This window comes from Neofelis nebulosa, chromosome 4 (assembly GCF_028018385.1).
Source record: "Neofelis nebulosa isolate mNeoNeb1 chromosome 4, mNeoNeb1.pri, whole genome shotgun sequence".
NCBI lineage: Eukaryota > Metazoa > Chordata > Mammalia > Carnivora > Felidae > Neofelis > Neofelis nebulosa.
The window spans coordinates 78,727,767-78,971,754 of record NC_080785.1 but is presented as its reverse complement, the minus strand read 5'-3'; the positions used below and the strand labels follow the sequence as shown (position 1 = coordinate 78,971,754).

Sequence of the window (243,988 nt, the reverse complement as noted above, 5' to 3'; positions counted from 1 at the left end):
AAGTCTGAGAAAGGAGGTAATTCAGTGAGAGTACCTTTACAGTCTTCACCTCCACACTCCCCCTGGGCTAGCCTCAGCTTTCCTCACTTACCTAACATGATAGTTTTGGGCTCCAGAGCTCTTCAGCAAAGGACTATAAGCATGGAGAAGTCAAGCAAGGTGAGGTGCCAGGAAAATGGAATACCAGTGTGGATTATAACCACCACAGCTCTAGTAACAAAGACCCAAACTCCTGAAAAAGGCAATAATCACCTCTGTCCTGTAATAGAAAGATTAGGTTTACAATGCCCACAGATTTAACTCTTTTATTTAACCCAACCAACGGTAATCTGAAGCAGCCATGTGCGATAAAGGAAATACTTTAGAGCCCTGCTCTAAACCAAATCTACCAATATCCACAGGCTATTTTAGATACAGCTTTTCTTCCAAGACTCATTAATAAAATGAGGCAAATTCCAGCAAATTAAAAGCTTTCGTAGGATATTTTGTTCAAGGAAACTGGAGGTCTGTTTCTTGAATCATCAATCATTAAAGGGATCCTAAGTGTCTTTTGCAGCCCAGTAAATCTTAAAGTAGGATTTGGTAAATGTGTGTGGATAGAGGTGTGTGCTGCGAGGACACATACAAATGGACCAGGGGACCCTGTCCACGCTAGGGCTCAAGAATCTACGCTGAAGCTACTTTTGTACATCAAAAGCCCCTACTTGGAGATACTGTGGTTACTTTAAATGGGTCCGTATATAAGACTGAATATTATCTCCAAAACCAGTTACCTTAGCAAAAGCGTTACATCGACGCTGAGAAAAGGCTTTTAAATCAATCTTGCTGGTTGAATCTGAACCAACTCATGTGCTTTAGTTTTATCATTTGCTTATCGATATCCACAACTGAGTTCCAAAACTACAAGAGTAACTGAGAAGAGTAACTGGCTTTGCCTTTGCGCAGGCAATTAAATCATCAAGGGAGGTCATTGGGTTATTTTCTTTCTGAGTCTCTAAAGACTTGACAAACTCTTGAGGTGGTAAGCTCCTAAAGAGCAAAAACTCTGCATGCAGATTCTTCTGAATAATGTTGCTTATGGGTTGCTGCAATTAAAACCAGTGGTTAGGGACGCCTGGGTGGCTCGGTCGGTTAAGCGTCCGACTTCGGCTCAGGTCATGATCTCACGGTCCGTGGGTTCGAGCCCCGCGTTGGCCTCTGTGCTGACAGCTCAGAGCCTGGAGCCTGTTTCAGATTCTGTGTCTCCCTCTCTCTGTGACCCTCCCCCGTTCATGCTCTGTCTCTCTCTGTCTCAAAAATAAATAAACGTTAAAAAAAAATTAAAAAAAAAAAAACAAAACAAACAAACAAAAAAAAAAAAAACAGTGGTTAGCCAACCATAGCTCAGAGACCAAATCCTAGTCCGGCACCTGTTTTTGTAAGATCTGTGAGCCAAGAACGTTTCTAGGTTTTTACATAATTGAGACAAGAATCAAGAATGTGTCATGACAAGTGAAATATAAATGACACTCAAATTTCTACGTACATAAAGTTTTATTGGAATGCAGCCACACCCATTTGTTGGCATATGGTCTGTGGCTGCTTTCACGCCATAGCAGCAGAGCTGAGGAGCTGCAACAGAGACCACATGTCCTGCAAGGCTGAAAATATTTACTATCTGATTCTTTACAGCAAAATTTGCTGGTCTCTGATCCAGACAATTGCATTAGTAATATCAATTGTAATGGTAGTATCAGTATCAACTGCAATAGTGTTATCAATTTTCAATTATTTGTCCCCGTATCCAAGTTTTTACTTCCTTCATTTATGATCCTAAAATGAACTCATCTTAAAATGTTAAACTAAAAGAAATAAAATCCAGCAAGAATGTCATCTCTGGCCAGTTACTGGGAGGATGAAGTCCATTTTAGCACTCAACAAATGCATCAAGTATTGAGATTTTTTTTTTTCTAGTTTACTCCCCTTGGGATCTTTCCTTTAGGACAACCTTAATTTAGGATTTGGTCTTAGAAATCTGAGATAGTATTCATGGTTATGACAAACTAGATGTGAGGGTATTTTAACTTCTCTAAAGAAGATCTATTCTACCTAACTTCTGTATAAAAAAAGATAAATGTGAGCAATACACTGACTTTAAACTTACCAGCTGCAGTCATCTTCCCACCCCAACTTCCAGGAAATTCAATTTCATGGGATGAGAGAAATGATCTGCACATTAGCTTCCCATTAGGAATGACCAGGAAGCACAGGAGGTAGTTCTATTTAGAGATGTCCAATGACAGATGCCCCAGAGGGTCTTGAAGAATCACAGTCAATCATGACCCTCCACCTACAAACCTGGAGACTCCACTTAATAAATGACTGGACCCAAGCAATTCTTCCAGATAAGCATTTAAACCATATTTTCTCCTTGGGAAGAAAATAACCACAAAAGTCTACACAAAAATACTATGAAACATTTTTAATCCTGCAAAGGACTTGATTACTACCAACCAAAAAGGAGAAAAGTCAACAAGCATAAAATTCAGTCTTTTAAATCAAGTGGACATGTATCAAATTGCTCAACAGTGTTAAATGGCATGATGTAATTTATCCATAGAAGACATGGTCTCATCCAGCAGAAAACTGATTTAAATATGTTTTGACAGAGTGCTAAGAGATATTACAGGCAACCGTAGACTTAACGAAGTATTTAAGGCTTCAAAACCTGGGCCTCTTAGAAAAATAACCTACAACTTCTTCTTCTACCATTTATGAGGGGAAAGAAACAACAAATGTCTATTAAAAGTCACAGAAACATGATTAATTTGTTTATGCCTTTCAACATTCCACTGTGTTCTGCAAAGGCAAGACATAAAACTCCAGTAAATTTTATAGCTAAGATTGGTCTGAATATTTTCCTCGTGATACTCTTTCTGTCACACTTCTTCAGTGCTTGGAATAAAATGACAAATCACTGGGATCCAAAGGGAAAAGGCAGCTCCTTTCCAAAGATGGGGCGAGCTGACAAAATCTATTTTATACCTAAAATTAGAAATAAAATAAATAAATTCTTCAATACCAACTACATTTTCAGAGAGTTCATTAAAATTTAAGGCATTTTTTGACATGTCAGAGATTTTAGTCCAGTGACAGGAGAAGAAAGAAGCTACCTGGGAGCAAATCCCAATTATCTCTATGGCTTGGTACATACACACGTGGAGCACAGCCTAAGATGGAGAGAGGTGACAGGTGACTCTGTGGACCCTCCTGACTCTGTGCAGCCTGTATACATTTGCCGGGGTTCCTCTAAAAGGGGCATCTCAAATGGATTGTCACTCTTCTGTTTAAATTTGGATCAAGTTGGGGAACGTGTTTCATCAGCACGGTTTACCAGGGAAATGTGAGCAAGGCCAAAATAATTTCTTCTAATAATCTCTTATTTAAAAAAATAAGATATAAGAAATTAAACATGGAAAAGGTTTATGCTAAGGGACGCCCTCCCTGAATTTCACAACAATAAAATAATGGCAACCTCATCTCGACTCATGAATCCCGCAGCAAAGATGTACACAAAACAAACATTCATTCAACAATAACAGGATGGTCCAGTGTTTTACCCACCGAATAAGCACCATTATTTATTTTTCTCCCAATTTCCACTAAAATAAAGACATTACCTGCTGAATCAAAAATTACAAATCATACCTCATTCAAAGACTTGGGGCACACAAACACTGCCCCTGTGGCCTGCCTCTAAGGCAATCACCAGTCTTTTTAGAAATCTAGATTAAGATCTACAAAGATTACTGTTTATTGAAAACAAACCGGAGCACCTTAGATCATCAATGATCAATAAACTCCCCTCTTTCCCAGTTTTGAAACAATTAAAGTTTACACAAAATTAGTCAAATCCAATTTCTTCCAAACTTCTCTCAACAGATAACATTCAAGTTGTGCTAATACTAGAAACCCATCCATCAGAGGAAATATCACGATTACCTGGATCACTTCTGAATAAGAACAACACTTATTTCATAACTATTTATGGTATAACCACATTTTTAGTGTGAATACAATTATATGCAATGGTCCAAAATGGAATTCCTGCCTTATTTGCTCAAAATGAAAAATTTCTATGAAAGTCATAATTCTCAATGTGTTAACAGAAAAATAACCATATACCTTTGATGATTGATAGACGACAAATATCCCACTGCCATTTTCTGTGAACCGTGAAATTATCCCAATACCTCTTCACAGTTATCTGTACTTATACAAAAGCCATCCCGCTTTCTTCTTCATGACTTTGCAAGTGATTTTATAAACAAGCTTTCTCACTCATTTAAAATTATACTTCAAACATTACATAAATGGTTTTAAGCCATTTGATTTCTATGATCGTGTCAGCTTGCTTGTTTTCATGGGAAGTCTGGCTTCTCTTGGCCTTTTTTTTTATTTTTTCATATTCCTTCAACACCTTCATTCAAGCCCTTCTTACCAGTTCCAACAAGGATGAAATTTCAAAGGCAAATAGAAGTGTAGAAAACCCGAACACGTGTTTACATGTTTACTCTTCCTAAAAAGTTACTTACTCAGGCTTCTGAAATCAAGAAAGACCCTACGAAAAAATGAAAAACTTACTGTCTTTCTTTGTTCATGAGTTTTTAATAGAAAAGATGTTTTAAGGTATGTCAGGAAAATAAATAATGGGAAAAAAAAACTCTACCTTAAAATTTTTTCAAATCTTCCCCAAAGAAAAGACATAAATGGGATCACAATGCATACGCTCAAATCTGCCCTCCAAAGCATACTTTTTATGTAGAAGTTATAAAGAATAAAAGTTACCCATTAATTATATGGCATGCATCAGCAGTGCACTGGTGGGCTTAACCTTGGTTTCCAGTTATGTCTATTTACAGATAAATCTCTTCCTGAGTGGAGCTTCATCTTCAGTTGAGACCCAAACCATTTGCTTTCCTATTTTTGGCAAGATACTTGACCATGTGATAAGGCAATCAAACATTTCAACCTCCTTCCCTTTTCAGCGGCATGGCCCTCCTCTGTGAGATCACCAATGTGCCGGATATGAGGACAGGATCTAAACTATGGTCCTCTGAAACTAGAGATCAGCTTTCTTTGTTCCTTAGTCTGAAGGCTATGGCACTGTCTTTTCATATATTTGGGGATCTTGAGGATTTCAGTTGAACAGATTCAAAATGGTCTTCTTTTTCCTATGAAGAAAAAAACCAAAATCAACTCAAATTCCAGTAAGATTTTAGGATCTTATGGGTCCAGAAGGAAAGTTCTGGATATCATTTCAATCTATATACCTGCCAGTTGTAATTAGGATTTTACAGGAAACAAATAGCATGCCTACCCTAAAGGATGCTTTTGATGTCCAGGAGATAAGACAGACAGGCCAAAATAGAAGCAAACACATTACTGCAATAGATACAAAAAGATGTAGCTGTGTTTTTTGTGAAGAAACCACTGAGACCCTTCCCAAAGGGATATCTGACCTCTGTGCCAAAATAGATGACCCTGACATGTGAATTTTTTACAAAAGAGAACTAACATAAACTATGTATTCTCAAGATAATATAGGATAAATAGAAGAAGAAGGACAGCAGAAATAAATGAGGACAGCACCAGTAAGACATAAGATCGTTTGGGTTCATTGATATGTTTTAGGAAAATCTTTTGGGCATATACTTACTAAAGATATTAAAAACAAGTCATCAGGTAATGTCAATAGTTTACTCAAATCCATCATTGCTGGCTTGTGTTATGTATTACATTCAAACTGTAGCCTATTAAAATAAGTAATCCTTGGGGCACCTGCGTGGCTCAGCTGGTTGAGTGCTTGACTCTTGATTTCTGCTCAGGTCATGATCTCACACTTCATGAGTTTGAGCCCTGAGTTGGGCTCTGCACTGATAGTACAGAGCCTGCTTTGGATTCTCTCTCTCAAAATAAATAAACTTAAACAAATTTTTAAGTGAATCTTTAATGGGGAAAAAGAGAATTAAGAGAAGAGATTTCTCCCAATGTCTCATTGTTCACGTTAGAAAAAAACTTTCTGAATTCTACTGGAATGCAATGGGGTGACTATGCTTTCAAAGAGAATAGAGATGAAGGAAACTAGCATTATTTTTAAAGTAAAGGAAATAGGAGGCATACCAGTCCTAGGTGCAAACAGATGTGTGTCTGAAGTAGAGAAGTCAAATGAGACAATAAAAGTGAGTAGACACTGGGTGCCTTCCAGAAAGAATAAGGCTGCTTTTGTGCTTTCTCTCATTTGAGTGAAGTCCAAGACTTCAGACAAGCTTTAGGGCTAGAGGGAAAGGATTATAGGAAAAATGTCACCACATGAACACCAACCTATCACTTATCCCTGCCCATGCTGAGATGACATGGCCCTGGGAGGGCAGGATGCACATCTCCTCAGTGCTCTCTGTGGCCCTGAAGAAGCTTGCCTGAAGCCTCCTGTTGACAGGACTTCATTTTATTGAAATAACCACTGATGATTCAAATGTTTATTAAGCACCAATGCACTCCAAGAGCACGACTAGACTTCAGGGATACAAAATGTCTGTCCTCAAGGAGCCTACAGTGCATCATGGGAAAGACCTTTAGGGTGTCAGCAATAAACTTAAAAGGAAATCCAAGATATTTATGGCCTTTCCTGGAGACAATTTGATTCAATATGTTCCTGAGGGGGAAAGAGGCAGAGGCCTGCTGGTGATCCTCAAGGCATCACTTGAAATAAAACACTGAAAACACCTTATAGAATCATGTTAGCTTCATACGGCTTTAGATGCCATGTCCTCTGTGTTCCCATGGGATTTTGCTCCTATTGGTGAGATGGCGGGGTATATGCATCCAAACACATCCGCGTGTGTGTGGAGTCAGCACCACTACCTGAGACTTACGGATGGCAGAATTGCAGATTATTCATTTTTTTTAATTCCCAAAACATGACTCCAGGCCTACCCCATGGTAGGCTGTCAATCAGTGGTTATAAATATGTACTGAAATACTACATTTCAGAAGGAAAAACACTGGACTGGAACTCAGGAGATGGGGTTTTTAATTCCTACCTAACCCTCCCTTGGACAAATAAGGGAAAGTCTCTAGATATCAGTTTATTCATGCATTAAATAAAGATGCCATACACATGATTTTTTTTAAGTTCTGAATTCAAGAATTTACTCAAAAGTCAACTTCCAGAAGCTTCTTCTTACCTCATCACTACCCATTTTACTGCATTCCCTTCTCCTGTGTTCTCCACGAGACTCTAACTCAATGCTCTTATCATACTGGATGATCATTCTGTGGGTGTGTCTGTGTGTATGTGTAAAATGTGCATGTGTCCTGCACTAATAAACTAGATAGTCTCTGACATATCACCAAAACCGGGCAGAGTGTCTAACAGACAATGCTCCATGAATGATGGTGGAATGAAAAAATAAAAGAAAAAAGTTGAAAAAAATTCCTGAAGATACATTTTTAAAGTTGCTGAGGAAAGTCAAGAAAAGTCAATCTATAGATAAAACCTGACAAGTCCAGTGTATTGGTAGGAAAATACCAAATAAGGTCTGGCCTTTAGGACATGAATAAGAATATATAAGATAAAGCAAATCTTAAATGACATTAAGAGAGTTAAGAAACTTACAACCATTTTTACTCTACAAAGCCAAGCATAAAATAAAAAATGTAAAGTAGGACACACTATTAAGATTTGTCCAATGATATACATAGCAGTTTTATTCAGAGCTAGATACTGGAAATGGCACAAGTATTGATCAATAGGAGAATGGGTAAACAAATTTTGGCATATCCATCTAATAGAATACTACTCCTGGATAAAAATGAATCTATTACTGATAAACAGAGGGTAGATAAATCTCAAAAACATTTTTCTGAGTGAAAGAAAACTTATACAAAATACTACACACCGTGTAATTACAATTATATGAAGTTCTAAAACAGATAAAATGAATTTACAGTTTAAAAAGATTACTACAGTGGTTTCCTCTGGGGGGATAAGGATAGGGATCAATTGCATGCAAAAGGACGTGAGTCAGCTTTCAGTGGTGAAGCTAACATCTTATTTCTTGATAGGATTTGGGGTGACACAGCATATACACTTCTCAAAATTCATCGGATTGCATCCTTGTTATGTGGGCATTTCACTCTATGTAAACACTGTCCCTTAGAAAAAACTGAAAATATTTAATTCTCTCATCAGTTATATGTATCCTGAAGTGTTTAGGCATGAAACGTATTGAATTCTATAGCTTACTTTGAAATTCATCAAAAAAAAAAAAAGATGCATTGATAAATGAAAGAGGGATAGAGATTTAGAAAGATAGGTAATAAATCAGATGTAAAATTTAGGTGGTGGGTATATGACTGTACCACTGTATAATTCTTTCAGTTTTCCCATAACATTTTAAATTTTCATTTAAACAATTTTTAAATTATTCTGTCAATTAGAATTGCTATGCAAAACTGAATTAGGTATACTGAGCCTTCTCAGGGAGAAAGACTTTATCTTCCACTACGTTTCCTGTGATTGTTTTCAGGTACCTTTCAAGATTTCAATTCTCTGGCCATATAACAGCAACAAAGGAGGTCCTGCAATATGGGGAGACACTTAAAAGTTTACTAATACTTGTAATTCCCTCTTTTTCTTTTGCATTCAGCTTAGAGGTCACTCTGTCCTAAAAATCTTGCCTGGCACTAAATGCTTCCTCCATTATAAGACAATGCCCTTACAAATAAGGAATCACAAGATCAAATCAGGCAAGAGAAGTTTAAGTAAACTAATGATGGTGGTAATTCTCCATGGGTCTCCTGTGTTTCTGAATGCTTGGGAGGAATACGTTCAATGTCCGTTACGGTACACAATCTTCGCAAATATGCTTATATTACAAAAAGCCTTGGATGACATAGGTAAAGTCTTCTTCTAGAACAAAAGAATAGTTTGCTTACAGCTCTCATACTGTCCCTCTCTATGGAGCAAATGGCAGACATGCTTCCTGACTGTTATAAAACATTCAGATTCCCCAAGCTAAGGGCTCCTTTTCTATAACATAACCCACTGTGTGTCATCCAGTCTGCTTCACTCTGTAGTAAGTGGGGCTTCAGGAAACAAAGTAAACACTGTTGTTTTGACTACTGCTATTGCTGCAAGTAATAAACTTGTTTTGTCTCTGACCCAGCAGACTCCTGTCTTCAAAATGTCCAAGAAAGAATGGCAGGCTAATTTGTTGGCTAGCAAGTATAGTGCAGTTTCAGAACCTTGATAGTTCTTCACTGTTTTGCTGATGAGGATGGAAAATTGACAGAAAGGTATCTTTCTGGTTGACCAAATTATATGCTCAACAAGGTAATAAAATCGTCGTCCACTTCACTGCCTACAAATGAAAAGGAACTGAGGAAGTAGTTGTAGACGGAGTTCTGGGAAGTGGTTCCAAGACTTCAAGGGTCAGCTGTCTGAATGGTGGCCTAGATGTTAACACTCTTCCCAGAAGGAGGATTTCCTCATCAATCAGGCCATCAGCTGCAGCTGTGTTCCTTGCTAACAAATAATACTAAAATTCATCGTTATAGGAAAAGGTTTCACCCTCTTTCACACAGAGGTTACAGAGATATGTACCTACGATGACCATTAAAGAAAAAAATGGAACCTACTTAAGGGCAGAAACTAGGTGACTTGTTAGAATTTTTGCTGATTCTCTTTGGAGATGATGTGGCAGGAATAAATGATCATTAAGAATGCACCAGCTGGGGCACCTGGGTGGCTCAATCAGTTGAGTGTCTGACTTAGGCTCCGGTCATGATCTCCCAGCTCATGGGTTTGAGCCCCGCGTCGGGCTCTGTGGTGACAGTTTGGAGCCTGGAGCCTACTTCAGATTCTGTGTCTCCTTCTCTGCCCTACCCCCATTCGTGCTCACTCTCTCTCTCTCTCTCTTTCTCAAAACTAAACAAATTTTTTTAAATGATTAAAAAAAAAAAAAAAGAATGCACCAGCTGGGCCATCCTAGGAATAAACATCTCTTGTACTCTACCATGTCAACTTTATCAAAGATGACTATAAAAAGTCTCAGACATTTTGTAATGGGTCTTGACTGCAGTAACAAAGCTTTGGCCTTCTCTGGGAGATTTCCCTGAGACTAATTCCCTCAGGAAAACCCAGTGAGGCTATGACTAGTATTGAGACTCTTCATGCCCCATATTGGGTTTACAATGCAGAAGGTCACTGGAGAATGAGAAACTGACCCAAAGGAATCTTCATAAGTTAGTATGATCAGCCCCACCTGAAAACTTCCCCTATCCTTTATTTTAAAACCAGGCTATAATTTAGATTGATGAAAATGAAGGGGTGCCCTGGATAGCTCAGTTGGTTAAGCGTCCAACTTTAGCTCAGGTCATGATCTCATGGTTCATGGGTTCGAGCTCCACATCAAGCTCTCTGCTGTCAGCTCAGATCCTGGAGCCTGCTTCAGATTCTGTGTCCCCCTCTCTCTGCCCTTCCCTGCTTGTGCTCTCTCTCAAAAATAAATAGATAAACATTAAAAAATGTTTTTAAAAGGCTCCAATATGTGAGTCAAGCCTAAATCAACAAAAGGACATAATACCCTCAGCCTCAGACAGAAATCAATTTTGCTAAGGAGTCGCAAAGCTGAAACAGATGACGTTAGGAATGATAACCTTGCCATTCAACATAGGATTTCACATGGACCAAAATACTGGAAGTTTGGTTGAGCAACTGCTGTGCTGCTTAAAAACAAAAGCAAACGCATGCCTTGTTTGCTGTCACAGAAACTGCCTTTGTCTCTGCACCCTTAATTCCATCCTCCTCATCTACCTTGACTTTAGCTGCTTTAAAGAGAAAGAGGATTAGTTTTCCTGTCACGGAGAGGGAAAGAAGGCTACACACAACCATCTGAGTATGCTAGGGAGTTCTGAGGAGGGAAGGGATTCAAACATTTATCACTCTTTGTTGCAGCCACCAAAGTCACCATTCTACCAGAACCTGTGATAGGAGAGGGACATGCAAATTCAATGAGTGGGGTTTAAGCAAGGCTCTCAGCAGGGAAGGTAAGATAATGTGACCTTGTGTGAAGGGCTCTACAGGCCTACTCAAGATGTTGCTGCTTCTACCTCTGAAAAAGTGGGAGGTGAATATGCTTATACATCCTCATCTCCTAAGTACCAGAGGAGATTCCCCTGGTCAAGAGCAGTCCCATGCAGAGAAGAGCTAGCAGAATATACCAAGGGTTCCTAATTCCTCTGCCATTTGCAACAAGTGCCTGTGTCATGACTACACAGAAGTTTCACCACCTTCTGATGCCCAAAGTTGTCACAACCCAAATGATGCACTGTTGGCGTCAAGTTAAAAGTCCCAGTCTCAATAGCCCTGCCTGTGCTATCAGACTTCCGCCAACAAAGATGGTTGATAAACCCCAACAAAATTCAGGAACCTGCTGATTGACTAAAGGTTCTGGAGACTATGTGACTAGATTTGCAATCTGGCCAGCCATGGAAAAGCAGTCCAGCACCTTACCAGACTCTTTGCTATTGGAGACAATATGGCTTCACTTGAATATGCTCCCTGCTGTCTTCTATCAGCTAACCTACAAAGTAGTATCTTTTGAGGCAGGCCCAAACTAACAGGCTATGTTAAGAACTGTCCAGTAAGTTGAATCATGCTCTCCACCTTCGTGGCCTCACAACCCTAATGACCGGTTTGTGTTACAATTCTCAGTCATTAATGTTGCTGCCAATTAGAGACTCCAGCAATGGTAAAGAGCCTTCTCCCAGAAGCATCTTTTGGGATTTTAGATTCATCACCTTGATATGGCTACCAGGTGTAGTCCTTTCGAAAAGCAACTATTTGCTTATTACTGAGTTCTTGACAAAACTTAAAGCCACTGCCATGCGCAGCTTGTGATGCCATAGCCTGACAGTCCCGTTCATGGTGGGTCAGCAAGGTGGAAAGGGCATAATAAGCCTCACTTGTCAAATATAAATGATGTATTTATATTCTAGACAGAAAGAATACCAATCACTTCACTGACTATACAGCTTATCAAGACCTCCTACCACAATCCACATGGACAAGGGTAGAGGACATACTGGGTCTCCATCATAAGTTTTTTTTTAATGCCTTTGTCCCTCTTGCACTTGAATGTTCTGGAGCATAGGTCTGGGTGCCAATAATGGGATAAGTAGAAATAAGGTGAAGTTTTAGCTGAAATGGGAAAAACTGATTTTGTGGCAGTGGAAGAAGATTAACAATGTAGTCTGATAATGAGGTGCCTGAGAAGGAGATACTTTAGACCCTGAGAGGTATGAACGATGGAAGGATGTTAATGATCATTTGTTTTTCAGAGCCACTCTGTCACCTTTTATAAAGGACAATGCCTTAGTGTTCCTCTCTCAAACCTAGGAGTCTCAAAGACTCCTAGGTCTACCATGCCCATCAGATGCTCTAACCGTAATTCCTCTTCAACTTACTGAGAAGTCGATCCGAAGTAGCACAGGGAATGGCCCCGGCTTCTGCCGCCAAAACATCAACACTACCGTCCTATTGCCATTGCTCAGTCATTCCTTGGAGTGAAGAAGTACCACCTAGTTTGCAGCACGGGCAAACAGGAAAAGTTGGAATGACTGCCCTCAAGCAGTCTCCTCAAAGAATGAAGAGACAGAATTACTTGAAGTGAATGGGGAACCTTAAGGTTTACTAGCCAGCAAAGAGCTTGCAGGCACCATCAGTCTGAGTTGCTTAACTAATATAAGGTCCTATTTGGTATCTCCAACAACTGTAAACACTATTTTCTTTCCAAAGGCACTATATGTACCTTCAGGACTGTACTTCTCGTGCAGAATCCAGGTATTAATTTCTCTCCTAAAAACATGGTGGCTTGAGTTGTACCCTAGGAATGCTTCTAAGTGGTCATAATTCAATTATTTGTGGAAATAGCCCCAATATATCATTAACCCTTAAACAATTCCAAGGATTTTCAAAATGAGACTACTGTTGGTTATTTAGAGGTATCTGAAGGGATAACTGATGTTACTCACCTTCACCCTTAAAGGCAGGTATTCAATTAGAAAAGGTGGTATGAAATTTGTCTCTGACTTCAGTTGAAATAATGAATGACACTACCTCAACCTCTGATGACATTCATGTCAACATCAACTCACTATTCAAACACTATTATGGATGACATAATTGACCTAAATGTCACCCTTCAGGGCCAAGACAAAGTCTGTGAGGTCCCTCATACATTCTGTGGTGTCTGGATTGTCATCATCCTAGATCAAAAAGATAGTAACCACTTGGTTGAATATACTACTCACCAAGTTCCTCTGCCATGGTCATGTAGACAAAAGTGGGAGCTTTATTGGATCCTGCAAATTTTTGAAAACGTCTGTGACTCTCTTCCACATGAATCTTATGGAAGAAAGATCCCGGTGCCAATGGAAAGAACGCAGGCTGAGCAGAAAGGTCAATAGAGGGACTTAAAGAGAAAGCTGCCTGGCTTTCTAAGGTAGACCCTCATGGTTTATGCGATTTAATCAGCTAGTTGGATCTGGGACCCTGGGTGTATGTTTGAAGCTAACAATGAAGGTTCATCTCATCTTGCTGTCTGGTGTCCTAACAGTAGTAGCTTTATTTAAATGCTATATGCAGTAAAGTGACCAGATTGAAACCCAGCCTTGGTCAATCAGATTAAAAAGAGTGGTGGATACAGTGCTATACTAATGGGAAAACTGATCAGGAGCCAAGATGGTATAGAAATGAGGTTTGAAGGAGCACCTGGGGGGCTGTCGATGAAGCATCTGACTTTGGCTAAGGACATGATTTCACAGTTAGTGAGTTTGAGCCCAGTGTCGGGCTCTGCTGACAGCTCAGAGCTTGGAGCCTGCTTCAGATTCTGTGTCTCCATCTCTCTCTGCCCCTCCCCCACTCATGCTTGCTCTCTGTCTGTGTGTCTCTCTTTCAAAAATAAATAAACATTATAAAAATTTTAAAGGAAAAGAAATGAGGTTTGGATATTTTGGGGAGACAATTCTCCATGGTTCTTCTGGATTTCTTTACATCTTATGAGCAAGGCAGTGGTTTCTCTTTATTCAAGATTATCTCTTTAAGGATCTTGGTATAGAAAGCAACCTTGGAAGTTAAAGATACTATATTTTTCCGGAGCAGATGTCAGGAAATCTTGTCTCCCTCTGGATCAATGAACACACATACTACCTGTCTAGAATAATAACAATAATAACTCTCTTTGGAGCAAAGAATAGGCATGCTAACTGCACATTCTAAAATAGCCAAGTAGCCAAAGCTTAGACTTGCTTTGCTGTAATGCAAGCCATTGAGTGTGCAAGGGACATTTGTTCCTGTTCACATAGCCCTGAGAAAAGTAGGATTTGGGGAACTGGTATAAATTCTGACACCCTGGCTAATGCTTCTGCTGTGAGTGCTGAGCAGTCCTTTGTCTCTGACCAGGAGCTTCATGTCTTCCAAACTGGCCAAGAAACAGTGGCAGGCTTATTTGATTTTTTTTGCAAGCAGGGCAACATCTCATCTCTTAATACTAACTGTTCATTTGTTATTCCATAGCAATAGCATCCTTCTTAAGGTACCACATTAAAAAAAAAAAAAAGTTAATCATTAGCAGAAAGTAAATATGGCTCATTCATTTTATTTTTAAATGATACCTTGTAATATATTTACATACTTAAATGAGAGTAAAAGGAAATAGTTATTAAAACATTCTCAATAAATGTAATCTTTTGTCACTTGTCCTTCCTGCTGAAAATTATTTGAAACACATTTTCTTTCCTCTATTTCATTCTATCTTTAATGCTGAGGGGGTAAACTGCTAACTTCTCATATTTTAGGTCAATGGTAAAGAATGTCAATAAAATGTGTTTACAAGCAACATTTAAGGCTTAATAATGTTAATCTGTTTGGACACAGTAATCATTTCAAACCTGACAAATGTGATGGCATCTGATAAGGTACCTTTAATACCTCAACAGTTTATATAACTTTGGCCTTTTCAATGTGAAAACACCTTGTGACCAAATTAAAAAAAAAAAAAAGTAAGATCTTTAATTAACCTAAGACTTTTAAAATTAGAAAAGAATACATTATCTTTGTGAAAATCCAAAAAGTACAAAAATACACCATTTCAAAACTTAAAGATTCCAATTAGTTTAAGACTCCCAAAAGCAGCCACTGTTAATGGTTTGATAGGTGAAGACTAACTTAAATGAATATTTAATTACTGTGATCGTCTATGTGTTGTTTTACTTTACTTATCTTGGACCTATTAGCAGATATGTCAATCTTCACAGCTGCACAGTTGTATAGTATTCCATTACTTTGTATATGGAAATTCCTTATCTACTCCTTATTCATGGTGTGTAAGTTTGTTTCTGCTTTGTTAACCAGAAAAAAAACAATGCTGCAGTGAATATTCTTATGTTTGTATCCTGTTGTACTTCTAGTGGTATTTCTGTTGGATAACCAACCATGGAGAAAGAGCCAGACCAAATGACAGGGTTGTATGAATGCTACTACTAGGTTAATAAGCCCCTCATCAATAAATGCACAGTCATACCAGCTTACAATTCTGCTCTCACCTTTGTTGCCAAGGATTTGAGTTTTCCCAGTAGTGACTGTTTATTGGAATATACAACTTCTTCCTCATTATCTTCTCCTTCCATGATAGCACAACTGTCTGCAGCTGGGAGTTCACACTCCTTTGAGTTAGTTGTCATCACTAACTTGGAATATTTGTACTCCAGTCTAAGTAGTGATAAATAAAGTGGCTGATTAATATAAATTAATACTCATTTTAGGTGGTCATAAACCAGCTCATTAAATGCTCTTGTAGTATAGTTGCTCTATTGCTAACAAATTTCCCTTGCCTATAGCTAAAGCACTATGTGTTCTCATTTACCTACCATCCATGCACAAATCTTTTCCAGGATTTCAGAGAATAATGAGAATAATGGCAGTACAGTTAAAGTTATCAATTAACTCACATTGATTAAACTGTCCAATTATGAAGAACTTTTGAAAAACAGAGAGAAACCTTGACATCTGAATGCATTTTCTTAATGTATAAATATTTGGAAGCTAACTCACTATATAATTTTCCAAAGTTTAGTTCTTACGAATGAAAATACCATAGGTAAGTGATTTGGTCTTTATTGTTTCTCTATACAACTCATTCCTTTCTATTTACTACCTTATAACAGATCAATATACATTCAGAAAATAGACTCAATATTCAACTCTAGATTCTTGGAGTACTGGAGTAAACAGAGGTCATATCTGCCTATAAACTCGGTCTATTTCTTTGCAAGTATCTTTCCACAAGAAACTGAAAAAGAAAACAGTGGAGCAAGAAGACACAATGTTGTCATGAAAAGAAAAATAGAGGCAGAGAGAGACAACTTGACTTCTGATCTCAGCTCTGCTCCCATCTACCTGAGCAAACAAGAGCCTCCATTGCTCTCTGTTTTATACAGATAGGTCTAATTCAATAACCTCTAACATTCTATAATCTATTACCAGAATAATAATCATTTCCATTTCTTTTCTTAAAGGCCTTTCCTGTAACTCCTTCACTAGGAGAAAGTTCTTATCTCTCTGAAAGAAACTACTGGATGTAACCATAATTAGGTCTACATTTTTCACAAGAAATCCTTCAGTTCTTACATGGTCACTCCAATGAGGTTACTTACTTCCGATTCTTTTTCCAGAAGTAGCAAGTTAGGGCCACCAGCAAAACCGCAGTGAAAGCTCCCACACCTGCTCCCACTTTCAGCCAAAAGTCAACGGTTTCACAGGTTGAAACCTTTTTCTCAGGCAAAGAAATCCCTTTAATGCACCATTTAGGTTCATTCCATACATACAAGGTTTCCTTTAAAAACACACATAGACAGATGACATGTGAAATGAGATTCAGAAGGAGAAGGGTTCTGCTCTTTATTCATAGTAAGCATAGAGGATCATTCAGCACTCAGCTAGTAGAAGCTTCAGAAAGAGAAAAAAGACAGGGAATGAATAAGAAAATAATGAACAAAAATACAACAAAACCAAATAAAAACATGGGTCACCAGATCAGAAGGCTGGGTACATGTTGAGGAGGTTGAATAAAAATGACTCTATTTGGACACAGTATTTGTGCTTTTTTCCTCAAACTTCTTATGATCCCTGACTTCTGAGTCATCTTTTTAAATGACAACTTAGGTTGTCTAATACAGGTAACTGGAACGGGTTTCATCCACCTATGATGTTAGTCCAGTTCCTCCAATAAGCATCTCCCCTGAGAAAAAGAGCAAATTCAGGACCCAGGACATGTAGGCGCACCAGGACTGGCAGGCTTTGGTGACTGGTGTTGGGGGAGTCACACAGACTACACCTTTCTTTCCCATGCATTATTCTGGTTCACCTCCCACAGTAGGTCCTTATTCTTATCCTCCCAAAGTAGAGGACTCAGTGTTGTTAGGGCAATGTTTTTCAAACTGCAACTTGCAACTGACTAGTGAATAACAAAATCAATATACTGAATAGCAATCAGGAATTTCTTTATGAATAGATCAAATAACACTAACCAGAGCCAAAATTAGAATACAGTGCATGCTTCCTTTTATACTTCAACGAATACAATGACCAGCAGCAACTTGCATGATGATTATATTCATTGACATTAAATGACATAGAACACTCAATTTTTTGACCATTGTGTCTGACTAAATATTCTGGTATTTGATGGTCACTTGAACAACACCCTAACAGAAGGATAACACCATGATGTGTAATTTTATTGTACATGCACGCAGGTTTCTGCAATGACACAAAGAACAGGAGAACCATATTTACTTTAAGGAAAAGTTTCAACCAAGTTCTGGATAAAAATTCTCAGCATGTTTTTTAGAAAGGACATTAGTAATTGAAATTTTTTTTTACTGCATGACAACTGTAACATTTTCATTAAATTTAATGTAAATAAACTACATTTCAAAGGGGTCACATTATTTTTATAAGAATGATGAGGTGAGAAATGAGGGGCATGTTCAATCAAATTCAAATGCTGCATCTCTAAGTGTAAATAATGACAATAAAAAGAAAGCTGTTAACTCTGGTCAGCCAATGATGACTTCATTGGAAATACATTCTAACAAAAATTTTTGCCAGTGAAAATGCTAAAGCTCTAATGTCTAATGATAGTCTTATAGCCGAAATGTTAAAATTTCAAATTAAAAAGATCTTTGTAAGCCCAGAATACTTAACTTTTCAATAAACTCCTCAAATTGTTAAAGAAAAAAAAAAAAAAAGATCAAGCTACTGGCACAACTCCTCAGTCATCTGTAACTATTAATTAGAATGCCTTATCCCTTTATTCGGTCACATCATTGGCAGAGGAGAAAATGGCTGACACTGCAGCTGAAAAATTTATTCTTCCAGCATGCTGGGATATTTTGTGAACAGAGTGAGATAAATTTGATGATAAACTTAAAAATATCCCTCTTAGTGATAACACAGTATCTCTTCAAATCTTTACTACTGGATGACATTTGGAAGTAATGCTTACTACATACTGAGAAGCTGGTACAGATTTCTCAGATCCAATCTGATAAGAGCATTTCTTCCCCGAGTTGTGCCACTCTCAGAGTTTACAACAGCTCTAAGTGGGTACTTGCTGCAGTGTGTAAATGTAACTTCATACACATCTGGATTCAATATATTTACAGAATTGGGAACATATGCTCTCCATCAATACAGAGTGAAAAACTGCAAAGGATGGAGCGGGAAATGGGACAGAAACACAGTCCAATTATTAAAAACTGAAATGATACCCACAGCACTATTTTGCAATCACTGTTTTTTTCTATCATAAGGCTGTTGCCACCCAAAGAAATCCACCCTTGCTCATGAACATGCCGTAGTACCTGCCCCCTTACCTGCAGCTTCACTTTCTGGGGGTTCACTTGGGAAGCAGATGACCCTCCTGATAGATCATCAGAAGGTCAATACTAGCCGAACAGTACATCATGATGCCTACGTCATCCACCTCACTTCATCTCATCACCCAGGCATTTTATCATCTCACCTCATCACAAGGAGGGGGAGCTTAGTGCGGTTAAGATATTTTGAAAGAGAGACCACATTCACTTAACCTTTATTACCGCAGATTGTTACCTCTAACTGTGCCTAATTTATAAATTAAACTTAATCATAGGTATGTATGTACGTATGTATAAGGAAAAGCAAGGTATATATATAGTGTTCGGTACCATCCATGGTTTCAGGCATTCACAGGGCGGTTGGGTACATATCCTTCATGGGGGAAGGCGGGACTACCATAACGGAAAACAGGGAAAGCTGTCATTAGTATTATATAAAGCTCACTGAATGGCAGACTTTTTAAAATATTTTATTCAGAGACTGGCAGTAAATACCCACTTCCTGTGTCATACCCATTTGTTTTACTGTCTCAATGGAATACACTAAGGTGCATGAGCTTAAGTGTGGCATTTATATTTTTCTAACTGAAGCCCAATCTCCTATGGCAAATATTTTCAAACTTGACATCTAAGTCTAACAGAAAGGTGTATTTAACCAATTTTGCAGTTTCTCAAGTTACATTTGAAATTTGGAGAGGGAAATTATATATTTCAATATGATTAACACATGAAAGTGTTCCAAAAGTTTATTTTTAGGACAAAAACAAATATCTAAAAACAATCACCTTGCAACTATGTGTTCATAACATTCTTATAGCATGCTGAACAGAAGTGTTTTTTTTTTTTTTAAATAAGGAAAGTTTGAATGAAATTAGAGAAACTGTTGTAATCTCATGGTCTTAAACTTCTAATCATTACTTTCTGGAAGAGAAATGTTGAATATTAAAGAATATTTAGAAAAGAGGTCATCCGACTTTTCAAAGCCCTGGAGTTGAACTTGGTGGCCAAAGAAGGGAATGCATTTGTTTTTTATTTATTCTTTAAAAAATAAGTGTATCGGGGCCCCTGGTGGCTCAGTCAGTTGAGTGTCCGACTTCGGCTCAGGTCATGATCTCACAGTCTGTGAGTTCGAGCCCTGCGTCGGGCTCTGTGCTGACAGCTCAGAGCCTGGAGCCTGCTTCAGATTCTGTGTCTCCCTCTCTCTCTGCCCCTTCCCTGCTCATGCTCTGTGTCTCTCTGACACAAAAATAAATAAAAACGTTAAAAAAATTTTTTTAAATAAGTGTATCAATTTTTGACAAATGGTAAAAAAGAATTTCCACTGTGAGACATAAAAAGTCTATTATCATTATTATGAGGACTACAAAGAAACCATTTTTTTTTTGTAAGCTAAGAATTTTCATCCTTGACCCACTTAAAATGTTAAAAAGAAACTGGCTGAACAGTGTACTAGATGCATGAGCAGCATGGTTTCTGTGTGCTCCAAACTGGAATGAGCTATCCAGAGGCAAGCACACTTGATGAATTAAATAAAACATTCCTAATTTTTGTTTTAGTGTTGCCCATTTGGGAACTTTTCCTGTTCTGTATTAAATTATTTGATGAAAACACATTTTATATTAACTTTACGCTTAGACTTTATCATAAAATATGAAAATAGGTACTGTCCCATGAAATTTAATTTCATTTTTAGGCATATTGCTAAGTGTCTGAGTTGGTGTTTGTGTACTACATTTGCTGTACAATGTATTTCTTACTACAGGTTCACTTCCTAAATTAAAGTTAGAAAAATCCCTAGAGGGGAACACTAGTGCTACTGATACTCTGAATGCAGGAGATTAGGTAGAGCATTCTGATTTCTTCCTGCACTCATGCCTCCCGACCAGCCAGTGACACGCTCCTCTACATGTTCCTGGACCACGCAGCGCTCGCTCCTTGATCCCCTTATGCAGTGAGCGCTCCAGCATGCTCCCCACTCCAGGTGACCTGAGCAACAGTCCTAGCCCATCTGCGTTCCAGATTTTCAGAAATCCTATCAGAATCTGATTCTCTGATGCCAATTCCCCAATAAGGTTACCACCCCTAGTAGTGATTTAATATCATTTGTGCATTTTTATTGTTAGTTCAATAGACTTCAGACAGGTTGAAGGGGTAAGTCATCTTGAAGGAAGAAAAGCTTGTGTTTTTCCTATGGCACTACTCAAAGCTAGTGCAGTGAAATAAGCATGCTCAAACACTACTAGCAGAAGCGCAAAATGATACGACCAGATCACGTTAGTAATATGTATCAAGAACCTTAAAAATGTCCATTGCCTTAGATCCAATTAATCTCTTCTTTATGATAAATTCTAAGGAAAGATCAAATTTCCAACTAGGGTGTTCCTTACAGAGTTATTTACAAAAATACGGTTTTCAATTTTTCTCAAATGTCCATCGGGGGTTTTATTAAATCCCAAATTGTCTCTATAATAGAATATTTGTCAATCACTAAAAATCATGTTTTCAAAAAATTTAATGACAAGAGAAATATATTAAATGGAAAAAGGAAATAAAAAATATAGAGTGGAGAATCCCAACTTTATTTTAAAAAAACACATTAGCAAAGATATGATTGCGCAGAAAATACAGAATAGGATCTTGATTTTATTATGTGTGTACATGCTTTATTTACTCTTTAGATATGCTTCTTGTAGTGAATCACTTATATCACCCATGTCTTAATTATACCTATAACTGCATTATATAAATCACATCTTCGTTTGATATTTTTATAAACCAGATAAACACCATAGCCTACAACTCCTTTGCAAGATTTATTTTTCCCAATGCCAGTGCATACCTTCAGGTACCCCCGCATATGGGAGTTTACATACTAAATTTGATTTTAAATGCATATTAATGCAACATTAAGTTAACTATAAGCTTTAGCCATGGTTTTGAACCTGAGTTTCTAGGATCTGAGTGATGCCAGACTTGTCTATTTTTCTTCAATCACATAGCTCTGTGTAGGTAGATATGACACTTACCTGAAATCCTCTCTTACAGGCTCCCTCAATCTCATGGAAGTCATGTTCTGTGCACAGAGGGCAAGCTTCAGCACTCTCCCACAGAAAATAGAATGTACACCCATCACAGGTGCCTGCTGGGCACTTGCTGAAATAAAAAATGAAATGACAGCTCTTATATTCAGCCAAGTCCAATAAACATTGGAGTGCCTACTGCATACCGGAAAGCAATGTGTGGGCGCAAAACCACAACTCCACACCTATTAGGATAGCTACAATCAAAAAGACAGGTAATAACGAGTTGCAAAAATGTTAAGAAATTAGAACCTATATACACTGCTAATGGGACTGTAAAGAGAGACAAGTGCTTTGTAATAAGGTGGCAGTTCTTCAGACCATTACAAACAGTTACCACATGATCCAGTAATTACGCTTCTAGATAAAAATCCAAGAGAAATAAAAACGTTTATCCACACAAAAACCTGTACATGAATGTTCGTAACTGCATTATTCTTAACAGCCCAAAGGTGGAAACAACTCAAATGTCCTTCAGCAGATGAAGAGATAAACAAATGTGATATTACCATTCTATGGGAAATTACTAGGCCATAAAAAGGAATGCAGAAGTAATACATGCCCCAACTTGGATGAACCTCAAAAATATACTAAGTAAAAGAAGCCTATCAAAAGTTATATGTATTTGGGGCACTTGAGTGGCTCAGTAGGTTAAGCGTCCAACTCTTAATTGCGGCTCAGGTCATGATCTCACTGTTCATTAGTTCAAGCCCTTCCTTGAGCCCCACATCAGGTTCTGTGCTGACCATGCGGAGCCTGCTTGAGAGTCTATCTTTTCCTCTCTCTGTCCCTCTCCTGCTTGCTCTGTCTCAAAATAAATAAGCTTTAAAAAAATTCTATATATTAAATGATGCTATTTTTATAGAAGTCCAAAATAAGAAAATCCACAGCAATAGTAAGTTAGTGGTAAGCTTGGAGTATGGAAGGGAGCTAAGGTAAAGAGAAGCAATAGCCAAAGGGTATAGGTCTTTTTAAGGTGATGAAAAAGCTCTAAAAGTGACTATAGTGATGGCTACATATATCTATGAATACACTAATAACCACTGGCTTGCCTGTTTTAAATGGGCAAACTGTATGGCATGGGAATTTTGTCTCTCTAAAGCTACTTTTTTTTAATTTAAAGGAGACAGATATAATGACACAAAAGTTCTGGGAGAACTTCTTGGTGGAAGGCATGCCTAAGACAAGTCTAGAATATCCAATAGGAGTTAGCCAGAAGAGAAAGGAAGAAAGTAAAGGAATGCCTGCCAGAGGGATGAAATGGTAGACGGATTGGAAGGGAATTCCAAGCTGGTCATGATCACAATGGCTTCAAGAGCAGGACAGTGCGTGGGCACAAGGCATACAGGCAAGAACTAGGTGGTGGATGGAGGTGCCATTTCTGTTTGAAGTAATGTGTTTAGGCAAAGGTTTCAGGGAAAAGAATGATGAACTAGACCATGGTCTCGACAGTGTGGTGGGGTGGGTGGGGGCGGGAGGGGGAGGGGGTGGGACATGAAAACAAAACAACCTGAAGTGAAAAGACAAACAAAACAACTACCAGATCGACACACAGCTGAAGGATGGAAATGACTGGGCACTCCTGGTTTGCCTCAGCCAGACGATGACTTCTTTCAAGAGGCAGTTACTGTCACCACCCGGTGATGACGCAGGGGCCTTAGACACAGGTGCAGGATCGCACTGAACCAACCACCAGGCAGGGCTGGAATGGAGACTTTTTGAAACTGCTTGCTGGTGGGTGGGCCTATTATATCAGTTTGCCTCCTTCCTTTTAGGGACAGATAAACACAGCATGGATAAAATTAAACTGCTTTTACTGTGTAGAGAATCCTTATTGACTGAAGCAGGAAGTTATGTGGAAAGGTTCTGGTGGGAATGGCTGTTTTGTTCATGAATTAATTAAAATGGGGAGAACACTATTCCCTTCATTTGTCTACTATACTTCCCTTAAATTAAGTGTGCAAATTCAGGGCAGTGCCCTGAAAACCTCCTTTAGACCTTTGTTGCTGCTGAGTACAGGTGTCCTGAAACACCTAGGGCAAAAGATAGACACACAATCATAGGGAGAACCCCAAAACACCCCTTCTTAAGTTTTAACTTCAGATGCCTTTCTGATGATAGGCAGTCCAAAACTGTAATTTTCGGTCTACCAGCGAAGTAAAATTCCATACGCTCAGTATATATTCTCAGGATACTCTACAATATGAACCCTGACACAGAAGTCTACAATACCTAAAAACGGACTACGTTTTTAGAGGCCTATCCTTCCAAATGCTTGCATGCTGTAGACCAAGTCAACGTGGTGAGATGTAAATAAAAGCATGATTCTGTGTAACGTGCTTCAGAAAGAGAGGCCTGGTACTATGAGAGCTAAGAACAGTGATGAAGGGGGATGCTTTGGAACAATGGCTTAACTCTTACCTGCCTTGATTTGTTTGTAAAAGGGAGTAAAGTATATTCAGACCAAGAAACAAAAAGAGATTTAAAAAAAAAAACGGTAAGTACAAGAGATGAAAATCATGCCACCTAAAAAAATGATCCCTACTTCCCATCAGTAAAACCAACTCAACATTGCACTTCTGAAAAAAATTGGGTAACCTATTAGAAATGTTTTTCAAGAACACAATTATTATTTGCATAACAATGAGCTGAAACTTTAAAGGTAATTAACTTTTTTGATCATTTAGCAAAAAGTACCAAAATACTTTCCTGCTCAATTCTCTCCTTCCCAAATTATTTTGTTTTATCTTTCCCACACAGAGACATTTTCAAGGGTGGTGAGGGCTGTTTATCTTGGGAAAATAAAAGAATAAGTTTGGTAAAATTCGAGAAAAAAACTGAATAAAAAAGAAAAGGGGAAAATTAATCAAAGTTGCAAAGAGCTCTGCAGAGAAAACCTGGGTTACAGGTGTGGCTGGACTTGCAAGTGATTTTGTGTTTTTCCACAAGTGATTCGGCCCCTCCCCCATGCTGTTTCAGATCTGTAATTTATCAGAAATGAGATGTCTGTTCCACTGCCTTCACTGGGTTGTTATAAAGGACAAAATGAGAGAACAATTTGGGAAAGTTTAAAGTACTGCAAAATATAAAAGACTATTAACAATTCACATCACTTTCTATAGAACTGGGAGAAGTACAGAATTGGGGGAAAAAATCAAGACATTGATATAACTTATAAAGCTGCCATTAGGTGTCAAAATACTGCAATGATTCAGTGCCTTTCCCCGGTAGACTCCACTTTTTAAAATATACTCTTAGGTTAAAAGCAGTTTAGTTTAGAATCAATTCTTCAATTCTTTGAACCCAACGAATCATTTACAATGTGGAACATCCAAATTTGATTCTTTGTTATAAACATTAAGTTCCACAGTTGAATCAGCCCTTCCCTGTGAAATGACAAGGATGTAGGAAGCAGTACTAATTTCAATAGTGCTTATATATAAAAGGAAAATAGGAAAAAAAAAGATGCAAGAGTATATATATATATTTTTTTTTTCTTCTACTAAGAACAAAAAAGCAAGTAGTAAGATAGACAAACACTTTAATGCCAAATATGTGAAACCTTTTTCCCTTTGATGACCTGTGCCACCACTATCTCTACCCCCTACCCCCTGGCCTTGTAAAGGTGTCACTAATTGTGCTTCTTTTATAATTTTTGATCCACAAGATCACCATAGAAACCAGAGAGTAGATGTCTAAAGAGCCAGTACATAATCCTGGAGAGCTGGGGTATGCAAGGCTAGAATTCCACAAGATGACTCCAGGGCTGTGAACTCTAGGTAGAGAAACCACCATCAACACAAAGGATAACGAGGTGCATCCTAATTTGGTTTTACTGTTAAACGAGGAAGACTTTCCAGTTTCCTTATTTTGCTCTGGAACTGCCTTACCACTGCGGATAGCACTGGCCATGTGTAAGAATCCAGGTGAATCTTTTTTTTTAAGTAAGTGATGTCTTGGATTCTAAATTGGATACATTTTCTGGGGGTAAAGTGGACTGAGCTATGAGTTATTAGCATCCTCTAAATGAATCATCTTACCTAAAGCAGGGTCTACTTGGTTCATCTACTAATTCATGGACAGTAATTCTTAATTTCTTATGAACTATTACAACCCAATACTCAAACTATTGCTAATTGTTTAGACAGTTGATAAAGCAGTATAAACTTGTTTTTGCCTGAACTTTATGCAAACTCCAAAGTTAAAATAAATTCATGTACGGTGTAAGTATGTTTCTATCCCTCGTACAGTGGGTCTCAGGAGACCGGGGGGAAAGGCCATAGTCTTATATGCCTAGAACTTTTCTCATTTGGTGTCAGAGCACTAATGTTACTCAGACGCTTTCATGTGAGGCTTTTCTGGGTTTCTTGGGGTTCCCCTATCTCGGAGTTCACAGACGGGCATCGTCTGGCATAGGAGATGCTGACTAGCTGCCAGTAACTCCCTTCGACTTTGGCTTCTGAGAAAGCTCAACCTTTCTCTGCTAAGAATGCCAATGGGCAGAAAGCCTTCTTGTGTGGGGTCCATAAAATGGCTTTGGTTCTTGCTCCAATTTTGTTTGCCCTGAGGCTGAAGAGTATAAATCACTTATGACTGAGTTTGAACATAAGATTTTTTGACCTATACCTCTTAGATCCAGGGATATAAAATTCTACCAGTCTCCTGCAAAAACCGCCCTTTTTACAGATTCCCCCTGAGGTTAATTACCAAAAGCCAGAATCTGATCAAGATCTGTAAAAACTACATTAGCTGACACTCCCCAGTCCCTTTTACCTCCAGGCTCTGCAAAATCTGTCAAACTTTTGTCATCCTTATTTCAAAATGGATCCTTAAACTTTATGACTGTTTCGTGACATTTTTATGTCATGTCTTAAGATTACTCATTAGTGCTGAAGCATATAATTTTAACGATTCTGTATTAGAATTTTTCCATTTCTTAATCATAATGGGTTTTTACTTGTTGCTCATAGTGTTTTATATGCCTCCTCATTTTCATCGTTCTAAGAACATATTTGGCTTTAAAATTTTAAATTCTATTGCCTTTTAAATTTAACTTGTGCAGATTTAGATATCTATTATCTGTCCATAAATAGTTCAGAGGAAAAAGAAAACAAGGAACTCCGTTAACCAATCATTATCCTCTGGCTCCTACCAACTCAAAATGTATAGACATCTTGGCTTCAACAGAACTCCCCCAAAACCAAAGAAGATACTACATTAGTGTCCTATAGGTCCAAAGACTTTGACAGAGGAACTCTCAATCAGAGCCTGTGGAATAAAGCCTTGGTACATTCAACCTCTGAACGCCTTCAGGACAGATTTCTGAAGCATCCCTTTTGTGAGATATAATATTCTCAGAGGCTATGCTTTCTTTCTTTCTTTCTTTTTTTTTTTAAATGAGCAACAGCCCCTCTCCACTTGGCCCTGAGACGCCCACTAGCTTGACTCCATCTCTGAGACTGAGGCTACACTTAAAACTGAAGATGAACTTGGATTTTGAAGGAGGTTTTGGCAAAATAGTTTTAGACTGATTTATGAACCACCCAAGCAGTTAAATATAGTTATAAGTTGAGGGAAAGAGAAAGAGAGAGCACGATGTTTTCCTCTAACTCATACCATTACTAAAGATGACCTTGTTGGAGGGAGGATGACTCATTTTAAACAAGGCACCAATAACTTGCAGATCAAATGAGTTATCCCCCAGATAAATGTGATATTTGTCTCTCTGCCTAGTGTGCTTCTTTGCAAATCTCTACCTGTGAAGAACTGGAGGGAAAAAACAGCAAGATGAAAACATGATGGTAAGAACAGAACGAGACACAGTCAGGACAACATTCCATCCTGAATGTGCCAACACAGTTATACAGACTGGGTCCTCAGTGTTTCCTACTGTGTGAAATGAATGGGTCTGAGGGATCTCTAAGGTGCTATGACATCTCCATTATCAGAGTAAAAATGATTCCTTTTGCCCATTTTCTAATGATGCGTTTTCAAAACCTTTCCATTAATAGAAATTTCTCACATATTTGAAAGAACTCTTCAAACACAATGCTGGGTCCAAAGTTTTCCTAATGAAAGAAGAACTTCCAAGTTTTCCAACCACCTCCGATCATGACTGGAGGCTGGCAAAGTTTCTTAGGCAGAGGCTGGAGGGGGATCTATTCAGGGGTATCAGCAGTCTACTTTGTTACAAATTCGTTTGCTGGCCAAGATACAAACTGCACCAGATAATCCCAAAGTCCAGCCTGGCTCTCAGATTGCATCTGCCACAGACATCATGCTGCTAAATTTTTATCTAAAATGTCTCACACCTTCCAGACACTTTGTAGAATTAGAAACCAACTGCATTTGCCAGACCAAACAGACAGGTTGTAGTTTTCCAATTGCAGATTAGTAGGCAGCCCTGATAATTTGCTGTTCCCTCTAAACTTCAGATGAGATACGTAGAGAATACACATTGCCCCTTTTCTCCTGCCCCACGACTCTGTTAAGACATTCCCATTTTCCCAGGTCACCAAGATACAGAGCCCCAACCAACATCACTACTACTAAAGTCTCCTTTCCTGGTTTGCCAAGATTCTTGGCCAAGAGAGGAGAATTCCCGGGGGTGGCATCCCTTCCAAATTGCCAAAGTCTGCTTTCTGAGATTTTTTTGGTTACAGCATATGAGATTTTTCGAGGCAAGTGCCTGGTTAGCACCTTCCTCTCTTATGGAGATCTTAAAGCTCCCCAAAGAAAACTGCAAAGTAAATCCGCTTCAAAAGTAGCGTAAGAAACTGGGCTCTGTTAACAATTCCTTACTGTTAGTAGGAAATCTTTATTCAGCCCCACAGCTAAAAAAAATTCTAATTATTTCAGGACAAGCTGCTGTTTCTCATGTTCTGATCCCAGAGCTCCCCCTTGTGCCCTAATGGGAAACTGATTCAAGAAAGAACTAAAACACACTTAGATTGTTAGGTTCAAGCAGTTCCCTAGAGCAATGGTCCTCAAACCTGGATGTGCATGACAATTATATACAAAGTCTTATCAAATATGGGTGAATGATTACCCTTTAGACTAAGGTATTTTAAATTAGCTTTTCAGAAAATTAACATGCAGAACAAAGTTTGAGAATTTGTCTCAGTGGGTTAAGATTAGTAGCTCCTAAATTTTAATATGCTTAGGAATTGTCTTGCAGGTTTTTTTAGGATTTTGTTTTTAAGTAGTCTGTACACCCAGTGGGGAGCTCTAACTCAAAACTCCTAGATCAAGAGTCGCACGCTCCTCCATTTGAGCCAGCCAGACTCCCAGAACTGTTTTGTGTTTAAAAAATATATATTCCTATGCTCAACACTCAAGATATTCTTTATATTTTTGGAAAGATCCAGAAATTGATTTTTAAAAGAAACCCCAAGGTTTCTTCTCAAGTGATCTTGAGAAACCCTGGCAAAGACAGTTATATTCCTGAAGTAGAATAAACTACTACAGGTTAAAGGAAAAACTACTTTTCCCCTCCCCACAAGGAAAAACTCAGTTTCTAAGTGCCATAATTTAACATCAGGAAACTTTTTTTTTTTTACCTTAAAACATCAGAACCCACCTTGGGAGAGTTAGAGTGGATATATTTTCTCATGGACAGATCTAATCTTTGGTAATATTATCTGCTTGGATGAGAGACCTGGAGAGGCTTTGGAAGCCATCCAGGTAGACTCCTAGAGGCTAGACTCTGAGAGGTTCATTGCTAAGTCCAAGGAAGGATGTTATAAGTGCTACCATTAACAGAACAAGCATCTTAACTCAAAGCTATTTGGGGGGATATCAGGGAATAATTAAAGAAACTCTAAACACACTTTCTCATAAACAAAGGGTGGTTTGCTGCCTTGACTCTAGCTTGGATGCTGGCATAGGGATCCTCCACCAAATGATGCCCTTGAGCATCAGGCTCCCTCTGTCTCTTTCACTGATGTCTAGTAACTTTTATTATGTTCTCCTCTGATCATACACTTCTCTCACCTTGAAAAGGTGAAAAGAAAAATTAATTCCTAGATCTATGAGAACCAGAGAAACACAGTTGGTTAAGAGGTGAATACGAGTGTCCTTTTGTGCCTCAAAGTAAACCCACAATATTGATACCCCTGGAAATACTTTTAAGATGCCGAAGCAATGCTCAGACCACTGATTTCCAATACTGATGTCCTGATATGCATAAGCACAATAGCTTAAAATCTCTCAATGGTTACTGCGAAACTATCAAAAACAAAACTAAGTCAGTCATTTTCTTTTAAATAAAATTTAATATAAAATTTTATTTAAAAGAAAATTATATATGTGTGTGTGTGTGTGTATATATATATATACACACACACACACACATATATATTTATATTAACTTGAGAAATACGTTCAAGTCAAACTATGATAAAGGTACCTTAATCCAACAAATATTAGAAATAAACAATCTACATACAGAACAATGAATAACTGCAAAAAACAAAAATCAGCAGACATTTAAGTGTCACTCCCACCATGAAAGCATTATTTAAGTTGACAGTTCTGAGTCCATGAAATTGCCCATTTTCTCCTAGTGTTTCTACCCAATATGGACTGTAGAAGTCAAATCTAGACTGTGGAGAGCTACTGCCTCAACTCCAGCAAGTCAAATGAACTGTATTATATATTCTATAGATCAGATTCTACCTTGGTGATTCTGCCACTATTAATCAGAAAACGGAGGAGCTGGAAATGGATCATACAAATTATCCACCCTGGCCCCTATTCTCTCACAGAGAAAGAAACCATGATTCAGAGGTTCAATTACTTCAATCTCGATCACCCAGGTGGTTGACTGTTGATCAAGAACTATAAGCCAGGTTATATATAATCCAGCTCTTAAGGAAATTGGGACTAAACAGTAAGAATAAATACAAGGATACAAACACTGTAATTATATGTTGAAATAATTTTCAAGACAATTAGGCAAACAGGAGGCGAATATGTCTTTGAGGAGATTGGGATGTACTGAGATTTGTGAGGACTTGTTCCTCTTAAGAGACACACAGCATATCCCTATAATAAAAACCTACATATTCTTCTGTTCTCTTTCTGCTTTGCATTCATAGGGACCATGTTTTAAAATAGTAAGATTCTGGGGGAGTTTTGATTCCTCACAATAAATACAAATGTGAAATAATCACATAGAAATAAGAATACCTGGGGACTGAAATCACTCCTGCTCCTGGTTTAGTAGGATTGCACCTCATTTTCACAGCAGTTGATCGGCCATTAACACAAGATGTTGTAGTTGTAGAAGACCTATTGAAAGGCAAATGTCATTCCACAGAACAGACATGACATAGATCACCAAGACATAAATATCCTGTGTAGAACTACTTCTATACTCTATGAAACAATGAAAAAGAAAAATGTGTCCAAGTTCACTAATTGAGAATTTTAATACAAACTGGGCTCATTTGCTTTCACTGCCAATGAAGAGTTGACTATTTTCTCAGCTAAAGTGATAAAGCTATCATCAAGGTGTTTAGCAAGGTTACTATAATTATAATCAAAGTCACAATCAAAAAAAATTTTTAAAGGGAAGAGAAGCCATATCTACTTTTGCTGTTATTAAGATGTATGAATTACAAATACTGTCTAGACAATGAAGTAGAGTCTCTTTATTGCCTAATTTAAAAGAATATATATAACAGAAAAAAGACATCTATCTGAACTATAACACTTGCAAAATATTTCATGTTTCCTACTTTATACTCAGTCTTCCATTTACACATTAATCACTGATTATCTGTTAAGTATAAGCTATGACTCTAGGCACCCTGAAGAGACATTCTTTTGATTAAAATTGTCAAGGTAAGCGGCATCTTCACTTACTTATAAAAGAAATGCACATCTGGTATTTGGCTAGGTGGAAGTGGAAACATATCTTCTTTTATATTAATATTTTGCAATGTAGTTTCAACTGTCACTCCTAGTTAACAATAAAAAAAAAAGCTATTAAGCAATACAGGAAAATTAGGTTTATTTAGTTTCTGTGTATATGAATAGAAAACAGCTTCACTTTGATACTGTCATTTGACCAGAAATATCGTATTAAATTAATGCGTTCATGGTAAGACTAAGAACCTTATGAAGCTCTATAGAATAAAAAAATAAAACAATCTACTCTCTAGCTCTGTTATTTTGTTTAAGTCACTTCACTTCCCTGGGTGTTATGTCCTAATTTGTAAAATTCAAGAAGTAATTGAGATAATCTCTAAAGCCCCTTCCAGCTCTGACATTCCAATAACCTAACAATATAAAAAGTTAGGTTTTGTAGAACAAGCTGGGTTATTTTGCTAATACAGCTTTCAACTCAGTATAGATATACTTGAGAAAACAAAAAATTTTGTGCCCTAATAATTTCCAGAAAATAACTCCAAAACTTGTTTAATCTAAAAGTCAGGCATTTTTCTCATTCCTGGTAGGCAAAATGAGAGCAGAGCCAAAATGCAAGCAATAACAGCAACCTCTCCTTCAGACGAGGAGTTCTGATGCTGAGCACAAGCTTGGTGACTGACCTTGGTGCTGAAAATTAAAGCTCAATTCCTCTGGAGTCTACAGCAATGGTCCTCAAATCTGCTGTATGTTAGAATGACCTATGAAGCTTGTTAGATTGATATGTAGTTAAATGTTTTATCACCATACCAGAGGTTCTAATGAACTGGATCCCTAAAAATAACTGAGAGGTCATTCTTCAAACTTTCCTATACCTTCCAGTCCACAAAGACAGAAGAAACAGGTAGGGAATAAAACTTGGCACATTCACCATTGCTAAGTGTCATCGGCTTACTTTTCATACAAGAAAATATTATGAAAACTGGTGGTAAATATTATGATTTAGATTTATACATTACTTTTTTTACTATTATTTTGTTTATAGTTTTGGTTTCCAAACTTATTTTGCTTCTTAAATTCCTAGAGAACTTGATGAAAGGCACAGACTCTCAAAAAACATCTTATCACATATGAGTTAATATGTAAACTCAGAAGATACTTGTACTCACTTAGATGGATCAATAGATCTCAATTGTAGGAGCTTTTTAACCATGTTACAAAGGGATTAGAATTACCTATAGCCTTCATCATCTATGGCAAATACCAACACAATGACAAGTTATCAGTACTATAATTTTAGAATAACTGCATGCATGCATATAGGAACGAAATGAAGCTTACCTAAAAATGTATCTGCCAGAATGATGGACTGTGATGATAAGGCTGCTCGGAAACCCTTACTCTCAGAGGGAATAATAGTTGACTGGCATACATATGCTCCTACCAAATTCGTGTAATCATCTGACCCTGCCACCATTTCCTTTACTGTAAAGTCTGTTATATTGTTGGTACAAAGAGCCATCTTCTTCCCCTAGGAAAACAAAGTCATCAAGAGGTTTTACTGAAGAGTCATTCTCTAAAGTGGATCTCAAGAGAGCTAATGACTCTAGTAGAGCAGTGGCTCTCTCCTCACTGCAGAGATTCTGCTTTCAATAAAAGGAAGTGGGGCCCAGGCACCAGCATTTAAAAAAAAAAAAAAAAAAAGCTCTTGAGGAATTCCAACGTCTAACCAGGGTTGAGAGTCATTTAAGTTATAATGAATATATACACTCAATACTACACTGCTCATCCAACAAGCATCATTTATGCTGATGAAAGCCATCTAATTTAAGGAACTAAAATCATCTATGAAAACGTTGATTCATAGGATAGCAATGCATTCAAAGAGACCAGATAACTCTGAGTGAAGGTTTTAATTCCAAAGGAGAAGACTTGCTCTTCCTTCTCCTTTACCGGCCTACTGTGGCAGAAAGGAAATGTGAAGGCTGAAGAAGAAAGCATAAAAGCCATATTGCAGCAAAATCATAGGACCCCCATCTAAGTTCTTAATAGTTGGTCACTACATGTGTCTTTACTCAATGACATGTACCTACTCAACTACACAGTAAGTTGAAGAGAATACAGAGATTTACTTTTTTAATCATTTAATCGGTTGGAATATATAAAGTTAAAAGGCTGTTTAAATATACTATAGTCCCTCTGCAAATGACCATAGCTTTCTCTACAATTTCTATGAAGGAATATATAAGGGGGAAAAGGACATGATTTTACTGATCTTAGATGTAAAGTAAGCACACATGAGCATAAAGAAAAGAATACAGATTTATCTTTCTTAATGCAGCTAACAATCCAAACTTAAAAAATTTTCTCCCTCTACCAAGCCTTCTCACACTACAGGTACAATATACTTTTACTAAGCTTAAATTAAATGGCTGAAGCCAAGAAGATGAAAACAATGGAAAAGATGAGAGAGAAACTACTGAGGAAAGAAAGAGGTAAACTACAATAAAAGGAATGAGGACAAAAAGGAAAGAAAGAGGACAGAAAAGAAGAGGGGAAAGATGGAAGGAAAGACAGTGGTAACACGGGCACAAGAACAAAAAGAAGCATAATATAATGTGTAACTAATCTCATTCACTGCTCCACTCAGTATTCAACATAACAGGTATTTAATATTTATTTATTTGTCAAATGAACTGAGTAACTAAGCAATAAAGTGTGTTTGATCTCTCCCTGTAAAATCAGGACAGGACAAACCAAACTATACCAAATAAATTTACAGATCTTTTTGTCTGAAAACATCTGTGGTCATCAGATCTCTTTTTGTTTCCTTTGCACAAAGTGTGGCACAGCATCTCATAATGAAGACCACTGGAGATGCCAAAGTTAATATGGAAAGAAACATGGAGGAAACGCCTTATTACATTTTCATCACTGCTAATGGTGTATACATATACATACTCTCCTACCCCGACCTCATAGATCTATAAAAATACTGGGCATATAGTCCTGTAATTCTTCCCATTACCAGCATTGAGGTTCTGCTTCTTCCCATAGAAAAATAAGATCCCATTATTTATTAGCAGATACTACCTGATCAAGCGACATTTGTCTCCTGCTTACCTCCTTTTTTATTGTTGAATAAGCTTCCTCTTGGAAGTCTTTTTCTTTTAAAACGGACGACATAAAGAACAGTAAAACGTTCCCAAACCAAAACTGCCAGACTGAAAAATAGGTGGGATTGACAAGCCTGACCCATTTTTACAAAAAATGAAAGATGCTTCAAGTACCTACACCATAACTCCAAGCTTTGGGCTTCAGTTGGCTAGATAAGTGCCTTGATGAATGCAGAACCAGACAAGGTTGGCCCTGCTGGAGAAAGCTGCCAGCCGGCCTGCTAGGAGGCAACACAGAATTTAAGCAATCACAGCTCAGTTTCTGACATTTGATTGTTAGTTCCCATAGAGATTTTATTGGGCCATCAACACAGAAAATATCAACTCAGGCAAAGCCGAAATACAGCTCCATCTCACTTTGACAGCCAGAACTCACCTCATGCCCACATAAACTAATATTGAAGAAATGGAAGTATTTTGTTCCTTTGGAAGTAAAGCTGGGTCCATTCATTAACGAGCCCACGCTGCTGAGGTTGCTGAAGTCATAGTGCAAACTCTGATTTTCTTTTTCATGGTGGAAAAAGCAGTCACTATAGCAAACTGAGTGGTCCTTTGATTAGAGATTAAGAAATTAAAAAATATACAGCACAAAAGAAAATATTAGCTGCTATGAACAATGTGTTTCAAAAAAGTTCTATGTTTGAAACTCTTTCAGTAATTTTGTCCTAGTTATATTTTACCATAGGAATATAGAGAATTTCCAAACACTAATTAGATCTTCCTAGGTAGAGTTCAGGAAGATCAGCATTTCTCAAAAGTAAGAGTGAAGTTACTCCAAAACTAGTTTCTTGTATTAAGGTATTTTAATAAACAGCCACAAGTCCCTGTTACACCAGTGTCAACATACAGTAAAACTACTTTCTCTTTCACTCAAAAATGTCATCAACCTTTGCCCTTAAAATGTTCTAAGATATACTTGTTCTCCATATATTTCTATGTCCCGCCTACAGAGGTAGTTTACTTGCTCTATCTTAACAGAAGACACAAAATATCAATTTTAATATTTTTGGAAGGCATTCTTATTTGAGTGCTTTCCTTACTATTTTATGCCCCCAGGAATTAGGACCTTCATGGCACATATTAAGTGCTTAAGAAATGTTAAGGGCAGAAAACACACACGCACAAATGAAAAAGCCATTTCTAAATATAGCTAGCAACTTTGTAGTTGCCGGAGAAATATTAAAGGGAACTTCTGAGTTTCTTTATGAAGGTGTGTCTTCCCGGGAACAACTGAAACGCACACTCACTTACCTGAGTGCTTCTACTCCCAGGCCCACATGGAATACAAGCCTCCTTGCCATAGACTTGATGTATGGACAGGTAGGTGTCAGGTGGACACTCCTTGCACTGGTTGGTTTCTTTCTCAATGTAGTGGCCTGGGGGGCAGGGGACACACGATGAGCCCGACTGTTCAGAACCGAGGGCACAGGCACGGCATGAGGACGCCACCCCATCAACTGCATTAGTGGCAGTGATAGAATAAATCTTCACCATGTCATTGATGAACCGTCTATTCTAAAAAGAGAGCAGAAAGTAATGACTTCTGCCTTGGAGCTGAGTTGTAAAACCAGAGTGTTTTGTGTTGATATCACCAAAGAACCAAGCAGAGTGTTCCAGCCGAACAGTTTATAAGTGACAATGGATTAATATGATTTCTTCTCAGTTCTTTTAAAAAACAACCTTCGATCTTAACACTAGAAGCTAATTTCCACAGTAATGGAGTTCCAGGAGTTTAGCCACAATCACTACAAGATCTGTCATAACTGGTACAAACTCAGGCACGTTTATAGGCTTTACATCTGGATGAACTGGTATGGTTTAACAGTGGAACAACTTTATCTCCCATACTTGTTTATTCGGATATAAGCCTAAAAGTAATGATACCATAGGATGTTTGCAGTGTGGCAAGTGGAAAAGCTTTGGACAAGGGAGTAGTCTTGGAAGACCAGGACTCTGGTCCTCACCCAAACACTGTGTAATACTGATGCTATCACACCACCCCTTTGGGACTCTCCCTCTCTAGTCCTTTCCCTAGCCTATGACTGATTTCCACCAAAAAGATGCATAGTAGAGAGCAAAACCTGGCCCTGACTATACTTTTCCTTCTTCTGACATTGCATCAAAGAAGATCTAGTTCCCACCAGGCAATGGGCACCACTTTATCAGTAGAGAGCAATGCTAACCGAGACAACTTAATGTTTGTTTCTTGTCTGGGGTAAAGAAAAAAGTCAAGGAAGCATTCCATAGCACATTCATGCCCCATATTATGGTAATCCAAACACTGGCCAAGAACAATTAGAGTCAAGTAACATCTGGGAATGGGTTCCCTGATGAAAGTCTGAAGAGAAAAGAGAAAATGTTCTGCATTTGCTACCACAGCTTTAAGTGGTTTACCTTGTTTTCACCTTGGATAGTCACGTCTATGGAGATCCACAAAAATAACAGTCCTGCTACTATTGAAACATACAATGGAATTTACGTATGGGAGAATTAAGGTCTACTCTAGCAGGGAAAGTAAAAGAGAATAAATAATTCTGTGTGTTAACCCACTCATGTGTAATACACACTCTCCAGGCTGTAAAAGGAGACACAACTACAATGAAATAAACTAACACCAGTTGATGGCTCCCGGACAAATGTCAGATCATTCAGAAAAAGAGGAAGACGGTCACCAGCCTTCTCAAAGTCTCAGAAGGCTTTAACAATATGTTTTTAAATAACTACAACATTAGATTTTGTTTCTCTTAAGCTTTCAGCAAATCTATCTGTTCAGTGGAGAACAATCCAAAGATACACTGTGTTACTCAATTCCATACATTTTTGCTCTCAAAATATATATATATATATACACCATTTTTGTACAAATCTCCATAAGCAAATGATTGATTCTACATCAATAAAAAAACTAAGTATTTTCCTCCAAGAGATTTGAATGATCATTTTGTATGAATTTCCATTGGGAGCATCATCTTTGTGTTAAAAAAAAAAAAGTGCCTGGAACTTACATCTTGGCCCTGATTAGTTCTCTGGAATGCCCATGTAAATGTAAATGTTGCATTCTTGAAGATGATGTGGGTATAAGCTTGTTTTTCTTTGGTTCCACCCCATGATTCCACCACGTTGGTACTTTTTCTATTAATATCCTAAAATATAGTAGAAAAATATAAACAAAAAAGGCATAAACTCAGTATGGATATACATATGTATACACTACAAATATGTGTGTATTTACAGTAATCCCTGTAAGGTTAGTGAATATTTATCTGGAGGGCACATAACTCTAGAGCTCTCAAAACATGCTTCAAGTCTACATAAGCACTCACTAGCTTATTAATTACAATTTTTAAACCACGTTGTCAATGTAACCTGAAAGAGGTCTCAAATTATAGTATATTTAAGGGTGTGTGTGTGTGTGTGTGTGTGTGTGTCTGTGTGTGCGCCTACAAGCATATGACTCTAGCTTAGGAAATACACTTAGAAGGGAAATGTAATTCCTCAAATTTCTCACAGTAAACTTCTAGAACCCTCACAGAATAGCAAGGTTTTCCATGTTTATCTTTTTTTGTTGAGAGATTCTGCCAGGCAGGTCTTGCACAGGAATTATAAGTTCCCCCTGAACTATACTTGCAACTTCCAGGCTTCCCCAAGTGCAGACTAACCAGAACATTATTTTAAGTTCATGAAATCTTCTCCTGCTTAAACTTGAATTCCAAAGGATAATTTTGTATCATATTTTATTTCTGATTTCCTTAGCTAAATTCAATATTCAGAATAATATACAAAGGTATAACATTTCAACCAATATGCTGTCATTAATGTGGTGAGAAAGCAAATATAGTAAGTCAACCGATGTAATATGCATCTAATTAATTTGAAGTGAAAACTTCAGCTAACCTTGAATTTTCTAATTAGTGTTGACTGCAGAAACCTTAACAGAGGGCTTAGAAATTTGGATGGGCTTCTGTTATCTGGGATGTTGACAATACACGGCATGAGCTCAAAATATGTCTGTTTCTTTCTATGATGTAAACATAGGAGTCGAACATTATAACATAATCAAATATGGTACAAAGATATGTGTCTTGAGTTCACACCACAGAAAGGAATAACAGGATGTGTTTGTCATACATTGCAGAACTTCCCCAGCTTACTAAACAACCAAACCAGGATACATGCCACTTCCTAAAAGAAGCTCATACAACACAAATAGTGCTTTGTTAAACACTATCTTTCTAGATGCTTATTCCAGTAATAAAAGGAACTTACTGCATTATTGCAAATAATACCGTCTTACCTCTGTAAAACAATGCATGATTCTGACAGCATTCCTATATGCTATTTAATGATATCACAAAAAAATCCTGTGAGAAAACCAAATCTAACAGAGAGGAAAGGAAATGATCAGATTCTGCTATGAGCTAAAAACTATAAGGTTGATTCATGAAAATAAATACCTGTGATCCCTACCCTCAAGAGTGCTTGGCCAAGTGAGAGAGACAAAAACATCAATACAGTCACATGACTAAAATAGAGTTTTCTTGAAGGGTTTCAGGAGCACACTGGAGAGAGTGGCTAATTTTACTTAAAGGATTGAAAGAAAGCTTCCCAGAAGAGGTGACGTTTGAGCAAGGCTTGAATTATGAGTGAGAGTTCACCAGACAAAAGGGGAAAAGGAAGAATGTTATTCTGGCTTAGAGTGTCAAGGCATGAGAACTGAAGTACAGGGTGTTCTTGTAACAAATTCAGGGTGTCTACAGAGATGTGAGTAGTAATAACAGTAGGCTTGTTAACAGAGGCTGGGCTAAGAGTACAAAAAGCCGTATAGATACCATGCTAAGGAATTTTAAGTGTATTCAAAGGCTGCTAGTTCTTAAAACTGAGTTGATGTTAGGACTACTCCCATGGCTGGTTAAAATACAGATTTAGTCTCATTACAACTAGGATGAAGCTCAGAAAGCTATATTTCTAACAAATTCTCAGGTGATGCTGGTCCAGGGACCATACTTTAATAACCATTGCCACAGGCAATAAAAAAACCACCAAGGGAAAGTAGGTAGATTTGATGTTGAGGCCTCTAATAGTGTTTGTATGTTTATAAAGATAATTTTGATAGCAGCATATATGAGAGAATTGAGAAGAAAGAATAGAGACTGCTGTTGAGAAATAATGGGAGTCTGGATTTCAGCAATGGCACCAAGGATGAAGAGGAATTAAAGGGTTAAAGAAATCGGCAGAGCTGGGAATTGAATATTTATTGGTTATTTGTGGTGTAATAAATGGATGTGTTAAAGATAATTCATGATCTTCTTTTACCACTACAAAGTCAATTTTTCTTTTTCAGAACAAAATAGTCTGCCTTCCTTTAATCTGGTAGTAATCACAAATATTTAAATCTTCATCTTGTATATCATGTAGGAAATTGTTAATAGCCTGTTAATGAGCTGCTAAAAGAATATTGGGGAAAAAAGCAAAAACAAATCATGTCTATGAAGTCACTACTTACAGTGCTAAAATCCTAGCCAACAACCTAACAGCCACATGAGGTCTTAATAAATTTTGTGTCGCTACTTTTCTCAACCTAAGACTTGAAATATATGGGCATCAGGAAAAAGTAGGTGAAATTAGAACATGCACAAAGTAAAGTCCTTTGTCTACATTTATTAAACTTAACAATGAAGAGTTTTTTTTCTTCCTGATGGCTTACACTCCCATTATATTCTACCTTCACTTTATTAATACAGGTTTTTCCCTCCTGATGGTTTGAAGTACTGAATGGTTATTAGAGACGAATTTTTCATTGGGCTGGTGGCATATTTTTAGGAAGGAATTTTTACCAGATTAATATTCCCTGACTTCCGTCAATTGCCCAAGCCCCCTCACTCAGTCTTTCCCATGAAGAACACAAGCTTTCTTTGTGGGTTACATTGCACATTTCTTAGTGACTTCTTTAGACATTTTTTTTTTTAATTTTTTTAATGTTAATGTACTTTTGAGAGAGACAGAGTGTGAGTAGGGGAGGGGCAGAGAGAGAGGGAGACACAGAATCCGAAGCAGGCTCCAGGGTCTGGGCTGTCAGCACAGAGCTCGACGCAGGGCTGGAACTCAGGAACCGTGAGATCATGACCTGAGTGGAAGTCAGAAGTCAGAAGCTCAACCGACTGAGCCACTCAGGTGCCCCTAGATATTTTTGAATTTTTTGGAAGGGCCTAAGAATGGGAAGGAAAATGGAATTCTTATCCCAACTTGCATAAATGAATTGACACTTGAAAGAAAACACTAAGCTTAGAAACCCGCCTTTGAAAGCCTCTCTTTCACTTACCACCATGAAATACAGAACACAGTCAGCCGAACAGAGGGTCTCAAAGACAAATGTTATTCTTCCAAGTTCAGAACCCATGGCTCCAGTCATAGATGTTGGTGGTCTAGTTGACAGATTAAAATTACAAGATTTATAGTATTTTGTAAATACAATATGGAACAAAACTAAGTCACTTTTTCTATTAAGCTGAAAGCCATGCTCATCTCTTCTCCTAATCAATGGCTGCCTCCAGCCACAACCTCTTCCTCACTCAATCTCTGCACACCCATACCATTCCAGTAGTCTACACAACCATGTTAATGTGCTTGAATCTCCCACTATAAATACTACCATCCATTCTAAAGCAGGAAAAAGATGCCTTACTAGGAAGCTTCAACATGGGGAACTAAACCCAAATGGGATTTAAAGAGTTATAACGTACTACTTTACAGAGAAAACGGAGGGAAAAATAAATATATAAACCAAAGGATACTCCCATAAACTACTTGGACTAAGACCTCTTCATTAAGCATCCAAGAATCATGGTCATTGTAACATTTGGACAGAATTAGTGTTAAAAGCTTTGAGCTTTATCTAAGTAATATACAACTAACAGTTATAATTTCTCAATCACCAATTTTACAGATATTCTTAAATGTAATACATTATCCTATAACAACCTGTTGCTTGCTAAGTCCGTCACGATGTAAGTATATGTTATGAAGGCAGTCATACTTCAACTATTTCTATAGGGAAGCAGGCATGAGGATTCTTACAGAAGGGAATCAGAATTGGTTTTCCTTACTTAAATCCTGGGATATGCAAGTTTAAGATCAGGTAATCATTATCCGAACCTCCAGCCCCACTCTGGATATGATCTCCAGCCACCTCCCAACCTGGAAATGAGATAAGGCATCTTTATCGGTAAAAATTCCGTTAATGATTTCCAACAACCTTTTTAAATAAGGTTTAAAAAACGGACTACTGGTGCTTACGTTCAAAGTTAGAAATACTCCCCAAAATTCCCTATTTTTACATTGTAGTAGCAAATTACATGCAGAGGTAGACTCCTAAATATCAATAGACATTCTATCTGATTCCCCAGGAAGAATCAAGTAATACATACTTTTGCATCGAAGCTATTCAATGAGAAAACTAACAAGTTTTCTCAATTAGGCTTTTTTTTTTTAACTAAAACAGATGGTCTTTATCCATTCTAATAAACTGAGATGGAAAATCTTAGTCTTCAGGTAACCAACGGAAACTAAAAATGTCAAATTACTTAATGAAGATTTGGGGTCCAGCGTTCTTTCTTATAGTTTGCTATATTATTGTTCCCTAATTTAAAACTCCTGTTCTGCCTTCATTCACTTATTTATTTACTCAAGTGGCATGCACTGAGTGCCAGGAACCATGCAGTAGGGGTAGAAAGACAAGACTGGGTCTACACTCACTGAGGAGTCAGGAGAATAAAAGTGAGAAAGGCGCATGCTAGCTACTGTCAACAGTATAGTTGCAGCTGCACATAGAAGGTGATGGAAGGTCTGTCCTCTGCACAGAAACAATCAATATACTATAGGCTGAAAGGGGCCCCTTGCATAAGGAAAGGAGAAGCATCCCCACACACACCATTATTTACTTGTTTTCAGAAATTCTATTTATATTTATTATAAAATTTTGAAAGCCACAGAAAAATTGAGAAATGAAAATTAAACGTACTTTTAATAAAATAAATAAAAACAGTGTTAACATTTTGAGGAGTTTCTTTTCACTATCTTTTGATGCACACATTTTTACATCACTGAGCTCTTACTGTTAACATTTTGTGCCATGGTTTTATATGGTAACATTACTGCATATGCATTTTATCCATATACTTTACTAACATATTTATGACTGAATTAATAGTTTATCATGAGACAGATATAATTAATATCTATAATTTACCAAATCACACTACTTGATTTATCTCCTTGTTTTTTTTTAAGTTTATTTATTTATTTTGAAAGAGAGAGAGAGAGAGAGAGGGGCAGAGACAAAGTCTCAGCAGGCTCTGCACTGTCAGTACAGAGCCCAACATGAGGCTCAAAACCACAAACTGTGAGATCATGACCTGAGCTGAAGTCAAGAGTCAGATGCTTAACCAAGTGAGCTACCCAGGTTCCCCTGGACTTACCTCCTTTTGACCACACATCCAATTTAACCATTTGGGTTGTTTTTACCTTTTAGCTAGTATAAATGACACTATAATACTAAACCTATTTTTGGTAAAGTTTTCTGTATTTGTCTAGAAAAGAATCTCAGTAAAAGAATTACTAGGTCAAATAAATATATTTTTAAACCAGTATTCTGTGTTGTTACCGTGACTTGGAAAGCAATGTGTGCCAAGGAGGAATGTTTATTAAATATGGTAAAACTATGGGACACTGGGTAGCTCAGTCAGTTAAGCATCTGACTCTTGATTGAAGCTCAGGTCACCATCTCACGGTTTAGAAAATTGAGTCCCACCTCAGGCTCCATGCTGACAGCACAGAACCTGCTTGGGATTCTCTCTCTCGTCTCTCTGCCTCCTGCTCCCACTCGCATTTGCATGCTTTCTATCAAAATAAACAAACAGGGGCGCCTGGGTGGCTCAGTAGGTTAAGCGTCCCACTTTGGCTCAGGTCACCATCTCGCGGTCCGTGAGTTCGAGCCCCACGTTGGGCTCTGTGCTGACTGCTCAGAGCCTGTAGCCTATTTCAGATTCTGTCTCCCTCTCTCTCTGGCCCTCCCCCGTTCATGCTCTGTCTCTGTCTCAAAAATAAACAAGCGTTAAAAAAAATTTTTTTTAATAAAATAAAACAAACATTTTAAATAAATAAATAAAGTAAAACTAAACGAAAAAAATGAAACAACTCATACTTCCTTGAAACTTCCCACTTCCAAGTGATGGCCTCTTAACATTTCAATGTATTTCTTTTCAATCATTTTTCTAGTACACACTTTAAATAGACCTTAGATTTTACTATTTACTCAATTTTCTGATTTTTTCATTAGCAATGTCTTCTGATTTTTCTATTATTATATTAAAAACATTTCCCCATCTAATTTTAATGACTCAATAATATATGGTATGCTTACAACATAATTTTATTTAATTATATCCCATTGTTGAAAATTTAGTTTTTCTCCTAAGTAACACTAAAGTTAACGTATTTTTCCGTAATTTCTCTCTTCACATCTTCACATTGTTTCTCTCATATAAATTCCCAGAAATAGAATTAATGGGTTGGAGAATAGGAACATTCAAAATTCTTGAAACATTGTCAAAGTGTTTTCCGTATGACTGCCATTTTTAATGCTTGTATAACATCTGCTTAGTAATGCTTTTAATGCTTGTATAACATCTGTAATAACATCTGATTAGTACAGCATAACTTTCATAAACATCATCTATCGCCGGATTGACCATTTCAAATTCTGTTACCACAGAAAATGCTCTATGAACACCTTCATGGATAAACAGTAACTTGTCTCTAATTATAGGTAACTCTTAGACAAACTTCCAATACATGAAGATTTACTTCTGCATTATCTCTTCTACGACTGTGTAAAACTCAGACTGACAAGACATGAATCTCAAAGTACTCCAAATCACACAATCAAGCTGGTCAAAGCACATCTATGTGAACCCCATGACGGGGTGACTACCTCATGAAACAGGCTGTTCCTGGGCCTCTCACTTAGGTCCCCATTCTTTTCAATGCTACTCCTCTCAAAGATTGATATTGAACTGTCCAGACACAAAAATACACATCACCTTTTCATCTTTATTTTTGTATTGTATTTTTCACATTACTATTTGCTATTCTAATATCACATACTAATACGGCAGAGATATCTATTTCTCAAATTAATAACTGAATATTCCTGAAAATTAGCAAAAATATAAATTTAGCCTCTAAGTAAAGGAGGGAATAAGTGGCTACCAAGTAGTGTCATGAGAGTTAGACTAAATTCTCTAAAAGATCAAATAAAAGTTCCAGATAGGGTTGCCTGGGTGGCTCAGTCAGTTAAGCGTCCAACTTCAGCTCAAGTCATGATCTCGCGGTTCACTGGTTCGAGGCCCATGTCGGGCTCTGAGCTAACAGCTCAGAGACTGGAGGCTGCTTCGGATTCTGTGTCTCCCTCACTGTCTGCCCTTCCCCCACTTGTATTCGGTCTCCCTCAAAAATAAATAAAAAACATTAAAAAAATTTTTTTTAAATGTTCCAGAAGATCTTTACAAATGAATACACACACACACACACACACACACACACACACACACACACACACACACCTATCAATGCTTTCATGAAATCATTCAATTCCCTGGCCTTCCCATCTTATTTTTCCTCCATAGGTCTTAACTTCCTCAACTTAGAATTCAATCCAGGATCAACATACACCTTCATGGTCAGGTAATAACTACTCTATTGTTTCTTCTTCTTAGGATAATTTCCTAGAAATGGGATTAGTAGTCAATAAAGAAAGTATTTCATAATGTTTAATATATATTAAGGCTTTTTCTTTCCCACTCTCACTCATGCTTAACCAACATTATTCAAAGACCTACGGCTTTTCAATCTTTGTGTTCATGTATTCACCTCACTTCCCACATCCCAAGTTTATTTATTGCAGATAGGTACTGATTTAAAACAGATGCAACTATAAAGAACTTTTTTAAAACAAAATATAAAATGGAGAAAAAGTGAGCTCATAAAAATTTCTAATGAGATGATAAAAGTAAAAGGATGTATTTTGGTGAAAAACTCTATTACTTGTGACACCTACTCCGAGCATCAAGTTCAAAAATACACACAGGTGGGGCACCTGGGTGGCTTAGTCAGTTGAGCATCTGACTTTGGCTCAGGTCATGATCTCACGGTTTTTGAGTTCAAGCTCCAGACAGGGCTCACTGCTGTCAGCACAGAGCCCACTTCGGATCTTGTGTCCCATTATCTCTCTCTCTCTCTCTGCCCTCCCCTGCCTGTGTTCTCTTTCAAAAATAATCAAACATTTAAAAAAATACACACATAGATACTGTCACTCATTCAAGCAGCAAATATTGCAGAACAAATAGGTGCTAGCCTCTCTCAGGTCTTAAAATTATAGAACAAATAAAATTTAGCCACCATCTCACACAGTATTCTGTCACACTTGCAAGTTTTCAATAAGTAGGGTTCATACATATTTTGTACACACAGTCACAGATTTCACAGGGAAGGGGAATTAGAGATGATTTCACCTCTCAATACAGCTCAGTGCTGAGCCAAACTCAACAAATCCTGGCAGAAATGCTGTCATACTACTCTTCAAAATGGCAAATGACATAAGTTTTATTACATCCCTCAGTGATCTTATTCTGGTATTTATAACCATAAATGATGATCATCAGTATCTACTTCAAAACTGACTCCAAAGAAATGCAAAATAGTTCATATTCTTACAGAAAAGTCAACTGGCTCTGACACCACATTTACTATTTTGATGTGAGGGCTGGAAGACAGACACATAGCCAACTGGTAAGATTGAGGTTCCTCATACCCATATATGGTATGTTTCTTAGAGACCTGGGTCCAAGAGTCTCTATTACCCAAATACATTCATTAGGTAGGTGAATTCTGAACTCACCATTCATTCCGTCACACTTTGAATTCCCAACATTAAAGCAGGAAGTTTTCATGTTGCCAGGAAGGACATTCCACCATTTGTATTCAAACCCAAGCGCAGGCTCCATTCCAGCGGGACACGGCCTACATTCTACAAGAGACAGGTGAAATAAACAATTACAATTAAACCACATCTGGACATCTTCCTCTTCCTCTAAGGACTACTAAACTTTAATTAGCAAAAAGGGAAGTGGGAAGGAGAGATACTAGAGCGCCAATTTGCTTAAGAATTAATAACTTTTTCTAGGGGCGCGTGGGTGGCTGAGTGAGTTAACATCCAACTTCAGCTCAGGTCATGATCTCGCGGTTCATGAGTTCGAGCTCCACGTCGGGCTCTGTGCTGACAGCATGGAGCCTGGAGCCTGCTTCAGATTCTGTGTCTCCCTCTCTTTCTGTTCCTCCCCTGTGTGTGCTCTCTCTCTCTCTCCCCAAAATAAATAAACATTAAAAAGAAAAAGAGTAACTTTGCCAAAGAAATCTGCAACAAAAAATATTTCTGCATATAGTTTAGCCTATACACTTGACTCGCATGAAAAAAGGAAAAGGATAAATATGAAATATTTTAAAATTACTTTTTCCTTAAATCTGAGAGTAACTGATAATATCAAATCACCCTCCACAAGAAGGGTAATCTGAAACTAGTTATCTTATATGTGACCTTAGAATCAGTTCCATCTACCTTGCAAGCAAGGAAATATTTCAACTTTCCTATTGTTTATGTAATTATGGACTGATTACTTGAAATTCAAAATACTCACTATGTTGAAAACTGATCATAGTTGTTGAGAGATATGGAAAGAGGCAGGTTTATAAATAAACCTGATTTAAATTAACATCTGCAACAATGAAATGGAAGGATCCTTCCCAACCATTTCCGAATTTGCCCAACACACTTTGCATTAATCACATCAGTAGAGAGAAGTATTTACTGAGCAAACACGTCTTGATACCAAAGTACTACTATAGGACACATTTTTGCATAACCTGGTCAGTGATAATGAGCTACATATCATTATCCACAATTTTACAGATGGGAAAATTGAGGTTCAAAAGGTTTAAGTAACTGGGGTGCCTGGATGGCTCAGTCCATTAAGTGTCCAACTCTAGATTTCAGCTCAGGTCATGATCTCACGGTCCCTGAGTTTGAGCCCTGTGATGGGCTCTGTGCTGCTGGTACAGAGCCTGCTTGGGGTTCTCCCTCTCTCTCGCTCTCTACTCCTTCCCCACTTGTGCTTTCTCTATCTCTCAAAATAAATAAACTTAAAAAAAAAAGGTTTAAGTAACTTAGATCATACTAAATGTCACCTATAGGATGTGGATTCAAAATGAAGTCAATTAGACTCCTGAGTCCTTCTTATGCTATCTATCACAGGCTCTAGATAGTAAATATACGGCATGGTTATATTCAAGTGAGATGGCTATAACTGAAATGCATTTTAATTTTTGTCTATGAAAATTAAAACAAACTCTGTATACTACTTTCTAAATTATTTGATATACGCTAAAACTTTCCCAACTGTACACTCTGAAACAACTTAGAGACTATTTTCACTGCCGTGTGAGCAAACAATTTTTGCTATTATTATAGCACAAAATGTAAATTAGAGGAGGTTATATTTTATGCTTGCATTCACATATGTGTACACTCTCACCAAAAAAATGAGTGCTTATCCTTAATCAGTTAATATGGTGGAATTTTTTATCAATATGAAAGGAAGAGTCATCCCATTAAGAGAATATTACACATATTACACAAGATGCCCCTAGAAAGCTATCCTTGGTATGCTAAAGAAGACCTCATCTCCTGAGAGGTTAGAGTGGGAGAGAGCCAAAGCATAAGAGACTGTTAAAAACTGAGAACAAACTGAGGGTTGATGGGGGGTGGGAGGGAGGGGAAGGTGGGTGATGGGTATTGAGGAGGGCACCTTTTGGGATGACCACTGGGTGTTGTATGGAAACCAATTTGACAATAAACTTCATATATTGAAAAAAAAAAAAAAAGAAAAGAAAGAAAGAAATCGGGTCAGTAGCAGAAATAAAAAAAAAAAACAAAAAAAAAACAAAAAAAAAGAAGACCTCATCTCCTAATTCATTATAATATTTCTCAACTCTCCTGAGATAAGTATGTTTTATAAGTCTTCCATAAAAACAGTTAACAAGGTCACAATAGTCCAGCAAGATTATTTGGCTAAAGGTCCAATTCTTTGACCAATTGGCATCCTACCCTTTGTTCCATCCGAAAATGTTCCAGGAGGGCAGGGATGGCAAGAAGATGATCCATTGTTATAAAAGCCAGGGTTGCAAGGTGGACAATCCTTCTTCTCTCCAGAAGGGGGCAACCTAATAGCATCCGTGACATCCTCCCGGCAGATTTTGGGCTCTATCCACTTGTACATAATTTGTGTCTGGGAGGGGGGGAAAAGGGGAGGTAGGGAACAAAACAAAACAAAACTTGCAGGTGATATAAAATTGTATCTTTCCTTTAAATTTCCAATAACAAAAAGTGTTAAACATAAAGCCTAGGAAGAGTCACATAGTGATAGAAGGGCCAGCTGAAAAGACTCTAAAACATTAGTAACAAAATGAGACAAGAAGAAAAACCTTTGGTGGGAGAATGACTGTTACTTCCAAATGTTTTCACTATGAGCTACAGGTGGCCTTACCTCATTCATACAGCAAGTTCCTCATTGTGGAATTCCTCTTTAAAATATAGACACATGAGTATAACCCTTACTCTTCTAGCTACTCATTCACTCTATTCCATAACCAACATATGTTTCTATTCAGACACTACTTTTCTCATTTGGGGATCTCCACCACCCTCTTCCTTTTCCTCACCCCCCAGCACATAACACCAGGCTTAGCACAACGTGATCACAAAAGAACAGATTCATCTTTTTAAGAAGACTATGGCATTTCACAAATACATGTGGTTGCTCTCTGAATCTTTGTCTACCTGATGTTAATCTTCAAGAGCCATACCTAAAATATTTCTAATTCTGGGCCCTGTTACAGGTACTTCTAACCTGTAGTTAGAATTAACCATAATTAACCTGTAGTTAATTATGGCTAACACAGCCTCTACTGTAACAGACAGTAATCTTTTAGACCTCATCCTCTCATATTCTCTCTCACACATACATACACCCTTACACAACACAAAATACAACAAAACAGCTGTAACTCAGCCAAACCCAGAAAGTTGTGATTATAAAATTACTCTCATTTTGAAACCAGAAATATTAAATGGGTTAGCCATTTCACAAACAAAATCAATATGCTCGGTAAAGGGGAAAAAAAGGTATTCTAAATGCAAAGAGAAAAATCATTTCTTTCATAACTATAGTTTTTAAAAAGAGACTCAGTTTCCTTCAATAGGTATATAATCCAGTGAATCTTTCTCCTTTAAAACAATTTTTGCAATAATAAGTCTAATACTGAAGCTGGAGAAACAAAATTAAAGGTACTTGTCTATGGTTATTTCCAGTTAATAAAAAATTATATAGCATATCCTTTAGACTACTCAGTTTTATTCTCAAGTATTCTCTTACAGAAGAGCAAATTACCTGATCTGAAGAAGGACGCTTAAGAAAAAGGTTTAAAAGGTAGCTGTCTCAACAGAACTATAAATAACATGTTTTTCCTTTTACAACTCTCTCTTCCTGCATTCATTTTATGGCCCACATCATGATACAGTTTAACCAGCCACTGCACCCATATGCCTCCCTCTTCCCATCTGTAAAATGATGGCCGCTCCTGCTGAAGCTTCCTCAACAGCTAAAATAATAAACTAGATCCTGTATCCCGCAGGGGTTCTCCACTCCCCCGGAAAAAGGGGGAGTCTAAAATTCTGAGAATATAAGCAAATGAAACATCATTATATTGGGGGATGGTCTTTTTCGAATTCTGGCTCAGCATGTATAGAAAACAAATTTTCAACCCAATCAATTCACAAATTCGCTGACCTATTTGGACATTCATTGAAATTCCATCACGTTAGGTATGACCTACCGCACTGTTGAAAATAGGCGGGTCCCACGTGAGAGGAGGGGTGGGGTGGTGCTAACCTGAGCATTCGCACTGATTTTGGGGGCTCACCTCGTAATCCTCCCCACCACTTTGGGAGGTCAGTATTATTATCCTCAAGTTCATAAATGAGGAAGCTGTGGAAAAGAAGCGTGAAACAACTTGCCCAAGAATTAGACACAGCTAGTTAACAGTAAAGTAACACTAGTCAAGAAAAGCCAGTTGGGTTAGGGTAAAAATAGTAAAATATGCAAATATATTTTTGACCAAGTCAGCTGACCACCTGCATTTCAACCCAAGCACAGTAAATGTTTAAAAATTAGAAAATGTGCACTATCTTTAAATGTAAACATTTAGAAGCCAAATTTCGAATGCTCTATAGGAAAAGTTTTGTTCACAAAGCCTCTTGCTTCACATGGCAGATTGATTCTGTGCCTCCCTTTCTAATGGGGACAGATGCTCTCAAGTGGAGCTGACTGGGGAAAGATAATAATTAATAGAAATGATACCGAGTGCCAGATGGCTCACAGCACAGGTAAAAAACCAACAATCAACTCATTCTTTGGCAAGTTGAGACAAAATCATGAAACATTTTATGAAAAAAAACCCTCATAAAACAAAACTTATCAAACGGGCAGTAAGATTAGAGAAGATCTATAGTGTCTGGCTATATTTATATTACGCAGGAATAAAATACTTTTTAGAGAAACACATGGAGGTATCAATTCTCATGTCAAAATAAAATTCAAGACTGGGAAGACTAAATTTAGACAGATTTGAGACTGGATTTGTCCACAGTTGTCAACTTTCTTCCTGCAAATGTCCCTATACAGAAGCACCAGGGCTTGGTAGACTGACTGAATTCATTAGAGCTAAATTCCATAGTCTTTAAAAGTCTATCAACCGCTACTCCAGCCTCACTGCCTTCTGCTTCTATGATGTTCTAACTTGTATGTTCCCAACTAGGCAGACTATTACTCTCCTTCCTGCCTTTTCCAACCTTCCATCTTTTCCAGGGGTGAGACACTGAGCCCTCATCACTTTGTCTCTCCAACATGCCCACACCATTCTGCCAAGTTGTGTCCATCCCCTCCTTCAAAGCCATGCTCTAAACTTGTATCAGGTAAAATTTCATGATAGTCTCCTTTAAAATATTTTTTTCAACATCCACACACGCTCTAACCATGTGCCCAGCTCCCCAACTACATACCAGCATTCACCTGGATTCCTTATCTGTGAAAGTTCTAATGTTTTCTGTTTCCCCTTGTGGTTACGTCCTTGTCCCCTTTCTAAATGCATCCAAGCTTGGGTCCTCTTCTTCCTTTATGTGGAAGACACTCTGGAGATTGAACACTGTACCGGACGTTCTAGCTCCGGCTTTAGAAAATGTTCTAAAATTAGATTGGGGTGAAAATATTAAAAACACTGAACTAAGGCTTTAAATGGATACATTGTGTGATATGAGAATTCCATCTCAATAAAGCTGTTAAAAATATTTTAAAGAAGACTACCATGAAATTTTATTTTATACAGATTTAGAACTCTTTAATCACTGGGAAATGCCATGGTCTTTTCCCGTCATCCTAATTCAGAAACAGAGTTTCCAATTATATTTGACTTGCTTAAGCCATATAGGAAGGAAGGCAGTTATAAAACCCATATCCCTTTATACCCTATTTTTTAATGTCCCCTACATCTTACCCTTGCCATACAATTCACAAGTACTGCGTAAAAGACAGTGAGCATTTGGAATAACTTAGAACACTGAAGTTCATTAAAGGGCAAAGAAAATACTAGACAAATTCCACCAATTTCCTAGCCTCAGAGATGACTCAGCTGCACAGTCTAATGTCCCCTCTCAAGAAGGCTTCCTTCTAAAACATCCTGTCCTGCCAGGCACCCTTCTAACCCTGGCAGCAAGTTTCCTCTATGACAAAACATCAGAACAGTAGGTGTCAATGGAATTTACCTTCTATAAAGTCGCCCAAATTCTGCCTTATGGAATAACACAGAAAAGTCTATTTCTTCATTTCTAATATTTCCCTCCTAATGCTTTAGCTTACTATTAAGGAAGTTTTCATCAAGTACCTACTGGAAGGAAGTACTGTGGGGAATTTAAATATTAATAAGACAAATTTTTTGCTCTGAAGGTGGCTACAGTCTAATAATGATAAGACAGGTTCACAAACTGCTGTAACATTAAAAAAAAAAAAAAAAGAAAGAAAGAAAGAAAATACTTGAAGAGAATACAAAAGCATTGGATTTGGAAACAAACATGATTAGAATTCCAGCCTTCAAACTTACTAGCTCTGGCTACCTATAACCTTACGGAAATTACTTTAACTTCACCAAGCCTCAGTTTTCTCATCTACAAACTGAGTATAATATGTCTAAATTGCATAGCTGTTGAGAAAAATAATTAGAGGCAATGTTTGAATACACATGCATGCACAGAGCGTGCACACAATTGTGTAAATGACAGATGCTTCTGCTATTAATACCATCATTTCTATTACTATCATTATTGTCACCACTATCATCTGAAACATGAGATGTAATGGATATTCAAAGAGATGAAATCTCTTTGGGACAAGCAGAAAATGTCAGAAAGATGACCAAGATTCCTCCATCCCATGGTGTCTTTTCTTCAACTTGAAAAAATATTACCAGCAACTTCAACCATTATTTCCTATCAAAGAGTTTAATATCCTGACCCCTCTACTTTAGATTCTGCCCATTTTGTCAAAATTATTTTGAGCCCTTTGCCAAGGACAGAACACAACTCTGTAACTGTGTTAATCATTCATTCACTTACTAATTCTCTTATTTATGAATTAATTCAAAACATGCTTCATTATCTTCTATATTCCAGGTACTCTACTAGGCTTAGAGATTTTTTTTCTTTTTAAGTGATTAACAACACATTTCTGTCTACAGGAAGCTGAGAGTCCGGCAAAGGAAACAGTCATCTTTACAAGAACTGCGTTTGCAATAAAGTGAACTGATACCAAAACACTAGCAAACCTTCTATGACCACTGATGAAACTATCAGGAGAGGTATGCAAAAAATTCTGTGGCAATTCCCAGTATATGAAGACAAACTTGCCATGTCTATTCATGTTATTTAAGAGCAGAAGAGTTCTGTGAAACTGCACAGAATCACTCTCTTTTCAGTGTGGTAAGAGATATCATCTTTTCCTCTTTAGGAACTGACTTGTGTGACACTGAGAGGAAAAGGGAGTTATACAGTCCAGCTGCCCAGCCACAGGGATCAGTCAGTGAACAAAGCTGTCCAAACAGAGTATCCCATGCTAGTGGACAGAATGGCTGGTCTGAGGTTGGCTCACGATTCAAGCAGGACTAGTAAGAGTGTTTTCTGAAACTTGTTCAGTGCCTCCCTCTGATCAAAAGCTGTGAGGACGATAGTGGAGAAGCCAACAGGCATCTGGTACCACAGGAATGAGCTTGCCTCGGAAGGAAAGCAAACTGTGCCAAGAATACCAATGAGAAGATCAAGAGAAAAACGTCCTAATAAAGCTGTTGGCTCTGGGTTGAATTCCCAGTCACATGAGTCAAGAGGCTCCTGCCCTCTTCCACTCACCCCAAATGCTGAAAAGTATCTTTTAATTTCATCGACAGAATTGTCAATCATCTCCAAGTGTGGAAGCAAAACTGACACTTTGCTTTGCAACCCATTCAGAAGAAATGTGTATCGCATCCCATGGTCAGAGCATGGGAGGGAACTACCATTTACCCTGAGATAAAAGACCAAAAAAATAATAATAATAAAGTTACTCTATCTAGCTCTGTTACCCAAAATAAACAAAAGCTTAAGCCTTGTCTGTAAGTGGTTGACTCCCTAACAAAATCATCTCATCCCTCTAACTTCTGCAAGCAGACCTGGGACACCCTTTGTGGATAGGATAAACAAGTGGGGGACTTGTTTTTCAACTATGTACCTACTTACCTGAAAACTAAGTACCCTTCATATTTTGGGGAGTTTTTTCCCCCATTAAATTTCTGTTGCATTTTTTCTTTGGTAAGCCAGGTTCTAAAGTTTGGATTCTCTTTGAAATATTTTTGGCAAGTTCATGTTTTCTCTTTTCTAAATACTTTTTTATCTGAGACTTTAACACAAATAAGCACCAACACTTGGTCATTTGAGCTCACTGTTCAAGCACACTGAGGTCTCTCTAAATTTTACTTTTGTCATTCTCCCCAGCTTTACTGATTTACAGTTCAACACACTTATCCCTAATATCCTCATGTAAGTTGAGGATTTTTAAATCAAATGTTGAAAATAAGTCACATGTACTCATATTCTTCTTGGTATGACATAGGATATATATAATTAGTTTGCTAAATTTATATTCCTACAGCCAATACATGATACCAACTACACTGCCAGTTAATATCAACTATATTCCTAGTCGATATCCATTTATTAAGTCAGACGTTTACATACAGTTCCTCAGTTAGCCATATATCGTCTTAACCAGATCATTTAGTCCACAATTCCCTATCTTAGCCATTGGAAGATCAGAGAAGCTGGTTCAAATATGTTGCCAAACATTAAAAGATGCCTTCTCTCGATGACTACCTGGCCATTAGCAAGGTGAAGATTTTTTAAGTTCAAATCTCCAGCAATGAATCTGTGCATGGGCTTGCATGCAGCCATATGAGTATATCTCAATATATTTAAAAAATGGGCTCTGAACATTTTGAAAACAAAACATACACAAAAATTTCAAGTTAATTCACCACTATGAAACCTCCCTCTTCTGGCATGAAACTATGCCATTAGCTGCAGCTAATGCAACCCCCTACCACATCCCCACACTCCAGTCTCACTCATATCTCTTTAGCTCTTCAGACACACCATGCTCCCTCCTACATCAGATCTTCACCAATCTGCTCCTCTTCCCAAAATGCTCTTCTTCCATACCTGGGCCTGAGGTTTCATACAGTTCTGAAGCCTTCTCAGGCTAGGTCAGATCCCCATAAAACTCAGACTTCTCTTCCTGTAGCACTAATCACAATTGGAAATAAATTTTTTTTTTTGACAGACTATCTCTATTCCACTGAAATCCAGACCAGTGGTTCTCAAACTGCTGAGATCCTAGACCAGAAGAATCAGAATTACCTGGGAACTTCTTAGAAATATAAATTCTCTTGTGGCACCTGGGTGGCTCAGTCAGTTGAGCATCCAACTCTTGGTTTCTGCTCACGTAATGGTCTCACGGTTTCAGGAGTTTGAGCCTAGTGTCAGGCTCTGTGCTGGCAGCGTGGAGCCTGCTTGGGATTCTCTCTCTCCCTCTCTCTCTCTGCCCCTCTCAAAAATAAACAAATAAACTTAAAAAAAAAAAAAAGTAAATAAAATTAAAAAAATACATACAAATTCTCAGGTCCCACCCCAGATCGGCTGAAACAGAAAATCTGGGATGGGAACCTCGAGGTGAGTCTGATGCACACAAAAAAGTTGACAACCACTGCCCTACAATCCAGGAAGACATTTACCTTCTTCTTCTGCCTGTCCCTGGCTCTGCCCTCATCACCCAGCACTCTGAATATAACCAGTGCTCAGTGAAGATTCAGTGAATAAATGAATGAATGAATAGACATTCCACCTTTTTCATGATGTTAATCAGAGTCTCTCAATCAGGATTAGAACGGTTTCAGTTACTAATTAAAATATTTCTGAAAAATGTTCCATATTGGAAGGAAGCAATCAAATAACTAAACTTCCGAATGAATAGAGAAACCTGGGCATTTCTGCGTCATATAAATTATCATGTCCAAAAGCTTGTATACATCAGTAGCTGCTTTCCTTGAGGATCCTCTCCACGCAAGGGGAAAATAAGATCAAAGAGAATACGACAGGACAAAAAGAGCCACAGTCATTGAACGACCTGAAAACATCACTAAACCACCAGCAAATCACCAGGATGAGCCAAGCAAGAATAAAATACCTTTTCTACTTTTAAAAAAACTTTTTATATTTATTTTGAGAGAGAGAGCACAAGTGTGCAAGTGGGGTAGAGGGAGAGAGAAAATCCCAAGCAGGCTCCACACTATCAGTGGGAGCCCAATGCAGGGGCTTTAACTCATGAACCGTGAGATCATGACGTGAGTTGAAATCAAGAGTTGGATGCATAACCGACTGAGCCACCCAGGTGCCCCTAAAATACCTTTTTAAAAGATGAAACCAGAACAAATGAAAATGTTGAAACAAAAAACAAAAAAAAAGAAAAAATTCAAATTCACATGTGCAATCTTTATTTCCCCACTAATTAATTAATTAATTAATTGTATCTGTTAATTAAGTTCCTTTTGGTTTTTGTTTACTTCTGAAGCGAGACATTTTTATCTTGAAATAAGTCTCAAATCGCTTTTTAAACATTCACTGGGTTTATGGAGTGCTAGTACAATGTGTTGTTCTACACTGAGAACATGTTCAGGGGTTACCCAGACTCAACAAAGAAAGCAATTTGTGTGAATGTGTGAACACAACATGCCTATTGGTGCATGCATATGTGTGCACAGATGTGTGTGTGTGTGTGTGTTCCGTGCATTCTACATTTAATGTATAGCTTTACTTCCTTTTGGCCCAACTAAATCTTGTCACAGTATTCACTGACACAAAAAACTACTTGTTGACATAATAAAAACAGCACTTTTAAATATTTTCATTATAGCCAAGACTAGAACCATTTGTAGATCTCATTCACATAAGCTTCAGTAATGCTGAATTAGTGATTACTATACATACAATAAAGTAAATTCAATTCACCTTACTTAAATAAGTCAAGTTTAGTTTTAAAAAATTTAGTTAAGTACCATTATTTCAAATTACTTTCAATATACATGTAGTTCTCTACATGTATTTTCTAATTGGAAATACCCTTTGTTTGGCCACTATTATAGGGCCATCAAGATATTACTTTATAACTCCTTCTAATTTAAGGGTTGTTTGAGTTACTGTCCTTATTAAAAATAATACATATACTTATTAAAAATAATACATATAATTATTAATATTTTCCACTAATTTAGGGGTGCCTGGGTGGCTCAGTTGGGTGAGCGTCTGACTCTTGATTTTGGCTCAGGTCATGATTTTGCAGTTCAAGGAATCAAGCCCCACGATGGGCTCTGTGCTGACAGTGTGAAACTGCTAGGGATTCTCTCTCTGCCCCCTGCCCCCGCTCATTTTCTCTCCCCATCTCTCTCTCTCTCTCTCTCTCTCTCTCTCTCAAAACAAATAAATAAACTTTAAAAAAAATTTTCAACTAATGTAAACTGGCCTTCTCTTGAATTATTCTAAGTAATGACTCTCCTGTAAATACCAGAATGTGCTTGGTCTTAAGTATTCAAAAGTCAATTCTTAAATAATTTTAGAACTAAGAGCAAGAGTAATAATATAAATATAAAAAGTACACACTAGAAACTACGGATACAAAATTAAAAACAAAAGCAATACTGACATCTATGTGTATTCTCCAAGCTAGGTCAAGAAATGAAATTCCATGGGGGAGCCTGGGTGGCTCAGTCTGTTAAGCATCAGACTCTAAATATTGTCTCAGGTCATGATCCCAGGGTCATGGGATTGAGCCCCACGTTGGGCTCTGCACTGAGCATGGAGCCTGCTTAAGATATTCTCTCTCTCTCTCTCTCTCTCTCTCTCTCTCTCTCTCTCTCTCTCTCCCTCTGCCCCTCTCCCCTGCTTGCACTCTCTCTCTAAAATAAATGTGTAAAAAAATTAATTAAATGCCATTATTTCAAAGATGTAAACACAAAGAAAATGCTGCATTGCAGCCACTTGAATCCGTTTCTCCGAGACATAAGCTAATACAGTCTAACTGTAATAAAGAGAACAGCACATCAACTGCAGGGTTCATGTATGCATTCTTCCTCTGGCTAAGTGCCATCTGTATGGTAATTACTTTGCGTTTTCTAAATGCAATTACATAATAATCTGCCATAACTGAATGTGCCTATGGCTGCATGGCTTTTATTGATCAAACCTACTGAGGAACCAAATAAGATGCTTCCATCCTGGGAGTCATAGTACACGTTTTAAAGGTTGTGCTCCCCCTGATCCTATTATTTCTTTAAAAAAAATTCCTGTTAAGAATAGCAGTAATTTATTGAGCACTCACTAGGTGCCAGACACTATGCTAAGAACTTTAAAGTGAATATCTCATGCATTCTCTGAGTGGCCTTATGAGGTAGGAATCAGCCCCATTGTACAGATGGAAAAAAAAAAAAAAAAGACTTAGAGCAAGTAACCAGCCCACAGCACTAATAAGTAATAGTGTGAAATCAAAGCCAGGACACCAGGATTCAAAATCTACATTTTTAAACTTCTGCCATACCACTTACAGACATGTGTTATAAATCAACTCATTTAAGTCTCTCACCAACAAAGTAGAGTCTGCTCAAATTGGGAAGAGGGTTGGATTAAAACGGAATGCAGGTGACTGAATACAGCCTGTATACCTTTCCTTCTTCATCGCATGGAGTATGGATCTGGAAATAGTCTTTTGTGGTACAGGGAGGTCGCTCCATACATTCGCTGGACCCTTCCTCTGCAACATAAAAATACATTTCAGAAATGAGTCATGTATGTTGTGACTCTCAGTAAAAGCAAAAATCAAAGCAAAACAAAAAAAAGCAGACAAATAAAAATTAAAAATAACCTTCCTCACTAAAGGAATTTAGGAGGAACTAGCTAGACCTAAGGAAAATAAAGGCCTGTATTTTTATTTACCCTGGAGCAATTCATGTTTCCATGATACACAAGAAACATATAATTTTTCCAAGAAGACATTAGATTTCTTCCATTATTATCTGAACACTGTAAATCTGCAACAAATTAAAATTTTCTAAGTACATCTCTATGCCAACAAATCATGTAAAATTACAATCTGATTTTTTTAGATTAGTATAAATATATCCAAAGTAATTCCCTGTAGGGTGTAGAACAGAAAAAATTACAAATGGAAAAGTCATGCACAAAGGGCAATAAGTCGTATTTTATCCATTCAATACTGATTCACTTTAGCACTTGGTTCCTGGCACACCGTTCCCACATTTTACGTGTGACTTCTGACTCATGAGTCTACACTGTAAACAAACATAATTTTAGAGAGAAAGAACAAAGACTGTTAACTGGCAAAGACCAGTCCTACCTGAAAACTGGGACTCCTCTTCACACTTGATGCATTCTTTGGCTCCTTTCTCAGAGTAGGTGTTTCTGGGACAGACTTGGCAGATGAACGAGCCTGGTTTGTTGCTGAAGGTTCCTGGCTTGCACGGAAAGCATTCTGATGTGTATGCCACCCCTGTGTGGTAATGAAAACCAGAGCATGGGAGGGAGGGCCCATGAGCAACAAGCAGATCAGCACCTTCTTGCTGCTTCTACCAGAAGTGAGAGAAGTAGTAATAGTGAGCCGGGATCCTTTATCCCATTCATGCAACAGCAACGAAGTATTTACCGTGTGCAAAAAACTGGGATAGAAACTATCCTATGCATCCTAAGTAGAGCAGACACTTAAACAAGAGATTGAGATTTCAACAGAGGTATACTAAATTATCAACTGAGTCGTCAAAAAGACAATTCCACTAACTCTAAGCTCTCTATGAGCCTACTTTTCTCTGACCTTTATGGCCACCTGTTCCCTTTTCCTCCACTGATCATTAAGTCACAGGCAAGACGTAACAGACCCTAGGGGAAATGGCCTTTTCTTCTGGCTTGTAATTCCAGCCTTTGCCAGCAGATGTCCCCATGACTAATGAGTTAGTGTCACAGGAACCAGTACAGAAAGTAATAAAATAGAATCCATTAATAAAGGAGAATCACTGCTTTAATTAAAAGTAGCCCTAATTGAGAATGAACTATTCCAGAGTTTATTGGCTTCTCTCCTGGGCCAGAAAACGCCTGACTGGTTCAGAGAGGCATAAGAGGTTTAGGAAACAGTCAGGCAGAGAAGTTTATGTTATTGTTATTTCTACAGATGTAACTGTGAGCTGTTACATCCCAGTGAGCTCCATGCCTGGCACAATAGACATCTGTTGAATGAAGAATAGGTTCTTATGAACAAGGATCATTTTATTTTACTTAAAGACACCAAAATTGTTATCATACTTATTTTTTCACAGAGATTAAATTTAGTTTACAGGTATAAAAACACCAGTCAACTTGTCCAAAATAAAATCATGGTCTTTAGACATGTATCCTACCCCATAAGCCCTTCAGACATCCAAACCAAACATTTAGCCAATGTTTTAACTAACTCTAAAATGTGATGTGTGATCACTAAAACAGATTGCTATGAAATACCTTCAATTGTGATATTTTTTACCAAAACAGGCTTGACTGCCTTAGAACCCATAAGGATGCCGGTAGTTCTCCAGTACAGTATGTTGGTGCCTGACTTCAGCATTACCTGTAAAGAGGAAGACAGGGCACTCACATCAGATAAACCAGGCTCCTTCAACCATACCTGAAAGCTGATCCCGTATACACTTTTCAAGACATTTTTATGAAATACCATTAATTGGGAACCTACAACCTTAAGTCTACTGCAAATTCAGACCTAAGATCTGTTGTGGTCACATTCTCTTAAAAAAAACAAACAAACAGTTTGCCAATCCAAAAAAATATGCCAGTAAAGAAGGAAAAGAAAATTCTTTAAGTCTGAACAAAAAGAGAAAATGATTTTTAAACCATGTGCATGAAGTCTTGGCTCATAATTAAAAGGTGCTCATTCTAGACAGTAAAAAGACACGCAGCCCAGTGTGTATTGACTGCCACTATTCACAAGCAGATATTTGGGCTCTGAAAACAAAAGGCAACAGAATGAGTTTGCTTCCTTCTAAAATTATTTAATAGGGGTGCCTGGGCGACTCAGTGGGTTAAGCGTCCAACTCTTGGTTTCAGCTCAGGTCAAGATCTCACGGTTCTGGGTTTGAGCCCCACATTAGTCTCCACGCTGACAGTGCAGAGCTTGCTTGGGATTCTCTCTCTCCCCACCCCCCCTTCTGACTCTCCCCTGCTTGCACCTTCTCACTCTCTCTCAAAATAAATAAACTTAAAAGCAATATTTCAAAATAAATAAATAGAAATAAAATTATTTAAGAAACAATACTCCAACAGCAACCAGAGAAAAATCATGTAAAATAACATGATTTAAATGTGTATCTCCAGCACTTAAATGATCAGTACATCTAATATTTGCTTCCTTTGCCACCAGCACATTGTTCTTTTTACATATCAAATGACTTTTCTGATAAATCTCATGCCGTTTCTGTCAAAGGAACTGATATAAGAGTTCCTTGATTTCTCATTTGCCACTTTTATTCTTCTGTGTAGTCTCTGGCTGGCCAGATTCAAGCTCCATAAAATTAAAACATGTATTTCACAATGCCAGAGATTCAGCAAAGTTATACATTACATACTTTCCCCTGGGTTAAGTGAAGAAAGCATATTTGTTGCCAAGAGTTACTTGTACCTTCAAAATGCAGCTTAATGAATGCTTAGACAAATGGATCTTAAGTGGTTCTATTACCACTTCCAGGCATACAGATCAAAAATAGTCAGAGAGGGTACACTGTATGAATCACTCAAGGATGGGGCACCTGCTATAACGGAAAGGTGAGGGAAGATGGTCACTTATTGACATAGTGCTTAGTCTACACCGTAGGTACCACATGAGGACTTTCCTGTATAACATCTCATTTAACCCTGCAAGACTGCCCGCATGTCTTCCGTGAAAACTCAGATTCAAAGAGATTAAGCCAATTACCTAAAGAGACACAACTACAGTAAGCCAGAGTTAGATTTTAAATCCATGCCTTACTCCAACGGGAGAGGGCCTCCAATAATAACAGATTCACAGACTGTGTTACCTGATCATTGCTTTCAAGCTTTTGGAGTTGTACTGTAGAGAGTAGGTAGTAACTTTATCAAATGTGACCAGAGAGGGTACAAGTTTGAGCAACAGGTGACAAATAGACAGGAAGCAGGTTTGGCTTCAAACACGGATGGATTTTGTGAGATGCAGTGCTGTCCAACAATGGAGTCAGTACAGCCCCCAACAAAACAAGTTTGAAAGTCACTTGTTGGAGACACTGCAGAGAAAGATGGAACAAAGGATCCGTCCAGTGCCAAGAGCCACTGATCCTCTCCCACATGACAGGCACATATGCAAACTTACACACCCAGAGGTTCTGTGTATTAGTTTTCAATAGCCTTATTTCTTGTCAATGCCCCTTTGAAAAGGAGGAGAGTTGGAGTCTGACAGTGAAGAGAAGGGAAAGAAACCCAAAGAGAAAGGTAGGAAAAAAACATCTAGAAAGACCCTGTGTCCATGAAACTTTGAGGCAATTTCTTCCCTACCCAGAAATTGTCTAAATTAATGAACAATTTTTTTTTCATAAAATAAACTTCTTTATAAGATTGGGAAAAGGAAGGAGCAGAATGAGGATTGATGGGAGAGAAGAAGAACAAAGAGAGACTTACAGAATGAGAGCCCCATTCTCCATTGTCTGTGAGTTTTACCCACTTGTCTGCGGTGGTGTCCATCTCCTGGCACTGATCATTTTGAATCTATGGATAAAACACAATGGCCCCAGTAAAGCTTCTTGAATAATGGCTTTAATTAAAGGCACTACTCAGCACAAGACAGGCCGTAAGAGCTTCTTTCAATACATACTAAATAATGGCCGTGAGTAATTCTCAGCAAGTAAGCATAACCAAGGCCTCTGGAGCCCAAGTGACAACTGTTTACTATGGTTCTAAGTAAAGCATCCTCATTATTGTAACAAAAGGGTTAAGAACAGAGAGGAGGGAAGGAGAGAGGATCAGAGCAGTCAACCCTGAAAATTCACAGAAAGGAGAAAAGTCATCACCAAAAACTTATCAAATGTGTCCAAACTTGCATTCACCATGCAGGCCCCAAAGTATAAAGTTTATTTTTGTAAGATTTAGGGCAGTAATGTTTTAAATTAATAAATAAATGAAATCTGCTTTGTGTTCAGTTCCACAGGACTTATTCCAAAGTCCATACATAGGTAAGTGGCTACAGCCAAAGCCAAAGCCCTAAATTTTTTCAGGGTGGGGGTGGGGGGGGTGGGGGGAGGAGGATAAATGTTAATCATATGCCAAGCCAATTCAAATGACTACAGCTACTATCTTTAGCACCAAACACTTTGTGTTTTCCAGACAACTCTTACAAAATGCCTCAGAGTTTGCGCACTATTTTTCCAGGCCTGTGAAGAATACACAGACATCAAAAGGTTAGGCTATTTTGCAGTATTGCACAAGAGTCAGCAACAGAGTAGGGTTAAAGGAAGAACTCATCCCCTCTACTTCTGCCAGAATTACTATTTCTTTCGTCTCTACATCTTTGCCACTGTATTCACCTTCCAGACTAGTTTAAAAACAACATGACAATGCACTCTGGGGGAGCCTGGGTGGCTCAGTGGGGTAAGTGTCTGACTTCAGATCAGATCATGATCTCACGGTTCATGTGTTTGAGCCCCACATCAGGCTCTGTGCTGAGAGCTCAGAGCTTGGAGCCTGCTTCGGATTCCGTGTCTCCCTCTCTCTCACCTCCCCCAGCTTATGCTCTCTCTTTCTCTCAATAAAAAATAAACTTAAGAAAATGATTAAAAAATGTACTCTGTAATAGATATTTCATAAAGGTTATTAACAGGAAAATAGATCGTTTTAACATCTCAAAAGATCAGGGAATATCACCTACTGAGGCTATTTTTTTTTTTAACTAAATCTAATCGTCATATTTATACTATAAGCATAATGGCCATTCTAATGCAAGTGGTAAGCCATTTTTAAGCAGCTATGGACCCTAAATATACCTTTGATGATCAATGTTTGGAAAAGCTGAAAGCATTTTTTTTTTCAGCTGAAATCAAACATCATGTGTTTTGAGGACATTCTACTGGCATTTTGAAATCTGATTTCTGTTCTTCATTCTAAAGGTAAGTAGTAAAGGTATGACCTTAGTCCAATCACTTATTCTCTCTAGGCTTCAGTTTTGTCATTTAAAAAGAAGAGTGGAGGAGCTGAATGAAGGTCCCACATAGTTCTAAAATTACTTTATTGCTTTAAATTGTGTAATGTCTCTGGGCGCCTGAGTGGCTCTGTCAGTTAAGCAACTGACTTCAGCTCAGGTCATGTTCTCACAGTTCGTGGGTTTGAGCCCTTCGTCAGGCTCTGTGCTGACAGCTCGGAGCCTGGAGCCTGCTTCAGATTCTGTGCCTCCCTCTCTCTCTGCCCCTCCCCCTCCTCGTGCTTTGTCTCTCTTGTCTCTCAAAAATAAATAAACGTTTAAAAAAATTTTTAATTGTGTAATGTCTCTAGGTACAAGTGCATCTTTCAGTCTTGAGACATTTCCTTTCCATTAACCATGAGCATGACGACTTAAGTGTTGACTTTCTGAGTCAATAAACTTCTCCCTATCAGGCTGAAACATCAATAAAAGAAGGAACATGAACTCACCACCCCTTCTCAGTCTATAACCAGAAGAACAAAGGGACCACTGAAAGGAAGTAATCAAACTTCATGCCTCAAGAGTACCTTTACCAACAACTCTCAAAGGACTTACTTGACAATACAAAAACTAAATGCTTATTCTAACAGTTACATAATTACCTTGCTTCTTAACTTCATTCCAGTTTTAGTAAGATTGCAAAAATGTCCCATGGAGTTGGGAATCATTTACTCTAAGAAGTGTTTTGCAAACAAAATGTAGCTTCAAAAGGAAATCTGTTTGAATGTTACTTAACATCTTAAAGTCATCAAAAGATTAGAACCAGGAGGCTCCTTAAAAGGTCTTGTCATACAATCCACTTGGCAAAAGGGAATGCTGAGGGCTGGAAAGTTAACTTTAATTGCCCGAAACACACAACTAGCCACTGTAGTTGGGGCCTGAGCCAGAATCTCTTGACTTCAAATCCAAGGCTCATACTTCAACAGCAAATATCTCTTCCTACCAAAAAACTTCTGACTAACAATTTCCATAATCAGGAGCAATATAAATTTGTTTTAGCATTACTAGCACATAGGCTCCTGAGATTTGGACCACAGGAACATTTGTAAGATATTTTTCCCACTTATATGTAGAACACACATTTTTTTTTTTTTTGGTTTTATAAGTCAATCCGAAAACATTTTCTCAAGCATCAGAGTGGCTGACACAACAAATATTTCCTAGATTAGATACACTTTATATTAAATGTTTAAATAATTTTAGTGATAACAGCCTATTCTGTCAGACTATTATTTTATCCTATATTCCATAAGGCTATTTCATCTGTTACCAGAGACATCAACTATCTCATCCACTGATGCCTTTAGATTGTACAAAATTGACAGAATCAGAAACATACAGCCACTTCTATTTTTATAATATTGCCCAAGTTTACACATAAATCAGTCAAATGCTTGAAACTGCAAAGAGGAAAAAAAACACAAAAATTGGTGAAAACATGTTTTGAATAAAATCGCATCTGTAGTTATAAAAAAAAAATTAAAATGACTCTCGGTGAAGGTATTTTTCACACAAAAAGTCTAAATCAAATGCTCATCCAATGATCATAACCAAAAATGAAACAAGCCCTATGTTACTCGACAAGGTGAGAGTTCAGAGGTAACAACACTAACCAGAAAATAAAGTATTATAGAGAAATATAAGGTTTTCTTTTCAGATCAAAAGGTTCAATTAACAGGAAAAAATGAGGAGGCATACAATGCAATGGCAACAACTGATTAATGGAAATTTTACATGAATTTCCTCAAAAAGTGAATTCGAGAACATAAAAGGCCTTACAAAGAACTCAAAGAAGATGTTGTTGTCGACATACTGGTACTCAAAGAAGACATAACCCGACTTCTTAAGGTGCACAGCATAGATCAAAGATACTGTGCAGTCATCACGATTTGACTCTATGTAATTTCCACGAGGGACCCAAGAAGAGCTGTGGAAACAAAACCAACAGGCATTTTTACATTAGCATTCAGAAACCTCTTCTGTTCACAAGTTACCTAACTCAGTTTCAGAAGTAGTTCCATCGGCAAAGCACAGCAGAGAAGTCTCAAGCTTCTCTGGAACTCAAAGGCCAACACGTTACTGGGAAAAGGTTCATTTCTTATGGCAGGGACTTCCTAAATTTAAGGTTATGTGATTCATTTGCTAGGAAACTGCTATTTTTCCACCAAAAATTTGATCACCAAATAGATGACCACAAACTACAATCGTCTGAGGTAGAATTGTTTTCTCAAACAACATCTCAAGTTTTATTTATAAACACATATACCTGGCAGGGGGATGAGGGAGTTCCTTGAGATGAAAGAAGGAATAGTACTAGTAAAAATCCATTTAAAGTGAATCTAGGTAAAATATAGATCACAGTTTCAGAGTATATAATAGGGGTAAGAGTCTGGTTGGAATTCTTGTTTTAAAAAAGTGAAAAATTAAGAAAACACACTGGTGAATAAAATGTAAGTTGTTGGGGCACCTGGGTAGCTCAGCCAGTTGGACATTTGGCTCTTGATTTTGGTTCAGGTCATGATCTTACAGTTCATGAGATTGACCCCCGAGTTAGGCTCTGAACTGACAACACGGAGCCTGCTTGGGATTCTCTCTCTCCCTCTCTCTACTCCTTACATGCTCACACACACACAGTCACTCTCTAAATTAAATAAATATATTAATTAATTAATTAATTAAATTTAGTTGTAAATCTAACCCTAATTCTTAGATAAACCAATAATGAGTCACTTGTTGACTCTTTGGCCAAAAATATTTCTAACCAAAATGTATGAAAGCACAACTTAACACTCTTCTCTTCAGATGTAACTGTTTATATGGATAAGAATGAGATTTGGGCAAATTCTTTTCTTTCTTCTAACAGGAAAAAAATCTGAAGCCTGAGATTTCCAGATCCCAACATGACTCACTATTTGGTATTTGGATTTGCCCTTTCTCTTTACCTGTTAAACTAAAGAAAATACATGAGCCATGTTCAGGTACTGACAATACACAATGCAGGACTGAGATTCTTGAGAACAAGAAAATGCCCAAACTGACCCTGACCTCACTTTTCAGGACACTTCCCAGACTGTGGCACCAGGAGACAGCACTCAAGCAGAGCACAGAGTCTCACCGAGCTGAGGAGCAGAAATGAGTCATTAGGGCAGCTGAAGCACTTGGAATTTATAGGCCTGAGAATCAGAGAACAGGGTGTCCAGAAGTCCATATGGAGTTTCTCTGGGCTTGGGGCTGGAGTGTCCAGACATAGCAGAAAACAGCCACTGCAAAGCTGAGACATAATCACAGAGCTCACTTTAATGGGAGTCACTGGAGCTCCAGGTCAGCCAGAGAGGAGAAAACTTGATAACCATACTGGGCATTTATGGGAGACCCCAGAAGTGCCACATCTTGGAAAATAAGGGCCATGCCCTAAAGCATGTACTAGCAAACCTTTTCATAATGGGCCAGAGACTAAATATTGTTGGCTCTGTGGACCATCTGGTCCTTCCTGCAATACTTAATTCTGCTGTTGTAACTGAAAAGCGGCCACAGACAATGCATAAATAAATGAGTACAGCTGTCTTCCAATATAACTTTATTTACAAAAACAAAGAGAGAGCCCAAAGGCCACAGTTTGCCAACTCCCTCACTAAAATAAAGGCCATGACCTAGAACTAAGTGCGAAACTAATACAGAGCCACCCTAAAAAATAATAAAACCAGGCCTGATGAGGTCAAAGTGCTCTTTCAGTACCTAAAATGCCTGCCAGAACATAATTCAGCACTCTTAAAATGAAGAAAAAAAAAATAATCCACATTCCCTACACCTTAACATTCACAATGCCCAAGATATAATAAAAATTTACTAGACATGCAAATAAGTGGGAAAATATGACCCTTAATGGAGAAAAAAGACAGGAAAAAAAATCCCAGGCAAGTATTTAAGACAGTTCTTCCAAATAGAGTCGACTGTAAATAAAAGATGAATACAATAAGTGAAGGAATAAAGAATCTCGAGTATTTAAGGGAAATAAGAGCCATAAAATAAACTAGATGGAAATTCTAGGACTGAAAAATCATAACATGTAAAATTTTAAATTCACCAGATGGGCTCAGAGCAAGTTTGAGACTGAAAAAAGAAAAGAAAAAAGATAGTTAGTGATAGAGCAATAGAAATCATGCATTCTGAAATATGAGAGAAAAAAATTTGAAAAAAAATAAGGAGCCTCAGTGACCTTCAGACAGTATCAAGTGGTCTAACCTATGTGTAATTGGAGTTAAAGAAACAGAAGAGGGAGAGAAAAAGGCAGAAAAACATTATTGATGAAGTAACTGCTAAAATAATTGCTAAATTTGGTGACACTATCAACCTACAAATCCAAGAAGCTCACTAAACTTGAAGTAAATACAAGAAAACCAATGCCAGATATGTCATAGTCAAACTGCTAAGTAGCAAAAATATGGAGAACATTTTATAAATAGAGAAATTAAGGCACTTTACATACAAGGGAATTAATCATAAACAATACAGCTAGCTTTTCATCACAAATAAGGGAGAGTTCAGAAGGTAGTAGAACATCTTTAAAGCAGAGAAAGAGAAAAGTAAAGTCAACAGTCCAATGTCCAAGAAAATATTCTTCAAAATGGAGGCCAAAAAAAAAAAAAAAAGAGAGAGGCTTTCTTTCTTTTAGGTAAAGAAAAGCTGAGAGAATTTGGGAGCAGCAGACCTATACTATGAGAAATGATAAAGAAAATTTCACTGGTTGAAAAAAATAATCCTAAACATTCAGATCTATATAAAGAAAGAAGGAGCAGCCATAATGGTGACTATGTAGACAAACATATAAAGCTATATTTTTTCATCTCTTTTTCTTTAACTTTTTTCCAATGTTTATTTATTTTTGAGAGAGGGAATCAGAGCATGAGCCGGGGAGGGGCAGAGAGAGAGGGAGACTCAGAATCCGAAGCAGGCTCCAGGCTCTGAGCCGTCAGGACAGAGCCCGATGTGGGGCTCAAACTCACGAACCATGAGATCATGACCTGAGCCGAAGTTGGATGCTAAAGGGACTGAGCCACCCAGGTGCCCCTATATTGTTTTTATCTCGTTAGTTCTTTTAAAAACTGATTATTTAACATATGTTTCATTGTATTATAGGATTTATAAGATGTTTCTACATATAATACAGGACAATAGCACACAGATGAGGGTATAATTGTAACCACACTGTCGTAAAGTTTTACATATTATGCAAAAGGTACAGTAATAAATAATTATGCTGTCAGAATGCATATTGTAAGGTATAGCCTTTGTAATCAAGGTTAGCAAAGATATCTGAAGATATAAAAAACATTGACTGTAACAGAAAAAAACCTGATAAATTGTACTTTCTCAAATTTTAAACTTTGGTTTATCAAAAGACACCATTAAGAAAATGAAAAGGCAGGGCGCCTGGGTGGCTCAGTCAGTTAAACATCCGACTTTAGCTCAGGTCATGATCTCACAGTTTGTGAGTTTGAGCCTCACATGGGGCTCTGTGCTGACAGTGCAGAGCCTGCTTGGGATTCTCCCTCTCTCCCTCTCTATCTATCCCTGCCCCACTTGCTCTCTCTCTCTCTCTCTCTCTCTCTCAAAATAAATAAACTTTAAAAAAAATCAAAAAAGAAAATAAAAAGGCAAATGCCACCAACTGGGAGAAAACATCACACATACATATATATATATATATATATATATATATATATATGTTTGTGATATATATATATATATATATATATGTTTGTGTATGCACGTATATATTAAGTTTTATATAAATATATACATGACAAGAACTCATGTCTAGAATACACAAAGATCACATATAGCTCAATAAAATGACCCCAAAAAATAGAAAATGGGTAAAACATGTTGACATCTCACATACACACAAAAAAATAAAACACGTGGACAATGAACATATGAAAAGTGTTCAAGGGAAATGCAAATTAAAACCACAAGGAGGTATCATTTCACATGCGTGCACACACATGCACACACACACACACACACACACACATAAATGGCTAAAATAAAACAAAACATGACAAAACAAAATATTGGTAAATGTGTAGTGTAACTAGAATTCAAACACACACTGGAGTCTACAGTGATACAACCATTTTGGAAAACTCTGACAATTCCTTATGAAGTTCAGCATACATCTATATGACCCAACCAATTAAAAAGAATTAAAGCAAGATTGGATGAATGGATAAAAGAAGGGAGGGAGGGAGATGATCATAACAATATCAGACTGAAATTCACATTGAGAAAATTACACAATACAGTACATTGAAAAAGTTGTACTCATCATTAAACTTCTTTACTGAATAAACTACATATTCTAAGTAGAAAAAGAAGCGATGTCAACATCTCTCGCCCACTAAAACAAAGATCTGAGGTAGCATAACATCCTACTAGTACCTTCCTCTAAAGAGCTCTTTTGTTTAAAAATATTAAATTACATTTAAAAAATATATACACACATTTATACACATATGTATATACATGTATATATACATGTATATGTGTGTACATATATACATACATATATACACATATAAATATATATATATATTTAGACGTTAATGATATCTAATGCCACAACTCTCTATATATAATGAAATAATGATTATCAAAAGAGTAAAAATGTCACTTGGCAGAGAGAGAAAGAGCACTGGAAAACAAGAGGGATTAAGGGAAGGTAGGAAGGAGAGAATGCATCTTAGCTCAGCTAAATTATTCCCCAGCATCCTTAGCTCATGGTAAAAATGTTCAGTTCCTGAGAAGCCATTCTTGTTCAAAAGTAGCCAGAGGCCTAATGCTTAATTATTCTATACATGGCCATATAGAAGGAAATGTTATATAGCGAATACAAGATAACAGGAAGGATTACAGCCCAAAGATAAACATTTTATATCTTTTTAAAACAATTTAACATTCCACCAGTGTTGTCATTGGCAAAGCTAATAATCCCCTAAAGAAAGGAAGAAATTACAGCATAGGCAATATAGTCAATAACATCTTAATAACTCTGGTGACAGAGGGTAACTATAGTTATCACGAACATTTCATAATATATATAAATGTGAAATCACTATGCTATACGTCTAAAAGTGTTATATCATATGCCAACTATACTTCAATTATAAAATTTTTTTAAAGGTAGAAATTAAGCAAAAAGAGCTTTCCACCTTATTTAACCTACTCTCTCTTACAGGAGATCATTGAGTATCTAAATGAAGATTATACATTCTTCCTTTCAGAGGAAAAGAAAAACAAATCCAAAGTTACCCATTAAAAATCAGAGAAGGGTTTGTAAAAATTCCACTGGCTTCAATGTTATAAATTTATTATCAGAAAATTAATTTGTTTTTCTAATAGCTTTACTGCATTTTTCAATATGGTAGCTATTATGTCCTAAGAGCAATTATTTTAACCTCATGAAAATTCACCTACATTATTTGTAGTGACTGTCAAAAAAAAAAAAAAATGACTCTTGGCAATTAGCTTATCTAAAATCCCATTCAGTAACAAGATTATCCCCAACTTCTTTCTGGAAAAGAGCAACTATACCCTTCTCAAGTACTTAGTCAAGATCCAAAGACTCCCTTGGATTCTTACTTGTTACAGCCATCTGGCCTGCTGTCAGAAGGGCCGACCACAGTGTCCATGAATGTTGCAACGTTGGAAAATCCAGCTGGCAATTCATCCCATTCATCAAATTTGATGCCACTGCCCAAGGAATAGGTACCTTCGCCACATTTGCTGCATACCTGGTTCTTCATTTCTAGATACTCTCCAGAAGCACAGGAGAAAGCTGGAAGTCAGAAGAATATAGACCCCATTAGTCACTGCACTTCTCCATCAATTTTAGTCACCAGAATTACTTTTATAAAGTTCTGATCATGCTACACCCTAATTAAAGCTTTTTTTTTTTTTTTAAGTTTACTTATTTATTTTGAGAGAGAGCATGCCCATGAGCTGGGTAGGGGCAGACAGAGAGAGGGAGAGGGAGAATCCCAAGCAGGCTGCACACTGTCATATTACCGCAGAGTCTGACACAGGGCTCAGACCCACTAACTGTGAGCCCATAACCTGAGCTGAAGCAACAGTCGACGCTTAACCAACTGAGCCACCCAGGCACCCCTAAAGCTTTCTGAAGTTGTCCCTATTACCACATGCACTTCACAATTTGGCCCCACCGTATTTTCCCAGCCTCATCTGTTGCCCCATCCTCTTCCAAAGCTAACAAAATTCATATCATTCCCAAGTTTTTTCATCCTTTCTCTCCCTACTGTGGTCATCTTTCTCCAGAGAGGCTAATGAATCCATCTGCTCCACTTGGAAAACTCCAATTCCTACATCAAAAATGACCTTCTTCACAAGACCTCCCTGCCCCCACCAGGCAGTAGGTTGCTCAGTTGTGCCTCCCTCTGTCCTCCTACAATCCTCTTCTCATAACACTTGCATTTAGGCATCAGGCACACGCACGCGTGCACACACACACACACACACACACGCACACAAACTTACTCATAAGGTGATATATATGTGTATCAGTTGATGTGAGACTTTGAGCTTCCAGAAAACAAGTATCATTATTTTTGGATTCCTAAATCTATCTGGCAAATACCAAGTCCAAATAAAAGGTTGACCCAGTGAGTGAGAACTCAACATAAAGGGGTAATAGGAGGGTAGCGTTTCTCATGCAATAGCTACACCAGTATCTCCACTTTTTCAATATTCGCAACTGTGACAGTCATTTTTATAACCTCCATCTTATTGCTGATGACAAGCTCTGTGCTAATTCTGAGAACTAACTCAGAACTGAGAACTAAGTAGACACAGCAGGCATGGGCAATGGGAAAAAGAGTTGGCAGAGTTATACCAAGGAATGCAGTCGTGCTGCTGAGTTATTATTCATTCAACAAATGCAAATCTATGCCCCCCAAATGTGTGGTTCCGTGTTCAAAATGATATTAGTGACTTAAAAGCAAAGGACTTTCTAACCATTTAATGAGGATATTAAAGAAACAAGACCTCCAAATAAAATAAAACCTCCAAATTAATTGATCAATATAAACATATCTCCCAGCAGACTGAAGGAGCAAAGCTTCACATTTGGATAGATTCTCCTTTTATAACATATTTGTATACTTATCAAGATACACAAACAAGTTAATTTTTAAGAAATAAAGAATTAGAGCTAAAACCCACATTCATCTACTTACTTATTCACTCACAAAAATAGAATGTTTTTCTTCAGAAAAGCTTAATTTGTCTATACAGTTAAATTCCAACTCTCAACATCCCCAAATTAGTAAAACATCAGAAAATAAGAAAAGGTTAGGCAAAAGATGTTGCATGCTGGCTACAAAGTCAAAACCATCCTAGAACCAGGTTATACAACTTCCTATGACCTTAAGTGAGTTACTTCACCTCTGTGGGTCCTCAGTTCTCTCTCTGAAAAATGAGATAATAAACATAGTATTGCTTCACACGGCTATAGTAATTAAATAAAATATAGCATAAGGTGCTAAGCATAGTGCCTGGCATTTAATAAATGCTCCCTCTGCTATTATTACCACTCCCAACGCTACCAGCAGAGAAACACAGTAACGGAAAAAACTGTATTTCACCTTCTATGGTTTACAAGCCTTCTAGTAAACTGATAACTACTGTAAGAAACCAAGTTGAACGTGCAACTTCAGCTCAGGTCATGATCTCATGGTTTAGGAGTATGAGACCTGCATCGGTTCCACTGCCCGTGCAGAGCCCACTTCAGATCCTCTGTCCCCCTCTCTCTTTGCCCCTCCCCCACTTGCGCGCGCGCGCGCGCGCGCGCGCGCGCGCGCTCTCTCTCTCTCTCTCAAATAAATAAAACTTTTAAAGGAAAACACACACACACACACACACACACACACACACACACACACAGAGTCAAAACCATTCACTTACTATTGTCTATGGCTGCTTTTGCACCACAATGACAGAGTTGAACAGTTGCAGCAGGGACTACACCACCTGGTAAGCTGAAAATACTTTCTCATAAAATAATCTTTTAAGATAGTTTAGTCTAGTGTCCCAAACTGAACTTTTAATTAATGAGAAGTAATATTTTATAAGTTACTATAAGGGACTCTAGAAGCTAAGAAGAAGATTGCGTTGTGCTATTTCAGAGTGTTCACTGCCCTGTTAAAACCATTAAGAATACCCCCAACTCTTTCAGAGGTGGCTCCTTCTGTAAGACCAGAAGGAAGGCTGAAAGATAAAGTTGACAGTCAAAGTTCTGAGTATTTATTACACAGTCAATTCTTTTTATCCTTGGCAAATACAGGGTTAGGCTCCTATGAGACTCTGGCCACAATATCTTCAGTAACAGATCAATATATAACCTTGTTTTATGTGTGTTTCAGTTGAAAAATATCTTATTTAATGTACATTGTTCATTCATTAACATTGAACTTATGGCCAACAGCACTATAATTCATCTTCAAACTAAGGTTATTTAACCCATGTATTTTCTCCACAAGGCACATCACAGCCTTCTTGCACTTTGGAACACTAGCCAGCACTTCAGAACATTTGGGAGCCATTTTAGACAGTAAAATAACCAATAAAAGTATAAAAACGCAAAAAAAAAAGTGCACTGAATAGACTGTGAAGAGGACACTTGTTGACACTGTAAGAAACAAGGCAGAATGTCACCTTGCTTGACCTCAGCTGAGACTGTGTGATAGGGTGACTCAAATTTTTAAAGCTCTGTACATGTCTGCAAATGACTGTGAAAGTATTATTTGTATTGATGGTGGGGGGGGGTCACCAACAAATTTTATGAAGCATGTGAATTTTCAAATATGGAATTCACAAATAATTGGGAGCAATGTTTATAACAGACCTGTTTAGAAGGAAGATATTATGCCCATTTACCACATGAAAAAAATGAGGCACAATATATTCAAATAACCCAATTAGGAAGGTACCCATTAACAAGTGGCAAAACTGATACCCAAATTTAGGTCTGATTCCAAAGCAGCTACCTCAGGAAAATTCAACTTATAATAATAATAATTGATGCAAAAAAGGCCAAGCAATTCCAAATGAATCCATAATTATACTTTACATCCTTCTTCGTTTTTTGTCTTGAGTTGTTAAACAATATTGATTATTGTGCATTATGGAGCAATAACCATTCCCCATCCTGAGAAATCTTGTGGAATTTTTAATATATCATTCCTAAAACACACATTCATGAAATATTTTAGCAAGTTACTTCTCTAAGTCTCATTGTCCTCATCTGTAAAAAGGAAGATAATAATAATATCTAACTCAAAGAACTGCTGTGGGATTCAATAAAAGCCTTTAGCAGTGTGCCTGCCATAAATCACTCAATATATGTTAGCAATAATTATTAATAATACAATTCAGGGGTCTGAGACAACAAGAGTTCTGCCACTGGATTGATAATTTTTTATTTCCTCAGAATAATTATGTAATCAAAGCTAGTCAAATGTTACAGGGCTTCTAATGATCCAGGGGAAATAAAGAGTCTAAACCATTTTTCATTTTCATCATTTGTTGTTTCTCAATCTTTTGCCCATCCTGGGATCCAGCTCTTGAGTCACATGTCAAAGGAAGAGAAGAATCACATGTTCCTGTTAAATACAATGTGCTCTATGAGTTTATGCCAACACAGCACTGCTGACCTTTAGGCTGTCACCAACAATGACCAGTTTTCCCACTTCTGGTATCATCCATGTTAGCCAAACCCACTTTCCACTTCAACACTGCTTTCTCAGACTCTGGTTTTTTAGGTGGATTGTAAAAGTTTTTGTAATCTTAGGCACTAAACTATTTTCATTCAAATATCTTTAGAGTATAACAGGACACTTTCAACAAAAACAGGATGATAGTTATTGTAAGTAGCTGTTGTAACTCTCCTAAATGCCAGTTGACTATGTTTCATTTGAACAGTCATTTCTAAATAAATATGATTTTTCAACAACCTCAAAATCCTAGAGTATCTGAACTGAATTAAAGTTAAGCAGACACCAAAGTTCTGGCCTAAGAACAGAAAAACTTTATTTGCATAAGGTCCCATGCTACTCAACAGTCTGATATCTCACAGTATTTTACCTAAGCACCCAGAGAAAGAGTGATGTCAAAAATCCATTCTTTTGGGGCACCTGGGTGGCTAAGTCAGTTAAGCATCCAACTCTTGATCTTATCTCAGGTTTTGATCTCAGGGTCTTGTGTTCAAGTCCTCCACTGGGCTCCGTGCCGGACATGAAGCCTACTTTAAAAAAAGATCCATTCTCTTACAATCTAAACCAAGAGGTCATGTGTTAAACTCAGTGTTCTTTTCCTCAGCTTTATGCCTCTTTTCTGACCTCTATTTCTGCTACTGTGAATCTGTAAAGGTTGAAATATGCATGTGTGAAGAAACAGGGAAAAAAACCATTTATAGTCATCTATCACCAACTAGCAAAAAGGCTGGGGCAATTTATTTAACCCTCTATACCTTGATTCATTCATATTCCAGTGAGAGATCACTTCACTTTCTCCCTCATAGGACTGCTGTGGTCCCCTGAGACACTGGAAATCACTCTGAAAGTGAAAAGTGACCTGAAAATTCAAAGCATCTCTATGATCATGCAACCACCCAGTACAATGTACTAAATAACAGCTACTGAATTAATCATTTATATGCTGATTATCATCTATGACTTATGCCTAACAATAAAGACTATCTATTTAATCTTTTCACCACAAGGGCCTTTTAATTTTGCTATTTCTTCCTCCAGAGACCTCATGCTTTGAAAGATGGTAACTATCAATTACATTTATTCATAATTCATTCATTTTTCTATTTAATTCAAGATAATTTATTACTGAAATCTGTTTTCTAAACAGTAAACAGCAATAAAAACTAGTAATAAAAGAAATTTTTAATTTTTAATGAGATGCTGACAAGTTAGTAAGCCTATGTAATGTCATTACAGATAAGTACCTGAGAATCACACTATATTACATGAAGTCATTCAACAAATACTTCCTGAGTACACAGTATTTGGTTGGCAAAGACTACGCACCACGTATATTTTGGAAACAATCCTTATTCTGATGGAGTTTCTATGCTAATCTAGTCTAGACTTATCTACCTCAAAATGGATTCAAAATTTATATTCACTAAGCTAAATTCACTGTAAATTCTATCTTATCTGTAAACCTAAGTTAATAGCTAAATAAAAAGTAATTACATATATTTATGGGAAAATGAATAAATCAATTCCAGAAATAAGACAAGCAAATGTGCCTCTTTTTTCTTCAGTTGTTTAGTTTAATTTAAATAAGATTGATAAGGGGTGCCTGGGCGTCTGACTTCGGCTCAGGTCATGATCTCACAGCTCGTGAGTTCGAGCCTCACAGGGGGCTCTGTGCTGACAGCACAGTCAGAAAACAAAACAAAACAAAACAAAGTAGAAAATGGCATCTAGGAGAAATTGAACACAATACTGAGTCCAGCAAATCTCAGATCTTCTTTTTCCTCCCTCAGGGCTAGTGATGTAGGCAACACGTGAAGACTACCTTTTTATATTTTTACTTGTGAAATTCTCAGAAAAGAAAAAAACTACATCTCATTTTACAAAAATTAAAGTGACATAGGAGACATTCCAACAAGTGCATGAATACAAACCAGTCCTGGCTAATATTCTCTAATTCGCTCTTCTCTGAAAAAGAGGATTTCGTGAAAGCATTGCCCCTGCATCTCTGAAAACCATTTCCCGCCTCTAACATCCTTTCCAGTGGATGGGTCCTCACACAGCTCTGTCCGTAGGACCATATGACTGTCACTGCACTTCTTGAAGGGGACTGATGAGCCAGAAAATGATCCCCAGCCCCCCCCCAAAAAAAAAAAAAAAAAAACAGCTCCTGGCAGGAAAATTGATTTGTTATCCTGGCAGATTAACAATCCGCATTAAATTGGTTTCCAACCTTTTATGAGAAAAAGCTAACTAAGGTAGTTTTCATCTTTAAAAAAAAAATAACAAATGGTTTTTATTGTGGCTTTCTGACTTCAGTGTTTAATAGGGGAGAATACCAGTTCCAGTCCATCAGGCATAAGATGACATTAAGTTTTATAGAAAAAAATACAACAGTGAAGGTCAGGGGAAGGAAAACATTGAGAGTACTTGATGAGGTCACCAAAGGGGCCAGAAACGATGCATTTGTGAAATCAGTTTTCTCAACTTCCAATTATGTCCTAACACTTTGATTCTTATCATCCTGAACTTTTCCTCTTCCTTAGAAGGTGTCAGTCACCCTCTACTTCCTAATATGATTCTGCAGTTTTGAGGGCTGATTCCCTCATCTCCTTATAAAACATGTTTTTCAGAGAACCACCCTCAGCCACTTCCCACCGAACACCACAAGTGACCTAAAGGTTGATTTCTGAGCTGTCCTTTTCATAATCCCATTTGCTCAGGCCTTTCACCTGCCTCATGTGTTGCTGAGCCCATGCAACTTCCACACCCTTCCCACCTGGAACTTGATGTGTCAACATTCCAGACAAAGCCTATTGAGGACAAAGTATGCCTCTCCTTTTCCATATAAAACAAATTTTCACAAATCTGATTGGATCTCTGTGTTTTGCCTACAGAATAAAACAGCCAAGTCGGTCTCTAATTTAGAACACCACATTTAATCCACAAACATTCCAAGGTTCTAGAGCTTTCTTAGGAGCCATGAGAGGGCTACAGCACCTCTCTTCTTGACATGAATGAAGAAGGACCCTATTCTAAAATAAGAATTTGTATTGCTGAGGAGCACCTGGTTGCCGCAGTCAGTGGAGTGTCTGACTCTTGACCCCAGGGTCGTGAGTTCAAGCCCCACGTTGAACGTGGAGCCTACTTTTAAAAAATAATAAATTCTACAGTTGGATAAAGTACCAATTTTTTTCTAATAAACATTGAATAATGAAAGTATATGTATTAAGCATCAACAATATTCTAGGCACAGGGAAAAAAAATACTAACTAACCAACTTTTCGTTGTATATGAGGATACAACTACAAATGTGCCATAAATTCTGAATGTTATTCTCTTACCTTTCAGAGAAAGAGATACAATTAAGAAGGTAGTGGCCCCTGAATGGCTCAGTCAGCTGAGTGTCCAACTCTTGGTTTCGGCTCAGGTCATGATCTCATGGTTCATGAGTCCAAACCCCACATCAGGTTCTGCACTAACAGTGCAAAGCCTGCTTGAGATTCTCTCTTTCTCTCCCTGCCCCTCCCCTGCTCTCTCTTTCTCAAAAATAAATAACATTAAAAAAAAAAAGAATGAAATCTACAGCAAGATCATTAATGCATTAAAATGACCCATCAATCAATATATCTGAGCCTTTACATGCTTTTTTTAAAATCATTTAGTTATCTGGATATTAACTTGCATTATATTTTACTCATGAGGTAAAAGTTAGGGGAGCATGGATGTCTCAAGAAGAGGACTAACACTTGTTCAGTATATACTGTAGAATATTCCAAAGAGTCAGGACACCATAGGAGTTAAGAACATGAACCCAGGAACTAGACTGCCTGGGTTCAAATCCCCTTTTTGCCCTTGACCTACCAGTGTGATGTAATACAAGTACCTACTTCAAAAGGTGTGGTGATGCCTAAATAAATTTGAATGAATACATATAAAACATTTATAATTGTGCCTGGCATGTAGCAAATAACTGTTAGCTGTTATAATTCTACATTATTATTTTAATATTATTATTATTGTTGTTACCATTAAGTTATATTATGTTACCTAGCACTGTAGATTAGATGTATCAATTCATTTAACTTCCTCAGACATCCATGAATAGCTGTCTCTAGGTCAAAGTCCTTGGTATGACACACAGGAGCCTGTGAGATTTGCCAAAATCTCTGTACCCTCTTGTATTCTCTGACAACCATTCATACAGCTCTCAGAATGCACCCAGGGAAACCCAGTGCTGCCCCCAGTCTGCACCTGTGTCCATGTTTCCTATGTCTCAAAGGCCACTTTGTATCAGTGAATTCAACAACTTCCTTCAGGGTTTGCTTCAGAGATGCTCAGAGAATTAACATATATGGCCCATTAAATATGGCATTTATGACTCAATCCTCGGTATGGACACAATTTTTTGCACGAAGCTGCCAAAACTTAGATAATTTTCCAAGGTTATTAAGCTGGTAACAGATGATTCTGAACTTCAAACTTCTATCTGCTTCACTATGAGCCCTCTTCCTGTGAACAGAAGTCATCCATCTTCCTTGGTAAGATCACCTTAGGTGTTTATATCTATCATTCACTTTGCCCCAATACTATAACATGTTTACCCATCTGCTCTTATTACAATGAAAGGTCATAGAAAACAGTCATCTTTGTAAAATTATTTTTGGATTCCTATTGTCAAGAACATAGGAAATGATAAATGCTTGTTCCAGTGAATAAATTAAAGTTCAATAAGTAGCTGTGAACTGAATATTTTGCCCAAGATATACAAGCTGGTTGCAGATCTGGGATTTAACCATATGTGTATATCACACCTGACCATCAACCATGAGAGGTCTTCAAACAAACACCAATGTAAGGCTGCAAATGTACCTGCAGAGCAAAGAAATCACATGAAATTAGTTAAACCTAGTGCCTGGGTGGCTCAGTTGATTAAGCATCAGACTCTTGGTTTGAGTTCAGGTCATGATCTCATGGGTTCATGAGTTCGAGCCTGCATCAGGCTCCATGCTATCAGTGGGGAGCCTGATTGGGAATCTCTCTCTCCCTCTCTCTCTGCCCCTCCCCAGCTCGTGTGCTCACATGTGCACATGCTCTCTCTCTCTCTCTCTCTCTCTCTCTCTCTCAAAATAAGTAAATAAACATTTTTAAAAAAAAGTTTTAAAAAAAGAAAGAAATTAGTTAAATCTAGTGTAAGTAGAACCATATAAAAGTTTACTAAATTAGCCAGGCACGTGTGCTTACACCTGCGTTTTCCAAAAATTATATCTGCAGAAATTAGCCTGTGGGGTTCAACTACACATTAGATAAAGAGTCCTGTAATCAAATAAATTTGGAAAACTCTGAGCAAAACAGGATGCACTTAGCACACAGGAAATGTTCTATAAATATGTATTAGGTTTCTCAGAGACTTTAATATGAAACTGTTCACTGTAGCCCTCCATGAAGGGGATTCACCATTTTCTAAACATACTAACTAGTATTTCACCACAGAAAACCCTCCAAACACTTTGTTTACATGAAGTATTTCTTGGGATTAGTATTCCATGGAACAGACTTACAGCAAAGTATGTGACTGCCACTTAGTGCCCAGGTACTGTTTGCCCAAGTGCACTTGCTACTGTCCCAGTAACAACTCATCACAGAACAGAAACAGACTGAGTTGAATCCTGGGGAAAAGTCTACATTTGCAAGAGCTGTGATGCCAAGGAATGGATTTCTCAATCTCCCCCCCTCAGAAAGCTAAAACCAACTCTCTCTTCAGGAGAATCCCTCCTCTTCCTTTACTTCTAAACTGAAATTGAAAGCTGTTCACTGAAACCGTCATGAGTGACTCTGGCTATAAATAGGTAACAGTAGAGATCTGAGAGAAATCAAGAAAAAAAGGAAAAAAATTATATTCAATTTCTTTTTCTAATCAGAACATTAACACTTTTTGATCCAAGATAACCAAATATTAGAACTTTATACAGATACTAAAGCACAAGATTACAAAATGCCCACGAGACTCTGACCGAATTGAGGCCAACATATTAAATGGAATTACAGCTATCTTAAATGGTCATCCTCAATTAGAAAACAGTGTGCTATGATTGTGCTCAAAGTCATGACTAATATTTGAAGGGGAAAGCAACAGAAGACACTCCCAGGAGGGAGAGGTATCTTGTAATGTTTATGTCCACCTCAGTGCCTCAGACTTGTCTGAAAATACGTAAGGAAGTAAGTAAAGGAATCCTCTGCCCATTCCCAGTAGCCAGGCTTTTATTTTTAAGGTTTGGGCCTTTTCCCCAGTGAGACAGAGATAGAGAGAAAGGGAGAGGGAAAGATGGGGGGGATGGAGGGAAGGAGAGGAAGGGAAGAAGAAATGAGGGATGAGAGAGAAGGAAGGTATACCCCCACCCAGGCAAGCATTCCAAAAAGACTATTGTTTGTGATGATCTAACAAGGTCAAGGAGACCCCAGAGGGTCAAGGCAAGATTTTAGGAAGTTGACCCAACAGTGGAGAAGAGGTGGAGTAGAGATAGGGTCTCTGTCCCTTGCTCTGGGAGAAGACAAGGAGTGTCGTAGTCCAGCAACGGCATGTTGTCTGCGAGCTGGGCCTGAGTGACACCAAGACCTCAAATGACCAGTGACACTCACAAACACAAGTCTCCTGGCACCAGGGCTTTGGAGAAGCAGCATAGTTCTCTGGAGCTAAGCCTGGAATTACCAGACAGAAGGAGGGAAATGAGGGCATCTCAGGGGCCTGCCTGGAGCAGTATTACCTGAGAGACTGAGGAGCTTGCCCCAGCAGACGGGACAGGAGGACAGTGGGGGCCACTGTCAGTTAACAACCAGAGGCCTCTCTATGCCGTTTCCTGAGCCCTACAAGCTTCCCACTCGCGTACCACCCAGAGTTCTAGCACAACACAGACTTCACCAACTTCACTTACAAGAGCCTCGCAGCCAGGTTTTTTATGATTTTTTTTAATAAAGATTATACAATATAGCCTGCCCATCAATCTTCTGGGAAAATTTACAATGGTTACCTGAACATTCCTATCAGCCTTTTCCTAAGGAAAGGCCTGTACTGCTTCTCCTGATTAAAAAAAGAAAGAAAGAAAGAAAGAAAAAAGAAAAAAACCTACCCAATTACATTCTGAAGCATCTACAGCAATTTCAACTGAGCCCAAACTCTGGGTGTGATTTCATTTAGACATTACGATATGGAGAAATTAAGTCCAACTCAATAATTGCCCTAATACTCTTCAATTATTTGAAGTTGCCACATATCCTATTTCTCTTTTCTTTTTCCTTGTGGCCCAACTACTGGGCCACATCATTATGACCTAACTACTGAGTCTAGCACCTATGGGCATCACTCGCCAGCCAAGGTTGTGCTATCGCCCCATGGCTTGCAAGAAGCATGCCAATCCAGAACCGTAATACTTTTAGCCTCCTTTATCCTTGAACCACAAGAGTTTCTAAAATCCTCCCTTGAAGATATCCACCAATAAGCTTTACATCTCCCACGTGGGACCCAGTAAAGTCCCCCATCCTGACGTGGCAGCCTAAATCAGAGGCAGGCTCTGGAATCAGACATGTCTGTACTTGAATCCTAGATCTGCCACATCCTGGTCATATGATCTGTGTAAGGTACTTCACTTCTTTAATTCTGACTTTTCTCATCAATAAAATGGAAACACTGGTATCTATCTGAGAGGGTTGTCATAAAGATACGATGGGAGAATGATATAAAGCCCTCAGCACAATGTTTAGCATACAATCGGTACATGAGAAATGATAGTTATTATTAGCCATAGAAAATCTAGGCCACTGAGCAAATACTCAGTTATTACTATAACTGCCTGCAGGAGTACTTTAATGTCTAGGAATGTGGTAAGCACCATGGTTAGTGCTAGGAATTAACTAAGCTTCTAAGTTACTTAGATATGTTTTTCGTGCTTTTTAAAACAGTTTCTAGAGCAGACATAATCACATTATGCGGAAATAAATGAAAATTCAGACTTCAGAGAAAATGCCAAGATTAAAAATGTCCCCAGCCATCATGTCAGTATTGTCATTTTAAAGTCAGTACCATTTTTAAAGTAAGTAGTATCATTTTTAAAATAAAAATTAATAGTGCCTTGATTACTAGTCAATTTTTTTTAGAAAAGTTCTAGCTGGAGTGTGAGATTCATAACATTATCTTTGGAAGACTGGTAAATAATGTGCAAAAAAAAAAAATGTCCCTGGCCTTCTTCAAATAGAAATATTTCCTATTTAAGCATCAAATCTATGATAGATTTTTGAACCTTTGGCCAATACCTTTAATCAGTGATATGCTGGTGAATGTTTAACAACCAGCTCTCAGGGGAAAGGAGGCACCTGGTTTGTACAATTTGCCAGTTTCCATGGTGTGAAATACTCCACCCAGGCCTGTTTCAAACTAATAATCAGTTTCCAAAAGCCAGTGCCAGCCAGCATCACCACAGCACCCAGATAAGGAGTAGCGTTCATAATGATTAGGTAGTCTACCCCAACAGGGTTGCTTACAAGGGGACCAAGGAATTAGCTCACAAGTAAAAGGCAAATATAGATTTAAAAAATATACAGATTTTCCAGGAAAGTAACTGAAGCATCTTACAACAGGCTAATTCCACAGGTATTTTTCAGACTGTTTCCCTTTTGTACTCAAATTCCCCCTTAGTGAGAGCTATGCTCTTTCTGCCTAGGTGGCTGACAACATTCCAGCCTTATATCAGCTTATTCTATAGTGACCTTGCTATCCTCTGAAGAATCGTGCCAGACTGAGGGGCACCTGAGTGGCTCAGTTGGTTAAGCATCCGACTTTGGCTCAGGTCATGGTCTCATGGTTCATGAGTTCATGCCCTGCATCAGGCTCTGTGCTGACAGCTCAGAGCCTGGAGCCTGTTTTGGATTCTGTGTTTCCTTCTCTCTCTGCCCCTCCCTGGCTCTCACTGTCTGTCTCTGAAAAAGAAATAAACATTAAAAAAAATTTTTTAAAGAGTCTTGCTAGACTAAAGTCTTCACTGGCTAAAGGATCCCAGGTTCTCTCTTTATTCATTGAGGATCTTCCACTAATTTGCCCCATAAGACTACTGCTGTCTTCCTGTCTCTCTTTCATCAGTAAACCCACCACCCATGCTAATACCTTCTCTAGCCAGTAAGAGAGACAGGTTCTATGAATGGGAAAGAATTAACGATCCTTTAATAATTTGCTTATCTGTTTGTTCTTGTATTTGGAAACAGAAAAACTTAGCTTTTAGGAATACCATTTTGGAGACAGCATGAAACCCAAAAAAAACCTGTCTGTGTCTTACTTCTGGCTTTGAACTCCAATCTATCCCGAGACTACTTCACTGCAGGAACTCATCACTCAACAAATGAAAGGATTAAAAAAAGGAGAGTTTATAAATGAAAACAAATTTAATAACCTATTTCTCTATTAACTCATAATGCTGCACTTCCAACCTGTTTAATTGCTAAAAGACAAGCTACTGAATGTGACATTCATCAGTTCTACCATCTGTCTGTAGGTTACACTAAAAAGGCAAATTACATTATTTCTTTGGCTTAGAAAAAAAACAAACCCAGCACTAAATGGAGGAGTTTTACGCATGGATGTTGGTGATGATAGCAAAGCAATGAGAATGTACTTAATGCTGCTGAACTGTACACTTAAAAAATGGTTCAGATGGTAGAGTTTATGTCTTTTTTACCCAAGGTTTGGAAAACTTTTTTAAAAACGTAAAGAAAAAAATCCATTAAAGAGAAATTCTGCCACTCCGCCTTCCAGAGTTGCAACTAAGACGGTAAACCAGATTTTAAACAGATTTTCTTAAAAATAAATAAAGGGTGCCTGGGTGGCTCCATCAGTTAAGTGTCCAGCTCTTGATTTCGATTCAGGTCATGATCTCAGGAACCACGAGCCCGGCATAGGGCTCTGCACTGACAGCGTGGAGCCTGCTTGGGATTCTCTCTCTCTTTCTCTCTCTCTCTCTCTCTGCCCTTCCCTGGCTTGTGCACATGCCCAATATCTCTGAAAATAAATAACTAAACAGGAAGGAAGGAAGGAAGGAAGGAAGGAAGGAAGGAAGGAAGGAAGGAAGGAAGGAAGGAAGGAAGGAAAGAATGAAGGAAGGAAAGAAGGAAGGAAGGAAGGAAGGAAGGAAGGAAGGAAGGAAGGAAGGAAGGAAGGAAGGAAGGAAGGCACCTTCAACACTGCCTGTGTCTAATTACAGACTTCAGGCATAAGGGCACCGAGTATTAAGAAGAAGCTTTTGCTCTGCTAGATGTCAATGCTATATGCTCATTTTTCTAAAAGTCTCTTACATTCATTATAATTAACTTCGTGGGCCAAACGGATACAGTTTAATCAGGAAAACAAACAGTCAAAAATTCAAAACCTACTGCATTCTTTGCCTCTCACTGGGTCAGGCAGGCCAGAGCAGTCCACTGCAGAATTCGGAATGGCGACTCTCCACCGGGAGCCGCTGCTATCACATTCTGTATATTCAAAGTGGTAATCTTTCTGCAAACAATCACAAAAACAAGCCTTTGTTAGAGCCAGTTTTAATGGGATGACTGTGTTTTCTCAATCACCCCCCAACCTGCACACAAGCCTGATTCCAAACAGTACTCTCTGCTTGACTCTCGGTCTTACCCTATTGCCTTCACACCAAGCAGGGCTTTGTTTTTTGTTTGTTTATCAAAACTCTATCAGGCCGGGCACTGAGTAGGCACTGAGGATATGAGGAGGAACAGCCAATGCTCTCAAGCTGTGACCATTGACCTTGAGTCTCACCTCCTAGAAAAGCACACTACAGCACACTACCCTCTTTCTTTTGCAGGTATTTTTAAGCTCCAAATAATTGATAGATATGATTCTAAGGGCTAAATAACACTAGGAAACTGAATACCACCCCTGTCCCCAGTTGTTCAAAGAAAGAAGAAACCATTCCCACTGACCTAATTCTCTGCTTAAAATTTAACAGCAGGTATAATAATTAATCATCTAAATGTTAGTAAAAGGCAGTTTTTTAAGCACCTTTCCCAGGCTCCATACACACCCACCACAGCAGGCTGCCGTCAATCACAGAATATAAAATAGACATTTATTACAAATGCCAAATTAAGACCAAACCCACTTAGCTCTAGCTTTTGGGTGCTTTGATGTTTTCACAATGACCCCTCCCCTGGTCAGAGCACATTACAACTGTGAGGTGCTTGGACTGAGGGAGAACAAGGACACAATGTCATTGGAGCATTTTAAGAATGAAAGAAATTCTAAATCCTCCCCCAAATATTTTCAGTTCAATATCCTCTTTATTCAGTGAATATCTTGGATGTGGCTATTTGGATTCATTCACTCGATTTTGCCTCCCTTACTATATCAGTGACCAGAGAGAACAGAAAACTCAAGTCCTATCAACATCGGGAAAATCAGGTGTGTGAGGTGGAAAGGTGTATGTGTGTGCGTGAGCTTACGCATGCACACGTGTGTACACAGAGAAAGAATATCACTTAAGAAATGGCTCCTGAAATCACAAAGGTGTGGAGTTGAACTCCCATCTCACTACACCAGGTACAATCTGTGTAATACTGGGCAAGCCACTTGACTTCTCAAAGCATCCATTTTTCATGAGTAAACTTAGAATAAGAATATTTCCTACCTTGTATGGCTGTGGTGGAAATTGTTTAAGATAATGCATGGAAAATGTTAGCTATATCAGGCTACACTGAGTTAGCGCTTGATGAATGGTAGAGATATTATCCTTACTAAGGATCATGAGGGTGGAGACGATGATAGAGAAAGGAGGTAGTGGAGATGTGGTAAAGCACAAACTGTCTGAGTCTTGTTTCCTCTGCTTCAGTTTCTGCATATACATAAGATAAAATGATAAGGGATCAGAAGGTAGAGAAGGTGGAATTATCAGGCTGGAAGCAAAGGTTTTTATGCTGCATTGAGACTCTGCCTCAGAAATAAAATTTAGTATACCTTCAGGCAATCCTCTGTGAATATTATTTTTCTACTCAAATATCTGACCACTCAAGACAACAGATAATTTGAGATGAAGTTGACAAGATCCTGGTTTCAAATATGGCTTACTGTCAGTTAAGGGCAAATCTACATACCTTAAAAAAAATCATTTTTAGCAGCCAAATGGGAAAAATTTTCCAGAAGAAAAGTTGGGAAGAGGGAAGGAAGGAAGGAGGGAGGGGGGAAGGAAAGCAGAAAAAGGTCACTAAATGTAACTACATACCATGGTCAAACACAGAAGTCATCATAAAGTAAAAAATAAACAACAAAACAAATGGGTGAAGAAACAACACACAACAAAGGTTAATTAACAATCCTGGGTTTCTAAAAACTAATCCAGGAAAGGACAAACAATTATTTGGAAATATGGTCAAAGAACATACACAACTCATTAAAGAGCGATACAAACTAAAAAACTTAAACCTTGACAAAGAAATACAAACAGTTTTCATCAAGTTGGCACATTTTTAAAATCATGTTTAAAAGTTTTCTAAGGCCTGGGTGACTCAGTCAGGCATCTGACTCGATGTCTTGATGTGGGATCGAGCCCCACATCAGGCTCTGTGTTGACAGTGTGGAGCCTGCTTGGGATTCTCTGTCTTCCTCTCTCTCTGCCCTTCCCCCACTTCACAGGTGTGCACTCTCTCTCTCAAAATAAATAAACATTAAAAAAAAGTTTTCTTAGACTTCAGTGCAGTAAAAGGGGCACTTGTGTGCCTCCCATCACAGAGTAAAGTGATGTAACCTTTCTGGAGAAAAGTGGATCAGTAGCTTTAAAGTGGTCAAAAATTTGAACCTCAAATCCCTCTGGTAGCACCCAATCTAAGGGGGAAAAACAGTTAATGTGGTCAGAGATTTATGTGCAAAAATGCTCCTCACAGCTTCCCTATAACTAGAAGTAGTACCATTAATAGCTGAACATGATAGAACCATACATTATTTATCTGACATTGTTCACATGCATCTACACATGCATCAGTACTCATAACAGTGACATGGTTCAGGAAGGACAGTGAACAATATTGCCATGGTTCAACTGAAACTCAGACTGGCTGAATGATTTAGCCAGAGACACCCAGCTACTATGTCACATAGCTAAGAGCAGAAGTCAAGCCTTGTGTTTATTTACCAGAGTTTTCAGTTTAGATAACACCATTATGCTTAAAATAGAAGGTTACTGTTTTAAAATCGAAGGAATGGGAAAAGTTTCTAGTATCAAAGCCTGATGGTTTGACAAGTCTAACAGTGAGCCTGGGGATGTCGTATATTCAAACAGGAGACGAGAGCACGCAAAGAAGCAGAAACCATTGGATTCCCCCCTACGTTTCACAGTTCTGATGGCAACAAGTCCAACATGAGTATCACTGGGCCAAAATCAAGGTGTCAGCCTCCCTCCAGAGACTCTAGGGGAGAATCCACTCCTTGCCTCTTCCAGTTTCTGGTGGCTGCTGGCATTTGTTGGCTTACAGTCTCCACCTCTGCAATCACACTACCTTCTCCTCTTCTGTCTTATCTCCCTCTGCTTCATTCTCGTAAGTACACTTGTGATTACATTTAGGATCCAGTTAGATAATAAAGAATAATCCCCCCATCTTAACTTATTCACATCTTCCAAGTCCTTTTTTCCATAAAAGATAATTCATGGGTTCTAGGGATGAGGACATGCCTATGTTTTCTGGGCAGGGAAGGCATTATTCAACCTACTACAATCCACTCCCTGGCTCCAAAGGCACATGTCCCTCTCACATGCAAAATATATTCACCGTATCCCAACATTCACTAAAGACTCAACCCATTATAGCACCAACTCAAAGTCCAAAACATCATCTATATCTCATCAGCTCCAACGTCCCAGAAGTAAACCTCCAAATCAGGTATGGGAAGACTCATTATGACACACATTGAGGCAACATTCCTCTCCATCTGGCACCTGTGTTACCTGCTTCCAAAATACAATGGGTTTGGACCTTAACAACAGTTATAGACATTCCCATTCTAAAACGGATAAACTGGAAGGGAGAAAGGGAAGGAATAAGCCAACAGTCCCAAGTAATTTCAAAATCTAGCAGGACAGATTCCATTAGTATTCCATTAGAAACAATCCTCTGTAGTTTAGGGCCCCAACATCTGGGCCCAGAGCTCCACCCTCAGAGTCATTCTTAGGTTATTTTTTGTTTTTTGGTTTTTTTTTTTTTTTTTGCTTTGTTTTTTGAAAAGGAGAACATATTTGCAGCTGAGATGGTTTATTAAGCTGTTTCTTGCCTGTAAAATTTTGGGATTCCAATGGCCTTCCTCCATTTCACCCCCCCTCTGTTCCTTTCAGTTCAAGCTGGCGGTGTTTCTGCTCACGTTATCAAAAACCTTGTGAGTCTCCTGTGCATGTCACAAGATTCATTCCATTAGATGGAGGATCTTCCATAGATCTTTCCTGGACAGTCCCAGCCCTATTCCTGGCTTCTGCTGAGAGGGTTAAAAAGACCCATGAGTCTGACACCCAATTTCCTCAGCACTAGCAAAAGGTTTTCCAGACACATTCTTGGGCTTCTCTCCTCAGCGTACTTTCATAATGGCAGGTCTCCTGATTTTAGCATTGTCTGCAACCTGGACAAAATGAGAATTTCCCCAATCATCAAGTCTGGTTTCCTTTTTATTTAAGAATTCTTCCTTCAATTTGTCTATTTCCTCTCACATTTTACAACAAGCAGCAAGAAGGAACCAGGCCGTACCTTCAATACTTTGCTCAGGAATCTCCTCTGGAAATATCTAAGCTCATCACTTATAAGTGTTGCCTTCCACCCAAACGTAAAACAAAATTCTTCTACACTTTCCACTACTATATAACAAGGACCATCTTTTCTCCAATTTCCGATGGCATATTCCTCATTTCCTTCTCGGCCCTAACCAGTAGCACCTTCACTATCTCTACCAACATTCTGCTTAGGGCAGTTCACCTTTTCTCTACTGTGCTCCTCACCAAGTTCTCACTGAGCCCTCAATGGCAGAGTATTTGGTTCTCACATTTCTGCCAACAGTCTGTTCCATCCAACCCAGGCTTTCCCTACAATGTGCCTTAAACTTCTTTCAGTTTCTGTTCTTTACCCAATTCTAAAACCACTTCCACATTTTTAGGTACGGTTACAGCAGCTCCCCACCTCTGGGTCGTAATCTCTGAATTGGTTTTCCAAAGGCTGGTGTAACAAATTGCCACAAATTTAGCAGCGTACAACAAAAGAAATGTCTTCTTACAATTCTGGAGGCCAGTAGTCCAAGCATCGCTGAGGCATCAGCCAGGCCACGCTCCTTCTGGAGATTTCAGGGAAGAATCCATTCCTTGCCTTCTCCAGATTCTGGTGGCTACCAGCATTTGTTGGCTTGTGGCCACATCACTTCAGTCTCTGCCTCCGTGGACACATTGCCTTCTTTCTCCTCCCACTGGGACTGCATTGAGGGCCCACTGAGATAATCTACTATCTCAAAATTCTTAGTCACATCTTCAAAGCCTTTTTTTGTTGTTATTTATCATGGAAAGGTAACATTCACAGGTTCCAGGGATTAGGACTTGGGCAGGGGAGCATTATTCAGCCTATCACAACCCACTAATGTAGAATGGCCTTGACCAGCCATGCACTTACATAATGGCTTCCTTGTGTCTCTTGTTCCCACTTATTTGTATTAGGAAGTCTTCCCTATTTTCACATCCCACTGAGAAGATCCTGGCCCTCATATGTAAAATTCAGGTAATTTGTTATCATCATTGCAAAATAATGATGCTGAGAAGTCTGACATGAATTCCAAAAGAAGGCCTCAGAATAAGCTAGGAAGCTCAGAAAACTCTCTTTTACCACTGTCATTCAAGTTGCCAATTAGGAGATGAAAACATCAATAAGAACAGGTCAAAGGCATACCATATTCTCTGCCTGTAATGGCAGATGTCATATGTCAATTAATCTTCCTAAAATTCTTTATCCTATCTGCCTCCTCCCAGTTACTGACCTCTCAAGGGCCACAGCTACTCTATGTTACAAAATGCTTAGGATCGCAGCAGGAAGCTTTAATGTGTTTATTCATAATTTAAAAATATTGAAATGCAGACCTATTTCATGAAGAGGGCAGCATTCAGGGTCAGGAATTTAGGTTGTAGCCCAAGCCAGATGGGTTTTAAATTATTTAATAGGCCATTTCATCTGGGCCGATAACAGAGAATTTTCTTTAAAATGTGTTTCTGAAGGCAACCCTTAAATCCATACCAAAGATGTAAGCAATAGTGTGAAGTAGTAAAATCACTAAAGATACAATATATACTCCTCAAATATTCTTATTGGTATTCAAGGTACCAAATAAAGAGAGTTAATAGCAAATAAGTTTTCAGATTTATACATAATACCCCAAAACTCTAGTCACAGACCCATCTACACCATTGAGCACTTCAGTGATCCCTTGGAAATGGGAATTTCCCAGGTGTTACAGAGCTATTAAAAAGGTAAATTTTTTTCTTATACCAATGTAGAATACATGTCAAAGATTTTATGTATCATTAATTAGCAAGTCAATCCATAACATGTTGTAACAAGTTCCAAGGAGAATTCAAAGAACACCCATTAGCTGGCAATCAGGAAAGCGAAATGAACAAAGAGATGCAGAAAGAGTAAATATCCAGAGGATGATGATGAATTAATTGCATTCCAAAGAATAAGACACACTCTCACCTCCATGGACAAGAGTCATCTGTATTACTATTGGTTTCCTACAAGTCAACAGTGTTGTAAAATAGTTCAAAGACAAAGGTATAGGCCCCTAGAGCAACTGATCATTCAAGCAAGGGGCACCACACAGGACACCCAGTCAGTCATCTTTTCTGCCTATTTCAGCATGTTTCACAAGTTTTCCTGACAAGTTGCAGAGGCAGAAGTCCTGATAATTTCAGGGCTCCAGACAGTTTATTGCCAAACATAATGACATGAATCAGAGTGTGCTCTAAAAACAATGCAACATCAGCTCGCAGGCCACACTCTCCAAATCACAGACTGGACAAAGCATTTGGACCTACCATACACAAAAGATGGCAGCTAGTTAGACATGTCTGCAAATCCCAGAATGCTGGGGCACGGAGACACTGCCCCAAATAACAAAATGATGGTATCCTTTGAAAACTTTGCAGTGTAAATATGTGGGAACCAGAGAACAACCCAAAAAGAAATAGAGCATGGAATTACTACTGATCACCAAACATTTAAGGAAAGATAATCCCTCAGTAGAAATCATGGTACTCCCCCCAGAAACACATGCTCACAAATAAAAACCTAGGCACAAACTCTCAAAAAGCAAAAACTTTACAACTAAAACACAAAATATCAGAATATGATGGAATAAACACTGGAGTCCCCAAGTGCCCCTGACAAACACTCTCCTTGACCAATCTTAAGGCTAGCTCCTCTGAACTCTCTTCCCGGGGAAGCCTTGGCCTTTGGGCGTCTGTGTTCATCTTTGCGTCACCCAGTTTTAGAAGTCAGTTTACCCAGAATCTCCCCCCACTTATACTTGATGGTTTCCCACCCTGCTCCCTGCCTATGAACCCCAACTTGTCCGTGCTATATTCAAAACCCAGCCCATTTCTCTACAACGTCTCTTTTCTGCTATTACAACCGTTCCAGAATAAAATCAGTTTTTACTCTTTGAACCACCAACCAGTTCTGGTTTCCCCTGACACCCCCAAACACAAAAGTTGTTTATATTTCAAAAGCTTCATGGCATCCACAAAAAGCTTGGGGTATTGCCTCTAAGCATGAGGACAAATATTAGAATTTTACTACACATTGGCTAGCCAATGATTCAAACAAATCTCACATATAAAAATAATATGCATATATACATGTCTTGACAATACACACATTTTATATGAAACATTAACATATATGATGATTTATGCTTATAATAATATGTATCATTTTTTATGTTAACATTAATATATACCATTCTTTACTATGTGGCATTTGGTTTATTAAATAAGCACTATGGCCTAAGTGCTATGGGGAAGATCTAACATAATTACAACGCATAGTCCTTGTACTCAGGCTTATTATTTTGTTGGGGGCAGACAGGACACACACGTACCATATGATTTTATAAGAAAGCATAAAGATTAGGGGCTCCAGAGTAGAATACAAGTATCACAGGTCAGTGTTCAAACCAAAACTCCTTCTGGTGAAAATTACCAACAAACATCCCTTAACTCTCCCATAAGGTACAATGTTGTTCCACTTCTCAATAAATTCATTGCAGTCTAAACCCTCTAGCAGATATCTACTGTAGAGGCTGTTTCAGGCAAACAGGCTTGATCGATGGAACATAGAAAGGGCCGATAGTCAACACCTGGCTGAATACAGACAGGCCCATTAGGGGACCCACCTCAAAAAATCCACAGGCCATAACTAACCAATGGGCTACTTACAACCAGGCACAGCTACCAATAAAGGGGAAGATTCTGGGGTTCCTGGGTGGCTCAGTCGGTTAAGCATCCAACTTCAGCTCAGGTCATGATGTCACAGTTTGTGGGTTCAAGCCCCACATCAGGCTCTGTGCTGACAGCTCAGAGCCTGGAGCCTGCTTCAAATTCTGTGTGTGTGTCTCTCTCTCTCTCAGTCTGTCCCTCCCCCGCTTATACTCTGTCTCTCTCTGTCTCTCAAAAATAAATAAACGTTCAAAAAAAATTTTTTTAAAAAGGGGGGAAGATTCCATATGTCACCATACCTCCTCATCTTCCCCCTTTTAAAACAGCCCCTATCCACGGCCTTGCTGCAGACAGCCCCTCCTCTGCTGTCCTGCCTCCTGCTCTCTTGAGGTGTATTCTATAAACTTCTGTCGCCTTTGTCACTGCCCGCACCACCGACTTCCACCCAGTCACCCCACATTTGGGGGCCCTCATCTGATCAGGAGAGACACCCCATTTAGACACCACAACTATTTCTTAGCACCCAAATGGCTTGCTTTTTAGGAGCCATATTTTCTGGAAAAATAAGGGAGAATGTGCATGAGGTGACCTCATTATGTAATGATTTCAGAGTCAGAACAAATTTCTGTGAGCTGGACCACCTGAGCAGCTTTTGAGAAGAAAGCCCTGAAAGACAGCAGGGTTTGTACGCATTCTAGCCCTACCAGTTCCTTCGTGGTTAGTTTGATAGGGTGTGACAAACAGTGACACAAAGCCTGAAGGTAATATGCCTGAAGATATGCAGTGAAATACAGTAGTCTGAGGGTGGAGAGACAGATGAGCCACTGAGTGAACTAATAAAAGAACAAACGAAACTGCCTGGTCTTCTGTGGAAGACCTCAGGGGAACTCTGAAGTTTGTTCACGGCAGTGACCCGTCAATGAGAAATTCAGTTCCGAGTAGCCCCTAGAGTCAACCAAGAGGTGACCACCGTTAATTATAGAGACGCAGTAGATGAGCACACACTGTATTCAAAAGAATACAGGCAGTTAGAGGACTCAGGCCTCACAGAAGAAGTGCTAAGACCTACGAGAACACGCACACAGGAATGGGACAAAAAGAAGCAAATATAATCCATTTTCTTCATATATGGTTCCTTCTCCTTGAACGTCTTTATGTAAAGCATTGAGAACAGCACACCCTGTATTTGATGAGACTGCAGCTCCTTTGGGAGGAAAGCTCTCGAATCTAAGTGCTCAGCAAACAGCTTGCACCCATATTTGAGACAGCGAAGCAGCAAGAAGGAAAAAGAATAGGAGCCTATAGTGCCTCACACAAATACTTCGACTGCACTCCAGTGAGTGAGCAAACTCATCCTACTTATATGCGAAGGTCAAAAGTTTGAGAATACTTACTGCAGACACACACGCATCTTAGAATAAAAACTTCCTTAGCCCACATTATCAAGTACATGTGCACAGTAGCAATGTGCAGTAATATTTATATTCAGATTTTTCTTTTATAAAAGGAATGCGGAGTTACCATGGGAACCTAAGGCTAAGTGAAGTAATAGGTATCTGATCTATTTATGACACATCCTCTTCGCCACATTTGCAGACACTATTGCTTTTGTGAAATTATTTTGACAAAGTTCATGTTTTAAATTGGAGTTCAATGTCTCTCTGTGTAAACAGGGCCTCATAAGCAGTCACTTCATTTTATAAATCAATATATATTTATTGAGCACTTCCCATGTGCCAAGCATAGACACGTGGACGCTGGGGATGCTGCAGTGAACAAAGCGGCCTAGTCCCTCGTCTCATTGGGCTTACATTTTAGTGTCAGTAAAAAGTGCCCAGGGCTTCTTGGAAGAATCCAGGCTAGACCATTTTCCTTCTATGGTGTCTCAATGCAAGTTTTTAAAGGGACAGGCAAAGAACTGGAAACAACAGACCTAGATCCCAATCTCACCTCTACCAGTGAGAAACTGAGCTAGGGAAATGGACGGGACCCCATCAGAGAAAAAGTTGGGTTTTTTTTTTCCTTTGCTTCTGTTCCAGCTTCTATTCTTGCTAGGATCTACAGCCCCACCCTACTCTGCACATGTCTTGTAATGCCAATACTGTATGTCCTCCTTGGAAAGGGCAAGGAGTCAATCACTTCTCTAGAAGAGATAACATCTAACAATGGACCAGGTGAGAATGGCCAGAGACAGCTATCATAGGTGTATTCCAGACCACCAGAGCTAGACATCTCCACACCAAGGCCCCCTGGCTCCAAGGAATAACACCTGGGCTCTTGTCTTTGTTCTAAGCGGTTCCTGGATGCCTGAGAGGATATGTGCACCTGACCACCATCCTCAATAAAACCCCCCAAAGACAAGACTCATGCTTCTTTCCTGAGTCTCCCAGATGTTCTGTCCATATCTCCTCTCTCTATATCTTCAATAAACTTTGCTTTTACCTCCTGCTGGCTCACATTTGATTTCCATCCTGTGTGAAACTAAAGACCCTCTGGGCTGGTCCTACAGGATTGGGTCCTTAGGCCCGGCCTGCCTGCATCAAAATGTAAGACCTCAAGCAACTCAACCAACAGTATGCACTCAAGTGCATACTTGATCTTTGAAAGAAAACTGTAGAATTATAGTCTGTATCTCATATTTTCATGGCTCTTAATAAATGGGAACCAACTACCTCCTGTACTACCCTGCACTGTCAGGGAATAATATTCTAAACCAAGTCTACCCATAAAGAAATGAAGAAAACTTCAATTTTCTCAAGTAGTTTATAGCTAGACATCTATAATAGTACCAATATTGGAAATGCTAACTTTAATACTCTCATAGAAGATACTGAGTAAAAGTATTAAAAAGTCTTTAAGGGGGGCGCCTGGGTAGCTCAGTCAGTTAAGCGTCTGACTTCGACTCAGGTCATGATCTCATGGTTCATGAGTTTGAGCCCCGCATCAGGCTCACTGCTGTCAGTGCAGAGCCCGCTTCAGATCTTCTGCCCCCCTCTCTCTCTGCCCCTCCCCCACTCATGCTCTCTCTCAAAAAAAATTTTTTTAAGTCTTTAAACACATGCAATCACTATTTTATTATCTAACTACATTTAAACTTGCTGAATTAAACATATGTTTGTCTTTGCTCCCACAAACCCACAAGAATTTCTCAGGAGAGTAAGCAGTAAAATCCTAACAGTTTAAAAAGACAAAGATAAAAAGATTAGAAGTGAAAATGACAATAGATGCAGATGTCAACAATATTTTAGAAGACAGAAAGCCCCTAAGATGAGCTTTATCAACTTACCAAAGCAAGAAAATCTGAAAGCGAAGAACTACATAGGCAGATGAAATGAGAAGAAAGCTGATTTGAGCCGCAGGAAATCTCAGAACTGAAAGTACCAAATATCTCAGAAAGTCAACAAAATCTACGAACAAGACTGGTTGAAAACCTGTTTGAGAATATAGATCCCTTCCGCCCAATTCCCTTCCACATCATGACAAGAGATAAGAATTATTTCCTCTGGAAAAAGTGGAATAGGGAGTTTAAAGATTCGGGACATGAGCAAAACAAGTGGAAGGAAAGGCCTCTTGACGAAAACAGGGGACCATGTGAACTAAATACTGAATGATGAGATCTGCCTCAAAGACACTTACCCATAAACACTCAATGCCAACATCCAACCCAGCCACCTCCAACACCAGTGTCTTTTCCACTTGGGCCACCTTCCCTAAACACTAGCAGAACGACCTTCCTGCTCCCAAAGGAGCCCTCAGGGGCTGTGACACCTCACATTATGACAGTCACCCCTATCATTTCAACTGATTTTCATATATGCTTACCTTATAATTGATATTAGCTAGAATCTCAATTTTGTCCCTTGTCCACAAATACAGTAATTATTTTTGTTATTAACAATAACACTCACATTTGCAGAACCCTGTAAGCTTTCCAAAATAATGCTTATAACCTTTTCCGACTCGAACGAGGCCACAGCATAGCCCTATGTAGGAGGCAAGGGTCTTATCTCTGTCATGAGGGCCACTGTCCTGTTTCAGTCACCATCTCGTGCCTCCTGGATGGCTATCACCAGCAGCCTAAGTGGCATTCATCTTCTGCTCTCCCTCATGACGCTCTGCAGCCAGGTCTAATTATGTCATCCCTGCTCAGAACCCTGCAACAACTTCCATCTGGCTGAGGAAAAAGCACATAAAAGGTCTCTGTCTCTCCACATTTCGTTTCTCAACCTGTTTCATGTATGAAATATCGAAACAGGATATGTGCTACATGCTACACTCTTCCTTGCCTCCAGGCCCTCGCACAGGACTTGTTCTCTGCCTGGAAGGCTCTCTCTGCCCATACCTGGTCATAACCTAAGGACATCTGTACAGTAACAAAGCACCATGTAGCAGCTCTCTTTCAGTCTCATCCATCACATTTGTAGGACCAAGGGCAAGGGTCTGAGGTGTCCGTTCCTCTTCTATACCCACCCACACCTTAAATAGTCTCCACACATACAAGTGACAATGCCCGCTGCCCACCCGGTCTGTCACCACTGCTCCCACAGCCCACAGTCAGGATGCACCTGGGAAAAGCCCATGAAGGCCCTGGCAGCAGACCCAGGCCCTTAAAGCATACAGTTCAAAAGTCATGTCATCTAGAGCATGGCATACAAGGGTGGGGGGCAGGACATCCAGGTGGGTTCCTTGGCCAGGTGACTACGTGACAAGAGGAGGAACACACCTGGAAGAGGACCAGAATGACACCCTCTGCAGGTGGTAATGATCCCAACTGTATAACAACATCCACACAAAAAAAGACAGAATATCCTAGGAGGGAGGAAGAATCCGATCTAACTTTGGAGGGCTTTCTTGAGTGAAGGTAATATATTTTTTTTGTTTGTTTATTTTTTTCAAAAAATAACCTCAATTAAAACTGCACAGTGGTATGTAGAAGGCCAATTTTCCAAACAGGGAAAAGCCAAATCCCTGGAAATCCATCTATTCTGTCTAATTACACATGGCTGCAAGCTTATCTGTGTGTAATAGCAATTATACATTTTTTTAAAATATTTTTGAGAGACAGACGGGGGGGGGGAGGGAGGGAGAGAGAGAGAGAGAGAGAGAGGAGAATATGAGTTGGGAAGGGGCAGAGAGAGAGGGGAGACAGACAGAACCCAAAGCAGGCTCCAGGCTCTGAGCTGTCAGCACAGAGCCCGATGCCAGGCGCGAACCCACGAATCGTGAGATCATGACCTGAGACAAAGTCAGATGCTCAACTGACTGAGCCACCCAGGTGCACCATCAACTATACGTTTTTTATGTAAACTAGGCTGAAACTGAAAAGGCACCTTTGCTTCTGCAAAATTTGAGCAACTACTTACTATTTAATGAGCACCAAGAGAAACAGCATCAAAAGTTTCAAAAACGTATTAAAGGGGCACCTGGGCTTAGCCAGTTAAGCATCTGACTTCAGCTCAGGTCATGATCTCATGGTTTGTGAGACTGAGCCCCTGCACGGACAACAATAGTCTTCTTGAGATGATTCTCTCTCTCCCTCTCTCTGCACCCCTCCAACACCACCCCCCTCAAAATAAATAAACTTAAAAAAATAAACTACAAAAAACTTGAAAACAATCTAAATGTGCAACAAGAGACTGATTAATAAATTATTGTATACTCACGACAGGATTTTATATAGTCCATTCTAAAATGATAATGCCAATGCCATATTTAATAAAAATATTTCTGACATTTAAGTATAATATAAAGGTTAAGAAACACTATGCCTGAACCCTTTTAAGGTACATGAGTGTATAATCAGTATATGGAAAAGTGACTCAAGGTATATATACCAAAAGGTTGACAATAGTGAACTGAATGCTAAACATAGTGATTTCTATTTTCTCTTTTTTGATTCTGTATTTTCAAGTTTTTCTATAGTTAAAATGTGTTATTTTCTCTAAGTTGAGGTACTTGCTCTGCTAAGACAGAAAAAAAGATGCTCATATTTCTCTTGACTTTAGGATAAGGTACCTGGTAGGACGTGCAAAAATTTGAAGGCTTTCACTGAAGGCTTATTCCATTACCATTCATTGGCACCTCAGTCTAGATTAGTTTCTCTGATGAGTGTCAATCACCAAGCAAGGCTTTAAGGACAAAGGTCCCAAGACATAGGTCAGATAAATTCTGTACAAGGTAACATGGAAGAAAAGACCCAGAGCATAAGTACTGGATAAGCAGGCAGATAGAAGGAGGATTCTGCTACAAGGAGGAAAAAGAAAAACGGCAAGAGTCAGAAGGGAGGAAAGAGAACAAGGAGGTACAGGAGTTCTGAAAACACACCTGCGGGATTCATGAACTTGGGCCAGGAAGAGGTAAACTCTACATCTGAATCCAGCTAAGCCATTGGCCAAGGGCAGACAGAAGAGATTTATAAAAATAAATTTTAAATTCAAAAGCTAATAATCATCAACGCTACCACTTGAAATTGAGCTTTACCTGTAAAGAGTGTCTACAGAAATAGCAGAGGTGACAAGTGGCTCTGAACATTTTGACATCTCAATCATGTTTTTGCTTGCAAATTTTGTGAGCTGAGTAAAAATAAGCTGAAGTTCTTTTGCCCTCAACTGATGCTATAAGAATCTCTCAAATAAATAGAATTTTTTAAAATCCTAATAAATCCTAATAACACCTATTGTCATAACTACACTCCTAGAAAACAACCTTAAAATATCTATTAAAAGGTTTTCCTTTTTAATCAGAAAGAATAAAAGTTGTTCTGTCTGACCAGCATCCTTTTCCCATTTCTATCAGGTAACAGTATGCCCCTTGCCCTAGTTACCTTTTGGGGAACTATTCTAAGATCTCATGCAGTTCTGAATGGGCAGCCTGGAACACCATGCTGTAATACAGACCTGTCATCTGGCCATTATTAGCAAATATTCACTGATGTCAGCCAACGTACAGAAAGCCCACCACAACTTCTCTTTCCCAGCCTGCCCCAAAAAACAAAAGTCAAGACAAAACAAGACACAGCAGGTGGATTGGGGAAGAAAACCAAAACTCAAATGATAACCAGCACACTGGTTCTTTCTTCTTCCTTTCTCTCCTGGCTTTGAGCCAAAGATGAGCCAAGTCGGGGACCTGTCTGGTAGGTGCATACTTCAAAAGCTCCAAGAGAATCCTATCTTTCTGGCCACAGGACCAAGAAAAGTGAACTCTGTTACCTGGATAATGGTGGACAGGGAGAAGAGGACCATGGGCTTCGTTTTGTTTGTTTGTTTGTTTGTTTGTTTGTTTTGCCCTTGTTTTCCTCTTCCAGCCTTGCCCTAAGGCCAGCCCCAGTCTTAGACCTGCACTGATGACACCACAGTGACCCAGGAAGCTGACACTCCAAGAAAAAACCCATCTCTCTGGATAAAAGAACGAAAACAGGGGATTCTGCTGTGCAGAGTTTGGGAGAAAATCCTTTTTCATCTCTCCCTTTCTTCTGTTGCCTCTTTACCCTATTCAGCAAGAATCACAGAAAAGTGTGGAGGCTAAAATATGCAGTAATCCCATCTTTCTGGCCATAGGAAGTAGAAAAAGGAGTCCCTGAGGAAATATCCCAAAGTGACGGCGAAGGGGATCGCCAGTTCTGTGTGTGGACCCACACAAGCCCCAGGCTCACCTCCAAGCAGGCCCGGGTGGAATAGAGTGAAAGAATCACAGCACTGCCACAGAGAACCCAAGTAAGGTATAAACCACCACTCCAACTAAACCCTGAGAGGCTCAAGCAGGAGGCAGAAACTCCAACCACCGAAAATAAAAAATAGACAATGTTTTGAAAACTGAATTAACACCGGAAATGCCACGTACAAAAGGTGGTGGTCTGAACCTAACCATGTCAGCCGTCTGTTAAAACAAACAAAAAAACTCTACAGAGAATTTTTAAAGGACCCAGAAGTCTCATAGCAGATTTTTTTAATGGAAGTATAATTGACATATAACATTATATTAGTTTCAGGTGCACAACACAGTGATCAATATTTGTATGTATTGCAAAAAGATCATAGTTAGTTAATAACCACAATTAGTTAACATCCATCACGATGCATATGTCCAAAATGTTTTTCCTGTGATAAGAACTTTTAAGATTTACTGTCTTAGCAGCTTTCAAATGTGCAGCACAGCATTATAAACCATAGTCATCATGCAGTGCAGGACATCCCCATGACTTATTTATCACTGGAAGTTGCATCTTTTGACCCCTTGTACCCATTTCGTCCACCCCCCACACTCTGCCTCTGGCAACCACCAATCTGTTCTCTGTATCTAGAAGCTCTACAACATAACATTTTAAATATCCAGAATAAAATGCAAAATTATTTTGACATACAAGGAACTAGGAAAAATCTGACCAATAGTCAAAATCAATCAGTATGTGGTAACTCAAAATGCACAGATATTAAAATTATCAAAGAATTTTAAGCAGCTATTATAATCATCCCCCACGAGGTTACGATACTCAAAAGCCTGAGGTCCCCATGGCTGTTCCATATTTCAACCAATTCTTGGAGCTACCCCAAAAATACATGCACTCAATACCCTGTTTTAAAGCTGAAACTGATTTGAGCTGGGTTCTTGCCACCTTCAACCAAGAGTGCTGACAGATACCTGAGGTACAGGGTAGCTCCATGAAACCAACTCATATTCAAGACTGTCTCAAATCCCAGGTCAGGTAGATGACTGCAGGGGTTGTGACAGCTGCCAACCATTACTGAGTAACATATACCAGTCACAGTGCCATGTTCTTCCCACAAATCTCAATGCTGTCCACAGCCTTTGAAGGGAGAGTTTTTATGGGTAAGGAAACTGGCAAATATTTAAGTAACCTCCCAGTGTCACACAGCTGATCTATAGCAAAGCTAGGAATAGAACCTAATCTAATCCTAAATCTGCCGAATTCCAAAGTATGACATCATGATCATGAGTTTCCATGTTAGGTCCTAAGAGCTAATGACAGATCTTAAAATCTTAGAAGCAGAAATCAACATAAAAACTGCTACCTCACAACCTGTCTCCGTAAGTCACAGAAAGCAGAATTTAGCCAGCAATAATTCCCTTTGCCCAATCCCTCCCCACACTTCCCTGCTGATTCCACCACTCTGTGTCCTGGGGAATCAATGACCTCAAAGTAAATTTAAAAATAATTCTCGGGGCGCCTGGGTGGCTCAGTCGGTTAAGCGTCCGACTTCGGCCTGGGTCACGATCTCGCGGTCCGTGAGTTCGAGCCCCGCATTGGGCTCTGGGCTGATGGCTCAGAGCCTGGAGCCTGCTTCCAATTCTGTCTCCCTCTCTCTCTGCCCCTCCCCCGTTCATGCTCTGTCTCTCTCTGTCTCAAAAATAAATAAACGTTAAAAAAAAAATTAAAAAAAAATAAATAATTCTTCACAAGTTACTTGTTCCAAGATATCTTTAATTTCTATGGTAAGGCTTCTGATGATTCAGCTTTGTCTCTCTTCCTCTTATGTTGGTTTTAAAATAATATTTAATGTTTTGTTTTCTAACTACAAAGCAATACATGTTCAGTGTGACAAGTTTAGAAAATACGGAAACACACAAAGACAATAAATATCTGTTATAATCTCACCAACCAGAAATAACCACTGTTAGGATGTCAGTCATATTTCTAAGCAGGTTTTTATATCAAAAACTGTTATGAATTATATTACCTATTTGACATTAAGTCATATGTATTTACTTTGGAAAAATTAGAAAATACAGATAAGGATGACTTTCCTTTCTACAGGTTTCTCTTGATTCATATTTTCATTTTTTTAATGTTTATTTGTTTTTGAGGTAGGGGGGAAGGCACAGAAAGGGAGGGGAACAGAGGATCCAAAGCAGGCTCTGAGTTGACAGCAGAGAGCCCGATGTAGGGCTCGAACTCAGGAACCGCGAGATTATGACCTGAACCGAAGTCAGACGCTTAACCGTGAGCCCCCCAGGATGCCTTGATTCATATTTTTAAAGGCAATATACAATAGTCACTTCCAACAAGAAAATTAAACATGTGTCTTTCCAAAATATAATACACATCTCTGTACACAGGAATGAATTAAGACAAAAAAAAAATACACAAGGCACACTGTTAGAAATTATAAAGTCTATTTAATTTAATTTATTCTGTTCCCCAATACATACGGGCATCTTTGTGGAAAAATAAATATTTTCTCAGGGCTTTCCACAGCTATGATACAGCTCAGAAATGTTAAGCAGGCATATTATTCATAGCCTGAGATGACCCTGATTCTAGTCCCAGCACCTCCATTTTTTCAGCTGTGTGCCTTAGGAAAGCCACCTGACATCTCTGAGCCTTGATTTTCTTGTCTACTGGAATAAAGTTGAAATAGTTTCTCTTCGCATCTTATAGGACTGTAAGTAAATTAACGGACCACTATCCAAACATGAGATGATCATTCATACAGAAAAGAAAGTAGTGTTTAGGTTTGTGTGCCTAAAAACTTCTTACTGAATTACTATATTTCAGGCCACACCTTATACTAGGCATACAAATAAGTACTTCAACCTATTTAGCTTACTGTAGTTTACAAAGATGTTTCCCATGTATTTTCTGATGTGATCTTCGCGGCAGAAATGTGCAAGAAGGAGTACCACATCTCTTCAATTCTAAGATGCAAATCTGAAGACTGCTGAAATCCCTATCAAAAGAAACTTGTCACTAGCTACCCAGAATGGCCTAACTGTCACAGCTGGGGCCTGGAAAAACTTAACAGTAAGTCAACGATCCATTCATTTGATTATCACTTCAGCTGAGTTATTTGTATCTCAAGAATTGAATGTTATCTTTGTGGCTTACAACAGCTGGAAAAAAAAAATTACACAAGAATACAGCACAGCAACCACAGTGAGGGGGTGTGGTGTGCAAGACCACCTCTCCCACAAGAGGTAATGTAACAAGAGGGGGCAGAAGCTGCCGACTCCCTAAGAAGAAACCACTGATGTTTCAACACTAGAATAAGACCACCTCATGCATCTCGCAGAACTGTCACTAAAATATTATCTGCCCAACAGTTCAGAATAACTCCAAAGAAATAGTGTTTCATTACAAGTGACAAAATCCAGGAGTGTAACTGGTAGGAAAAAAAAAAAAGGTTTTAGGGATATTTATAAAACAGGGCTCAAATTATTTATACCAGGAAATGTAATTTTTTAAAAGAAAGAAACAGTAGGAAATGGGAGACCACAGTCCAGTGTTAACCATAGAATACTCTAAGAACTAATTAAGTATATAAATTGACACATGCCTAAGCCCTGCTGAGCCAGGGCATGAGCCAACAAAAGACAAACTCCATGGTGGCCAGTAAAGTCAGAATATAGAGAGAACTCAAGACGGATGGTAGGATAACAGAGGAAAATGAGGCAGAGACCAATGTCATGGATGGCGAGACAGAGGCTGTGTCAGACCAAGACGATACAGACCAGTATCCCAAGCACAGGTTCAGAAAAGAAACAGTCCACTCCATCTCTGGGACTGCTGCCTGAAGTAACTCAGAAGAATCTAGCTATTTCAGGTGAAGGCACCGACTTAGTCTTTGACAGAGATAGTAAAGAAGAGTGATTTACAACGAAGCGGATACATTTCTACTATGAGTGGTTGGAAAAAATTGTATGCTTTACACAATGAGGATTTCATCATCCTTCAAAAATGCAAATACACTGGGGTGCCTGGGTGGCTCAATCGGTTGAGCATCCGACTTCGGCTCAGGTTATGATCTCACGGTTTGTAAGTTTAAGCCCCACATCGGGCTCTGTGCTGACAGCTCAGAGGCTGGAGCCTGTTTCAGATTCTGTGTCTCCCTCTCTCTGCCCCTTCCCCACTCGTGATCTATCTCTCTGTGTCTCTCAAAAATGAATAAACATTAAAGAAAAAAAGACTGTCAAAAATGTTAATACACTTCTGCTGTATTTTAAAATAAATAGTACCTTAGAACTGAGGAAATATGGAATTGTGAGAAATCCGAGACCCAGCAGTACACGTAAAACATAGTTAGGAGCCAAAAACAGCACAAGGAAAATTCTGTCTTCACTAGATCACAGCTACTAATGTTGGCCATTTACTTATTAATATGTATTATGGGTACTTCTTCCTTTTATTACCTGCTTTTAGTGCTTAGCACTTCCTGTCTCAGCTGGACCCCCACCCCCTCAGCTGTCTTCTTGTGCTTCTTTTCCACTGTCTTCATGACGATTCTATAATTAACACTATTGTTTTCAAGCCATATACCAGAGCCCGGTCCCTTCACTCGCAACAGATAACCTCGCCTCCTACCTCGACAAGAAAATTGAAGCTCTCCAGGCATGAGATTCCTCAAATGGTCTCCCTTCTTCTGTGTGTGCCTGTGCAGGTACAAACTTACCCACCTGCCTGGCTCCCTGCCTTCGGTCTCATGTAGCAATGCATCCTTCATATTTTTCAAAGCGAGTATCTGTTCTTCAAGTCTTATCCTCTCCTCAAACTTGTTCCATTAATTATTCTGCCTCACTCTCTTCTGGCTCTCCTCTCGGAGCCATGTAAATTATTCATGTCTCTCCTATTATTAAAAAAAAAATCTCCTTTGACTCTGCATGCTGGTGACTCATCATTTGCTTCTAAGATCCAATCTCCAATCTTACGGCCCCACGTTAGGCCCAGAGAGGCTGATCTCTCTAGACCTTATCATTTGAGTTCCTTTGTCCTCCGGATTCTGGTTATGTTCGTCCAACAGGAGGGACTGACAGGAGACTGCTGGGAAGTATTTGCCTCCCTCCCACCTTCCACAGCCACTGAGCTTTCAGAGCCCATTTGTGCTCTCCTGGCCCCTTCAGGCCTATAAGTGCTAACAGCTTCCTAATCTGTTCCTGCTGGTTCCTGGTGCCTCTGTCGCTGGGCCCCTTAAAAACTGTCCATACCTCCCGAAAAAGTTTCTATATTAAATTCTATTCAGTTCAACTTGTTCTGTGAGCTGTTTCCTGCCAGGACCCTGACTGGTACACCTCATGTCCCCTTCCAGCTCTTTTCTATTTCTTACCAGGCATGCTTCATGAAAGAGAAGTCTGTGCTATCGTTCACTATTGTCTCTCATTTACCCCTCAACTCTCTGCGACCTGGCTTCTGCTCTACTCCATGAATCCACCCAACTGATCTCTCAAATAGAATATTCAAGACCATTTATGATCTGGCCCTGTCTACTTTCCATCTATGTCTCCCACCAGCTGCCATTAATCCATGCATGTCCCCAACCATAACAAGTGCCACTGGTTGTCTTAGGACTCTTACAGGATTCCCTCCACCTGCTTCAGGCAGCTGGTGAATCCCTAGTCATTGTGCAAGCTTCAACTCAAGAAGCACCTCCTTCTGGGAATCCCTCCTTAACTCACCAGCCTCCACCAGCTAGAATTGTTCCTCAGTTGACTGCCAAGTTCCTGTATCCATTTCTTGCACTCATCACATTATATCATTGTGATTTATCTTGCAATACCACCAAACATTTATCTCTTTCGGAAAAGAATGACCCCAGGTTCTCCTTTTGCATCTTGAGGCAAAAGCTTATGAGAAGTCCAATTCCAGGGAAGCAGGAGTGAGGCAGGAAAGAAGAGAAAGCAAACATAAGAAAGTGTGTCACTGAGCTAGCCAAAATTTCCTTTTGAATCCTGAGATTTGTAGAATGTATTCATAGAGGCAGGATTGAGCCACTGGATCTCCAAACAGCCATTGCAGATGTAGGAATGAAGAAGAAATTGGCCACTGACTCCTTTCTCTGGTTGGTCAAAGCTTGGCCACATAGGATATTAACTCCCCACAACTTGTAGGTTGCACATATGTGAGTGCTGAACAGGTCCCACCGTGTTTTAGTGGCAATAAGGGAAACTTTAGGGCTTCAGTTAAGAGGCACATCCCGTGGTCATGAAGATGCTCTTGGGTTCTTTCCTCAAGCAACTTGAGAGATTGCTCCCACAACAGCATAGCCACACTGTGGGGGCAGCAAAGGCTGCCTCAGTCAACAAGACAAATGCCCAGATCTGAGGTGATAAACTGAATGTGGTTCAAGAACCCAATATAGTTCTAGAAAAGTAATAAGCATTCAACATATATGTACTGACTAACTTACTAGGAGAAGAATTTATACCTGTGCCCAATTGATTAACCTCAAGCGAGAAGTCTAAATCTCTCAATGGTTAAGTCCACTAAGCCATTAGTATCACAAACAGGACCAGACTACAGCTAACAATGAGGCTCATGAGAATTCGCCTTCTAAAAATGAGATGCTGGCAGTCCACTGTTGCAAGTAAGTTCAACCTTTTTTATAATGTCTTCCCTTTCAGAGACAATAAGGCTAATACCCTAAGCTAAGATGTTTTATTTATCAACCAATGTTTCTCAGTGTTGTGGGACAATCCCCACTGCACAGGGCTATCCTACTCAGCTGACCCAAATTAATCTTACAGTTTAAAAATTAGAAATGTTGCCATTCGACTGAAGCCATTTTTTCTAATACTAATACAGTGGTAGAAAACTTTTTTACAAAATGGATTTTCCACTGGATCCAAATTCCACACCACATTAATAAAGACTAATCAGATTTCCACACTTGACACCACAGTAACCATTCTCTGAAAGACCAGTGCAGCTCTCCAATATCATAGTCATGTTCATCTTACCTTCCCCCAACACATTTTACTTGTGTATCACTCACTGGTATCCAGATAAGGCCAAAATTATATACCTTAGAACAGAAGAGCAGAAAGAACTCCCAGTCCTTTATTTTTTTTTTTTTTTTTTTGATAAGAAGGAATTGAAATCAACTGTGATTATACTTAGTCATATGCTTAAACCAAGCAAATAAGGTAGGGTTAACCATTAGCCATTGCAACCTTAAAGCAGAAAAATTAGCCTGTGTCCACAACTTAACTCAAGTACAATCAGGTCTGTTAAAGTCCTTGATCATGACGAGTTGAAATTTAGGTTTGGCCAACATTCACATCCTGTAGGTCAGTCCCCTACAGGAACCTATTGCTGGAAGACATCTTGAAATGTCATTCAATCCTCTTCCTCCCCTACAGGCAATGTAATATCAGCCAGATAAGAGGGTTTCCATCAAAGTTGCAGCACCACCTTCAGAACAGAGTTAGTCTCCTCCTCCTAATGCAGAGAGGCTGGTGTCTGTGCTCCGGATCTCCATTATTGGAGGACCTAAATTTCATCATGATTAGCTCATCAATGATTAGCTCATCATGATTAGCTCAAATTTCTTCTCTAGTATCACATTCTTGACTGACATACTGTTCTAATGAAGGCTCCCCACTCTTTCAACCAATGGCTCATATTTACAAGTACTGTTAAGTAGCTGACTCACAGATGATACTGTGGAAACCATCACCCTCTCGGAAATTAAATTTAAAAGTGAAGTTCTCCTTTAACATTTTTATTAAAACTCTTCTGCTTAAATGCTCGTTTTGATTGCCTTCACATCGAATTTCAAAGTTGGTGTTGAAAGAAACCATTATTTACAACTATTTTCTTAGCTATAGTAATTTAATTCGAGGCAGAATTATGTAGTTCATCTAAGCCCAAGACTCTGAAACTAGACCTACTTTGACGCATCAGCAGGTTGTTTAATGTTTCATCCTGGGTAAAACAGCGGTAATAATAGTATCTTCCCCCACGAAATTGTTTTGACAATTAAATGAGTTAATACAGGACAGTGCTTAGGACATGCCTAGATCCTAGCAACCACTGTGATGTATTGCCACTATTACTACAAAACTTTTAAACACAGTTTGCAAAAAAAGCATGTCTGCATTAACGTCATGACATGTTCTTGTTAAATGCCTGTGTGCACGTGTCTCCCTTCCTCCAGAGAACCTAAGCCACCCAAGGGAAAGGGTCAAATGCCACCTCTATCTTCATAAATCTCGTAAAGCCGATCATGGAGCCTGAAACTGCACGCCCGTGAGTCACAACACAATGCGCTGCATGAAACAATGAACCAAAATAGATTCCACTTACCCCCAAATAAAATTCTCTCCAAAGTTTTAAGAAAACAAAGAGCAGGCCTAAGTGAGTAATTTTACTTTTCTCTCATGCATACTAGCAGTTTAAGTAGAAATTGACCCAACACAGTGTTATAAAACTACTAGTAACTAAAAATTAAAATCACCGGAGCCTTTGGTAGTGAAAGGTCCTCCTGCTATTACGGTAAAATGAACACATGAAGGCGAACCAATCACCTATTTTTGTGAGAGTTCCATAAATAATGAACTGACAGATTGTAGGTATTTTTTTAAATATGCAATTTCAATCAATTTTGTCTTTATTTCCCTTTTAAATTACGCAGGCTATACGCTCTGGGCTCCAACTATCGCTTGGTTTAGCTGTAATGAAGACGGTGAAATATGCACATACAAAACATGTGCCTGTTTAGAAATCAGAGATGCTCCCACAGTGCCTTTGGCTCTGCTGGCTCTCAAATCAGCAGACTGGCTGGCTGCAGTGAGCATGAGACGCCTCAGGAGGCTATGGACTGCTATTGTGTTTTGAAGTGTTCTGAGTATTTTTAAGTGTAAACAAGCACACTAGAATAGACAGCCCATTTTCAAAGTAACATCTGCACATATTTGGGCCCTTCTATTTCAAGAAAAGAAACTGCCATGCCACTGCCAATGGCACTTACCACCACTTACGCAGAAGTGACTGAAAAGAAATTCGTGAGGCACAGTTGATTTTCATTTTTAGCCCTCGCTTTCCCCTCGTGGGGCAGCTCTGACCACCATTTCAGAGACTTCCTGTATGGGCCTGGTTCTTTGCCTCAACTTTCAAGTGAAATGCCCGGAGTCCTGTTGTGTTCACTGAGATCCCAAAGAGTAGAAAACATACACATTCAAAATATACAGAAAAATAGTATATCCTTATTACTGTAGAACAAACTGATAAGCCCCCAAAACTTTGATTCAACCTGGGATAAAATTAAAAGAGAAACCATAGGTCAAAATAATTTTTTAAGAGCTATCACATGAAAAATAATCTTGCAAATCTTAGTTCCCTAAGAATTCAAAGTATTGAGGGGCGCGTAGGTGGCTCAGTCGGTTAAGCATCTGACTTCGGCTCAGGTCACGATCTCACAGTTCATGAGTTCGACTCAGGAGTCTGGCTCTGTGCTGACAGCTCAGAGCCTGGAGCCTGATTAAGATTCTGTGTCTCCCTCTCTCTGCCCCTCCCCTGCTCACGTTCTGTGTCTGTGTCTCAAAATTAAATAAATATTAAAAAATAAAAATTTAAAGAGTTCAAAGTATTGAACTAGCTGTTAACTCTTCTCAGGGAGACAAAAAAGACGTCAAAGATTATTTGTTTTCCAAGGACCACTAGAACACACTTGAACAAACAGCAAAGATACAGAACTAGTTGGATGGGTTAATGGTTTTATTTTAGTTTTTATCTATATAGTCCATGGCTCTCACCGTAAAATATTACTTTTTTTCAGTATCTGCAGAGAAGAAATAAACTCAACTGCAAACTAACAAAGATTTTATGTAATCTCCCTGGAATATATACCTTCACCATACAGCAAGTTGTAGCCACAAAGCTTGGAAACCCTACTTTCAAAGGAAATGATGTCTGTTCCTTTCATCTATAGGACAAATTTGTCACAAGGAAAAAAATAGAATTTGTACATCTGAGCTATAAATAAACTCAACAGCACTCTTCATTACTCTACCAATGTATGCAATCATAGATTTATTTATAAATGTATCCTATTTAGATCTGCCATACGTCGTATCTGAAGGCAATAAGCACTCAGTTAAAACGCAGTTTAAGTGCTATGAAGTCCCAAGGACTAGCAAAACGCCTGCACATAGTTGGCACGAAGCAAACACTTGGCAAGTGACTTTATCAGGTGCTTGGGAGAGTGGTGATGATTCATTTTATAGTTGAAGAAACAAGAGTGCCATGCTATTAAATAACTATGTTACTGAACAGCTGGTCAGCGACAGAATCAGGGCAGATACTCCAAGGTACCCTATTCCCAGTCTGATGTTTTGTCTAGTACACCACACAGCCTCTCCTTCCAGGAAAATAGGTTCTCACCTCCAGACCTCCTCATTTCTAGGGATTATCATCATCTAGGTGATTGCTGAGAAAAATTTACAGTCTTCTACTTTCAAAATACCTGAATGACATTCCCTATTATAAATGTAATTACAGAATTATTGTTGACAGGTGGGAAAATGTGCCCTGGCTTAGCTATGCCACGGTTTGTTCTCTTCGGCATAAACAAGCAAGAAACAGTTTGGTGCTGGTTTGAAGGTTCCATGAAGTCATGAGGCTCCTTCTGTCTTTCCGCTTCAACTATCTTGATTTCCATTCTCAAGGTCACCTGATGATCCAAGAAGGCTACTGAACTTCTGCCATTCTTATGACAGTCAGCAAGACAAAAAGAACCTAAGAAAAAGCGAAGAGAATGTGTGCCCTCTTCTTTTCGAACAGGCTTCCTGGAAATCCCATCTGACACATCTGTTTATAGCTCATTTGCCAAAACTTGGTCCATTGCCACAGGCTGCGAAGAATCTTGGGAAAGCATCTTTTAACTAAGCATGCTTCCCAGGTTTCTATCACTAAGGAAGAGGGGATAATAAATATTGGGAGGGAACTGCCTCATATGCTTTTTCCAGTTTGTAAATAAAAAGAGTGTTATCAGTGAAGGGAAGGGAAGTAAACTACTGCTACAACAGGAAGCTGACTAAAACAAACAAAAAAATGTTTTAATAAAAGACATTTCTAAAATCTACTGTTCCTAGATTTAGTTCAGGAATCTTCAATCAGGATGAAATCCAAATAAAATGGAGATTTACTATAGCTCATGCTAAAGAAACGAGACTCACATTATTTCCTAAGCTAAGTTCAGGTGGAAAAATTAAGAAAGGCAGTTTTACAGCTAAGCCCTCAAAAATATTCTGTCTTTCTTAGCACAAACTGACTAATCACATTAAATGGAAAGGTGAAATTCCTCCTTTCTATGCTGCTATGGGGACAGAACAATGTCATTCTAAACAGAAGTTTCTCTAATGTCTTCACTGATGTTTTGATCCAAAATAATTTCAGCATATTATATTCTGAAAACCCTAAATCAAATTGAAAACAACACCTAAAATCTTTTTAATTAAAAATGTTGGGGCACCTGGGTGGCTCAGATGATTAAGCATCTGACTTCAGCTCAGGTCATGATCTCATGGATCATGAGTTTGAGCCCCATAACAGACTCTGCACTGACAGCATGGAGCCTTCCTGGGATTCTCTCTCACTCTCAAAATAAATAAATAAGCTTAATTTTTTTAATGTGTATTATTTATTTTTGAGAGCGAGAGAGACAGAGCACAAGTGGAAGAGGGGCACAAAGAGAGGGACACACAGAATTCAAAGCAGGCTCTGAGGTGTCAGCCGAGAGCCCAATGGGAGGCTCGAACCCACGAACTGTGAGATCATGACCTGAGCTGAAGTCAGATGCTTAACCAACTGAACCATCAAGCCTCCCCTAAATAAACTTAAAAAAAAAAAAAAAAAAAAAAAAGAATGTCATGATCACCTATCTAGAGGGCCACTATAAAAACTATAAGAGACTGAGAGTTAAAACAAAATCCTATGAAATGAAGTGATTGGAACCCAGAACTAAGTTCACTACCACAACTACACAGTGGTCCACACAATAAGTGCTAGGAATATAGTAGTGAATGAGACATGGCCTGCCCTCTAGAACAAATGGAGGAATTCAAGAGATGATGAGTTATTTCAATATAATGCCATAACTACTGAGCATAGAACTTCCAAAGAGAAAAGAAAATAATGCATCTTGGTTATTATAAAATGAGGGGAATCTTACAAATACTTAGAGGACAGCTAATTAGTTACTAACCATGATAAATCTCTCACTTAATAACTGTATTTTTTAAATTTTTATTTATTTTGAGAGAGAGAGAATGCACACACGAATGCATGCACAGGGGAGGGACAGAGAGAAAGGGGAGGGAGGGAAGGAGAGAGACAGAGAATCCCAAGCAGGTTTCATGCTGTGAGCCTGTGAGCGCAGGGCTCGAACCCACAAACCATGAGATCATGACCTGAGCCGAAATCAAGAGGTGGATGCTTAACCAACTAAGCCTCGGTGCCCCTCATTTTAATAACTGTATTTTCATATTATATTAGAATTATGTTATTGCTTATTTTCTTTTACAAATCAAGCCTGTTTACAAAAGCAATCATGGATTTAATACTGTAATAGAGTCCAAACCACTTTCCCATCGTTCCAACTCCTCCATAATCTAGCCCTCAAAGTCTTCTCAAAATCCAAGTTTTTACACAGTCCCAACATTCCAACCAAACTGGCCTAATTACTAACCTCTAAAGGCACTGTGTGCTCATCTGCCTCCTCTATTAGTAGAAACTCCCTTATCAATCTCCCTCCCTCACTCACACACACACACACACACACACACACACACACACACGCACACACATACACAGTCTACTCAGCTAAATTCTTCTCTTCATGCAAACCCACCTACCACCTCTCCCCAACAGAATCTATACCACATCAAAATATTTGCTCTCCTTCAGGTTTTCCACCCATACCACTAGTATGATTCCTCTGACTTCCTTTCTTATTACATATCTTCTGTTCCTGGCCAAAGTTTGACCTCTCATGGGAGCAGGAATTTTTACATCTCTTGTATCATCTGAGCCTAGAGTAGCAGAGGTGTTCAGTGAATATTGATGATTTTGGTAATTATCAATCATATCCCTTTGCCTTATACACAGAGGGAAGGGCAAAAGAAAAATCCTAGAAATGACATGCCCACCCGGGAAATGAGGAAACCACATTGAACTTTTCTTTCTTCCAAACACACAGAGAGTTGCAAAGATAAGCATAAAACATTCCTTTGAATTATGAGGAAAACAATGAGTAAGCCAAAGTCATTTATCAGGTGCTTTGAAATTCCAAGATAAAAGCTATCAAATTAGTATAAAGTCCTCATCAATCACTTTTGATTCCTTAAGTGATGTGGCGAAGCATGAATAAAATGCACATCCCTGAGGAATGGCTCTGCTAATACACAGACTTTTTAAAAATTGAATTGGTTAAAAATCCTTGTCTAAAATGTGATAAAATTTCCTTTTAGGGCTTCCTAATATCTTATAATAAGAAAGACATGTCTAAGGAATTTCCCCAGTCACAAAGCTTCGGTGGCAGGGGTCAAGAGATAGGCACTTTCACTGTCAATATGGAAAAAATAAAATAATAAACTGACTAGTATCTCAGGAAATGAATGGGAGAATAGTGGTAAGACAAAGCTGACTTTTCAGCTGATATAAAAAAGAAAAATGAGTTTCACAGACATACTTGTCAGACATCCCATAAATCAACTCCTCACTGAAGAAAGGAAAAGAGACAGGGCTACACTTCCTGCCCAACACTTCACTCATTTATTTGTTCACTGATTCATTCATTCATTCATTCATTCATTCATTCATTCCAACATGTTATGTACTAACATATCTGTTAGAATACCTTAGGCTGCAAGTAACAGAGAATGCCTTCTTTGGGCACCTGGGTGGCTCAGTTGGTTAAGCATCTGATGCTTGATTTCAGCTCAGGTCACGATCTCACAGTTTATGAGTTCAAGTCCCACATCGGGCTCTGCACAGACAGCATGGAGCTGGCTTGGGATTCTCTCTCTCCCTCTCCCTCAACCCCCCTCTCCCCCGCTCACTCTCTCTCTCAAAAAAAAAATAAACTAATTTAAAAAAAGAAAAGAAAAGAAAAGAGAAAAGAAAATGCCTTCTCAAGAAAATTGAATTTTGTCCTATAACATGAAGCCACCATGGTAGAATACTTTTTAAAGTTCACTGATTCAATGGCTCAAGGATGTCCTCAAGGACATTTTCCTTTCTATTTTTCCCTTCTATCAGGGTTGGCTTCATCCTTAAACTGGCCATATGATGGTTATAGTAGTTCCACATATCACCTCCACACAACACAATGTCCAAAAACAGAATAAAGGAACATCTTTTCAATTTTGCTTTCTTATGGTTAAGGAAACTTCCCCTTGCTTCTCACTAGCCAGGACAGGACCACATGCTCACTTTTAATCTCAGGCAAGGGAAAGAAGATCTCCATGACTGGCTTAGATGGTGCATGAGCAAACTATTTAACTCTGCCACTGTAGCAGGAATAGAGAATACACAAACGAGTTAAGAGCCACTATATTCCAACCATATTTATAAAATTTGGTGGAGAGCTGGATTTGGCTTTATGTAGTTTGCTGCCTCCTACTTTAGGTTAACCAAAGGTACTCCTATAGTTGTATATACGGTTATTTTCCCAGAAAAGCCTGGTAGACTCGCAAACACAGTTGAGTGGTGAGAAGGAAGATCGAATTGAGCAAATGGCCGCAGCACCCAACTGGGGGTGCTATGACCTGCTCGATGCTCTGCCCTAACGCTGCTAATGTGAGTTAGGCCAGGCTGCCCATTAACCTTTTGGGATTTCGTTTCCTCTTTCAAGAATAATAATAAAAATATAAAGTGACTTGCCCCAGTGGGTTGGGAATGGGGGGTGAGCAAGGGGAAAAGTACAAAATAAGTAAGATTCAAGAAAAAGAAGGTAACTAGCAAATAAACTTGAGAGCCAGGAGAGGAAATTCTCCCCAGGAATCTATTTTTGTAGATCAATTTCTTTTTTGAACAACTATTATGTATTATATTACTAGTTAAAATTTACTGAGCACTTACTAATGGGCTAAGCATGGTGTCAAATGCATAACATGAATTATGAATTATCTGATTTAATTTTCACAACAGTTCCACAAGACAGATTCCCTGATCTCAGAGAAGAAATACAAGTAACAAGATCACAATGACAGTACAGGGAAACCAGGTCATCTGCCTCTCAGAGCCAAACCCACAACCACAACAAAACCAGCCACTGAGCTAAAATGTGAGGGAACTGAAGGACAAGAAGATGGATAAGAGCCTTGCCTTTGGGAAACCTACTCTCTATTAGAGAGGAAAAAAAAAATCAACAACTACAATAACAGATCATTGAGGCTATAATGTAAACTGGAAACAAACAGGGTACCATACTGCAGATGGGGTGCTCATGGAAGGTGACATTTATGATATGAGCTGAAGGATGAGATGTAGGCAGTCATGGGGGAGGAAGTGCCAAGGATGGGGAGCAAAAGCAGGCCACCAACAGCAGGAACTGGCCACAGAAGGAAGGAGCCTGAAGAACATTCCCAGCGGATCGACCAACAGCTACAAAGGCCCAGAAGGAAAACGGGAGTGGACTATTGAGGAATACAAAGGAGCTGAATCTGACCATAGTTTTAAGAACCAAAAGAGTGTCATGATGACAGGCAAGGAGGCCACCAAATAGGGTCTTGCAGACCATAAAGTGGAATTTGGATTTTATCCTCAGTACGATGAGAAATCATCAGAGTTTGAAGTAGGAGGATAATGTGAAATAATTCCAATTTCTTCAAGGAGCACACTGGCTACTACATAGAAGCGGAGGCAGGGAAGCAGGGACACCAGTAGGGGCTAGTGCAATGGTCCAAGAAAGAGAAGAAAGTGGTGTGGATTCCAGATGTACCTGACCTGTTAAAGTTGAGATATAACTCATACCATAAGATTCACCAATTTCAAGTGTACAAGTAGTGTTTCACAAGGTTGTGCAACCACCACTGGATCAACTATTGAATCATTTAACATTTAGATCACTGCCCCCCAAAAAGAAACCTCATACCCCTTATCCCTCTTCCCATTCCCTGGCAAACACTGATTGTATTAGTCAGGATTCCCCAGAGAAACCGAACAAAGAGGATGTGTAGGTAGGGAGAGAAGGGGGTACATAGGTAGGTACGTAGGTAGGTAGGTAGGTAGGTAGGTAGGTAGGTAGGTAGGTGGGTGGGTGGGTAGGAAGGAAAGAAGATGGATAGATACAGATAGGTGATAAGGAATTGGTTCACACAATTGTGGAGGCCACCAAATCCCAAGATCTGCAGTTTGTAAGCTAGAGACCCAGGAGAGCTGATGATGTAGTTCCGGTGAGAAGGCCAGCAGGCTTGGGACCCAGAGAGAACTTAATGTTTCAGTTTGAGTCCAAGGTAGGAAAACAACAATGACCCAGATCAAGGCAGTCAGTAGGAGTCCCCTCTTACTCACAGGAGGGTCAGACTTTTTATTCTATGCAGATCTTCAACTGATGGATGTGGCCCACCTAAATCAGAGAAGGAAATCTGCTTTACTTAGTCTACCAATTCTAATGTTAATCTCACCTAGAAACACCCAGAATAATGGATAACAAAAGTGTGGACATTTTGTGGCCCAGTCAAGTTAACACACAAAATTAACCATCACACAAATCTACTTTCTCCCAGAACAGACTGTTCTGAATGCAGAACAGTCAAGACTCTGAGACCAGCATGCTGAGTTAGAAGTTTTAGCTATCTCCTGAAACAGTTATAATTCTAAATATGGTATTAACTATATTAATATTCAAGCAAAGTCACAAATTTAGCTATATTCAGCATTTACTCTTATAAGGCTTTTAAAACTATCTACGTATGTTACAAATTTCTCTCTGAGCCTGTCATTAATCTTTCCAAATAGCTATCTATCGCTATGGTTAAATCAGTAAGTAGGAAGGGGTGCCTGGGTGGCTCAGTGGGTTAAGTGTCCGACTTCGGCTCAGGTCATGATCTCACAGTTTGTGAGTTTCAGCCCCAGAGTTGACTCTGTGCTGACAGCTCGGAGCCTGGGGCCTGCTTCGGATTCTGTGTCTCAGTCTCTCTCTGCCCCTCCCCGACTGTGCTCTGTCTGTCTCGCAAAAATAAATAAAAATGTAAAAAATAATAATAATAATAATAATAAATCAGTAAGTAGGAAAGGAAAGAAAACAAATTTGTATTTTCTTCCATGTTTCACACTTTATACGGGTGTTTAAGACTTTAGAATAAAGAGTATGGAAGGGAAGGTACTGGACTAATACTTTGAAAAGTTGCTGTCCAATGAAAGAAACTGGCAAGTAACCTAAATACATTTAAATTATAGGCTGCCTGCCTGAGTGGGCGGTATTCATATATAAATTTAAATGAAGGCAGATGTCCATCACAAAGAGCAGCCACTACAGTTCTCCAGGGACTTACCAACTAACACTAAATCTGATTTCACTGAGAATGAGATCAGAAGCTGCCAGCCTCCACTTGTGCGTCTCCTTTATGGCCAAAGGAGCTCTTCTTCTGTCTCTTCCAAGACACCAGGAGACTTCAATGGTTCCAGGGATGACTTTAATGTTCGACATTAACTATTCCAACCTATTTCTCTGTGCACTTGGAAAATTTAGGCAGAAAACAAATGGCATGAAAAAACATGGAAACATCAACAACACCCTTATTGGCCTGGGTAGCCACGGGCTTTCACATCAAGTCAGGAAGTTCAAATCCCCTCCAAAATTGTTCACAGTCCTCAATCTGACTTGATGCGAGACAGATCTGACCCAAAACTGTCTTAAGTGTCCTTTCCCACAATGGTCACTCGGTCAAGGGTATTTCTGGGTCCATTTTAGATGACATGTAGACCCAAATCCCTACCAAATACAGAAGTGTCTCTTAATCTAGTGTTCATCTAGTCAGTTGCACTGCAAAGTGATTTGCTCTAGAAACCCTAACCTCCTCAGTTAGTTTGGATACTGAATGTTTATGAAAAAACCTATATAGTATGTGTTTATTTAGGAAACACGTTCTATGTGATCAACATTTCATCAAGCAAACTAAAGCACCTAGACCCACGATCTAGGAGCTGAAAGAATCAAACAGCACTACATGAGGGTGGACAAAGTATAGATTTTCATTAACAGAGGGTCTGCAATATGCATATGCATAATTAACAAAAATATGATGTTCCTTTATATACATGGCATTTTACTTGACAACATAAAAGAAATTTAAGTCTTACCCTTCAAGAGATCATTACTCAGAAAATTCTGAATTCATCAAAAAAGTACTCTGATTAAACAATGGTAATATAAAAACATCCTTTTTGTTTTTACTCTATTATCACACAATTTGTACATAGCCTTCCTTTAGTTTATAAAGCATTTTAACACCCATTAGCTCACAGTGATCAGCACTGTAAGACTTAAAAAACTGGTGGATGATGAAGTATTATCTCGATTTCTACAAAAACAAAATTGAGGCTCAACAGTTTTGCCCAAAGTCTGACTGAGTGGTAGAGCTAGACTTTAAATCCAGGCCTCCTACCTATGGATCTGGTACAAGGCTTATCAAAAGTGGCACTTTCTGACATTCTGGGCCACTTTTTTTGTTATAGGGGGCTGCCCCACACACTGCAGCATTTTAACAGCATCCCTGACCTCTACCTATCAAATGCCAGTAGAAAAGCTTGCCTTCCCCAGAGCCAAATGTCCCCTGGGGGGGAGGGGGTGCAAATTCACACACCCCTTTTATTGAGAGCTACTCATCTTAATCTACTTTGTAGGCTTCTATTCAGGCTAAATGAAACTATACATTTATAGTATGTGACAATTCTGATTTATTAAATCCTCATGTTTTCATAAACCAAATGTAAATATATGCACAAAAGAATCTATTTTACCAAGTATTTTTTAGGATTCCAGTTTCTTGAATTTTTCCAAGAACCTTGAGGCAACCATAATGAATTCTTATAACAACATCACGCTACAGATGTAGGAAAGGGACAGTTAATGGAGAGTGGTGGTTCACAGAAAGTTCTGCAACTTTTTTTAAAAAACCTTTTTTTCTTAAATGTATTTACATATTAGTGAGGTTAACAACACCACAAAAATACTAAATTGGTTTCTTTTCCATTTTCTCTCTTCTGATACTATCCATATTTTTCAGCGGTGGAAGGGAGGAAAAGAGAGACACTTAATAAATTACCTAGTCAGTATCAGCCAAGGAAAAACAGCGACAAAGCCCCTAGTTTGGCACCAATCACCTTTCCTTGGCATTCTCCAATGTAGCCACTTAAGAATATCAAGCATGCAATCCTATTTGATTTGTGCAGGGTATTCAGTATTTTGATTTTCTAGTATCTTTTGGAAACACTTTGCTTTCATCTCTACCTCAGGTGCTTTGCTCTACTCCAGGAATAAAGATACCTTAAAAGCCCTAGAAGCAAAATAGTTAAAATGAAAAATGTAAACCCCCATCAGTAAACTCTCTGGGGTAACTTTCGACTAATTTTAGTAAATGATATATTCTATCAATTACCATCTTGATTATTCAACCATAAAAATCAATTGAGCATACAAAATGCAGAGTAAAGAATATAAATGATTTGAAATTATAGCTTGAAGTAAAAAATTAGGTCAGTTCCCACAATCATGTGTCCTGGGTCTCTTTTCTGCTCTGTTCACTAGAATCATGCAGCAGCTTCTGGAGACAGTGTACCCAGCTCTATCAACACCCGCTGAAGCACCAAACCTCCCCAGGGAAAACAACAGTAACAAGCACTGAGTACGGTTTTAGCACCATATTTCACCTGTATTTTAAAAGGCCAAATCTAGATTACAGAGAACAGATTCTGTTCCTCCAGGTGATCTCCTGTGGATAAGAATAATTTGATGGCCTAAAACACTAAGGATAAATTCTGTGCATTTTTGTAACAGAGATTCATGCACTTGATGATACTCATTCGTATTTCATTTGTTTTTAGAACAGACCAATTTCAGGTCTAAAGGTCAATACCTAGGAAAGATGATGAAAGAATAAACAGTGCCATATGGGACTTCCTAAATTTGCCTGAAAAACGTCCAAAAGAACCAGGCTAACCTCACAGAGAACACATTAGTGTCCATATGCAAGGCAAAATGCCACATGAACTATCGAAAGCTAAATGTGACATGTGACGACCATCCCTGCAAGCCATCACACCACTCCTTATGAAACTGTCCTGGTTAATACGCATCAACAAAGGCTGTGCTGTCTTTCTGAAAACTACATATTAAAAAAAAAAAAAAAAAAGGACAGGAAGGGAGACATCTGTGAAGGAAGCCGTGAGGTAAGACTGGCACATCATGGGCAATTGCAGACTTCACAGATGGCTACTTAGGAAAAGCCCCTCCTTGCCCCCAAGGCATTGACCAAAGGGTGGTTTTCTAAACTGGGAGAGAAAGCCACTGGACCCCTCTCCCAGTAAACATTTAACGTGTCCTGTAAATATAATCCATTCCAGAGATGCCTGAAGGAGTAGAGAGAAGGGCAGCCTGGATCCATTCACTGGCCGGGACTCAGTGTCTGACTCAGCCCTGCAACGTCCCTGACTTGCTGTAGGTTCCGAGCCAGCCTTTCATTTTGCTGCTGCTGTTGTCATTACTCTGCCTTTGCTATTAACCTAAGCAAGGGACAACCGCATCCCACACATTGTGCAGAATATACAATAGGAAATGAATCCCACTCATTGGCTTCACATCACAAGCATCAGCTTGGCTAATTAAAAATGTAGGAAAAGCACCATCATTTCAATGTTTTCAATCAAGGGAACAAAACATCATCCACTGACCCATATCAGGAAGTAACCGCACTGCTGAATGCTGGCAAAGTCAGTGTATTCTGCAAAGTGCTGACCTAGAAAAAGTGCATACTCTGGGGAGGAAGCTAGGGGGCAGCATGATGGAGTGAGGGGTTTAAAATCGATTCTGTCTCTTCCTAGATGTGTGGCCTGGGAGATTTCCTTAACTTTTACAAGCATCTACAAAAGAGTCTTAATTTATAAACAAATAATGTAGCTTAGATCTGGGGGGACATCAAATGAGATGTGTAACAGGAATGAGAATGTATTGTTTATTGTTTTCCTCCATAAACTAGGCTTCCTGGAAAACATTCTGCCAAGAAATGACATAAAGGAAAACTTGGTCCAACTGGAAGAGGAAAGCCCACTATGTCAGGCTCCCAAATTACCGTGGGGAGAAAAGGAGGGTGTGCAAAGAAGTGGTGAGCTGGTGTGTCTAAAGCTTACTTGTTGGAGCCCCAGTCCCAGAGGAGTTAGATGCATTGTTAAACAGATTGAGGAGATTTCATGATGGAAAATGCAGCAGCTTTATTTCCTGTGCACGTCTAAACTTAATGGAGTAAACTGGGATCCACGAGAGCTGCCAGTCACCGCTGATCTATTCTGTCAGATTTGGCTATAAAGTCTCAACATCATGCTTTTTTTTTTTTTTTTCATTAAATGTTACCAATCCCAAAGTCAGGGATCTCATCAAGTTGGGTAAGGGTCAAAGTAATTCACCAACTAGAAATATCTCAGTCCAATCCAGGAACGTTGCCAGCCGTTTCTACTTTAAAAATTAGTCCAATCCAGTTTAAAGCCAGGGTGTCCTTCCCTTCTAACACAGATTACACCTGTCAGTTACTAGTTCTGGTGGAGATGGAGAGGAAGTGGCCTGCTTCCTCAGGGGCCCCATACCCTGATTCTAATGAGGACAGCAAGGAGAAACCGAGGGGGTGGAGGCTGCTTGGGCAGCAGTGCTCCCCATTCGATTGGCCACTGCTACATCTCCATCTGATGCCAGCGACAAATAATTAGGCATGGCTTCTTCCCCCCATATGAGTGCTAAATACTGAAGTTTTCTACCAACCAAGTCTTCTTAGTGTAGGCAAAGCATGCCCTCCACAAAGGCACACAAGATGCTAAGGGGATGGAGGGGGTCGCATCTCCTCTAGACCCACCAGTGATGACCCGAATGCTCTTCATCAGAGGTGTACATCAGGCATAGCTGAGGAACATCTCGCAGGAAATCCAACAATGCCCCCCACTCAACTATTGTGTCCTTAGCACTGAGGTCCTCCCGAGACTAAAGACCCCCTACCCTTCAGGTCCAGAGGATGTTATGAAGCTCTGGCATCTGGGGCTAGATGCCTCCACCCTCTTCATTCCTAAGTGCCCCTCCCCAGTGACACACAGGGCACTTGTGTGATTTGCCAGTCAACAGTAACTACAGGTGAGAAGTGAACCAAACTCCTTCAAAACCTCCCCTATTACACTCTGGCCCAGACGTTCTCTCTGGCTTTGGGGCTTAGTTTTGGAAGGGAAGCATGAGGGGCGCCTGGGTGGCTCAGTCGGCTGAATGCCCAACTTCGGCTCAGGTAATCATCTCACAGCTTATAAGTTCAAGCCCTGCAATGGGTTCTGTGCTGACAGCTCTGAGCCTGGAGCCTGCTTGGGATTCTGTGTCTCCCTTTCTCTCTGCCCCTCCCTCCTTATGCTCCATCTCTATCTCAAAAATAAATGTTAAAAAATTTAAAAAAAAAAGGGGGGGGGGAACATGATGAATGGCCCTTGCAAGAGGAGGAGGGAAAGAGTTAATTACTACATTGCAAACTTGATCTCCCCAGAGGCTTTCTATTGCTACATGTATGAGTAAACAAGGAGCTACAGAAGTGCTATAGGTCTGCCCTCTCTTGGCACTGCTAACACAGGGCATTTCTGGGATCCAAACTCTATGGACCGCATTTCCTTATGCTCTCAATTAGGAACCATCTCCAGAGCAAAGAAGAACTGTGAGGGGCATCTCTCGGAGTTATTACGCATCACCATGTGACCCAGGAGTCAGGAACTCAGGTTCTTACCTCCAGCCCTAGCATGTACCAGCAGGGTGAGAAGGGTGGGACAATCACCTAACCTCTCAGAGGCTGGGCTTATGCTCCTCAAGAGAAATTAATACCATCTGCATTCTGACATGAAAGCCTTTTGAAAACTATCAAGCTTTAAAAACACATGTGAATATGCCGAGAAATATCACCTTGTTTATTTTCTTTTTTTTTTTTTTTAATTTTTTTTTTCAACGTTTTTTATTTATTTTTGGGACAGAGAGAGACAGAGCATGAACGGGGGAGGGGCAGAGAGAGAGGGAGACACAGAATCGGAAACAGGCTCCAGGCTCCGAGCCATCAGCCCAGAGCCTGACGCGGGGCTCGAACTCACGGACCGCGAGATCGTGACCTGGCTGAAGTCGGACGCTCAACCGACTGCGCCACCCAGGCGCCCCCACCTTGTTTATTTTCAAAGAAAGATAAGGGAGACAGGAAGGCCTCACCCTGCATTTTTACAAAGACTAACGTTGCAGAGCTCAAATGAAACCACCCTTTCCCAAGGCTGCACATGAATGAATGGTACCGGCCAAGGGCTCCTCTCCTTGAGTCCTGGATTCCTGGAATTACGGCTTACAAATCTCCAGAACCTCGACATTCATTAAAGACTCTAAACTTAGAGCTCAAAAGTGCCTGAAAGCTCATCTCAGTTCAAATGTCTTGTTTTAAAATGAAGGAGCTGGAGCTCTGAGGACAAAGCATTAAATAAGCTATTCTCTGAGAACACGAGCTGTACCGTTGCTGGAGGCAAGAGCTAGTTTTCCTCCACAGCCAGGAAAAGGTACGATACAAAGGAGCTATGTGCAGTACCCCAGAACGCATCCTCTGCCACTCTGGCAGGGTCAGACAGGAATGCTGGTGTTGAGGAAACAAGCTACTTCACTCGGAGTCGAGCGGCTCCCAGGAAGCGTGCTGGCAGCTCCCAGGCTCCTGGTTTTGCTGCGGAGGTTCTTATCTACAAAGCCATCTAAAGAACTAAGTGTGAGACACTGGCTTTGCCATGAGCTCACTAATTAAAACATATTAACAGCCCTGAGTCCTATTATCTTTTCAAAAGGAAGCGAGCCACGCCAGGCTTCCAGCAGCAGAGAAGATAATTAAGTAAAACTGTTTCTCCCAGATAAATAATGGATATGACAACAGATGCCCCTCTGTCCTGGATGGGCGGGGACAACAAAGGAAGAATGTGCTTCTTGCCAAAATGGATGCAGAAGAGCTGCAGGCTAAGGATCAGCCCCCTTTGAACACCAGAGCAGAGAACAGACCTGGCCTCTGTGCACCAGTGGGAAACAAAAATCAATGTTGCTACACATGTTACTTATTTCATTAGGTACTTGCATCTTGCCTTACAAAAGAAGCTAATACAAATTCAATACGTGTCCACGTTTCAGACATAATGCCGCTGCCTTGTCAGCCATGTGGAGCTCCCACTACAAACTCTAAGCATCTCTGACAGGCTGTTGTATGCAAGATGCTGCAGAGAGCATCTCTTCCTGGGAGCCTTGAGCCTGCCGGCCCTGTCATCTGCCATTACTCTTGCTCAGCTGCAGAGGATTAGACCTAACAACAGTCGCCCAACACATTCTTTTCAAACACACACCATCAAGGTCGCAGGCTGATGGCTACGGGAGGCACATCATCAGCCGCACACCCAATTATCGGCAGCACATTCTTACCATGAAGCTGTCGGACACATCGCATTAATGGCAGAGGAAGCCCTAAAACCGCTCTGCGTGAGAGATCTAAAAACAAAAAAGGGAGGCAATTTTACATGTTTTCCACCAAAGGATAAATATTAGGCTCCATCAGAAAATTGCTAAGCTAAGGAAAATGAATCCTAAACAGTAAGCAGTAAGAAGGAAAGCTATCATTTCTCTTTCCAACAGTCCAGAGCTGCTACTAATGAGATCTCCAAGGTAGATCTTCCAAGGAGTAGGGGAAGGCACATGCACATGTGTGTGCATATTTTATGACCTCAGCACAGGTACCCAGTATGGCAAGTTTCACCCCTGTCTGTGCCCAAAATGTTACCGAGTTTTATGAAATGTAATCACCAAAGCCAACTGTTATTCGTCCTATGGGCCCACAGTGAAGCAGCTTATATCAGAAGCTCAATACATACATGCCAAGTAGATGAAGAAAACTAGAAAAGAAAAGCAGGGCACTTGCCTTTATTTATTTACTGTAAGCACCATGGCACATACGTTTTAATAAAAATGAAAGACTGATTGCATTATTACAGTCTGATTTCTTAAATAGGGTGAGAAAGAAACTGCCCAGGAAGCTTTCTATGTTGGCAAAAGGACCATGTGGAGAGAAGCAAACAGTGCACGTGCTAGGACCCAGTGATAGATTTTGCCGCAGAACGAATCCCACCCCAACTTATCCTAACATTTGATGGAAAAGGTGGTCCAAACACAAATATTTCCCAGGTAAAAACTGAATAAAAGTTTTTATGAATGCTGCTCAAAATAGAAAGTAACAGCTCGATGAATACAAAAGTCATGTTTGTAATTAAGATGATTCAGGGAACTCACATTGATATGGGCCACTGATTGTCCAAAAGCGTGCCAAAGTAATTCAATGGCGAAAAAACAGTCCTTTCAACAAATGGTGCTGGATCAGAATATCCATAAGGATAAACAAATAAACCTTAAACCCTATTGTCATACTTACACAAAACAATTAATTCAAGATAAATCATCGACCTAATTTTTTTTTTAATCTTTATCTATTTTTGAGAGATAGCGTATGAGCAGGGGACCAGCAAAGAGAGAGGGAGACACAGAATGCGAAGCAGGCTCCAGGCTTCAAGCTGTCAGCACAGAGCCTGACACGGGGCTCAAACTCACAAACTGTGAGATCATGACCTGAGCCGAAGTCAGACACTCAACTGACTGAGCCACCCAGAAGCCCCATAAATTTAAAGTTAAAACTCTAACTTTGAGGAGCGCCTGGGTAGCTCAGTCGGTTAAGCATGCCAACTCTTAATTTTGGGTCAGGTCATCATCTCACAGTCATGAGATCAAGCCAGCGTCAGATTCCACGCTGAGCGTAGAGCCTGCTTGGGATTTTCTCTTCCCCTACCCTGCTCACCCTCTCCCTCTCTCTCTCTCTCAAAACTAAATAAACATTTTTTTAAAAACTATAACTTGTAGAAGAAAACAGGAGAATATCCTCATGACAAGGGTAAAGATTTCTGTGGCAGGATAAGAATGCAATAATTATAAAACAAGAAAAAAGGTAAATTAGACTTTATTTAAATTGAAAAGTCCAGCTCAACAAAAGATAATATTAAGAAAAAAGATTAGGCAAGTCACAGACTGGGAAAGAATACCCCGAAAACATACTTCTGGCTAAGAATTCCCATTCACCATATATAAAGAGCTCCTACAACTCAATAATAAACAACAAATTTAAAATCAGCACAGGACTTCAACTGAAACTTGACAAAGTTACATAAACAAATGACCAATACACATATAAAAATGTGTTTTCATCACTGGCCACCAGGGAAATGAAAAATCTCACAGTGAGATACGACTAAACCCAAACAGCTACAGTTAGGTATAGTGAAAATTCAGAATGTTGACAAGGATGTGAACCAACTGGCACACTCCTATCTTGAAGATGAAAATGAAAAAATAGTACAACCACTGTGCAACAAGTGTTTGGCAGTCTCTAATACAGGTAAATAAACACCTACCCAGTGGTCCAACCACCCTATTCCTAAGATTTTACTCCAAAATATAAAAACAAAATGTCCACAACAAAGATTTGTACAAAAAATGTCGACAGCTACTTACTTTAATCATTAGGAACAAACCCAAACATCCATCAACAGAAGAAGGGATAAACAAGGAGTGATACCATTACAAAAGGGAATACTGTTCAGCAATTTAAAAAAATGAACTGCTGCCATACGAAACAATGTGGATGAATCTCGAAAACATCATGTTAAGTGAAAGAAGCCAGACACACACATCAATGGACTGTATTATTCCATTTAGATAAAGTTGGAGAACTGGCAAAACTGAACTGTGATTAAAAGAGTCAGAAAAGTTACTGCCACTTGGCAGCAGGGTTAGGAAGATGCTTAACTGGTAAGGAATACAAGAGAGCTTTTTGAGTGACAGAAATATACTCTGTTCAGGGCACCTGGATGGCTCAGTTGGTTGAGCGTCTGATTTCGGCTCAGGTCATGATCTCTCAGTCCGTGGGTTCGAGCCCCGCGTCGGGCTCTGTGCTGACAGCTCAGACCCTGGAGCCTGCTTCTGATTCTGTGCCTCCCTCTCTCTCTGCCCCTCCCCAGCTCATGCTCTGTCTCTCTCTGTCTCAAAAATAAATAAAAACATTTTCAAAAATTTAAAAAAAGAAAAGAAATACCCTCTGTTCTTGACAGAGGATTATGTCACCCATTTGTCAAACTTAAAGTGCACACTTAGGAGTGTGCACTTGACTATGTGTACATTATACCTCAAAAAAGTAAGTATTGAATTCTAGCTAGCAGGTTTGCTTTTTGCAGTACAGGCTACTAATTCTCCAACTTCTTTCTGTGTATTCTAGACTTGAGCAAATGAGTACATACAGTGAGGATAACTGAAACCACATTCTCAGTGATGGAAAGGCAATTACCAATATTTAAAGGAGGAAAACATGAACATACCCTGTGGTTTTATGTTGCGAATGAAGTTACCAATATAAACCTGTAACTTTTAATTTGAAAAGACAGATACGGAACTAAATAACACATACATATATATATATGTGTGCATGTATATATATGAACACAAGCACCCATTTTCCAGCTCTACTAATAAGATCTAGAAAACATGGGTTGGTTCCCAAATTTCAGTTTCTAAATATCATCCTCTTTTAAAGGAATCAGGTCTCCTTGAAGAAAAATCTAACTCAGGGCTGAAGCAGAAAAGTACACAGTAAGACTAGAACATGCTATGCCACAAAGGAAGGAAATGTTCAAAAAATAACTGATGTTCAAAAAATGTTCAAAAAATAAAAGTGACACCACAGCTAGCTCGGAGTGTCTCTGGGCCAATTTGTGCATCAAAATAAATACTCTGAATTACTAAGAATCCATCAATCGATATTGATATAAATTAAAAAAAAAAAGTGATTCTTTTCCACACAAGGTCAATAAGCACAGAAAGAATATTGATGTTATTCATCAATGAATGATTAATTCATGCTAAATTAATGGCTTTAACTAATTAATGGCTGCTAAAACTAGCGGGTGAAAGTTCGACAGGAATCAGGATATTCCTACAGCCTAAATGTACAGCTCACAAATGACTAATTGCTTACAAAGGGGAAAAGTACTTCTTTAGTGGAAGGTCTTGGCAGACTTAACAAAATAATCAAAGTTCTCATCAATACCCGGACAAATTGATAATCACGCAACTCCCAGTATGATTTAATCATGAAGAAATATTCTACAAATCCAATTTAAGGGACATTCTACAAAAATAACAGATCTATACTCTTCAGAAATGTGACAATCTAAATGGATGGATGGATGGATGGATGGATGGATAGATGGATGAGACCGAGGAACTATTACAAATCAAAGAAAGCTAAAGAGAAATAACAACAAAATGCAATGTGGGATTTTAGATCATGTATTGGACTAGGGAAAGAAGTTATGAAGGTCGTTACTGGAACTGATGAAATTTGAATACGAACTCTAGAGTTGATAGAAATAAAGTATCAATGTAATATATCCTGACTCTGATCATGACACTATGGCTGTGTCAAAAAAATCATCTTGTTCTTAGGAAAGGAACAGAAGTTAGTCTGTTTTTGTTTTAATTCTTTAATGTTAAATTTTTTACCTCCAAGTTAGACTTTTTTTTAAATTTTTTAACGTTTTTATTTATTTTTAAGGGAGAGCCAGAGTGCAAGCTGGAGAGGGCAGAGAGAGAGGGAGACACAGAATCCGAAGCAGGCTCCAGGCTCTGAGCTGTCAGCACAGAGCCCACCCAACACAGGGCTCAGACTCGTAAACCAGGAGATCATGACCTGAGCCAAAGTCGGATGCTTAACCAACTGAGCCACCCAGGCACCCTTCCAAGTTACTCATAAATGACTCACACACACACACACACACACACACACACACACACACACACAGAATGAATAAAGCAGTAAGAGCAAAATATAAACTGCGAATCTGTATAATAGTTATAGTTATGCAGGAGTTCCCTGTACAATGTCACAATGTCTTGTGACATTTCTGTGAGTTTAAAGCAATTTTAAAAAGCAATCAGAGAAACATGAAGAAGCATAGAAAAGTTATTTAGTAAATGGAAATCCAGCACTATACAAGTAATAGAATGCTGAATTTAGGACACTTGGAAAGAAAGAGAATATATCTGAATTCTTTGATTTTCATGAATCAAAAAATATTTACAAATGTTAATATTTGTAATGAATGGTTACAAATGTTAAGCATTGCTCAGATAAAAGAGACCTATAAGACATGAGCATGATAAGACGTGAATTCAACTAATCAGCACGCAAGATGAACTGGGATCATTACTACAGTGAAGGTATAACTTGAACGGGGAAGCAGAGAGAGCACGGACCTCCACTTGGGAGATTTAGAGTAGCTTCACGGAGGAAACAGAGACTCAGCCTGTGGATAGTATTTCAACAGAGAAAACAGAAGTAGGGAATGGAGCAGAAAGGTGTCCCACACAGAGGGAACATTATGGAGAGATGCACTGAGAAACCAACTGTAGTACTTACTGCCAGAATTGCAAGGACACAGTATGACTTGGAAGCAGAGTTTGAGAAGGAATAGTTGAAAAAAAAAAAAAAAACAACTAGAAAAACAGCTTGAGTGCAGATTATATAGGAGCTTTTAATGTCAGAGGTGCAGCAGTTTAATTTTAGTCAATGGAGTGTCCCAGTGCTTTGGGATAACAAAGGATGGGGAAGGAATGGTTATTTCACATATAAAGTCAGACAAGTGCTCATCCAACGGTCCCATAAAGCAGGTCTGCACCAAGAGGAAGTGGAAAAAGACTTGTGTTCCTAAAACTTTTCTCCGGTCTTCTCACCCTTAGCCACAAAAAAAAACTCAAGATAACCACTGATTACCAAGCAAGCTAATAAGCATGTAGGGTACTCACAAAATGGTTTTATAAGTTTATCTGGAAAGCAATCTATTAACACTCTCCACACTAGAATGAAAGTATTTGTACAGATTTATGAGCTCTCATGCTTTTCTTCCAATAAACCTAGGAAAGCTTTAAAGAACACCCTTTAAAATCTCAGTGCATAAAACTGTTTTTATAAACACTACCTTTGAAGGTTCTTTCCAAGTAAGTTCATTGAAAAAGAAAAGGCCCAGGGGTGCCTGGGTGGCTCAGTCGGTTAAGTGTCTGACTTCAGATCAGGTCCTGATCTCTCAGTTTGTGGGTTCGAGCCCATGTCGAGCTCTGTGCCAACAGCCTGAAGCCTGCTTCAGATTCTGTGTCTCCCTCTCTCTCTCTGCTCCTCGCAATCTGTCTCTCTCTCTCTCTCTCTCTCTCTCAAAAATAAAGATTGAAAAAAAAATTTTTAAAGAAAAGGCCCAAATCCAAAGCCTTTCATTTCTCCAAGTCTTTTTTTTTCCCCCAGACTGAGAAATAAAATCTGTGCCTATGGCTACTGTCAAACGTCACAGTGGAATTTGCATTCAGCATTTCCTCCATATCATCATTGTACAGTTACGGCGGGTCCCCGCCTTAGGATGGGGACTTACAATTTCTCAACTTTACAATGACACCAAAAGCGAAACGCCTTCAGTAGAAACCATCTTTGCAGTCTGAATTTTTATTTTTTCCTGAGCTAGCGACACACGTGATGTCGGGCAGCAGCGGTGAGCCCCAGCTCCCAGTCAGCCTCACCAGCACGAGGGTAAGCAACTGATACACTTACAGCCATTCTGTACCCGTATGGCCATTCTGTCTTTCACTTTCAGTGCAGTATTCAATAAGCTACAGGAGATGGTCAATACTTTATTGTAAAAGAGGCTTTGTATTAGGGCATCTTGCCCAACTGCAGGGTAAACACCTGCCAGCATTCAGACCACGTTTCACGTCGGCTAGGCTAAGCTAGGCTAAGCTATAATGTTCAGCAGGTTAGGTGTATTAAAGGCATTTGTGACTTATGAGATTTTCAATCTATGATGAGTTTGTCAGGAGGTAACACGACATTATGTTGAGGAAGATCTGTAGTTTCAATTCTTACAAATAAATACATTCTTGTGGGGGCGGGAGGGAGAAGGAGAGATTAAAAGCAAGATTCTCAATACTTCTCACCCCTGTCAAAAGTTTTGTCAACTTTGCAGCTGAAAATCTTTGAAATCGGGATTCAAGTAGGGCTAAGCTCATTTTGCACAATAAAGCTCCAGTGTAGGGAGTAGAAACAAACTATCAGAAGCACCGTCTACAATTTTCATCTGTGTTCATATTGACACAGAATTAAAGTCATAGGCTACATAGGGGGAGGCGCAGCATATCGTCACTTCTGTTTGGGAAAAGCTAAACAATGTGGTATTTTACATTTCTGTTACATTCCTATTGAAGGCCACAGTGAAATTTAGAATTTGAACTCACTAACAATTTCTGTTTTTAGGAGATGACAGGAGAGATGAACCTCAGAGAAGAAAGGAGAAGAGCCTCATTCTGCTACTGTCTTTACTATTTCTCTAAGAATAGCACCACTTATAGGCAGGGGCTACTACAGTTTATAAAGAACAAGCCAGTGGGATTTCTACATGAGCCACTACATTAAAAAATCTTTACAGTTGTCAAACTTAAGAGACCATGATTTTCACCAATCTTACCATGTGCCATAATTTGGTAGCCAACACCATCCAACCTGTGATTATGAATTACCGATCTTCATTTGTTTTAACTTCTGGCCATAAAACGAGGACTGAATTTAGGTGATGGTAGACAAGAGCACAGACCTGGAGCAACACAAATAGAGGAGTGACCCCCCATCTGCCATTAGCCAGCTCTACATCACTGTGCCAGTCACCTGGCCCCTCAGAATTTCAATTTCTTCATTTATGGAAATCAAAATTCTAAGTGCTCATAAAAATAAACGTTTCTAGTAAAATAAGCAATAGCAGTTGGACTTAATACTTGGGTGGATATAAAATATATTTTAGATTAGATAATATAAGTAAGATACTCCTCAGCGAATCCTTGCATTACTGGGCCATTTGAACACTGTAAACACACCATCCTGAGGGGGACAAAGTAGATGAGGTGTTAAAATTCACCCCTCACTGCACATGAAGGGCACCAGGGCACATGGTGAAAGTTGCACTCAGGCAAAAGGCACCTCCTCCTCCTCCTTCCTTTTTTTTAATTTTTTTTTAATGTTTATTTATTTTTGAGGCAGAGAGAGACAGAGCGTGAATGGGGGAGGGTCAGAGAGAGAGGGAGACACAGAAGCAGAAGCAGGCTCCGAGCTGTCAGCACAGAACCCAACGTGGGGCTCGAACTCACAGACCATGAGATCATGACCTGAGCCGAAGTCGAAGGCTCAACCGACTGAGCCACCCAGGTGCCCCAGCTCCTCCTCCTTTCTTAAGTTTACTTATTTATGTTTGAGAAAGAGAGAGAGCAGGGGAGGGGCAGAGAGAGAGGGAGAGAGAGAGAATACCAAGCAGGCTCCACATGCTTAATGCAGAGCCTGACCTGGGGCTTAAACTCAGGAACCGTGAGATGACAACCGGAGCAGAAATCAAGAGTCAGACACTTAACCAAATGAACCACCCAGGCACACCCCCCCTCCTCTTTTTTTAATTCACACAAAGGTACCGTATAGGTTAGCAGTGGTCCCAAATATGCATTCAATAGCAGCTGTAATTCTTAAACAACATAAAGCAATGGGTAGGACCAAAAGAACTGAGAAGCCACTCATCTTCAAGAGTATCTTCTTGTCTGTAGCTACAATATTTTGTTAATGGAAGGAACAAAACTAAACTTTCTAACTTAAAAGATACAGTTACCCAGGCCTTCTAAAAACATGAGAGAATAAATATTCCTGGTTGAGGTTTAGGGGGCAGTCGATGGTGGAGACAGAACACTGATTTTGTGCCAAGTCACTTTTTGCCTAATATAACTAACCAAATCTAAAACCAATCGTGTAAAACAGAGCAATCCAAAAGTGACACCCTTAAGCAAAATGTTCAGAAGAAATGGTAAAAGTCAAAATAGATCTTTGAGGATAAAAACACAAAGAACACTGTAATAATCACTAAATCAACATTAATTTTAGCCAAAATATACTGTTTCCCTCTACAGTCAGAAAGTGTATTAGCCTTTATTACAATTTTTTTTAATCTATCGCGTGGTGCCAAACATTAAATTCACCAGCAAATATTAGAAATTGATTTCCACTGGGGCGCCTGGGTGGCTCAGTCAGTTGAGCATCCGACTTCCGCTCAGGTCATGATCTCGCGGTCTGTGAGTTCGAGCCCTGCGTCGGGCTCTGTGCTGACAGCTCAGAGCCTGGAGCCTGCTTCAGATTCTGTGTCTCCCTTTCTCTGCCCCTCCCCCTGCTCATGCTCTGTCTCTCTCTCTCTCCGTCAAAAATAATAAACATTAAAAAAAATTTTTAAGAGAAATTTTCATTGCTCCCAAAATGTCCTTATACATGTTCAATTACTATATGTTAAAATATTATATAGCAGTATGGTATATATAGTAGAGACTCAAACGTGATAGGCATATTAAAATTAGTATATACAAATTTTCATTGTCCAAATTCATGTGAATAAAATGTTGCTTTTATAATAATGACTTTAGAAATTTAAAAGTACTGCCACAACACAAATTTGCAAATAAAAACTGTGCTTGATGCTACACTAAGCAAAATAATAAAGAGCAAAACATATCTTGGAGTGAATCCACCTCTATATACTGGAAAATAGCACCCAGCTTTTTAAAATTCATAGTACTAATCAACACCCTGGTAATATTCAGTTCTTAGTGACTGTAGCAAATTTCAAAAAAACTCATTCTTCTTTTTTATTTTTTTAATGCTTATTTTTGAGAGAGAGAGTGCACAAGAAAGAGAGAGAGACACAGGCAGTGGGTGGGGATGACAGAGAGGGAGACACAGAATCCGAAGCAGGCTCCAGGCTCTGAGCTGTCAGCACAGAGCCTGGCGAGGGGCTCAAACTCACACACTGCAAGATCATGACCGGAGTGAGCTTAAGTCAGACATTTAACCCATTGAGTACCCAGGCCCCTTGAAAATGAACTCATTCTTGAGAGCAAAGATTGCTGATATTTACTTCAAATTCCCTTTAGCAAATTTTCGATAATTTTTTTCAGTTTTGGTGAGTTCTCAAAATTGCCAATTGGTTAATATTATCAGGTAAGAAATATAAAAATTTAAAATATATAATTACTCAGCTTTCACTAATTTGATATCTTGGGAGTTTTTACAGAAGTGCATAACTACTACCTATAATGAGAACTATAGTGGGTGGGTCACTAGGGAGTTGATCATTGAACAAGAGTATTATATTTCTTACCTTCTACCTAACAGGACAACATTACTTATTCAAAGAGGGGAGCAAAGAGGTTTATTCAAAAGAGGGGAGCTAAGATCAGAGAAGGAAATAAGAGGTGGGATGTATACATTTTAAACATCCAGCATAACACTGATACCAGTTGTATTCTATCCAAAAGAAATAGAATATAAACTACAGATGTGACTCACATATGTAATTTTAAGTTTTCTAGTAGCCACATTAAAAAAGGAAAAAGAGGGGTGCCTGAGTGGTTCAGTCAGTTGGTGTCCAACTTTGGTTCAGGTCATGATCTCACAGCTCATGAGTTCGAGCCCCAGGTCGGGCTCTGTGCTGACAGCTCAGTCCTGGAGCCTGCTTTGGATTCTGTGTCTCCTTCTCTCTGCCCTTCTCCCGCTTGCTCGTTTTCTCCCTTCCCCCTCCTTCTCTCTCTCTCTCTCTCTCTCTCTCTCTCTCAAAAATAAACATTTTTTTTAAAAAAGTAAAAAGAAAGGTAAGATTACTTACAATATATTTTAACCTAATATCATCATTTAAATACTTAAATATAAAAAATATTAATGAAAAACGATGTTATTTTATTTTTATGGAATCATCTAAATCCAGTATGAGTTCTGTACTTACAGGACATCTCAGCTTGGACTAGCCACACTTCAAGTGGTCAATAGCCACAGGTGGCCAGTGGCTACAGTGTTAAACAGTACAGATCTACATGCAATCATTAGGTTTTTATTCAATTATATCATGTCTTTCTATCCTGAGCTAGTGACCGTTTCTGCATTGACAACATGTATAACACTCTGACAGATACTTCACTGCAACAAAAATATGATGGGAGCTAAGTCTTAGATAAGCAGGGATTAAAAGAAAGCTTCAATTGGAATAAACAAAGTATAACAAAAGTCATATCTGAAATGGGCCCTTTGGCAGAAGGTAGCTTTAAATCCTCAATTGTTCATAGAAGGAAACAAAGTTCACACAGCCTGCCTGTTGAATAGATTAAGGAGTAAAGCAGTAGACTAAAACCCAAGAAATTTAATAAGCAAAAAATCCTCTAGATTACTGACCATGACAAAATTTAGAGCTGGCCTAAAGCTGTTTTGGTTTTTTGTTTTGTTGTGCTTTATACGAGTGATTTCACCCTTTAAAGTGGCCTGAAGCATAGTGCTGAAGTGCTGTCTAGTTTTCCTAGAAGGTTGTAATATGCCTTATGGAGAAAACACATGTATTAGATAAGTTTCCTTCAGATGTGAGTGACAGTGTCATTGGTTGTGACTTCGATTATAATGAGCTAACAATATATATTAAATAAGATGTCTTTAAATGGAAACACACATAAAACAAGGTCATGTTTTGATAGGCTGATGAAAATGCTGTAACCAGAGCCTCTTGTATTTCCACTGGAAGCAAAGATTCACTATCGGCTAATTCAGTCTTTATGGCAACTTTACAGACTAAAATTATAATGAAAAACAAGACTTACATGTACATGGTAAAAGCTTCAATGCTTACATAAATGATATTTCCAGAAAATTGTCTGGAATTTTAGATTTAGTTAAAGCGTAGCTGTAATAAGAAGCTAAAGGTAATGTCTGAACACAAGTTTACTTCCAGAATTTCAAGCACTCCAGTGGAACACATTATCTACTCTTTTCAAAAACACCGTCACAATAATACTATTCACAAATAATATGAAGGTAAAAGAAATAACTTAAAAAAAATTTAACATTTTTATTTATTTTTGAGAGACGGAGAAACAGAGCACAAGCGGAGGAGGGGCAGAGAGAGAGGAAGACACAGAATCCAAAGCAGGTTCCAGGCTCTGAGCTGTGAGCACAGAGCCTGACGCAGGGCTCGAACCCATGAACAGTGAGATCATGACCTGAGCCAAAGCTGGACAGATGCTTAACCGTCTGAACCACCCAGGCGCCCCAAGAAACAACTTTTAAAAATTCTGCTGAAGTGAAGCAAACATGGTGTATATTTTAAATTTTAAATACTGATTTATACAAATCAACCACTTAATATAAGAAATTAGCAAACTTTTTCTCTCATCCAATGTAATTAGATTGGTTCCTATAATAATTATATTTACATGAGAAAACAGTAAAATGAAACTGCATATGAACTAAACATTCTTTGATTCACTTCAGGAAGTAACTTCTATGCAAGGAAAGTTTTACAGATGATGAATTCATTCACTACCTTGATTATGGTGGCAATTCACCGCATGAATGCATATTCCAAACTTATCAACTGTATACATTAAATATGTATAGTTTTTTGTCTATAAGTCATATTTCAATAAAAAGAGAAGTGATTCATATGCGATTTCTGTTACCAGGAAATAATCATGTAGTATATTAGAAAGTCTGTCTTCATATTTTTTAAATATGTTTGCAATATAAGCAAAAATACCTTTTGGCTTTAATATTTTATCAAAACAATCTTCATCAATATTCTCTACCAAAATCTAGGACCACAAATAAAACAGATAAATTGGCTGTGAACTGCAAACTGTATCTAATGGTCACTGAACACAAATCAATTACCTGCCTGAGAGTTTCCTGACACCAATTTTAATCCCAGGTCTTTGCTACTCTCTGCCTACAGTTTTTTCAATAATTTAATCCTTCACTAACAGAAACTATCAAAGCTGTTTTGAAAGACCTGTTTTGAATCCTTCAAAAATGAAAAATCTTATTCTGATAATATCCCTACATTTCAGATTTCAGCTTGAACCCTTTACACGACACATTTTCCTAAAATGGGTTATTTGTCAGTGAATAGGTCTGCATTGGCCAGTTGCTTAATTAAAGCACTGGAAATAACAACAGCAATTTCCTCTCCAGGCAACAGATCTCTCTCTGAAGGTGTGATTACCTTCACAAGCTCAGGTCTTTCCTAAATTAGTGGCGTGCCATTTCTGTGCTCAATGATTCACAGTGGAAACTGAAACCTGAGACAAACAAATCTAAATGCACAAAAGCAAACAAGTAAAAAATTCTTTCTTACCCTTCAAAAGGTAGAGAGACACAGTCACCTTTTCTCAAAGACTTTGTTGACAATGAAACTGTCCTGTATTTTTGTGTTTATGTATACTGGAATATTTTAGCTCCATTCTGTATCTTTGTTTTCTGAATCAGATCACTATCATTGATAAAATTATGAAGTTCTAGGTTATGAAACTTTTAAGATTTACAAGGAAGAGAACCCAAAATAGCAAACAGAGCACTGCCCAAATAACTTAATGTTCCAATTGCTCTACTCAATTATATAAGAATTGGCCCTAGTAAAGTATTTGTCACATCAGATTACATGACTATTTTGAGAAAATGGACCTATCTTTTCTTCACCCCCACAATCTTGCTCAGCAACTGAACGAGGTGGGCTCTTGATGTCCATGGAAAAGATAAAGGGTACAAGTTGAAAATAAGGTGAGTTGGGGTGCCTGGGTGGCTTGGTCGGTTAAGCGTCCGACCTCGGCTCAGGTCATGATCTCAGGGTCCGTGAGTTCGAGCCCCGCGTGGGGCTCTGTGCTGACAGCTCAGAGCCTGGAGCCTATTTCAGATTCTGTGTCTCCCTCTCTCTCTGCTCCTCCCCTGTTCATGCTCTGTCTCTCTCTGTCTCAAAAATAAATAAACGTTAAAAAAAATTATAAAAAAAAAAAGAAAGAAAGAAAATAAGGTGAGTAATCCTCAGCAAATAGTAATACCAACGGCAAAAACTTTCCCAATTGTGAAAACAGATCAGGCATGGTCAAAAGAATAGAAACTTCCATTCTAAAAATTTGCCCTCAAAAAGTAACCCCCTACACACATAAAATCAACCTTCCAGAAAGAATAAAGATAGAATTCTTATCACAATGACCCTTTTCACATTTGTATTCTATAGTCAGGAAAATACATTAGAGTGGAAGATGAATTGCCACAGAGAAATAGAAAGACGAACAATGCCTTTACACTTAAGAGGAATTTTTATTTGATTTCATGTAATAAATTTGAAAAGGTACCGAATCTGTATTTTTCACATTCCTGACAATTTCTAAAAAACAAACAAAACACACACACACACACACACACACACACACACACACACACACACACAAAGAACACTTGTAACATTCAGAAATTGGGAAATTGGAAACATTCCATTTGGGGGAATTTGTCCTAAGAAAATATGTAAGATAAATATCTACATATAGCAAAGACAGAGCTACAATAATGTTTATTACAGGGATGCCTGGGTGGCTCAGTCAGTTAAGTGTCCAACTGTAGCTCAGGTCATGACCTCACGGTTCATGGGTTCGAGCCCCGCATGGGGCTTTGTGCTGACAGCTCAGCACAGAGCTTCAGGTTCTGTGTCTCCCTTTCTCTCTGCCCCTCCCCTACTATCGCTCTGTCTCTCTCTCAAAAATTAGTTAAAATGTGACAATTTAAAAAAAATAATAATGTTTATTACATACCTGTAATAGCAAGAAATAGAAAACATTCTACATGATTAACAGTAGGGAATTGCTGCATTCTGTTTTGATACACGCACACAGTAGAATTCTGTGCACTTATTTCAAACTGTATATATCTACTCCTGACATGGCAATATGCTCATGATATGATGCGTATAACATGACTGCATTTCTGTAAAATGCGTGAATGACTACACACATCATGACAGGGATTAGAATGCATCTGTACAAAGGTACCAACAGTAATCACCTTGGCATATTTGGCTTGCTTCTATTTCCTGATTTCCTTCATAAGAAACATGTTTCTTTTTGTACAAACAAAAAAATCAGATCATTTAGAAATAAAATACAAAAACAAGTAGATAAACACTAAATGACTTGTCATTAACATCCTCACCCTGAAGTAAACAGATGTTCCATTCTATACCACCCAAAGAGTCACTTCCCATTTTTAATGCAAGAAAAAATGCTGGATGCCTACCTAGGTTAGCACTCATTCATATAATTTGTTTCCCTAAGATATAAAAAGACAAATGAATTGGAATGCCTAAGAAAGGAGGTATTCCAGTTAAATGATTTTCAAAGGGTAAAAACAATTTCCCCTGAAAAAGAACCAGCCCAATTTCCTGTACACGTCAACTGGGCATGATGAACAAAATTCAATCTTTCTTTGATGAATGAGGATCTCACTGCCTCAAAAGTCAATGCAAGCTAAAAGTCTCTGGACCCAGAGAAAATATGGAGAGAAGATAAAGTCAATGTGTTCATGGTGCCTGGGTGGCTCAGTCGGTTAAGCGTCCGACTTTGGCTCAGGTCACGATCTCACAGTTTGTGGGTTAGAGCTCCGTGTCGGGATCTGTGCGGACAGCTCAGAGCCTGGAGCCTGCTTCAAATTCTGTGTCTCCCTCTCTCGCTGCCCCTCCCCCGGTAGCACTCTGTCTCTCAAAAATAAACAAACATTTTAAAAAAATTGTTTTTAAGTCAATGGGTTCTGACTCAGACATATGCTGTGGAAATGGGTTCCCTGAAAAAATCCCAGATGGGCTCTTGTCTTCTGTGATCTGTATTTGCCTCTTAAGTTTAACACAGAAGATCCTAGGCTGATGGTTCAGGAAGCTCTCAGTTTAACTGCAATTTTGTGTAAGTCACTGGAGAAAATTCTTATACAGCAAATACATACTGAGACAAGCAGCATTTGTAAAAAATATTTAAGTTTTAAACCACATTCATACAAGACAATATAAGGTTTTTGCTCATTATCAAACAAAAATACCACAATCACCTAAGAAAGACTTAGAAAAATGTGTGCACAAAGGCAGAAACCAAGAAAAACAAAGAACAATAGATTTCACTAGATAAAGACAGTTTGATCCCCTGTGACCAAAATACTATCAACAAAATGAGAAGACAAATAACTAGGAACATGTCTGTAACAGATTGTCAACATTTACATCTTCATTACCCATTTTTAAAATTCTAGTTATTTACAAAAAGACAAAATTCACTAAGGTCATGAAGTAGGCATTGACAAAAGGAAACAACAAACATATGGTGACACATTTTATATGAGTAGAAATTTAAAATACAATATAAATAGATATGCTTTTTGTTAAAGTGAAAATGATTATGAATAAAAGAATATGAACAAATAAAAGAAGAAACAGGACACTCAAATATTGCTGGGAGGACTGTAAATCAGCCTATTATTTCTGGAGGGAAATTTGGCAATGTGTGTCAAAAGCCTTAAAAGCATATACTCTTTGACAAAACACTTCTATTCCTAGGACTTTATCCTTAAACAAGAATTAAGCAATATTTTCTATAAAAAGATATTCATCATAGCATTAGTTAAACAGAAGCCAAGAGTTAAATTTTTATCAAAAGAGATTGGAAAAATAAATTCTGTTTACTAAAAATCATGACATACCAGAACACTTAAAGACAAGAGAAAATATTTAAAACGGTAGACGGTAGATAGTAAGTACTGACATAAAACAGAATGTAGCTTGTTCATAGTGGGTTTGCTGCCCAAACACAGGTGTCGTGAAAACCATCACTCAATCTGTCAGAATGAGAAAGGAAAAGACTCCTATCAATACCGTCCTCATTGGACATGCAGATTCAGGAAGTGTACCACTACTGGCCGTCCCATAAACAAACATGATGGGAACAAAAGAACTATTGACAAATTTGAGAAGCTGCTATTGAGGTGGTAAAGGGCTGCTTCAAGTATACCTGGGTCTTGCGTAAACTGAAAACTGAGTGTGAGCCTATTACCACCATTGATATTGCCCTGTGGAAACTCAAGACAGCAAGTGTGATGGGACCATCACTGATAACAGAGAACACAGAGACTTGATCGAAAACCTGATTACAGGCACATTACCAGGCTGACTATGCTGTCCTGATTGTTGCTGTTGGTGTTAATGAATTTTAATCAGGGATCTTCAAGAATGGGCAGATCCATGAGCATGCCCTCTCGCCTTACACACTGGGTGAGAAACAACTAACTACTGGTATTAACTCTTCAGCCACCCTAGAGTCAGAAGAGGCACAAAAAAATCATTAAGGAAGTCTGCACCTACATTAAGAAAACTGGCTACAACCACAACACAGTACTATTTGAGCCAGTTTCTGGTTGGAATAGTGACAGCAGGCTGGAGCCAACCGCTAACATGCCTTGGTTCAAGGAATCAAAAGTCACCTGTAAAGATGACAATGCCAGTGGAACCATGCTGCAGGAGGCTCTGGATTGCATCCTGCCAACAATTCATCCAACTGACAACCCCTTACGTCTGCCTGTCCAAGACAGCTACAGAACTGGTGGTATTGGTTCCTAGGGCCAAGTGGAGACTGGTGTTCTCACACTCAGCATGGTTGTCACCTCTTCTCCAGTCAACGTTGCAACTGAAGTAAACTCTGTTGAAATGTACCATGAAGCTTTGAGTGAAGCTCTTCCTGGGGACAATGTGGGCTTCACTGTCAAGAACACGTCTCTCAGAGATGTTCGTTATGGTGATCTAAGCGAAAAATGACCCAATGGAAAGAGGAGGCTTCATGGCTCAGGTGATTATCCTGAATAATCCAGGCCACGTCACTGCTGGCTATGTACCTGGGCTGGATTGTCACACAGCTCACACTGCTCGTGAGTTTGCTGAAGACTGATCATCGTTCTGGGGAAAAAGCTGGAAGATGGCCCCAACGTCTTGCAATCTGATGCTGCTACTGCTGTTACTATGGTTCCTGACAAGCTCATGTGTGTTGAGAGCTTCCCTGACTATCTTCCTCTGGGCCATTTTGCTGTTCGTGACACTAGACAGATCATCACTGTGGGCGTCACGAAAGCAGTGGACAATTAGGCAGCTGGAGCTGGCAAGGTTACCAAGCCTGCCTAGAAGCTCAGAAGGCTAAATGAATAAATGCCCAATAGCTGCCACACTAGTTTGAATCAGTGGTGGAAGAAAGGTCTCAGAACTGTATATCTCAATTGGCCATTTAAGTTTATTAGTAAGAGACTGGTTAATTTTTTTTTTTTTTGAGACTGGTTAATTTTAATAATGCATTGTAAAACTTTCAGAAAAGGAGAATATTTTGTGGACCATTTGTTTTGTGTGTGGGTGGCAGTTTTTAGTTACTGGGTTTTAAAATCAGTAGCTCTTAGGGGTGCCTGAGTGGCTCTGTCGGTTAAGCATCTGACTTTGTCTCAGGTCATGATCTCAAGGTCCATGAGTTCGAGCCCCCCATCAGGCTCTGTGTTGACAGCTCAGAGCCTGGAGCCCGCTTCAGATTCTGTGTCTCCCTCTCTCTCGGCCCCTCCCCCGCTCTCACTCTGTCTCAAAAAAAAAAAAAAAAAATTTAAATCTTAAAATCAGCATCTTTTAAGGGAAACAAGTTGACCAAAAATCTGTCACAGAATTTGAGATCCATTACAACAAAGTTTAATGAGGAAAAAACCCAGAATGTACATGACCTTCAATTTTCTTTTAAAAAGCTTTAGCACTGGGTGTTTTGTGTAAGTGATGAATCACTGGGTTCTATTCCTGAAACCAATACTACACTGTATGGTAACTAACTTCAATTTAAATAAATAAATGTAAAAAGAAAAATAAATAAAATAAATAATTTAAAAACCTTATATTTAAAAAAAATTTTCTACACGGTGTGTTTCTATACATGTGTTTATGCATAAATAATACTGAAAGGACCTATACCAAAATGTGAAATGAGATCATTTGCATTTCTACATTTCTTAAATTTTTTTATTTATTTATTTTCATCATGATGAGTGTACTCTTCAATGCCTATTCCCTATTTCCCCCATCTCCCTCCACCCATCTTCCCTCTGGTGACCATCAATTTGTTCTCTACAATTAAGAATCTGTTTCTTGGTTTCTTTTTTTTCCTCCTTTTCTCCTTACCTCATTTGCCTTATTTCTTAAATTCCACATATGAAATCATATGGTATTTGTCATTCTCTGACTTATTTCACTTTAGCATTATAAAAAGCAAGATTTCATTCTTGTTTATGGCTGAGTAATATTCCAGTGTGTGTGTGTGTGTGTGTGTGTGTGTGTGTGTGTGTGTGTATACACACACTACATCTTCTTTATCCAGTTATCTATCGATGGACACTTGGGCTGCTTCCATAGTTTGGTTATTGTAAATAATGCTGTAATAAACATAAGGTTCCATGTATCCCTTTGAATTAGTGTTTTTACATTTTGGGGTAAATAGCCAGTATTGGGATTCCTGGATTATATGGTAGTTCCATTTTTTATTTTTTCTGAGTTTCTTAAATTTTTTATAATAGACCATCACCACAATTATTAAATAAAAGCAAACATCTATTCATATCAGCACTATTCACAAGAGCAAAAATGAAGAAAAAATCCAAGGTCCATCAGTGGATGAATGGATAAACAAATCATAATTATACACACACACACACACAGATATATACACACATATACATACACATACACGCATACAAAATACAATATTAATCAGCCATAAAAAGAAGTCAAGTACTGTTACATGCTATGATGTGGACAAACCTCCAAAACATTATGCTAAGTCAAAGCCTGACACAAAATGTCACATATTATATGATTCCATTTATACAAAATACCCAGAATAAGTAAGTCCATAGACACAGAATGTAGACTGGTGGTTACCAGGCACTGCAGGGAGTGAGGAATGGGAACAAACTGCCTAATGGGTACACGGTTTTACTGTGAAATGAAAGAAATGTTTTGGAACTAGACAAAGATGATAGTTGCACAATATTGTGAATATACTAATTGCCATTGAACTGTTCACTTTAAAATGGTTTTTTTAATTTTTTTTTAACATTTATTTATCTTTGAGAGACAGAGACAGAGACAGAGCGCAAGTGGGGGAGGGGCAGAGAGTGAGGGATACACAGAATCTGAAGCAGGCTCCAGGCTCTGAGCTGTCCGCACAGAGCCCGATGCAGGGTTCAAACTCAAAAACCATAAGATCGTGACCTGAGCCAAGGTCAGATGCTTAACTGACTGAGCCACCCAGGTGTCCCTAAAATGGTTAATTTTAAAAAATAGAATAGAATGGTTAATTTTGTGTCATGTGAATTACACCTTAATTATTTTTAAAAGTTAAAAAAATAGAGGGGAGCCTGGGTGGCTCAGTCCATTAAGCTTCTGACTCCCGCTCAGGTCACAATCTCACGGTTTGTGGGTTAGAGCCCCGTGTTGGGTTCTGTCCTGACAGTTCAGAGCCTGGAGCCTGTGTCAGATTCTGTCTGTCTGTCTCTCTCTCTCTCTCTCTCTCTCTCTCCCTCTCTGTGCCCCCCTACTCATACGCTCTCGCACTCTCTCTCTCTCTCTCAAAAAACATTAAAAAAGAAAAAAGGTAAACATCTAATCATCATATTCCTCTTCAAAGTTTACCAAATTGTTTCAATTTGATATGCTTGATTGCATAAGAGACCATTACCTCTACCACTGAGTTCTAGGTATGCTAGTGTGTCTGTCTGTCCATCTGTCTCTCACTTGCCTACTCACTATTCTTACTAACAAAAAATGATAGCTCACATGAATATGGTACTTACTACAAACTTCTCAAAGGTTCATATACATTGAGTATATTGAATCCTCACAACAAATCTATGAGGTAGGTATTATTATTGTTATTTATTATTATCGTCTCTGATTTATGGATGAGAAAGAAAGACACAAAGAAATAAAGTGATTTGCTCAAGACTACACAGCCAGCAAGTGACAGGATTGGGATTTAAACCCAGCCAGGCTGACTTCAGAATCCTATCTTAAGTGCTTCACTTGTTATGTTCTACTTATTCTCAAAAGAATGCATGGTCTTGGTGGAAAGTGAGAAATAGAGGTTAAGTGTATGAAATAGGAGGGAGACCATCCATAATCTTGCCACCCAAGTAAAATCACCGTTAACCTATTATACAGTTTTCCAAATAAATATACACATTTATATCCCTTTACCAAAGTTTTCATGACATGCTTTAGTTTCCGCTTAACATATTATAAACTTCTCCCATGTAAATAAACACACTGCTATGTCATCAAAATTAATGGCACCATGGTATTCCATTTAACACAGGAAACAATTTAACCAGCCTCCTATTAAAATTTGGGATTGTCTACGAATAACGCTGAGATCAATCACCTTAAAAGTACATCACTGTTCACAGAGGTAGAACAAATAATCCTAAAATTTGTATGGAACCAGAAAAGACCCCGAATAGCCAAAGCAATCTTGAAAAAGACAACCAAAGCAGGAGGCATCACAATCCCAGACTTCAAGCTATACTACAAAGCTGTAATCATCAAGACAGTATGGTACTGGCACAAGAACAGACACTCAGATCAATGGAACAGAATGGAGAACACAGAAATGGACCCACAAACTAATCTTTGACAAAGCAGGAAAGAATATCCAATGGAATCAAGACAGTCTCTTCAGCAAGTGGTGCTGGGAAAACTGGACTGTGACATGCAGAAGAATGAACCTGGACCACTTTCTTCCACCATACACAAAAATAAACACAAAATGGATGAAAGACCTCAACGTAAGACAGGAAGCCATCAAAATCCTCGAGGAGAAAGCAGGAAAAAACCACTTTGATCTTGCCCACAGCAACTTCTTACTCAACACGTCTCCAGGGGCAAGGGAAACAAAAGCAAAAATGAACTACTGGGACCTCATCAAAATAAAAAGCTCCTGCACAGCGAAGGAAACAATCAACAAAACTAAAAGGCAACCAACAGAATGGGAGAAGATATTTGCAAATGACATATCAGATAAAGGGTCAGTATCCAAAATCTATAAAGAACTTACCAAACTCAACACCCAAAAAACAAATAATCCAGTGAAGAAATGGGCAAAAGACATGAACTTTTCCAAAGAAGACATCCAGATGGCCAAGTGACACATGAAAAAATGCTCAACATCACTCATCATCAGGGAAATACAAATCAAAACCACAATGAGATACCACCTGACACTTGTCAGAATGGCTAACATTAACAACTCAGGCAACAACAGATGTTGGTGAGGATGCGGAGAAAGAGGACCTCTTTTGCATTGTTGGTGGCAATGCAAGCTGGTGCAGTCACTCTGGAAAACAGTATGGAGGTTCCTCAAAAAGCTAAAAACATAACTACCCTACGACCCAGCAATTGCACTACTAGGCATTTATCCACGGAACACAGATGTGCTGTTTCGAAGGGACATATGCACCCCCATGTTTATAGCAGCACTATCAACAACAGCCAAAGTATGGAAAAAGCCCAAATGCCCATCGATGGATGAATGGATAAAGAAGATGTGGTGTGTATGTGTGTGTGTGTGTGTGTGTGTATATATACACACACACACACACACACACACACACACACACACAATGGAGTATTACTCGGCAACCAAAAAGAATAAAATCTTGCCCTTTGCAACTACGTGGATGGAAATGGAGGGTATTATGCTAAGTGAAGTTAGTCAGAGAAAGACAAAAATCATATGACTTCACTCCTGTGAGGACTTTAAGAGACAAAACAGATGAACATAAGGGAAGGGAAACAAAAATAATATAAAAACAGGGAGGGGGACAAAACAGAAGAGACTCATAAATATGGAGAACAAACTGAGGGTTACTGGAGAAATTGTGGGAGGGGGATGGACTAAATGGGTAAGGGGCAGTAAGGAATGTACTCCTAAAGTCATTGTTGCACTCACTATATGCTAACTAATTTGGATGTAAATTTTAAAAAATAAAGAAATTAAATTAAAAAAAAGTACATCACTGTTAAGTTGACCAATTTAAGATGTAAAATACTTGGTGAGACTATGTGTTTCAAAGCTCTTGACCAATGATACCGAAAATTTCTACAAAGTCTTTAACAGATGATACTCTCATTTGTAGATTATGAGAGTGCCTCATTTTACCATACTTCTTTTGCAGAATTTTACCAGCTGGTCTCAGAACACATTTTATTCCCTACTCCACCCCTCCAAGAGATACATATTCCCAAGGAAAAACACTTTATTTAGATCTGGGGAGATGCTTTCAGATGCATAGATCTGTGGAACACAGACATCTCCAAAATGTTGAGCCTTTCTAAGAATAGATGTCTATTCAGGAATAACTCTTCTTATAAACATCCCTGTGGAGCATGATCATTTTCAAATGAGTAAACAAGGTCTCAGAACTTGAAATAAGGACCACAGGCCAGGGACTAAACTAAGGAGGATTCAGAAGAAAAGCAAATGTCACCCATGCCTGCTTCATGTCAGTAACCTGTGAGTCTTTTCCTACAGAAAAAAATCCTAGACTGTCAGAGATGTAATTTATTACTAAAATTGAGTCCTATTTATTCTAAATCATCCCACAACCCAAGGCAGAATTAGAGAAGGTTAAGACTTTCTAACTCCTCAAAACTTTGTCTTGAGGAATATTAAGTATCTCAGGCTAAATGTCTAAACTCAATTGACTTGGATGACTACATGAAATTATATAACTAGTCATCAACTGGTTTGACATGTCTATGTCAAACAAAAGTAGCACAGGCCCGATTCACCAAGCCTTCTTGTTGACTATTTGTAGACAATGCTTAGTTTCTAGAAACTATCAAGCCTCATCACTCTGCCCAGTATGACCAGACTGGACACAGAAAATTTCACATTCAGTCCAAAGTATCTAATAAGAAGCAGAGACATAACCCCTATTTCTCTAAAAATATATAACTAGAAGAAATGAAGTCTTAAGGTGCTGAGCTTGGAAGAGCCTTTATAGATTATCTAAACCAATCTTTTTCTTCTAACAAATGAGAAGATTGAATCCAAGAGAAAACAAGTCACCCAAGGTCACAGAGCTAAATACCAGTAAGAAAAGTCCTGTACCTGGGTCGCTTGACTCTCTGGTCAATGCTCATCTCACCCAAGTGTGGTACATACACATCCAATTGAACATTAACTCTCCAGCATTTCATTTCCCCCAAAAAATGCCATAAAAATAAAACTTTTCTTCTGAATAATTAAAGTAGACTGTATGATTTTTAAGCTGTTGTAAATTAAGGCCGATTCTGTAAACAATATTTAAGAAACATTAAGCCTCTATCACTAAATAATTTTAATAAATTAAAAACACTCAAAATCCTCAACATTCTTAAAATATACATGTTAAATATATTAATATATTAATCCACTGAAAAATTTTTCAATTGGAAATTTTTGTCAAATAGTGTAGGAATAAAGGTGTGCAATTCTGGCAGGCCAGCCTAGGAAAGAGAAAAAAGCAGCAGCTGGTACAAAGGAAAACCTTAAACAAACATATTTGCCTGTTGTATTTGCTTAAATAAACCAGTCTACCAAAACATAAAATCAAGACCTACGCATATATCTGCTTCCATATGCTCTTTGTATTTCATCATTACAGTCACTGAGAAAGTACTAAGAAAAAGATGCCTTTCTAGAGTCACTGAACATGAGAAAGTAAGGGAAGAAGTTGATTTCATGAATGCATGAGAATATCAGATCTCACTGAGCCACGGTTATCAATTAGGTACACTGTGGACCTAAAACAAGAATCCATCATAACAAATTGTCTGCTTTAATATACTGAGTATCTGAACTATTTCCAGGCTTAATCTGTGGAAAGCTTATTGAGGATATATTTGCTGCTATTTTACACTAGAGAAGAATTCACTTTCTTATTCAGAGGGTGTTTTTTTTTATGTTTAAAGTTGAACAATATGAAAAAAAATATTTAACTATTTAATACCCAAAATTAAATAATTTAATACCCAAAATTAAAAAAACAAAGCATGGCTCTCCCCAAGAGATTCATTCAGTGCTATTTCAGAGCACTGCCAAAGGTTAGGTTTCTAAACCAAAAAGTATTAATTCAAAAAATGTCCAGGTAAGTGTTTTATTTAGCACTAATTTTCACCACAGATGTTTTCTTCATTTTAGAGCAGTGTATTCTGCCTTCTAAGGTAGTAATAAGCCCACGAAAAAATATTTGCTATTGCGCAATTAAATTTACATCTCTCCCTTGTTGCGCTAATTCAGAACTGAGAGCTAATGAGTCCATGTGCTGACAACTACAATCATTAGTTACATTCTGTAGTTTAAAAAATGCCAAATAAAAGTCATTACAGTCACAAACTGCTTTAGGAGGATACATCTTAATGGGCTATTAGTTGGGTATTCCAACTAAAACCTGCTTCTGGGAAAGCAACTCTGTACAGAGAACGGGATGGGCAAACAATTGTTGGAAACTGTTCCTTGGGTCATCCACCCAGATATGCAAATAGGAGCCAATTTCTATAATGCTTTTTAATGCAACAACAACAAAACTTTTCTTCATAAGCAATGGAATTTTTCTCTATAACAAGGCTGATATATTATGGGGTCAGATGTTGGCCTCTATTTAGGCTGTACTTCCATCTTTATAACACCAGGGAGGTGATACCTACACTTAATGTGGGCATTTTCCTGGAGAAGGCACTCTGATTTACCCCTTCTTATTCCCAAGGTAGAGAGAGTCTGTATCTACTGGCTTACTTTTTCTACTATTTTAAACATGAGAAGTCTAAGAGAAGTCTAACCTCGTGTTCACATAAAGTATAAAGAAATCACCTCTCTAACTCATTTTATATTTCTTTTCAAAAAGGCAGTTCATTAAAGTTCCAATTCACCAAGTGCTCATTTTACATCAAGAAATCCACCTCCTGGCCCAAATTCTCTAAAGCAACACCTAATGTCCCTCAAATGACTAAATTAACTGTGCCTAAATGCCACCCAGTAGAAAAAGTTTAAATATTAGAATAAATCTTCAGAAATGAGCCTATGAGTAAGTAAAGGTATCCTGTCCCCTCCTCAAATCCATACACTTAAATCCTAATCCACAGTACCTCAGAATGTGCCCTGATATGGGGACACTCTCTACAGAAGTAATCAAATTAAAATGAGATCACTAGAGTGGGTCCAATTCCAATATGACAGCTATCCTTAAAAAAGAAGCAAAACTGTACACAAAGGCAAAGAGGGAAGATGGATATGAAGAGACAGAGGGAGAAGTTGGCCATCTACAAGCCAAAGAGAGGGGTGAAACAGATCCTCCCCCAAAAGGAACCCATCCTGTGGACACCTTATTTTGGACTTCCAGAGGGTTTTCTGTTGGCTGGTGGGGAGAAGTGCGCTTCTGGGGGGTTTTTCCATCCCTCGACGGGGTTTTGGAGTTGAAAGTCACAGGGGCCCACAATTCACCACCCCAGCACTTTGGAGGTTGCTCCTGTGCCAAGGACTCCCAGGAATCCTTCAACTGCCGTACACTCAAAGTTGAGCAGTTTGAGAGAGACTCTTGGGAAGATGGTGGTGTAGGAGGACGCTGGGCTCACCGCGCGTCCTGCTGACCACTTAGATTCCACCTACACCTGCCTAAAGAACCCAGAAAACGGCCAGAGGATTAGCAGAACGGGGTCTCCGGAGCCAAGCGCAGACGAGAGGCCCACGGAAGAGGGTAGGAAGGGCGGCGAGGCGGTGCGTGCTCCACGGACTGGCGGGAGGGAGCCGGGCGGAGGGGCGGCTCGCGGGCCAAGCGGAGCCCCCGAGTCTGGCTGGCAAAAGCGGAGGGGCCGGACGGACTGTGTTCCGACAGCAAGCGCGACTTAGCGTCTGGGAGGTCATAAGTTAACACCTTATTTTGGACTTCCAGCCTCCAGAACTGTGAAACAATAAATACCTGTTATTTAAGCCACCCAGTGTGTGGCACTTTGTTATTGGAGCCCCAGAAAACTAATGCAAAAAGACATACCCAAGCTAGAAAGGAAGAAGAACAGTTATGTGGTGTAAATAAAATGGCTGAGCTTGGTTTCTAAAAGTCTCAAATTAAACAGGGCAGAAAACTACAGGTGTGCCTCATCTCAAGCAATTCTTAAACAAGGCATTACAAAAAATAAATAAAACCAGGGCCACTAATTATAGAACAAAATCTTGCATTTGTAAGGAGCTTTGGCATTAGTGTGACCAAGTATTTGTACTCCCCCTTTGAGCTACTCCCATTTTTCTCTTCTCCCCTCATTAGCAATGCTCTTCCAAAGCACTGTCTGTTCTCACTGTGCCTGCCTTCTTTTTTGTCCTTATTCTTTAATGAACCCACTCCCGTCACATTTTGCCTATACCTCTTGATCAAAATTGCTCTTGTCAAAATCACTGATGACCTCCACCTCACAAAATTGAAACATCAGTGCTCAGCTTCCCTCTCACTCAGTCTAACAACAGAGTATGATTCAGTGCCTGTCTTCTCCCTCACTTGCTTCATCTAGCCTCAGGGACCCCGTTCTCCTCCACGGGCTCTCCTACCCCTGACACATCCCAGCACTTGGTCCTGGACCCCTTTTTTCTCTGGCTAAAGTCACTCCCTGGGAGATCTCAGTAAAGCCTATGGTCCCTTTAAAAATATTTTTAAAATATACATATAAAAAATATACACATATATAATAAATATATTTTTTCAAAGAGAGTGCACATGAGCAGGGAAAGGGGCAGAGGGAGAGAGACAGGGAGAGAGAGAATCTTAAGCAGACTCCACACTCAGTGCAGAGCCCAACGTGGGGCTCAATCCCATGAACCCGGGATTACGGCCTGAGCTGAAATCGAGTCAGACACTCAACTGACTGAGCCACCAAGATGCCCCGTTAAAAATATTTTTTATATTCAAAATATACACAGAATCCAATTGCTTCTTACCATTCCACCCCTAAAACTTTCATCTAAACTGCCATAATGCCTCATCTAGATTATTGTAATAACCTAATTCATCTGTTTTCACCCATGTCCCAGCATCTACTTCCACACAGCAACTAGATTGATGTTTTTACATATAAATCATATTATATCTGTATTCAACACCCTCCAGGGCTCTCTCACCTCATTCAGAATGAAAGTCAAAGTCTTTAACATCCCCTAAAAAGCATCATGTGATCTGTGTTCACACCTCCTGTCACATGCCCTTCATTCATTCTACTCCAGCCACAGTGGGTCACTCTTCTGTGAACATGTCAAGTGTATGACCATCTCAAGGCCTTTGTACTTTTCTTCCTTGTGCCTGAAGCCCTCTCCCCAGATGTCTGCATAGCTTGATCTCTTTCTTCATTCAGGCACTACTCAAATGCCATAGCATCAAAAGCCCTTTCCTGACCTCTTAGATACCAGATACCTCCTACGTCCCTTCATCTCCTTTACTTTTCCTCTTAGACTTAACACCAACTGTCGCGTGTTTGTGTGATGTCTATACTCTACCATTCTATAAATTCCATAAGAGCAGTAAGTCTCTTTTTGCCCAAATCAACATCATATGGCTTGCCCTAAAGCCGGTGTTAAATAAATGACACTTTGAGAAGTAAACTTTAGATAAGTCATTACAACCATCCATGGATGTACACTGGATATGTTACCTAGACCCTGTCCTCTGAGATTTCTAAAATGGAAATAATTCACTGGTCTGTGATTCTAATCCACAGCCAGGTTGAGAACCACTTCATTAAACTGTAACCTCCTTCAAGAAAAAATTTTTTTTTCATCTTTCAACCTCCAGCACAGCAGTTGAGAAAGTGAATAATAATGTCGATTAAATGAATGAATCCATGAGAAATGGTCATTTAGTCTTTGCCTGTATAGTTAACTAGTTTAACAAGTCTTTTCCATTGCCGTACATCATTAAAGGTTACGGCTCTTCCTTAATATGAAGAAAAATCTTCCTCACCATAACATCCACTCATTGGTCCCAGGTCAGCTGTCTGAAATATACTTGAAGTCCATTCTTCACAGGTAGCTCTTCAAAGATTTAAAAACATGGGGCACCTGGGTGGCTCAGTCGGTTAATCGGCCGACTTCAGCTCAGGGCATGATCTCGCGGTCCGTGAGTTCGAGCCCCGCGTCGGGCTCTGTGCTGACAGCTCAGAGCCTGGAGCCTGTTTCAGATTCTGTGTCTCCCTCTCTCTGACCCTTCCCCATTCATGCTCTGTCTCTGTCTCAAAAATAAATAAACGTTAAAAAAAATTTTTTTTTAAAAGCAATAGTAAGGAGCCCTTTTAATGGGCTTCTTCTCTAGTCAGGACAAATCAAAGCAAATGTAGGAAGTATTAGGCCCTAGACTCATTCCATCTGAGCAGGAGTATCTCAACCACATTATCCTGAATGATATTTAGAGATAAGTTATACCAGAGAGAGAGGAAATGGTTTTTCAGATGTGGCCACCGGCTTAAGCACGTTAGGATAGAAGTACATGAGAATTCCTGAAAATTGGAATTGTGGTTAGACAGGAGGGTAAGACAGAGGGTTGAAACAGGAGAAAGTTAAGAGCACAAAGAGAGAGCTAAGAAAGATCTCCTGAGACCACGTGATAAAGGACTTTGTAGACCAAATTAAAATGATCTGTTTTATGACTTAGTGATATGGAGTTTACAGACAAGAAGGAAAAGGATCAATAACATCAAGTTGCTATTAGCCAATCAGAAGTGGAAGCAAGAAGAAAAACTAGTTTCAAGTACAAGGAAAAATAATTAATTTGGTTCAGAATGTATTTAATTTGGAGGCATCCAGGATGTCCCACTAGAGGTGTCTGTTAAGGAGTTGTAAATGTGCTTTTGGAATCCAGTGGAGAATTGGGCATTTAGAAGTTGGATTTAAGACTGATTTAAACAAAGGTTTAGGTAAGGCAAGCAGTCAGATGAAAAATTTCAACAATGGTTCGCCACAGTGAGACAGCAGGTGATATTCATCATTTGCTTGTTCAAAAGTGTTCATATTATACTCAAATCATGGACTCAAATGTATACTCAAATTGTGTGTAATAAGTAGGTATTACTTTTATTTACATAAAAATAAGAATAAAAGAGAATATGGCTAAGACTCAGAAAGTACATATATAATACAAAGAGAAGGCAACCAAAAGCACAACCCTGGGAAAACCACCACTTTCCAAGAAAAATAAGAAAAGAGGAGCTATCTAAAGAAGGAAAGATATTAATACGGGGTAATACAAGATTTCAGTGTCTTAGAAAGCAAAGTCAGCAGCCTGGAAACAGGGTTAATGCTGCAGAGAAATGGAGTATGATGAAGAATAAAGAAACCACTAATAATTAGGTGATGATTACTGACCACAAAAAGAGATTTAGGAAAATGATTGGGATAAAAGCCAGACTACACTGTGTGGGGGAAAAAAGGTAGAAAACTGAAGAAATAAAGGTGAAGAGTCTGGTTTTGAAAGGAAGGGCAGAAAAAAAGGGCAGAAAAGAAGGGTGGGTTTAAGTAATGGTCTTCCCGTATCCAGGTCCAAGCAGAGAGGGCAGAACTCACTGCTATCAAGACAAATGAGTCACATCATTCTCCCTGTCCTGGAAAAGTCATCAGCTACTGCTACAGAAGAAATAAACCCAAATAGGACAGATCAGCCAGTCTCACAATTATAGTTCCTATTAGTACCTTTAGCTTCTTTGGAGAAGAAATAAGAAAAGAAAAAGAGAAAAAAGAAAAAAGAAAAGGGAAGGGAAGGGAGAGAGCAGGGAGGGTGGGTGAGAAAAAGAGAGAGAGAAAGAGACAGAAAGAAAGAGTCCCCAAAGTTTATGGAACCACTACTAGTCTAAAAGCATTCTTACTTTGTTCTAAATGTTCGGTTCTAGCCAACCGAATTCCTATCACTGGCCACCAAAAAAAGAAAAATGCAATTAAACCTAGCTATCTTGCTGGATTTTTATTTTGAAATATAATCTCAACTATTATATGAAACTAATGAATATATTTAATTGTCCTTCCAAATGAATACAAACATTACTCTCATCTAGAGAGTACACAAATGCTCATCACCATGACGAACTAAAAAAAAGTTCTCATTTTAGCTTCTGAATGCTTGGTGGGAGGTTTGCCTTCGTCCCTTGCACTCTGACAAACATTAATTGGTAATGAAATGATCTATAGGCAGACAGGCAGGCAAGTGGAAGTAATCCCAACAAGCATATCTAACTAACTGAATGATTAGCTTTTCAAAAATCAAGACGTATCTGAAATAGCACTAAATACTCAGTAAAACAGAAAAATAAATTACCTCCCAGAATATCTCAGAACGTCAACATTCCTTTAGTGCTTACATTTACATTTTGGGCTGCTGCTGGCGAACTTTATAAACAACCCATTTGAAATGCTCGCTAATGAGTTCTTGATATTCATAGATTACATTATCATATTGGAGGTTAAGAATATCAAGTACCATGATTAGAACTATAGTATGTTAAAAATAGATATGCATATGTGGTATAGCCATACAATGGAATGCTACTCAGCAATAAAAAGGAACAAACTATTGAATACACCACAATGTGAATCAATCTCAAAATCATTATGCTAAGTGAAAACAGCCAGTGTAAAAAAAAAAAAAAAAAAAGAGAGAGAGAGAGAGAGTGAATGCCATTGAATTCTATTTATATGAAATTCTAGAAAATCCAAGTGGATCTATAGTGACAGAAAGCAGATCAGTGGCTGCCTAAGGACAGGGTGGGGGGAGGAGTAGATTATGAGGGGAAGCAAGAAACCTTTGGGGGTATTTGAAATGGCTATCTTGATTTTGGTATTCATTTCTTAAGTGTATACATACATCAAAACTGGCCAAATTATACACTGCATATTTATGTTGTTCAATGTACTTCAATTAATCTTTAATAAAGTTTTAAAAAGATTGAGGCAATTGTTAGCCTTCCGCTAAAATATCTGAATAACACTTTAGAGCAGTATTATTTACATATGTGCTTTTAAATGGGCTAATACGTCTCAAACACTTAGAACAATGCCTGGCCCACATAACTCTGATGTAAGTCTTTAAGGAAAAAGGGAATACAGAACAAAAACACTGAAAGAGTTGTGGTAAAATGATAGAACTATCGCCCATTGATTTCCATTCGGGATTGTCTTTGGTATATAGTGGTTTTTTTCAACAACAGGGTTCGGCCTTTTATGTTTGAAGTTTTACAGGCTTCTGGTTTACGATGTCATCAGACCCACACCCCTCGCTCTGGCTTAACTCTTCGGCATCCTCTATTCCCAGAACTGCACAGGGCAAGACAGAGACAGAACATGCACTACGTCCAGGGCCCGTCAGGTGTGCTTACTGGGGAAGAACCACGAACAGCTCTCCTCCTTTTTTCTGTCTAAAAAAATCCTTCTTCCAAAAAAAATTTTCCTAAACAAGAATCTAGTTTAGACAGGATGAGCTCCCCCTCACTTGATCAGCCCAGCAGGACACAGTTTGCCAAACAACACAATTTGCACTAAGGACTCTACACAGACACCTCGTCCTCGAGACAAGGAGACCAGTGGCCATGGCCACCTACACACCTGTCTATGGCTGAAACACAGCAGTACAGAGAGCTCATTTTGTTAAAACATGTGCAACACCAGGATCTACCTTGGAGCAGAGGATAGATTTCTAAAACACATGAGAAAGGGATTACTACCCTGAGAAAAAGGAATCTAAAAATGATGGACTAAAGGAGGAAAACATTATAAATAGTTGCTCGGCACACTTGGTAAGATTCCATGTATATCCTGACAGAAGCAGTTGTAAGGAACTAGAGGTACAAGCTCAGGGTAGGCAGAGTGGAAGGCAGTGAAGTTCAGTGGAAAGTGAGATCTCTGAGGACACACATATCCCAGGCTTAGGACTCACTACCTCTGACATCTTTCTCAAGGTATGAATTGCCTTTGAGCTTCAGTTTCCTCAACTCTAAAAGCAAAGGTATGGATAGCTGTGAGGATTACTGTTAATATAAGTAAAGTGCTTCGTACATTTCACTATTCAATAAATGGTACCGGTTATCAAGAAAATCTGGGACGCCTGGGTGGCTCAGTCAGTTGAGTGTCCGACTTCAGCTGAGGTCATGATCTCATTGTCTTTGGGTTTGGGCCCTGCATCAGGCTCTGTGCTGACAGCTCAGAGCCTGGAGCCTGCTTCAGATTCTGTGTCTCCCTCTCTGTCTCTCTCTCTGCCTCTACCCTGCTCACACTCTGTCTCTTCCTCTCTCAAAAATAAACAAACATTTAAAAAAAAAATTTTTTAGAAAGAAAATCAAAGATAATCAACAAAATACTAGAATTAACAAGACCACTCTATAACAAGATACACAATTTCCAAAAACCAATGGCTTTTCAGCCTACCAGGGGAAAATCAATTAAAAAATAAAATGGTAGGGGTGCCTGGGTGGCTCAGTCGGTTAAGAGTCTGACTTTGGCTCAGGTCATGATCTCCTAGTTTGTCAGATCAAGCCCCGCATCAGGCTCCATGCAGACAATGCAGACCTTGCTTGAGAGTCTCTCTCTCCCCCTCTCTCTGTCTTTCCCTGCTCGTGCTCTCTCTCTCAAAATAAATAAATAAACAAACAAACAAAAAGATAAAATGGTAGGGGAAAGCTGCCATAAAAAAATAGTAACAAAAAACTTACAAATACAAAGTCAGTGCTCATGAGACGTACAGAATACTCCAAGCACCAAAGGAAACTAGGTCTTCAAATGCGAAGATTACACTAGAAAGATGACAGTTTTTCCAAATAAGTTAAAAGATTTAACAGAATCCAAGAGAAAATTCCAGTGAGATTTTTTTTAACTTTTCAAAATTATTCTGAAGTTGAACTTGAAGAGTAGTGAGAACAGCAGAAAAATATTTGGAAGAAAAGCAACAAGTATATTATAAAATCATATTACAAAATTCTGTGTGCAATCTTGGTAAAAATAAATAAATAAACAGCATACAAAGTAGCCCAAAAGAAATCAAATACTTTTGAGGATATGTATGTCACTTTTTATACATAAGAGATTAAAAAGAATGTATATACCCACACAATACATGGTACAGAAAACAAATCAATGGAGAAAGGATGAATTACGGGTTGTTCAAAATACTATTTAGGAAACCTGGTTATTCAGAAATAAAGTTAGATGCTTACCTTACATTAAGCACTGAATAAAAATTCTAGAGAAGTCAAAATGAGGGAATAAGTTCACAGCATAGAGTTAAATGAAAAAAAAAATTACCAAACTATGTGCAGAATATTCCAATTTTGTAAACATACATGTATATTTGCCATGAAATATATGCAAAGACATATGAAATATGTGATAGAGACAGGGTTTCCTGATGGTTACAAATGTGAGCAATGGGGCAGCAGCTGGGGCTCACAGGTAGTAATTCTACCAAGCTGGAAGTATTAGGACCAATCTCATTAGAGTCTGGAAGATGAATTCATCAATTAGTAAATGAAATGCCCTAAAATTGTTCCTATTGTTCTTTTTATTAATTTTTCCTACTACAAATGCTAAAATGTTAAAAGTAATGTGCTTATTTGGTAAAATTATGAGTATTTTTATTGCCTCATTTTTCTAGAATGCACACGTACTGCATTTAATTTTCAAAAGGTCAAATGTAAAAAAAAGGCATCGTAAAAAAAATAGAGCAAATAGTGTTAATATTTACCTGCTCTTTAGATATGGTAGCACTTCCCCTGCATACCAAGCTCAGATATGTTTAAGCATCAACGGTTATTTAGTTCAAGTTATTTCCTAGTATGCATTATTGATATGCCCAAGAATTACCAAATAGAAGTCGGCATCAGACTTAAATTTCAAATGGCCAATTTTTTCCACTCTCCATTTTAGGATGTTACATTAAACACCAAAGGGCAATTGTTTTATGTTTACACGGTAGCAATCTTAGGATAAAGTGTTAAATATGACAGCTTAAGAAGGAATGTGTCCTAGAACTAAAGCGTCGAGGATAAAGATTTCTTACTTGTTACAAGAGGAATGTATGTAACTTGAACAGTCATTGAACTGTCCCTTAAAGCCACCATATGAATATAGGCACACAGTAGGGAACTAGAACTCATCATTCCCACAGATGTGACCTAGGCCATCAGCCTGCCCAAAAGAGGAAACCTGCAACTTCCAAAGTACAAAGAAGCAGTTCATGACGCTACTGACATAAAACACCTTCTCAGATGAACTAAAATCTGCACCCTTTTGTCTACTACCCACCAATCCTAATACCATCCTCTAAAAGAGCATTATATTAATGCTTCTAATACGTGACGGCACATAATGCATTTGAAGCTATCATGATTCCCTCAAGTTTTCTCAGAGCTACCCAGCCTCAATTCCTTTGGTCAGTCATCAAGTATTTGGACATACCTTCTAAATACTTCATTTCCTAACTGGCACGTCAAGTCAACATCGCCATATGTCAATATCCCTCTTCAAATATTACTCCTAAATTGAATCACTAACCTAAGTTAAACGTCTACCTTCTGTGAGCCAAGTGCTCTGCTCTTATTAATAGAGCCTAACACACACACCATCAGTGCTTTTAGCAGCCACGTGACATCTGTGGCTTCAAAAGTACTTTTAAGCAAGACTTCTTCATCCTTTTTCAGCAAGACTTCCTCATCCTATGCTTAAACAACTAAATTTCAGAACCCAAAAGGACAGTCTATACTTAGAACAATTATGTTTGCCCATTATTCTAGCCTTTCAAATCATCTTGAATCCCAATTCTGCTTTCCGAGTCATTAGGCATCTTTCCCAGATTTCTGACTTTACAAAATTTGGCTAAGCCTTCCCAAAACCAAAACATCGATTAAATAGTAAAACAACAACAACTCAAAGATTAGATACTAAGACCAAAGGTACACTAGGCCCCCAGCCGTGGTTTTGCTTTTGGTGGTTTCAGTTACCCATAAGCAACCAACCCCAAGGCAGACGATCCCCCTCCTGATGTATAACCAGAAGGTCAATAATAGCCTAATGCAACGTTGTCATTCACCTCACTTCACCTGATCACGCAGGCCTTTTATCATCTCACATTATCACAAGAAGGGTGAGTACAGTACAGTGAGATATAGAGAGATCACATTCATGTAACTTTTACCACAATATACTGTTGTAATTGTCCTATTTTATTATTGTTGTTAATCTCTTACACAAAATGTATAGCACTTTGTCACAGGAATGTATGTACAGGAAAAAACACAGTATATATAGGGTGCAGTACTGTCCAGGGTTTCAGGCATCCACTGGGGGTCTTGGAATATATCCCCTGTGCATGACGTGGGGACTATAGTACTACACTGAACACCTCCCTCCAGATTGGCATCAATTCCTTAAATTAATAACCTTAAGGTACATTTGGGTTCAAATAGCCAACAATCTGCCTAGTGATACGATCATTCAGCATATACTTCTCTTCTTGCCCACAAGGATATGATGTTTCAAACGCCTGAGTAAACATCAAGCAACACCACGTGGGTATCATCCTCCAGATTTCCTGGTGGTCAGCTACCCCTTCAATCCTCAGCCAGCTTCTGTGCTATCACCGTATCGGCTGTGCCTTCTCAGTTTCCTTCTCAATTGCTTCTGGCTCAGCTTGCTTTTTACATGCCGGCGTTTCCCAGAGCCCTCTCCTCAGCACACTGCTCTTGCTGCCTGCTAAGAGCTCAGGTGACCTCATCAACGCCAGTGGCTTCAAGTACCTCTTATGTGCTTGTGGCTTACACGCTGTCTCTCTGTTGCACTCGCAGACATCCAGCTGTCTCTGGGAGAGCGCTATTTGGAAGTCCCTTGGGCACTTTAAACTCACGATGCCAATAATGAACTCATCCTCTTTCTTTCAGCCACCTGGCCTCCTCCTCCTAAATGTTCAGTCTCAATGAAAGGCTAAGCATCTACCCAGCAGCCCAAGGCTAAAGCCCTAGCAGTCCCTGGAGGCTGCGATGTATCATTGAATACTACCACTACCCCGCTCTGTCAGCTGCCCAGCTCTGACTTCTTGTTCTCCCTGTGGGAGAGGCAGCTGTCCCCTACCTGATCTCCCTGCCTCCAATAAGATCCCTCCTTCCTCATCCTCCATTTACCAACAGAATAATCCTAACCTGATGTCAGTGGCTCCCCATAGCTTTCCTGCCTTCCCCACAACCTAGCCATCTCTTGCCACTCCTACCCACGTGCCTTCACTCTAGCCCTTGAAATGGTCATAGGAGTTAAGTCCTCTGTGCTGTTACACAACCTACTTTCTCTGACCGAGAAACGCTGGCCTCTGTGCATTCCAGAAAGCACTTCGGGAAATCTTTCAAAACTCAGCTCCAAAAGGACTTTCTCTGAGGCCAGGGTTCCTTAATCTGATTCAGTCGCCCCTTCTCCTTGCTTCCGTGTAACCCTGTGCACAACTCCCTCACAGCATGTAACCCGTCTGTACTGTAATAATCATAGACTTAGGCATTATTGGTTTCCCAGTGAAAGAAATACAGGATATGAACTCATTACATGCTAGATGAACAGATAAACATATGAATGGCCACTGAAAAAGAAATAACACAGAATGAAGTAGGACGATCTTGAAATTTCAAAAACACAATCTTAGAACAAAAGACTGTCATTCCAAGCCCAAGAATTCTTAGTCATTTTGCAGTTGCTTTAGTATTTTTGTCAGCCAAACACATGATAGACTTCACTTATTGGAGGAATTTAGTAAGGTACTATGTACCAAACAACAGTGTTTTTAAAAATTGAATATTTTCCTAGGGGCGCCTGGATGGCTCAGTTAAGCATCTGACTCCCAGTTTCAGCTCAGGTCATGATCTCACAGTTTATGAGACCAAGCCCCACATGGGACTCAAGGCTGAGAGACTGGAGCCTGCTTGGGATATTCTCTCTCTCTCTCTCTCCCCCTCCCTCCCTCCCTCTCTCTCTCAAAATAAACTTTAAAAAAGTAAAAATTAAAATAAATAAAAATTAAATTTATTGCTATTTTATGTGTTAAGTAATTCTATATATTTTTAGACCATATATTTTTACAGTCTAAATAACTAATTGCTTTCTCTGGGTATTATATTATCTCAAGACATGTGGACAGGAAAAAATTCTAGAGAAATATATTTTCAGTGTATACTGAATGGTATCCTTACTACAATGAGGAGCTTATATATGTAAGAAAAACATTAAATGAAAATACCTAAACAGAAAATTCTCCAAAAAACTAAGTGATATGAAAAATATTGACTCTCAGTAGTGATTAAAGAAATGTTAATTACATCAGTGAGACAGCATTTTCCACCATCAAGTTAGTAGCAATAAGTAACAATTTCCAGTGTTGCCCAGGATATACTTCACATTCTTTGACCTAAGATTTTTGCTGCAAGTAATGTATCTTCAATAATAAGAAACTCAATGTTTTATGTTATTATAACATTTGTACATTACAAACAATTAAAAACCTCAGCACCCCAAATTAAATATACTCATTCATTCAAGAAGCATTTATTAAGCATTTACTGTCTCAAGCCCTGTTTGAAATGCCAGGGATAAAGTAGCTTATTTTCAAAGAGAAAGAGAGAGGAAGGGAAGAAGCAACTGGCTTGTCTTGATGGAGCTTGCAACTTATTGGGGGGGGGGGGGGGGTCATAAAAACAAAACAAAAAAATAATTAGAATATATATTATAATGGATGCTGAAAAGTGCTGTGGAGAAAAATGAAAGCACAAAATGAGGATAGAAAGGAGGAGGTTGCTATTTTTAACAGGAGTCCCGAGAAAGCCCTACTGAGAAGATGACAAGTGAGTAGAAACCTGAAGCACATGAGGGAGAAAAGCCAAATAGCTGAATGAAGGAAGTTGCAAGCAGAGCAAAGCAGAGGCCCTGAGACAAGAGCTCACATAACACATTCTAGAAAGAGCAAGGAGACTGGAGAGGCTGAAGCAGAATTAAGAATGGAGAGAGTCCTATGAAACAGGCTTTCTCAAGCGTCATTAGAGGCTTAATGGGAAGTTGGACCACACTGGGTCCTATAAGCCACCAGCTTTGGTTCTGAATGAAGCCTTCAAAGAGCTATGAGTAGTAGAATAACCCTTTTTTGGACTTATGTTTTAATGTGATCTCTTAAGGGCTCTGTTGAGATTAAACTAAAGGAGATCTAGACGGGAAGTTATAATCCAGGCAAGAGACGATGGTGGTGTGGCCCAGAAGGTGAAAAGTTCTGACGCTAACTATATTGAAGCAGGACAACAGAGTTTGCTGACAGACTGGATATAGGAAGTAGGAGAAAAAGAAGTCTGTGGAGACTCTAAAGTTTTAGGCCTGAGCCACTGGAAGGGAGGAGTTCTCATTAGAGGAAATGGGGAAAGAGTAGGTTTGGAGCAGTTTCAGGAGCTCAGGTTCAAACGTGTCAGGTTGGAGTTCAACTATCCAAGTGGAGACACCAAGGCTGTGCAAGCTGGGAATCCAGGGAAAGGTCCAGTGAGGAGAGATGTAAATCTGAGAGCTGTCCACATGTAGATAGTATTTAAAGCTAAGAAACTAGACGATACCACCAAGAGTGTGAGGATGACCAAAAAAAAAAAAAAAAAAAAAAAAAAAAAAAAAAAAAGATAGGAGGGCCAAGGATTAAGCCTGGAAAGCCCCAGTGTAAGGAAATCAGGGAGATGAGACAGAATCAGTAATGACTGAAGAATCACAGTGTAGAGAGACACCAAGACAGTGAGGTGTGCCTGAAGCCAAGTAAAAGTTTTAGTGGTGACAGAGCAACCAAGTCCAGGGCTTCTGACAAGGCAGGGAAAGGTGAGGAACAACAGCTGGATTTAGCAAAGAAAAGATCATTGTTCACCTAGACAAGAGCATATGCAGTGAAATGGTGAAGTAAATGACTTACAAGCAAAGGTAGACATTCAAATGATGCAATATTTTGCAATATATTACATATTAAGATATTTATAACTATTATGGACATATTTACAAAGAAGTGTTAGTGGCACTGGAAAATGGTTATAACAAGAGAGGAAAAGACACAAGACAAGCTCACTTGTGGTTTTGAAAAGAAAAATAAAAAAAGAAAGAAAATGTGCAAGTGGAAATGTGCTAAAACATTAATACCAGATATCCCCAAGTGGAAGAACTACAGCTGACTTTTTTTATACTTTATTTTCTAAAATTTTCACAACACACAACCTCAATAATTAGAAAAATACCCCTAGGGCCGCCTGGGTGGCTCAATTGGTTAAGTGCCCAACTTCGGCTCAGATCATGATCTCGCACTTCCTGAGTTTGAACTCCACATCAGGCCCTGTGCTGACATCTCAGAGCTTGGCGCTTGCTTCAGATTTTGTGTGTGTGTGTGTCCCTCCCCCACTCATGCTCTGTCCCTCAAAAATAAATAAAATGTTAAAAATTTAAACATGAAAAAAAAGAATACCCCTATAAAATACTTTTGTAAGTTAACAAATTTCTTATCCACCTCCTAGCCCTTTCATACTTCAGTCCATCCCTTCAGAAACACTGTTTTTAACTTCAACGTGCATAATAACTGCTATCTGCATTGCATTAAAATTTACAAAGCATTTTCAAATTCATTAGATTCTCCCAGTAACTCTAATGTAGATAAGGCAGGAGTTACTATATTCATTTTCAGACAAAGAAAGACTCAAAGAGAATGATTTGCACATGGTCACATAAAACGGTGACCAAGTACAAATTTGAATATTGATTGCCCACCTTTGATACTACACCTACTCTAACAAGAAGACACTTTGCAGTTAGAGCAAAGTATACACACCACTCTCCTCCTCTTAAGTAGCAAACATTGGAAAACATTAACCAAAAAGGCTGACCATACTTTCTTTATATTACCATGTTTATCTGTTCCAATGTCTATTTCAGAGAGAAACACTCATTAATTCCCATGTTTCCGTCTTCCCTCAGGCCTTAGGCTCCTAGAGAGGGATGACAAGGTCCTCTGCATCCTGTATTAGCAGCAGCATCCTGCCTAGTACCTGGTGTACAGAAGATAACAGAGAAATGCTTTCTGATACACTTCAGGCTAATGGGAGGAGCTCACGCCCCACTGGATGTGATTATTGCGGGAGTTTCTAAAATGCCCTGCAGAAACAGCAATCAGCTTGAGTTATAGCTGAAGGAGTTTTAACGATGAAACAGATCCCTGGGTTTAAGGCAGTAAACTGTACTCCTCCCCTTCTAACTAGGACAGTTCAGGGTATAACATAACCCTGAAGAGCTGGCTGCAACAAAGATTGCTGGGCCACAACCCCAGGGCTTCTGATTTAGCAGGCTGTGTGCAAGGCCCAAGAACTTGCATTTCTTACAAGTTTCCAGGTAATGTTAACACTACTAGTCCTATGATCCCACTCTGAGAACCACTGACCTAGAGAAAAGACCTATAAAAGTGAAGATGTGAATAAGCAATAAATAGTATCCTGAACTCCAGAGCTATAAACTGAGTTGAGAATAGACTTCAATATATTCTGATCGCTGGGTTTTTATTTCAGTGTCTTAAATCTGGTACAAATGAGAGAAGATGTCAATTAAGATTAAATGTACTATAAAGATCAATTTCTTTTTATAATTTAAAAAGTGGAAGCCACCCACACTACTTTACTTTCAAGGCAGTGATCAGTGCTGCCAGAAAAGAGGACCTACATCTTACTCATCTTTAAAACCCCTAAAGTGTCTTCAACGTAAAGATATTTAATCACTGTCTGTTGAAAAAGATGATGAAATCCTGCCCTCAATGAGCATATCATGTACTTGGAGGAGTGGGGGAGGATGTTCCGAGCCTCTGGTAAAGCATATGACCTTTGCATGACTTAGAAAATGATGTCTCTTCTGGACTATAAATTGGGAAAAGGTATTCCTTCCTGCAGATGGACGCCCACCTGTGCCAGGACAGCTGGCTGGCTACATGCACACAGGACAGATTCTAGCTCTTACTTGCCCCCCTAGCTGGGTGCCCTTCTTCAGGGCACAACTTACCCAACCATACAGGATGGTCCTGTGCGTGCAAAACATTTGTAGAACAGCATACACATGCCCGAGAGTAAACAATGGGCTGCGACTAGAACTCAGAGAAAAGATCCTTTGTCTTTAGCAGTTAAGGGGTTGAGGCGTTAAAGAAGGATACAGGAATTAATCCTGGCTGGGCAGCTTCCTTTGTCTGAGATGTTCTATCGCCACCAAGCACAACCTTCATCCAGCAAACCCCTACCCTTCCTTTAGGACTGGGCTTAAACGTCCTTTCCTCGGGAATCCCCTGACCCTGGACTAGGAGAGCTATACACCCGTCCTGCACACAGCAAACCACACCACGATGGTAAACATGATTGTATGATGGGCTATGTTGTTTCCATTCTGCCCTCACAAGATTATAAAGCTCAGTGTGGGCAGGGCCATATGCATGGTGCACCATTTCACCACCACCAGTAGCTGGTAGTTAAGTACACAATAAATATGGGTTTAATATTGAAATATTACAGGTAGCTTAGATTAAGAAATGCAAAAAGGGACAAGAAATATCCATGGTTTCTTCAATGGGGAGGAAAAGGCAACCCAAATTTGGCTGGTGTTTTCTGACAATAAAGAAGAAGATCCAAGGCACTTCTGAAGAATGCACTATGATAGGAAAATGTGCCACTCTATACTATGCTCTGCTATTTCCATCCCTTGTGCTAAAATATGACACTTCACAGAACTGTCAACTCTTAGTTTTACATTGTAAATATTGATGGTGTGAAGACTTGTTCGCATTTGCCTAAAACATGAGAAACGGTTCTCAGCGGAAGGACTTGAAATGGAAAATTCACCTCCACAAGCCTCGCAGAAAAGATTATCTCAACTGCTTGAAAACAGAGGCTGGGTCCTAACCCCTTTCAGGGCAGTGTGACTTTAGAATCTCTGACACCCTCCCCCACAGCTCATGACCTTCAGAGACCACCTGCTCAAAGTTTCTCAACTGTTGCCATCCGAATCTGAAACAGAAGATATGGCCATTTGCAATTCTCCTGATTTATGCAGACGTGGAAGACCCAATCTCTTACCTAATCTACAAATGCTGTATAATAAAGTTCTGCTCTATCACCCCTGCCTTGCCTCTCAGTTGAAACTCAAGCTATCCCCACCGTTCCACAGGAACCACTCTGGCATTGAGCACCAACAACCTGATGGTCAGATTCAATATTCTATTTAATCCTCATCTTACTGGAGTTTCTTTGGGCACTGACACCACAACCACCCCTTTCTTCTTCCAAGGCTTTTCTCACCTTCCTCACACTCTGTACAGTCCATTTCCCTCACACTAGCATTACTTACATGTCTCCTTTGCGGATGCCTTGATTTCTACCGCCTTTAATGTTAGTAAAACCTTACCTTTCATCCTCTTTGTTCCCACTCTCTGGACGAGCATCCAATCCAGCAGTTTCAACCGTGTCTTTTGTTCAAGTTCAAGTGAACTTGAACAGACCCCTGAGCAACAAGGCCTGATACCCATTAGTTGCCTAATGACCAACTCTACTTAAAGTCAACCTCTCCAGAACCAAGGTCCTCATCTTGTCTTCCTCACTTTCATTCTCAAGGAGGTTAGAGGCACCATCTTCTCCTCAAGCCAGGACCATTCCCTCACCCTCCACATCCACTTACTGAAAATTCTACCTTCTCCCAGCACACCCGCTGTGCTATCTTCATGGCTGCTTCTTGGCTGAGGTCCATTATCCTTTATCTGGACTATTACAATTGCTCCTAGCAGGTCTTACCCCTTTCTATCTCCTAGCCCTCTAATATGGATTCCATATTGTTGCCAAAGTAGAGCATACTTTATTGCTCCTGATTTTTACATCCTTCTATTGCTCCCCAACACCCACCAAATGAAGACCAGCTTATTAGCATGATATCGAGTACCCTATGATCAAGCTTCTTCTGCTTGCCTCGCAGACTCATCTCTCACTAAACTCTCCAGAGCATGCTGTATTCCAGTTACAAGCTGTTTTGTCTCTCTGCCCTTTTTCAACCTATATTCTACACCAGAGATGTCCTTTCTAGCCCACACTCACATATGATCCTTGCCCACTTGGCAAATTCCTCTCCATCTTTCAGGTCTCATTCACTTCCTCTACAGGGCATTTTTATGATCTTTCTCACTAGATGTGACATCCCCTTTCTCCTTTCATGGCACCCAATCACTGCAATTGTTTACATTTCTGTCTCACCCTTACCCAATTAAAATTTTTTTAAATTTGTAATTTCACATCATCTGACATGTCGCCTGGCACATAGTATAAGCTCAATAAATGTCTGTGGAATAAAATCTGTTGGCAGGACATTATCATCCTCAAGATTCAGAGACCAGTGGAATCGTATTATGCAGGATTTGAGAGCAGTGAACTAAGAATCAAGCTATTTTCTGATTTAATTTTCAAAATTTAAATAATGCAAACATAATCCACTTACTTCTGTTCTTTTTACTCTCATAACTCTATCTTCTAATACTTTACTCCAATTCTGAATCATCTGTTGGCCTTTATCATTTTTTCCTCTGGCAGTTCCATTAAGTCCTATTATTCAATGAGTCAAAAATTCCATTCCATTCAATTCTTGGATAAGCCTATCCTCTGAAGAAGCTCTGAAATCTCCCCGTAGACCCTTTCTGAAATATCACAATCTAGGTCTACTAATCCAGCAATAATCAACTCTCACATTTATATAGATTTATTTTTCCTTTAATATATAGTAACTTCATCCTCACAACAGAAAAAGGTAGGTCAGTTTTTATTACTGTCATTTTACAAGCAATTAACTCGGGCCAAGAAATCCATAGGATGCTTATCCTTCATAACTTTCCCCACACACAGGCCTGAGAAATTAATTCTGCACATTCTGATGTCCAGTCTTCATTTTTTTTTTCTTTAAGCACCATTTACCCAAGTCACATCCTGTTGTCCTCCCTCTGCTGGCACACTGACTTTACGTTTTATTTCTGTCTCCCAACCTATAGCTTTCCTGTCGATACCTGTGCTTCCACTCTACTGATCTGATCACCAGCTGAGTATTCCAAAGTAATCTTTTTTCTCCCTTTTTTGGCTCCATCATCCAATGACTTGACAAAGTAAGTTGTATTTTATGAGTTTCACCCCTGAGTCCAATGCTCTGCAAAAATCTAAGTGAAACTTTATCCATAACCCAGTTGTCTTTTTTTTTTTTTCCTGAACTCCAGCAATTATAACTTGACTAGTCCCAGGACAATTTTCTGTGCTCTTTTTCCTTCCCTTGCTTTCCTCCAAAACCAAGCAAGGAAAATCAGAGTCTACATAACTCAGTTAATCATGACTACTTTTATAAAAATACTGATCTGGGGCGCCTGGGTGGCGCAGTCGGTTAAGCGTCCGACTTCAGCCAGGTCACGATCTCGCGGTCCGTGAGTTCGAGCCCCGCGTCAGGCTCTGGGCTGATGGCTCGGAGCCTGGAGCCTGTTTCCGATTCTGTGTCTCCCTCTCTCTCTCTGCCCCTCCCCCGTTCATGCTCTGTCTCTCTCTGTCCCAAAAATAAATAAAAAAACGTTGAAAAAAAATTAAAAAAAAAAAATACTGATCAATGAGGGTGAAACTCAAACTCCTGGGGGAAAAAAATATCAGGTTTAGAATTACAGATTTTTCCATCATTTTCAACATTCTCTCAGATTATTGAGAGCTGGCCTTTGTTTCCAGCCTCTGACCCCACTCTTACAATCCTCCCTAGCTCACAGTTCTGTTCTAGTGTGTGCCATTCACCTCTGTTTCTTTCTTTTTTTTTTTTTAAGTTTATTTATTTTAAGAGAGAGAGCATGCGCACACGTGGAAGGGGCAAAGAGAAAGGGAGAGAGAGAACCTCAAGCAGGCTACTTACTGTCAGTGCAGAGCCAGATATGGGGCCTCAAACTCACAAACCATGGGATCATCACCTGAACCCAAATCAAGAGTCAGTCACTTAACCAACTGAGCCACCCAGGTGCCCCACCTGTTTGTTTTACTAAATAGTGGAAAGGGACAAACGGGCAAGACTGAACACAAAATACTTACTTTATGTCTGTGCTCACAGGAGTTTGGCCTACAATTCCACACCTCTACTTCGGAGGACACCTCCCCCCTACCTCCCAGGACAAGCAGACCCTTACCCTCAGAGCCTGAAAAACACCTGCCCTTCTCCCTTTGCTCTCAAAAATAATGTCAGAGAGAAACCGTGATCAATTCTATAAAACTGTCTCAGCTAGTTAGACCAGATGGCCAGGAGCAAATTTAGCCCCTATGATCCTGCTTGGCCCCTCCAAATTCCAAAGAAAGCTCTAACTCCCAGTCAGTCATCTTACAAATGTTGCCAGTCATCGGAAAGAATATAAATGGATCTGTGCATCACCATTTCTAAAAACACAACGAGCCACAGGCAAGCTCAATACAACCCTCCTCTATGAGTCATTTATTCCCACTTTTGGGGGGAAAATTCAAACGAGACCTCAAGGAATTGAGTCACATGCAATTTCTAAAGTTAGTGCAACAAAGAGTAGAATTAATTGAAGAGAAACTTCCTCAACTTTTTGGCACCTTCCTGCCTTTCATTTCAGTATTTCTTTGTTAGGCTGCAGACTCCTATTCTGTTCTTTCTAGGTGTACCTGTGTGGTCCATGTGGTCATCTAAAGGATCAGATGGGACACCTGGGTGGCTCAGTCAGTTAAGCATCTGATTCGGCTCAGGTCATGATCTCGCAGTTTGTGGGTTCAAGCCCCACATCAGGCTCTGTGCTGTCAGCTTGGAGCCGGGAGCCCACTTGAGATTCTGTGTCTCTCTCTCTCTCAAAAATAAACATTAAAAAAAAAAAAAATTAAAGGATCAGTCTAGTTGTAGTGACCAAAAAGCATCACTCCATTGGCCATGTCTTTCACCCTGAAGGTTCAAGTAGATTCCTCATTACTAAGAATTAGTGTTACAAGACTTCTCATTTCAGAAAAAAGAAGTATGTTGTGTATATTGAGGCCGGGGGCTGGAGGTAAGGCTTTAGGTTTGTCCTGTTATAACTGTTCAACCTGAGGATATCCAAGAAGCAGCTTCCCATGGAAACGTGGAGGAACGAATCATTCCCAAGTGATAGGTAAAGTTGGAGAACACAGATTACACTACTAATTATATTGATAAACTCTGAAGTTAAACACAGCTGTTTGTTGAGCACTTGCCCTGATTTCCCCAATTGCAATGCTCTGCATGCTCCCACACGTGCCTTTGATCTGATTCTCTCTCATTTCAGTCTGTCCTGGGACTTGTACTATGGGAGAGGAAGATGAAAATCCAAGGAAGATGGATGAGGTCCAGAACACAAATACTCTACAGTTCAAGCCTGGGTAAAATTCAGAAGTTACAGCATTCACACACAAAGGAACTGTGTCTGGCCATTCTTCCCAGAGGGGCTATGGGCTAACCTATTTTTGCTACAAAAATTAAAATGACCCATCACCCTGATTCCTAACAATCTTCCTAAAAACAGTATTCAATCCTCATATCCTGCCCAACGTAATCACTCAAAGTAGGTCAGAAATGTTGCTTCCTTCCCATCATTGATTTTCATTAAGAGGATGGACTTTCTGGAACACTAAAAGGAAAGATAAACACCCAATACAACTACCAATGACACCCCCTGTAAATTTTTGGCACATTAAGTCCAGCTCCCCTCAAAGCAGGAGAAAATCTCATCACCCATAATTATTCTTTCTGGCTGTAAATCAACAGTAATCTCGAACCACAAAATAAACAGTGGCAATGCTTCATCCAGATGAACACCTCCCAAAAGGAGCATATTCACTCTGTCTTTTCTAATTTTCTAGATCACCAACCCGCCTCTTCTCTAAGTACACACTCTTTTATTCTCCCTAATTCATATCCATATTTTGCCAGAAGGATGCCAAGTGATACCACACACTGGCTTAGCAAGTCCCCAGGGCCTCATCAGGAAGCTGAGCGCGGGCGAGGGGGAAGAAGGGGTTGGTAGAGACCCCACAAGGTCTAGGGGAAGCCAGGGGACTGGAGAAAGGGCGAGGAGGGGCGGGGAGCGGGGGGAGCGGGGGGAGCGGGAAACCCTCCTGTGGCAGTATCTGGCTCTCTGCAAGAGGTGTGAAGAGACAGGTCTCCAAATCCCAGCAGCGGGGCTTCCCCAGTCTCCCCGCCATCCCACTCGCTGAAATCTCTCCCAAGGCCCCAGGTCCTCAAGCCTGGCACTCTGAAGAGGGCGCCGCAAAGTCCTTCAGTGCCCTGAGAACAGGAGCGCGAACGGAAAAAGCATCACCCAAAAGACAGCAAAGCCACACACCCTCTCTCGGCCAGCCTCCCGGGGCGGGCAACTTCATCCCTGCCACAAACCAAAGCCCCTGTCCCCCAAGGAAGGCAAAAGGTGAAGGCGGGGAGGGGGACGAACGGGCACCAGCCTCGCCCCTATCCTCCCGCTGGTCCTCCCCCTCCCCCGCAAACTCCAGGTAAAGGACCAGGTGCGGCTCACCTCCAGGCAAGGAGGAAGCGGGCGGCCGGAGGAGGAGGGCAGGTCCCCAGCCCAGGCCGCCCGGCAGCCGGCGAGCGCCCAGCAGCAAATCCAGGCGGGGCTCCAGGGCGGCGAGAGCCCGGAGCGGGGAGCCCCCGCCCGCCGCCCCCGGCCCCTCCCCCGCGCCGGCCCCGGGGCGAGGAGCCGCATCTCCGTCCCGCTGCGGTCGGCCGGCCGGCAGGAAGGCAGCCTCCCCGGGTGGGGCGCGCTCGGCTCGCCGCGCGCTCGCCCCCTGCCCGTCCGCCCGCTGACAGCTCGGCTGCGCTCGCTGCCGGGCAGCCGGCGCCGGTGCTCCCGTCACGCCGGAGGGAGGGACCGCGGGGCGCGGGCGCGGCGCGGGGGCGGGACGCGGGGCGGAGACGCGGGGGCCTGGGCGCAGGTGGCGCGGGCGGGGGCTGCGGCCCGGCCGAGCGAGTCCAGTCCGGAGGGGGCTGCGCCGCCGCCGGGTCCGCGCCTCGCGACGCCGCGGAGGGCGAGCGAGGTCGGGGCCTCCCTTGGTGTCCCCGGTCCCCGCGGCCTGCCAGGAGGGGCGCTCCAGGGATGGAGCCAGAGTAAAACACTGGACACCAGGATATTGTTTATCCGGCGGCGCCGTTTTAAAACCTCCCAACTGACCCGCATCACACACACTCCCAGATGCGCCCTAGGAACAGCCCTGGGTGAGCATCCAAGCTAGAGGGCGTCAGATCGATTTTTTGGTGATTAGGGTTTGCGTGATATGGCAGGGAGGAAAGGGGAATGAAATATCGATGCAGTTGGTGACTCAGTTTTCTCACCTGCTTAACGAAAACAGTGACCATACCTACCCCCGTAGGGTTGTGAAGAGAATTAAATTAATCGACGTGCATGAAGCACTTAGGCAGTGCCTGGCAAGCAGTAGATGCGGCACGGGTTGGTAGTAATAGTAACCACAAGTACGGCTACTCCTCGGGTCATTTCATGGGAACCGTATCACCTTGGGCAAGAAACCCCTTTCGTTTCTGGAGGAAGCAGTTTTTCCATAAGTACGATTACTGGGGTGGTCTTCATGTTTTCTTTCATTGAAAACATACTGAACTGGGTAGTGGACACCAACTGGTGCACGAAATGGGCATGATGCCTTCCTCACTTTGGGGGATCCCAGAGGTCCCTTCTTGACCTGCAATTCTGTGATTACATGAATTATCCTGTTATTCAACAGGAGCACCCAAGTTTCTGAAAATTGCTCTCTCTCTCTCTCTCTCTCTCTCTCTCGTCTGGTTGTAATAATAATGCATGTTTATTGTAAACATTTTGGAAAATACTTAAAAGCATCAGGAAGAATGTAAAAATTAGTAGGGATCCCACCAATGAGACAGGACACCGGTAATGGTATTAGCATCTCGAAGACGTTTCTTCATGGTCTTTTAACTGCCTGTGTACTACAAAACTAGAATTATAATCCGTAACTTCTATTTTCCCTTAACAAGGTGAATATTTTCTCAAGTCATTGAAGTCTCTGCCAGCACAGCTCTTTTTTTTTTAAGTTTATTTATTTATTTTGAGAAAGAGAGGAGGGGGGAGGGGGAAAGACAGAGAGAGGGAGAGAGAATCCAACGCTCAAACGTGGGGCTCCAACCCAGGACCTGTGAGATCATGACTGAGCTGAAACCAAGAGTCAGATGCCTAACTGACTGAGCCACCCAGGCGCCCCTCTGCCAACACAGCTTTAATAGTTGTCTGATAACGTCTGCTCTTTGGAGATAACACGATTTTCTATCAGATATTAGGCATTGTTTCTCAAGTATTTGATGTTATAAATAATTCTAGAATGACTGCCATTGGTACATAATCTGTTCACACCTCTACTTTTAATTTCCTATGATGCCTTTCTGCAATTGATGTCAATGGATAGCGTTGTGTGTGTATTTTTAGGTTTTGATGAATAGTGCACAAATTCCCAAATTCCAAAAATTGTATATCAATTGTTTCCAGCAGTTTGAGTATTTCTTTCACATCATTCTAGATTGTAATAAAACTTTAGATATTTACCATTTTGGTAGAAGATGAAAATGCTATCTTATTAGTATTTTTAAATGTATTTTTACAATTTGTGACATTAAATAGTTTTTCATATGTATTTTTACTGACTGTATATTTCCTTCTCTTGTCAGTGCACATGAACTTTCCACTGGCACTCTGGCTATTTTTCCATTAAAGTTCCATCTTTTTTTATTGGTTTGTAAGCAATCTCTTTTAATTTTTTTTTTAATTTTTATTTGAGAGAGAGAGAGAGAGAGAGAGCAAGCAGAGGACGGACAGAGAAAGGAAGAGAGGAAATCCCAAGCAGGCTCCTCACAGTCAACCTCGAGCCCTATGCAGGGCTCCAACTCGATATCCGTGAGATCACGATCCTGAGCCAAAACCAAGAGCCAAATGCTTAACCAGCTGAGCCACTCAGGCACCCTAGCAATCTTGTAAGTTTTGTGTACCACACCTTGTTTACCACATATGTCACAAATACATTTCTGTGTTTGTAGTCTTTTAATTTTGTTTCAGGTGGCCTTTTTTGCAGAAGATTGTCATTTTTATGTACTCAAATATAATGTTTCTTTTTGTGATTTCTTCTTATGTTTTATCTTTAGAGACACCTGTGCTTCTACAGATCGTGTAAATGATCCTATAATTTCTTATTTAGTTATTTTCTTTTTATATATTTGTTATTCTTTAATCCATCCAAACTGTGTGAGTCAGATTATATATATTTTTTTTTTATCTGAGCAAGACTTAACAACATGGCTAATGGATAGTTTCTTTCCTTGTAAAAATAAAGATTGTCCTACTCGATGCACATAGGTTACGTGACAATTACAGATTTTCCAGTGAGACATATTATCACTGTCAATAAACAATTTTCTCATTAACAACAAAGTCACAGAAAGAGAAATCTAAAAAACAATACCATTTACAATTGCACCAAAAAGAATAAAATACACAGGTATAAACTTAACTGAGGTGGTAAAAGACCTGTACTCTGGAAACTATAAAATATTGATGAAAGCAATTGAAGATGAAACAAGCAAATGGAAAGATACTCCATGCTCATGTGTTGGAAGAATTAACATTGTCAAAATGTCCATATTACACAAAGCAATTTATAGATTCAATGCAATCCCTATCAAAATACAACAGCATTTTTCAGCGAACTAAAGCAAATTTGTATGAAACCATAAAGGACCCCAAATAGCCAAAGAAATCGTGAGAAAGAAGAACAAAACTGGAGGTATCACAATTCCAGATTTCAAGATATACTACAAAGCTGTAGTAATCAAAGCAGCATGGTATTGGCACAAAAATGGACACAAAGATCAATGATTAGGTCAGAATAGAGACTCCACAGAAATAAACCTACATTTATATGGTCAATTAATCTATGACAAGGGAGGCAAGAATATAAAATGGGGAAAAAACAGTCTTTGCAATAAATAATGCTGGGGAAAGTGGACAGCTGCATGTAAAAGAATGAAACTGAGCTACTTTCTAATACTATACATAAAAATAAACTCCAAATGGATTAAAGACCTGAACGTGAGACCTGCAACCATAAAAATCCTAAAAGAGAACACTGACAGTAACTTCTCCAACATTAGCCATAACAATATTTTCTAGATTTTAGGAAATCTAGAAACAAAGGAAACATCAAGGAAACAAAAGCAAACATCAACTATTGGAACTGCATCAAAATAAAAAGTTTTTACACAGTAAAGGAAACCATCAAGAAAACAAAAAATCTTACTGAATGGGAGAAGATATTTGCAAGCAACATATCTGATAAAAGGTTAATATCCAAAATATATAAAGAACTTATAGGGGCGCCTGGGTGGCTCAGTCGGTTAAGCGTCCGACTTCGGCTCAGGTCATGATCTCATGCTTTGTGGGTTCGAGCCCCGCATCAGGCTCTGTGCTGACAGCTCAGAGCCTGGAGCCTACTTCAGATTCTGTGTCTCGCTCTCTCTCTGCCCCTCCCCTGCCCACGCTCTGTCTCTCTCCATCTCAAAAATAAATAAAACATTAAAAAAAAAGAACTTTACAACTCAACACCAAAAAACCAAACAATTAAAAAATGAGCAGAGAACCTGAATAGATGTTTTTCCGAAGAAACACACAGATGGCCAACAGACACATGATAAGAGGCTCAACATCACTCATCATCAGGACAATGCAAATCAAAAGCACACCTGTTAGATTGGCTAAAATCAAAAAGACAAGAAACAAAAAGTGTCGGCAAGGATTCGGAGAAAAAGGAAGGAGCGCTACACCGTTGGAACAATGTAAACTGGTACAACCACTGTGGAAAATAGTTTGAAGTTTCCTCAAAAAATTAAAAAAAAAAAAAATAGAACTACCCTACAAGCCAATAATCGCACTACTGGGTATTTACCCAAAATTGTGAAAACACTAATTTGGAAAGATATATGTAACTCTATTTTTATTGCAGCACTATTTACAATAGCCAGGACATTTATAATAGCCAAGCAACCTAAGTGTGCACCAATAGACAAATGGATAGAAAACCTGTAGAATTATATATACACATATATAAACAAATAATTATATATATATAATATAATTATATATATAAAAGAATAAATTACATAGCCATAAAAAATGATGAGATCTGTACCATTTGAGGCAACATGGATGGATCCAGAAAGTATTATGCTAAGTAAAATAAGTCAGACTGACTTATACCATATGATTACACTCATAAATGGAATCTAAAGACAAATACATATGATTACACTCATAAATGGAATCTAAAAAAAATGATAAACAAACAAAGAGCAGAATCAGAAATATAAATACAGAGAATTGAAGGTTGCCAGAAGGCAGGAGGGAGGAGGTTGAGCAAATGGGAGAAGAGGAGAGGGAGATACAGGCCTCCAGTTATGGAATGAGTAAGTCATGGGAATAAAAAGCAGAGGAAAACGAATAGAGTCAATGATATTGTAATAGTGATGTAATGGGACAGGTGGTAGATACACTGTGGTGAGCACAACATAATGTATAAACTTATCAAATCGTTAAGTTCTACACTTGAAACTAATGTAACATTGATGTAACATTGTATGTCAACTATATATAATAATAATAATAATAGTAATAATAATAATAATGTTTTTCATAGCAGTCTTACCTATAGAAAAGATCTTGACTTTAGGTAATTAAAACCACCACAAGATTGACAGAGAAAGGAAAATTAAAAAAAAACAAAAACAACTCTGGTTCTCTTGTACCTGTTTTAGAATCTAACAGCAGTTTATTCAAATGGTTTGTGACTTTCTGATCAATACCCTTACTTTAAAAAATCGAGTTTATGGAAGTTCTAGCATCAGCAATCAGAAGTCAAAGGCATCAAAATTGGCAAAGATGAAGTTAAGCTTTCACTTTTTGCAGATGACATGATATTATACATGGAAAATCCAATAGACTCCACCAGAAGTCTGTTAGAACTGATACATGAATTTAGCAAAGTTGCAGGATACAAAATCAGTGTACAGAAATCAGTTGCATTCTTATACACTAATAATGAAGCAACAGAAAGACAAATAAAGAAACCGATCCCATTCACAATTGCACCAAGAAGCATAAAATACCTAGGGATAAATCTAACCAAAGATGTAAAAGATCTGTATGCTAAAAACTATAGAAAGCTTATGAAGGAAATTGAAGAAGACATAAAGAAATGGAAAAACATTCCATGTGCATAGATTGGAAGAATAAATATTGTCAAAATGTCAATACTACCCAAAGCTATCCACACATTCAATGCAATCCCAATCAAAATTGCATCAGCATTCTTCTCAAAGCTAGAACAAGCAATCCCAAAATTCATATGGAACCACAAAAGGCCCCGAATAGCCAAAGTAATTTTGAAGAGGAAGACCAAAGCAGGAGGCATCACAATCCCAGACTTTAGCCTCTACTACAAAGCTGTCATCATCAAGACAGCATGGTATTGGCACAAAAACAGACACATAGACCAATGGAATAGAATAGAAACCCCAGAACTAGACCCACAAACGTATGGCCAACTCATCTTTGACAAAGCAGGAAAGAACATCCAATGGAAAAAAGAGAGTCTTTTTAGCAAATGGTGCTGGGAGAACTGGACAGCAACATGCAGAAGGTTGAAACTAGACCACTTTCTCACACCATTCACAAAAATAAACTCAAAATGGATAAAGGACCTGAATGTGAGACAGGAAACCATCAAAACCTTAGAGGAGAAAGCAGGAAAAGACCTCTCTGACCTCAGCCGTAGCAATCTCTTACTCGACACATCCCCAAAGGCAAGGGAATTAAAAGCAAAAGTGAATTACTGGGACCTTATGAAGATAAAAAGCTTCTGCACAGCAAAGGAAACAACCAACAAAACTAAAAGGCAACCAACGGAATGGGAAAAGATATTTGCAAATGACATACCGGACAAAGGGCTAGTATCCAAAATCTATAAAGAGCTCACCAAACTCCACACCCGAAAAACAAATAACCCAGTGAAGAAATGGGCAGAAAACATGAATAGACACTTCTCTAAAGAAGACATCCGGATGGCCAACAGGCACATGAAAAGATGCTCAACGTCGCTCCTCATCAGGGAAATACAAATCAAAACCACACTCAGATATCACCTCACGCCAGTCAGAGTGGCCAAAATGAACAAATCAGGAGACTACAGATGCTGGAGAGGATGTGGAGAAACGGGAACCCTCTTGCACTGTTGGTGGGAATGCAAATTGGTGCAGCCGCTCTGGAAAACAGTGTGGAGGTTCCTCAGAAAATTAAAAATAGACCTACCCTATGACCCAGCAATAGCACTGCTAGGAATTTACGCAAGGGATACAGGAGTACTGATGCATAGGGACACTTGTACCCCAATGTTTATAGCAGCACTCTCAACAATAGCTAAATTATGGAAAGAGCCTAAATGTCCATCAACTGATGAATGGATAAAGAAATTGTGGTTTATATACACAATGGAGTACTACGTGGCAATGAGAAAGAATGAAATAGGGCCCTTTGTAGCAACATGGATGGAACTGGAGAGTGTGATGCTAAGTGAAATAAGCCATACAGAGAAAGACAGATACCATATGGTTTCACTCTTATGTGGATCCTGAGAAACTTAACAGAAACCCATGGGGGAGGGGAAGGAAAAAAAAAAAAAAAGAGGTTAGAGTGGAAGAGAGCCAAAGCATAAGAGACTCTTAAAAACTGAGAACAAACTGAGGGTTGATGGGGGGTGGGAGGGAGGGGAGGGTGGGTGATGGGTATTGAGGAGGGCACCTTTTGGGATGAGCACTGGGTGTTGTATGGAAACCAATTTGACAATAAACTTCATATATTGGAAAAAAAATCGAGTTTAAAAAAAACAATATAGAATCCCTAATGAAATTTGATGGAGAGTTTCAACTCAGAAGGTTTAAATAGCTTAAAGTCACTAGATGGTCATCAGTTTTCCACTTTAATTTTTGCAGTAGATACCTGAAAATTGAACCAAACTTTGCTATTTAACAATGCCATTGCTATAGACAAACGATGCTAAACACATTGATTTTTTTAAATTTTTTTAACTTAAATCAGATTATGGTATAATAAGCCCAATTTTTTAGACATTGTCTAATTTCACAAAGGTTAGAAAAAATCTAAATGAATTCAAGCAACAAATTTTCTAAAAATCAATTTTAAACAGTCAAAATGAAAAAAATTAGTGAAAAGTGTTTTCTGTATCTAATTAGCAAAGCGATAATAGTTTAAGCAAATGTATGTTGTGCATTATACACTCAAAAGAACAGGTATTTTGGAAACCAATTTGATAATATACATTAAGTACCTTTAGTATATTTACATCTTAATCCAGTACTTTTTACTTTCAGGACTCTAGTTTAAGGAAGTAGGGAATAAGGAGCACAAAGTTCTATACGAGAATACTCACTGGGTACCTGGGTGGTCGGTTGGTTAAGCATCTTGATTTTGATGCAGGTCATGATTTCAGGGTCATGAGATTGAACCCTGCATCGGGGTCTGTGCTGGGCCTGTAGCCTACTTTAGATTCTCTCTCTCTTTCCCTCTGCCCCTCTCCCTGACTCCCCTCCTCATTCTCTCTCTTTCTCTCATAAATAAATAAGTAAATAAGTATAAATAAATAAATAAATAAATACTCATTATTGTCTAATACAACTAAAAATGAAATAGTCTACATGTCTCCAATAGGGGAATGTTTACATGAATTCTGCTACTTCCCATGGTAGAGTTATATAGATGTTGAAAATTATGTTTCCCAAAGAATACTGAATGAGTCAAGACAATGTGCTCATATAATGTTAATATAAAAAAGCAAGAAACAAACTTTCATAAATAGCACATTCCCAAGTATAGTGTGTAGGGCAAGAGGAGTGTTTAAGAGTGCTTTATAGAAGGACTGTGACCAGAAATCAATATGGCAATAGTGATAATCTCTCAATGGTGGCATACAGATGTTTTTCCTCTTATTTTTACATATTTGTTTTTAATTTTTCCATAATTATCATAGATTATTTTCATAATCATTATGAATTGCTAGAATGTTTATTTCTTTAATCTGTCAATCCTACCTCAAGAAATCATCATATAAAAGTGTAAGGATAAAAGTGTGCACCAGTGTTATTTGTCAAAGAAAATAAATAAAATCTAACTATCTAATACTAAGGAAATAGTTAAGTAAATAATAATATTCAATGGTATATACTCTTAACACAAAGAATTGTTTTATGAAAAATCTCTGATAGAGGGAAATGCTTTTATGAAATGCTTTCAGTTAAAGGGGAAAAATCGTGATACAAACTTATACAAAATAGATCTTTTCAGTATAATAAAAATAAAAATAACATGCACAGAAGGATATGAACCAATTTCAGGAGTGATTGCCTAGAGAATAAAGGAGACTGGGATTGAGAAGAATACAAGGTACTTCACTTGTACCTTCCTTACTTTATTTCTGAAAGGAAAGAGGGATAATAGGGAAAGAGAAAAACAAGGAAGTATCTGGAGTAAATATGACAGAATGTAATGTTGTTTCATTGGTGTTGGGTTGTAATTATTATAAAGGCTAACATTTATTGAGCTATTCATAGATAGAGACCAACACTGTTCCAAAAACATTCAGAGCACTACTTCATGTAACCCGTAAAACAACCCTCTCGGGGAAGTACTCTTAGTGTCCCCATTTTGCAGATGAGGAAATAAAGGCAAAGATTGCTCAGCAGGATGTAGGATAGGCATTCAAACACAAGCAGTCTGATTCTAGGGCTCACCCACTTAGGAAGTTAGTTTTATTACCCCCTCTATTGTTCCATATTTTTAAAATATTCAAAAATTTAAATTATTTCAATGAATATGATCTTTACTTGTTTTTAAAATTCCTTTTTTAAATTTTTACTTATTTTTAGAAAGAGAAAGAGAGTGCACACAAGTGGGGAAGGGACAGAGAGAGAGGGAGACACAGAATCTGAAGCAGGCTCTAGGCTCCCAGCTGTCAGCACAGAGCCCCATGGGGCTTGAACCCATGAACCACGAGTTCATGGCCTGGGCCCATGTCGGATGCTTAAACGACTGAGCCACCTAGGCACTCCCAAAAATTCCTTTTGAAAAGACAGAAGTGAGGCTCCTGGGTGGCTCATTCAGCTGAGCGTCTGACTCTCGATCTCAGTTCAGGTCTTGATCTCAGGGTCCTAAGTTTGAGCCCCGCATTAGGCTCTGTGCTGGGCATGGAACTTTCTTAAAAATACATATAAATAAGTAATAAATATATATATATATAATATGTATAATTTACATGTATAATACATATATAAATTATATAATATATATAAAATATACATATTATAAATTACATATTACATATACATATTATAAATTATACATATTATATATAAAAATTATTATATATATTATATATTATTATATTACATTGTATAATTATATTATATATTATAATTATTAATATATATTAATATATTATATTATATAATTATATATTATAATTATTATTTATATATTAATATATTATAATATAGTATATATATAAGTTATATATAATATATTATATATTATATATATAAATTACAGATAGATGATAGATAATAGACTGAAGGGATAGACTGAATATTTCATAACGATGTTTTCTAGATAATATGTTATGGGTGATTTTTTTCCTATTTCTTTATACTTTTCCACACTTAGAAATGTTTGGAAATTTTTTTACAGAAAATACATACTGTTCAAGTTTTAAAACAAGAGAGCTGAAGTATATTAAAAAGGAGCGTAATTCTCAAGTGATTCTTCTACCATATCCTATATTTTATCCATATTTTATACCTCAATTTGGTATATTTTATATTTTATACCTCAATTTGGTCACCATATCTTAAATTAACTAGTAGGGGAAAAAGAATGGGGGATTGGGGAGGATAAATGGAGAGGATTCAAAAAGAAACAAAATGGTTCTTCAAAAAATGAAAAATAGGTCGTATGAGGAAAGGCTAAATTAGGGTGTTTTGATTTACTGTCTCTAAGTCCACAAAGACTTTTACCAGTGGGATATATGTCCCTTGCTCTCCATTTCTTTCAAGGCTCAAAACAGAACTATTTTTAGTAAAGAAAGAAAAATGTTTCACTTGGGTATACAGTTGAACCTTCTGTAAGAGGTTATGGAGGTACTCAAAAGATTGTGAAGTCAGTCAAACCTGCATTTAAAATCAAAACTCCACTGCTTACTGGCTGTGTGATCTGGGGAACATTACCTAATCTCCCTTGGCTTCTGTGTCTTTATCCATAATTTAGAGTTAAAAATACCTGACATTGTAGACTTTGTTTGCAATGAATTAATAAAATAATGAGTTAATGTGCCTAAAGCATTGCCAAGGTTATTGGTACATTTGTAGCTCTTTATAAGTGTTTCCTTCTTAAGAAATACCAGTATTTCTGGCACAAAAACAGACACTCAGATCAATGGAACAGAATAGAAAACCCAGAAATGGACCCACAAACATATGGCCAACTAATCTTTGACAAAGCAAGAAAGAATATCCAATGGAATAAGGACAGTCTCTTCAGCAAGTGGTGCTGGGAAAACTGGACAGCGACATGTAGAAAAATGAACCTGGACCACTTTCTTACACCATATACAAAGATAAACTCAAAATGGATGAAAGACCTAAACGTAAGACAGGAAGCCATCAAAATCCTCAAGGAGAAAGCAGGCAAAAACCTCTTTGACCTTGGTCGCAGCAACTCCTTACTCAACACGTCTCTGGAGGCAAGGGGAACAAAAGCAAAAATGAACTATTGGGACTTCTTCAAAATAAAAACTTCTGCACAGTGAAGGAAACAATCAGCAAAATTAAAAGGCAACTGATGGAATGGGAGAAGATCTTTGCAAATGACGTATCAGATGAAGGGTTAGTATCCAAAATCTACAGAGAACTTATCAAACTCAAACCCAAAAGACAAATAATCCAGTGAAGAAATGGGCAAAAGACATGAATAGATACATCTCCAAAGAAGACATCCAGATGGCCAACCAACACATGAAAAATGCTCAACATCATTCATCATCAGGGAAATACAAATCAAAACCACAATGAGGTACCACCTTACACCTGTCAGAATTTTTATGTTTTGTATTTGCATTTTGTTGATAATCAGAAATAGTATATGCATATGCATAAAAATATACATTTTCTAGATGCCTTGTATGTCACCCATTAACACAAAATGTTAATACCATTGTTTTACTTGACTTTATGATCCCTAGGTTTCGCTCCTTGTATACCAGCCACACTGGCCTCCTTGCTGTTCCTTCAACCTGCCAGATGTATTTCTTCCACCTTAGAGTGTTTGTATTTGTTGCTCCCTCTGCCCAGAATGCTCCTTCTTCAGGACTCCAATGTCATTTTCCCCGTAAGGACCTCCTTGGCCACCTTTCTCACATTGCTGATGCTCCCTATCCCCTTCCCTGCTTTACCTTTCTCCCTGGCAGATCATCATCTTGCATGTTGCCTATTTTACCTATTGTCTATTTCTCCTCACTAGAATGGAAGTTCCATGAAAATACATTTTGCTTTTCTTTTAATTGCTGTATTTCCGGATCTAGTACATAGGCACTCACTAAATATGGGTTGCATGGATGAATGCATCATGAGAGTACCATTAATGAGAGCAGTTAGTTTGTTAGTGCTCACACAAAATATTTCAGATTCACAGCAATGAATTTAATCATTTCTAAAATTTATCCAACAATGAATTTGAGGGGAAATCCCCAAATTCTCAATTTGAGAACCAAAGGATGAATTGCGGACAAGGGAATCCACTTTATCTTCTTTAAGGAAAAAAGGAACTTATTACACAGCATGGAGTGCTTTACAGAATTTCTTGAGGGGCCAGGGAACAAAGCTTGGATCTCAGCACATGCAATGCTCAAAGACTAAACATCCAAAAAATAAAATCCAAACATCCAAACCTCTGTGACTACTAGAGCAGAAGACTCAAATGCCCTTGTTGCCATGTCAGCCGGAAGAATCCATCTACTCTCAGGCAGCTGCTGTCTCATGTTGTTCCCTCCCTCCTTCCGAATCTCATGTGAGGACATTTCCTAGGCAAAATCTAGTTTTAATATACAATCTGGTTTCTAGGGAGTCTGGAAATGTTTTAGCTAGCTGTCTCTCTTCTTTGCTTCAGGAAGGCATACTAAAAGTAGGACAGATTGGGTAGAAGTGAGTTAAAGTGCATTTTTACGGCAGTTCCCCCTCTTGCCACTCAACCTACGTAAACGCTTTCACCTCTGCATTAAAACTTGCATCTCTGAGGGATGTTCATTGCTCTTCTAGCTCTCAGTGACAATCCATCTTGATATCCTGAAATCTATCAGATGAATTATAAAGTTAACTACCACCAATCCACCATATATTAAAAACTAGGAGATTACTATTCGGCAATAAAAAGAAATGAACTATCGACACACATTAGAACTTGGATGGATCTCATAGGCATTACACTAAGGGAAAGAAGTCAGTCTCAAAAGCGTACAAAAGAGTACTGAATGATTCCATTTATATGGCACCCTCAAAAAGATAAAACTGCCACGATAGAAATTAGACCTGTGGTTGTCAGGGATTATGGCGGTAAAGTGGTGTGACTACAAAGGAACAACCCAAGGGAAATTTGGGGGGAGTGATGACATTGTTTTGTATCTTGATTGTGATGGCGGTCACACAAATCGGCATATGCATTAAAATTCATAGAAGTGGACGCCAAAAAGTCAACTTTACTGTATGTTAAAGAATAAATTTTTTTTTAAGTTTATTCATTTTGAGAGAGAGAGAGGGAACACAGGGGAGGGGCAGGATGAAAGGGAGAATCCCAAACAGGCTCAGCGCAGAGCCTCACCCAGGGCTCAATCCCACAAAATGTGAGATCATGATCTGAGCTGAAATCAAGAGTCCGATGTTCCATCAACTGAGCCACCCAGGCACCCCAAGAATTAAATTTTATTCAAATAGTGCAACCCCATGAATCCTAAAGGTAACAACTACTGAAGTTGACAATATGTTAGGTTTTATAGACATGAAGAAGTTACTAATTTTTGAAAAAAACTACGGAAACAAAAGAGAAAAAAACAATATATATATTATAAAAATACAAAAACAAGAAAATACGAGTAGGGACAATAATTTTCATTTCTGCAGTTGCTTCTGAGATTACCTTTGGTATGGATGACTTTCTTCCTCCACGTTCCCTTTGTACTCAGGTGGTATCTCAGTGGTCCTGGTTCCTTGGGGAGGCAAGCCACAAATTAATTCCCAAATGGTTTGAACCTTGGTGATCTTAACTAAATGGGGCTGCTGTAGACTCCCATTAACTGTTATCATTGGATATTATAATCCTAGGATGCATTCCAGAGGAATTCCTGAGGTCCACTGTTGAAAATCATAGTAAACTTTTTGTTTCCCTTTGTGCTTCCTGGTCTGTTTATCAGGAGGAGCCCAAAAAGGCCTAATGGTCATCTCAGCATCTCAGCTCTCAGTTCAGTTGTCTCATCTGGTGGAATATTTCTCCACTAAATACTAAGACCTCCAAATTAGCAGAAGCTAAAGTAATGGACTTGGGAAGGGAATTTTTGTGCTTTGTTCATCCAGTATAATAATGAGAAATACCACCCCACTTCCCTCTTTGGTTTCTGGACCAATGCAGCCCGGTTTTAGGAGAAACAGCATCATATATTCGTCACCGGTTCAGAGAATATGCCTTATCCTAAAGGACACCAGCCTAATGTCACAGGGTACTGTTTCCCAGATGACACAGTAAATCAATTCCTTGGGTCATTCTGCTAGACCATAAGCCAGGTCATCTAGGTGAATGTTTTGTGGAAATACCAGTGAAACCCAACAGCACTGGCCTTAATTATGTTACTGTGAAATGAGCTTCTTGATTAAAAGCAATATTGTGTGAGGAAACATGAGGTAATAAGAGATGATGTCAATAAGGCATCAAGGCAACAGAAGCAGTATAATGGACCAAGAAAACAAACCATCAAGATTAGGTGTTTATTTCAGTGAGGATTAATGCTGTTCTTTTAATAATGCAGGGGACCCAATATAATCAACCAGCAGTTAGGCTGGTCCCCTCATTATATCATACAATTTCAAGAGCTCACTATCCATCTCTACTGCTGGCAGATCGAGCATTCAGCCATGGTGGGAGATCCAAAACAGTCTTGGAGACAGGCAATCAAGTTTTTACTAAGCCATGTACAATCTACATCACTGTTGTGATGGACCACTGTTTATGAGCTAATTGACACAGTAAAGTAACCCGAGAAAGGAGTTGACTGACATCAACAGCGTGAGTCATCTGGCTCACCTGGCTATTGAACATTTGCTGAAACTTTGCATGGGACATTAATACTCCTACACGCTAGGCTATTTTCAAGAGATTCATTTACATAATTCATCCTCAACCCTCTTTATCAGCAAACCTCCGACCTTGTTCCTTCCAACTCCTTCACCAGATGCCAAATCTTTAGTATTACCCAAGAACTGATGTATATTAGACATCATATTACCTTCTTCCAGGCAATGTTTATGCTAAGGGTGTATCCATTGGAGAAATTCCCTTTTCCATCGTCCTTCAGAGACACACATGATTTATCTGTTAATCAATATAAAAGCAGGGAAATAGTCTTTGAGTTTTCCAACATGTAATTGTAGGCCAAGAAGCACAAACTAAAAATCAAAGAAACATTAAACCACTTGGAAGCAGACTATTATGTTGAATGAAATAGTAAATGTCAATACAACTTTTTCCTATGAGACACACTGTTCAAAGAATTCTCTGCAATAACAAGCTTGCGTCTGAACCACATACCCAATATTTGCATGTCTATTAACTAAAATTGACATTACCTGGGACAAATCACTGCTGGCTCTAAAAGCTGAGCCATCAAGAATCCTGTGGCCTAACCATTCTTTAACCATTTTATCAACTGCCCTATTAAAAAGAAAGGCAAGTCTGACTGGCACGCACAGATTCTGCAAATCCATTTACCCAGATACTGGCAGATAAGAGCAGCGAATGAAATAAATTTCAGCCCTTAAAGGTCAGGGATATGCAATTCTTACTTAGTGTGAGATGCTTCAGTCAAATAGTTTTTTGAAAGAGAAACTGGGTGAGTGGACAGCAGGGGGTTTTTTTTGTTGTTTTTTTTTTTTTTTAAAGATTTTAAATGTTAAGCAACTGTAAAGAAGTCAACAGCTGCAGAACCACGGAACCTAAGAAGAGGATTGGCCTTTAAAGATCACTGAGCCAAATCCCATCCCAAATCCCTGAATCCTCTCTGCAAGCCTCCATCAAATGACTCTTCAGACTTAAAAAACTTCCGTCACTGAGAAATCACTACTTTCTCAGGCAGTCATCCTACCTTTGCATCAACTCTCACAGGACGAAAGTCTTCCTTCGGGGGAGCAAAAGGAAAAAAAAAACAAACAAACATGTCTCAATGCCATAATCCTCACTTCAGGGCCTACACAAAACAAGCCTCTTTCCTTTTCCCATGGTGACCCTTCAAATAGCTTCCTCCTCTCACAACCTTCTCCAAAATAAACATCCCCAGTTTCTGCCATCATTTTTCACCTTGTTTCAAGATTTTCTGTTCACCTCAATTTTCCAATAGTTCTCTCAAAAGTATACATTTAAACTGAAGTAATAGCATAGATTTAATCTCTGATAGAGTAGAAGTATAATTTCCCTTATTCTAGAGAGGCTGTAGTTCTATTTTTGCAATTTAGTTCCAGGTAGACTTTCTACAAGTCACACTAATGTTCCCTGTAATTGCTAACACTCATCCACTAGGTGCCACGCACCTCAAAAAGGGCCTCACATCCATCATCTCGTTTACCTCTTGTGCCAGCCACCTATGAGGTAGGTACTATTTTTATCCCCATTTTCAAGTAAAGAAAATGAGACTTAGAAAGAATAAGTACAGGGGCGCCCAGGTGACCCTGTCAGTTGAGCATCCGACTTCGGCTCAGGTCATGATCTCGCGGTCCGTGAGCTCAAGCCCCACGTCAGGCTCTGTCAGGCTCTGTTCTGACAGCTCAGAGCCTGGAGTCTGCTTCAGATTCTGTGTCTCCCTCTCTCTCTGCCCCTCCCCTGCTCACGCTCTGTCTCTCTCTGTCTCTGTCCCAAAAATAAATAAACATTTTTTTTTAATTAAAAAAGAGTAAGTACCTTACTCAAGTCCAAATACCCCATAAATGACAGAATTTGGATTCTGCTCCAGGATTTCTGGAAAAGTCGTAGCTAATACCTATTGAGCACTTACTATGTGCCAGCACTGTGCTGAGACCTTACCTCAAATTGCTAAGTAGATAGTATTATTATTCCCATTTTATACATAGGGAAACTGAGGCTTAGAGAGGTGTAGCAAAATGGTTAGAAATTAAGAACTAGCTTATCCCAACAGGATTCCAGATTCAGGATTTTATATTTATCTCATAAAATTTATCTTACTGGATTCAGTCCATCCCTCTAGTCTGTCAAAATTTTTTAGAGATACTGATTTGATCCAAAGTATTTTTATCCTTGCTACTTTTTTACAACTGCAAGTCTCATGAGAAAGGTTTCCATGTGTTCAAGTTACCAACAAATTACACTGCATAGAATGAGGCCTCGGAAAGAGTTATCCACAACCACCAGAAACCTCTCCAGACGCCATAAATCTACTCTTTAGACCATATCCGCACTCATTCAAACTCTAATACACTATCTAATCTAGGCCATATTTCTTCATTTTGTCCACAAGAATGCAATGAGTTTGTTAAGTGTTCTACTGAAATATAGATTTGGTATCCCATCTCAAACTTAGAACCCTATCAAAAAGGAATATCATGTTCGTGGGAAGTAATTTAGAGATGGCAAATCCATTTTGGACCTTAGTGATTACCATTTTTGCTTCTAAGTATTTATTGTGTTTTCAGAAACAAAACACTAAATGAGATATATGTTGTTTTCATACTCGTGGTACTATATTTTTGTTCATGTAATTGGAGATAGCCCTTTCTGCACCGTCAAAATGCAGTTTGAGTTCCAGTGTCTTCCCACTCAGCCTTCTGAGTTGATTTTGGTCAGGCAGCATGACAACATGTTGCTTTTTATAATCCATGCTTGTGATCTTGGCTCTTGGGCATCTTTAAGATTGACAGTATTATTTTAGGGTTTTGTTTGCATTTCATATCTGGTTAAGCTGATACTTTCACTTTTTCCTTAATTGAGTTACCATCACTGTAAGTGAATTACCTTCTCTTGAGAGTCATCCAGAAGCTTCTGATAGACAGATGCTTGGCACCTGAGTAATAATCCTTCAGGCCCAAGAATCTGTCATGTACTCTTTCCTGGCTTTGAAAGGCCATAATATGTTCCAGAGATTTGACAGTTTTCTACTATCTTTGATTTTGTTGTTTGGTGTTCAGTAGTCTTTCTTTGTATAAAATGTTTTCTTTTACTTCTGTATTATAGTGTTTTTTTTTTAATTTTTAAAGCAACATTACAGATTCCAACCCAAGTTAATTCAAGCATTGAATCCTACCACATACGACTGTATTATCACTCACAAAGATAATGACCACTAAGAAGTGTAGGAAATGCACCATGTTCCTTTTTGACATTGCTTTTTAGGAAACACCCAGATTTCAAGTATGTCAAAACGTAAAAATAAATACGTGACTCTGATAATTGAAGAAAACAATAGTTACACTAATTATTGAGGAGTTTAGGTTATAAACTGTGCTCCTATTTCAGAGCAGTACAAAAATGGAGAATTAGCAAGTGTTTTTCTGTCCTCCATTCCCTATCTACAGCCTCTAACAGGAGATAAAGTTGATTAAGAAGTGAGAAAGGTCACACATCTGTCTAGTATTATGAAATGCTTTGTATAACATACTGTGTATCTTTTAACTGAATACCAAAAATCCCCACATATTTTTGTAACTCTGGTGTCCTGTCCCAATTAGCCTTATCTTAAATATATCTGTATGGCTATTACCCTCGAAGAGATACAAAAGGTCACTTTCCTTTTCCAAAATACAGAATTATTCAACAGAGCTTAATAGCTGCACTGCTAATGTAATTCTTACCATACCTCTGAAAGAAAATACTGCTTGAGATAGATTTGGACCAACTTTCATTTGTAATGTTAATGTCTTTTGCCTGAGAAAGCCTCAGCCGTGTCACTCCCCCACAGGCTGGCCGCAGCCTAATGAGGTTTTGGGACTGGAGTGGAGAACGATGCACATTCTCAGTTTGCATCTCAGTTCTGAAATAAAAATTATATTAGCCATTTGTAGTATGCCTATTAGTATTCCTTTGATCATTTTATGATCCCTAGCGTTTTTAAGTAGACCTTGAATTTCGATACCAGAAATCCTAATTGGCATTTAATGATTCTTTTTCTTATTAGAAAAGTGAGTTGACCTAAGAAATTTATAGAGATGCTCTGTTAAACTAATATCCTAACAACAATAATAGAAAAGATAAAATGACTGAAACTGAACAAGAACCGGCCCAGTTCTTTCTCTTTAAAATGAGGGAAATATTAGTTTCTAAATAATGTGTCCTTAGGGTCACAACTCAGGCTTGAATCTTAACTCATGGAAGGAAATACCAAGATGTTGCTTCAAACCTATTCAGAAAATAAATAACATTTTTTCTAAGCTAAGGAAGAAAGTAATTATGTAAACAACATCCCACCATCATCAGAAACCCTGAATAAAATATCTGTATTTTGCTTGTCTCACACTCCCATACTTCATCCCATCCTCATTTACCCATTTATAATTTCAATCGATTAACTAAGTAAGTCTTGATTCCACTCTCAGCCTCCCGTAAATGACACATTTTAAACTGTCTAAAACTGACAGGTATATACATCTATTAATAACTCAGTCCCCCTACTAATTTAAGTTCAAATTGCTTGGCCTAGAATTCATGGCCCTTCACGCTCTGGCTTCAGCCTAACTTTCCATTCTTATCATTAACCATTTCCTTAAAATCATTTATGATCCAGTCAAGCATATATATATATATATATATATATAGCCATTCCAAGCTTTTTTATCTCTACACATTTGTACATGCTCTTTGATTCTTCTACCTGGAATGAAGTTCCATTCATCTCTCTCTGTCTATCCTATAGACTAAGATAAAATAGCAACTTCTGTACAGAGATTTGCTTTAGTTCCCCAACTGGGTATGAGTATTTAGTTTATCCTGTCTCTACTGAATTTATCATTTATATCTATAAGTGATATAAAGGATTTTCATGTCCAGGGACCTTTCAATATACTTATTGGTACCTCCTGCAGTGTAGCACAGCATCTCACGGAATGCCCAGTAAATATGTATAAAATAGTGAATAATTGAATAAGTGTTTAGTCTATGATCTTATGTTTATAGTATCTATTATTCATAAAGGATTCCCCCATTTTTTCATGCCAATGCAAATTTATTATAGGAATAAATTATTTTCAAAGACTCTAAGAAATCTATTTTCCAGTAATATGATACACCTGACACATGACCAACCCTCCCACTGAAAATAATTAAAATAATTGAGAAAAATTTAAATACATCCCCATGTTAGCAAGAAAGTAAGGACCCTCAGAAACCCAAAACTATGTAAAAATAGAAATCCAGAGAGGTAACCTGAGCTTTGAATCTGGCTTTCACTTTGAGGACATTTGCCTGTGAAGGTGAACTTGAGCTTCTGTATTTATAGGTAACAGGAGATAAATCCTGAGAGGCACCTGACCAAGATGAGGAATCTAACAGAAGATACCTTAATAAATCAGGTACCCCAGAGGCCTAAACCCTCGAGGTATATGTGAACTAGAAATAAATCCAGGAGACAACAAAGAAAATTGCCTATTATAAAATGTGGCATTGGGTAAAAGGAAACATTAAATCCTACCTTGGAATTCATATCCACAAGCTGGCCTTCACCTGATCTCATCCTACCTGGGAATATAAAAAAAAAAAAAAAATCTTCAAGCAAGAAAATGTAAAGTGTTCCTATGTTGGTAGAGTTCCATAAGGTTTGGCAGAAGCTAATACAAATAGTCACTGGAGGTATAAATTGCCAATACAGGACTTGAAATATTCAAACAGATAAAATTTCAAAAACTAAGAACTTATAGTTAAAACTTGCAAGATGCATGAGGAAATAGGCCACGTGGAGGGAGAGATAGGAGAAACAAAGTTAGATATGTAAGAACTTCAGATATTGTAATCAGAAGACAAAGAATAAATACTAAATATACCTAATCTATTTTAAAAATTAAAAGGGCCCTGGGGCGCCTGGGTGGCGCAGTCGGTTAAGCGTCCGACTTCAGCCAGGTCACGATCTCGCGGTCCGTGAGTTCGAGCCCCGCGTCAGGCTCTGGGCTGATGGCTCGGAGCCTGGAGCCTGTTTCCGATTCTGTGTCTCCCTCTCTCTCTGCCCCTCCCCCGTTCATGCTCTGTCTCTCTCTGTCCCAAAAAAAAAAAAATAAAAATAAAAAAAAATTAAAAAATAAAAAAAATTAAAAAAATAAAAAAAAAAATTAAAAGGGCCCTAAAGATAGAAAGGAAAAATACGAGAATACTTTTTTAAAGATTAAACTGATTTTAAAAGAAACGGGGGGGGGAGGTGGGAGGAGGGAAAAAGGAACCATATAAGACACTTAGAAATTAAAAATATAAAAATTAAAATTAAAAACGCAATAAAGTCTTCTTGCCCATTTTTTCCTTTCTTTTGTTCCAGCCCAATGATTCAACCTCAATTTTTTTTAATTAGCAAAATTTCTTCACATGATCTACTACTAAACAGCATACTTAATGATAAAAATATTCCATTTGAGATCAAGACAATGACTAGAATACCCACTTTCTTCAACTTTGCATTGGAGTCTCTAGCCAGTACCAAAAGGGAATAAAGGAAATAGCCCCTAGAAAAAATGGAAGAAATTAAAATATTATTATTTTCAAGTGGTATGACTATTATGAAAATCCAACAGAATCTATAATTTATAGAATAAGAAAAGAGTTTAGTATATTTGCAGAGTAAAAATCTATTACATTTCATATACCAATAATACAGAATTGAGAAATACATTTTTAAAATTTTTTAATGTTTTACTTTATATTTTGAGAGACAGAGATAGCACCAGCAGGGGAGGAGCAGAGAGGGAGGGAGACACAGAATCCAAAACAGGCTTCAGGCTCTGAGCTGTCAGCACAGAGCCCAACACAGGGCTCAAATCCACAGCTGAAGTCAGATGCTCAACTGACTGAGCCACCCAGGTGCCTCCAAAAATACATTTTTAAAAACTAACATAAAAATTCATGAAATACTCAGAAGGAAATTTAATAAAAATATGTAAAACTATTAGAGACAAAAATATGAAACTGCACTTAAATATATTAAAGGCGTAAGTAAATCAAGAAGTATACGATGCTCATTAACTAAAAGACTAATACCATAAAGATCATAGCTCTGTAACTGTTATATAAATTCAATACAGTAGCCGTAACAATCCATCAGCTGTGTGTGTATACATTAACATGTTTAGTCTAAAATTTTTTAAGTTTTTTTTTAATGTTTATTTTTAAGAGACAGAGTACAAACAAGGGAGGGACAAAGAGAGGGACACACAGAATCTGAAGGAGGATCGATGCTTTGAGCTGGCAGCACAGAGCCTGACATGAGGCTTGTACTCACAAACTGTGAGATCATGACCTGAGCTGAAGTTGATGCTTAACCCACTGAGCCACCCAGGCACCGCTTTAGTCTAAAATTTATATTGAAGTTCAAGGGTCAAAAAATTGCCAAGATGCTATTCTATCAAAGGAGAAGGAAAAAAGTTGTGAAAACTTGCCCTACTAGATATCGAAACTTTTTATAAAGTTATAGAAATTAAAATTAGGTGGTATTGGCCCAGACTGAGAATTAGAGAAATGAAATCTAGTAAAAAGCTTAGAAATAGACTCATACATTTATCACATGATATATGATGAAGGTGGTATTAAAAATTGGTTAGAGGGGCACCTGGGTGGCCCAGGCAGTTGAGCATCCAGCTCTTGATCTCAGTTCAGGTCATGATCTCCCAGTTCATGGGTTTGAGCCCTGTGTTGGGCCCTGCTTGGAGCCTGCTTGGAATTCTGTCTCTCTCTCTCTCTCTCTCTCTCTCTGCCCCTCCCCTACTTGCATGCACACTTTCTCTGTCTTGCACACTCTGCCTCTCTCTCCCTTCTCAAAATAAATAAATAAACTTAAAAACTAAAAATAAATAAAAATAAATTAGTGAGAGACAAATGGACTTTTCAAGATGGTACTAGGACAATTGACTATCCACAAGGGGTAAAAATGATGATGCACCCTTACCTGATATTGTCAAACAACATTCAGTTTCAGTTGGATTAAAAATCTATACGTGACTGTTAAAACGATAATTAGAATACAATATAGTAAAGTATTTTCATGACCTCAGTGCACAGAAAAATGTCTTAAAATGTGCAAACATAAAGAATATAATTGAGGGGCACCTGGGTCCTCAGTTGGTTAAGCCTCTGACTCTAGAGTTCGGCTAAGGTCATGATCTCACAGTTGTGAGATCGAGCCCCACATTAACAGCTCTATGCTGGGCAGAGCCCTGGGCATGGAGTCTGCTTAAGATTTTCTCTCTCCCCCTCTCTCTCTCTGCTTCTGCCCTGCTCACTCTCTCTCTCTTTCTCTCTCAGAAGAAAAACAAACAAACAAACAAACAAACAATATAACTGATAGAATTGACTACATAAAAATTAAGACACCTGTCTCAAAAGACACCATAAAAAGATACAAAAACAACAACAACAAAAAAAAAACCCCACAAACTGGAAGAGCTTCCTAGGAGAAGGATTCATATCTACAATATATAAAGAATTCCTATGAAACAGTAAGAATGCAGAAACCAAATTTAAAACATCCCTCCAAAAAAACTTATCAATTATGTACAAATACTTTCTAAATCTCTACCTGTATCCTGTGGCCATATCAATTTTAATAAATTTAATATTTAAATAACCTTGCTTTTCCTAAAACTGGAGTTATCCAAGATCAAAACTTACAGTTACGCTTACCACTTATCTTACTTTGCTGTCCATATTCAATTGTTTACCAAACGCAGAGTTCCTCCTCTGCAACTTTTCTCACATTTTTATCCTTTCCATTACCATGTCACTGTCATGATTCAGAGCCAAATTGTCTTAAACTTGTGATAAACTCCTAACTGGACTCCCCCGCCTCAAAGTTCTCTTTTACACCTTTCCTGTTTCCTGCTTACCAGATCTAGATTAATCCACCTTAACCACACTTTAGTTTTCAATGAAAACATATATAATCATAATCACATAATATCATGTGAAAATGTCTAAAAATGGGGAGTGGCTTTTGGGTTATATAAGTCATAAAACTTGATATATAAAAGAAAACCCCAATTTGATGGATTCTAATTTGTTAACCACATGGAAAACAAATGAATTACATTTCTAAAACATACCATATATATTCATAAAATCATATACAAAACAATGAAACACTTGTTTTAAGCAATGTTTTCCTTTATTTCATTTTATCTTTTATTTTAGAGAGAGAGAGCACAAGCAGGGAGAGGTATGGGTTGGGGGGGCAGGGGGGGAGAGAGAGAGAGAGAGAGAGAGAGAGAGAGAGAGATTGAGAATCTTAAAGAGGCACCACACTCAGCACAGAGTCCAACATGGGGCTCCATCCCACAACCCTGGGATCATGACCTGACACAAAATCAAGAGACACATGCTCAGCCAATTGAGCCACTCAGTTGCCCCAAAAATGAAACACTTTTGAAGAAAATGTAAGTGACTATCTTTAAAACCTTGGAATAGAAAAAATTTCTTAACTAAGACACAAAAGTGCAAACTATACAAGAAAAGATGATAAATTTGACAACATTTAAATTTAATACTTGTGTTTACCAAAAAATCCATTTAAAAATGAAATAATAAATCATAAAAGATTTGCATCACAAATTACTGTGAAATGATTTGTGTCCAGAAAATATGAAGAAGAAAAAAGCCACTTGTCCAAATCAATGATAAAAGGTCAAAGAACCCAACTGAAAATGGGCAAAGAGCCTGGAAAATAACAGAAGTGGAAACATGAATGACCAAAAAACATAAGAAACCATGTTTAATCTCATTATTTTCAAGGATATACAAGTTTAAACAACACTGACCTATGAGATTTGTAAGAGTCAAGTGACAATAACAAGGGTAAGATGTGATTTTGGAACAATAAGACTGTTACATGACTAGAGCATAACCTATAGGCTTGTCCAATCACATTGTTTTATACCTGACACTAATGTAACATTGTGTATTAACTCTCAATCAATCAATCAATCGTGCAGTCCATCAAAACTCTTACATGGCTGTTGAGAGTGTAAACTGGCACAACTCTCACTCTGGAAAAACACTATGACATTATCCAGTAAGCTGATACACTCACTGTAGGACCCAGCAATTATACTCCTAAGAACATACATCCCCTGCAGTTGCATTTGTGCACCAGGATACTTGTAAAAGAATGTTCACACCAGAATTTATTTGTTACAGCAAAAACCTGGAAACAATCCAAATGTCTGTCAACAATACAAAGGATTAAAAAAACCTGTGGTATATATGTACAATGGAATTGCATATTCAGCAGTAAAACTTAGAGAACTACAGATGACGCAGAACAACATGGATAAATCCCAAGAACATAATATCAGACACAAAAGCTATAGAAAATGTATATAATATGATTCCATTTGTATAAAGCACAAAAGCACGTGCTACCTACATTGATTTTTTTTTTTCTTTTACCAATGTTATTGGTTCTTCACAATCTGGAGGCAAGCAGTCTATTTAACTAGAAATCTGAAAATAATTTTACTGCATTAATACTTTCCTGGGAGTCAGCCAAAGAATTTACATCAATCATTTTCTAGAAATTGATGAAATATAAATTAGAAAGGGACAGAAAGAGAATGAGAGCATGAACTGTAGAGTCAGAGAGGCACACATGTTTTTCTGTGATGCCAACTCAATGCATTTCAATATTTTACCTTTCTTCCTTTCTTTCACCTTTTTTTTAGATTTCAAATAAGCAATCTTTTATTTTACCTTATATAGCTTTATAAATTGCTCAAAATATCAACCATCTCTGGTTGACAAGAAGCAGTTAAATTTATGTCACCATTAGAATGTAAATCAATGAACCATGTCCAAAGACTTGGTTTCTAGTTCCAATTCCACAATTAGTCATGTGTCCTTCATTAAGTCATGTTCCTTCACTGGATTTCAGTTTTCTCTTCTGGTAAAACAGGGATAATCATGCCTGCCTCAAAGCATCCTCATGAGAATTAAAAGAGTAAACATTTTTGTTGACTATTTCCTTCACTGTGCAGAAGCTTTTTATTTTGATGAAGTCCCAATTGTTCATTTTTGCTTTTGTTTCCCTTGCCTCTGGCAACGTGTCTAGTAAGAAGTTGCTATGGCTGAGGTCAAAGAATTTGCTGCCTGTGTTCTCATTGAGGATTTTGATAGTTTCCTGTTTCACAAAGGCAGCCTATAGAATAGGAGAAGATATTTTCAAATGACATACCTGATGAAAGGTTAGTATCAAAAATTTATTAAAAAAACTTAGCAAACTCAATACCCCAAAAACAAAATATCCAGTTAAGAAATGATCAGAAGACGTGAATAGACACGTTCCCAAAGAAAACATCCAAATGGTTACCAGACACATGAAAAGATGCTCACCATCACTTATCATCAGGGAAATACAATTAAAACCACGATGAGATACCACCTCACACCTGTCAGAATGGCTAAAATTAACAACTCAGGAAACCAGATATTGGTGAGGATGTGGAGAAAGGGGAACACTCTTGCACTGTGGGTAGGAATGAAAACTGGTGCAGCCACTCTGGAGAACAGTATGGAGGTTCCTCCAAAAACTAAAAATAGGAGCACCTGGGTGGCTCAGTTGGTTAAGCATCCAACTTTGGCTCAGGTCATGATCTCAAGGTTTGTGAGTTCCAGCTCCATGTTTGGTTGTATGATGACAGCTCAGAGCTTGGAACCTGCTTTGGATTCTGTGTCTCCCTCTCCCTCTGTCCCTCCCCTGCTTGCACTTGGTCTCTCCTTCTCTCTCCAAAAAATAAATAAACATTAAAAAAAAATTTTTTAATCTAAAACTAGAACTACCCTACCATCTAGCAATTGCACTACTAGGTATTTACCCAAAGGATACAAAAACAGTGATTTGAAGGGGTACATCCACCCCAATGTTTATGGCAGCATTATCAACAATAGTCAAACTATGAAGAAAGCCCAAATGTCTATCAACTAATTAATGGACAAAGAAGATGTTATGTGTCTATATATATATATACATATCATATATGTGATAGAATATTACTCAGCCATCAAAAAGAATTAAGAATTAAATCTTGTCGTTTGCAATGATGTGGATGGAGCTAGAGTGTATTATGCTAAGAGAAGTAAGTCAGGGAAAGACAAATACCATATGATTTAACTCATATGTGGAATTTAAGAAACAAAACAGATGAACATATGGGAAGGGTGAAAAAAGGGGGGAAAAGGAGGGGGGGTGGAGAGAGAGGGAAACAAGCCATAAGAGACTCCTAACAATAGAGAAAAAAACTGAGGGTTGATGGAGGCAGGTGGGTAAGTGCATGGGCTAGATGGGTGATGGGTATTAAGGAGAGCACTTGTTATAACGAGCACTGTGTGTTGTATGTGAATGATGAGTCATTGAATTCTACTCCTGAAACCAATATTGGGCTATATGTTAACTAACTAGAATTTAAACAAAAAAATTTTTTTAAATAGTAAACATCTTTTAAGTGTCAGTGTGTTTACCAACATATAAGAGGCATTCGATAAGTATTAGTTCCCTACTAATATCATTGGTCTACTTGATTATCTGAATCATTTAAAAATAAGAAGAAGGGTGGGGAATCAAAATTGGACCTCAGAAGGCAAGCAGCTACTTAATTTGCTTTCATCTTATAATTACAAGGTCACCAACTCTGTTGAAAATATATTTGTGTCTGTTGCAGCAAAAAGGAGGTCATAGTAATTTCTAACTTAGGTTTTCTTTTCTTTAGCTATTAACATCATTACATATCCAATAATCACAATGGTTTGCCCCCCCCCTTTTAAATTACAAGTCCTTACCAATTTGATGACCATGATCATGTCCTGTCACTTGTTTCCTGTTCTTTCATATAGTTTTCTCATGACCCAGATCCCTAGGCCGGATCCCAACTTCCTTTAGGTTGCCACTGACTGCCTAACATGAAGTATCTTTCTTTATGCTTATGCAAAGAATTAACCTGTTACTGGTATACCCAACTGCTTACAGTGTTTCCACTCATCCTCTTCTGTTGCCTCAGCTGTTGAAAGTAGAGGACTACCCACAATAACTACCAGGGATCTAGGCACCTAATGTTGAACCCAGAAAACATGTATCTGATACACACACCATAATTTATATATCATTTCCAGGGTTTAAATATGCCCCTAATTTCTAAAAAAACCTAACTTGCTAAAATGAACAAATCAGGAGACTATAGATGCTGGAGAGGATGTGGAGAAACGGGAACCCTCTTGCACTGTTGGTGGGAATGCAAACTGGTGCAGCCACTCTAGAAAACCGTGTGGAGGTTCCTCAAAAAATTAAAAATAGACCTACCCTATGACCCAGCAATAGCACTGATAGGAATTTACCCAAGGGATACAGGAGTGCTGATGCATAGGGGCACTTGCACCCCAATGTTTATAGTGGCACTTGCAACAATAGCCAAATTACGGAAAGAGCCTAAATGTCCATCAATGGATGAATGGATAAAGAAACTGTGGTTTATATACACAATGGAGTACTACGTGGCAATGAGAAAGAATGAAATATGGCCTTTTGTAGCAACGTGGATGGAACTGGAGACTGTTATGCTAAGTGAAATAAGTCATACAGAGAAAGACAGATACCATATGTTTTCACTCTTATGTGGATCCTGAGAAACTTAATAGAAGACCATGGGGGAGGGGAAGGAAAAAAAAAAAAAGAGGGAGGGAGCCAAACCATAAGAGACTCTTAAAAACTGAGAATAAACTGAGGGTTGATGGGGGAAGGGGAGGGTGGGTAACGGGCATTGAGGAGGGCACCTGTTGCGATGAGCACTTGGTATTGTATGGAAAATAATTTGACAATAAATTACATGTTAAAAAAATAAAGCCAATTAGATTTTTTTTAAGGCTGATTTTGGTAGTGAATTGCAGGTGATTTTCACTTTCAATTTTATTGCTTCCTTGTTGGATACAAATTAGAGAAAACAATAAAGTTATTTTTATTATGATAAATAAATAAATAAATAAATTTTAAAAACTAACTTGCAGTGGAGCATTAAACTCAACCTATTACTAAATGGTTTACTTAAACAGAATGAGTCAAAAAAGACTTCTTCCCTGAACCTATTCTCTACAACCATGCATGGGAACTTTTGACTCTCTTCTTACTTTCATGGTGCTTAATACAAAGATATGCACCAAGCTGATCATGAATAAATATTATTGACTGACAGATTCTTATTAAAGAATATGACAGAGTCAATAGGAAGATCATATTTCCCCACCCTTGGCATGTAGGTCAGACTGTGTAACTAGTGTGGGCCAAAGACATATGGCTGGTGATATATCTCACTTTCTGGCCCAACCCTTAAAACATACCGTGTGGTCCTCAACATGGTCAATTCAGGTAAATGCAGTCTTTAGATTGTTATGGTCCTAGACAAGACAATATCTGTGTGTTACAAACATCATACAGTTGTGAGCTTCCTAAGTTTTAGATAGAAAATGTATAAGAATACAAAAGTAGTTGATAATTTGGGCAATATTTGGGAGATATCAAGCCAGTATGTTTTATCTTTGAAAATCCCTAGTTCCTAGTATCCCAAAGCTCTTACAACAATAGTCAAGCCTAGAAGCCTCTGATGATAATTTCTTCCACAATGTAGAAATAACACACCTACCTTTAAGGCTGAGCTGTAAAAAAAGCTTATAGCTTATGGGTTAGGATGTGTGTGTTGGGAGTCAATTCTCCATGAATCATGTTTCTTTACATCTTATAAGCAGAGGCACTGACTGTCTTCTACTCTGGACTATTTTTCTAGGAACAATCTTGAAACATAGAAATAGTATGTCCCTCTGGAGAACAGGGTAGGTTTGTTTGTTATCTAGTAAAATGAAAAAAATGTCTCCCTCTGGTTCCAAGTTTGAGCATATTTGGGGCTTCCTGTGCTTAGAGTTTCTGACATATATCCATTCTGTGCATAACACCCATATAGAGCCATGAACATTGCTCCCATGGGACTTGGGGGAACTGGAGGGTGGGCACAAATATGAAGCTCATACTACCTCACATGCCTTGGGTAATAAAGCCCCAGTCTCTGACTTGGGAGTCTCATGTCTTCTGCCAGATGCCTTAGAAACTGTGGCAAGCGTTATAACTTGTTAGCTTGAGAGCAGGGTAAAATCTCAGACCCTTCACCCTTCTTTTCAACATAATATAGGAGAAATCCACTACAGAAAGGAGGAGGAGGATAAAAGAAAGCCCACACCTTACTGTCCAGGGAGAGTATAGAAAATAAAAATGACAGGAGATAAAGAAATAACATCAAATGACTACACCCCTTCCTCTCCCTCTCAGGGCAGAATGCCTAGACAGAATGGGGGAATGAAGTAGAAATATCCAGGTGAATAAAGGGGGATCCCAAGAATGTCAGTTGGGAGTCAGGAGTGGCTAATGGCATGCTTCTCCCCGATAGTGGATGCTGTGGTGTGGCCCCCAGCTTCTCCCTCCTTCAAGACTAACACACTCATTTTCTTAGACTATGGCAGTATTGATATCTGACAGCTCACAGCTAAATTATTTCTCAGAGAACTGTTTTCAGATAAAGAGAGCCACACTGCCTAAGGGAATGGCCCCCAGGGTGTCTAGTGGGCAGGGAGCAATTCTCATCCCGTGACTGGTCAATACAGGTCTAATACTGGTCAAATTTGATCCAATACTGGTCAAAATAGGGTGCCTAGCACCCTTGCCTTAACTCAAGACAACTTTATGGCTTATTTCAGCTTCAAAGCTTTTCCACAGGACTGGCTGAGACTTTGCCACATTCCATCATGCTTCAATACTGCTTTCATCATTCCTCTCACTCCCACCCAGGTGGAGATTCTGGGAGCCCTCCTCACAAACTTCTGCATGCAAATTTCCATCTTGGAGTACGTCTCCTGGTAATCTTATCTGCAACCCTTGAAAGACTGGCGATAGTTGGAGTGTCACATGATGCAGAAGCAATAATGCTGTGTTGGAAAGACACCAAGTGAGCCTGAAGCAGCACTCATGTGTCCTACAGCTCACACGAGGGATACAAGGGACCCAATGGTTGCTGCATGCTCTGTCAAAGGGATATAATGTTCTGAGAGCTGGAGGACTCTCCAGCAAAAGTTTGGAGTTGGGCCTGAGAAGCCACTATATGGGGAGATTTCACCTCTAGAAATATGTCTGGGGCCAGGGTATATGCCAGCATAGTGCTGAAATGACCACACAGGCCTACGTGCATATAAGCAGTATCTGCTTATAGCTCTATTCTGTGTCTTAAAGATTTAGAAGTCTTTTTTTGTATGGAACTAGAAAACACCCCAAATAACCAAAGCAATCTTGAAAAAGAAAACCAAAGCAGGAGGCATCATAATCCCAGACTTCAAGTTGTATTACAAAGCTGTAATCATCAAGACAGTATGGTACTGGCACAAAAACAGACACTCAGATCAATGGAACAGAATAGAAAACCCAGAAATGGACCCACAAACATATGGCCAACTAATCTTTGACAAAGCAGGAAAGAATATCCAATGGAATGAAGACAGTCTCTCCAGCAAATGGTGCTGGGAAAACTGGACAGTGACATGTAGAAAAATGAACCTGGACCTCTTCCTTACACCATACACAAAAATAAACTCAAGATGGATGAAAGATCTAAATGTAAGAAAGGAAGCCATCAAAATCCTCAAGGAGAAAGCAGGCAAAAACCTCTTTGACCTTGGTCACAGCAACTCATCACACATCTCTGGAGACAAGGGGAACAAAAGCAAGATGAACTATTGGAACTTCTTCAAAATAAAAAGCTTCTGCACAGCAAAGGAAACAATCAGCAAAACTAAAAGGCAACCGACAGAACGGGAGAAGATATTTGCAGATGACATATCAGATAAAGGGTTAGTATCCAAAATCTATAAAGAGCTTCTCAAACTCAGCACCCAAAAAACAATCCAGTGAAGAAATGGGCAAAAGACAGGAATACACACTTCTCCAAAGAAGACATCCAGATGGCCAACCTGCACATGAAACAATGCTCAACCTCACTCATCATCAGGGAAACACAAATTAAAACCACAATGAGAGACCACCTTACACCTGTCAGAATGGCTAACATTTACAACTCAGGCAACAACAGATGTTGGCGAGGATGTGGAGAAAGAGGATCTCTTTTGCACGGCTGGTGGGAATGCAAACTGGTGCAGCCACTCTGCAAAACAGTATGGAGGTTCCTCAAAAAATTAAAGATAGAACTACCCTACAACCCAGCAATTGCACTACTAGGCATTTATCCAAGGGATACAGGTGTGCTGTTTTGAAGGGACATATGCACCCCCATGTTTGTAGCAACACTATCAACAATAGCCGAAGTATGGAAAGAGCCCAAATGTCCATCGATGGATGAATGGATAAACACACACACACACACACACACACACACACACACACACTGGAGTATCACTCGGCAATCAAAAAGAATGAAATCTTGCCATTTGTAACTACTTGGATGGAACTTGAGGGTATTATACGAAGTGAAATTAGTCAGAGAAAGACAAATATCATATGACTTCACTCATATGAGAACTTTAAGATACAAAACAGATTAACACAAGGGAAGCAAAAATAATATAAAAACAGGGAGGGGGACAAAACAGAAGAGACTCATAAATATGGAGAACAAACTGAGGGTTACTGGAGGGGTTGTGGGAGGGAGGGATGGGCTAAATGGGTAAGGGGCATTAAGGAATCTACTCCTGAAATCATTGTTGCACTATATGCTAACTAACTTGGATGTAAATTTAAAAAATAAATTAAATTTTAAAAAAAGATATAGAAGTCTTTTGATTTTCAAAACCTTTTGATACTGTGAATATCTTCAGGAACGTCATTTTTTTTTAGTTCCTATTACAAAATACTTTATTAGTATTAGCCTAAGACCAGGAGTAAGAAAAGACAGAAGTTTGGGGGAAGAAGAAATAGGACCAGGCAGAGGTGGGGATGGGGTGGATCGACAGGCCAAACAAATTCAATTATAGGTTCACAATTTGCCCCAGGCCAATAAACTGATGAATGGATAAAGAAGATGTGGTATATATATACAATGGAGTATTACTCAGACATCAAAGAGAAAGAAATCTTGCCATTTGCAATGACAAGGATTATGTTAAGTGAAATAAGTCAGAGAAAAACAAATACCATATGATTTCACTCATCTGTGGAATTTAAGAAACAAGACAGATACACATATGGGGCTGTGGGGGAGAGAGAGAAAGAAACCATGAGAGACTCTTAAGGACAGAGAACAAACTGAGGGTTGATGGAGGCAGGTGGGTAAGTGTCAGATGGTGGGAATGAGCTAGATGGGTGATGGCATTGAGGAGGGCACTTGTTATGATGAGCACTGGGTGTTGTATGTAAGTGATGAATCACTGAATTCGACTCCCAGAACCAATATTGCTCTGTATGTTAACTAACTAGAATTTAAATAAAAATTAAAAAATTTTTGCCTCAGGTTAGCCCTGAAAAGAGGCACACAAGAATAGTAACTTCATCCCTGAAATGTATTTTATACTGCAACAGCTGAAGTAGTCAACTAGTATGACTGAGAAATAGCAATGGGAAAACAAAATCTTCCCAATGATTCTGTTCCTTTTCAGACATTATCTACTTTTTTGAGTTCAAGTGTTTGTGGTAGGCAGAACAGCGCACCCACTAGAAAGATGCCCATGTCCTAATCCCCAGAACCTGTGAACACGCTGCCTCATGTGCCCGATGGGACGTTGCAGCTGTGGTTAAATTCAGGATCTTGACAGGGAGACTATCCTGGATTGTCCCTGGGAGGCTCAATGTAATCACAGGGACCTTAAATGTGGGGGAGGCCAGAGTGTCAGTGTCAGAGTAATGCAATGTGTGAAAGACTGGACAGGCCATGGCTGGTTTTGAAGATAGATGTGGAACGAAGTGGAAACTGGAAAAAGCAAGAAAACAGGTGCTCCCCTACGATCTCCAGAAAAGAACACAGCCCTGCGGTCACCTTGATTTCAGTCTAGTGAGAACCGATTTGGACTTCTGACCTCCAAAAATTGTCAGCGAATAAATTTGTGTTGTTTTAAAGCACTAAATTCGAGGTAATTTATTTCAGCAGCAATAGGACACTAATACAGTGTGTAGTGAAGCGAAGGGAAGCAAAGCTGAAGGAAGAATCAAATCATTATTCAATCAGCATATTTGTTTAGTCACTTGAGAAAAGGTGTTTGAGTACGTCTTCAGACTGACACACTATCGGTTGTTCCTCCATCAGGAAGCATTCCCTCATGGAGTCTCTCTGGAAGACAAATCTGAGCAAGAAGCCATGATGGAGTTCAACAGAAGCTAGGAAGGGTGGGCGTCACAGCAGCCCTGAAAGGGAGAAGCATCCTAGGGGCTTTTTATGTTTCTATTTCCCCGAGAGATTCTTAAAATATGAACGGTGACAAGGAACACAGCAGTAAATACCCAGACTGGTGGGATAATGAAAAAAATCAGTCATCTCAAAACAACTTCATCTCCAGGATGACTTCAGTAATTTCGGAAATAATGGCCTGTCCTGGATAATGAGCATGCTTGTTGACTTATGGAAAATAACAAACAATCTTATGTTCCACAAGAAAAAAAGAGGCAGGTGACAACTAATTATTTATTGACTAAATATTATATAAATATTGCATACGAGGCTAAGCTAGAAACAATCAGAAAATAATGAATGCATCCATTTTTTGTACTTCTTTAGCGTTTTTCAATTAAAATTAATGCTCGTAATGCCCAAAGTAACAATTGACAATGGTTGTCTTTAAGTTTTTGGTCTATACAGCTATATTGAAAGAGGCTTTTTTAAAAATAGAGGGAATATTAACAATTGTAAAAGTAAAGTTATCTCTTAATCATCAGGAGGTATCACCAGTCAGTTAAGTGTCCAATTCTTGATCTCAGCCCAGGTCTTGATCTCAGGGTCATGAGTAGGAGCCCCGTGTTAGTCCACGCACTGGGCATGAAGCCTACTTAAAATTAAACCATTAAATTAAATTAAATTAAATTAAATTAAATTCACCTAAGAAAAGGGAGCTCAAGTAGCCTACCTTCTTTAGAGGATCGTCATTCTGTTTGGTCTTCTGGGAAAATTGCCCCATCTTTCCTAGTGACCAGAGAAATCATAGATAATTTAAATCTACAAACATGAAAACACAATATTAGCAAATTTATACAGACAAAAAGAAGAGTGATCACAAAACATTTAAGCTTTATCTTAAATGCTTTTATTTTTAGAGCAGGGGTGGGCAAACATTTTCCATAGAGGGCCAAATAATAAACTTTTCAGGCTTTGCAGGTCACAAGGTCTCTGTTAAAACTGTTCAGCACAGTCTTTGTACCTGGAAAGCAGCATGGACATGCATGCAGCAGCTACGTTAATGGATTGCAGTTGTGTTTTTGCACATTATGAAATTATCTCATCATTTTCTATCCATAAGTCATATGTGAGGAAGAGAATAAATATGCATGAATATAAACCTGTAAAGCCAAAGTGACCTTGAGTCTTAAAGTATATACAAGAACAAGAATGATGGATTTGGACCTAGTGAGGTTTAATGAAGGAGTCTCAAGCTAGAAGTCAAGAGATATCGGCTCTGGTTCTACCTCTGCTCCCAAAAAACCTAAATTTGAGGGGCCTCAGTGTCTTCCTGCACAAAGAAAGTCGAAGCATCCTGATTTCATCATCCCTAACCTCCAGAAAACAGCTACCACGGTTATGCACTTTTTTTTATAGATGCTGGAGTTCCTCTCACTAATGTATCTCTCAATGCCTTAGTGAAGGGGGTAATCGCTGGGCCCTCTCTAGTATGATAGTGAAGAGGGTGGAGCAGTGAGAAGCTGCCAGATGAATAATCCACTCCAAAGTTTGCACCTCTCCAAACCTTTGAATTTCTTCCTCCGTATTATTCCCAGAAACTTTGACATCTCAACCTCATTGAATGTAGACAACCAAGGACTCCTTGGATTGACTATCAGTCGATCAACCAAGCAAACTGTTACAACGACTTTCAGCTGCTTGAGCTAATCCATTAAATCCAGAAGCTCTGGGAACCCGTATCAATAAATTTAGCCTAATCCAACGTTATATTCCATTTCTTAGTCTAACAACCAGAAAACTCATTCCCACATAAATTCACCAGGTTTCTGCCAATATGTAATAACAAAAGTTTTTAACTATTTTGAGCATAGCCATACGCTCCTGACTCACACTTTGTACTTGTTCTGACTCAAGTTATAGAGTCCATGAGAGATAGTGTTGATAGGTCTTGACAAGGTGAGACATCACTTTTTTTTTAAGTTTATTTATTTATTTTGAGAGGGAGGGGAGGGGCCGAGAGAGGGAGAGACAGAATCCCAAGAAATCTCCACGCTGTCAGCACAAAGACCAACACAGGACTGGAACTCACCCACCAAGATCATGGCTTGAGGTGAAATCAAGAGTTGGACACAACCAACTGAGCCACCCAGGTGCCCAGAGGCATGCCTTTTTTAAGAGGCTACTATCAGTGAGGTTATCGTAGGACCTTTCAGTGAGAAAAGCCGGTCTCCTCAGAGTCTCACAGATAACCCCATTCCAGGTCCCACTCCTTCCCAGTCAATGTCCTAACTTTCAAGCAAGAAGTTGATAGGTTATAAATGCAACTGGTATTGTAATTCTGCAACCTACCCAATTAAATTATGGATTAATCTTCAGCAAAGTCAGCTCAGTGGCTACAGAGTATAAGAGATTCTTTTAGGACTGCTACAGAAACTCTGATTATCCAACAGTGTCTTGAGTTGAAAGTGTAAAGGCCTAAATTTACTATTTTTTTCTCAGTAAACCCATGAGTACAATCAGAAGTAGTTATTCTACCTTCTAGTTTTTGCAGTTTTCATTACTGCCAAAAAAAAAAAAAAAAGTATGATAGCCACTTGGTCTCTAAGGCATTTGCTTCAACAAACACATCACAAGAGATCATTTATTTAATCATGATATCAAAGCCATGTCAGGGATTATTAGTAACTCATTCTTTACTGCCAAGGAGTTAAGCAGTATACCTAAGGCCAAAGGCATAATTGAACCAATCCCAGAATTCTATCTTTTAGGATATATTTCCTGGGACCATTCCTGTTATTACATATTAGGGTCTAGCCAGGAAGGGAATTAAATATAAGGAATTGGTTACATAAATGCTTGGGGGCCCAAAGAGCAAAATAGAAACACTGAGGTAATGCAGAGATCCTAAGTGCAGCCACCACCCCTTAGGCCAAGGGAATACAAAGTTTAGATTATCAAAGCCTAGAAGCTCAGAGGAGGGAGTCGTGGCTGTTCCAGGTACCTCTGAGAAGACAAATAAGCAAAGTACTAAAAGAAGCTGGAGACTGGAACAAAATGCCGATGTAGAGGCCTTACTAACAGGAATAGCAAGCAAACAGGCACCAAAACTCCTCCTCCTAACTCCCAATTTCTTTGTAGGGCCTTCTACTTGAGCCTAATAGGCAAAGAATTCTGGGAAATGTAGTTGGCAAATGTAGTTTGCCACATCATCGCAGAGGAGAACAGAGAAGGTTAAATTTGGAGTGAAGTAACAATAGCCAAGTCCCTGGTACTGTGTCACATCCCAAGGGAAGATTCCTATTAACCAACCAAATGCCACCATGATATTATACGATAAAAAATCATTGCCATAAACCAGAATGCTTAAAGTCAATGGATCAGCACATTCTCTCCCTGGAGGCAGACCTCCATGAGGGTAAACAAAAAATGTTGACCCTCAGTTCCAATCCAACCTTTACACTTAGAGCTTCAGATATATGTGTAAATGCTAACAGCCTCCATGATTCTGATGTCAAAAACCTGGTTTATTTGCTCATTTATAATTAGTCCATCTAGAAAACCACCTGAGCCTTTGCCCTCCAACATCAGGAAAATGGAGACTCCTGCTTCTTCAGTTCTTCAGGTTCCTTGGAAATCTCTCCTTGTGTTTAGCAGGAAAAAAAAAATATTTTCCCCAAATTATGTGGCCCGACTAATCAAGACTCTTTCTGACTATAAGTTACAAAAACTTAATACCAATTGGTTTAGGTAAAAAGTAGAAGTCATTAGTCCATGCCAATCAGTCAGTATGTATGTACTACGTGCATGTGTATCAGTTATTCAGCAGTGAACAGATACAGGGAAAAGCTCTCCACTGTTCTGGCCTGTTGTTGACGTCAGGTGTCTGCCCTTAATACTTACGAGTCTGTCTGTAACCATTCCACCTACACTCAGGTTTCTGGTTGGGTAAAATACAACATATATTAAGTTAAAAGACAACTGATAAACTGGAGAAACCTTTAGTGATATCTATAACATTAACTAGGAGTTAATATCCAGATAATATCCTTAAGATAAGAGCTCTCTAAATAAAACACTTAGAGATGAATAACGCAAAAGAATATATAAATGACATGAATAGGCAATTCACAAAATGAGTGAAATATTAAAAACACCAAATTATATCCAGGAGTAAAAGGTATCCACAGATCAATGGTGAAAGCAAAATTTTGTCAGCTTAACGATGAGCATCAAATCATAAAATCTGTACTTTTTTGGTCCAATAATTCTACTTCTAATCATTTAGCCTGAGGATGTCATTAGACAAGTGTATGTGTATTAAGGTGTTGATTGTGATGCTTTGTATAGGAGTAAAAGCTAGATATAAGCCTAGTGTCCTTTAAGAACACTACAAACACAGTATTACTAATTTTTTTCATTTCTTTTGAACCGTGTTCCAATATGCTTAGCACGAAGCTGTTACTGATCCTGTTGCTACTTAAACTTCTGATACTTTTATGGCATTGATTTTTTGCATTACTTTCAATTTTTTAAAACATTGCGTTCAGGTGCTATTTATCTTGATTACTAAGAGGACTTTATTCACTTATTTATTTATTTATCTTGGTGCCCTTTAAATGTGCTGAGGCAAGTGCCTCATTTGCTTCACCCTATTCCCAGCTTTAAGAGAAATGGAGATTAATTTTCCCCACCTGTATTAGTTTGCTAGAGCCACAAACTGGATGGCTTAAAAGAAATTCATTGTATCACGGGTCTAGAATCTAGAAGTCCAAGGTCAAGATGTTGGCAAGCTTGGTTCCTTGTGGGGACTGTGCTACAGGATGTGTTCCATGCTTTTCTCCCAGCTTCTGGTGATTTGCTGGAAGTTTTTGGTGATCCTTGACTCCTAGGATCAAGAACCTGATCGCTGCTTTCATGTTTATGTGGTGTTCTCCCTGTGTGTGTGTGTCTGCCTCCAAACTTCCCCTTTTTATAAGGGCACTGGTTGTATTGGATTAAAGGCCCACCCTATTCTAGTGTGACCTCATCTTGACTAATTCCATCTGCAATCACCCTGTTTCCAAATACTTTACATTCTGAGTTCCTGGGGGGTAGGACTGCAGCATATGAATTTAGGGGTGGGAACACAACTAAACCTATAAAACCGTGTTTAGTAAATTTTCTATACGATTCAGTCTGATAACCCAGAATCTTTGCTCTGCCTTCAGGAAAGAGCAGGATTGACTTATAGCCTCTGGCTTCCTTTTGACTACAGTTAATTCTATATCTACCCAGAAACAAATACCTTATAGGCAGAGAGATGGGTACCACCTCAGTATTGCCTACTCACCAGTCCATTATTGTTGGCTCTTACAACTCAGGCTCTGGAAGAAAAGGAAGTGAACAAGAGTTGAAAAGCCAATGAGCATCATGAACCCTGGGAAATATGGGAAATCCTAGGTACCCTCAGGCTGTCTCCATTCATACACTCATTCTCCTCTCCCTGTCACTCATATACAGTCTTTAAGAAAAGAATGGAAGCATCATGATTTGCATTTTCACTTCCACCTACATCATGGAAGCAAGAGTGAGAAGCCTTAGTTGAGTACATTTACAGACACTTTAGGAAGTAATACAAATGTGTAAACTGAAGCTTGGACTTCACACAGAGTAAGTGGCAGACCCAGGATTGACACCAAGATCTCCTACATCACAGCCCTGACAACAAGAAGCCCTACTGCATGACAGATATAGATCTTTGACCGAATTCTAAGGTTCTGTCAAACCAGAGTGAAGCCAGTCTGACCAGGGGCAGACCATTACACAGAAGAAGACCCTCCAAACAAACCTTGCTTCCATCTTTTTCTGCTGCTCACAGAGCCTACCCATGTGCTGACCTCCCACCTTCTTCCAACTACCTGGAGTATAGATTTGAAGCTCTCTGTAGCAACACTTCTGCTGAGTCAATAACTCTCTAACAGAGGTACTGTAACAGACAAGCTCTTAGTAGGAAACTGGTACAATATATGTTCCCCAGTTAGTGTGAACATAGTTTTCTAGTGGTGCTCTGGCCACAATCTCACTCAAACTATATTGGTTGGAGTGCTGTGGGGACTCATCGTGAGCCAACAATTATTGTGGAGTTCCTCAGTTGTGTTTGTGCAGAGTCTATAATCTATAGGCTTCTTCTCTTTGTCGGCAAGATCTTTGCACAGATGGTTGTTCATAACTAGAGTTTGCAAGGGTTGTATGTATATTAATGAGCGGAACTCACCAATGTTTTTCACCCTGATATAATTTAATGTTCTAATGATGCCACTTAATGATGTGCAACAGATAACAGAACATGTGTCTCTATAAGTCATGATGATTAATTCAAAGGGTAAACAACTAGAGTATAAATAATGTTGTTCCAAGGCCAAGCAAAAGGGAAAAAGAGGAATGGAAGAAAGAAATGCAAACCTTGAGAGATCTCAAACCATGCTAGGGTATCATTCCCTTCTTGAGGGGATTTGCAGAAAGAAACAGCAACAAAATTAAGAAGGAATAACAAATGGGCCTATCTCCTTATTACTTTTTTATGGCTATCTTTTCATGACATCATGAAACTGGACATGGTAGGCCTTAGGAAAATTCAGTCTACGTATTAAAGGATATCCCATGCCTACGCAATTATCTGTGCCATGCTAAAGTGTATTAAGCTTTGTCATCACTGAAGTCTTAATTTTCAGGATAATAGAATGAAATGTCCACTCTTAAAGTAATCTTTCCCATCATTGTGGGCTCCTTACAGTTTTACAATACCTACTCTCTCTTTCCATTATGCTTTTGGTCAAAGTATGAGAATTCTGTGACGTAAATTGAGATCATGTTACCACTATTCGCTGTGATTTCCCAGGGCCTGTCATAATCTTTGACTCTAACCTTCAAGAGATACACAGTTTATTATTTAAGTCTTTTAGTGAAAATCACTATAGAATCATTTTGGAGCTTTAAAATAGACCATACAACCAAAAATTAAGCATAAAATATGTCTTTGATGTTAAATTTTACTCTAGTAGAGAAGACATTTGTTCATTACAAACTGTGCTCATCTCTGCTCATTGTATTATTTCTGATGGGATATCTACAAGGACATTCAGGAAACTAACACTTACATGGAACAGTAGGTCCACCCTTGGAGTATATTCTCTAGACTACCCTTGTTACTTACAAAGAGGGTTACATACTCAATCTACTCCTGTTTCCTGTAATCTTCACCTCTTTACTCCTTCCCTTCTAGGATAATAGAGGTGTGACTACCCACATTCAAGGTGGAATTTACAAAATAGAAAGTAAAATGTGCCTAGCTTAAAAAAAAAAAACAAAAACGATCATGTGGTATACTAAAAATGGAAACCTACATGAAACAAAATAATTCACTACTGAGCTTTAATTATGATTCAACTATTTATAAAATTATATTTAAAAATAATTGTTCAGTTATTATTAGAAGTAATATATCTATAATTATGGGAGTAAGGTCCTGGACCTTCAGGTCCTGCCACTGCCCCATCAGCAGCAAGCAAAGTAATTGGTGACCTACAGATCATGAACATTAATAATAGGTTGTTTAGAAAAAATATTATACTCATTCTTCCTATTTGAAAGGGAAAACACTACCTCATCATTTATTAAGTGCTGTTTTTAAAAAATTATAAGCATCTTGGTGAAAGAATAGCAATTTTCCCGATAGAAAATGAACAAACACCTACAGTCACTAATAGCAGAACCAGCCCTTTCTTCCTAAGTGTCAAGTCCTTCCAGAGTCTTCTAGAATACAACATGAACATAGATAGACTCTGGCAGGTAGAACCTCTGGAAGTATTATGCAGTTCGACCTATTGGCATGAATATGTAATGAAATGCTCAATACCAGCTCAAAGGCACACATTCTTGTAAAGGTTCATATATTGGTCAAGAACTTGTCATCTTCCCACATTCTATTATCTCTTAAAGCTCAATGCCACACTACTTACCATTAGAACCTCCCGTGATAAACACTAGGATATGAAAAGGTGGGATGGGGATGGGGGCATCAGTTCTGAGATATTGTCCTGCTTAGGGAATGGGAAGTCTCGGTGACCTCATCTTCTTTCTGAGGTATTCTGGCATCTCATGGAGTCAGCCATTAGCACTGGAAAAAGTCTCCAGAAAGATAAAAATACTCCTGACATCATGTCACAGGTATGTTACTGAGATACATATGTGGCCTTCCCAAGGTTTAGTTTTTTAAAAAAATCAAAATCACATAAAAACAGTACAGAAAGACAAAAGGGAGGGGACCACAGACCAAGGTGGGTTCAAAATAGCCCCTGTCTTCAGACTTCTGTTGCTTAAACTGAATTCTAGCTTTTCTACTTGGAAAACCTCTCCTTTCAAACTTAATCCAGATATAGAAAAGAAAACACATCTGCCACTCTACCCACCTTATGCCAAACCCTTTCTTCTCTCTGAGGAAAGAGGAATTGCTAACCAGATTGATACGGCTCAAAATATTCATTTGGCCACACTTAAAAGTATGAGAATTCACTGTGCATTTAAAGCGCGTAAAGCACACACAGATTCTCTCTTGGCTTTCTTCTTGGCGCTGGGCGCGTAAATAGGCATGAAATTGCTGCCAAGAAAGGGCAGACCCTGCCAAGTCTTAGGGAGCTGGCCATTACTGCTCACTGCCATAATTTTTGGCTGCCCAGAGGGTCATACTGTGACAAGATATAGACTGGGGTTGGGAGCAGCATGTGGGAGACCCTGCTTAGGCTTACAGCAATGCCTTTAAAAGAACCACTGGCAAACTAGTAAACTGGAGTATGCCCAGAGGTACACACAGGTACAAAGGTCACCCTCTGAGAAACACTAATGTAGGATATGAGGATCCGATAAACAGCCCTGAACCACCTACGTCTCTCCTTGTCCTCAGCTCTTGCTGAAAAATGAATTGTGAAGCAGGAAGCAGCCATGGAGTAAGGCAGGGGCTGGTTCTGCGGGCTAATCAGACCTGAGTCTTCCACGGGGAACATGCGGTGTAGGTCATCTTCTGCTCGGCCATGGAGCTCAGCGGGAGGCCTTCCCTCTCCCTACTGCCTCACACCAGCCTCAGGCTAGCCCTTCTAGAAACTTTCGCCACCCAAGCTGTCTGTGTTCCTCATGACTCCATAGCACTAGATTAACAAGACCGGTGGAGCAGAGAAGGCGACGCACAATACTGCTCCAGGCCCTGTACCCTCCACCCCACCCCAAGGACTGCCCACTTCCTATAACTAATTACAAAGAGTACAATCAATAATGCATTAGCCAGCCTTTTGAAAATTCTTATGGGTCAGCAGGCATGGCTTCTGCTGAATTTTACACTTGAGAAATGAACCAATTCTTGCTTTTATTTCAAAAGTCAGAGTAATAAGGGAAATACTTCTTTCTTTTCTAGGAAATTCATTTAAAAATTGGCATTTCACATATAATAATATCACTTACAGTAAGTCTGGAGCTAAAGTAAAAAGAACAATGTTTTCTCTCTAAGAATCATCCTGTTGATCTTTGAAAATCCTCAGGTATTAACTGTAATTAATAATATCTCCCCCTGGGGCACCTGGGTGGCTCAGTCAGTTAGGTGTCCAACTTCAACTCAGGTCATGATCTCACAGAACGTAAGTTCGAGACCCACATTGGGCTCTGTGCTGACAGCTTGGGCCTGAACCCTGCTTTGGATTCTATGTCTCCCTCCCTCTCTGACCCTCCCATGCTTGCACTTGCTCTCTCTCTTTCTCAAAAAAAAAAAAACAACCAAAAAAAAAAAAATTTAAAACATAATGATGAAAAATATTCTCTCTCTCCTATCAGCAATAACAGTCACATAATATAGTGATTCTGATAAAATGTTGTTCAAATATGTACCCACCTGAAATATTAAAATTTTTAAAGTGGGAGAGAAACAGAAGTGTTCCAAGATACAATGAATATATTCATTGCTGCATTTTTGAAATAGCAAACTCTTGGAATCAAAAGCAAGATATCCATCAATAGGGGACTAGATAAATGAATCACAGTACATGCACAAAGTAGTATTACATTCTCTTAGCTTTTTTCTTTAGCTAAATTTTATATCTTGAAGATCTTTAAGCCATAAAAAAAAAAACTATGTAGATGTATGTCTGTTGTTCTGAAAATCTCAAAGACATATCATTAATTTTGTTTTTAAAGGTAGCATGATTCTATTGGTGTAAATTGCTTTGAGTATGTGTGCATGCTTGCATGCATGTGTCTGTCTGTCCGTGTGTCCTCAGGAAGGTATATTCACTCACTCAACAAACATGGCTTATGCCCTCTTACATGTCAGGCACTGCTTTTTTCTAGATATTATGGAAACACAGAGGAAAAAGACAAAGTCCTTTGTCTCATGAATTTACTTGTGCATGGGAGAGAAAGATAACAAACAATTAAATGGATAGATACTTTCAGAGAGTGACCAGTGCCATAAAGAAAATAAAACACACTAATGGATACATTGTATAAATAGGCTGAGGAAAGCCCTGAAAGTCAGATCCAGGAGTCTCTTAAGCAGTGAAACCCATCCAGTGCAAGAACCTCAGACAGCACAAAGCCAGTGAGGTGAAATGCGCTAAAAAGAGACAACAGAAAAAGTTAAAGAAGCAATCATGATGAGTCTTTCAGACCGTGTGAAGAAGTTTATATTTTATTCTATATGCAGCAAGAAACTAATGAAGATAAGGTTGAAGGGAGAGGGGAGGTGAGTCAAAATGACTTACGTATGCTAAAAAGTACATAAACACTCCCCATGCCAGTCCCCAGGATGCATTAGAAACACCTAATATTGAAGGAGAAAGCTTTCTTTATTTTTTGAACTATATGCATATAATATCTGAATTGTTTTGCAAAAGAGAGACAAAAAGAACCCAAGTGGGGCAGGGGCAAAGAGAGATGAAGAGAGAATCTTTTTAAAAAAATTTTTTTTAGTGTTTATTTATTTTTTAGAGAGAGAAAGAGTGTGAGCAGGGGAGGGGCGCAGAGAGAGGGAAACACAAAATCTGAAGCAAGCCTCAGGCTCTGAGCTGTCAGCACAGAGCCCGACATGGGGCTTGAACTCACAAACTGTGAGATCATGACCTCAGCGGAAATCGGACACTTACCCGACTGAGACACCCAGGCGTCCTGACAGAGAATCTTAAGTAGGCTCCACGCCCAGCACCCTGCTTGAGATTCTTTCTCTCTCCCTCTGCCCCTCTCCCCCTCTCATTCATGCACTCTCTCTCTCAAAAATAAAATGTAAAATAAAATAAAATAAATAATAAAATAAAATAAAATAAAAAATATATATTTGCCACTCTGGAAGGTATAAGGCAACATGTCAATGTTAATTTAATTTACATTTTTTAAGGTGTTTTTGTTTTTGTTTTTTACTTTGAGAGAGAGAATGTGCGTGCATGTGTGCACAAGTCGGGGAGGAGCAGACGGAGAGGGAGAGAGAGAATCCCAACCAGGCTCCTTCCTGTCAGCACAGAACCCAATGCGGGGCTCAATCCCACAAACCAAGAGATCATGACCTAAGCCAAAATCAAGAGTTGGACCCTTAACCCATTAAGCCACCCAGGTGCCCCTAGTTTGCATTTTTATGACTACTATTGCATTAGAGCATCTTTTAATATATTTATCAGCTGTTTGGATTTGCCTTTGTGACCTGAAGATTTATATCCTTTGTTTATTTCTCTATTGGGTTGTCTTTTTGTCAAATTATAAAAGCTGTATATTATAATTATTAACCCTTACTAAATTCATCATCTGCTTTGTAAATAGTTGTTCCAGATCTAATGACTATCTGCAGGCATAGCTTATAGTTTATTCTGCATGCAAGATTTTTACTATTTATGTTCTCAGCTATGTCAATTTTTAAATACATCTTCTAGGATTTATTATTATTATTATTATTATTATTATTATTAAGATCCTTCTCTCTCCTTAGATTGTATGTTACCTCCTAAATTTCTTTCCAAAATTTTTAACATTTTAATTTTTTATATGTAAGTATTTTAACTGGAATTTACTTAAATATATATGAAATATAGGAGTCTGATTTTGTATTCTTACAGATGAGCAATCAGTTTTACCAGCAACCAATTGTTAAATAAATCTTTTCTCCTGAAATTGAAATACTCTTGCCATATGTTAACTTTTTTGAGAGAGAGAGAGGACACAAGTTGGGGAAGAGGGGCAGAGGGAAAGGGAAGGAGAGAATCTCAAGCAGCCTCCACGCTCAGTGTGGAGCCCAGCGTGGGGTTCAGTCCCACAACTGTGAGATCATGACCTGAGCCAAAATCAAGAGTTGGATGCTCAAGTCACTGAACCACCCAGGTGCCCCAGTCATATGTTAAATTTTAATGTTTCCTGCTCTATATGGACGGACAATGTATCTACTCCTGTGCCACTTCCATATTACTTGGGGTTTAGCGCCCTTATACTATGTTCTGATAGAAGGGAAGGCCCTCTCATTATTCTTTTTGATAAATTTCCGGGCTATTTTTAAGATTTTTTTTTTTTTTTTTTTGTCTTCCACCTGAACTTTAAGGTCATTATGCCTAGCTTCACGAAACAAATCCAAATTGGTATTCTAACTGTAATTATATGAAATGTGTAAATTGATTTGGGAATAATTACCTTTTAAATTGAATCTTCTCATCCAAGAACATGGTATGCCTCTCAATTTGTTCAGACCTTGGTTTTATGTTGAAATTGCTATAGTCTTCTTCATGTAGAGCCTTCATTCATTTTGTTAATTTTGGGGGGTAAATTGATTGTGTAATGTCATCATAGAGGCAGACTACCTTTCCCACCTCATGAAGCTTGCTTTGACCAAAACAGGCAGGCAAAGGTGATAAAATGCTGGTTTCAAGCCTAGGCCTCAATATTCCTTGCCTATTCTACTCATTCTCTTCCACTGCTGCCATGGCCATGAAAAAGGGTTTTCTCTGTAGCCACTGACCCTCCAACCCAGAGACAGATCTCAGAGCAGAGCCAGTCAGCCAAGCCCAGCCAAGAGTTATGGGTGACATTACCTGTCAAGATGGACCATTCAAAGGTCCTATTTGCCATGCCCACTGTGTTCTTGTGAGGAAAGCAGCCCCCAGCTGTCTCTGAGGTGACTTAAACCATGTACATCAAGAACAGCCAAGCCTGCCACTTGGAACACAGCAGATTGGACCAGATATTCTTGTCTATGCTAAATTAAGCAGACATGGTAAGCTGCACATTAAGAAGAGGTAATCCTCTGAGAAACTTTCAGTGAAACTGCCCAATTGGGATGTTCTGTATCAGATGGTAATGTACCAGCACACGCTGTGCCTCTTGCTAAGGATGAAATACCGTGCACAAGGAAGTGAGTCTTGCAGGCAGAATGTATGATAACCAATTGCCCCACTCCCCACGGAGCTTGCTCACATGCCAACCAGTGCTGGCTGTCTTCTTTGGGTTTGGCCCGTGAACACCAACAAATCTCTTCTCCCCAACTTTTTATTTTCCAACAACAAAAATAATAACTGGTATAGATTAGTATTTATCATAGATAATACAAATAATACCAAAGAAATCCAGTGTTTTGTAACATTTGTATGTCTTATTTTATTTCATCCTAGTAATCCATGAGATAGTCATTATTACTGTTCCTTTTACAGGTGAGGGAACTTAGGTTTAGAGAGGTAAAATGACTAGTTCCGGGTCAGATAACTTGGAAGGAGAGGAACTGGGATACAAATCCAGACCTGTCTGGCTCCAAGGGTGGTCTTGTGTGCTTCTTTAGCAGTGGTTCTCAATATGTGGTCCCCAGACCAGAAGCCTCAGCATCCACTGGGAACTTGTCGGAAATGCATATTCCTGGGCCCCACCCAGACTTACAGAATCAGAAGCTCTGAGATTGGAGCCCAGGAATCTGTGTTTTAACAGGCCCTCTCACCAGGATTCCCGTCTGCCTGCTTAAGTTTGAGAACCACTGCTCTGTACCATAACACCTCCATAAAATGATTTTACAGGCAGGAAAGAATTCTGTGAGCAGAAGTGATCTGAAAGACTTTCTGAAGAAGATGTATTGTAAGCTGAACTTCAGAGTATGGAAGAATAGAACTGGGTGTAAAAAGGAGATGGGAAAAGTTAAATCTACTCTTACCATATGACCTTGCAACCACTCCTTGTTACTTACCCACATGTGTTGGAAATTCACGTCCCCACAAAAACTGGCACAAAGATATATATAGCAGCTTTATTCATGATGGCCAAAATTTGGAAACAACCACAATGCCCTTCAGTAGGTGAACAGATAAACTGGGGCATTTCCTGAATATTGTCCAGGGCTAAAAAGAAAGGAGCTGTCAAGCCATGAAAAGTCATAGAGGAACTTGAAATGCACGTGACTAAGGAAAAGAAACCAATTTTAAAAAGCTATTTACTTATAGTTGTATGACTCTACTCTAACCATATGACACTCTGGAAGTGAGCAAACTGTGGAGACAGTAAAAAGACCAGTGGTTGCAGGCTGGGGTGGGGGCGGGGGGGGGGGGTGGGCGGTGAAAGCAGACATTTTTAGTATTTAGTGAAAATCCTCTGTATAGTACTATAATGATAAATACGTATCATTACACCCTTGTCCAAACCTATAGAATGTACAACACCAAGAGTGAATCCTGATGTAAACTATGGACTTTGTATGGTTACAATGTGTCACCGAAGGTTCATCAATTATAACCACCATAACACTCTATTGGGTGTTGTTGATAATAGGAGAGATTTCGTGTGTATGAAGGTGGAGATATATGAGAAATTTCTGTACCTTCCTCTCAATTTTGCTATGAACTTCAAACTGGTCTAAAAAAATGGTCTTAAATTAATTAAATAAAATACTAAGTACCAAAAGTGCTTTGCCTAGGAAAGTACAAAGTCAAAAGAGTGGTTATTTGGATGGAAAGGCCAACACCAGCTTTGAGAGAGGAGATAATCATTAAAAGAAGCCATAAATAATGTTTAGAATTTGAACAAAGAGAAAGGAAAGGACTGTTTAGATAGGGTTTCTCAACCTTGGCACTAGAGATGTTTTGGAGGAAATAATTCTTTGTCATGGAAGGGCTGTCCTGTGCATTATAGCAGCATCCCTAACTTCTACCCACTATAGGCCAATAGCACCCTCCAGTTGGGACAACCAAAAGTCTCCAGATACTGTCCAATGGCCCTAGTTGAGGGGAGGAGAGAAAAAACAAGATTGCCCCTGGTTAAGATTGCACCAGTTAAACAACCAGGTGAAGGGAACAGCACATGGAAAGGCATGCAGACAAAGAGCATAAGGCAAGAGAATGGTTTGGTTGAAATACAGTGTTGTCGCAACTATTCATTATGAAAGATGAAGCTGGAAAGTAATAAAGGAATGAAAGATGGGGTTAGAAAAGTCTTCTGTAAGTCATCATATTTACGGTTTAAAAGTTTGAGGCAAATTCTGTGAACAAAGAGGAACTACTGAAGGTCTTTGATCTAGGAGTAACAGGTACAGAGCACTAAGATTTTTAAGATAAGGTTGTTTGGAAGGGATTCAAGTGACTAGTTAATGTCGTTCTTTGGTGAGAGAATTTTAAAGAATTGTTACATAGTTAAACCATTTATACTAAATATTTACTTCATCAACTATAACGCTGTGAATGTTTTTTGGTCAAAAGTTTATAGATGTGCCCCACAAACGTATGGCAAACTAATCTTTGACAAAGAAGGAAAGAATATCCAATGGAACACAGTCTCTTCAGCAAGTGGTGCTGGAAAAACTGGACTGCAACATGCAGAAGAATAAACCTGGACCACTTTCTTACACCACACACAAAAATAAAATCAAAATGGATGAAAGACCTCAATGTAAAACAGGAAGCCATCAAAATCCTCAAGGAGAAAGCAGGCAAAAACCTCTTTGATCTTGGCGCAGCAACTTCTTACTCAACATGTCTTACTCAACATGAAACAAAAGCAAAAATGAATTACAGGGACCTCATCAAAATAAAAAGCTTCTGCACAGCAAAGGAAACAATCAGCAAAACAAAGAGGCAACTGACAGAATGGGAGAAGATATTTGCAAATGACATATCAGATAAAGGGTTAGTATCCAAAATCTATAAAGAACTTATCCAGCTCAACACCCAAAAAACAAATAATCCAGTGAAGAAATGGGCAAAAGACAGGAACAGACACTTCTCCAAAGAAGACATCCAGATGGCCAACAGACACATGAAACAATGCTCAACCTCACTCATCATCAGGGAAATACAAATCAAAACCACAATGAGGTACCACCTCACGCTTGTCAGAATGGCTAACATTAACAACTCAGGCAACAAGAGATGTTGGCGAGGATGTGGAGAAAGAGGACCTCTTTTGCATTGTCAGTGGCAATGCAAGCTGGTGCAGCCACTCTGGAAAACAGTATGGAGGTTCCTCAAAAAATTAAAAATAGAACTACCCTACGACCCAGCAGTTGCACTACGAGGTATTTATCCAAGGGATACAGGTGTGCTGTTTCGAAGGGACACATGCACCCCAATATTTATAGCAGCACTATCAACAATAGCCAAAGTATGGAAAGAGCCCAAATGTCCATCGATGGATGAATGGATAAAGAAGATGTGTTATATATATACAATGGAGTATTACTCAGCAACCAAAAAGAATGAAATCCTGCCATTTGCAACTACGTGGATGGAACTGGAGGGTATTATGCTAAGTGAAATGAGTCAGTCAGAGAAAGACAAATATCATATGATTTCACTCATATGAGGACTTTAAGAGACAAAACAGATATACACAAGGGAAGGGAAACAAAAATAATATAAAAACAAGGAGGGGGACAAAGCATTAAGAAACTCATAAATATGGAGAACAGAGGGTTACTGGAGGGGGTGTGGGAGGGGCGATGGGCTAAATGGGTAAGGGGCATTAAGGAATCTACTCCTGAAATCATTGTTGCACTACATGCTAACTAATTTGGATGTAAATTTAAAAAAATAAAATTAATAAAAAAAGTTTATATATGTGCAATATAGTTCATAATAAAATGTACTTCTTAAAAAGGCCATTTAAAAAAGAGAGAAAGATGGCACTGTTTCTGGCCATTTACTCCCATTTTCTCTATCATACTTTGAACCCTAAGAGAACTGACAATTTTCAGCTCAGAACCGGCACCTATGGATACTCAATACATCTGTTCAGTGAATTAAAGTTTTGACAAAAAATAACAAACTATACATTTTATTCTAGGATTTAGGAGAAATTGATGTTTGCACTTCTGCATTATCTATGTACAATGATTTTATTTCAGGGTTGTGTCTTTAGAGTCTAGCTCTGGATTCTTAGACTCCTCAGCACAAAATGTTCAAGTCCTTATTTCTCATGGCTCTCAACATACGTGTCATGTATGTGCCCCTGTAGCATTGTGGTAATAATGCGGTTAATGATGCTCAATTAGCTTTAGCAACAGGTAGATTGTTGTTGAACAGATCAAAGAGGATGCTCCAAATTTTGTCTTGTTAAACTGAAAACATTCACGAATTGGGGGAAATCAAATCATATGAAAAGTAAAAACAACACATTGTGTAGTACATAACTTCTTAAATTCTAAAGTGGACACAAACTGAAGAAGCAGAAGATTGTAAGTGTCGTTCCATTATAACGATACACTAAACCAAAATGTTACGGCTGTTCATTCTCTTCTATTAGAGGTAGTCCTACTGGTGCAGAGCACGGAATAGAAATGGAATATGTATATTTTTCCATGGCAGCAATTCCCTTGTTTTGAGTTGATCAGCACATTAGTTATGCACTAATACATAAATAATAATACAATTCTGAATTTGTAGAGTTCTCCCAGAATCACATGTCCTGAAAAATGATATACCCAAAGTGACCCTGGGTGATAAAGGTTTTGTGGTGTGACAAAATGTCCTCCATCTTCCAAGAGTAATTGGGAAATAAGAAGCAACAAACAAACAAGAGGCAGACAAGGCACATGAATACAACATGAATATGAAGCCTTAAGTACTTTGCATACTTTTTTGAAAAGACAGTAGAGACTTCTTTAGGAAGATGATTATTTTTATTGATATATAAATGTATACTATGACTTCCTATAGGATAATCTAAAGGGAGATCTAGTTTGATTGAATCCAACCTATTGATAAAGAAGTTGTTCAAAGCTAAGATGAATAAACAAAATAAAAAGGGCAAAGATAGGGGTGCCTGAGTGGCTCAGTCCTTAGGCATCTGACTTCAGGTTAGGTCACGATCTCACGGTTAGTGAGTTCTAGTCCTGTGTCAGGCTCTGTGCTGACAGCTAGGAGCCTGGAGCCTGCTTTAGATTCTGTGTCTCTCTCTCTGCCCCTCCCCAACTTGTGCTCTGACTCTCTCTCTTTCTCTCTCTCTTTCAAAACAAATAAACATTAAAAAAATTTTTAATGCAAAGATAAATATCTATGGAATTTTAGATGCTTTGAGTCAGCATGCAAAGGCTATAATATCTCATGACTTAGGATGGAGAAGTCCTCTTTACAGTACATCAGAAATGGACTGTCCAGGCAGTCAAGGTTTATAATCCTCTCCCCGTGGGCCTGGGCCGGATTAGTGACTTGCTTCTAACAAATACAATTTGGCCAAAGTGATGGCCTAACATCTGAGATTAGGTTACAGAAAGGCCCAGACTTCTATCTTGGGTGCTCTCTCTCACTCTCTTGCACACTTGCTCTGAGGGAAGTCAGCTGACATGTTAACAGCAGCCTTCTGGATATGCATAGCTTGGAACTTGACATACATAGGAAAGAAGTGACCAACAAAGAACAGCCAGGAAAGAGCAGAAGTCCTCAGTCCAATGTCCCAAGAGGAACTGAATCTTGCTCACAACCGCATAAACGAACTTGGAAGTGTATCCTTCCCAGTCAAGCCTGCAATGAGGCCGTGGCCCCATCTAACAGCCTAACTGCAACCTCACAAGAGACTCAGAACCAGAGGCATCCAGCACCTGACTCAGAGCAATTGTGAGGTAATAAACATTTGTTACTTTAGGCCACTAAGTTTTGCAAGCTAAAAGAGAACTCACAGCTATAGCTCAGCATTGGCTCAATGGTTGAAAGAAGGTATTTTTAAAGTGTGTCACTCAGAGATTGATCCCTTGACAAGAGATAAGATCTTGAGACCAAAGGGTAATGATGGCAGAGGACACTGGAGATGATGTATCCAGGTTCTAAATTCCTCTCATGTAACCCACCAAAGTGAGAATTTACTTTTAATTTTGCTTAAAATATATGCCTTGAAATTTCTTTGTGAAATAAAAACACTTAGTTCTACCTTGGAACCAACTGTTCTGGACTGTACTTAAAAAAAAAAAAAGGCAGAGAGGGAAACGGGGAACTATCAAAGGAAATGAAAAATGAGGGAGAGATCAGAGCTCAGCCTTTAATAGAGAACGTTCCCTACTTGAGGTTTGTCCAAAAAAAAAAGTCCAAGATCCACTAGAGTCCTTATTCTATACTGCAATTACTGGTTTATCCATCTTCTGTGCATACTATGAGACACTTGGTTCAAAACTGGGTCTTATTTATTTATGTAATCCAGCACATTTTTCCAGGGTGTAGAACATAGTAGGCATTCAACTGTTCAGTGGATAAATAAATCAATGGGATAGTAATCTCCAGTGGATTAAGGTTCTTTATACCACAGTACATAGTGCATTTATATAACACCCAGGAATGGGATTATCTCAATTTAAAAGGTAACTAAAGAGTTTCTGCTTCCATGTAAGTTGTTGTAAGCCCACTACACCCTAATTCTCCTAGTGATTGTAACTAAAAGTCCTACAAGAGAATACAAAGAGCAGTATCTGAGGTCTCTGAAAATAAACAAGAGCAGGCATATTAGGGAAGGAAACCAAAACTGAAGAACAGCCTATGCAACAGTTTCCCAGCTTAGACTTGAGAGCAGCCCAAATACTACTGTGCAGCATATGTGGACGTGAAAATCTCCGAGAAAAATACAGTAAAACCTTGGATTGCGAATAACTTGTTCTGTGAGTGTTCTGCAAGATGGGCAGACATTTCTAATAAATTTTAACTTGATAAATGAGTTATGTCTTACAATACAATTAGCATGTGATGCCAAACATCACATGATCACAACTGAGCCAATGATTCTTCTCTCTTTCGCTGTGGGATTATAGGTGATCGCCTCCCATGCTCAGATGCTTTGTCTCAGGCTGTGGTGTTTGGCAGAAATCAGTGATTTTTCAGAAAGTTGGAAGGTGTCCACAACTGGCACAAGTGTATTTTTTGTCACTTCGAAGCACCTATGGACAGTCCTTTAGTTTTCCATGTAAGAGTAAGCTTGGGAATGCTTTGCTCCTTGCCAGGTCAGGCTGTCTGCAGATACAGACCCTTTCCTCTGCTGCCACATTGCCACTTACGTTAAATACAGTATATAACAAGTTTATTAATACTGTACTGCAGTCAACACCTGTGTGAGTGTATACAATGGCCCCCATGCAGAAAGATTCCATTGGGCCAACAGATAGCAGTGATTTCATTTGTGACAGTGAAAATCATCCTACACAATAACCCTCCTCTTTCTCATCTCCCTCACACCAGCCAAAAAGGATTTCAAAGGTAAGTGCAAGTGAATTTGTTTATTTTTCTTTATATTTTGTATTTTCTTTATTGTTTTGTATTATATTACACTATTGTAATAATATTTATATGAATATTTTTGCCTTGTGGAACAAATCATCTGAGTTTCCATTATTTCTTAGGGGGAAATTTGTTTTGATATACAAGTGCTTTGGATTACGAGCAAGTTTCGGGAACAAATTATGCTCACAAACCAAGGTTTTACTGTACTCTCTTATCACAAGATGGGGTAGTAGCCTGATTGAGATTGTGGGAGAAATCTTTGTTTTATTTTTTTCTTTTTCTCTATCCCAGCTTTCCCTGAAGCAAACTCCAGTGTTAGAGTAGTGAAACTTGAGGTCTTGCAGCAGCTAAAACCCAAAGAGAAACCCTCATCTCCAGGCAGAAAGGGAAGGGCCTGCTCACCATACCCAAAAATGTGAGAGAAGCCCAGGATATTTCTATCACATTTTTTTCTTTGTTCTTTTTCTCTCTTGCCCCTGTGCTCCAGTTATGGGAAGGGCACAACAGTGTGGGGAGGCTGAAACTCTAGGAGAAACTGCAGCTTTCTAGTGACAGGACTGGGAAAAGGAATCCTTGGAAGATGGGAAATCACAGAAGAGGAAGCTGAAAGAAAATTCGCTCAACCTATGTATCCCTGTGTGAACCCACAGAGGTCTTAGGTTCATAGCTGAGATGCACATGTGCAGTAGAGACCCAAAACAGCATAGTGAAGTCTTTCCATGGAACTGCAGTATAGAGCCCCACTCAAGTCCCAGATTGGGACCACACGGCTTTAAAGTTTGAAAGACTTTAAAAATTGAGCCACTGCCCACAGAAGATAGGATTTGTAGTTTGAACCTAACCAGGCTGTCTACTTGAAACAATGAAATCAACATTTCTAAGGATTTTTACAGGACCCAGATACGTATAATATTCAAAATGCCCAAAATAAAATCCAAAATTACCAAGCATACAAAGAACCAAGAAAATCTTGGGGTGTCTGGGTGGCTCAGTTGGTTGGGCGTATGACTTTGGCTCTGGTCACAATCTCCTAGTTTGTGGGCTCGAGACCCATGTTGGGCTCTGTGCTGACAGCTAAGCATCTGGAGCTGCTTCGGATTCTGTGTGTGTCTCTCTCTCTCTGTCCCTGCCTCCCCACCTTCTCTCTCTCTCAAAAATAAATAAACATTAAAAATTTTTTAAAGAAAAAGGTCTTAACAGCTCCTAAGAGAAACTACAACCATCAGATGCCTGGAAACAGGCAGAAAAGTTAAAGAATGTAGAGGACTCCTATAAATCTACAATTATACAAATGTAAGCAGTTTCATGAACCAAGAACCATGAGATGACTAATTTTGGAAAAGACAGCCTCTGGGCAAAAAGTAGGAACTCCTGGGGCGCCTGGGTGGCGCAGTCGGTTAAGCGTCCGACTTCAGCCAGGTCACGATCTCGCGGTCCGTGAGTTCGAGCCCCGCGTCAGGCTCTGGGCTGATGGCTCGGAGCCTGGAGCCTGTTTCTGATTCTGTGTCTCCCTCTCTCTCTGCCCCTCCCTGTTCATGCTCTGTCTCTCTCTGTCCCAAAAAATAAATAAAAAAAAAAAAAAAAAAAAAAAAAAAAACGTTGAAAGAAAAAAAAAAAGTAGGAACTCCTGGAAACCATCAGAACCTCAGGGTGGGCTCCAAGGACATTCACACTCCATTGATGCCAGCATTATAGACTGAAGGGGGCCCATCCCCTCTCCGGCGATTGTCTGCTTGCCAACTTTGTAATGTTGGCAAGGTTAAGCTTAGTAACTCCTTGGTGCCTGTTTCTTGGTTTGAGAAATGGAGATAAAACAGCACCTGCCTTAAAGGTACTCAAAAGTACCTATTGTGGGAATGAAGGGAGTTAAAACATGTAAAGCACTTAGAGCAGCTCCTGGGCAGACCTCAGACTGTGCAGAAAAGGAGGCAAATGGATGGCGTTGCCTATGTGTTCTTGTGCCTGCTGCTTTCTCCTCCACACCCTCTAAGCTCTTCTAATGCAGCAGGCATTGCACTAAATGCTTTCCATGCTTCCCTCCGTTTAATCTTTACGAGGCCACTGTGAAATAGGTGCAATTGTTATTTGTATTTTTCAGATGAGAGAATTGGATTGACTTTACATATGCACGTACTCACAAATATACACCCAGACACATCAGCAATCAGGTCACCATTATGTCTTACTTTTATTCATGAGTCTTTCTGTCTTCCCAGGTAATATCTTAATGTCTGACATATCCACCATATATTGATTTTATAGAAAAAAACCACAAAGGAAAATACATTTTCCTTTTTTAAAAATCTTTTTAATGATTATTTTTGAGAGAGAGATATAGGGTGTGAGCAGGGGAGGGGCAGAGAGAGAGAGGGAAACACAGAATATTGAGTAGGTTCCAGGCTCCAAGCTGTCAGCACGGGTCTCGAACTCACAAACCCCAACATCATAACCTGAGCCAAAGTTGGACGCTTGAGCAACTGAGCCACTCAGGCACCCCACCATTTTCCTTTTTAAAAAATCTCTTGGGTGGCACCCCACTCTTGCCCTCATATACCACCTACCTCACCTTTAAATATGTTATTTTATAGACTTCCATCTGGACCCAGCTCCTTTGGCTTTGTGATGGGCACACCATGATACATGTGCAGAAATCTGATCAATGGGGTATTTGCTGCATCTAGAAGCAGACATTCTTGGAGGCAATGTGGGAACAGTTTTTAGTAGCCATTTCATGTTATGATGACAGAAATGTAGTATTAATAGATCAAACTGTCCCTGGCATCTGAAAGCAGACCTGACTCCCTTAGGATGTTTTCTTTAAAATAAGTTGATCAATTTTTTCTGTACTTAATGCCAATGGCTGTGTCAGCGTTGCTGATTTGGAGGCTAATTACATGATTTCATAGCTATTCTGGGAAAACATGAACTACTGGAAATAGAATGAGGGAGGGTATGAGAGTGTTGACCTAAAAATGGAGACAAGCCAAACTGTTAATGACTTCCATGGTGCTCAGCAGAAATCCTCTCTCGTGGTCTCTGTTGATACAGTTAGAATCCAGGAATGACAGATTTCCAGTTACGGATCACCTAACACGTGACTATGAGAAGTCATCTTGTCCTGGAATTAAAGAAGAAATTAAGGTCTACTTTAAAATAAATAGTCATTATTCAACAACATTTGACTGACAATTTTTAGCTTGGTCCCTCTATGAAGGAAGTATAGTATATCCATATAAAACATTAAATGCCAAGACACAATAATCTCTGGAAATCCTTCAAAACTAAGTGGGAGAAAGAGGTAGAAGTTAGGAGAGATAAGGGCAGAACTGTTTGTAAGGGTTAATGAGCTCAGATCAATCATTTTATGTGTATTCTTCCCTTGTCAATATTTATATACAGGCGAAATCAGGTAAAACTATATATATTACATACATTCTTAAAACAATTAAATTGTTGAATCCATTAACTATCAGTATATATGAAAGAAAAACCTACTCAGACAGGCTTTAACAATAGCCTGTGTCATCAAAGACTCCGTGTTTTCTCCATCTCTCCACTCTGCCTTTTGTCACATAGGCTTTATCCTCAGGATCTACATAATGGCCTTCCAGGGAAGCCTCAGGGTTTCCCTGCTGGTGACAGTAATATGGACACAATATAACCAACTTCACATGTTATACCTCAACATCTTGGACAAAAGACATGTCATCTCTGCCATTTCCACAATCAAATTTTTTTCTTTACCTTTCTTTTAATGAGATAGTTCAGCAAGTGTGACCTTAAATATCATTGTGATCTGGTTACACACACATGTCTGAAGCAATCACTCGGGTTAAAAGCATAGGATACACAGATTGGCTTAAATCAGCAGGGCCCACATGTTCCACAATAGATATATGATGTACTCAGCTCTACATTCATGAACCCTCAGGTCTTCATTATCAGGTTGTTTTCTCCTTCCCTAATCTTTAGCAACCCATTGGGGAACTTTAAGGACATAATGACAACAATCTTCCTTTAGGACAAACACCAACCATTTAAAAGGTTTTAATAACATTGGACCTCAAAAGAGAAGGGTTTGATAATTCACTCTCCACTCTCTGAGGATGTGTCTCTTCTCGGTGGCCAGCCGTTCATACCATGGAATCATGGGAGAGATTGTCCTTGTAAGGCCATATTTCCTGCAAAGAAATAGCTTCCTCTTGGCTCATCTTTGTATAACTTGTACTCTGAACAAAAGTTGAGCAACTGTATTTCTTGATCCAAAGGAACCATGCATGTTCACTGTTAACCTTTTGATAAATGTAACAAATTATAAAAAAAAAAAAAGAAATGTGGACAAATTATAGGTATACAGCAAAGTAAATTTCATTAAGTGAACATACTTTATAACCAACCTCCAAATCAAGACACAGAACACGACCACCAGCCAGAAGTCTCTCCACAAGCTCCCTTCAGTCACTTAACCCCTCCCCACCAAGACTAATCAGTATCCTGCCTTCTAACACCATAGATTGATTTGTCTCTACTTTTATTTCAATGACATCACATAGTATCTACTCTTTTCTGCCCAGCTTCTTTAGCTCAAGATTGTTGTTTTACGTTGTTATAGTTTTCTTTCATTCTTAAGTTCATACTGTGAGAAGAAAAGTGAGCAGTGAATTTATCATTTTACTCAGAAAAACAAACAAGATGGATTTTCAAGTTATATAAGTTTCTTTCAAAGATGTAACATGAAGTTTGATTCCAGAGTTCTAGAAGACTTCCAGGTAGTGAGACGGTAATGAGGCTACCCACTCTGATTAGATCCTGACAATAGCTAACATTTGTAAGTGTGGCCAGAAACTGTACTAAGTGTTTTATATGGATCATTTAATCCCCACAACTTTATGATTCTTTATATTTAGTAAATGAAGAAATTGAGGTCTTATATTATGAAATTTGTCTAAGGTCACAGAGGTAGTCATATTACAGCAGTGCAAGATTCTGGATATGAATCCACGTTCTGAGCCACTAAGCTGTGTTCTCCTCTGAGACACTGAATAAAATAATTCACATTATTCAATGTAATTGTGCATATCTATTTCCAGTACACTACAAATACTACTTCACATTAATAATAATAAGAAAAATATCTTATAGGACTTCTCCCTATTTTAAAAAATAATGCTTGTAATTTCAAGGATGATATTATATTAAAGTGATCAATATGGTAAGGAATTTACAGACTTGGTTTGCATCCTATAGTGGGCATTTCCTCTTTCTTTACCCTCTTTATAGAACCACAATTTTCATTCCAGTATCTTCCCTCTCTCATTCATTCCATGTGTTTCATGGATATACATGATGAGTTTAAGTCAAAGAGCACATCTCATCACCTGGTCACAGTAATTAATTCAGGGAAGGGTCCATGATACGATTCACATCAAGGAAATAAGAGATGTTTGCTAGAGGCTTTGGGGAAGAAAGCATACTTATTTTCCTGCTGAAGCTCCATGAAGAAATACTTTTAATGCTTCTGATCAGTGGGGTATGTGGATGTGAGGCCTAGAACTACAGCTGTTTTTCCACCATAAGGGAAGTCAGCATGAAGATGAAACCAAGACACAGAGGAAGGAAAAGCTAAGAGAATTACTTGATGACTGAAGAGCCTGATAAAACCATGTGTAGAATCCCCCCTCAACATTACATTCCAAAGTTTCAAGACCACACTACCATAGCTATACGATGAATCTACCCAACAGACACTAGTAGTCGTGTCTTCAACCATTATCCACCTAACTACCCTGCTGGAAAAATAACGCTCGCCATTTCTTCTATAAAACACACTTAGTAAGCCCCTTGTCACATTGCACAATCACGGCTAATACTCTTCTCCTTTATGCCTACATACTTCTATTCCCACCAGTCAAACTGTGTTGTCATCAAGTCACTCAGGTTCGTTCAAACCTCTTTATCCCAGTTGAGCTTAGTACTGTAAACACATAACTCAGATAAATACCACAAAAATCAATTAAATATAAATGAAAAAGGCAAAGTTGTTTCAATAAGAACTAATGTTTTAGAAATGCTCAGTAATAGAATCATAACCATCTTGTTCACTTTAGTGACTCAGTGAAGGTGAATCTCTAAGAACTACGGTCTTTAATTTAGGAGAAGTTGAACAGGCCCTCAAAAAGATAGGTGAACAAATCCTAAAAATACAGGAGCTTTCCCATAGCTTGCTTCACAAGTGTTTTAAAGTTTCCATCCCGGGCATGCCTGGGTGGCTCAGCTGGTTAAGCTTCCAACTTCAGCTCAGGTCATGATCTCATGGTTTGTGAGTTTGAGCCCACATTGGGCTCTCTGCTGTCAGCACAGATCCCACTTCAGTTCATCTGTCTCCCACTCTCTGTGGCCCACCCCACTCGTGCTCTCTCTCTCTCTCAAAAATATTAACATTAAAAAAAATAAAGTTTCCATCTTATTTTCATGAAACAAAACTGAGAATCACAAATGTTAACTATTGTTTATATACATCATGTATATATGAAAGACATTATGAAACTCCAATCACGAGACCCATGTGAAAAAAAAAAAGCCATCCTAAAAACTTGACAAAAGCATACATATTTATGTTTCAAGTTTTAATTACACATTGAATATATCGATTTTTAAAGATTCCCTGAAAGAAAAAAGGAAAAGAAAAAAATTTAAGAAAAGATTCTAGGCTGAAGCCACATTGTTGATGAGTCATTGGGTCCAGCTATGTGAGGTAAGGATTTTTCTGCCATTGTTCAAAAACAAGTAAAGTTGCGCGGTGTACCTCTGTCTTCAGCAAGTACCTTGGGCCCAAAATGAGATGTAGAAACAAAGTGTGGATTATCACAAATAAATCCAAGCTTATATTGAAAATGATGATGGCTTACGGAGTCATACTGACTTTTATTACCTTACATGCCTAAGAATTGGAACAATGTCTCTCTCATAATAGGTGATCAAAATATCCTTGTTACATATTTTTCCTGGACGTATGCTATTTTTATTAAATATTGCCATTTCAGCAACTGGCCATTACTAACTGATTATAATGATAAATCATTCCTTATATCATACCCAAAGGGGGTCTGAGGTTATTCCTTACCACTTTTTCAAAAACCTAAAGAACAAGATAAAGTCAACAAAAATATATCCTACTTATTCCCCTCTTCATTATATTCAGCCTCTTTTTTTAGTCTTTTGTCTGACCCAGATAGAATCTTTCTAATGGGCTAATTATTCTAATGTACTAAATGTAGTGATTTCAATGTAATTGTCTCACTTGATATTGAACAAGTAAACAGCTACAGCTTGATTTGCCTATACTTCTAGGAAAATCCCATTTAATTCATTTTCATTTTACTCTAAAAGATAAGGCTACATAAAGATAATGCTACATTTACTGCTATGTACACATTACTTAAATAAAATGCTTTTTTATTTATTGTTTTTTATCGTCTATTTTACATGTTTATCTTTTTCAGTTAATGTTATCCATGTTAAATATTCAAGTTAAAATTTAAAGTTCTAGGATAGATAATTTTTTTAAATGTTTTTTAATGTTTATTTATTTTTGAAAGAAAGAGAGACAGAATGTGAGCAGGGGAGGGGCAGAGAGAGATGGAGACCCAGAATCCGAAGCAGGCTCCAGGCTCTGAGTTGTCAGCACAGAGTCCCACGTGGGGCTTGAACTCATGAACCGCGAGATCATGACCTGAGCCCAAGTCGGTCACTTAACTGACTGAGCCACCCAGGCACCCCCAGAATAGATAATTTTAAAAGTAATTATCATACGGGGCACATGAGTGGCTCAGTTGGTTGAGCGACCGACTTCCACTCAGGTCATGATCTCACGGTTTGTGAGTTCGAACCCCGTGTCGGGCTCTGTGCTGACAGCTCAGAGCCCGGAGCCTACCTCAGATTCTGTGTTTCCCTCTCTCTCTGCCTTTCTTCCACTCATGCTCTGTCTCTCTGTCTCAGAAATAAACATTAAAAAAATTTTTTTTCTAAGTAACTATCATAATATAGAATAGAATGCAAATGAAATGCAGTACCCATACAAATTCTAGTACACAATACATGCCTCTGAGGGCAGGCCAGAAAGGTGCAGTGGGCAGGCCTTCATCCAGTTTGGGCCCTAGTGAACTTTCATGGTCCTAGTATACAAAAATAATTTGTGACCAGTTGTTACTACTGAATGACTGCTATTTGACATGGAAAGTTTAACTTTCTCAACATTCACAAAATTAGACATCTATCTGCTCTTGAAGTCATCTCATGTGGACTTCTTCCTCTCATGCTAATGTTTGAGACTTGTACTTAACTCAGTTCTGATTATAACCTAAGTGTATTATCCCACATGAGTTGGAATGTTATCCTTTCAAAAATCCAGATGATAATCATCAATGAGTTAATCCATCAAACGCTTTATTTTACACTTAGATGATGGGAAAGAGAAGCCAACACAATTTAATCATAGTAATATAATGTCATTGAATAGTATGGCAACGTAGCCAGGCTAATTACTTTGGTAATATGGAAAAAGTAAAGATTATGACGCAGTAGAGATTGGGTGGTAATCTACATCGCAGCCATTAAAACAGTTATACATGTTGACTCAGATGTTTCCATGGAGAAACGCTGAAGTATAAGGAAATTACTACCCAGGTTTCTCTTATCAACATGGAGCCAGAAATTTAGCAAAACTCAGGGGAGGTTGCTTAAATTAAATAAATAAACACATTAATTTCCTATTTTCTCACCTAACTTTGTGAGAGACAGTCCATCCCCCAAATCTAAATAGGAACTAGCACAGATCCTTGCTTAGAATAATACTTTTAAGAGGCACCTGGGTGGCTCAGGTCATGATCTCAACAATGTGTGGGTTTCAGCCCCACATTGGGCTCTGTGTTGCCAGCACAGAGCCCACTTCAAATCCTCTGTCCCCCTTTCTCTCTCTGCCCCTCCCCAACTCGTGTGCGGGTTCTCCCTCTCAAAAATAAATAAACTTTGAAAAAAAGAATAATGTTTTTGATATCAAGTGGAACAATAAACTTCAGGATCTGTGGGCTAGACAAAACAAGAGTGGTATCATCAGACCCAGCTCCCTTTTCCCAGAAAAAAAAAAAAAAAAAGGAGCAATTTCAGGCTAACTGGCATCTGAACTCTTTACCTAAATTACATTAAAATTAATATTTAAAAAAAATTCTCAAAGCACACCTGCTAGGAAATCCTTTCTTTTATCTAAAGTCCCAAGTGGTCATAATAGCCCTCTGTTTCCTGCTGACATGTTCACCCCAAAAATGGAAGCAGTAAGGAGACCGTGAAAGTACATAGATATTGATATGCCATTAATACTGACACACTTGATTAATCCGAGTTATCGAGGCTAGCAGTCTGAAGAAAATATGCTTGTGTGCAGGCCGTGGTGGGAGGAAGGCAACGAGGAAAAAGGGGTGGGGTCCTCACTCAGCTCCTTGACAAACTCCTCACAGGCTTGGCTTGCGAGCCATGAAAGCTCGGAAAACTCATTTCTCAATACACCATGCAGCGTCCCACTCATCGAGCTCACGAAGACTGATAAATAAACTCGATTTCAAGTATATTGATTTGCAAAGAAAAGTGTTGACTGCCACACGTTGCCATCGCCCGTGCCTTCTTTACCTCCAGGAACACGGTGTGGGAAGCTAGGTTATAATCCAAAGGTTTCTTGGTGATCATAACCTCAAGATGAGTAGCATCAGTTCTATGCTCCCTCCGAGTCATGGTCTTTTGTCCCTCGGTATAGTCAATCTTTGTCCAGGTGATCTTTCTTTTTTTGAAATTTCAGGGCTGGCCAAGGCCCCACGCCATCTGACTGATGCATATTTTCTTCAGCGACTAAATATATTCACTCAGGTTACAGTTCATTGTTACCTGCTGAGCCACCATTCTTTCTCTTCAGAGAAGATTTTGCTATCCTGTCCTGTGATCTTTTTAAACTTTTAATTCTCAACAGACAACCTAAAGTCTTACTGAGGAATGGAGTTCACCTTCACTTTCAAATCTTCACAACACGAAGTAATCTTGAATTTAAAAAATTCCTCTGTAGTTAGCCTTTCTTCACATGTCTCTTAAGTGTCATCTGGCAAAAGACTGTGCCAAGCAGGAGTGCATTTGTGAGGGAGAGGGAGATAACAGAGAGACATTAGTACTTGGATACGTGGATATGGGATACCAGTTTATTTTAGCCATACTCAGCTCCCAGATCAACCTGTCAGAAGCTCAAAAACATATCTAAGATGAAAGCAAGGATGAGGGGCGTCTGGGTGACTCAGTCAGTTGAGCGTCTGACTCTTGGTTTCAGCTCAGGTGATGATCTCATGGTTTATGAGTTCGAGGCCCAACTTGGGCTCTGTGCTGACTGCACTGAAAGCATGGAGCTTGCTTGGGATTCTCCCTCTCCCTCTCTCCCTCTCTCTCTCTCCCTCTTTCCCTCTCTCTCTCTCTCTCTCTCCCTCTCTCTCTCTCCTCTCTCCTCTCTCTCTCTCCACCCCTCCCTTCCTCATGCTCTCTTTTGTTCTCTCAAGATAAATAAATAAACTTAAAAAAAAAAAGTAAGGATGAGAAAACTAAGATGAGTCAGAAAATAAAAAAGTGAACAGAAATCACAATTCAGGAATAGTGAAACCTAGAACATAGGGTCAGTCAGAAAATAGGTGCAGGCAGGACCCAAAAGAGTAGAACCAGGACTGCACCACTGGGCATCCCAGGGGGCACTTTCAAATCACTGTCCACATGAGTGCAGCCTGCTACACTCTGGCACATGCACGGCATCCATAGAGGCTCTAGGCATGAGAATAAGATCAGAGGCCCAGATCTCAGGAATAAAGAGCTGAGGGAACAGAATGGGAAGGGCAAAGCAGGCAAGACAGAAGATGGAAGAGGAAGAAGGGGAAGGAGGAGGATGAGGAGGAGGAGGAGGAGGAGGAAGAGGAGGGAAAGAGGAAGGAGATGGAGAAGGGGAAGGGGAAGGAATAGTAGGGAGGCCACTGCACTAATAGGACTTAAAAATTAAAATGCTGTCTTGGTTAGGGAGCTTTTCTAAGTTCTGCCAAGGTAGGGAACACATTCTGTGAATATGCAAACTGAAGCAAACTACATACCCTATTCAAGTGGGAAGGGGTAGGTAGGGATGATGGCAAGTCCCAAGAAGTGTTGTTAAACAGTCGTGATCTCATTCCATGTTTCACACTTGATGGAGGATGATGTTTCCAAACGTATATTCCAATCCAGCTGGATGTACCATTGAAAAAATGCTTCGATGCCCCAGAAATATATGAGAAATGAGTAGAATGTATTCCCCTGGTGGGAATTTACAACTCTCAGTAATTTATAATGATACACATATAAAAAGCTAAACTGTTTATTTGGATATCGAATTTCTCTTTGTAACATGAACTTTCTGTGGAGCATGCTTTAGGAACAGGCAATTACTGTCATATGAAATAATTATTTAATTTTCCCTCAGGATTGACGGTACATTTAGGTTAAGAAATACTGTACTTCTAACCAAACAGGATGAGAGAAAAAGAGATCAGGGGAAGTGTAGTGGTTAGGAAATGGCTTAGGCTGCTAGAGCTGAAGCTCAGCTATAATGACTTAAACCCATTAGGATCTCTCCCTCTCTCTCTCTCTCTCTCTCTCTCTCTCTCTCTCTCTCTCTCACACACACACACACACACACACACACACACACACACACACACACGAGCTACAGAATAGTCCAGGAATGCTGTGTAGTCCTACAAAGTCACAAAGAACTTATACTCTGTCTTTCTTTTCTGCCATCCTTATCTCATGGCTTCCATGTTCGGAAATAGTTGCCAGGCAAGATAAGGCATAGAATCCTCTCTGCCAAGCTAAGTCAGCCCTCCACTAATTTTTTATATTCAGTTAAAATTTACATACAGTGAAATGTACAAATCTTAAATGTACAATTCAATGGGTATACTGTAGAACCAACACTCCACTCAAGAGATAAAATAGTGCCATAATGGCAGCAAATTGCTCTGTGTTCCCATTCAATTCCAGTCCCTAAAGGCAGGAACTGTTCTGGTCAATTGTTATAGTTTAGTTTTGCATGTTCTCGAACTTCATATAAATGGATTAATACAGTGTTCTTGTCTGTATCTGGATTCTTTCATTCAACATAAAGATTTTGATTTTTATCCATGTGCTAGCATGTATCATTTGTTCTTTCTCTCTCTTTTTCCTTTAAATTACCCACTGTGGAGCCCAACACTGGGCTTAAACTCACAACTCTGAGATCAAGACCTAAGCTGAGATCAAGAGTTGGACGCTTAACCGACTGAGCCACCCAGGCGCCTCTCTTTCTTTCTCTTTTTAAAAACTGTTTGCTATGCAGTATTTTATTATATGAATATACCACAATTTTCATGCACCCTCCTGTTGGGAGATGACTGTGCTGTTTCCAGCTTTGAGTTTGTATGAATAAAACTGCATAACTATTCTTATACAGGTCTCTTTGTGAAGACATGTATAAATTTCTATCAACTGAGAGGCCTGGAAACAGCAACGTTCTAATAGTTATAACCACACCTACCTAGTATCCAGTTCTTAATTTCTAAATATCATCCTGCACTAAAATATCACAAATATCACTAAAATATCCTACCTTTGTAGGAAACACA

At 38.9% G+C, this 243,988-nt stretch overlaps 1 protein-coding gene and 1 pseudogene across 2 annotated transcripts; one reads left to right on the top strand and one right to left on the bottom strand.

Annotated features, from left to right (window-relative positions):
* Nucleotides 1-2,446: 2,446 nt before the first annotated feature.
* Nucleotides 2,447-176,401, bottom strand: ELAPOR2 (endosome-lysosome associated apoptosis and autophagy regulator family member 2). 2 transcript variants are annotated; one of them, XM_058725236.1, is made up of 22 exons: nt 176,099-176,401; nt 87,396-87,516; nt 72,841-73,036; nt 66,979-67,126; nt 63,648-63,734; nt 61,467-61,572; nt 60,316-60,468; nt 59,624-59,712; nt 49,326-49,506; nt 47,064-47,192; nt 42,214-42,304; nt 41,430-41,532; nt 38,116-38,253; nt 36,362-36,625; nt 35,487-35,660; nt 33,276-33,465; nt 31,932-32,028; nt 31,254-31,355; nt 22,011-22,137; nt 16,759-16,937; nt 15,649-15,814; nt 2,447-5,213 (listed from the first exon to the last, which is right to left on the bottom strand). In XM_058725236.1, exons 1-22 carry the CDS (start codon nt 176,285-176,287, stop codon nt 5,154-5,156), a joined length of 3,090 nt encoding a protein of 1,029 aa, XP_058581219.1. In that variant the 5' UTR covers nt 176,288-176,401; the 3' UTR covers nt 2,447-5,153. The 2 variants fall into 2 exon arrangements, with proteins under 2 accessions (XP_058581219.1, XP_058581220.1); XM_058725237.1 differs by lacking the exons at nt 87,396-87,516; nt 176,099-176,401 and adding an exon at nt 77,741-77,757.
* On the top strand, nt 144,280-145,628 carry LOC131509458 (elongation factor 1-alpha 1-like; annotated as a pseudogene).
* Nucleotides 176,402-243,988: the final 67,587 nt, after the last annotated feature.

Bases quoted from the DNA above. Each gene is read 5' to 3' on its own strand.
- ELAPOR2 (XM_058725236.1), bottom strand. From the start codon at position 176,287: ATGCGGCTCCTCGCCCCGGGGCCGGCGCGGGGGAGGGGCCGGGGGCGG. The intron at 87,517-176,098 runs GTGAGCCGCACC...GATTGTTTGCAG, and splicing joins CGCTTCCTCCTTGCCTGGAG to AAAGATTACCACTTTGAATA. The intron at 41,533-42,213 runs GTAAGGAAAACC...TCTGTCAACTAG, and splicing joins TTGCATATCCCAGGATTTAA to ACCACCAACATCTATGACTG.